General features: G+C 45.6%; 4 protein-coding genes, 4 long non-coding RNA genes and 1 pseudogene across 20 annotated transcripts; 4 read left to right on the top strand and 5 right to left on the bottom strand.

Moving 5' to 3' along the window:
- Positions 1-2,165: 2,165 nt before the first annotated feature.
- LOC126523411 (uncharacterized) lies at positions 2,166-18,069 on the bottom strand. 2 transcript variants are annotated; one of them, XM_055066787.2, is made up of 4 exons: positions 17,277-18,069; positions 13,978-14,098; positions 5,950-6,106; positions 2,166-2,330 (listed from the first exon to the last, which is right to left on the bottom strand). In XM_055066787.2, exons 1-4 carry the CDS (start codon positions 17,391-17,393, stop codon positions 2,267-2,269), a joined length of 459 nt encoding a protein of 152 aa, XP_054922762.1. In that variant the 5' UTR covers positions 17,394-18,069; the 3' UTR covers positions 2,166-2,266. The 2 variants fall into 2 exon arrangements, 1 of the variants encoding a protein (XP_054922762.1); XR_007597649.2 differs by lacking the exons at positions 5,950-6,106; positions 13,978-14,098; positions 17,277-18,069 and adding an exon at positions 5,368-5,934.
- A 738-nt stretch (positions 18,070-18,807) lies between these two features.
- Positions 18,808-24,080, top strand: LOC129382684 (uncharacterized). The gene is made up of 2 exons (XR_008610722.2): positions 18,808-19,512; positions 23,913-24,080. It is a non-coding gene; the product is annotated as an uncharacterized lncRNA (long non-coding RNA).
- Positions 24,081-24,401: 321 nt separating this feature from the next.
- LOC140219029 (uncharacterized) lies at positions 24,402-29,428 on the bottom strand. The gene is made up of 2 exons (XR_011895316.1): positions 28,531-29,428; positions 24,402-27,524 (listed from the first exon to the last, which is right to left on the bottom strand). It is a non-coding gene; the product is annotated as an uncharacterized lncRNA (long non-coding RNA).
- A 43-nt stretch (positions 29,429-29,471) lies between these two features.
- Positions 29,472-35,439, bottom strand: LOC126523408 (uncharacterized). Of its 3 annotated transcripts, none has more exons than XR_011895314.1 (3): positions 35,151-35,436; positions 31,880-33,570; positions 29,472-29,682 (listed from the first exon to the last, which is right to left on the bottom strand). XR_011895314.1 is itself a non-coding variant. In XM_050172031.3 (3 exons), exons 1-3 carry the CDS (start codon positions 35,407-35,409, stop codon positions 29,669-29,671), a joined length of 459 nt encoding a protein of 152 aa, XP_050027988.2. In that variant the 5' UTR covers positions 35,410-35,439; the 3' UTR covers positions 29,472-29,668. The 3 variants fall into 3 exon arrangements, 1 of the variants encoding a protein (XP_050027988.2); XR_011895315.1 differs by lacking the exon at positions 35,151-35,436 and adding an exon at positions 34,791-34,811; XM_050172031.3 differs by having other exon boundaries at positions 33,385-33,570; positions 35,151-35,439.
- Positions 35,440-35,687: 248 nt separating this feature from the next.
- Positions 35,688-139,018, top strand: LOC126523406 (piwi-like protein 1). 4 transcript variants are annotated; one of them, XM_055066779.2, is made up of 5 exons: positions 35,688-35,975; positions 125,938-126,013; positions 126,140-126,236; positions 132,030-132,413; positions 137,622-139,018. In XM_055066779.2, exons 4-5 carry the CDS (start codon positions 132,066-132,068, stop codon positions 138,261-138,263), a joined length of 990 nt encoding a protein of 329 aa, XP_054922754.1. In that variant the 5' UTR covers positions 35,688-35,975; positions 125,938-126,013; positions 126,140-126,236; positions 132,030-132,065; the 3' UTR covers positions 138,264-139,018. The 4 variants fall into 4 exon arrangements, with proteins under 4 accessions (XP_054922754.1, XP_054922755.1, XP_054922756.1 ...); XM_055066780.2 differs by having other exon boundaries at positions 125,938-126,034; XM_055066781.2 differs by lacking the exons at positions 125,938-126,013; positions 126,140-126,236 and adding an exon at positions 76,575-78,101.
- Positions 61,770-102,028, bottom strand: LOC129382682 (uncharacterized). Of its 7 annotated transcripts, XM_055066784.2 has the most exons (5): positions 100,314-102,018; positions 70,587-70,922; positions 70,398-70,526; positions 70,238-70,323; positions 61,770-61,922 (listed from the first exon to the last, which is right to left on the bottom strand). In XM_055066784.2, the coding sequence occupies exons 2-4, from the start codon at positions 70,890-70,892 to the stop codon at positions 70,261-70,263; spliced, it is 498 nt and encodes a 165-aa protein (XP_054922759.1). In that variant the 5' UTR covers positions 70,893-70,922; positions 100,314-102,018; the 3' UTR covers positions 61,770-61,922; positions 70,238-70,260. The 7 variants fall into 7 exon arrangements, 3 of the variants coding, with proteins under 3 accessions (XP_054922759.1, XP_054922757.1, XP_054922758.1); XR_011895313.1 differs by lacking the exons at positions 70,238-70,323; positions 70,398-70,526; positions 70,587-70,922 and adding an exon at positions 63,506-63,536 and having other exon boundaries at positions 100,314-100,585; positions 100,747-102,003; XM_055066782.2 differs by having other exon boundaries at positions 70,398-70,922; positions 100,314-102,015.
- Positions 76,189-76,370, top strand: LOC126523775 (U2 spliceosomal RNA; annotated as a pseudogene).
- LOC129382683 (uncharacterized) lies at positions 116,036-120,486 on the bottom strand. The gene is made up of 2 exons (XR_008610721.2): positions 120,123-120,486; positions 116,036-118,772 (listed from the first exon to the last, which is right to left on the bottom strand). It is a non-coding gene; the product is annotated as an uncharacterized lncRNA (long non-coding RNA).
- A 29,498-nt stretch (positions 139,019-168,516) lies between the features above and the next one.
- On the top strand, positions 168,517-173,082 carry LOC129382581 (uncharacterized). The gene is made up of 3 exons (XR_008610631.1): positions 168,517-168,871; positions 169,712-169,823; positions 170,031-173,082. It is a non-coding gene; the product is annotated as an uncharacterized lncRNA (long non-coding RNA).
- Positions 173,083-210,826: the final 37,744 nt, after the last annotated feature.

The following is a 210,826-nucleotide window of genomic DNA, read 5'->3' as shown; positions in this document are numbered from 1 at the left end:
TTGGTCTTGGCAAACTTGTGAGCTGACAAGTTTGAGCATGCAGTCACTTCCCTCCATATTTGTTTCGATGAAGGCTTGCCCTTTGGTGCTACTCTGGATCCACCCCCGTTTCCTGTGATTACCACTACGGGCTTCAAGGCACACACCCTCAGGAAAACTTTTCATGCACAAACCTGGTTCTTTCACACTTTTACTAAGACAGACATTGAAAGCAAGGATGGCATAGCAGGCATGTTGGTTACAGAAGTACTTTATTAAATAGCTTTGTAAGTATTCATCTAGTGGACATGTCCATATCCTCTTCTGCTGAAGTGCAAATTAGCTGGGGGAGCATGTCTCCTTCTCATGCATACGCCAGCCCAGCCAATCAGAACTTCAGGAGCGGATGAAATGGACATTTCCACTAGGTGGACACAGAATACATCCCCTGTTCTCTGTCCTATCTTTCCACCCTTCTCCATGTATTTTACTCAGTAAACTACTGGTTCAGCATGTTGGTCACCTTAATCAATCTTCCAGTAGCTCAGCACTTAAAAGGTATACAATACAAATAAGGCACTGTAAACCCAAGCAGTTAGGCTGGCGATTGCTGCTGTTATGCACCATACAGGCTGAAGCAATGGCTTCACCGTAGCTTTCTAAGTTAACTTTACTGAACTTTGAATTTAGAGAAAACAGAATATAAAAACAGACTAGCATTTTTTTTTATGTGCTTCACCACGCTGCTTTTTTGTGTTACTAAAATAAGTATATTGAACCTAAATGAAGTAAAAAGACAAGGAAATTGTGTCACTAATTTCATTTCACTGTCTTTTTAAAAGTATAGCAAGATGTTTTAATTGCATTACGAGTTGTTACTTATGTTTTGATCTTAATGCTCATTTCTCATGCTCCAAATAGGGCTACAACTGTTCCCTCATCCACAGCTATCAAGGCCTTATGGCAACCTTGGAAGCTCTCTGAACTGAGTAAATGCTATGCATTGCATAATTTTTTAAAACATTTTCATGGGTGCCTTTAACCTCTATAGTTCCTCATTAAAGCCAGCATCTCTCTTGTGGCCACCTTTAAAGACCTTGTAGTAATGTATACCTAACAAGAAAGATTGGTGCTTTGTAGTGCTAGTATGCTCTAAGTAAATCGTTTTATGCAAAAATTGCTGACATAATTGTCTGACAAATACTGCATCATGTTTGCTATTTTGCCTTCTGTTTCAATTTCACTGCATCTATACATTTTACCAGTGCATGAGTAGGGTTCAAGGCTGTTCTTTAAAATGCTCATGAGCACTTATCATGATCAGTTCCCCATATAAGTGGTTTTGCTGAAGAGAATACAGGAATATGAGCAAAATTGACATGGAACCAACATATAGATAACGTCTGCATGACTGCCTATCAAAAGTTATATTTTCTTCGAAAAAAAAACTGGAACGTGCATCGCGTAATGTAAAACTTATTGCATACACCACCTTCATTAGGATGATACTAGAATATTCAGCGTTGTTTGGAGTCCCCATCAAGTGACGCTTAAGAGGAAGTTGGAAAGAGTCTGGCGGCGCGTTTTATTTGTTCGACATAACGAAGGAAGGAATCGGTCACGCTTATGTTACAGCGTTGCAACTTCGATCTTCTTGAGGTACGTAGGAAAAAATATAGGCTGAAGGTGCTTTATCAAATAATGCAGGATCAACTTAAGATTGATAAAGCTCAAATATCTACATGCTCCAGACAAAAGATACCCGCGAACTAACCACGACTACGTCATAAAGCCGGAGCATACCAACAGTGATACATATCGATACTCATTTTTCCTGGATGCGATAGAAATGTGGAACCAATTGCCAAACGCTACTGTTAGCCTAAAAGATGTCACCGACTTTGAAAATGCTGCTGAGGCATATTTATGGGAGTTTTCGATTTAGTTTTGAAGTGCCAAGTGATATGTGCGACTTGATATTCATTGTACGTATTTTGATAAACGTCAGAAGTGTGTTGAACAGCATTCAAGTGAACATCTTATTAACTGTGAATTGACAAGTGTTAAGCAACTTTACGTACATTGACATTGTCCATATTTGATTTATGTAATTGTATTGTCCTCTCTGTTATGACCCTCTATGAGGGTTGACAGTATTAATAAATAAATAAATAGACAACGAGGAATGTGGGTAAGAACACTTTATTTTCAGCACACGTTTTTTTAATGAACTGCTGTTATACTGCTAAAATCTGCACATTTAATAAAAGTACACTGCTCTGCTTCATCACTCCATGCTAAGTGCAAGTATCCTGTACCAGGAAGTCAAACCAAGATGTGGGATGTTCAGTCTGTAAAAATAAAAACGAGTTTGAAACATTAACGTGCAAAAACTAAAGCACACTCAAGAAAATAAACACAGCACAGGAACATATCCAATGAATCAGAATTACCTTTGAGAGCAAACATATAGTTTCTATGGCACAGTGAAGAAACCTTATTCCTCCGGCTTTTTTTGAGCGCGAGAAAATATGAAAGTGCATGCGTTCTCCCCATATTGTGCATCTGTCACCTTTTCACACGCAACAAAGATGTTGTCTCAGTGTGCCCAACTGTCTTTGCATATCCATTTCTCTGCTCTCATACCATGATACCTACAGTTAAAGGCTGTAGCAATGCTTAGCTTGAATGAACCAACACAAGCTACATGCACTGTGCTGTTGAACATGGCATTGTAAGTTAGATAAATGCACAACACATTCATGTGCTAATCGTGATTGTAGGCGAGATAAATAAAAAGAAGGTATGTAAATAAGAATGTTCCCTAATAAGCTATGCAGAAGTGCTCTCCCGTTTGGACAGAAGCTGAGCACAACTTCAGTGAACAATAAGCCAACTTATACAGCATTTAAAATCTAGGTTCTAAATGTGCTACAGATTTTTCTGAAATCATGGTCGAAAATGTAGGTGTTAAAGGTGACAAACATTTAAACAGGTCTCTGTTCGGACTGGTAATGCTATGTGTCGCCTAGTTTGATAAAATATGCCGTATCACTGGTCTCCCAAGCTAAGGCTGCTGTCCAGTTGCCAGTGCAAATCACTCAATTATGTCTAGGGCACGTTTGAGCAAAAGGCAGCCAAGATTACTGTGCCACTGAGGTCTATTTCCTGACATCTGATTTCTTCTCAGAAAGTGAACTCTCTAAAAAAAACCTTCACAACAAAATAACCCAAACCTTTCTTGAGAAAAGCCACCACACTGGTCCTTGAACACTAATTACACAGTGGCTCTTTGTGATGTAATGTTATGTACGTCAGCACCTAACGAAGTACAGGAAAATTTAATAATGGCAGCGTGACAGGTACACAAAAAAGTAAAGGGATAAAACATCACATAGGCTGCCATCAGTGTTCATATCTCCATTTCAATGTGGATGTTTTTAGCAGTGAATACATGTTCTCATTAAACTGAGTCATATTATTACAAAAGCGAAGGGCAAGGGTCTTTACATTCTAAACTGACAAATGTGCTTTATTACGATTCACCACAATACAGGAGGTGTTTTGCAGTGAACCATCACATAAGGTTTTGGCTAACTACGGCGGGCGTGTCCTGCAGCGGGGCCTCTTGTGTATTGCGGTAAAGCGTATTATTGTGACAAGAGCTAACCTGGCGTGTATGGCTTTAGCCAACAAAAGTTCTCAAGACATCATGCATCCTGCCACGAAAATCTGCTTTGATGAGAGTGGAACATTAGGTTAGTCGCTGACAGAAACCATACATTCCAGATTCACGTAAATCTTTCCCAATAACGGCATGCTTCACCGCAACACACAAATATGTTGCGGTGATAACGGTGGTCGGACAGGCTGGTGCAAATGTTTCGACAGGGGAGCGTGCCTTCATCAGGGCAACTGCTTTCCTTGGCAGTTTTCATATACGTGAGTCCCCCAAACTCCCAACAGGGGAGATTTACCTGGACCTTTGCCAAGAGACGTACTGACAAGCGTTTGGTAGTGGCTGGTAGAGATGCAGGAGTCTAAAAAGCGTTGCGAAATTCGGTTCCGTAAGGTTAGCTTCACCGCAATACAAATATGTTAAGCGGTAAGACATACAAAATATGTTGCGGTGAATCATAGCAAGGGTACCTGGCCTTTGATGCAAAGCAGCTTCCCAAGAGGCACGGTAATCCCGTGGCTAGTTATGCAGTTCCCCGCATGCGAGTGAGTTCCCTGCGTTCGGCGGTTTCCCAGTGACATACAAAATTACATTGATTGACTGTGTTGTAAATGGGCGACGGCACTATATGCTGATGCAAGAGCGTCGTTTCGCTTTCCAAAACTGCGCTCGGCTAAAGAGAACAACCTTGACTCGCATATGACCAAAGCAGTTGAACAGGAAACTACGAAATTACGTAGCTATTATGGAAGAAATCAACAGCTCAGAAAAAAATGGCCGTGTAAACATTAACTGGCTTACGAGGTCGACAAACCAACGGTTCAAAGCATCACAGCCACGTCCGAAATAGCGCTGAAGGCCGGCCAGTACACTTAGGCGCCTCGGCGCGCGTAATGTAACAGGAGACGGCAGGTGCACGCGTACATCATTAAGGAACACATATTATTTATGTCGGTGAAAGCGGTCACTCTTCAGTTCTGACATGCTTCAACGCGTAACACTAGTCTACTGCGGCGAAGCTGACTTCAGGACGCCGATTTCTTCAACTCATCTAGCGAGGCAGGTCCGTTTATCACGCTTGGCAACGTTTGACATTTTCTGCCTTAATTTCGTTTGTTCTTTTTAATTTTCTTATCACAGTGACCCTGTATCACGCAGTAGCAGAGCTAGTGCCGCGTCTTAACTGCGTTAGGAAAGGCAAGCGTGTATGCAGCAGGCACGGCGGCATTGGCTCTTGTTTGGAAACTTCAAGAGACGCTCTTCCGCGCAGCGATGTCATTTGTATTATTAAAAGAATGCAGGTGATGATTAAATGAGCCGCTGCAAAGCTGTAAAAAAGCAGTAGTAATGCTGTTCTAAGATCCTCTCGCTCGAGCGAGATGGTCTTAGAAAAAAAGCGCGATGTAACGCGATCTGACGGAACAGCTCGTCATGCCAGTGTTTTCTTACGTCCTCGTTCTTTCGCGCATCCTCCCCTGAACCAGACTACTGAATGGTTCGGTGCATGCACTGACGATCCTGACGGAGGCAATACCACTCACATGAGCAGCTCCATATAAGATGCCACGGCCCATTCCACATGCCGGCTGCAATTTGACGCGGCCAGGAGGCAAAATATGCGCACAAGGTACCTAATGGTAACGCATCAAACTGCTCACAGCCCCAATCCTTTATTACACGCATATAGCGTGGAAAGATGAATTACTCACGCTCTAAGTGGGCATGGAATACGGACCGTTTCGCAGCGCAGCCGGCTCCGTAAGACGGCCGCCATGGAAATGAGCGGATGTGACATCATGGGTTATAGCGGACGTGACGTCATGGGTGAACGTAGACATTTCGGGCACCTTTCGTCTGCTGTGCCCCGGGCACAGCAGACACGGCCTATTTACTAAGCTACTTCATGCTTTAATATATCGAAAAGCCCACTGTTCGCTGCAATATGCAGTACTAACCTCAGCATAAGCTTTTATAGCGACGCATTAATCGTATGCGACGTTATTTCTCATGCAGTGTTCCTGTTTATGCGCTGCATAGGTCTCAACTGAAATGTCATCCAATGATGGAAACACGAAATCTGGGCCGCTATTTTGTAGCGATGCCTTATGCCTTATTCTATGCTATTCTTATCATCCACCACACACAGCCGCCTGATCCCGTTGATAACGTGGGCAGACCGTCACTCTGACCACTGGCCAAGCGCGTAAAGCCTGAAAAAGCATAGAATCAGAAAAGGCATCGCTACAAAATACCCGCCCAGGTGGAAACTCGGCAAAGTCTATTGTACTTACACAAGGTCGATGACGATAGACGCCAGTTTTCTTGCGTGCTCGTTGCTGACGCCTCTGTACAAGATTCTAAAGTTGGTGCCAAACGGCAAGGCTGCGTCCCCATGGCCCTCATCGTTCCATCTGTGTAGTGCCACATCTACAGTATTTTCTGGAATGTCTGCATATTAGAAGAACATTTCTTAGTACAAGAGCTTCTATTCACAAGTGTTGCCAACATCTTTTCCTAGAAAGAAATCGGGAACGGAGCACGAGTTAGCACATTTTCCTGTCAGTGTAAAAGAGACTCAGTTAATGGGATCCTGAATGACCTTTCGGGCTTGGAAAAAAAAAAAAAAGAAGAGAGAGTACGCGGTAGCACAAACTGCTGTGAACCACTCAGCTAAATTATGCAGGCGTGCGCGCTGCATGGAGCACGCAAGCGGAACGGGAAGTCACCTTTTTTTCAAACTCTCTTTCTATTCAACACAAGCCTGCTGCCGCTACATCCCCTGTACAATATTGCTTATACAAGAGTGAATTAGGAACTGCGCAAGTTTGCCCAATGTCATGGAAGAACTCATTGTGTGACAAAGTTGAAATCTTGAGAGGAGGAGGATCATTTTATGTGAGATGCCTATGCAATGCCTAAAAAATTCCTTATATTTACAGCGGTCGCAAAAAAAAAAAAAAAAAGCTGGTCTTCGAAAGCGCCATATGGTCGTCATCAGCTATGTTACTGATGTCGCCAGTGAGCTGTATGGCAATGGAGATGAGACACATGCTAAGTGCAAGCAGTGGCACGGTTAACATTTATGATGTAATTAGGAGCGTTGCAAATATTTGTTGGACCCTTAGTTGTTTCCCTATTAACAAGTTTTGTACAAGGTTTCTCCTGGATCTTTGGTGGACTAAACATAAAGCCTCGTTTATATTTGTCTCAAATTAGGGGTTACTTATGGGCAACTTGTAGGTGAACTTTCAAGCATGTTGAATAATTAATTACAGCCTCAGCAGTAAACTACTTATGCAAGAGGCCTGGAGCTGTCCTGATTTAGGTTATCACAGCACTATGATGCGTGCAAGACTATAGTAGGCACTCGACTACCTATTTTATGAACCACGCTCGCTTCTACGTAGGCGCAGTTGGTCACGTGTGGCCTTAAAATATCGGACGCATTGTAGGCACATATAAGCACATCGGTGTGTGTATGTAGGTGTGTGTCTCCCACCAACGCGATGTCTAAGAGAATACAGGAAATGAGCAGGCAGGATGGCCTTAATAAGTCGCACTTTCACTCGAAAGGTGAAGCATCGATTAGGACAGCAAATTACGAAGGATGGGAGTTTTACCGGTTGTATAAACTTGGAAACATTCACATGCTCACTTAACAAACATGGCAGCATCGCGCACAGACAAACATAAACACTTCACACTCGATGAGTGCGGACACTGACTGTCAAAATGCTGGTGTGAGCAAGCGCGGCAGTAGCAGGGAGCAAAGTGACCTTCCTGCTATCTATCACCGCAGCGCAACAGCAGCGAGAACACAGCACACACAAAGGTACACAGCAGCCCCGTATCTACAATTACTAGTACGTACAGCGGAGCGTGGCGTTTGTCGCGGCGCTCGACATTTCTGCGCATGCGCGAGTAGAGCGGGTGCAAAAGAGAAAATCTGGGGACCTTGGCTCCATGAATATGTGACTGTGTAGGCACTACGGAAGACGTTTCTTAGCGCGCATTGTATGTGTTTGTCCCCTAGACATACCGGCATTACGGAATGCGGTCGAGTTGACGCTCCGCCGCTGGTTGCCCGCGTGGTGAGGTAGTTAGTGGGCATGGACGCCCCATTTTGTGATTGCTGTGTCTGAAGGAGCAAGGTTCTGACTGGCGTTAAATAAGTCGCGGGTGGCTTTTTTTGTTGCGACGATAGCTGACATTTTTTTACAAGCACTGATCCAAAAGGGCACATGTAACCGGCAAACTGAGGCCTAAGTAAAGCAAGCAGCGCAGGATCTCCAGGGCACCCGCGGGCTAGCTGGCAAGGGGGGGGGGTCAAAGCAGGCAGCAGGGCGTCTCGTGGGTTGGGGCCGCGGAGGCCGAAGCGTGCCAGCGGTGTCTAAGATCGGCTGTCCGCTAGCGCAGAAAGCCGATCTACACCCCTGGCACGCGCATGCCTCACTCAGCCCCAACCCACGGACCAGTCCGGGTTCCAGCTTTGATCTCCCCATTGCCGCTTTGGTGTCCAGGAGGCGCTGCCAATAATGCGAAATAATGACACGTTGTTTCAATTAGTAAAAACATGATTGAATAAATGTAATTATGTCCAGCCGCCAGCTTGCGGCGCTAAGTTCAGCACTACCGCGCCCAGCGACTTCTGCCGGCACGCTTAGGGACAAACGCATATAACACGCGCTAAGAAACACCACTGTAGTGCCTAGGCAGGGTCATATATTCAAGGAGCGAAAGTCCCCACATTTCTTCTCTCGCACCCGTTCTTACTCGCTCATGCGCACAAAAGTCCGCCGTCTCCGCAAGTGCCCCGCCCCGCTGTACGTATTGGCAATTGTAAATACGCGAGCTGGTCGCAGCACGAGACGTTAATTTGAGGAATCGCCAGTCGTTTGTGCGCAGGCGCAAGGGAAAATCTGGGGGCTTTTGCCCCTTGAATAAATTGTTGCGAAGACAGTTCACCGCGGGCCCCTTTTCTTTCTTTCTTTCTTTCCGGGAATGTTGCAGCTCCTCGATGCGGGGGAAGCCGTTTGCAGAAATAAGGGCGACGACGCCTCAGGCATGTGCTCCCGCCTGGCCGACGCTGCCGCACCTGAGACGTCACTACGTGCACGTGTCGCGGCCTCTTCCCACGCTCGGCTGTATCGGGCGTCAACAACTGATTAGTTATGGGCGTAGTGCTTTTGTATGCGGAGTGTTTAGGTGACCATTATTGGCCTCCTGAGCTCTGGCTCTTATTGGATGCTGTCAGCTTGCCTGATTGGTCGAAATAACGAAATAACCCATTGGTGGAGAAGCCTGCGCCTCCCGCCGGCCCCTTGAATGCTGCAGAAAGTCATTTAAGGAAGAGTTTGAGCAGTTTTTAGAGAGAGCAAGGAGACAGCACACGGCACACTTCACCACGGGAGACCAGGCGGACGTCAGGTGGACCCAGGTCGCTCTTAACTCGAATATGCTCCTAACTCGAAGCTTAACTTCCTTTTTTCTTAGCACCCGACTACGCTTCTTTTCGCAGAGCACATTTTCCCACTGATGCCTCGCTCAGGTTCCCCATCCACAATTTATGCGGCGGCTGCCAATTCTCGGGTAAGCCTCTGCAAGGTGCCCCTGGGCATCGACATAGTCTCAACTCCACTCCGATATATCCTTACCCCAGGTCTCTCCCCGCATTGCCAAAGGTACGATCTGTCCATGCACATGCCGAACTGGAGGCTTATCACGGCCAGTTTCTTCGACGCTAGGCGAGCTACGTTCATGTACCGCCATGTGCAAGGGTGCCTGCCGTTGAGTTACAGGCCCTTCACAGCCGTCCCGGCTCGTCGAGTACGCCCCTTTTGTTGCGGTCGTGAGGACTCGGCTCATATCTTACACAGTGTGTGCTCCATGCAGCTCTTCTAGGAAGGATTGCTAGTCTCTTTCATCTCCCAGGCGTTCCTTATCAGACAGTTCGATTTTTGCACCCTTTGCCTAATCAGGCGATCAACAAGTTCGTACCTCTCGCCGAGTGCTCATACCAAGTTTGGCGGGCACTCTGCGATGCAATTTTCGGGGGCGGGCGCCGGGCCTTCACGAAGTGCTTGCGAAAGCACGGAAGGAGGTCTGGTTCCACCTCCCCCGGGAGCGGCACCGCTTGGGGGAGAAGTTTCTCAAAGTGTGGCCTCGTCCTGTCGTGATTTCTGATGAGTTAGGTGGAAAGCTCTCCATTAAGTTATGATGCATGCTCCAAAGCTTGCTCGACTCGGCCGTGTGTGCCAGTCGATCTATGGGGTTTTGTTTGGCTCAGTGGAACCCAGAGCAGGAACCGGTAATAGCGCACCTTCGTGTGGTCGCGCTGCCCCGCGGATGGCTTTTGTACTCTCCATGGTTATATGCCTTGACCTCCTTTGTGTCCTGTGTCCTGTAAGACCGACATGGCTGTTCGTGTGTTGAGTGCAGTTCCTCAGTTATGCTGCACCACAACAGCCCCCTTGTCCGGGAAGGACCGTTGGTCCGAACCAAGTCCCCCCGCCCAGTCAGCCCGGGTTAAAGGGGGCACCGGGGTCAATGTATCGAATTATGTTGGGTTGTTGAGTACACGTAATCTCTGGGACGAGGCGCCTCCGGGTGCCAAGTCCTCTTCCCATCTGACAACGGTGCCGGTCAGGCAGGCCATCGACGACGGGTACGACATCGTTTTGTACATAAATATTTGTACAGTGCAACCTTAAAGTAAATGCCAAGTTAATAAGCCTACTTGTTGGAATGCTACTTCTCGTCGTCGTAGCTACGGATCTACAATTGCCCCTGCCTGAGCTTATCCCCCTTCATCTTCGGCTCCCTGGTAAGCTGATACGTCTGATTTCTAACAGCTGCGTCACTTCGCTACAATATGACTCTGCCTAGGCAGTACCGAGGAAGTTTCCTAGTGCGTGTTGTGTTTGTCCCTAGGCGTGTTGACATTGCGTAGTGGGGTCGAGTTTGTTTACTCTCGGACGCTGGCGGCTGGCGCTGCAATATAGGTGAACCAGCAGGCACTGCCGCCCCATTTGGTGACCGCTGAGTCGGACAGACTGTGTCGCACCTGCGGCGCTTGTGCTAATTCAGTCGTGGCGGATCACAGCTTTCTCGCGCCTTACGGCGATGTACCTTGTAAATTACATCACAGATGGTTCTGTCGGAGCAGTAGCGACCGTAGCAGAGCCCGGGCCGCATATATTGAAAAAAGTCGCGGGGCGCGGTAGTTCTGAACTTAGCGTCACAAGTTGGCGGCTGGACGTAATTATATGTATTCAATCGTGTTTTTTACTAGCTCTAACAACACGTCACTATTTCACATTATTGGCGGCAACTCCAGGACACCAAGGCGGCGACGGGGACACAAACGCTACAACCCGAACTGGTCAGTGGGTTGTAGCTCGCCGAGGCCAGCGTGTGTCAGGGGTTTATAAGATCGGCTGTCCGCTATCGTGGACAGCCAGTTTAAATGCGAACACCTCCTGGCACGCTTTGGCCTCCGCGGCCCCAATCTACGGGCGGCCCTGCTTCCAGCTTTGATCCCCCCGCTACACCTTCGGTGCCCTGGAGATCCTGCGATGCCTGCTTTTTTATAACCTCAGATGCCCTCCTGAGGTCTCCGTTTGCCGGTTACATGTGCCCTCCTGGAGCAGTGCTTGTAAAAAATCCAATCTATCGTGGCGATGAAAAAAAGCAACCCGCGACTTCACAACACCAGTCAGAACACTGTCCCTTCAGACACAGCGATCACCAAGGGGGCGTCCGCGCCCACTGCCTCACAGCGCGGGCACCCAGCGGCTGAGCGTAAACAAACTCGACCGCACACCGCAGTGCCGGCATGTCTCGTGACAAACGAATACAACGCACGTTAAGAAACCTGCTTCGTAGTGCTTAGGCAGAGTCCTGTATTCAAGGAGCAAAAGCCCGCAGATTTTCTCTCTCGCGCTCGCTCTTACTCGCGCCTGTGTACAAACGGCTGGCAATCCCTCAAATGAATGTCTCGTGGCCGCAGCCTTTCAAGATAGGCGTGCGCGGCCGTGCAAAGTACACACTTGTTGCGAAGTGCGAGCCCCCCCCCCCCCTCTCCCTCCCGCCCTGCCCCTCTGCTTTGCTTCCTTTCGCGCATGCTCGCGAGATTGAGCCGCGATTGTCAGTTCCCCTTCCCTTCAGTAGCCAAGTACGCAGTTTTCACGATTAGATAAGGCTGGACATTCCCCTATGGTCTTCTAGCTGCATGGAATTCTTAATCAATTTTAAGCATACGTTTCCCTTATTTAATTGCATTGGGGCCCGTGATGGTCAAATCATAATCGCGCTACTACTAATAAATTCTTGGCTGCTCTAAGTGCGTAGCAGTGCCGTGCATTGCACTCGTCTGAGCGATGTCGTCTACCGTGATCGGCTCATTTCGGTTGTCAGTTCCCGAAACTGAGATAAGGTCGCACAGCGTTAAATTTATTAAACCCCCAAACTTAAACAATAACAGATTCCTCTCAGTGTAACACGGGTCTTTGCAGTAACAGTAACACGGGTCTTTGCATCTTATAGACCGTTTTTTCGTAGGCGCCGCCATATTGTGAACACAGTGGCGCCGCCTATGAGCAGCGCCATACTGGCTTGGGTGAAAGCGGTATTTTGCATGGCAAGTATACGGTAGGCGGCAGGTTCTGGCGTTTGTTTTCGTGGTCGTGCGGTCTGTTGAGTGTGACGTGCGTCTTCTACGTGGTAAACGGTTCTGTGAGACGTGCTGAAGTGGTTTAAGGCTTCATGGCCGGAATTTCTGCTGGCGTTGAGGTGGACGGAACACGCAGCGCGATGTGTGCGCGCATATTCGAGTCTACAATCAGCCTCGGAGATCAATTGTGTATTTCTGAATGTTCCAATCACTAATGTGACCTTATAGCAGTATTATCCTCTACTTCTAAGCTGCGATTTAGGAGCCATGAAACATGCGCGACGATCGTAACAGCATGAGTGTGGGTACCGTTCTGCTACGATAGGAGCTGTGATGTGATACTTTGACAAGCGTTCAAACTGTTCGCTGCCGGTTACATTGCGTGACTATTTGGTTCGATGAATGAGGTTTCCGCCCCTGAGTAATATAGTTTTGGCAAGTGATAGCAGCATACCTTACAGTCTGAATTACGCTTGTCCAGCAAAGGGACTGTTTACGAACTGCGCGAGCGTCCTAAGCAGTGGTAGGTGCTGGATTATATATATCTTTGTTCTATATATATCACATGGTCCAAGCATACCGCATCAGCGGTTATATATTTATAAACGTTGTGCGGCGTGACCATGCGAGGCCCTATTGCGGCGTTAGCCCGTTTTCTCTTGCTTTTTTGAGAAAGAGGTTGATAACCGAACTTCTTTTTCGGTTGTGTTCGTTCCGTTCTCTACGACGCACTCACACGTATTACGGAAATTTTGTCCTCAGAAATAGGCATCGCATTCTTTTTATGCGATCCCTCATATATTATGGCTGTATGCAGGCAAAAAAGGCAATGCCGAAGCGCACAGCTTACATATGTACCGTGCTGGTTCACCAACCGCAGTGATCGCTGTGTTGAGCAGCGCCATCGGCCTCATGCAGGAAGGCTACCGTAGAAATATGGTAATTTGAAGCCTACTAGACTTGAAATGCGCGAGAACGATGCCGGTGCATCACAAATATTTGATTGCGACTGCCGCTTAGATGTTTCGTGGTATCCTTAGGTTGGCCATGCGCGAGCATGCGCTCTTATGCTTTATGTTTTACTCCCTACGCCAAGCGATCAGATATTGAGCAGATTTACCATTTCATGCTGCTAATACAAAGACACTGGTTTTCTTTGTTGAATTAAAACCAATATAAGCAACATAGTTCACAACACATACACACACTGCGACTGATAATGTGCGTACACCGCGGCTGATAAACCGCGTCACATTTTTGCGCCCCCAAAAGATATTTCCGCCTACTGTAGTTACCGATGCACCGAAAGGCTTCCCTGACGACCTTATATGAACGGACATGGCGTAAGCTTCACAAAGTACCATCTAAAACATCTCAAAATCGTTCCGCAGCACGCGACAGCAATACTTTCAAGCAGCGCTGCGCCGGACCGCCCAAGCCAGAGAGGAGGAAAGGCTCTCCGCGCGCCCTATCCTCCTCGCCCGATGAAACGGTCTATATAATATGCAAAGACCAGTGTTGCCACAACCCAGAAAGGTAACAAGTACCAGACCAGTGACTGCATTTCTAATTTTTTGTAGCGCTTATTCTGTTGCACAAGCACATTGTATTACAGCAAAATAATTTTGACATAAGGAAAATCTCTTACTTATGTTTGAAGGATGTGACAGTGCTTGGATGTCTGGCACCTGCTGCAAAAAATTATTTGCGAGGTTGTAGTCTGTAACTGTCAGACGTATCCAGTCGGGCTCTTCATATGTTGTCACTATCTGTAAAAGGAGGATTTGTTCTAGCATTCTGCTGCCGTAACAACAAATTATCACAAGCAAATCCCAATCTTACAGATATCTAACGTACGTGAGCATAGCAGGGAATATAATGAAATAGCAAAAAAAAAGGTCAATTCCATTTCTGAAGTAACATTGGTGTCCGCGGAAGCAGAGGCATCCGAGCATTGCAGTAACAATGAAAATAACCACTAATAAGAGGTGTGCGAGCAGAGCGTAGCACACACTGTTGTGGGACACATGCGCACTTTTTCAACGATAAAATTTACCTTCAGACGCAGCACACAAGCAGCAAAAAAACTTTGAAGAGCAGTGACTGACAAGCAGCACATTTTTTTTTAGGTTAGCAGTGACATTTTCAGTGACATAGCTTCGAGCGCGAAATAAACTGTTAACACAAAAAAGAGAAAGGGTAAGCCAGAGGGTTATGGGCGTCTTGCGCTGGAGTTTGGGGTATAGTAGCGGGGCATGGTGGCAGCGCACGGAACGTTATCTGGGTAGTACGAGCTGGGGTAGTATCGAGCCCTGGCTGTGGCAAAGCACGTTTCTAGCCCGAGTTTTGCGTCGATTCGCACTTTCTTCTGCCCTGTTGCGAGTGCGAAAAGGCTCGTCACTTCTCACAGACCACGCCAACTGCACTGCGAGCTAGCCGCAGCCTATAGTTTAACGAGAACGGACTTTCCACGAGACGTAATGCTGGAAGCAGAAGGAATCGGCGACGCCGATCCGGAGAGACCTAGCTCAGCCTCGGAAAAGCGTCACCGTCGTTACTTCTGCGTCGTGGGCTGCCATTAACAAGAAGGCCTAAATCCCCAACATCAGATTCTACCGTTTTCCTTCAAGGCCTCACGAAGCGGAGCATCGGGCCCGCTGGATAGCTGCAGTTCGTTGCGCTGGGTAAGCGAAACTTCGCGCCATGCTGACTGCTTCGCCTGTCTTGAAGCTTGCTTGATTATCTGTGTTCTAAAATTCTGCATTTTGCACCTACAGTCCCGACGGCAGACCGACATAGCAGCAGGTATGGCTGGTGATTCACGATTCGAGACCTGGCCACAGCGACAATATACAATTCGACTGGTGCGAAGTGGTGAAGTGACCAGGTGTGTGCAAATGAACACAAGTGGTCGGGCTGATTCGGTGACAATTCACTACCCCGCTACGAGCAGCACAGGTTAGAGAGTTAAATGTGCTCATCCTGGACCTCAAGCCAGCACGTTGAGGCAGCGCAGCAACAAAGTATTGATTGCAGCACGTCGATGTCCGAGCACTGTCATTAAAAGCTACATCAAGCGAGCAGCGCACGAGCTCACGTTGCAGCGCGATTCGCACGTACGTTACTGCGAGCTCATATGCACTGCATCAGTTATTTATCAGTTGGTAAAGGGAGAGAGGGCCGCTACTGAGTGCAGGTATAATTACTTGTCTATGCAGCGGCGTGCAGTCAACAACGATTGCAGGAGGCCCGCCTTTTCGCGGCATGTCGAAAGACCGCTGCCGTCGCGGCGCGTACGATCGTGCGCTCGAGCAGTTCGTACTATTGATGTCTGCCTATCACTGCACTGAATCTAGCTGCACGCAAACCTTACCTAAAATTCAACTTTGTATGCGACTCGTGTCACTTGCTATTAACACCGCGCTAAAACTTCGCCACGTACATGTATTCGGTGTTGCATATTTTATTGCCTTTACGTAGCGTGCCACCCCTGAAAGAATCTTTGGCGCCCGATATTCGCTGCAAGCCGCGGTACTACAAAACAGAAAGTGGTGGGTCCATATTGTGGGAGATATGGGGTTCTCCTCCGTACTCTTGGGACAAAGGAACGACAACACATTAGTGCAAACAGTCACAAGGGCATTTATTGCACCTTTCATAGATCAATGCCTGCTAGCCGAGTTGCTATCCCCAAAACATGCCGATGGGCGCGCGACAAATCTAGAAGTCCGACTTACCGCGACCGCATTGCGAGCGAATATGTTCGCCCCATGCTGGATCCCAACGGCTGGTCGTTCGCGTGTACAGTCACGCGAATGGTGGCACATTCGAAGGCGGCCACGCGAGATGGTCTCGCAGAAGCATGGTCGGCGCACGCGCGGGCGGCACGTCCGCTCCCGCTCGCTTCCCGAACCCCAAAGAGCAAGCGCGTTCCTTTCGGCGCCCAAGTAACCTCGCCTGTCGGCGGCGTTAGCAGCGCAACACTAGCGCCATCTCTCGCGCTGCGCTTCAACCACTCCGAGCGCCAGGCCACGCGGCGGGCGAAGCCGCCCTGCAGGAGACGCGCTATGCGGGAAAAACATCAGGGGACGCGCGACAGTCACGCATCCCCACAATATTTAAACGTGCTTTCTGAAGCAGACGACTGAGCTTCGTGCTACCCAGTTCAGGCCAGACGGCGCTTTTTAGCACCATTTTCGCAGCGCCCCCTAGGCAATGCAAGAGCCCCATAGTTTCTTCCTTCACAATATTTTCAGCGACATTGCTGCTGTCAATTTTGTAGGCTGCAGGAGCTCGTCTGAATAAGTTTGCTCGAAGCAAGTATCCCTCTAGTGTTATTTTACCATGATAAATTTCCAGGAATGTCTCAAAGACCTACGAGGGGAACTTTTGCGCAAAAAGATTTTAATGTGAGAGCATTATATGCACCATTAGGCGAATTCTGTACACTCTAAGAACAGTTTACACCCTTTAGAGTGCCCCTTCTGCCACACAACGATAATCGTCATCTGCCTTGATGCGTTTCCTTACTTTAACGCTGTGAGCCCGGTACTTTCCAGTAACGAACGGTACGCGCGTTATCGGCATGATAGCATTGTCAACAGGAAATGCGTGCATGAGTGCGTTCATGTGTTCAATGCGAGCATTCATGACGTTATGAGGTCTACAAGCGGCAAAGGTTTTCGCATTCCTACAAATGAGAAGTCTTAACCGCCGTATTCAGAAATACATCTTAACTTGAAGCTCAAGTTATGTCTCTGCCGAATATTTTCTCCTAATATGTAACGCAACATTTGTAAGAGTGTAGAACGAAGCTGAATTGGTACAGTTTAAGAAAAATTTGGTAGAGTTAGCAGATGTTTTGGTTGAATTTGGTAGGGTTAGCAGAAGCTATAAGTTGACGCTAATAGCTTCTGAAACTAACAACAGTGGAAAGAAATCACTTACGCCTTTGTCAAGGAGGGCAGCTTGTACTTGGCCTGCATTGAGCACATTCAAAAAGTAGTGCCTTCCTTCAATAGTGATGACAATCTCCCGCGAGAACGCGGCCACGGGAGCCGCCATAAAAAGGCCATGACCACACTTTAACGTTCTTTAGTGGCTTTTGTGGTTGGGTGGATGAATGGATTGCGGCTATACCCTTTGTAATGGGTGGCGGCTGGCGCCACCTAGCCTTTTGCTCCCCCTCCTATTTTAATATTATTCTTTTTTTTTTCCTTTCTTTATCCTCTTTTCCTTAACCTAGTTTTCACTCCCCTCCTCCCCCCAAAATAACTATCTAAAACAGTAGAGGAAACATTATCTCCCCGATTTATGGTATTATCCCTTGACTTCCTCCACCAATCCTCTAGCCTCCCCTTCGTCACTGCCACTCTTTTCGGTGACTCTTTTCTCGTCTATTTGCCCTCGTTCCCCGGGAAAACCTAATGCCCCTTCCATATCTGCCACAGTTCCCTCTGCCAGGGTTGGGCGAAGGTCTGTGCATCTCAGCACTATATGCTCAGTGGTCTCCATTTCGGCTCCGCATGCTGTGCACCGAAGGTCCACGTCTTCAAATTTAGCCCTGTATGTTTTCGTTTTCAAAACCCCCGTCCTAGCTTCGAATAATAGTGAGCTGCCCCGCGAGTTATCAAATAAGAGCTCTCTCTTAATCTGCTGTTTTTGTGACCTATGGGGTTCTTGCATTGCCCAGGGGGCGCTGCGAAAAAGGTGCTAAAAAGCGCCCTCTTTCCTAAAATGGGTCGTACCACGCATAGAGTTAGTAATAGCGTCCTCGATCACCTTGCCCCGGGGTTGCCCCGAAACCAGAATGGTGCGCTTTGCCCCGCCGTGGTGCCGCACTGCGGAGGGTCAACATCGAGGACAAAACTGCACCTTGTGCAGGGTGCTTGCATGCAGCGCTACTTTGCCCCTGGCGCGGAAAACGTGCGCAAACACGCGCGCGCGCATATTTTATTGTTTGCAGATGCTGAGCATCTGCGGCAAGCGCTCGAACCTTGTCAAACTGCGTGCTCCGACATACCTGGTTGCAAGCAAACACCAATGGATTTTATAATTAATCCTGACGACCCGTTCAATGAACCTGTCCACTTTCGGCCGCTCTTCACCACACTGTTTTTGGACGAGGTCGAGCAGCATGTCGTCTTCGCTGTCAGACGAACTTGAATAATGCTTATCGATTGCGGCAACTAGCAGCGCTTCCTTTCTCATTGCCGACAAATCCACTGGCTAACTCCGTCAACTCCGTTGCAACCGCAGCTACCGGGCCAGAGCGTCCGCGGTTCTGCAGTCGGCAGTGCGCGCGCGCGTCCCGCATTGCTTGCTGGGATTGCACCCCGGCGCACCGCCGATTTTCTCGGTGCGAGGCGGGGCAGCAGAAAACCGCTCCAACAAGGTGCGCTTCCGGTGATCGAGGATGGTCGGTGCGCACCGGTGCGGTTGATCGAGGATGAAAGTGCGCACCAAGGCGCCCCGGTGAGAAGCGTATCCCCGCAGGCTGGCTGTACCCGGTTTGGAGGCAAACCGGATGTGACGTGTGCCAGTGGCGTACTCCCTGCCCCCAGATAGGTACTTGTACGCCTAGGGAAAGACGCTGCTAGGTGCTGCTGCTAAATCCCTGTGGTTTCTGCCAGCCACATGCGGCCATTGCCGGCTCACGTAGGTTCGTTCGCGTGGTCTTGTTACGCCTCGCTGGATCGTGTTCAGTCATGCCGTCCTTGCGCGGCGTGATTGTCGGTGAGTCAGGTTAAATTCTTAAATAGGTCGCGCCTGCGCCTAATTGAGTCTATAAAAGCCTGCACATTCAGTTTTGCTAGCTACAATGCAGTGCGGCTGGCGTGAGCTGTCTCCACGATGCGCTTCGAGCGTGTCGATTTCGCCGTTCTTTATGTTGGCGTTAACGACCTTGAAAGCAACATGGATCCACAAGAAATGTGCGACATCAAGGTAAGTCTACTGAAATCACAAAATTTGAAACAATAAGCGCTAATAGTTGTGTTTTCTTTTAAATTTTAGGCCTTGATTGTTCAACGAGACGGCCCCCGTCGTGCTGGTTTTCAAGGTGCTCCCTCGCTGCCTAGAAGATGCTGATGCGGAATAGAAAATGCAAAAACGTCGCTTGCTCAACCGCAAATTGACGGCTACGCTGAAGCGCATGCCGTGTCTGCGGAATTTGAACCCCGAGGTATGGACCCCCTTTTTCCAGCGGCATGCCGTTACATACCGTCAGGAACACGCTTGGCTTATTTCTGACTCGGTAAAAAATGTTTCACTTTTTCTCGCTTCTCGCTGCGGAAGAAATGCGGACCGTTTGTCGTAGTTGTGTCTCCATTACAGGGTGGCATTACTGCGGTGAATAAAGCAAGTGTTGCCGTACATACTGTGCGCATTTCACCCTTTGTTGGGCGGTCGGAAAATATTGGTCCCACTTTTCAGGGCTACTTCGCTATTATGTAGCGGTGAAGTGTAATTTCTACCATTGAACATTCCTGTGTAGATGTGTTTCTGAATCACGTTAAGCACGTTTTTTTCGTCCATTTCTTTGTCAAACAACGCGATAGAGCGATTGCGCAGATTGTTTACTTCCCTTTCTACAATGTTTAGTTTATTCTGTCGCCTTCCTTCAAACCACCACAGCGGCAAATGGACTTTTTTTATCGAAATTCCGCGTTTTCATAATAGCTGAATTTTGGTGCGGTTAGGTGTCTAAATTTCTCGTACCCACAGCTACCAAAACAGTTGATCAAATTATTAGCATCGCGAACAAATCGCATTCCTACATATGCGAGCTGCTACATATGAGCCCTCAAGAATTTTCAAGAAGCATCTTTTTTCTAAGAACCCTTGCGATATTGGAAAGCCCTGATCGAGGATTCTCATACAAAGCATGCTCAGTAAGTATAATGAAAACATGCACAAACAATGTATAATGTACTGGGTACTCTGGCTGCTTCTAATCACATTACAGGTGACCACGAGTAGGTAGAAACGGGCCTTGAGTCTGTATAGTGGGACGTAATATTCCCACTTTTCGCTATTACCGAATCGTAGTCAGCTTTGAGATTTTACGTTATGTAAAAAATGCTTCATAAAAAAAAGCACTTGTAATGTCTCGGACACAAAGCGGCCTGTTCTCTGCTTGCGTCTATGAAAGGGTTAAGATGCACACACTATTCAAAGGTCGCATTGAGAACCGAGTTGCAGGCGCTACTATGCTCCGCAAGCAGCAGGATACTAAAAGGAGAAATGAGCAACACCGTACTGCCTTCATTTCTTCAAACCCTTCAACAAAGCTTGAACAAGAAATGCACGCGAGGGTGTCACTACAGACAGCTGCGGCAACACTGACGCATGCGCGAGAATATAAAATGAGGTGCAGCTGTGCGGTGCACGCTGCCATGAAGTTCGAATTAGTTTCCCCCCTTGCGAAACTACCGCAAAGGACATATTGCATCCATCGGTGTTAATATATTTTCTAGCATATTTTCTTGTTTTCAGCCAACATACACATCCCCGTTAAATCAAATAGATCACTGTAGATGGCGGCCACAAGCATATTACAAGGACTGTGAATTGGAAGCTGTTAGCTACCTGTGGCACAAAGTCGTGCAAGGGTACACGTAGTCTTTGTGTGCACATTGACTTCATGTTTTACCAATTTGACTGGCTCCTATTGCACTCCGGCTGAATAGCAATAACACACAGGCCACTTTACGTTCGAGCTACTCGAAAGCTTGCATTAGTGAAAAACATCTAAACTTTTTCTGGTACAGCCGTGCGTTGTTCGAAGTGTCTCAATGCATTGCAGTGATTGAACAGGCACATATTAGCTGTACCACTTGGATTTCAGCATGCATGCGTCGGCTGGACAAAAAATTCTACCATATTTTACCTCCAAACTTTTGCTCACGATTGGAAAGCGCTGTTTCTGTTGTAAATAGATGTGGCTTGCACACAAGGTATGTGCATGCTAAGTGTCTTGGTAAAGAAAAGTAAAGGTATGCTGCATGAACAGAAGGTGCTGCAGCCACATAACCTGACCTTTGATCTTCATTATGCTCACAGATTGAAGGGATGGAACTAAGTGCGTGTCTTTTAGATGCTTGATTTCAGCCAGTTAAATTTGCCAACATGGGGATTCAAACCACTGGTGTCCATCTGCTGTTGGGCTGAACTCTCAATTTAGTGAGACTACTAACTACTGCGTTCATTGGTGCTGACAGATATCAAGTCCGTTGTAGCTCAGCATTACTGTATTCTGTCACCAAAATGCTAGAGAACCACTTGAGATCCTTCGATGTCAGCATCCTCATAATCAGTGGGCACCCCATAAGAAAAATAGGTCAACTTTGGCTGGTATCCTTGCAAGTGTGAGAAGGCTAGGCCACAGAAACTCGTCTTTCTGATTTGTGCACTATTCAGGCACGTTAAAATGTGGGGAGCCTAGACATCTAAAAGACGAGGAGCAAGCAAATTGAATGCAGCTACCAAGCAAAAAATGTGGAAGCGTAAGCTGTTGATTTTTTACTCTAAAGGCACGTTCACACCAAAGACGGAGCGGCTAAACCGGGCAAAGCTCTTGGCCAGGGGATAAAAGTAGGCGTTAAACGTGGCGGCAAGCCCGATTGCTTGCGGACCACTTTTCCCGCCCGCCAGAGCTGTCCGATTTGCCGCGGCCAATCAGAACACCAGACAACGCTGGCGTGTGCTGCGCGATAAGGATGGACGACCGGTGCCACGAGACGGCGACAAGTGCGCCACGAAAACGTTAGATGCTCCGCCTCGGCGGTGCGGGCAGCCAGGCAAGCCGTCCAGTATACAGGGTGTTTCAGCTAACTAGTGCCGAGGCACAAAGAAACAACTAGGCCTGCAGTACTCAAATACAATCAATTCAGTAGACTACCCTGTTGAGCAACTTTAATACTTACGGCTCATTGAGAAACATCTAACTGCTTCATTTTTATGAAGATAGCTGCTGTGGTTATTTTTTCAGGACGAAAGAAAGTGCACAAAATCAAAAAAAGTACCATGCAACTATGCACTTTTTAGCAGTGATGAACAAATGAACAATGCGGCATGCAGACAGGATGTAAAAAATATGCAGATCCGACACACTGTGAAAATTATGTAAGCAGCTTTCTTTGCTGCTTGTGTTCATTGATGGCATTTGGCAGTGATATGTTAAATGTTACCTCGCATGCACCACTTGTGTTCGTAGTACACAGAGCTCATAGGCAGACGTGCGCTCCGATGCTCAAGGTGGTGCTGTGCACCATCCATATCCTGTGAGAGTAGTGGCACTGTCATTCCCTCACACGGCGCATCGCATGGCGGGTGAGGTAGAGAAATCCGTTTATTGAATCCTTAGGAGAAATAGTTGCTGCCACGTCCTGTGCCCGACAGAGCAGCGCCTGCTGGCCACACAGGCTTCTGTCATGCAGCATGGCCTCCCAGTGTTGTAGTGTAGGGACATTGAAGTTTTGATGCTGGACCACCACTTGCATACTGTCCTTTTGACGCCGTGGTGCTGTATTGCAGCCTTGCATCTGCACATCCTGTCTCAATTGTTGGCATGGACACACTTGCCGTGTTTATTTTTTCAGAAATAGCATAAACATGCCATACCACACCTTGAACTATCATTATAATATTTTTAGTTTGCCACCACAACTGTCACCATGTCTAGATGTAGTATTTTTCTTTTAAAGAGACTCTATACAAAGGATGCTTTCTGATGGCATCTTTACCTTCTTGTATGATCATTCAGCGAGCACAAAGTGCTGCAGCTTCTGCAATGCTTTTGTCTATTCCTTCCAGGCACACTACTGTCAATGTATCATTAGCGCTGAAATAGAATACCGCCCGTTGCTCAAAGCAGCTTCAATATAGATTCCAATCGGAAGAATAGGCAGACTTGTGGCAGTATACAACTTTCTATAGCCATAAAAGGCAAGCTAGCATAGTGGGGCATCTCAATGCTTGTAAAAGCATTCAACTGCATTTATCTCCAAATAACTAAGCTCAAGCAGACACTGCCAAAATTCGTTCTTCTCATGGTGAGTCGGTGCGGGAACTTGAACGTGTCGCTTTTCCTTCATTTTTGTGTCTCTTATGGTTTTGCTAAGGCTCTTGCCACAGCAAAATTCCTCTTGTGGTATTTTAGAAGGGTAATTTAATAATCACCTAGGCGATGTCATTTCCTTCATTTGGTTGCACTGTGTGCATCAGTGCAATAAGTGGGTCAAACGGCTTAATACGAAATGTCGCCAGGCCATTTTGGCACGACACTTGTGGATAACATTTTGGTGTGGCTTGGGCGAGACTGAAAGAGAGAAATTGACACATACAAGCACAAAGGCCAGGCACTGTTCCCTTGTGGCCTGCACAACCACTAGAATAGCAGCTAGTCTTATCAATTCATACCGAGTATCACAAAGTGTAACATTGCAAGAACTGTAGCTTGGTTGATGAGACAAGGCACTTATAGCTGTAGCTGAAACATGTGTGATCAACATGTACAAGGTTACAATACTCTACACCCTTTTTGTATTTAAGTTTTTAACTTTGCCCACAATCTGATTACAGCTTTACAGAGTTCCTTGGAAAATCCTCCCATGCACCTGCCATGTACATTGCCCTCCTCCTCGATGTGGCGTGCAAGATGGCAGCAGCAGCTGTGGGAACAGTTGAAGAGGCGAAGAAAGGTCCACTTTATAATAGGTTGTATGTAAATAAAACTGATCGACCTCAACAGATTCGGCTTCCACTTTTGTCAAGACAATTGTCAGCAAAGCAATGGAGCAATTTCAGTAGGGCGATAGTAATTAGTGCATAGAAATTCTTGGAAGCCCCGTCAGCTGTCTTGGTGAGGTGGTTTAGGCAGGGAATGCCAATTCATGAGGGATGGTCATGGCTACCATGTTCAATGTATGTGCAGCATTAATCAGTTCTCTAGACAGAGTGCACTAATGTCACATGATACATTTTCAAACCTCGCATGCTTTCTTTGGGGCTGAGAAAATTATTGAAGCATGAAACTCAGCATGTTGCAGTTTTCAATTAACCATCACTGCATTTGTCCATTCTTGAAACAAATTTTATTGTGCCAAATGCATACAGAATGAATGTGGAATATCCAAAGTACATTTTGCTTGTGTTGGTCAAGCAGCTGGCAGAACAAAACCACAAAGTTCCAAAGCAGAAAGGTAACACTTCTTTTGAAGTACACAACTGGCGAAACAGTGTTGCTAACACACGAGTGCAAAACTTGCCGCCGATTAAAAAAAAGGGAGCTGCTACACACCACTTCGTTCCTTGACCATTTATTTTTTCTTTTGTGGCTGATTGTTAAAAATCCTTGCTATAGCAAATGCAAGGACATCAGAAAATCAACGCACAACAGATATTGGTGCAATGGTGTAAAGTAATGAAGATATAATTTTGCATGCACATTATTTAGTCTGAAATAGAGGGATACAGCACAAACGTTACTCTTCAATCCCAATAAAAAATATGGAACTCGTGGGCTACACGAGGGCTACGGATAAATCTTGAGGGCCTCGGATTCTGTAATGTGCAGCTATACTTAAGTACACAAGCATTTTTGGATTCTGCCTCTACCTGGGTGCAGCTTTATGACCTGGAATGAAAAGCCACAGCCATCGAGCTGCTGCAGTGGCGACATCACAGTAAAAGGTAATAGCGAAAAATTAAAACAATAATATGGCCATGCAACTTGCACATCAGATAGGTCACCTGAAGCTTCTATTTCCAATTTTTCTGGTGTTGCATAGGACAAAAATTTTGAAAAGTGATAGTGTACGATTTTCATACATTAACAATTATGCATATCTAGTTTTTTTTTTAACCATGCAGATATTTAGCAAAAAGTTTTGAGCACAGAGAGCCTGTCGTTCTTGCAAAGGAGTTTCTAGGTGAGGAGGACACACTTTGCTGCTAATGCGAGTTTCAGAAAATTAATTTTGAAAAATTCAGTCACTTTTTTATTAGTAACTTGGCGGCAGCCTTCTAAATGGCATATATGGAGGCAGTCACATGTGAACGCACACCCTTTCTTTTTCGAAATCTCGAAAATTGCACTCATTTTGAAATATTCATTATCGCGCTCAATTGAGTACAATCAAAACTTGGTGCATCCTGCTCCACATCAGGCGGCAGTGCCCTGTCAAGAAGTGTGGGACAAAGCTTAAATGATAGCCTGACACGGCACACTGATGCACATGCTTGCAAGGCAAAGTGTGTCGTATCAGCTGCTACAATGACTGGCCAAGATGTTGTTTCAGACTTTCTCGAGCCTGTTGTCGGGGGTGTTTCCATCTGATGAGGTAGCGGGACCTTCTTTTCTGCGCTCCCAGCACACTCTGTTCCAATATTGCCTCGATTTACCAGTGAAATTCAATGATGAATATCTTGAATTAGGTGCAACTTTCAAGATTTGTAAGAAATGAGAGTGCTATAAAATGTGACTGCCTCCAAATTTGTGGAGTTCCAAAATAGAGGAATTCCTCTGCAAGAATGCCACATTTGCTGCGCTCATAACTTTAAAACAAGAAAATCTGTATGGTAATAAAAGACACCCTGTACATATACAGTGTGCATTGGAGCATTTCATGCAACCAATATTCAAGCACCTTCTGTCTACAAAGAATTCATAAAGCAAATTTATGCTTGGAATCAGTTACGAGCACTGGAAATGCAAACACTGTGACGAACCCTGGTCACATGCCAGGCATTGTGTTGCTGCTCTCTGCGTAGGGCCTATGAATAAAAACCACCTTCAACATTACACAGTAAGCTACCAATTGCTATGTGTAGGAAGACTTAGTTCTTCAAATGCAATTATGACCTAGACATTCTAAAGCTTTTCTGATAATGTACTTTTAGTGAACAAGTACCCCGAACTTGAACAACTCTGAAGCTATAATGCCATTATTATCTGAAAGATGCACTACACATTTTTTTAACGCAGTAAGGAAACATTCATAATCGACAATGCCACCATAAACATGAGAGTCATATAATATTGCACTGCGTGCAGCAAGGATAGCACAATCTCGCACAAAAGATTAGTCTCTCCCGCAGACTTTGAGGGCTTCTTTATTATGTCTCACTTATGATGCCGTGACATGGTACGAAACCATGATGACGTAACTTATGATCATGAGTTACTCTTGAATGAAAGCTTATGCACACATGCATATTCCTGCATTGTAACTCTGGAGTGCACTTACAGTAAGGACACTGTGAAAAGAAGAAAAGGCCAACAGCAAGAACCAGGCAGCGCAGTGCTGTTTGCAGCACCTTCTCGGCTGTTGTCGGTTTAAGTCACCTTCACTGCAGCAGAGTCGTGTTATGCGGCGAAGCATATTTAGCATCATGCAGTGAAGCATATCTGAAGTTAAAGGGGACACTGTTACGGGGCCCCTGCTGGTGCTTATGGTTACCCGACACTATCAGCTTAAGTACTCGTACTGTGACCTCTTCATGCATTTGGACAACACCAATCGCCATGTGAAAACCTCTGTTCACTACTAATCTTGCTAAGAGCCTAAATTGTTTCCAAACTACAAATTTCACCAAGTGGCAAACTTGGCAATGCTTCTGGAACCTCTTTCTAAAGTACTTTAATACTACCAGGATGCTTCAATGTCAAACTGGATTAAAAACCTGGAATGAGATTGCGCAAGCTTCTAGCTTTCTGACTGTTTGCTTCACCTTCTACATCAGTGAGTAGGCAGTGTTCAATAGGCGCTCCCGCTTCACCAAGCAGACGGCCGCTGACGAAAGCACGGTGAAGGCGAATAATGAGAGCGCAAGCAAACATTCAGAATGCAAGATCTCGCCCTTGGATTTAGAGAAAGGAAGGATAATTTCAACACCAAGGAACACCCACACTGGGCAACATTCATGCACCAGCTTGTCAGTTTTTTGATGCTCCCACTACTTGTGCTGAGGTCGCGAGAAAATCCCAGAGAGAGTATACAATTCGAGAATCATGTACCTCTTACATTGTGGATGTCCTTGCACTGTGCTAACGCATGAACACCACCACGTCTCAAAATGATCGAATGAGACATATTAAAGGCACAAACACTGTTACCTTATACGTCCTTGGTATGCAGAACCCCAGCACCTCCACCACTTCTAAGGAACCGCTTTATTCTTGCCGAGCTAGAGCTATGGCGAGGAAGAAGCGACACACACTACGTACGGATGAGGAAGATGAAGGAAAGTCACATTGCGCTCACAATATCGCTAACGTGGTAGTTTCCCAAAGGAAACGGTCACACCACTGCGTATAAAGTGTATGCACAGGGATTCTCATATGTCTTCCCTGTCCAAGGGACTGGTGGCAAGCACCACAAAGCAGCACTGGTCAGGTGCATTCCAATTAAATTCTTAAGAATTGAGAAAAGGCCGATTCAACACAAAGCAACGACCTGACACCCTTGCCAACAAACCTGTTGAACTGGCATTAAGTTTCAGATATTTGCGGCCACACATATGTAAACCAATGGGCAAGGTTCTGACTGGTGTTGTAGAAGTCGCGGGGCGCTTTTTTCGTTGCGACGATAGATCGGATTCATTTACAAGTAGTGCTCCAGGAGGGCACATGTAACCGGCAAACAGAGGCCTCAGGAGAGCATTAGATTATAATCAAGAAGGCGGCAGGGTACCCAAGGGGCAGCGGAGGGATCAAAACTGGAAGCAGGTTATGTTGCCCCAACTCACGGACCACCCTGACTCCAGCCTTGTCCGCGAAAGCGGACAGCTGATCTTAAAATGCGTCAGAAAATTCGGAAAGTACGACTTACACACAGCCTACAGACATCAAGATATACTACTAGCACGCGCAGGCCTCGGCGAGCCCCAACTCATGGACCAGTCCGCGTTCTAGCTCTGGTGTCCCCGTTACCGATTTGGTGTCCTGGAGACGCCGCCAATAATATGAAATAGTGACACGTTGTTACTAGTAAAAAACACGATTTAAGCCGCTAACGCTACGTACAGCACTGCCGCGCCCAACAACTTCTACAACGCCTGTGAGAACTTCACCAAGCAATGGTTGTTCTTGGCAATACTAAGAACTTGTGAATCTTGTGTACCGCTCATGCTTAACTTTGTAGTGCACTGTGGCTTAGTGAAGCACTACGATTGCGTGTAGCATACGTACACATCTTACCTGATAGACGGTGAACGGGGTCTTGTACAAATATCCGCTGAAGAAGAAAAGACTACACCTTCACATGTGTTAAAACACATGCCAAACTTGAAAAAACAGACGTACAATGAACCTCCACACGCTAAAATAGCAAAAGCATCACTTAATAGCCGAAAACTATTGAAAACTTTGCAAGCGCCATGGCAAGCGCAAATCCGCCATTGCTGCTGATATTGATGTTGATCAGGCTGTCCCCTTGCGATCGAGTCGGCAAGCGCGTGGAAGCGCGTTTCTTTATTCTATGGAAGCGCAATTGGCGCAAATAAACAAATAAAACTGTGAATCAACTCCAAATACACACACGCAAAAGAAAAATCGTCGGGATTCTCTATAACGACGTTTCCAACCCCTTGACCGATATTTCGTACAGCTCGTTGCATTAATTAAAATACCTGCAGTGCATTGTTTTCATAACGCGCAAAAAAAATTCTGCACTTAAGCTTACCCGCACAAACACGCGGCGCAAATTCGTAGAACGCCACCAGTGCAGCCCCCACCCGCCAAGAAAATATATGACTAGTCAATAATAATAGCATATAATTATAATGTGAGCCTCGGCGCAATCAATGGAGAATTCAATTTTATTTGTTATAGAAAATCAAATGCAATGCAGTAAACAATGGATAGAATTAGGCATATAGCTTCCTGGAGTCTAAAAAAAATCTGCCTTGAAACTTGACGTGGTGACACCGCAAATTGTTGGTATACGATTGAAAATAATTGCTATAGTGTGTTCGTGTATGAGTAAGCTTCTCAAAAGGAGTTTCAAGTGTTTCCATGGTATGGCAAGCTTATATCTTGATTCATCAAGTTTTTTTTATTCATGTTGTTCAATTATGTTTAAAAAGCGAATTGTAAATCCCAATGGCTTTGTTTTTTACCAGGGGAACACAGAGTTGAGCCACTGTTTTGAAACAAACTTTTATTTAAAGGTAGTTACAAGTAACACCGACACCCTCGCTCATGACAAAACAACTTTCACTCGCTGTGTCCAGACACTTGGTTCAAGGTGCATGTAATGCTTCATCTCCAAGCTTCGCGTGGTTTCTTAAAGGCATTGTGAAATCTACACGGTGTTTTTATTTTACACCTCCTCATCTCATAGCACAAGATCTGAAATGCGTGAACAAGAAGAATCAGGCCAGCACATATTCACAGAAATGAACTCTTCACAGTGCAGTTGACAAGTGCAAAAATTACAGCAGAAACTGCCAGTCACATGATATGAGCACAACATAACTGTTCTTTTTGCGGGAAAGCCTCAATCCCATGCCGACATTAACCTATATGGTGGTCATCACTGGCAATGTTTGAAAGATTTTCATAAAATAGAGACTGAATGTCTGGAGTATTTATCATAAGGGAAGTAGAAACTCGCACATCTTCTAAACAGCCCTTTGCAGTGCTAAATGTATGCTGGCTATTGATAGTAATAAATAGTATGACTGTTACAACTGTTAAACAAGACAAAAGCTCACAGGAATATGAAGGCTTGAAGTGATAAACAGTGTTTGGAGGGGGAATGTAGCTGGAGTGAACCTTTTGACAAAGATTTGTTTTCGTCAGTGCCGCAATTAAGTTCGGCACAGCAATCTTTATGCACGCTTAGCTCACTTTCCCACACCCTCAATGTAGGATGAAGAGGAGAATAAGAAAGTGCGTAGAATGAAGTTGAAGTGTAGAAAAGAAATGGGGAGATTGTCTTAAATTCTTAAACATTTTATTTTTGTTCATTTTCTCCAGTTAGCTTCACCAATTTCAGTCTTTTAATAAAGATAGCCTAATTTCACCCAAATCTTGGCCAATCCCCCACAGTGGGTGTGCGCCATCGCATAAGGAGTACCATACCATACCATACCAAATGGGGAGACAGTGAAAGAGAAGGTAGGAGCACTGTTGTAGATTATTCTTCGAAGGCTACTCTTCCAAAAGAAAAAGAGAAAAATATTAAATGTGTAAGGAAGCATTGCCAATTGTTATTATGCCTACTCAAGTAAGAGATATGCACCATAAGGGATGCAATATAAAACTGATCTGATATGTAGAGTGGCCTAAAGCTTTCTGCATAGTCTTTACAATCATTATGACACTGTCTGCTGCAGCCAAATATGCAGAAGTTTTAATTGAGTGCTCATGACCAGAGCAACTTATCCAGACTGCACACAATACCACTGCATATGCCCTCTATTTTGGTAATCTGAAAAATAAAAGTTTATTCAAATGGGCAATAAGAACATCACATGGAACACAAAATCTAGATCGAATTATGAGGCATGCCACAGTGCGGGACTCAGTAATATTTTTGACCACCTCGGGTTTTGTGATGCGCACTTAAATTCAACTACACACTTTTTTTTTTCATTTCACCACCACTGAAATGCAGCCACCTTTGCTGGGATTGAACCCGCAAGCTCGTGCTCAACAGTGCAACATCATAACTACTGCGCTACTGAGTGTTAACACAAATTTATAAGTAGCAAAACACATTGGAGGCTTTTGCACACTGAAACACTACACACCATCCAATGCACTTCCTTACATCTATGTACAGACATACTTACCAGCGGCTCATATGACAAGCATGGAGGCGTGCTCTAACAAACTACCATCCAACAGCTGCCACATACCAGAGATGACCACTGGGTCTGTACCTATCTTCACAGAACACTTACCAGCAGCTCATACAACAAGCATGGAGGCATCTCTCGTGCTCTAACACACATACCATCCAGCTGTGACATATGGCTGCACACCACAGACAAAAACAGACGGGCTAATCATCAGAGACCACATGTCATGATTTGTTAACATGCGAGCCCTCAACCTGCTTCAATAAGGCATGACAGCACAGCACTACTGCACCACTTCTCTCTTCCTAACTGCACTGGAGGCTTGTTACCAGTAATCGTGCCCTGCTGACATGGTTATCTCTTGTTTCTATGTTGCTGTCCCTAAGCTGTTATTTAAGGACTTCCTTTTGAGCTTCAGTGGGCCTTGAAAGGCTAGATGATGGCTGCGACAATCTAGGGTTTTTTGTAGAGTGAAATCTTAACAGGTGCACAACTTTTTTGTTGGCTGGTTCATTTGAATGGTCTGGCATCTTTCTTTTTGGGTCACTTTCACTTTCAACAAGCATGAAAACTGGCTCAAACAAATTGTTTGCCTTCTCAGCCACACCCTCAGAGACTTCACCATCTGATATTGCCTGTCTGACCGAGTCCATTTTTGCTCTTAAGAGTGCTCAGCTTTACACTGCTTTGGCTGCTTCCAGCTTTGTTATACTCTGTACAATGTGCAATGCCCGACTTGCCTCACATGCTTCTTCGGGTGAGCTCTCATGGGCCTTGTTGCTGCTAGTTGGATTAGCGATGACCACACAGTGAATGTGCTTGCACACTGTAAAGTGTATAAGATGGTCATAGCAAGTGCACATGTAAGTATGCACACACACTGCACATTCCTTACACCTCAAAGGACAGCAAGCACCATCTCCCACTTTTGACACTTTATATGAGAGCCCTTTAATAGACTGAGATGGCACAGTCTATATGCCATCTTCATTTAATTTGGCACAGCCATCTTCATTTAATTTGGCTCAAGCTGCCATTTCACTGCCAGACCTGTGGTTCTTCTGAATTCTGCTCAGCTTCTTACCTGTTGCCCCTTTCATCATCTGGATAGCTCTTTTCATTAAAAATGATTTGTCAAGTCCATGAGGGCAGAAATAAGTTTGTCACCATGCTTATTCTGTTTTCTCTCCAGCATAGTATGCTTTAACGTCCTGCGCTTGCTCTCAAGGTGCATGTTAGTGTTGACAGCTGCTCTAGTCCTAAAGCAATAGGCCCACTCTTGCGGCCTAACTGCATAGTGGTCATTGAAGTACTTCAGGAAGTCCCTCAGTTTTCCTTCCTCACTAGAAAGGAATTGCTTAAAATAATCTTCAAATGCCTTTTCCGCGAGGAACTCTGCCACACACTATGGTAAACATGTGGCCTTAGCTGTTTCTCTACACACTCGAGTATCTTCTTACGCCAATTGTTATCCACATGCCAGGCACTGAGAAGTTTCTGTTTTGCGGCACCCATGACCATGGACCATGCTTTGTAGAATTGCGACGCATCATCAGATATCAATGTCTTAGCAGCCACTTTTTTGGCCATGGCCGACTCCAGATATTTGAAGAATGCTGTCAAAGTTTGCTCGTTCATCCGGTTGCAGATGAAATAAGCTATAGCTACACCTGATCCTATTTTATCTAGCACCAGAAGAGTGGTCAGCTCAAACTGGTACTCTGTAGTTCCATGTGTGGAGTCAAGACATACAGTACCTGCAGGGCCCAATTTTTCTAGTAGCTCCTTCTGAGACTCTGTCATCAGAACAACAGCAAAGTCTGCTGAAGGAAATGTACCACTTGGGTCCACTGCACCTTGTGCCTTGTACAGGCGGACAAGTGTTTCACCTTTTTCTTTCATCACAAGCACCCACATGTCTACACTGATAGCGTCATTAGTGTGACAATGTTCAGGAGCAGCAATGTTAAACTGCTGTTTGATGTTATGCAGGGTTGAGCACTCTGCCAAGTGCACGGGCCTCAGCTTGGATGCCACAGATGTTCTTACTCGCTTTAGAATGGTTTTCATGGGCACACCCCTTTCTAGGTTCTCTGCTACGCTGGCCTTTTCCTTGTCACTCATTCTCAAGTGCTGAATTTCTGGCTTATGACCGTAATGGTTTCTTTGATACCTGACTTTTATGGTGGTGCCTTCAGGTGTCGGACGGTAATTGTGACGGTAATAAATGAAAGACATATCTTACCAGACCTACAGCTCCCCTGACTTTTCTCCCGACGGTCACTATGACCTTCCTTTTTCCTTGCCTCGCCTGATCTATTACAGTAATAGTGGATCCTTGTTTCTCCACTGGCCAGCTTTTTGGGGTCCCTGGGCAAAATGAACCAGCAGTTTTGGCTACCCTCTTCTTCTGCTTTCCATTCATGAAATTCTGTAATAAAAGCACAAAATAGCATTAGATAGTGACAAGTACTATTGGGAGAGAGATGCAAACAAAAATAATCACTCTGAAGGCTTTGGACACGGGCTAATGTAGCATTTATTTTACTCCCTCACCTTCAACTCGACTGTGTCATGAGGTCACCCTTGATATTGCTCAAATTTATGTTAAAATTGAATTTCAAATGCAATGCGCCATAACTTCAAAAAATTTATCATATTAGTTTTGTTTTAATAAGAAACAAATATGAAACTTAAGCATGATCTATGCTCACTCCTTCCTCAATATTGAATCAGACTGTACATTCATAGCAATGCTGTTACGATAAGACAAAGACGAACTGAGAGCACATGGTGCAAGCTACGCCCCAGAACAGTGTGAATCCCTTCTCTCAGTTTCTTCTTGAAAAGCTCCTTCTTTTCAAGAAGAGCTTGATTTTTTACTGTAGATAGGGGCTTGGCGAGGGAGTGTTCCATCGTCATGCGGTTATGATCTGGCTTGGGCATGCGCCTGGTTCGAAGAGGCAGCATTATGTGTGATTTCAATAAACCAGTTGCTAGTCTGCGTTCGTCCTGTCTTCTTCTACGTTGGTGTCTTTTCTCAAGCGCAGTTTAAGTTCACAAAAAGATGCCTTACCAAGTAGCCTCCTAACACACTCTTCTTAAAGAAAAAAGGATTGCGCGTGCGTCAAATTTCGCTCTACTTTATGAAATCTACAACCAGAGTCCTTCTATTGAGGGACTGTGGTACTACTAAAGAATTTTCCCAAAGTACGCCGGGAGACCAAGCCGCTGACAGCCGCAATTGCAAGTGTGGTCGTGGACCTACGTCGGCCTGCATTCGGACCTATTGCGGCCTGCACTGAGGCGAAGACTACACCACGCACGCAAGTAGCGCAGAGCAACGTCAGAACGCAGAGCAAATCCCTCCTCTCGTTTAAGTAAAAAAAAAAAAGGAGGGGGGGGGGTTGCGCGAGCGTCACATTTCGCTCTATTCTATGAAATGTACTGCTAAAGAGTTTGCCCACAATACGCTGTGAAACCATCCCGGCGACATCCGCAAATTCATGTATGGTACCGGTTCTGCGTCTCTGCCGCATTGCAACGTGCACTGAGGCGAAGACTAGGCCACGCACGTATGTAGCACAGAGCAACGTCAGAACGCAGAACAGCTTACTCCTGTCGCTTAAAAAAATAAGAAGATGTACAAACGTCAAATTTCACTCCACTTGCTGTGCAGGAAAGCAGACAATGCCAAACGTACGTCATGTAGCGCATCGCTGGGAGCGCGCACACATGACTATACTATAGATGGATAAACAAACAAATTATATTTAACGAGGATACAAACTTCAAAATACCCCAAGGAAATAAATTAGGCACCTGCGCAAAAGCTGCTCTTCGCGAAACAGATAGAGAAAAAGAAAACAAAGGCCCGCAAAGCATAAACAACTGCCTTTTTGGAGGCACACTGCGCAACAAGAAATTAAAAAAAGTCCAAGATATAATATTGCGTTTAAACGTCATTTGCTCACGATGACAGAGAATAAACTTAATAAAACTGTTCCTCACCCTTATTGTTCCGGAACACCAGCTGCACGTTATCAGCCTCGAAGTTGTGCGCAGCGATCTGGTGCACCGAATACTTCTCCATTGTAGGCAGGGAAGTGCCACATACGTCGCATTTCATCAATTTCTTGACATCCACGGCCATTTTGTGAACGTTCCTGATGTGTTGCAGCATGTTCTTCCTCTGTATGAATAGTTTGCTGCAGAATTCGCAGCGACGATCGTCATCGCCGATGGCAGCTCGATCACAGACGTGCGCCATTCCGACATTGCACGCACTAGGGTGGTTGTATAATCCGGCAGCAATACAGGGAAGAAACCTCCCCAATCACGTGACACACTAGGTATTCAGTGGCTCCCTAGGGACAGTTGGAAACCAACTTAGGGAACTAACATCCGGGAACGCAGGGTCACGTGGATGCTGCCTTCTATTGTTCACCGGCCTCAGCCGGCCTGCGGGGAAACGCATGTCCCCGGTGCGCACCGGTGCGGGTGATCGAGGACGCTATTAAACAACCACGAGACGGTCATTAGAGGCAACGCCTCCTTTACATTGTTAGAGGAAACGCCAGTCCACGGGATTGGCCAGTCGTTTCAGTGGGTGTGAGAGAGAAAATCTGGGGGCGTTCGCGCCTGAAATTTCTCCCTTTGCCTAGGTACTACGGAGGAAAAGCCGATTTGCTTGTTTCGTATGCGTTTGTCCCTAGGCGAGCATTTTGCCGTGTGTCGGCTGGCGATCTTTCAAATCAATGTCTCCTTTCTTGACGAAGCCGTGCGTGCCGTGCGTCGTGCATAAGTTTTCCTCCTGCGTCTCCTTGGATGTTGCCGGTAGGTTTGTTGTGCTTTTTGGTAACATACGGAACGTGCGACGGGATCAGTGAACCTGTGATATCGAGGACCAATCGGATAACTTAATGCCACGGCGTAATGCCACGGCCACGGCGTAATGCCAAAGCATTACGCCGTGTCCATCGTGTGTTGGTTATCGGTGCATACTGCACCCTCCAAGAGATACGCGTGAACATGCATGTCTGTATGTCGAAACACATTTAGCACCCTGTAGCTGGGAAAAGCGAAAGTCGTTATGCAATTTATGGCCGTAGACCACTCTGAAAAGTGATGGCGGCCGCAGTGTTCCGACTGGTGTTATAGAAGTGGCGGGGTGCTTTTTTCGTCCCGAAGATATAATGGATTTTTACCAGTACTGCGACAGGACGGCATACGTCACCGGCAAACGGAGCCCTCACGAGAGCACCTGACCTTATAATAACGCTCTGTCTAAATGTACATCCGATCCCGGCCACGGCGGCCGCATTTCGATGGGGGCGAAATGCGAAAACACCCGTGTGCTTAGGTTTAGGTGCATGTTAAAGAACCCCAGGTGGTCGAAATTTCCGGAGTCCTCCACTACGGCGTGCCTCATAATCAGAAAGTGGTTTTGGCACGTAAAACCCCATGATTTAAATGTACGTCCGACTTGCCTGCTTTGCTTCCGTTTCGCTAGCTCTGCGGCTCCCGCTTACCGATTTATTGCACATGGTTTTGCTGAAGAACCTTTATTTATATCGAAGGGGACCATTCAAATATTCCATTTAAAAGTCAGAGAGCAGCGTACAAAAAGCGTTGCACGAGCGAAGGTACTGCTCCAGGAGAGCATGCCTGGTCTACACTATGGCCCCTACTCCTCGCCCGGGAAGAGACACAAAACATCTTTAATGAGACGAAAGATGGCTCATTAAATCAATAATCCGCCATCACCAACTCGGCACGAGCGCCGCACGGGCGAGAAAGTCTTTCCGACGTACACCCACTTTAGCAGCTAGTACATTTCAACTCGACATAGGTGACAGATTTCCAGAAGCACAGGCTGGTACACTTGGCTCACTGTAGCCCAGTACTGCCCGGTACTGCCATTTTTATGAGACACCTGCTGCTATCCCTTGCCACAACTGCGCCTTCACTTCGTTAACAGCGCCAGGACTGATGCTTGGCATCAGTAGCATTCGTGACAGAAAGTGCTTGCTCTTTGGCAACTGATGACCCAATTAATTTGCTACTTTCTTCTGAAAAAAAAGCTTCGATGAAATACCGCGAAGTGACGGCCCGGGGTGGATTCTTCTTCGAGGAAGGAGACGAAAGAGGAGCGTGGAGATGAGCGAAGAGCTCAAGCTCACGATGACTGAATCTGTTCCAGGCCTAGAGGCCGTGCCTTTGCTCTTAAACAATTTAGCACATTTGGGTAATGCCTAGAGGGTCTCAAAACTAGATTCACAGTTCCACCAAGCGGCCTAAAGTATTAACTTGCTCTGACTACAACTGGTTACCAGACAGGCAACAGCAGCAATTAACGCCTGATGCACCGGTCGAAGGCCTTGTTCGTGGGCTTTCTGGAGCAGCGTTTCTGCGAACTCTTTTCTTACGCTTGTTAGTTCCAGACAAACTGCTTCCCCCTGGCGAAACTTAGGATAATATCTTGCTTTTGCTTATAGGAACAAGAGACCTAGGGGCACGAACTTTCTTGAGCAGCTGACAATTACAAATTTTGCTCATATTGAGTAGACTGCTTTTCTTATTAGATGTACAAAGGAGATATGCGTGCTTAAAGGTGGCGCTGACTACGCCTCTTCGCTGACATAATTATGCGCAAAACGATGAGGTCGCTAGAAGCAAAGATGAACATGGAAGATGTCAGCACCGCTAGGTCATCGTGAGTTCAATTATTTCAATACATTTTCTGACATTTGGAGCGATCTTGCTTAAGCAAGATGTCGAAATGTGGTAGGCTTAGCTTACGGTGAGTTTTTTTGTTCAATGGAGTGTAATGTAGTCTCTTTTTAGCGCAGCACAATTAACTGCAACCAGAGTAGACGCTGTCGAAATCCATGACTTCATTGTGAGCCGGTACCGAAACATCAGGGTGATGTTGACACCCCTATTACATTTGTGCGTTTCTTCAGGTTTATCAAGCGTCCTTTAACGCTATCGGTGGCCGTTTTTCTAAGGCAGAAATTTGCAGAAACAGATTTTATTAATAGAGGTAATCTTAGTATTAATCTTTAGTGTCCATTTGAAGACCAACTGCACCAAAAGTTCACTTTGACTAAATTGGTAAAAAATGAGTAGTACATACCACTAGCAATCATGGCGAAGCTGCAGAGCTGGTAATTGTCCAGATATATTATATTACCGCCCTTCAAAGGCTAACTACAATGAAATTAAACCTCTTAATTGGTTATAAATGAGTATACTATAGAGAGTGAGAGAGATGAATGAGATGCGAAAGGCAGGGAGGTTAGCCAGTAGATATCGAGTTTGCTGCCCTGTACTGGGGAAGGGGTAAGGGGAAACAGAAAGATAAAGACAAATGCACACAGATTGAAAGAAAGGGAGATTAAAGAAAGGCCGGCGCTGGGTGCACGCACGTGGCAGCAGACGACCCCAAGTGGGGTTCGCTGCTGCCACGCATGATGACGTCACAAAAAAAAAAGTTTAATATAAGAGACATGAAACGCTAATATTTTGGTTTTATTGTTAATTATACTGCGTTTAAATAGATAAGTCGTTTTACTTGACGCCGTGTTTTAAAATCGAAAATGACTGTCGGCGTTTACACGCGCGTGCACGCAGTGGGGAATCGCTGTGGTTCCTAGTGGCCGTGTTGTGCGTGCTTAGTACTGTGTAGGATCTGCTAGTACGAATAACGTTGCTGTTACGAAGATAGGCAAGCTTTCAAGGAACTGTACTGTATCCATGAAGTGGCACTACATATCGCCTGCTATCGATTGGGGGTTTCGAAGAGTCGTGGTGGCACTGCGCCGCCGACTGCATGGTGCCGGCACAGATAATTCGTGTATTGCGGCGTGTGTTGCTCGTTTTAGTTGTGAGTGCGTCTTCTGATAAAACTGGATGCCATTTTGCGCTTAAACACTACGTAGAGACATTGCTCACGATCCACTGCTCGAAAATGCATAAGTCGCACACCAGTATGCATTGACGGTCGATATAGCATGCATATATACGTTTCCTCGCTATCTTTCTGTAACCAAGGGACCTTGCAAAATAGGAAAGCATTTTGTCGATGAACAAATTTCAATCATGCATTTCGTGCCTCTTTGGGCACGCAGAATCCTAGTAATTCGGGCAAGCCCACGGTCAGATACCGTGAGAATTGTGCACAAAATACAAGTACCATACGGGTAAGGAGTGGATGACACCACCATCATCCGTCTGTTTTCTGCGCAACTAATATGAATTGTGACCATTTGGCCCATATTTCAGTTCTGGTGTCAGCAAGTGTTCGTGACGAATTTTGAAGTGCGTGACATGTATACATCACAGTTGACTGCAGTGTAGGTTGCTATTAGGTTTTCATGCACTGAGACAGAAAATTACTTGTAGAAGAGATACTGATGCGATGGCTTTTTCTTTTTTTTTTTTTTGGAATAGTGATTGTCATTATATAACATGAATGAGAATGCAACACCACTTCACTCTCTGCGCGTGTAAACGTAGTTTTAATATTTTCCGAGCGTGATATATATATGTCATCGTACCTTCTGTCGTAAATTATTTTCTGTGAATGATACCCATTCATCAGCCATGTCTTCATTAAATTTGCAGTATTTGGGGTTAATAAACATTTAACCCTTGAAAACAAGTCTTATTTGTTGTCCTTTCAACTTTACAACGTCGAATATTAGAACACAAATGCAAGAAAAAAGATATACACTGAGGTAGTGTTTGTCATCTTTCTTGTTTTTTTTATTGTTCTGCACAATGTTTTCTTAATTATCACGCAAGACCAACTAGCCGGTTCTCATAGAGCATGCTTAGCTGCAACGAAATATTTAAAAAAAAGTTATTGAGCCCTTTGATGAACAACTTCTGCTATAAGAAAAAGAAAGGGGAAAGAAAGAAGGAAAATTTCATCTATAAAGTGACCTCTCTCAATGTAATTAGAAAGTAGGATTCAGGTACTGAATTAATTGCATCAAAATCATATTTTTCTGGTACACAAGCAAGTGTTCATTGCCAGACCTGTCTGTAATTCACATATTTCCTGCATGACATATACCACAATGACATGGTCACTCAGACAGTGTATGTGCATTAAATACAATGTTAAGGCTATTACACAGCAGTAAATATTAAGAATGACCTCTGTTATCATTATGTGGCACATTGTACTCATACTTCTAAAATGTGTAATCACTAATAAAGTTAAAAAATGGCCAGGCTTAGCTTGGTTAAGCCAAGAAAGCGTTGCATATTGTGTTGGGGCCCAGCTTTTCCTCCGGCTGTCGTGACGTCACGTCACGTGGTTGCGCTAAAGGTCAATGGTGGCTGCCCGGCCGCGCCCAAGGGCTGAACTGAGTGATTGCAATATGCAATGCATAAAACTCTAGTGTAGGGGTATGAGCCACCATAGTGGCTCATACCCCCAATGGTGGCTGCCCGGCCGCGCCCAAGGGCTCAACTGAGTGATTGCAACATGCAACGCATAAAAGAAAGAAAAGTATAATCCACATCTGGCAGTGCTCCTAGTGATCTTAAAGGGGCCCTCAAACCATTTTCCAACGAATCATAGGATGGCCTCATTATTAAAGGACATATCAGGAATCTCTTGCCACAAAATTTGTTCAAATCCTTCACATATTAGTGGAGTTAACGCATCGATACATGGCTTTCTCTCTCTTTTCATCTCGGCTAGCAAGCTGGAAGCTACACAGAGAAGAAGCCTAGAGGAAAAAGGCGTGCCCTAAAGTTGAGTGTCTCAGTAGTGAAAGGGCTTGCTGTGGTACCCCATAGCGGCTGCCCTAGTCTATGCCATGCAAAATGCCACTATCCTCTTGTACACCACATGTAGACCGGCAGTGCAAAGAATAAATTATTTTCCTCTGTTTTTGAGGTGTCATACATGTATAGGTTTTAACTAAAAATAATCAGTAATGTATTTCTGAGAATGCTCTCGCAATCCCAAAATCAGCCAATATGAAGTGCTGGTGGGATCAGCCGCTTGCACTGACGTTGCTTTATGACAGTGCAAATGCAAGAGCAACCTATTTTTTGCTGTCTTTGACATGAGATTTTAAATTTCCTGCTGTGTGCAATGTTATAATACTTGGCTCACATTTTAACAACAGCCTTTACAACAGATTGGCAATATTTTTTTGCTATTGATACGGAACAGTTGTGTGGTTGCACTGAACAAGATGAAGACGACATCTTCCCGATTGATAAAGGGTCACCATCATAGGCTTATGTGTAAATATATTGTAAATAGCCTAATGCATCAGCTACACATAACACTATGTTTAAAAAGTCTCAAGACCCCATTAAATGATCACTTCATCTGGAAGTTTAAAGTCATCAATTGGAATGCGGCCAGCCCTAACAATTTCAGGAGGATCCGATAAACATGAAAATTGTCTGCAAGATAATTAGATGAATTAATGTTAACAGAAAAAATAAAGAATTCGGGAAAAGCTGCAATGAGCAAGCCTGCTTGTTACTGGAAAGATCGCATATAAAAAAGACTGGGGAGCACTGTGCTAGTGGGCTTTCCATTTCTATGTATGAAAAAGAAATCGGAGTCCTCAAGGCATACATCAAGTAATCAAATCCGTTTTTTTTCTCTTTCTAATAACGTGTCTGCCCATGTGCATATCATATACATATTTCATGACGACATTGTGGAATAAACAGCTTACATTGGTGCTTGTCCCATGTCTACCCTTTTATTTCATGCCATGCCTGCTTTTTGCATTCATAAATCACGTCATATATGCACAGATGTGTGCATACTTGGTCAGCATACAAGGCTTATATCATCTCGTTTTCTGTTTCTTTCATTCGGCACAGAGAGTGTTCGTGTATATATTGGCAAATATACCCGCTGAGATAGCGACTAATTCAACAGTAGCCTGCAATCAGCCACGTGAAACCCAGGAAAGCAAGCAAAGAAAGATTCTTTTTAAAAGTCCAAAAAAAATAAAGTTCTAGCAGCATCAGTGCTTGAACTTAATAAAGCAGTCAAGCACATGCACTGTAGGAAGAGCAGATTATGAGTGAAAACATTTGCTTTATTTGATAAATCGAATGAACTAACATTTTTTTTTTGCATAGTTATTAGGTATACACTTTAATCTGTACAAAGCATCAAGCTTGAGATTGGTGAAAAATAAAAGTATTGTAAATGTAATCACTCTCTATTATGAATAGAACATTTAAACAATAAATTTGTACACCATCACAAGGTATTAAAATAACATAACTAATTCACATACACCAATGCCTGTCCTATAAAATTTTAATTGCTTGATGTTCGTAATTTGATTGTATTTACAACCTTACAGTGGGCTTTTTATGTAGTAACCAGGCTCAACAGATCATTTTCATATTGATCATCAGCCTATTTTTATGTACACTGCACGACGAAGGCCTCTCGCACCAACCTCCAATTACCCCTATCTTGCGTTCGCTGATTCCAATTTGCGCTTGCCAATTTCCTTATTTCATCACCCCGCCTAGTTTTATGCTGTCCTCAACTGTGCTTCACTGCCCTTGGCATCCAATCAGTAACTCTAATGCTCCACTGGTTACCTACTCTATGTATTACATGGCCGGCCCAGCTCCATTGCTTTCTCTGAATGCGAACTAAAATATTGGCTATCCCCCTTTGCTGTCTGATCCCGACCTCTCTCTTCCAATCTCTTAACGTTATGCCTAACATTTTTCATTCCACCTCTCTTTTCATGGTGCGTAAGTTGTTCTAGAGCTTCTCTTTAACCTCAAAGTTTGTCCCATATGTTAGCACCAATACAATGCAATGATTGTACACTTTTCAATGGAAGTAGTAAGCTCCCAGTCAGGGTTTGGTAATGCCTGCTGTATGCACTCCAACCCATTTTTATTCTGTAAATTTCCTTCTCATGATCAGGGTCGCCTGTGAGTAATTGACCTGGATAAACGTACTCCTGTACAAACTCCAGAGGCTTACTGGCGATCATGAATTCTTGTTCCCTTGCCAGGCTGTTGAACCCAACCTGTCTTCTACCGATTAATCTTCAACCCCACTCTTACACTTTCTTGGTTATGTCTTCAATCATTGGTTGTAATTCATCTGCGGTGTTGCTGAACAGGACAATGTCTTCTGCAAGGGAAAGGTTGCCGAGGTATTTGCTGTTGATCCTCACTCCTAAGCCTTCCTAGTCTAATAGCTTGAATACTTCTTCTAACCATGCAGTGAATAGCACTGGAGATATTGCATCTCCTTGCCTGACCCCTTTCTGGATAGGTAACTTTCTACTTTTCTTCTGGAGAACGAAGGTAGCTGTTGAATATTTGTAGATATTTCCCAAGATATTCACATATGCCTCCTGTACTTCTTGATTACATAATGTCTCTATGACTGCTGGTGTCTCTACTGAATCAAATGCCTTTTCATAATCTATGAAAGCCATCTACAGGGGTTGATTATACTCTGCAGATTATACTCTGCAGATGGATGCACCAACTAGGCCTTTCTTTAGATGTCATTGGGACATTAGTCAGATGTTGAATCCTGGCATAGTCTTGATGTTAATAATCACCTGTTTGTTGATGCTACAGTCCCTGTAGCTCTCCAGGCATGCAATGTGTCATAGAGTCACTGTGAAACTTTCAATGCTTTATTGCAACTGCTTATAATACAATGTGTCAATTAGTACCTCCAGCAAAAAATAATGAATCTATCCCTACTTTACAAACCCTAGACAATCTTCCGATAAAGATCTCTATTGGTCTCATATGAAATCCAATAGGAAAACCTACAAGTCCCATATGGCCAAGTGTACAGGTCCTATAAATATTCTTGCCGGTGCTGTGCCAGGGCAGTACAATGTTCTATAACACAAATAAAATGTGTGATAGTGATACAAGCAGTGATATGAACTTGTATTGGACAAATAAACTGCTTTATAGATCCCAATAGATGCAATAGAATTAGTGATCATAACATAAACTTGTATAGGTAGCAGTGCTCGGCAAGAAGCAAACCAAGCGGACGCGCCCAACATAGAGAATGGAGGCACAGAAGGTGTCGCTTTAATAAAGCAATTATATGCATTCCAAGCTGCATATTCGTTGTACTGTAGATGTTGGTACAATTTGTTGTTTCACTGTGTAATTTCCTAGAGATCAGAGCTGGCTGCTAGCACATCTGTAGGAATGTACAGATGGGGCTATATATAGGCCAAGATTCGTTATGTAAGTGTGGTCCTATGTGTCAGCTGTTTGGCTAGGCAGCAGCAGCAACCACGATGAGCAGAGGCCAGGAGGGTTTGCCTAGAAAGCTTCGTAAAACAATTTGGTATACATCATTCCTGTCTACACCAATCTAGAAGTTGAGCTAATACACAAATACAGGCTATTAGTTTTATCAGTGTACTAAGTCTGTTTCATAAACCACTACAGGCTATCATTGTATCAGGTCTAGTTTATACTCCAATAGATCAATACAGGTTATCAGCATCATTAGTGTATCAGACTTATCATTTCATTATCCAGTAATATGAAACCTATAGAAACCAACCAAATATTTCTATTCCAATTTTTCCTAAGGAAATATAACACAACACAAGCAGAATTTAGCATAAACACAGCTGTCCAATGTCTTTTGCGAGTGTTTACAGAAGACATTCGCAGTCCATGTGGTAGACACTGAACACTGTGCATTGCATCTATATCTTTTTATTTATATTGTTTATTTAGACATACATTAACACAGATGAAGGGACTAAAGGCAGATGCAGCTGCCTAAGCAAGGCCCTCCTACCTGTACATTGCACAGAGGTGGAAAGCAACAAGAACACAGCGAAACAATACAGAAACAGAGAAAAACCAAAATCTGTGCAAAAGGCAACTAAAAAAAATTACACAAGAAGCTACAAATTGTTGGAAATCTATACTTGCATCATTCTCAGTAAAGCCTAAACAATTAGGAATAATTCTGACAAACAACAATGCTGAGCAATTGTGCAAGAGTTTAAACAATAAATAAGGAATATAGAAAGGACTGACATGACCACAGCAGCACTACGTATCGCACGACAAGCATTATTCAACAGCTTAACAAAAAATAAACTTTTTTTTTTTTGTTAAGGCTATAAACAAACCTGCATTGGCGAATCATATTAGCACTTTCACGATTTTTGATTGCTAGGTAATCAGGTATTAGGATGAGCAAGTGCCTGTGTCCCATATTTACTTCTGAACATTGGTGTCCTAAGTCAGCTATGCCTAAGATGGTACTGTGTATTATTGTCAGGCAGAGAAGATGAGGAGGGAGTAATATACTGGTCACATAGAATGTTCTTCTGTCTATGCATAGGAAGCATTATTTGGAACAGCTAGTTAACTTTGAGTATGTTAAGCTTAGGAAAGAATAGTGCTGTGTTGGCATTTTGTTCTAGATTTTTTATAATGCAGTGCAAATCTCTTTTTTGTAGAACTGTGCACTGCACAGCTCTACAAACCTGTCTAAATTTGTTTCAGGAGCAATATCCCAGATTAGTAGCCAGTAGTAAACATGAGAATGAACAAGGACATAATATAACTGAAGTTTTAACCATTATGGCACCAAATTTCGAATATTGTTCATTATTGATATTGCCCTACAGATATTTGCATGGAGCTTGTTTATGTGAGGTGTCTAGCTCATGTTCTCTTCGAAAATAACACCTAACAATTTTTAGGTTTGTACTCATTCAATAGCACAGTTAATAAATTTAGTAGAAGCATTGTAATTTGCAAATAATAAAAATAATTTTCCTAATATTCAATTGAAGTAATTTAAATATAACCAGTTTCACAATTCAATCAACAGTCTAGTAGCTACCTTTTCAAGATAGAGTAAGTGCATGTTTATCTGCAAAAAAATGTACTAGTGTCTTTTGCATACAGTAGCATATATATAGCATATAGTAGTGTAGTTTGCATGTAGTAGTTTGCATATATATTGAGGAAGTTGCAGTATATTCACAATATCTTTTGTTTATTTATTTATCAAATACTTCAGGCCCTCACAGCAAGCCCTAGCAGGTGTGGCATAACTATACAACAATGCATAATATGAATTCAGCGTAGTGACAGCACAAAACATAGGAGCTCATTTACAATGGGACAGGTTGTACAGTAACAGGAGAAAATTTATACAGTGTGAAACATGACTATGAATAAAAAGCAATCAATTTGTCAATAGATTCAATGGTCATAATCACATCAGAAGGCAGCTTGCACCATTCCTCAATTGTACGGGGAAAAAAAGAATACTTAAATGTGTTTATTTTGGCATGGTGTGGAGTTAGACACTGATCATGATGATGCCTTATACGACGAGTAGTAATGGGCATAAGATAAGGTTGAGGACTCATAGAAAGTTTATTGTTCTTAAGTAAAAATAGAAATTTTAGTCTTTGAATTTTCATTCGTGCTTGCAGCGATGAGATGGCACGCTCTTTCATTAAATCAGAGGGCGAGTCTGTACTGTGGTATTTTGAAAAAATGAAGTATATGACTTTCCTCTGGGTCAACTCCAGTGCCTCAACATTCTGTTTAGTGTAGGGGTCCCAAACTGTACAAGCATACTCTAGTTTTGGTCTGATGAGACTATATATAGTATACTAAATGCTTTATCCTGGGAGGAACATTCTTTAGTTTGTGGTGAAGAAGACCAAGTTTTCAGTAGGAAGACAAGAAAACATTGGTAACATGATTGTTCCAGCTTAAACGGTTTGTTATGGTAACACCGAGGTATTTATATTCATTAACTCCTATATAGGGGATGCGATGGAAGAGTGTATGGAAAGGAATGCACAAGTTTTTTGTTGGTAATCTTCATAAAAACTGTTTTTTTCAGCATTAAGCTGCATATCCTAAATGCTGCACTGTGTGTGAATTCTCTGGAGTTTAGAGTTAAGCAGAACTTTGTCACTAGGACAGTTAATTTTGTTAAACAGAATGCAGTCATCAGCAAACAGTTTAATTTGAAGCGGTTCAGTTATAACACTAACAATATCATTTATATATATTAGAAATAACAATGGGCCCCAGTACACTTCCTTGTGGAACACCTGAAGTAACTGGTAAAGTATTTGAATGATGACCATCAATGTTAACAAACTATATGACGAAACCCATGCGACCACAAATTTAGGAAGTCCATTTAGTTCAAGTTTGCGTATTAATTTTGCTTGAGATGCAGCATCAACTGCTTTTCGGAAGTCTAAGAAAATGGCATCAACCTGCCCTGAGCGGTTAAGCACTGTTGCAAAGGTGTGTGATTTGGGTCACAGTAGGACAATCCTTTCCTAAATCTGTGTTGAACAGATGAGAGCAAACCATTGTCATTTAGAAATTTAGTTATATAGTTACTTAAAATGTACTCTGCTAACTCACAATAAGTGGTAGTGAGCGAGATGGGATGACAATTAGAAATAAGCGTCCTATCACCCTTTTTAGGCACAGGCACAATGCAAGCTGTCCTCCAATCAGAAGGCAGCTTTCCTGTGGCAAATGAGGTGCGAAAAATTATGTAGAGATTAGGTCCTATAATAGAGCCCTGTGGTACACGCGATATATATATATCATGTGTGTATAGCATATGCAATATGTATGTATATTGCAACCAGCATGTGCCTGCACACCCACATGGAAATGCAGTGGCAAGTTCCCTTATTTAGGACCTTCTGCCTAGCATAGGTGGGATATTCAACCAGCTAAATTTTTCAAAGACAATGCTATCCTAAACTATATGCAAACTAGAGTGTATGCATATGAGCTTGAGATTTCATAGTTTTGGGCTATAATTTGAACATATCAGAAAGCATTTCTTTTCTCGAAAATGGAAAGGTTCAACCTCTAGAATGCCGACCATTAATGTGTGGGCAAAAAAAAGAGGCCCAGATGTGGGACATTCCTGGTAGAATAACCTAAAGTCTTAGGTAAATTTAAAGAGAGCATCTATTTGAGAAGAGGACTTGCAGATATCTGACACGCCATCTCCTGATGCACATTCACCGAAAATATTTTGCATGCTGATTCCTTATCCAAATTATGCCCATGATGCTGCATTTTGAAGACCTCACCGAGTACAATGTCTCTTCAAAGTCCACCAGACGTTTTGATGTGGATGTGGGACGTGTGGATCTTTTTGGGACGTCCATGGGGACTTTTTGTGTCATCTCGCTGGAATCAGTCAACCTTACAAACGAATTAAATGACAAGTCATATTTAGTACATCTTTTTTGTACATGTCTGCACCACACAGAGTGTAATGCCAGTAGTGCAAATATTAATTTTCACTTGGAAAATTATTTCCGCCCAAACACATGGTGCATTTATGCCAGCATTAACTCTCACACTTCTGCACTGAAAAAAAAATCTATACTGTTACTCACAACAAATGTTTACCTAGGTATGAACAACAGAACTTAACAAACAAACCTTTTCAATTTCTGAGCCTAAGCTACACTCACCCAATTTGTCCAAGCCATATATCTCCTTTCAATTTTGTTGCAGAATTAGCAAATGATGTTCATTCAACACTAAATTGTGGAGCTAAATTAAGGTGCTCAAGCAGTTTTGGGGCAGTTAATTGCTATATTCATGCTGAAAACTTGGTGGAGAAGCAATGAGTAAGAGAGAGACAATACAAATACTGACTTTTGATTGAAGGTCTGTTTTTGAAACATTGGTTAACATACCAGAAAAACTTGCACATGTTAAGAAAATCAAGACAAATTTGGGCCTCTGTTAATATAGAGGTCTAAAGCACCTCAATGTCTTCCCACACCAAAATTATTAGAAGGATCGCTTGTCACCATAAAAAACACTAGAGGGCTGGCTGACATACTTTCCGCACATTTTCTTTATGTGGAATTGCTCACCGATTTCCTCATCAACATATGTCTCTATGTTGGAAATGCAACAATGTATGTGCAACATGAAACACTCTGCCTTAAGGGTGTGCACATTTTCTTTATGTGGAATTGCTCACTGATTCCCTCATCGACATATGTCTCTACATTGGAAATGCAACAATGTATGTGCAACATGAAACATTCTGCCGTAAGAGTCTATGAGCCATTGCATCTTTGCTTGCTTACAGCGTATGAGCCATTGCTGATGATAATATTTTTTTGTACCACTCGACTAGACGCCGCATTCTTTAGATGTGAGCCATTGCCCTGAGCCACTTAAGGCTTTGCATCATGGAATGTGCAAGTGTGACTGAACGAGGACATAGAAAGAAACAGATAGACAGAGACAGCACTACTTTCAACTATAGATTTTATTTTCACAAGCATCGATAAATATATACTGAACGAGCAGAAACAAATGAGACAGCAAAAAAGAACATTTAGTCGTGCATGTCGATGAACCATACACATGTCCAAGGTATGGTCAAAACATAAACTGCAATGGTTACTACGATAAACCGAGGAATCATATCTCTTTTTCAGATATCGACACTAATGGCTTGCTCATGCACCTTTCCTCTAATTTTCCGATTTCATAGGCCTCCACAATCTCCCTTGTCATCCTACTATGAGCACTATACAAAATAGAAGTTCTCCCTAGGGAAAATTCTGACAGAAATATTTTATTGGTTTCTATATAGGTTTCATCTTACTGGATTATAAAACGACAGACCTGATACCCTAATAAAGCTGACAGCCTATATTGGTATATTGGACTACAAAATAGTATGCCTGAACACTGGCAAAACTGATAGCCTGTATTGGTATAGATGTAGATATCGTATCAAGGTGGTTTGTTCTACAAAGATTCATTAATTGTTCATTCTAAAGCGAATCTTTCTACGTGAACAACGTGAACCCTCCCAGATTTTGCTGTTCTTGGTTGCTGCTGCTGCCTTGCCAAATAACTCACACACAGGACACAACTTATACAATGAATCGTGGGCTATATATATATGTATACATATGTTGAAACAGGCATGTTCGTCTTGTCAACATGGGCACAGCATCTGGAAAAGGGCCACTAACACAAGGCAGTCACAGCCCAAAAAATCGACAGAGCAAGACACACACGACCGTCAACTTCTTCCTCCATGCTGGCACAGAACTGGTGCCAAAGTGCTCCGGTACAACATATACATGTATATATAGCCGCCGCATCTTTTCTACCCCGACATGTCTGCTCGAGGCCAGCTCTGATCTCTACGAAATTACGCAGTGAAGCAAAAAATAGTACCTAAATATCCTCAGCACAACAAATAAACAGCTTGGAATGCATAAACACTTTATTAAAGCAATGCCTTTCCCACCCTCATTCTCTATGTTTGGCGCATCTGATTAGTTGGCTTCTTGCCAAGCAATACTACCAATACAAGTTTATATCATGATCACCACTTCTATTGCATCTACTGGGACCTATAAAGCATGTTATTTGTCCAATACAAGTTTATATCACTACTTCTATTGCTTCAATTGGGACCCATAAAGCATTTGGTTTGAACTCTCTATTGCCTTGATAGAGGACTGTAAAAAATGTTTATGAAACCTGTATATTTGCTATGGGACCAGTAGATTCTGCTATGGAACCTGTAGGTTTTCCTATTGGCCCTATATATTTCGTATAAGACCAACAGAGGTCTCTGTTGCAATTTTCCCTAGGGCTTTCAAACATGGGTTTGCAGGGACAATCTCGCCAATGAATGCCCAAATGACCCGAGATTACTCTAGTGACCTTATACATTGATGCTCTTTTAGTATCTCATTGATGCATCTGCCAGTTTGACCAACACATGTTCTTGCACACAAAAGTGGAATGGCATAGACAAAGTTATGAGTGCCGGTTACAAATTGCAAAATTAGAGGAAAAGTTCGTAAGCAAGTCATCAGTGTCGCTATCTGAAAAAAAATGATTCCTTGGTTTATCATTGTAAGTATTGCATTGTATGTCTGGACCAAGCCTTGGACATGTGTACAGTTCATCGACATGCACCAGTGAATGGTCTTTTTTGCTCTCTTGTTTGTTTGCGCTTGTTTGGTATATACTTATTGATGCGTGTGAAAATAAAATCTATAGTTGAAAGTAGCACTGGTGCTGTGTATCTGCTTCTTTCTACGTCCTCATTCATTTGCACTTACACATTTCATCATGGAATCAAACCAACTAGCCCGCCAACATGTTTTATGGCTTTCGCCTTAATATATTGTAGAATGCCTCTCTGACCACAGACATAGCACTGAAGCTGTTCACTACCTGGCCCAGGTTTTCATATCTGGAATAAAGTCAGAGAGTGATACGATACACATATATCAGGACAATAGTGTGCATTCGTATGCATGTACAATATTTGTCGGGCATTATACATATGTGCTAATGAACAATGCTGCAAAACAAGGAAAGAGAAGAATGTTTGTGCCCTCATTCTTTTGCATCTTTGCACATTATTTACAATAAACGCATTCCAGCTGGCCCAACTTGCAACTGTTCTACCTTTGAAGCCACCGCATGCACAAATTGTGCTGTCGCCAGTCTATGCATTTTCCTTACTCCAAAGCATCAGAGAGGATCCTCACTTTTGTGGGCATTCAGAGTGCAAAGCATTTCACAAAAGCCCTATATAACGTTGCCTGATCATGGCAATTGCAGCGTGGCTTTGAGACTTTTGACAAAGGTTATACTATGCTTGGATATAACACTTATCTGCTTGCACAACTAGGCCAACTCACATACATTTAAATACTACTGAGTAAGCACATAAAGTTCAGTGGTTTTGCTGCAGCAATGTGGTGTGAAATGTTGGAGCATTCATTTTGTATTGCTACTAAGATAATTCCTGCACTAATGGTAGTTTCATTTCTGTAAACACATAGAACAACAACAAAAAGGTTAATCACTCCCCACCACAATTAAGTCTTGTGTGATTACATGCAAAATATAAGACTATGCTAGCACCTCGCTGTGCAGAAATAAGGCACAGTGCTCAAGTATTTCTATAAAAGCGTCCTTCACAATAATTTTTCAACTGCACGAAAAAAGACAAGAGGGGTGATTTATTTCAACACACATACTTGGATGATCCTACTTTTTGCCTTCCTTAATGTAGCCTAAAGAGATGAACAAATGCCAACCTGCCCAACTATTTATGACAGTTCATGATTATGTGTAGGAAAAACAAGAAGGGAGGGAAAGAAAGAAATAAATAATAGAAAAATAAAGAGATGTATTATAATAATTGCCGTCGATGCCCTGCCTTAATATATGCACCAGTTTATCAATATTTATAATCAGCCTAAGGTAACTAAATGTGCTCTATGTTTAATTATCTTCCTAAGCCACTAAAACCTGAAAAATATTTGCAGACAATTTCGTTGGCTCCCTAGCACATCTTATTTTAATTATGTAATAATTTTCAATCGTCAGGAGTTCTCTTATTCTTGGTAAATTATCCGTTAATACGCTCACAACTTGCGGCTATCGGAGATTATTCGCACACCTACACATCGAGAGCAATAAAAACGCCAAATGAACTCACAACAGCTACATATATCCACTGCAACACATAATTGTCTGCAAAGGGGCTTTACAACAACCTTAGTTAGCATGCAGTGAAGCGCTATCGGTCATCCTTTTAAGCGCAGTGAAAAACTGTGTACCGCCTCATACATTCTTGATGTTTTATGTCTCACAGGTAGCCACTAATAGCTGTTTACCTGCGAAGTAAGTTTTTGCGGCATATTGTGATGAGTTTCAAGGGCTGTGATTGTATCGGCTTCACCGCGACAAACTTGTTGGGCAGCTAGGGATGCCGTTGGTTTGAACTCTATTTCTGATTGCACTGTACGATGACAGATCATTCGCAACTAAATATAGGAACGATTTACGTAAAGCTGCAGTGTTGTAGTGTCTTCATGCCGGCGAGAAATATCAATTTCGCCTTTTTTCTTTCTTTTTGCGCACGTAATATTTGTTACGTGTACTGCAGAGAAGCTGTATGTCAGACATGCACGTTTTTTACTCGTTACACTATTTCTAAGAAATGAATCGTTTTAACAATGAACTGCTGCGCATAGTCACACTAATTTCGCAAGAAATCCTTGCAAATTGGTGTTTGTACTACATGTCTTTTGGTGTGTGCAGCGTTATCGAATCCTTTTGCTGTATCCGTATCGTCCGTCAGCTGCAGTTGCCGTTAAAGCTGCGTAACAATGCACCAGTATTCAGACACTAAAACAATGTGAAATAATTTACGCTAATATTTTATGCAACATTTAGCAATTTATTTCTTAGTTCTTTCCTTTCTGTTTATTGATATATCAAGTGCGCTGCTGGTGCAGTTTACCAGTGCGGGACTCGTGAAAAATGGCGCTTTGTGTGCCGTGTTTTGAACGTATTAAGTCATGTTTGAATGTGGTCAGCAAAAACTGGAAATCTTTTTTGGTAAGGTGTTCTGGCTGTACCAGAGCCTGTATCTGACTTTGTTATAGCTTCGTGATTTCTCTGTACCGCAGTTCTTTAATAATTGTATGGATAGCATCAATACATAAGCAACGTATCCACTGGCATGGTTCCTCGGCAAGGTGCCAGCAATTTTTAATGGAGTGTTTCCACGCCTCAAATTCAGTAACCGTTGTGTTGTGGCTTCCTGCTTTGCGTGTCTGACATTCAGGTCGCATACGCTGGCATAATGGGTAAAGACCGCAACTTTTTCGAGATGGGTTATGGTCTGCGTTTTTAGGTGGTTGGAGTCGTCAGTTTTTTTTTTTTTTTTTTTCCTACTGTTACTGAAACATTCACAATCCAATTCACAGGACGTGAAATTGGCAGTTTATTTGTAGCGTGAATCAAACATTGGCTCAATATAAATCTTAGTTTACCACAAGAAAGAAGTGATTCATGCTTTATAGTATATTGCAGTTCTTCAACCAGCTGACTTACAAAGGCAGACCTGTCAGAATAGCTTTTCAAAAAATGCACCAAACGAATTGGCGGAATTTTGTATTCACATTTCATGCCCATTCGGGCTACTCTGAGAAGCACTTTAATCAATAAAACACGTTGCTTGGTAGTTGGTGCATGATGTTTTACCAGTATTGGGGCGCCGCAAGAGACCAGAGATGACAGAACCAACTGTTAACACCAACCAACTGGTAAGTGAAACTTATATTGTTATCTACTGTAATGAATGCAACTTTATGGGATATCGCTATTGATTATGCCTATGGGCATGATATTATGCCTATACGTATGTGCTGTATGTACGACTGTCTATATAGTCTTGTGTTCTGGAAATAAATTAGTCGGAAATGTGCACCACACAACGTTGGTTCTGTCGTCTCTGGTCAATTGCTGCGCCACAATTCTGGTAAAAAGAACACCTTGGCTTAAATTATGTCACCAGCTCTCAGAAAAAAATTTAGGAATCAAATCTCAGTGTTAAAATTTTTGTTTTGCACAGTTAATTAGGCATTTTAATATGGCTGAGCTATTAAAACAGCAGAGATACATTTTTTTTTAAATAAAAAGGTGCCAAAATATGGGTGTTAGGCCAGCAGTAATAACTACAAACCTAAAGGCATAAAAGATTGATTTGGTAAATATGTATAAATATTGGGCTGTGCAATGAACTACTATGATTGCCATATTGAAGCGTGTTTCATAAAAAAAATTCTAAAATTGCACCTTTATTGCAAGTTTTTAACAAACAATTGCCCATTTTATCAAACTTAAGTGCACTTTTCAAACTATGCTGGTTCATTGCACAGGTTTGTGTACCAAGAAACAGTACACACCATTTATACAGAAATGCATATGAGAAAAAAAATGTCACGAGTGTTCGCATAACAAGATATTATACATAAAAATCAAGTTCTGAAAGAAAAACATTAAATTTTTGAAACAACTGTACACGTACAAATCCACCAGCTTGGGGCCTCCTTGGAAGTGACACGGTCTGATTTTACATGAGCTGCAGTTCTTTTATTTTGTACCGATGTACTGCCTTCTTTTGGTGGTTTTGGTCTGCTAAGAACTTTCACAAAAACAGTCTTTCAGCGTAGAACTTTTCCATGAGTCAAGAAATACTACAACTTCGTCTTGAACATATTGTCACAGGTATAAAACTATTTACACGGTGTATTTACAAGGTGCATATGAACAGCAGCTGAGAATCCCAAGAGGCTGTTGCCACTTCGTCGTCTTCACCATTGACGACCTTTCCTCTTTTACCATTGTAACACAACCCCCGGCAGAAAAAGCACCATCCCAGTGCTTCAGATGGGGCCGTCGGTAAGGGCATAGTAGGGCTTAAGCTGAGAGACATGTACGACGTCAGGTGATGTGGAACGGGTAGCGTGACGGAGGTCTCGGGGATTATCTCATATGTGACATTGGTCACTTGACGTAGATCACGGTAAGGGCCTTTGCAGCATGAACGGAGTTTCTCGGAGAGCCCCACTAGGCGGCAAGGGCACCAAAGTCGCACGAGAGAGTCTGGTGAAAAATATTTGTCACGATGGCGATGATTGCAAGTGTGCCGTTGAGATTCCTGCGATGCCAAAAGAGGAGTACGAGCAAGCGTGGGCGATGGCGTCGCAGGCATACTTGGTCCTCGAATCCTGTATCAAGGGAGTGAAGTGTCCTATGGTAATACAAGGTCACGACCGAAGAGTAAGTTAAAGGGGGAATACCCAGCAGTATTGTGGTGGGCTGAAATATAGGTGAACGTGACATAAGGAAGCGCCACATCCCAGTCCTTGTGGTCGGGTGAAACGTATTTCGATAACACGTCAGTAAAGGTCCAATTAAGTCGCTCAGTAAGGCCGTTGGTCTGGGGATGATAGAAGGTAGCCAGTTTGTGCTTGGTAGAATATGAGCGTAGGATATCGGCGATGACTTAGGAGAGGAAAGTGCGGCCGTGGTCAGTAAGGAGCTGTCGCGGGGCACCATGAACTAAAATGATATCCCAGAGCAGGAAATCTGCGATGTCGGTCACGCAGCTCATGGGAAGTGCCTGAGTGATGGCATAGCGCGTCACGTAATCAGTAGCGACAGCGATCCACCTGTTGCCGGAGCTGGACTCGGGGGGAAAGGGCTAAGGGGCTAAGGAGATCCAAACCCATGCGAAAGAATGGCTCAGGTGGAATGTCGATCGACTGTAAGTACCCAGCAGGAAGCGTCGCTGGCTTTTTGCGATGTTGGCAGGGCTTGCAAGGAGCTACATAGCGCCGTACGGAATGTGCGAGGCCGAGCCAGTAAAAACGGTGGCGCACGCGGTCGTAAGTGCAAGCAAACCCAAGGGGTCTGGCAGTTGGGGCGTCATGAAGCTCCTGAAGCACGGTTGAGCGGAGGTGTTGAGGGACGACAAGGACAAGGGGAGGACCGTCCGGATGAAAACTGCGTCGGTACAATATGCCGTCGCTGAGAACGAGCCACCGTAACGATGGATCAGTAGCAGCAGATTCCATTCGGTCAATGAGGGTCCTCAGAGTAGCGTCATGGCGTTGCTCATTGGCCATTTCCAAAAGCTGGGAAATGGAAAGAACACTTGCGGAAGCGTCCATGTCGGCATTGGCTGGCGTGTGTACAGGGTAACGGGACAAGCAGTCGGCATCCTTGGGTAGGCGACCAGACCTATACATTACCGAATAGGAATACTCTGTAGCCGCAAAGCCCGTCGTCCAAGCCTCCCTGTGGGATCGTTTAAGGACGAAAGCCGTGTTGACGAGAGCATGTTGATCCGTTACAATGGAAAAGGGCCTGCCATGTAAATAGGGGTGGAATTTCGCCACTGCCCAGACAACTGCCAAACATTCGTGCTCAATAATAGAGTAGTTCCGCTCCACAGGTGACAAAAGACGGCTAGCGTATGCGATGACACGTTCATGGCCGTGTTGAACTTGTGCCAAGACGGCACCGATTCCGTGGCCACTGGCATCGGTGCGCACCTCTGTAGGGGCTGAAGTAGCGAAGTGTCCTAGAATCGGTGGGGTCAGGCACGTACCCAAGGGGGGGCCCGGGGGGGCCCAGGCCTCCCCCCCCCTCCCCACCCACGCCAGCACTGCTTACCCATCCCTAAAGCGCCGCCAGATCAATGTTGAGACTTGGCAGCTGTTCATCGGTCAGCATTATGCTACCTTTTTCACTCCTTTTAGATGGCGGTAGTTATCGGCACCTCTTGTAATGTGAAGGACGGTTTTCTCATAGATTCCGCACCCGCGCGATTAACTAAAGATGCGTTCAGTTGTCACCATCTATTCAACCGTCACGCGCATAGCTGTTGCTTTTGTTAGTTCAACCTTCTTTGTTTAGGCTGATCCTGGGACCAGGAGAGGGATGCGGCTGTTACTCAGCTGGTCTGTACTCTCATGGAACGAGTTGCGGCCGGAGAAAACGCCAGTTGCGTTTAACTTATCCCTTTGCTTCATTATTTCCTTGAGTTACGGCTCGCCGCGACGCTGGCAGATCCGCCGGAAGCGCTGCCCGGAGCCATATACAAGTGATATGGGTTAGATAAGGTGGGAAATAAAATAATGTGAAAGAGCGTCCATCATGAAACCCTGCAATAACCCTTAAACCCATAAGCAAGATGACTGTCGCCCGTTACCTCGTCTGTTTTTCCCTAATTGTATAGCACTTTTCGTGTAAAATTGGCAACTGGAAACAAAAATCGCAAGGAGTTGAGAAATTAAGCGATCTACTAAGGAAGAGAGCCAAGGCAACAACCAAACTGCGAGCAAAAGCGAATAATAAAAAAGTTAACCGTTGTTTATGAGAATATTTGTGGATCAACATCTTTTTATTTAAAAAGGAAATAGAGAAAACGCCGCCGGAAGTGGAGAACAATTGCTTGTTTTGAATGACGCTTCTACAGTTATCGGTCGAACCACCTCACGTAGCCGCTTCTCTGCTGTGCTTATGTGGGTGTTTTTCTAACCTTTCGCGGTGAGCGCAGTACGTCTAGAATCGCAGAGTTCTGCGCTCTACGCGGTTGTATGGGACTGGCGGCCGCACAGCGTTACGCAATTCGCGGAACTGTCAAAACTGATCAACAAGGCGAAAATAACTGATGTTCGAAACTATAACATGAGAAAGACTGAAGAAGCCGTAAAAAAGGAACGCAGCCTGAAATCAGTAAAAAAGAAACCTGGCATAGGACAAACCATGATGTATGCACTAAAAGAGAAGAAGGATAATATCATCGGCAATCTCGAAGATATAGTAAACGCAGCGGAAAAATTCTAAGCTGAGCTGTATACTGTACCCAGAGGAGTCACGATACCTCACTTAGACACAGTAATGAACAGGATACAGAAACTCTCCTATAACTAGTGATGAGGTCAGAAGGGCCCTGCAAGACATGAAACGATGAAGAGCGGGAGGAGAAGGTGAAATAACAGTCGATTTAATCAAAGATGGAGGAGACATAATGCTTGGAAAACTGGCGGCTCTTTATACGAAGTGTCTATCGACTGCAAGGGTCCCATAAAACTGGAAGAATGCAGACATTCTATTAATCGACAAAAAAGGAGACGTTAAAGAATTGAAAAATTATGGGACCATTAGCTTGCTCCCAGTGTTATCGGTTGCTCCCAGGTTATCCCAGTGTCATCGGCAAACCATCGGTTTGCCGATGACATTGTTCTATTCAACAACAATGCAGACGAGTTACAACAAATCATTGGCGACCTTAACAAAGAGAGTGTAAGAGTGGGGTTGAATAATAATATGCAGAAGATAATGATAAATAGCCGGGCCAAGGAACAAGAGATCAGGATCGCCAGTCGGCCACTAGAGACTGTGAAGGAGTATGTTTACCTAGGTCAATTAATCACAGGGAACACTGATCATGAGAAGGAAATTCACAGAAGAATAGAAATAGGTTGGATCGCAGACGGCAGACATTGCCAGCTCCTGACTGGAAGCTTACCATTATTATTGAAAAGTAAGGTGTGCAGTCAGTGCATTTTGCCAGTGCTGACATATGGGGCAGAGACTTCAGAGCAAGTTAAGGACCGCGCAAAGAGCGATCGAACGAAGATTGCTGGGCATAACGTTGAGAGAGAAAGAGAGCGGTTTGGATCAGAGAGCAAACGGGCATAGAGGATATTCTAATTGACATCAAGAGGAAGAAATGTAGCTGGGCAGGTCATGTAATGCGCCGGTTAGATGACCGTTGGACCATTAGGGTTACAGAATGGGCACCAAGAGAAGGGAAACGCAATCGAGGACGACAAAACACTAGATGGAGCGATGAAATTAGGAAATTCGTGGGCGCTAGTTGGAATCGGTTGGCGCAGGACAGGGGTAATTGGAGATCGCAGGGAGAGGCCTTCGTCCTGCAGTGGACAAAGAACAGGCTGATGATGATGATGATGGAGGTGGTGGGCCCCCCCCCTCCGAAAAAAAATCCTGGGTACGTGCATGGGTGGGGTGGTGAGCATGGTGGTAAGGAGTGAAAAGGCGGTGAAAAAACAAGCCTGAGAGGATCCCCGTGAAAAACTGCACACTTTCCTTCAGGAGATCTGCAAGAGGGCGTGTGATGGTAGCCAAATTTTTAACAAAGCAGCAGAAGTAAGAGCAAAGGCCCACAAAACTCCGACATCTTTTGCGGACCATCGAACAGGGAACTCTTCCGCGGCGCGAATTTTCTCTGAGTCCGGTCGGATGCCAGTCGCATTGACGACATATCCAAGAACAGTAATCTCAAAATGACCAAAGTTACGTTTCTTGGAGTTGAGCTGTAGACCGGCCTTGCGAAAGACGGCAAGTACAGCTGAAAGACTCTCATTGTGTGTGCTGAATGAGGGCGAGAACACCATAACATCATCTAGGTAGCAGACACAAGTCGACCACTTGAATCCTTGGAGTAATGAGTCCATCATACGCTCAAAGTTAGTCGGAGTGTTGCATAGCCCGAAAGGCATAACATGTTACGGTGGGAAAAGAGGACAAGGTCGTGGATGGTGAAGACAACGAAGTGGCAACAGCCTCTCGGGATTCTCGGCTGCTGTTTATATGCACCTTGTAAATACACCGTGTAAATAGTTTCATACCTGTGACATTTTGGTGGAAATGCGGGGTACGCATCTTTGCCACGGAGCTCTGCAGCGGACGTCTCGCCCAGCCTGCGACCGTGCTTTCAGTGGAAGGCAGCGCATCTGCAGCAGCAGTGCCAACTACACATACCCAGTACGTTGCTCTACCTCAGCCGCAAGACCCCGGCAAGTTCACCGGCCTCGGTGGTGTTGACGTAGAAGAATGGTTGAAGATGCATGGGCGCGTCAGCAAGGTGAACAGGTGGGATCCGACCATAATGCTGGCCAATGTCGTGTTCTACCTTTACGGAACACTGCGAACGTGGTTTTACACACACGAGGAAGAGCTAAGCAGCTGGGACTTGTTCAAAGAAAAGCTGTCCGAAGTTTTTGGTAATCCGACCGGGCGACAGCTAGCTGCCAAGCAACAACTCGCCACGTGTGCCTAAACTGCTGCCGAGTCGTATGTCTCCCACGTTCAGGATGTCCTAGCTCTAGCATAAAATCGACCTTGTCCTCTTTTCCCACTGTAACAATATTACATTGACAAGTCTGAGCTCCAAAAGAAAACAAGCAAACTACTGGCAAAATGAGGTGTGCACGACTAGTTTGGGACCTGCCATGATCACTGTATTATCGAAACAGTCTTAGAGAGCCTAAATTAAATTGAAAGAGACATATTGACCATGAAGCACAAGCTAGCAGGAGTTGGTGCTAGAGTATTCAAGATGTCTGAGTTATTGAAAAGGCTTCACGAGCCAGAGCACTAGCTAGCCTCCATTCTAGTTTTGTGTAAAACCAAGGATCTTGATAAACCTCATTGCAACAACTTAGTCATTCCAGGCATTAGTGAAGTATCGAATGAGACCGGCTGTTCAGATGTTAGTCTTTTTTGCTAAAATGTTTGGGTGTCTGTTCAATTTCTACTTTTGAGCCCATAAAGGGGCAAATATTTTCCAAACAAATGATCTGCTTTGGGGGCATTTCTACCTCTTGTGGAATTCGACTTGCTGGATAATTTAACTAATTCATTGGTCCCTTCAGCGTCGAATCAATGGAAGTCAACTGCATTTTCTTTTTAGTGCATCACAAAAAAATTGCAATGTGGCTTGTCCACAGCCACTGACAGGCTTATTTAATCGCCATTGCTATCCTGGAGCTACACACAACCAAGTCGTGTGACCATATCGTGCTACCATTTTGTTTTGTTCACACAACAGCCATCATGTCACCATTTACGAGCCTTATTCTCTTGAAATACTGGTGGAAAATAACTTTGAGTCATTGTCATTAACTCGAATATGTTGAGCTGAATGTTGACACTGCTGTCATGCCAAACGGCATTTTACATCATTACAATTGGAAACTTTTTTAAAAGTGATCAAAAAGGCTTGAAGCGTGTCGAACTTGGCAGCTGCTTAGCTTCAAGATTTCACTACTTTTCAATGTTTCCCCTCCTTGAATTTTGTGTCAGATGTTCTATATGAATCCTGCCTGCTGTTGGCTTTCTCAATGCTACAATACATACGTGTAAGTGCCAAAGAAAGTAGAAAGAGGAAAGCCCCTGGCACAGTTCTGTTGATAAACCACTTTATTTGAACAATCTGAAAGAGCTAAGTAACATTTTCTCAGTGCAAATGCATAGCTGTATTTGGCAGACCTCTTGAAGATTGAAGCAGCAGCTACTCTTTCATGGCACCTTAAAGTGGTGGGTTTTCATTCCTCACTGGACAAAGAAAGGAAAGAAGAGTGAAATTTTGCAAAAAATAATCACTGTACAACATGAATGCAAGGATATGCTTTAGACTAATGACAGCATATGGTATCAGTCACCAAATAATTTGCATGCCATCATGAAATACCGTATTTATTCAATTACAATATGGTCACGATTACAAGGTAAGGGCACAGTTGGGGGACCCAGGAACAAAACTTAAGTATGCACACTAATATACGGCGATATAGAGTAGCCAACGAATTATTTAGACATGGCGTGTATCGCCTGAAATACTGTTACTAACCCAGCCAAAGTGCAATATAGCAACCACAAAATGGGGGAGAAGGGAGCCTCAGGACTTGGAGTGCGAGATTTTGCCTTTAGGTGTGGCTTCACGGCAGCGCAAATTCTGCCTTAAGGTGTAGCTTCACGGCAGCGCTGTGGCAAAGCTACACTATAAGGCGACATTCGCACTGCCGTGAAGCTACACAAATAATGAAAAGCAAAATTCATATAAGCCGGGCGGAAACTTCAAAGCTAAGGATTCTAGGGGGAAACCTCGCCTTATATTCAAATAAATACGGTATAGAAATGCCTGTTGGTCCGCGGGCATAAATGCCTGCCCCATGAAATGAACTTGTATGGCATTCATAACATGGAACGTTTCTCTATCCGCCACCCGAGAACGCGCTCTGTAGCGGTCAGGCTCCGCCGAGAGATATGCAGTAGTGCAACAGAAATGCAAGTGTTTGCAAGCTATATTACAAAATAAAAATATGATTCTTTTGTTCCTGGTCAAAACAACCTTACTCAGTGCAATATTGGTGCAATTTATCTTATGTTTCTATACAAAATAGATCCCGTTTACACAGTGTGCTTCTACTTACATTCACTATCGCAGTGCTGCATATAAAACAAGTTGTTTTTTCAATGGCCAAACATATATCAGGGTCACTATAGAATTTAAAGAAATAAAAAGGCATATGAATGAACTAGTTGGTAATTCATAATGAGGTGACAGCACAACACGCTGACAAGGGCTGCACACAAGCACAGAGTCTGATACAATGTTTGCATCTATGCCTGTCACTTGTCCCTTGTCAGTTTTGTGCTGTATCGCTTTCTTGGATAACTTTGTCAAGCCGAATGTGCACATGTTCAGCTTGTTCAAGTCACACATTCTTCCAAGTTGTTCCCTAAAAACAAATTTTGTCCGTGGTAAAGAAAGCACAGGAGATATAACTATGCTTTTTATTGTAATGTAAAATAATAATGAAAGGGTATTTACTTCAGGTTGTGAGGCTGAGCTTGCATGGTTATACAATTTTAGAGCTGTTTATAATGCTTTCAGTGTAGGATGGTTAGGCAGTTTTATTGAAACCTTGCATTTTGAAGAAAAGCCTTTTCTCAACAAATTAAGCAGTTTTGCATAAAACAAAAATTAGCAATATCTGTTTCTGAAGCTGAGAAAATACCAATAATAATTCAGCAAGATTAAATATGTGCAGATCTTTCGTTCATTAGGAAGAATATGGCACTTAAAAGGTTATCCCACGGTTTCACAGGCAAATTTAATGGCATCAAGTACTCACATGTTAACTGCAAATGTCATTTGCATGCTACCTGCATATACAAGTAGATTTATTAGTTATTAATGCCATTAACAATAATGATTTTTGATAACTCGACCTTTTAACCCCCTAAATAATTGCAGAAAAAACAAATTTCCTGAAAATTTTTTTAGTTGGAATTCTTTTTCTCTCATTGTGATCCTTAACATACATTTCTCAATTCGTTTTTGGTTAGGAATAACACAAAAATTACAGAAAAGGGCAGCTTTCCCTCATTGCCAACAGTAAGTTGTCTTTGGCAATGGGAGCAGCGCAGAATTGGGCTCAACAAGTGACTCTTCATTGGCAATATTGGTACAACTTCCATGGTGCATAGAGCACCGGATTGAGGGTTAAAGGGCTAAGTGATCAAACGCATGCCTGCATAACTTGCTCCTGATGCTTTACTTTCAGTGGCATGCTTCGATGACAAAAAAAAAGTTACGGTTCAAAGTAGCGCTCTAAAAGTCATTATTTGCACTGTCTCCATTTTGACACCTTCAGAACTACAGGCACCATTCTGCTTCAACTTGGGGCTCTACACATTTTGCAAGCATGCTTCCAGGCACAATAAAGAACATTTTGGAGAAAGGAAACTCTCTTTGAAGTGTACTTACTAATGCCGTTTTGTGACATTGCTTGCAGTTTTAGCCAATCAAAGCAATTTTTTTTTAAATTCCAATTTCAAGCTTGCTACATTGACCTCATGTGTGACACTATTATACCTTCCAGTTTATACAATTTTGTAGTGAAATTCCCGATATTTAGAGCTTCTTTACAGTTTTTGCCACTACAAGTATTCTATATTTGATTTCACAGTTTAAAGCATAATTAATTTAAAATGTATACCATGTGTCCCACACAACTTGTGCCGAAGCTTAAAAGAAGTGCCACATAGCTGGTCAGAACCAAGGTAATGTTTGCTGTTGCTTGGAGCAAGTCAAAAATTTTTTTTTGTATATTGGCTAATTACTTAATTCATTAATTACTCAACTTCATGAAATATTCACAGCAAGAGTGTCAATGAGAAAATTATAGACCATCCTGAAAAATCTACAATCCAGCTTTCTGCTGCAAATATATGCTACATAATATAAGTCTTTTTCCAAGCCTGAAAGAAAGCCTGCAAAACACGAAAGTGCAATGCAACTAGTCATGTGGCACTTTCCACTGGCTTCTTTCGTTGGTCCTGTCAGGGTAGAATTAATAGAAGTCAGCTGCATATGGGGCAGATAATTCTAGCAGTTACTGAAGGGCACACATGCTGGATCACTCTATCTCACAGAATAAAGTCCTAATTTTTTTAAGAGCACTGAATATTTAAGTATTAGAAGTGTTTACTATATTTCCCAAAATTTTAGCATTTGTTAGCTACGACTGAAGTATATTCAAATTCTGAGGTTGGTTGGCTGGTCTGCAATGTTACGTATACACATGTGGTCACGCTCTAAAAGTAATGGCAATAAGAAATGTACCTTAGCCATTTATGCCATTAATTGGAGCTAAGTGCAACACAGGTATTAATGTGACCTGACCTGGCCCACTAGAGCTAAAATACTGTGAATTATGTGCAAGACCAAAATCACCTCATGCAATCAAGCTACACAGGAGCACAACCACAGCTCATACTCTTTTTGACTGTTGGACTAGTGCAAGGCTTCTGTCAAGAGTATGGAAACACTGACAAAACGAAATGCAGGTACGAAGCAAAATGGCACAACTTTTGTGTCTGCATAAGAGGATTAAACACACCATAATGAAAATTAAATGTGCAGCAGATGAAGCAGCACAGGACACGTCAACAAACTAAGACGTGCACTTCCCTACTAAAGATTGCAAAGCCATCATTGATATGCTGTTCTAGATTAACAGCTTTCCTACCTGCTGTGGAAAGACACTCTGGACATATCTTTTTCGTTATGTAAACTAACAAAATGCAGAAAAATGATAAACAATGGAAAAAAGCTGAATTTACACTAGTTGATGTCACCATATGCAAAATATACAGGCAATTCTACCACATAAAGCAATTGTCTTGCAACTAAAGCTTTTGAAGGGACTGACAACCACCTGTTATGATGCCTATTTTCTTGTATGTAACAAAGTTTTGAGTGCCCAATCCTGCTGCAGTAATGCTGAAAACATATTGGAACACTTCTCTTTAATGGTAATTTTTAGGTCCAATCATTATTATGTACCACTGGAAACAGCGGCAAGCACAATAGTAATTGTATGCTGCTGAGGGAGAAGCCAAGTGTAGCCTGCCCATAAGAAACTAATTTTTTGATCAAAGCAATCCATGCGGTTCATGCGTCCCAAGTTGTTTGCTTATTACTGTCAGCATGCTTTTGTATTTTCTGTCGGACTGTTCAGGCTATTTCCAAATCAATGTTTTGAAAATGAAACATCACACGCTATTACTTCTGATGGTAACAAGCGGTAGGAAATGCCAATAGTGCTCTTCTAGCAGTGCTTGGTGCACCTTCACAACAGCCCCATTTTGTATCCCAAAGGGAGACAACAGAACATGGGGAGATTCACTCACTAACATACAAAAGCACCCATGCACACCACCGTGCAAAGAGGAATGCCACAGTGCTGAAGGTCCACTCGTCGCCATGAGAGCAGCACTGATTGCAAATTTGAACAGTGCTTGCATCGCTAAATACATGAAAAGAAAGAAAGTGCAAATGCCTATGACCTATATCGACATTATTAAATATAAGTATGTTACAGTTAATGACAGCTGCCTTATGTGTATCAACACTTTGTTAATTTGGTCACATGCTGGGACTGCAATGCAGGTTCAGAGCTTGACAGTCAAGTGCTGTGGCATGCAGCTTTTGGCAACTCTCAGTGCATATTAAAAAAATTTTTTTGCAACTAGTACTTAAACTGCAAACATCCTGTTGAATTCTCCCCATATAAGAACATTCGTATCTTACACCAAGATCTTATGACACATTTTAGTTGGTTGTCAGTCCCACTAAAATGGTGGAGCGCAAAACACATTAAAAAACGCCTAAACAAAGAAACATGAACTTTATGCACTCTTCTCTCAATGAATGTGTCTCCCTTAATTAAAAAAATGCATACAACAAAAGCTTGGGATATTGAATGGAGAAGTAGTATTGTATTCCTCCAGCATCACCTCAGATTCATTTAGTTATACTGCTTTAGCTCTCATTTTTTCTTTTACAATATCTAGGCATGCCTTGGAACATAGAGCTACTTTCCCATTCAAATTTTCTGCCCATTTTCCAAGACAATGTACATGGTAAATTTTAGAACATGCTCCACAGTTTATAGTTTTGCCTACTGTTGTGTCTGCTGGCTGCCTGCAGAGACAATGCAAATTGTATGTGGTATTTCTTTGTCGCACATGAACAGTTAAGGTATTCGTTACTGGAAAATCATCTATGGTTCCTTTTTGTAGACATTTAAGCAAGTGGCTCCGTAACATGGACTGATTAATATTTAATTGAGATGGGTCTTTTCCTGATGCTATGTAATACATATTAGCTATGGCAAACAAACCGCAGTCAAGTGTGGTGCCCTGATTCTGTGCCGGTTTCGTCAAGAAAGTTATGGTTGGAGATGGCGATTTTAAAATATGACAAACCTGTTTAATGGCATCAGGAGGAGTGTCTTGATCTATGGAATCATAGACAAAGATTTCATCTTGGGAAGCGCCTATGTTGGTAACTGTAAGCCAATGATCTGGATTCCGAACATGCAAAATTTGAACAAACATACCAGTGACCTGAGAGAAACGTAGCCTTTGGCCTAATAGAACATCTTGGAAACCTTGCACATTGGGAAACTTTCTTTTTGTTAGATACTGGGCGATGTTAATTACACTATCCGATAGTGAGCCACCTCGCATCAGAGCATTTAAGTCGTCTTCAGTAAGTGAATAACTTTTTTAAATTTGCAACATGTCAGCTTTGATAGTAGCAAGGGTTATTCTGCTCTGCTGTGGTTGGAACACACGCTTGACAGCTTTTACCTTTTTAGGGCGCCCTCTTCTCGCCTTAACCACAGGAATAATAAGCTTTGTATTCACTATTTTGCCTACTACATTAGCAGGGCTCGCTTGAACGGTAGGCTGTGTTTGGTTAATTTTTGTTTGCAATGTTACAGGAACTTGATTTTGTGTGAATGTGTTCAAATTTCTGAAAAAAGCCTCACATGAAGCTAGCTTTTCCATTAATTCCTGAGTGCTGCAATTTGCCAGGACGTTCGCTACAGCTTTTGACATATTACAAAGTGTCTCGTAGGCATAACAGTACTTTTGCTGAGGAGTGTCAAGTTTAATGGAAGGTAATGGTTGAACGCTGCTTGTTACTTTAGATCCTGTGCTCGAAGTCATGCAGCTATGGTCAAGAAAATGTTCCTTACGCCACCTCTGTGGAATGCATGCTTTATCAAACAATTCCCTTCCCGAAAATGAGCGAGCCGCCATAATATGTGCACATGGCAAGCCATACTGACCATGGAAAGTGCATGTACAGCTGTCGAAGCTTTGTGCTACATTGTACTCCTTGCTTCCTAATGCGACAGAATATGAATTACTGCTTTGGCTAACCTGGTAATTTGCTGTCTTTAGTTTTTCATACTGTTCAAGTATTTTATCTTTGGCCTCGACAGTGCAGCTATGAGACAGTTCCATCTGAAATTCGTCTATGCAAGTTACATTAAGGTTAAGTTTAATTTCTTTTAGTTGGGCAAACTCCAGAGATATGCTGTCATTATTAACATAGTTAACCAGTTCTGCTACAGCTTCAACTAAATGCAACGATGGTTTAAGAAAACTTTTCAGCTTCTGATTATGACTTTCAATGCGGTTATTTGTGTTATTACCTAAAGTTGGAAGTTCTTTCCTGTAAGCATGCACCCACATCTGTCTACACGAATGCCACTGTTGCATGTAGTATGTGAGAAAGTCTTTGGGAGCAATTTGCATTAGGTGTGGCAGCTTATCATAGTACTCCTGTAGAGTTTGAGAATAGACTAGTTCTTTCAAAATTGGAAGAAGTAGTTTGCGTTGAGCCTTTGCCTTCTCATCAACATTTCTATGGAAACAATTCAGCACATGCCATGTGCACAGCAATATTGTACTATTTGGAAGGAGAGAACTTAAAATGCGAAGCTCATTCATGTCTTTGTCTATCATTACTACTTTGCAGGCTGCTATAACAAATGGGTTAAAGTCTACAAATTTCTCAAACATGGGCCGAACAACTGCTGTAGTTTCATTCCGCACAAATGCATAGCAAACACATCTTCCATGACCACGACCATCTTCGACAAGAATTGAGTACAAGACATAATTTTCCCTGTTAACTTTATAAGTGCCGTCAACAAATATTACCTCAGGATACTTTTCAAACATTTCACGCATGTGGCTAGTTTGAATTAAGATAAACTGGAGGTTGTTTTCATTATTCTTTTCATAGTGAATAAGCCAGTCGGGATTCTTCTCAATTAAGCTTTCTATTTGATGAATCAACATTTCACCATGTGCCTCTTGAGTTCGAATAGGAATAGAATATTCCATTTTATAGTTGTAGACATCTTTCGTTGTTAATGTCTTTCCTCTTTTCTGCCTAACCAAGTTCTTAAAATCTTTTGGAGCGACATTGCACTTGACTAGGTCATACAGTTCTGTCTTCTCTGTACTGCTTAGGAGCCTTTTCTGAGGATAGATGTTATACAGATCAAGGCTATGGTTATGTTTGTCTTTTAGCTCGCTTATTCTGTAGTGCAATGCCGGTTCTTTACAAAGGACAAGTGAAAGAGACATTTCGCAGTTAGTGCTATTATAGCTCTGGTTAGGGCGCTTTCCAATTCCCCGCTGCCTAGCAGGACTGCCATGAATACACCGATAAGTGATTCTGAGAAATTCATAATCTTTACTGTCTGCTGCAAAGGGGTTCTTATTTGACCTGCTCACAGAAACTACATGTTTCCCTTCCTTGCACCAGGCATCAAAGCATTCCTTAAAAGAAACAAGATTGTCAAATGTGCCGTTTAAAAAAATTCTTTTTGCTCCTGCTCCAAGTAGTACATCAGAATTACTTGCGCATGTCTTGACAGAAGCTGCGGCATCAGAGCTGGCAACACTGCAGCCTGGCATCAAGGCTGCCGAATGTTTACTTGGACCTGCATTGAGCACAGCCTGAACAGAACTGTCAGTTGTAATGCCACATTTCTGTATGGAAACAGCCTTATCACTGTCGGAACTAGATTTAGAAGACAAAGCTAACTGACGACGTCTGTACCGCTTTCCAGCATTGGACTTGGCCCTTTCTGAAGTGCAAATAGCTCTATCAGGCATACTTTTACGGCTTTTGCAGCCAGCAACCTCGACCACAACACCACACAAGACAGCTGCAAAGTCTACTGTAGTGGCCTGCAAACAGCTTTGCTGCTGCTTGCTGGTCAAACAGCTGTCATGGGCACTGTTGTGTGAGGTTGTGGCTTGCCCTTGCATGTTTGCACCTGAGGCTGCAATAGAAGCGGGTATACTGAATTGCTGCTTTGCCCGCCTTACTACTGCAGGCAAAGATGCAACTCGCTGCAAGGGCTTGGCAGCTGTGTCAGCAAGTACTCTGCGCCGCCTGCCTACTGCTTGGCCGGTGCCTTGTCTTTGCTTGCACAGTGCCGCAGCCTTTCTGCGGTTCCTCCTTGATGTCACCAGAGTCCACTCACCACCATGGGAATTGTGTCCTGCCTCAGCCACGCTCTCTGTGGATAAGTGAGGAGAAGGACTTGCCTGTATGACTCCTCCCATGACCCTGGAACAAGTGGTGCTAGCACCTCGGCTGAGGCTCACTGGCTTAGCAGAAGGAACATGGCCTTGAAGCCTCACCTCAGCCTTTCCCCTTCTCGGTACCCTTGAACCATGGGTCATGGGTGAAGGCAGGCTGTCCCAGGTGCACCAGGTCTTGCTGCCCTTGCGGCGAACGCGAACACCGCCAACGAGAGCAAAGCCAGGACCCTGAAGGGCACAAGGAAGCTGGTCGGTGTTGCACGCCTGCAAGGAAGCACGGCTGGTCACCTGCGCCGGTGTTCTTGGCTTCACCCACGATGGCTTGCTTGCTGCAGGAGAAATAAAGTTAGCTTCAAGGGGAGGAAAGTCGGCACTGCTGAGGGCAGGTGCTGCAGGTGGTTCTGCCCAGCCACTCCAGGAAGATGGCGCCTGCCTGTCCTTGTAGTTGTGCAGGATTCGGCCCCTCTCCACAGTGGCAGCCAGGATGCGGGCCTCCCTGTAGAAGTAGTCTGCCAACAGCCGGTTTCCGTGGCGGCTCGGGTGCACACCATCCCTGGCAAGGCAGCTTGCCCAATCTTCAACCAAGCCACCCATGAAGTGGATGTCCTGCTCCTGACACAGCTCCTGCAGCGCAGCGTTCACCTCTTTGTACCTTTCGTTCATGCGGCGCAACTTAGGCGACTGTGCTTCGCGCATGCGGTACTCATTCTGCCCGCGAGGGAGAATGGCAGAAAACGCAACCTGCGCCATGGGATTGCTTGCAATTATGTCACGAGCTAAGCGACGGTACTTGTCTATGTACACGTCCACAGGTTCAACAGTGTTGTTAGTGCCGACGTGCACAATGACAACGTCAAAGCTTCCTAGCTTGTTGACAATCATTGGAAGCAAGTGCTCAATCTTTGCTCCCCTGTGCGCGCTGACCTCAACAGCCAGGTCACGACGTGACGGGAAATACTGACCGACGTATTTCACCATCGAATCGCCAACCAACAAAGCTCGAGTCATGGTGACCAGGAGAGCACAAGCAAGCTATTCAAGACTTATCAGTCAACACTGAATGCTACTCACTAAGCAAAAATTATCTAAGATCAATAAAAACCTGAAAGAAATGCGGCCAGAAGTGCGTTAAATCTCAAACTAGAACGTTTCGCATCAAAAAACCGCTGCTACACTGAAAATCTGACAACAGAAAAACACAGCAAATATGACTTAAATACTGAAAGGAGGTTGCACAAAACTACACTAAGAATTACAAAAAGAACCGTATAATAGTGGTTCAACAGAAGAAAACGAGATGTTTCACGATTGCGTTGACGTCGTCGAGGAGGACAGGATGACCAACAGCCTAGCTCGCTCAACGATCACTGCACTATACGTGAAAACGCAACTTTAGGGTAACATCATGGCATAGCGAAAGTAGAGCAATGCGCTAGGGTCACGCGACCTTGACGTCAATAATCACTTGCAATATGAACGCGTAAGCTGTCAAAAATATTTTCAACGTCACCGCATGCGACGCAAATACATTTATCTTAATTATGAATTTATGTATGAGAATGCATCACTCTACCGTTCTCGTGCGCAACAGTGTCGCAGCGCAACCCAACAACATTGCGCGCGCGCGTGTCGCGTTAGCGCCGAGCGCGCGCGTCATAAAGCGCGTACCTGTCAGCACTGTTGCAGCTTAGAAAATAAAACTCATGACCACAAATAACTAAATTTGCGAATTCCCCGCCATGCAAAATCGACGGTGTGCGAACGACTAACCAGATTCTATGTACAAGTATACGTTTCGAACTGCGTTTATTGTTTTCACTTTTTCTCTGTTATTAAATGTTTTTCATCATGTTATATGTCTTATGTTACGTGTCCTTTTTTTTCTTTTCGCGCTCCCTTCATGCCTTCGCGTTTTGGCGGTAGTTCGTCTTCACCCTCGCCATGTTGTATCGTGGTGATTCGATGATCAATACCACGAAGAATTACCATGAGCATATGATGGTGCAGGCGGCCAAGCAAATTTCGCGATGACACTGAAGCGCCGAACGTTTAATTGGGCTGCTGGAAAAATATTAAAGAATGAACATCAGGAATTCACGTACAGTGCACACAAAGGAAGGAGTCATGCCGCCGTAGAATTTCCTTTCGCAAACTCTCCGTTTTCCCTTCATTTGGAGCTTCAAACCTCGGGTTCAGCCACATGGATGTTTCCGCCGCCACCGAATACTTCATTATTAATTTAACCAAGCGAATAACTTGTCCTGTCAAGTTTGTTTTATTCTTGGGTTTTCTTCCATGAGTGCATGACCATGTCCTACTTGTATTGCCCCTTTAGATGGAGCTGTTGTGGCTGCAACAGCTGACTCAGACGTTGTTTTTGATGTATTGATTTGTGTTCGTTGAATAAATCATATAATAATAATCTTTATTTGCACTGTACAGTGCGCAGGCGAGTGGCAATGATCAGATTTGCCGCTTCTTTTTCACCGGTTTGTGTTTTTATCCTGCCATATCTGTCCTGCCTCATTGACGACTTGCTGAAAGTAATAAGTTGTCCCATGTCCTGGAATTTTGGACATTCCCCGTGCGACCATCTTTCCAACTTCACCGCTGTGTACCAGTGTAACTAAATGGGCAGCATATGAAAAGAAATTCAGAAGGCGGCCCAAATTCCAACTTTCCATTAGCAACATTGAAAGGGCACGCGCCGTTTTATTAACATGCGCATTTATGGCACTTGGTCCTAACATCTTTGCTGCATTATAGCAGTGTTTTGATTAGGATTAAAGTACTTGTTGAAATTCTGGCGTTCTTTCGAGATACCATTTTTAATATTGCAGCCAACTGAGTTACGCTAGTCCATTGCGGTGGAGTTCAAGAGATGGTCGCAGGGGCGATGTTCAAAATTCTTGGCTATGTTCAGCCCAATTTCTTTCCTGACTTTTCGAACTCTAGCTGTGTCTAGCCCTGCGATCCGTTTTCTGGATTCTGTATCATGTTAGTGAACTGTGCATATGCCCCCTGCCTCGCGTCTCGGCGAGGGTCCTATATGCGTTCCATAATGAGCAAATAGGCTTTAGTAGGCTTTACTGTAAAACAGTCCTGTAATACAGAGAAGCATACAGAGTGCATTGCGGTGAAGGTAGGCGAGAATTTGCGCAAGTACTAAGCGTTAACAGCGTGTATATTTAGTACGTTCGGGCTGCGCCTCCAGGACACCAAAAGGGCAACGGTGACGCCACAGCTGGAACCTGGGTTGGTCTGTGGGTTCAGGGCTCGCCGAAATGCCAACCTACGGTTCCACCTTTGATCTTTCCGCTGGCCCTTCCGTGCTTGGTATAAAGATCCTTCGCCGCCCACTTTATTTTAATAGATGCTCTCCTGAGGTCTCCGTTTGCCGGTATTTATATTTCTCTCCCGCCAACTTCACTGTAATACATTTATGTACTGAGGTGAAACTTACTAAAGCGCATTGGTCATTACGGGACTCATATATAAGGCCCTTGCGGGCTATGTATCACCGCTTCGTTTCCAAGGGGATGCCATTAGAGATCATAATCATGGGTGACAGATCGCTTCCTTGGCTTTGTTGACGGGCACGACAAATCGTTTTTTTTTTTTTTTTTTGCGTCTAGAACGTTATGCGCAGCAAACGCCCACTCCGTTGGGGACGCGGAAGCACTCATGCAAGGAAAACGGTGTAGTAGAGATGTTCCGACATACGCGGAGGGCAACAAATTTTCATGAACCCTAGCTTAGCGTTACATTGCTGCGCTGGCCACTGTCGTTGGTGCAAGTAAGCACCTAGCACACTATGCAAAGCAGCCGGTCACCTTCTGATTGCAAAGTCAGTGAAAGAGGTAAAGAATGTTTGTATTATAAATTTGAGCCACAAATGGGCTCTGCCTATGTCCCACGACTGTTTTTAATGAAAAAATAACTTCCTTCTTGATATGTACACCTGTTCATCCCATTACAACAACAGGTTTTCGACTATAGGCATCTCTATATGCCTCAATCCCTACTGTCATTTTAGTGCTCCCACTAGAAATATAATTTCAACAGAAAATTATCTGACACCTTTTGACTTGGAGTTTAGTACTGTGCCTGGGGTATAGCTTCGACAAAATGCACAAAAAAAAATAATTTTAAAATTTTATCAGCCCTAATGGTGTCCCATACATTTGTGTACTGTGCTCTCAAAAGTTTGTTATTGTTCTTCTCCACTCGAAAGCACTTGTGCTGATAGTACTGTTTGTCAGTTGGAGGATGTCTCATCACCTGCTTTGAAGCCTCTCTTACAATATTCTGATACACTAGTTAAGTTCTACTCTGTTAATGAGATAAAAATGAAAGTGTAGGCTTTGGATGGTAACATTTTCCATTTAGCAATGAAGTATAAATGATGTCCAGAACATGCCTCTTGGGTAATGCATCAGTGAATTATTGAGGCAGCACTTCTTACAATTCACAGATTAAGTCATGGAATGCTTTGCATGCAATGCAAGGTCAAAAATTGTGGCTAGAAATCAGTGCACTTTAGCAGTATGCTGAGCTGGGCTAGTTAGTGCATGCTGAAGGGAATTGAACAGTGCAATAGACGAGACATATTTGCATATGACAGCACTGGGCCTATTGTTTACACTATATGTCCAGTCTTTTGTGCTGTTTCATTTACTTCAATGTGTAGACCTTCACTACAATAATAATGCTATCTCATTAAATTTGGGCCGTTAGTAACATTGTGAACAAATGCACTATGCATTTCTTGTTATTAATGTGTGTGTATGCGTGTACTTGCATGCATGCGTGTGTACTTTGTGGTTGTTACAAGTCTCTTTGATTACTATTAAAATTGGGAGATTACAGACAAACTAATTTTTGCTAACCAACCTTTATAGGAGTGGCAGACATCAGAAGTTGTGCTACCTAACTAAATTAAGTCATTAATAACTAAATTTAAGCAGTTATGTTAGGAGGCATGTTAACATGAAAGTGTAGATTTGAATATGTTCGGTAGTTGAGGAATAACCATTGCTGGAACTTCTGTGCCTTATTAAACACACTACTTTCTTGAAATAAGCTCAAAATTTGAAACAAAATACATTGCTCTTCCAATGAGCAGTTTTCATTACACCATTTTCTGTCAGCACATAAACATATTAACTGGAAGACTTTGCAAAACTTTGATAATTATTTAACCTATTGGCAATTATTCCACAAATTCTGACGTCCACTGCTGCTATGTAGCTTGGCCTGCAAAAATTATAATTTGACTCAAATCTCCTATTTCTCATAACGTGAAACAGACATAGCAGAAGCACACAAGATGAGTGTGTGTGTCAACGTGTGCATATTATAGAAAACTCAACACTACGTATACAGGGTGTTCTTTTTTAGCTGCACCAATTTTTTTTTAAATTTCATGTGGTAGATAGCACAATTCTAACCCTTGATCTAAACTACTTGATAAAGTGGGCATTACTTCTACAAGAAATAAGAATGCCTGACTGAATAATTAACTTTATTCTAATTAACTTCTTGTTTGTTACTTTATGGCACCCATTTCAATTGACAAATTGTAGCTGGTGAGATTGCAATGCGTATCCACTTGGAACACATTATCAGGACTAGCCCAGTTTCGAGATATGAATTTTCAAATGTCCAATGAAATGCATTGATGTTCCAGTTACCTTCGTGCGTCAATGCATAGAACAGTTTTTATAAGTAAGTGGAACAAAAGGAATTTTTACGGCAAGTTTGATGCCACATATCTCGAAACTGGTGCCATCCTCAGAATTTGTTCCCAAGCAGATATGCCTTTCAAACTCACTGGTTACATTTCGTAGATTTGGAATGCCCACAAAGAGAGGGTGGTGCAAACGTAGACATGGCCAGCAAGGGTCAAAGTGCAGTGTCTGTTCTTATCAGCTTAATATCTGATATGGGTTCTATTTGGACCCAAGCTATTAAACTTATTTTTGCAACTTGCCGGAGTGCTTGAAGCCTGCTTCACCAATACTTTTGTGCAATATTTTTGTGTGTACCTTAATGTGGCAAATATGCTGCAGTGAGGGTTGTCAACGCATGTGTGAATGTACCACTGTTTGAGCATAGGAAAAATAGAAGTAAGAATATTGGGCCTCTCAAATTAGCAAATTAGTTAAAAGACCAGGAGAATAATTTAAAGATACATTTAGAGACGTGTATCTGCCTTAAATACTGCATCTTTAAGATCAACATCGTCATCATCAACCTGTTTTATGTCCACTGCAGGACGAAGGCCTCTCCCTGTGATCTCCAATTACCCCTGTCCTGCGCCAACCGATTTCAACTAGCGCCCGCAAATTTCCTAATTTCATCGCTTCACCTAGTCTCTTGTTGTCCTCGATTGCATTTTTCTTCTCTTGGTACCCATTTTGTAACCCTAATGGTCCACCGGTTATCTAACCTATGCATTGCATGGCCTGCCCAGCTCCATTTCTTTCTCTTAATGTCGATTAGAATATCAGCCGTTTGCTCTCTGATCCAAACCGCTCTCTTTCTTTCTCCCCTTTAACGTTACGCCTAACATTCTTCGTTCTATCACTCTTTGCATGGTCCTTAACTTTTTTCCCAATCAAGCTTCTTTGTCAGTGTCCAAGTTTCTGCCCCACATGTCAGCACCGGTAAAATGCGCTGATTGTACACCTTTCTTTTCAATGACAATGGTAAGCTCCCAGTCAGGAGCTCACGATGTCTGCCGTATGTGATCCAACCCATTTTTATTCTTCTGTGAATTTCCTTTTCATGGTCGGGGTTCCCTGTGATTAATTGACCTAGGTAAACGTACTCCTTCACAGACTGTAGAGGACAAATGGCGATTCTGAACTCTTGTTCCTTTGCCCGGCTATTTATCATTATCTTTGTCTTCTGCACATTAATCTTCAACCCCACTCTTACACTCTCTGTTAAGGTCCTCAATCATTTGTTGTAACTCGTCTGCATTGTTGCTGAATAGAGCAATGTCATCGGCAAACCGAAGGTAGCTGAGATATTCGCCATCGTTCTTTACTCCTAAGCCTTCCCAGTTTAATAGCTTGAATACTTCTTCTAAGCATGCAGTGAATAGCATTGGAGAAATTGTGTCTCCCTGTCTGACCCCGTTCTTTATAGGTATCTTCCTACATGTGTAGAATTAAGGTAGCTCTGGAATCTCTGAATTTTCCCAGGTACATAAGCGGTCTGTACTCCTTGATTGCGTAGTGCATCTATGACTGCTGGTATCTCTAGTGAATCAAATGCCTTTTCGTAATCTATGAAAGCCATATAGAGAGGCTTACTGTACTCTGTGGATTTCTCGATTACCTGATTAATGACACGGATGTGATCCATTGTAGAGTATTCCTTCCTGAAGCCAGCCTGTTACCTTAGTTGAATGAAGTCCAGTATTTCCCTTATTCTATTGGAGATAATTTTGGTGAATATTTTATATAATACTGGGAGTAAGCTAATGGGCCTATAATTTTTCAGTTATTTAATGTCTCCCTTTTTGTGGATTAGTATAATGCTTGCATTCTTCCAGTTTTCTGGGACCCTTGCGATCGATAGACACTTCGTATAAAGAGCCGCCAGTTTTTCAAGCATTACGTCTCCTCCATGTTTGATTAAATAGGCTGTTATTCCATCTTCTCCTGCCACTCTTCCTCGTTTCATGTCTTGCAAGGCCCTTCTGACCTCATCGCTAGTTATAGGAGGAGTTCCTGTATCCTGTTCATTACTGTTTCTAATTGAGGTATCCTGACTCCTCTGGGTATTGTACAGGTCAGTATAGAATTCTTCCGCTGCTTTTACTATATCTTCGAGATTTTTGATGATATTTGATGATACCCTGCTTATCCTTTAATAGTTATATAACTAATATTAATATTATACTATATATAATATTAATGGTTATATTTTAAAACAAAATATAGCATAACCTTGGAAATTGCCATGCATAAAACCACACTTAACAGATTATTCAAATGTATGGTGATATTCATTTCTTGCATTCTTTGCCACTTGCTTAGCAACTGCACAATTCCTTTTTTGATAAATCTTGGAGAAGTTTACTGGAAGAAACATATAAATCCACTTAAATGTCCTCAGATGTTGAGAAATTTTTCATGTTGACGAAGTGGTCTAAGGGTACCGTATGTGAGGAGAGAGGGACTGTCAAGCAACACATCCCACTCAAGCACAAGCTATCTTCCCTCAGATATTGTGGGATCTGGCATTGTCATGATGAAAAGCAATGCTTCTTTTAATTTAAGAACTCTGCCCTTCTCTCCTAGATTGTTGTGCATAACTGATTGAATAAGCAACAGTTTTTTGCATAAATTGACTATTACATTGTTTTCAGTAAAGGATTTCTTGGGGAAAGGTTTGTGGTCATTGTTTTTACACAGCTGGCCACTTATGGGAGGCAGTGATAAAGGTTGCAGTCACTGAACTTTTGTAGAACTGAAATGTGTTGTTGGTTAATATATGCAGCTTTTTAGAAATGGTCATGAGTTCAGACATTTATAGATTGAATAGACTATCCACATACTAAGCACTTGGATGGTAGTTCTCATTACTTTTCTTAATTTTGTTAGAACTACCAGAGGTTATCTTGCCACTTCTTTGTTTGTGGTCTTCAAAAGTAAAACGAAATGAGTGAAAAAAATTTAATGTAGCAGGCAAGCAAAACCTTTCAGTTGGAATGTTATTCCAAATGTCAGAAAAATATTTTGAATGAATCTCTGTGAGTGAACATCTGAATTGCTTCATGCTTATGCAATCCGTAAGGAGTCATTTTCTTAGAGTGTAAAAGAATTAAGATGAGTTGGAGCACACTTTTGCAGAAGCAGTGTCCCCTTGTTTTTAGTGGTGTGTGGATGTTTCAGATCACAAATATTGAATTGAATAGTATTTGCTGTTTGATTTGTATTTGATTTATGAATTGATTATTAAAAATTATGGAATAATAATTTATTTTGATTATGTAAAGAATAACATTTATTGTGGCCTCAAAGAAGAGAAGGGGTAGGAACTGAGGACTATTCTGAATAAGTCTGCTGAAGGGAAGCTGTGGTTGCTATACATGAGCGCTAGTTCTTGAGCAAACACAGGGGTCAGAGGTGTTTGATTTTGGCAAAACAATTTATTATTTGGCCACTTGCATGATGTATCAATCATTTTAAAACAATGTGCAGTGCTTTAGTATTACACTTTTCTCCTTGAACAAACTCAACATTTTCCATGGCTCCAGATGTGCTATTCCAAATTTCTTTTTTTCATTACTGTCATTGCCATGGCATACCACGATAACTAAAAGTAGTTGTTTCTCATTTATGCGCTCCTCAGTTGACTGGACATCTATTTTGCAAACAGCATAATATGCATTTATATATGCCTGTAAACAAGCCAAGTAAATAATGCCAACACACTTCATTTTTTACAACTAGCACTCTACACTTACTTTATATTTCAGCAACTTTAGAAATTCTAAATTTGATTCAGTATTTGGAGGTTGCTTTCCTCAAACATATGTAGATGCAGTAAGAAAATTTCATTATTTGAGCACCCCTACTTCTTTTCTAAAATGACACTATTAAATTATTTTAATCTCCATTGAGGGAGGGAGATAAAAAAAAATAGGAGGGGCTGTTACATCACTTTTTGTGAAGTCAGACAATGCCATTTGATCATGCAGCCCAAGCAACTTCTCCATCTTTGTAGGTGCTGTCAGAACACCCATGTATGTTTTCTGTTTCTATGCTACTGTGCACCAGCTTTGCGAGTCTGAGTGCATCACCTCTGTGGCCACAAAGCTCAGTATGAGCAACTGTGATGTATTTTAAGGTTACCTTATGAAGAAATGGAAACTACCCAGTTTTGCTGCACTTTGCATGCATAGTACTACGATACTGTGTAACTTGACAACAGATAGCTTCTTTTGTGTGCACAAAGAACTTGGAAGTGTGATAATTCCCACAATAATTTCATTATTTTTAGTATGCAATATTTTACCCAACTTTGTCATTGGCCATTGGTGTTTGCAGGTGTGCTACACATTTTAAATGTGGTACTATTAAAAAATAGGCTGAAACCTATTTATGGATGGTGCTGCATGTTAATTAAAAATTTTACCTGGTAAGAGGGAGTGCAGAACTTAAATCTGTTTATTGAAAAAATGTTTGAGTTCAACACAAGGTTTAGTAGATTTACATGGTAACAACTTGTGAATGGAGTGGGGACGTGGCCATAGCAATTGTTCTGTCTCTAAAGTGCTACCGAGACAAGAATAGATACATGGTAATTGAACAAGGATTCTCGCTGAAGCCATCGTTTTGACAAAGGGACTTGTCTTCATAAGGCCAGCAACTGCTACAGATGAACAGGTCACTTTTGTGAGTATATATATAATGAAAGTTTACAAGAAGTTCCAGGCATGAAATAAGATGGAAATTATTTGCGTTATGTTGGCTTATTTTGAGGAGATAACCTTATTTGGTATTTACAAAATGTCATTGTTAACACAAACTTAGCATTTGTAGCCATTTTCATGGCTACTATACTGAACTGTACCCCCTTCAGTCACGAATGATGGTATTCTGCCAGGACATTTTTGGAGCTTGCAGGTATGAATGTTTCAGGTGTCCAGAGTTCGAAAAAAAAATTCCCCTCTCTAGGAATATTATTTTGCAAAGTCAATCGCGTCCTCATATGGAGACATCGTGACTCAATACTTTCTATCGCAAGTTCACTATGCCACTTTAAAGGAAGAAGGGGCATTATCTATTCAGGGTTGTGCGAGTGGTGCATCGACTGGTTGACAGGTTGTGATATTTGAAGAAGTGATCCTGAGCTGCGATGCACAGAAAAACATCGCATTTCTGGCAGTGGCCCCGGTTTCTACCACACACTTCTCATACTTGCTTTGCTAAGGAAACGGCAACTGGACTTGCTGGGGCCAGTGGTCCTTTGCATCCTACCTCACACAATCGCATCATGTTTAGAGCAAGGATGGTGACTCAAAATGAGCTATTCAGGTTGGACATTAAAAGAAAATGCTAAATTGCAGCACAGACAAAATTCTCAAATACAAAAACAGAAAACAGTCTGTACTGCTTCTGCAGGTCAACTTCGCCCAAACAAAATTCTGTTGTTCTGGGACCAAACTAGGAATCTCTCGTATCTGGACAACCATTCGAGGAAGCGACATAATTGCCAGACTGACGTTGTTCGTTTCATGGTCCGGAAATGTGAGCATTTACCACCTTCATGACGAAACAGTGCGTACGACGATTTGTGCATTTAAAAAATGCCACCACTTAAAACTAAAAGGAACACTGAAAAACACAGTTTAATTCTTCGACGGTGAACTAGATTGCCCAAGAAGTCCAAAAAGTGTCGGTGGTTTTAAGTTTTCGCACAGTGGCTATGGTTCGCCGGCGTGGTAAAAAAGATTGAGTGAGTCACAGTGTCTCCGAATGGAGACTCGGATGAAAACAGGATCAAAACTATTCAGTAATAGAACTATGAGTATTGTGCAACTGTTTTTCATTAAAAGTAGCTCTTTCTTCACATAAAACAGGGTTTTTAACCGTTCTGAATGTTTGAGGCTGCTGCAAAAGAGAAATTTGAGCAGCGACAAACCAGAGCTTCCGTAAAACATGGAGTCGTCCGTCTTCAAACATCTTTTTCTCTAGTAGTGTTTCGTCGCTTTATCAGATGGCGTTCATTGCATTTATGTATGCTTCCCATATTATCCCCACCAGTGTGCAGTGTCACTCCTTCGCTTTTTGATGAAAAACGCAACATAGAAAGTCGTATCTTCATATGGAGACACCGTGACTGAAAGGGGTACCGTACCCATAACAGCCATGTAACCATGATTGGATGTAGTAGCGAACAGGAAATGGACGTTCAATGTGTAACTATTGATCAGGTTTGAAGGGCTTCGCAAGATAAGTCCAAGGAAAATGTGGCAGGAGAAGATGAAATAACAGTTGATTTGATAAAACATGGAGGAGATATTGCACTGGAATCTTGCAGTCCTTTATTCACAATGCCTAACAACGCTAAGCATACCAGACTTTAAAGAATGCGAGCATAATTACAAGAATGGAGGTGTTTAAGAATTGGAAGAACTACAGACCCATTTCTTTAGTCTCAGTATTGTACAAGATATTCACTATCAAATAGAATAAGGGATACACTTGACCACAATATTCCATGATGGATCTCATCCAATAAGACATTTGAGACCGTAGCCAACCTCTCTGTATGACCTTAGAAAAGTACATATTTGGTTCAAGAGACAATAGTGGTCATGGAGGCATTGCAAAGAAGTAGAAGCATACATGTATGCCTTATTGCAGTAGCGTAAAGTCACACTTTCTCAGTGCATGGTTTTAGGCAAGCACCCTGAACAAAGCTTATGGAAAACTTTTGAAGACATTATTGCCATCCATAAATATTCTGAAAATTGTGTCGGCATGCCTCCACTATCGCTACACAGCTGTAAAATCATGCATCTATTCAGCCTGTGATTTCGTTCTCTTAACAATCATATTGTACGTCATCATCTGTTTTTTTCTGCACCCAATTGTACATCCAGTATATATTGATATCAACATGCAATAAATATTGGTTCTAGTCAGCACAGTGTTGGATCTCCTCTCATTGTCCTGTTTTTAGCACTGTTCCCTTCAAGAGCTTTATTAATATTTTACCTTCAGGTACCACATACAAATAATAGGAAACATGGAACAGCAATGCAAAACTTTTTACATCAGTGATTTCTTTGAGCAGTGTTAAGGTTGACAATTTTGCCTCCTTCAGGAACTCCGTTGAATAAACTTCCTCTAAGCATCTGCCATCCTGGTGTCCTTTCACTACAAGATTTCGAAGGTTATGGTCAGATACAGACAAAGGAAACTCTGTTTGGGTCTTGGGTGCAGTAGTAAATTTCTTAGCATGACTGTGAAAAATTTACGAGGTGCCCAGCATAACCAATATAATCCTGACAAAAGTGTATGGGAGGCTATGCTTGTAGTATATGATATCTAACAATGCTGCAAGGCAGTGCAAATGCCATAGACATGCATGCATCTTTGTGACATGCACTGCTGTGTCTTAACACCTTCAAAACAGTTTCACAAACTTTTTTTTAGCAATACCCGACTCAACGTTGCTAAATTTTCTAAAAGCCATACTTCTACGTACATATACCACTGCTCACAATGCTTTTGTCACCAGTTGCAAAATGATGCATTCAGCTGCAAGTCGTCGTTGCATACCATAACGCCATATGAGACCTTTCATTTGCATTTAAAGCAGATGGTATAGAAATAAAAAACAAGTGCAGAGATCATGTATCTCTTTGCATAGTATGTAAATGTAATGATTCAGGAAAGCTTTGCTTATAGTGTATTGCAACAAAGGCAATGGATTTGCTGCAATTTAGCACCTAATAGACCAATCTCACCATGCCTAGCACGCAGATGCATGCTTTTTTCCTGCCATGTTACTTGTAGTTCTTAGAATTTGGAACACGGTGGGAAGGCACTGCGTAATAGTTATAGAGTTTGCATATTCACCAACATGAGTTTTGTGGAAGCAGTGGTGGTGGTCAGAGTGCATATTCAGCGACTACACTTCTGGCCAAGTTGAGGGGCTGGAGACGTGAAAGTTCATTATCTCAATGTGAATGGCATGTGTTTCAAAGCTTGCATCTGTTAACATGCACCAGCTATGTGAAGCAGATTCTTTTCTGTTTGCGGCAGAAAATACTCAAGGAAGTATATAAAGGAAGAAAAAAAAAGTTGCTCTCCAATGACGTTTTGCATTAATATCCAAGCTTGACAATCCCAAATTACGACACCTTGCATATAAATGGTGGTGGTCATGTGTTTACATTTCAGCAGTGACTCGACCAAGGATATAATCTGCATGCATGTTTAAATATAAGGACATGCATTGAAATTTACTTAATGATGTTTATTTGCTTGAAGAAAATGCTTTTGCAATGGTTAATATCACATACACTATGAGGAACTTGGAAGCAGTAAGCTTTGAATGGAATAAGGAAAGCAGAAACTTCAAACGAGATGGATAGAGAGACAGACACAGGACTCTCTTTCTGTCCCGTTTGAAGTTTGCACTTTCCGCTATTAGACTGATAATGAACCAACTAGCCCAGCAAAGGATTTTCTTAAATGGTAAGCTTTATGGCTTATTTGACTTGCTGTTTTCAAGCACTCTAATAGTTGTACGAAGCAACAAAGTTGGGTTGCACGATTTTTGTTACAAGGTGCTTGTTGGCACGTTTTCTTGATTCATTAAAGGACCTTAAAGATGAGCAATAATGCTTAAAAGTGACCAGTTGAATGCAAGGTTGTGAAGCGTTGGTTATGCTTTCTATTGCATTTTTCTTTTCCTGCAGAAAGTATAGAAATGCTTAGGTGAACTGTTTTTTTTTCTTGAATATATGAGCGTGAGGTTAATTCTTTGTTGAGCCCGAGTGGTTACAATTTGCTTATGTCACAAGACGCATTCACTAATACGCAACTGTAGCCCTGCAGTTAAAGTGCTGTCTATCAACAATGCCAGGAGTTCAAGAAAGCAATGTTATCTAACCATCTAAATGAATGGGTAGATTTTTGATGGTCAGGGATGTGGCTAGGACTATTGTATAGCAGATGAGCGCAGGTATACAGACCGAGCAATGCATGTTTGTTCTTGTTTACAATGGCCAAGCCTGGCCGTGTGAGCAGCACTTCATACTGAATGCTCATTTGTCCGTTATATTTATCTGGTATTGCTGCATGTCTTCAAAGCCTCTCTTACTTCTAAGACTTCACTGCACATGACCGATCCTTTCATTTGTTCACATCTTTGTGCCTTTCACAGCATCGTCGTGTCCATTGTGGTGAAAATGCACGATTGCCACGTTCCATTTGCCTAAGTTTTACAAGCTGCACTAGCAGCCACAGCAGTTTTTCACGAAATCAAACCAACAAAAAAATTTTACTTGCTTTTCTGTCAGGCTAATTTGCTATAGTCCTTAAACATGTGTTCCTGTGGCAAGCTGTTGTCTTTTTGAAAGAAATAAAGACTTAGAGAATTTTGTTCCTTTGCATTTCATTGCAGCATACAGGGACGCAACAGTTTATTCCTTTACTATAATGTCACAATGCTTCAACGAAAAAAACTGTTGCCTATGATCAAAAAGACTCGGTGGATTACACATTTTATATGCTCTCTGTTCGCAACTCAGCTGTAGTGCAATTACCAGCATGCACCACAGCTGTGGTGGTGTAGAAAAAAATGAGACCAGTCTACTTTGCCTTTTATAATTTCAGGAAGGGCATTCCATCTGTCTCACCCCATTTCTTTTTATTAATAAATTATGTTGAGTAGGTTTTGCAAATGAACCATCTTTTTCCAGGGGTACATTATGTGACTGCTTGTATTATAGGATTATTTTTCTTCAAGCTTTAACAGGGACCAAGTTGCAAAGGTAGCATATATTATATATAATATTGCCAGCCCCAGTGATAGCAGTTCAGTAGCATCCGCACTTAGATGAAAGGTAAAACTAGTAAATTAAATAAGTGGTTGGAAAATACAGCACCTGATAAAATATCTGGCTAAATGTGAGGTGTGCACCTGTGCTTTTGTCCACACATCCAAATCACATAAGGTACACTATTGGACATGCTTCACTGTGGAGCTGCTAACCAACAAGACACGAGTGTGATTGACCATGTATGAACAAAGTAGGGTAGTTCTGATCCAATTCTCATATGTAAAAGACAAATCAAGTAACAAGGAAGTTCCTTATATGGTTAAATATCGTGAACATGGTTCAGAACAGTAGATGTGTGGTAGGACTAATGAGGGCTAACCAACAGCAAACCAAACAAAACATAAAGTACAAAACTGGAATGTAGAGTACAAGTTGCACAGACGTACACTATGAACTGCAACAACTGCTGCAAGGTATAGGTTGTGCAAAAGAAAAGGAGATACCTGAGGCTTGTGCTCAAGTTGAAGGGGTCAGGAATGCCGATCCACCAGCTACACGATCATCCAGCTTGGCAACAACCAGCAGAGCCAGCAAGTGAAAGGGCAAAAGTATGCAGAAGCATGCTTTTCTCTAAATCAGATTACTGTTTAATTGATGTCAAAAGCATGACTTTAATTGTGCACAGCAGTAGTGATCAGGCTAGGCTAGCGTGCAGTTGGCACGCATGTTTCAAACATGCCAGAGTGCATCGCAAACCAAATTTCGCCATGCAGTCTGGCATGTTGCCATGCATGAGCAACACACCTGAGAACTTTCTTCGACATTTCACTTGTTTAGCTTCTTCCTCAATTTCTTAAAACATTGATGACTACTGTGGCACATATTTCAACACAGTGGCATAGCCAAAATTTTTTTTATAGGGAGAGCAGGTGGACGGGCTGCACCAACATGACTGCGGACGGAAAGGGGGCTGGGCAGATCCCATATAGATAGAAATTTTGTATGTGTGTGTGTGTGTGCACGGGGGGGGGGGGGGGAGTGAGGGCTTGTGCCCAGTTTGTTACCCACTGGCTTCGCCACTGCTTCCAAATAGTCCATGAAGACTTTGTCCCAAAATGTGGACATATCAGATAAATTGCACAAACCTGGATTCTGTATTTCTTTAGCCGAGGGGAACAAAAGCCTTTTCTTATGGGATTGTACAAAAATACTGAAGCGGCCTGTATGAACTTGAGGCAGCCTTCTTTTTACTATATGAAAAAACAGACTACAAAGCCAGAGAAAGCACAGGGGAAATTGTGTTTCATTGAAATGTAGAAATAAAGGAAATGAAAGTGGATGAAAAGGTGGGAGCTGAACCACATTATACGTACTGTGCTATACCAGTTAAGCTGTCATGAGGGCCCTCCCTTGTTCACTTTCTTAGGTATTTGTGTACACATACAAAAAGAGCACTAGTAGTGCTAGCCAGGACCACTCGTAGCCAACAACAGCACATGTGGAACATCCCTTTTTAAGAACAGGAGTCACATAGTAAATCAGCTTTGCAGCAAGCAACTGGTCAAAGGTATTTTCTTTGGCTGCCTTGATGCCATGAGGGAGCATTTAAGGGCTTGTTGTCCAGTTGCCTAATCCTGAAGTCATACAATTTGACATCATCAGTTAGAGATGTTCCACATCCCCTGACATGGCCGAGAGAAGCAGTGCTGGCCAACCCTCCCAGGACTACCCCTTACACATACACAGATAGCCAAGTAAATGGGAGGACGACCACATCAGTAGCTTAATTGGCAATGCACGACATGCTTAATGCACAGTATGGTGGTTCGGCTCCCACCTTCAGCAAGTTGTCTTTCTATCAACTTTCACTTCCTCTTTACTTATTATTTCTACATTATGATTTCCCCTACATATTGTCCAGCTTCACTGTCTGCTTCCTTCACAACATAGTAAATAACAGAAAATTGGGTGCATCACTTTCCTTTATTCTTTGTGCCTCGTTCTCTACTGCTGCTGATAGTTTACGAAATCTCCTTCACAATCTGTCCTTGTGTGAAGAGAAATTCAATCACCGGACAACACCCTGTTTGAGAAAAGTCCAAAGTGATCGACAACTTCTTCGGTTTGGTGCTGAAAAAGATTCGAGAAAAAATACTCAGAAGTCATCCAAAACATATTTTTACACAATGCCTTAAAAAGTTTTTATTAGACAAGAGGATCATGCTAAGGGATAAAACTTATCAGAATTTTGTTATACAGATCAAGAGATTACTTTAACTGTGAGGTTTTGACATGTAACTTCACTGTGGTTTACATCGTAGGTTCTAGTTTATTTTGACCACCGGAGATTCCTTAAAGTGCGCCCAAGGCTCAAATGCAAGTGTTTTTACGTTTCACCCCCATCAAACTGTGGCTGTTAGAGCCGGGAATCAAACCACTGAGCTTGTGCTCAGCAGGGCACTATAGACACTGAGCTGCTGCAACGGATACCAAGGGATGACTGAAACAAGGCTTGCGAAATTCCACAAGGTGAAGAAAGACTCACGGGATGAAAAATTGGCATTTTCTTGATTGGCATGAGCCTAGAAACTTACACATTTGCGTACACCCACCTACCAGTATAGTGTCTTTACATTTCACATCTACGTAGTGCAGGTTCTACAATGACAAATTCCTGATTCGAGCTCAAGAATAGCGCGAAAATAAAATCCAAGAGAAGGACAGGACACAAAGCTTGATTCCTACAATGAATCTACGTCGTATTTCCATACAAGTTGCGAAGAATGTTCGTGCAAGCATGGTGCCTCAGATAACAGCGTAAGAAACAACAATGCTAGTATACATATCAGTTTAGGAAACAAGCTGCACCGCATTCTGGCTTCAAGACTAACTTAATTTGAGAGCAAGATTGAGCCTGAGTAGAACACTTTCCTATATACTGGTTTTCATAGTTTAGATTAGGGTTTCTCAACATGTGCATTTTGAAGTGTTGCGAGCAGGCGCAGAATGTAGATGCTGTAGCCTTCTTTGGGCTTTCTAGCAGGTTCTCAAGCAAGTCGTGATTCACAATCGAGCCGAGAAATCCGTGATTAGGGAAACCGTACAGTAGACGAAGAGTAGAGGTAAACGCTGCATTGAGTGCCATAAAAATTTGCGACAGCTCACTTACTCGCACATTATGCAAAGCCCCACGAAAGATGGAAAAAAAAAAGGAAAAGTCTTCACGATCAACGTACTCAAGTAAGCGACAGCAACAAACGTTTAGAAATATTTTAAACCTTTCTGTCATAAGAGAAGAAAGTGCCGCCAAGCTGAAGAAACTCACGAGCTCCATTTACAACAAATTCAGCAAACAAGAGCAACAGCACTGAAAAACTGAACAGTAAGCTGCACAAAACCACGTTATGAACCATAACAGGCACTGCAAGGTATAAGGAAATGAGTTGCTTTAGGCGTGGGCCCAAGTGTCGCTCATGATCGCAAGCTCAGGCACATTTCGGTTGTCCCAGCACAACTAACTAGCATATTTTGCTACACAATACAGTAAGGAACCATAAATTTATGTTTTAACTAAGATCAAAAGTGGAAGCAGCGCGCGCAAACTGTAGCAAAATTGTTAACTGGAACACGCCATACTTGTTTAAACGTCACAATCACGTGGTCAAAAATGTGACATCACTTCCGTGCATGGCAGTAGCGTTTTGGTATGGCATTTTGCCTCTACTACGCGTGTCACCAGTCACCGCCTTTTTTTAAAAACCCATATGGGTCTCAAGAATTTTCCTTTTCGTGTACCCTCCTTGATCTTGCGGGTTTCTACAGAACTGATTTGCCAATAATTGGGGTTAGGAGCAGGCAAATGGTCAACGACCCTGACTTTGACCGCCTCGATGCCTTGGGTTAGCAAACAAGAGTTTATTGGCTACTAGCCTGCTTCTAAGGTTACATGCAATTAAAGTAATTTACATTTACTAACACATGCAGGATCGTCCTAACACCGTATGCTTCCATGAACTCATGCACTGCCCAAGATCATAACACACGAAAAGCACAGTTCACGTTAGCAGGCCTTGCAAAGCATGCCAAGATGCACACCTTGAAATTTATTTGAATTGTTTGAGTGCTCCCTAATATGGTCATTTCATGGGACATTAAAGGAAAATACAAAGCAGACTACTAAGTAGTAGTGGACTATAGTACTATTTGCAAGCGTGCTAAATTCTTACGCCTCAAGTTTCTGTTCCACCTCCTTAATGGGGGCTACAAATTACACAGTGGTGCATATGTATCTTTCTCTGAACAGCGAAACACTAGAACTAAACACCTTAAACATTTAATTGAATACAGGTTCCACACAGACACATTCAGGTATTTTTTCTTTCCTCAGACAATCAGTGATTAGAATTCATTGCCTAGTGATATAATTTGTTCACCTGACGATTTCCTTCCTATGCTGGAAAAATAGGTCTGAGTACGCATCTTAACTTATAAGTATCGCCTACAGACACTGCAATATGTTTGTAATTGGTTTGGTGTACTTTTTTTGATGTTTGCCTTATGCTTCTGCATTTTTGTTCATTAACCTTTAAGGGCTGACTCAGGAAGGTCACACCCTCTTATTGTATTGCTCAACTACATCTTCTCGTAAACTACAATATTAACAAGTGTATAAGTTTGCCATTCATATTTTGATGCAATGTATTTTCCCATGTCCTGCAACAGCCTCGAAATGGAGGCTAGCAGTATGTATGAAATAAATAAATAGATGCGGCCTATTAAAGTAGCATTCCATAAACCTCACAGTGCTTGTTTCGTGCCAACAAGACTTAGTTTACGAGGAAATTGCGTCTGAAGGGTCCGCATACCTAGAGAGGAATTCAAATCACCTGCTCCTGAGCAGGGAGTGGCGACGTTGCATACGCCACGACTGCCCTTTGCTTTCATCGGTGAGTAAAACAGCGCCCTACAGATGGTGCTACAGTTTTCTACGAAAAATGCGTACGTGCGGCCATGGAGCAACCGACCCAAGACAGAACATTGGATTCACCACTGCAGCTGCTCTTGGTCAAGTGGCATGGACTGTTCAGACATACCACGACATCACATGAACATAAAATTCTCTGCGACTTGAAGTTTGTGCAAGTTTCGCGAGCCAGAAAAGCCAGCTCAGCACTACATAATAACTACTGAAACACAAAAGCGTGGGCGATGCTTTCAAGGGTAACCTCAATAGGTTCTTTTTTCTAAATATCAAATAGAACTAGACAAGAAGCATTTTCTTTCATGTTATAATGCAATGCAGCGATATTTTTATTACTAGTAGATGAGTTCCAGTGACAGAATTTTAATGAGGAGTGCCTTCATCATCTGGCTAGTACTTGAATGTCTAAGGGAGTGTCTAATTGTGTCCTGCATTTACTTCAGTTTCTCAATTACAAAAGCTCTATTCGCAGTAATATTATTACAATATCATCGAGCAATGCTCAAAAGACGGGCCGCCATGAGAACGAAGATGACGTCGCAGCTCTTAGTGCGAGCGAGGGTCGGCCTGGCTCCAGTGTAAATAACCTGTAAATAGCCCCTTTCGTCTGTCTTTTCACACGTAACATTCTGGTGGAGGTGCGGGGTACTTCAAAAGCCGCCGCCTTCTCTCGTCTCGTCACTCTTCTAACCTCACCACCCATTCTCGCCCACTTCGACCCTGATGCCCCTACAGAATTGCGTACAGATGCCAGCGGTCATGGCGTAGGTACCGTCTTAGCCCAGCGTCAGCGTGGACAGGATCGCGTTATTACTTATGCGAGCCACCTCCTAGCACAATCGGAGCACAACTATTCCATTACGGAATGAGAATGCCTTGCTGTCGTCTGAGCAGTTGCGAATATCTGTCCTTACCTTTACAGTCGCCCTTTTTCCGTAGTCACTGACCATCATGCTCTCTGCTAGCTTTCATCACTAAAAGACCCTACAGGCCAGCTTGGTCGATGGGCTTTGAGGCTACAAGAATTTTCATATTCCATGGTGTACAAGTCTGGCCGCCTGCACCAAGACGCTGACTGCTTGTCGTGTGTGATAGGAGTTTGGACTATTTGAATGTCGCGGCCGAATGCGCGTGACTGCTGTGCGGCGGCGACGGACGAAGAAGAAGAGGAGAGCCGGTGTCTGGGCGGAGACGGCAGCCGTGCGATCTGCCTGAGCTGCCTGGGCTGGCCTTCCGAACGAGCCGAGCAGTCATCTACCCAAGGCCGGTGTTCCTGGGTGTGCTGGCAGAACAGGCCGGGCTGTCCTTGGTCGTCAACCGGCCTGCTCCACTGCTGGGCGAGCATCCGACACCGGCATGTTCCGGTGCAGCTAAGCCTTCCGAACGGTCTACCCTGTGGCGGGCCGACGTCCCGACCCTGCTGTCGCGCGAGTGGCTCGTCGTGTGCCGGGCACCCGCCCCGGCCTCCAGCACCTGCGCCACTCGCCGCTCGAGATTCATCGCTGCGCCTCTTCGTGCCGTGAGTGTGTGATACCGACGCGCTATCGGACGCCTTCCTACATTGACGCTGAGCGTGACGATACTTACGCGACAGACATTTATGAAAGGAACTGTGTGTGTGTTATCGTGTACGTTATCCTAGTCCCGTCCCCGTGTCATTAAAGCCTCTCTGTGTTCATTGTGCCATCCCTGTGTGCTTGAGGCCTGGGCCCACATCCTCCTATCACAAATTTTGGCGAGCCTGCCAGGATTTTCAAACGCACAGGAGGAGCGATGGAGATCGAGAGGTTGTACGCCATAGGGAAAGAGCTAGGAATGACAGGAGCGGAGTTAAAGCGTTGGATTGATACAGAAATCGTGAGGGAACGCGACCAGCGCGCCCAACGTCGGGAAGACGCGAAAGCGCAGGCGCTGGAGGCCGAAGCGCAGGCAGAACAAGAGCGTCTACGACTAGAAGCGGAAGAACGAGTGCTAAAGCTCAAGATCGAGCTCCAGGAAAAGACTGCTGGCGTACAAAGCGCACAGAGTGACAGCACTACGGAACAGTCGGTTACCAGGGCGGCTCCTGAGCTATTCAGTCCTCATAAGTTGATCCCGCCCTTTAACGAAGCCCGGGATGATTTAGACGCTTACTTGCAACGTTTTGAGCGAGTGGCAACAAGTCAAGAATGGCCCCGCGCAAAATGGGCGCTCTCCCTCAGCCTCTGCCTGACAGGAGAAGCGTTGACGGTCATAGGACGGCTTGATTCTAATGCAGCCCTAGACTACGACCAGCTGAAGGCTACTCTCCTTCAGCGCTTTCGGTGCACTGCCGAGGGATACCGAGAAAAGTTTCGAAACGCAAGGCCCGAAGACAATGAGACTGGCCTACAATATGCAGGTACAATACCGGGCTACTTTGACCACTGGCTTGAAATGTCCCATATTGAGAGGACCTTCGACTCCCTCAGGGACACCATGATTGCTGAACAGTTTTTGAGAAGATGTTCTGCGTCGCTGCGAGTGTTCCTGAAAGAAAGGAACTGTAATACCCTCGCTATGTTGTCAAAGAATGCCGATTGTTTTATAGAGGCACAAAACCTGACCAATCTAGGTAGAGAAAAGTTATGCAAGGAGGTCGTGTTAGACTCTGCTCGCAAGACTGAACTTTCAACAGCGATGCCGCGTGCAACTAATCGGTGCTTCCTTTGTGATAAAGCAGGACATCGAGCTTCGGAGTGCTGGTCCCGGACTAAAAAGAACTCTACAGGTCGCGGATGGTCTGGCAGAAAGGGACAAGGAGGTGAAGCCTCAAGAAGGGAAAATCAAGGAGAAGCTTCGTGTATTCTGGCTCCGTCGCAAGCTGAAAAACCGACAGAAGATGGTGGCGGATACGTAGTGCTTCAAGGTGGCGAAACGGTCCCAATAGTCAACATGACGTTAATGCGACAAGGCCCCAGATGTGACAGTGGAAATCTTCCAGTGGGAAGAGGCTTTCTCGAATCACAACCGGTGTCTGTCTTACGAGACACTGGCTGCAATACCGTGGTCGTGCGACTCTCTTTGGTACCTGAGGACAAAATGACAGGAACAAAAAGTCCCGTGTTCTTGCTGGACCGCACAATCCACTACTTACCGGAAGCGATAGTATACTTAGAGAGTCCATTCTTTACTGGCGTTGCAAGAGTTAAATGTATGCGAGATCCCCTGTATGATGTGGTATTGGGAAACATTGAAGGTGCCCGTGCACCTGATGACCCGGCCAATTCATGGTCTCCGCTGAAACATAACAGCGACAAGACGAATTATCCTGCCAACCGGATGTCATCCACCGCTCAAGCAGAGCTACCAGACGTAGAGGGCCAAACGTTGTCCACAGCTAAAAACACAGCCGCCTCCTCGAGACATACAGAAGACTACGAGTCTGATACCGAGCTCGTTGCTGTGACAAAGGAAATGAAGATACGGTCGCTGCCTACACTGCCTGTCTTGCCATCCGCAGTCGCTGGAATAGAGCAAGGCAAATTAAAAGCTTTACAGAGGAACGATGGGTCTCTGAGGAGATGCTTCGAAAAGGTCGGAAAGATTATGGTCGCGGATGGCCGCGCAAGCGAATATTACTTAAAGGATGACATTTTATACAGGAAGCACACAGTGTCAGGTGGGAAAATACTAGATCAGCTGGTCGTGCCAAAAGATCTCAGGGGGATGGTGATGAAATTGGCTCATGAAGGGATCCTCGCCGGTCACCAGGGTGTGACGAAAACGGTGGATCGAATTGTTGCTGAATTTTACTGGCCAGGGGTCCAGTCGGAGACGAAACGGTTTGTTAAATCGTGCGACGTCTGTCAACGAACGGTGCCGCGCCATTTAGTAGGACGCGCTCCGCTGGGTACGATGCCTGTAATTGACACTCCCTTTGCTCGCGTAGGCATCGATATTATTGGTCCTTTATCCCCAACTTCAGATAAAGGCAACCGTTACATCCTCACTATGGTTGACTTCGCCACCAGATACCCTGACGCTGTCGCCCTGCCATCTACCGAGTCGAGAACTGTTGCGGAAGGACTCGTCGAAATGTTTTCCCGAGTGGGCTTGCCGCGGGAGATTGTCAGCGACCGGGGATCCTATTTCATGTCAGCTGTGATGAAGGAGTTCAGTCGTCTCCTGTCAATTAAGCAATTGCCTACCACGCCGTACCACCCCATGGCAAATGGATTAGTGGAACGATTTAACGGCACGCTAAAGCGTGCGCTCGGACGGATGTGCCAAGAGCGACCTAAATGTTGGGACCGCTACCTAGGCCCGCTACTCTTCGCGTACCGAGAAGTGCCACAGAGCAGCATCGGTTACTCGCCATTTGAACTGTTGTATGGGCGCTATGTCCGTGGTCCGATGGCTGTGCTAAAGGAATTGTGGACAAATCCCCGTTTGGATAACGACATGAAATCTTCTTACGAATACATCATGGAACTGCGTCAACGGCTAGAGCGTACGTGCGCCATCGCCATGCAAGAGCTCACGAAAGCGAAACAGCAACAGAAAACGTATTATGACAGGAAAGCCAAGATGCGAGAGCTCAATCCTGGAGACAAAGTACTTGTTCTACTGCCTGGTGAAAGGAATAAGTTGATACTTATGTGGAAGGGACCTTTCAACGTTGTAGAAAGGAAAAGTCCTTTGGACTATGTTGTTGACCTTGGGAGCCGAACAACGGTATTTCATATAAATATGTTGAAAAAATATGAAGAGCGACCCAACAGCGAGTTGCTTCAGGTAACAGCGACAACGGTGGGTACAGATGACGCGACAGGGCTAGAGCTTGCAGAGACAACGCCGCCTTACCCGTCACTTATCCGAACGCAGACATCAAAAGACGTCGTCATTTCGAACCAACTGACTATGGACCAGCGACTCCAAGTTGAAGCTGTCCTTACAACCTACGACGATATATTCTCTGATCTACCTGGAAAGACTGATGTCCTGCAATGTCATTTGGAATTGACTACTACTGCGCCCATACAGGTCCGGCAGTACCCCATGCCATTTGCTGTCAGAAATGCCGTGGAAAAAGAAGTCCAGGACATGCTGAAGTTAGGTATAATAGAAAAATCAAAGTCAGCATATCAGGCACCCATTGTGGTGGTCAAAAAGAAAGACGGCACAGTGCGCCTCTGCATAGACTTTCGAAAACTTAATCAAATTCTAGTTCCCGACTGTGAGCCCATTCCTAGAGCAGAGATGATGTTTGCCAGGCTCACTGGAAGTCATTATTTTTCTAAATTTGACCTCACAAAAGGGTACTGGCAAGTACCCATGGCCCCTGAGTCCAAAGAAGCCACTGCATTTTCATGCGACTCTGGACTATACCAATTTAAGTACATGCCTTTTGGCATTAAGACAGCACCTGCTGTCTTCAACCGATTGATGAGGGAGGTTGTCGGAGACATACCTCACGTCTACTATTACTTCGACGACGTTCTTGTGGCAACAAAAACATGGGAAGAGCATTTAAAGACATTAAATTGCTTGTTTCACAGAGTGCGCACAGCCAAACTAACCATAAAACCCAACAAAAGTGAAATCGGCTCCCCAACAACATGCTTCTTAGGCCATGTGGTAGGGCAAGGCGTTTTACAGCCCTTGAAAGACACCGCCAACAAGATCAACACTGCCAAACGACCTGGAACGAAGAAGGAGCTCAGGGCCTTCTTAGGACTAACGGGATATTACCGGGACTTTGTTCCGAACTACGCTGAGCTTGCCCATCCACTCACCGACCTTACGAAGAAGGGCTCTCCGAACCGGCTGAATTGGCAGACACCACACGAAGAGGCATTTATGCGATTAAAGGAGCTGTTGTCACAGCAGCCTATACTGAAGGCTCCAGACTTGAGCAGACACTTTGTGCTACGCACGGACGCCTCTTCGAGAAGTCTCGGAGCAGTTCTTTTGCAAGAACACGACGGGCGTTTTCATCCCGTGTCCTACGCTAGCCGGAAGCTTTTGCCACGTGAAGCTGCCTACTCCACAATTGAGAGGGAGTGCCTCGCCATAGTGTGGGCTATACAGAAATTTCATGTGTACCTTTATGGTAAACCATTCACCCTGCAGTCCGACCACCAACCGCTGCGATACCTAAATTCGGCGAAGCACGTCAACAGTCGCGTACTACGTTGGAGTTTACTCCTTATGGATTATGACTTTCATGTGGAGTATATTCGTGGATGTGATAACGTTGGTGCAGACTATCAAAGTAGAATAGCTACGGACACGGACTAATGTGTCATGAGAGTAATAATTAGAACTGTGTGACTTGTGATACTCTGTAGTGCTACCCTCCTCGACTTCTTGAACTTGGGGGGAAATGTGATAGGAGATTGGACTATTTGAATGTCGCGGCCGAATGCGCGTGACTGCTGTGCGGCGGCGACGGACGAAGAAGAAGAGAAGAGCCGGTGTCTGGGCGGAGACGGCAGCCGTGCGATCTGCCTGAGCTGCCTGGGCTGGCCTTCCGAACGAGCCGAGCAGTCATCTACCCAAGGCCGGTGTTCCTGGGTGTGCTGGCAGAACAGGCCGGGCTGTCCTTGGTCGTCAACCGGCCTGCTCCACTGCTGGGCGAGCATCCGACACCGGCATGTTCCGGTGCAGCTAAGCCTTCCGAACGGTCTACCCTGTGGCGGGCCGACGTCCCGACCCTGCTGTCGCGCGAGTGGCTCGTCGTGTGCCGGGCACCCGCCCCGGCCTCCAGCACCTGCGCCACTCGCCGCTCGAGATTCATCGCTGCGCCTCTTCGTGCCGTGAGTGTGTGATACCGACGCGCTATCGGACGCCTTCCTACATTGACGCTGAGCGTGACGATACTTACGCGACAGACCTTTATGAAAGGAACTGTGTGTGTGTTATCGTGTACGTTATCCTAGTCCCGTCCCCGTGTCATTAAAGCCTCTCTGTGTTCATTGTGCCATCCCTGTGTGCTTGAGGCCTGGGCCCACATCCTCCTATCACATCGCGTTACCTGTTGACAACTTTGACTCCTCCAATATTGCCAGTGCTTCTTGTGTATTCTCTGTATCACAGCTGCTTCATTTCGCCGACGAGCAACATCATGACGGCTACATCAGAGCACTCATAGACCATTTTGAACATTCTCCAGCCGATGCTGCTCTACGCCTCTTCGTCCTCCGTAACCTTCATCTGGACGGCTCTGAGTTTCTACTTGTAATACCTAAACACCTCAGCTCCACTGTTCTAGAAGAGCTTCACGACGCACCAACGGCAGCACACCTTGCCGTATCTCGAACCTATGACCGTGTACGTCGCCGTATTTTTTGGACGGGCCTTGCCCGTTCCGTACGATGTTGTGTCCCCACTTGTGAACTTTGCCAACGACGTAAGAAGCCTTCCCAGCTCCCCACCGGTTACCTGCAGCCGCTCGACATCCCTACCAAGACCTTCCATCGTGTCGGCTTAGACCTTCTCAGCCCATTTCCGGAATCCGGAATCTACATCAGGCAACAAGTGGGCTGCAGTCGCAGCGTACTGCAAAACAGTGCAGTTTGCGGCTTTGAAGCTGGTCGGGGCACAGCATGGCATTGGCGTGTTCAATAAGAGCATCAACCTTTTAAAAGGCGGGAGCTGACGCATACGCTTTCCATTCCGCGTTGTGGTACTTGTTAAGTCGTCAGTCCTCACATCACTGGCAACTGCGCTTTCCATGCTCATATGTTGACATTTCTCATGGAATTGTCATTCTTCTGCCTGTCCGTGTAGAGGTTAAGATGTCCTCTTTGCCACATTAGGGCGAGAAAATTGTTTAATAAATCAAGATTAACATAAAATACATGTTTTCTTTAGATTGTTGCTCTGGGTGATCTAGTGCCTCACTTGAAACAATTTTTGTGTTTCCATCGCTATGAATGTTCGCACTCATGCAAAAAAAAAAAGACCCATTCTGTCACGCCAAAAATGTGTGCAACAGTGTACAACATTTATCGACGTGAAAGCAAATAATTTTGCTAGTGGCTCTCATACCACGAGACAAGGGTGTATGAAAAATCATGCCAACCATTTTGCATTGTGCTGTGGGTTGGTCTATGAGATACCTCTCGGCTGTGGCAAGTTCTATGTAGACCAAACGGCCCAATGCCTAAATGACTATTTGAGGGAGCATTCAAACAATTTAAATAAACCGGATGGTTCAGCACAATGCGTTGGCGGGCTAGTTGGTGCGAATCCATGAATACTTTGTTTAGCGCAAATCGTTTTGCGCTAAACAAAGTATTCATGAAACCGGATGGTGCAGCGCACATTGCAAGGCCTGCTCATGTGAGCCGTGCTTTCGCACATTGTGATCCTGGGCAGAAGTAGCAACAAAACAGCACATGAACTCGCGAAGGAATATTTTATCAGAGAGATGGTGCACATGCCAGTAGCACTTCAATTGCCTTAATTCCCCAGAAGTGCACTTGTTTAATGCCGATTTGTAGCATTACTAGACAAACTAGCACTGTCACAACATTCGCCTCTTGCATGTGCACAAAATTTGTACCCTATCTTCCATCCTTTGAATCATTAAGTCAGTTGGTAGTTCGCACTTTCATGCGTCCTTCTTCTATAAATATCTTTTTGCGCACAAAAAAAAAAAATGCGTCGCAGATTTCACCAACTTGCCCAAGACGAAGTCCTAGTCAGTTTCAAAAATTTCCTTCAGAGATTTTCTTGTTGTGATGAGAATTTCTGTCAATGCATGGCACTCTGTTCGAACAAAGGGACAGGTGGTTGACAACTTCACTGAAGATGGGAGAAAAGAAAGGTTATAGAGGCAAAGATTGTCACATTATCACCCAGATATGTTCCCTAACGCAATGCCTAAAGAGTTTTTTTTTTTGTTGGACAAAAGGATCAGGGTAAAGCTCAAGACCTATGAGCATTCTATTGCACAGACAAAAGGATTAACCAAACAAGCCCTGTGAAGTGCAGCAAGGTCAAGGAAGATTCATACAATGGAAACGGCATTTGCTTGAGAGCGGCATGCATGGACCTGCAAGCCCACACTGGTCATATTAGCATGCATTTCACATGTATAACAAAATGCAGGTTCCTGCAATGAAGCTACGTCATGTCTACAAACAAGTTGCGAGGAACATTTGCGCAAACCTGGTACCTCGCACAGCGCCATCATAAGAAGCAATACTAAATAGCAGCTTAGCAAACTAGCTGGAAGAAATTTAAGAAAATTTCTCGGTCTTCAAGACAGCCAAACTTTACAACAAAATTGAACCAAAGTAGAGCTATGAGTGGCTGGGCCACCTTTTGCAATATTTGTCTTCATAGTTTACATTCAGGTTGCTCAACATGTGCCTTTTGAACTGTAACGAGCAGGTGCACAAGCAAGTCGCGATTCGCTAGCCACCAAAATCCGAGGTAAACAGGGAAACAGCATGAAGATGCAAGACAAGAAACAGTAGAGGTAAATGCGACATTGCCGTAAAAAAATTGCAACAGCACTTACTCGGGCAATATATGCAACAGCAATCCTACGAAGGATGAAGAAGAAACTTTAATAGAGAATGGTCCGGCAGTTTTTGTCAGGTGGCGGCTCGAAGTCCTTGAACTCGAGCGGCACCTTCGGCTTGCCGGATGGCCCAGAGCTGCGGTCTGCCAACTCTGAACTTTTGAGAGTCGTCTCCCAGCGGCGGCAACGCCGATGGAGAAGGTCCCCGGCGGCCCTCGAAGCCGGGGCGGCGCCGGGAAGAAGCGAGCTCGAGGCTTCCCGCACTCTGGCTGCAGCGACAAGAGTTTAGAACGCGTTTAAACGTTTTTACCATAAGAGAAAAAAGTTCTGCCATACTGAAAGCCAACATGTGCCCCATTCACAACAGCAAATTCAACAAACAAGAGCACTGAAAAACGTAACAGGAGCTACATAAGACCACACTACCAACCATAAACGCTCTGCAAGGCATAAGGAAACGAGCTGCTCCAGCGTTGCGTCCAAGTGTCGCTCGTGATCGCAAGTTCGAACACCATCCGATTCTTCCAGCGCAACTAGAACAACATTCTAGCACACAATACAGTAAGAAACCGTAAAATTGTGTCTTAGCTAAGCTGAAAAGCTGAAGCAGCTCCAGCAGCGCGCGCAAAACTATAAACCGGAACACGTCATACTTGTTTAAACAACGTCATCATAACTCTGACGTCACTTCCGTGCGTGGCAGCAGCGTTTTAGTATGGCATTTCGCTACTACCACGTGCGTGTCAGCAGCTTACGCCAAATTTTAAATCCAGGCCGTGTCCAGGCCAGAGGTCACGTGAAAGATCGATGATGCTGAACGCTATTTGCGTTTATAATGGCGAAGAAACAATAAACTTACTAACAAAGAGCACAATATCTAATTAGCAATGATAATTTTGCCCTGTTTTTATGTAAAAGAAAATGCTTCGGTAATTGTAAGAGAAAGTTTGTAAGATAAAATGGATGGATGGATGTTATGAGCGTCCCCTTTGGAACGGGGCGGTGGCTTGCGCCACCAACCTCTTACTACTATCCTGCCTAATATCCTACCTATTTTCACCAGTGGAAAAAAAAAAAAAAAAACCACTATGAAGTACCACGTCCAAATTTTCTGATACCCTATTGCGAACTGTGCTTTTGTACGTCTCCGTCTTTTGTCGTTTCCCTACTTTTCTTCCACCAATCCTCCAATCGCCTCTTACTGATGTCTATTGCGGACCTGTTTGCTTTACCACTGCTCCCGCTGAACCCAAGGGCTTCAAGGAGGCCAGTGGTGCCTAAATCGACCGCTGGGTAGACGTCCTCACATTCTAATAAAATATGTTCCGTCGTTTCCCTAGCTTTACCGCAGCAAGCACATGTTTCTTCTTCATTCTTATATCTCGCTTTATAGGTGCGTGTTCTAAGGCATCCCGATCTCGCTTCGAAAAGTAATGAGCTTCCCTTTGAGTTATCATAAATGGTTTCTTTCCTAATTTCGTTTTTTCCCCTTAAGTAGTTACTCATGGCAGGTTTCTTTTCCATTGCCGCCACCCATGAGATTAATTCAGCCTCTCTGACTTTCCGCTTGACCTTCTTTGTTGCTGTGTTGCCCACCCCACAGGCCGCATACTTGCTGGTAAGCTTCCTAGTTCTTTTCCTCCACTGTGAATCAATGTTTTGCCTGTACAGATACCTGAACACTCTCCCAGCCCATTTACTTTCCTCCATATTCCTCAGCCGTTCTTCGTACTCAATTTTACTGCGGGCTTCCCTCACTTCAAAACTAGTCCAGCCCATATCCCCTTGCACAGCTTCATTTGTAGTCTTGCGCTTATTGCGCTTATTGCGCTTATTACGACGCCTCTACCGGGAAATGTTGGAACTAACGAACGAATCCCGAAAGTGATGCTACTACGTCGGCTTTGTTAGCAGCGGCGCGCGGTCAATTTTTTCGCCCTCTGTGGCCATTTGTTGAACTTGAGTGTGTGCTACCCCTGGTAGTCATGCTGGCAACACTGGGGAGGCAGGAAGTTTCGAAAAATGAAAATAACGGCCGCTGGAGCACGCAGTGTCTATGGGTGCGGTCGTGGGTTCGGGGAAATACTATTGGTATATAGTTGTGTGCCGTTCTCAGCTGTTCTGTACATTTATTGCGTCATTTAACTGCGCTGATGTTTGCCAAGTGTCTTGCATAAGCGATTTGTGAAATCGGCTGTATTGTGCTTTCGCGGATGGCTCAATACAACAATGGCGAGATCCGCGCTTGCCACCTTCGTTGTGTACTCGGTGCCTCTTTGTACGTCGCGAGTTAGAAAAACACCTTTTCCGCTAGGTGAGCCTGTTTGCACTCACTTTTCGCCAGTAATGTCCGAATTTTTAGAGCGCATCTCTTACCGTTCCTGGGTTTGAGCGTCGGCGCCCCGTCGGCGTAAACGCGCTCGTGACACTGCTCGCGCGTTTGTCGTCGTCTTCACATACAGTTGGCTCCGATGCCACTCATCATGCCCGAGTTCCCATACTGCTCCTCCCTCTGCGAAGGCGCTTGACGGCACTGCCAGTCAGTGCGGTGATTTCGGGCTCTCTTTCTCTGCCTCAGTATGTCGCGAAATGAAAACACGTATACAGGTGCGCTAAAATTTAGCATTAGGGAGTATTGTAATCGTCGGACATGTTTTCTTTTGTTGCATAATTCAAACGCCAATCGTGACAACAACGGCGTTCGGGCATCTTCTGTCTGCAGGTTCTCGTCATCATTATTTTTTGTGCGAGGATTCCGCTTGTTTATATGATTACCGTCGCACGACACAACCGGACGCAGTGCAAATGGAAGTCGGCCTAGTTAGAACAGATTTATTAAAAAAAAAAAAAAAAACTTTTTGTGCGCAAACAAACAGGGACGAAGAAGAGGAGCAACACAAGGACGAGCGCTTTCTAACAACTGGTTTTACTTTCGAAGAATCACGTGCTTAAATGCTCGCAGATCTGCGCGATCCAGTCAACAGAGCACGCCTGTAGCGCATATAACAATTGTGATAAAATGCCGTGGACCAAAGCCGCCCGGTCAACACAAAAACCGCAAGGCGCATGAAACAAGCACTTACGACGAAAATGCGTTAAAGATGTGATGACAGAAGCGAATTTTCTTTATCCAACAATGAAACAGAAGGATGGCTGATGCATTTTTCCTTTTGTTTTTCAATCCACTGCGCTTCCACAATTTCTCTCGTGGTTTGATTCCTATGGCTATACAAAATGTCGGTGCTACTAACACAACGGCAGCAATCATGTTCTTGACAATGCATTGCCAAATGCGTACCAGGGCGACCTTTCAGGCTAGATAAGTGTTCCCTTAGTCGTGTTAATGCATCTCGAAGTCTGCCCTACGTACACATGACCATACTTCACAGGAATCTGATAAACAACGTTCTTCGCGCAATCAAAAAATTACGCGGGTGTGTAATGCTACATTCTTTCTTTGCATCAGCCTTTCTTTCGAACTTATTTTTAACCTTAGAAGACACACTACCTATTTTGTTTTTTGCCGAAAACGCGACTTTTACTTCGTAACTCCCAGCCACCTTTTTAGGTCTGTGAAAGGCCGTGAACATACGGAATCACTGAAACCTTGGAAGCTAAATACTTCTGCATTTGATTGTTTGTGCATTGTTCTTTATCCTGTTTAAGTTTTTTTCATTCGTCTAGCGCATGACGCCAGCATCACAGTGAGCGGGAACCCAGCCTTTCTCAACCGATCAACTTGCTCAAGAAATGCAATGTTTACAGTGTGGTGAAATGACTTCATCAACGAAGACCAAAAACACGAAATGACTATCCCATTCTTCACAAGCCTGGAATGGTTTGAGGCATAGTTCATTAGTTCATGCGCCTTACGGTTTTTATATTGACCGGGTGGCTTTCGTCCATGGCATTTTATCACAGGTGTTATATGCGCTATAAGCGTGCTCTGTAGACTTGATCGCGCAGATATGCGGGTATTTAAGCAGGTGGTTCTTCGAAAATAAAACCAGTTGTTAGAAAGCGCTCGTCCTTCTGTTCTCCTCTTCTTCGTCCCTGTTTGTTTGCGCACAAAAAAGTTTTTTTTTTTTTTTAAACGGACGCAGTGAATTCAAAGAGGACGCGACGCGCTGGCCATAGTCGTCAACCTGGAAATCGCCCTTTCGCCCTCTGTACTGGAATGATTCTTTGTGTGGTGCGACGTCAAATATAATCAGGTGGTGACGTAAAACTTACGCTAGTGCTAAGTCACAAGTAAGCTGGGACACTTCCAGCAGGTGCCTTATCAGTGAATGCAATCGCGAACGAATGACTGTTTTACTTAGTTTGTCATTGCAAATCTGCATTTAAACTGACTCAATGGTATTTCATTTCGTCCTTTTCACTGTATAGAAAAGGACGAAAAGGACTTTCAGCCAGGTGTATTCACCTGGCTGAAAGAAAATCATCCTTATGGTCATCGTTGGCCAATGTATTCTCACAAACCATTCAGCTAGCTAGTAGACGTCTACTTTCCAGCTTGACCTAGCTGATGCCACAGCTAGCAGCCGTCTTTTGTGAGCTGTACTCTAGACCCATACTTACAAAAGTTAGCTGGTAGCTCAGCTAATGCTCCCTCCACTTACGGCTAGTAGCCACCTTGGAAAGCATATTGCGTTAGCTACTGTGTAGACATTCCTGAGTAAACAAGCCTGGACATTCAATGTCCAGGCTTGTTTCAGCTTCGCAACTGTTATAGTTAGCTCTGATTACCATGTTTACGATCCTGGAAGGTTGAATTCTTATTTTACATGACACTGCAAAAGCACAATAAAGGCAACGACTACAGTTAAATTTTCATTTTTGACTTAGGCCAGTGTCCTTGTGCTAAGATTCCCAACAAGATGAGCTACTGTCAAGCCCTTGATTTCATGCTACTGTAATATTGCACAAATACCAAGTTGATAATCATTTAAAGAAGTAATAAATACAGTGCACCAAGATATGTTTTTCAATACCAGTACCGAAATATTTATCCCACCATTCACAAAGAAATGTATTTGAGCTATATGTATTGTTCTCCCACTCCCTGTAAACTGCTCCTTGTAAAGTGCAACACAACAGCTTTTGGCTAAGCTCGTGCAAATGAAGGCCTAGGGGGGGTCCGCGAGCCACGACGAGAACGGCAAAGAACCAGTGGTGCAACGAACAGAAACCACTTTAATTTATGATTTAACGCGGCACTCAAACAATCACCGCAGTCTCGCGGCCGATAGCAGAAAGAACAAAGCGAATAAGCAAGCACCGGAAGGGCGATGCAACCAAGTGTACAGGCAAAGGGGAGCGACAAAAGAACAGCTGTAGCAGACAATCAAACACCACAATCTTGCGGTCGATAACAACACGTAAGGCAGAAATGCAGGCGCCAAACCGGGCAGGCAAATGCAGTCACAAAGGCGAAAAACAAAGACTTTCGTTTACGCTGACGCTATGCAAACGTTCTTTCTCGCTCCGCAGCACGCTCGGAAAGGAAGAAACAGGAAAGGGAAAGGGAGAAAGTGAGAAGGAAGGACGAAGATGGAGAGGAGGACAGGAAAATGCAACCACCGATTTCACCTGGGTGGGTCAGTCCGGGGGTGCCGTCTACGTGAAGCCGAGGCCAAAGAGGTGGGTTGCCACCGCCGAGGGGCCGTAAAGGTCCAAACACCCGGCATTGGCTCAACCCCCAGGATCCCCTTTGCCCCGGACACAGCTAAGCCACGCACGGTTACACGCGGGATGGTCCAATTCATGTGCGCGGGTACGTGGTGTCGCAGCACACCAAAAACCTGCTAACGCAGACGCCCCTGCGGGGAGGCAGAGGGGTGGTGCAGGCTGAAGAGAGCGCTGTGACGTCGGCATACCTTAGTACCTGACGAGTGCAGGGACCGTCGTAGCACGCAAGACGCGAAGCGGACCTGATCTATTGACTAATGATGTCGCGCAAGTCGGTCGGTGAAGAAGGGACGGTATTTTCCGGTGCGCAGGTAGAGCACCGCCCGTGAAACTCTTCACGGACGATGTCGCGGATCAGCGTGCGCAAGTACATGGTCGAAGGGAGACAATTATCCAAGGTATCGGTGCAAAGCCCAAGGGACTGGAGTTCCTCAAGTCGCTGGCAAGTAGTGATCACATCCTGGATGGCAGCATAATTTTGCGTACCAAGGACTTTGAAGGCGAGGTTGTTTCTGCCTTCAGTAATGTGGCGTATCCTGTCGCTCTGGGACATGGTGGCGTTCACACGCTTGCACAATACAAGCTCATTCTCAATGCATGATGTGTACGATTCCCCAGGAAATTGGATGCGCTCACCGAGCTGCTTCTTTACGACCTCAGCGCGAACAGCGGGAGCGCCGTAACACTGCCGAAGCTATTGCGTGAACGTCGCCCAGTCAGGAAGAACTGGCTCATGGTTCCAAAACCAGGTTTTCGCTACAGCGACCAGGAAGAAAGGGACTTTGCGCAGCTTCTGTGGACTGTTGAAGTCGCTTTACGAGGCGGTAGTTTTGGAGCCAGTCCTCATCGCGGTTGTTGATGGTCACGACTGATCGCGAAGGCTGCAGTGGAGCGGAGGCATCGGACATGCATGCCTAAATTCGCTAGAGCGATCATGGCCGGTGGTATTATGCGGCGACCAGCTGCAGTGAGGACGTGCGAAAGCTCTTGGGGAACGAAATTTAAAGCACCTTCCATCACTTATAAGGAAGCGCTTTTTTCCAGCCGAGCTTGTGCTGTCAGACGAAGACGAAGCTTTGCAGCTGATGATGATATATACAAATGAGGAAGATGTACAACGTGCGCTGATATGTAGAGATGATGAAGCTGATAGTCAGGCATATGTAGCACTCACAATATATATGTATATTGTCACGTGGTCGTGACGTCAAAGAACACAGTAGCAAAACTGTGAAAGGCAAAAACTAGCTTTTATTGGGCGAACCTGTGCCCACAAAACAGGCTACACTTAAAGCACAACGAGAGCGGCGAACACAGTCGGCGATCGTCGTAAATCTGATCAGCGGGTCAAGCGCGTCGGCTTTTATAGAGCAGTCGTCGAATGTTCCAGACTAATCGTTTGGACCCGCGTGCCTTCCACAAAGTTCTTTCTACACCATTCGCGTTACGCGATGAAATCAGATAACACAAGGTTCGGCGACAACAGACAGCCGGGTAGAAGCATCGATAACTTTCCAGAAACGTCGGATACATGCAGGCGCGTCCCTCGCTGTGCGATTACAGTTGTTAAGCGGCGAAACGTGGTCGCCCGATAAAGATAAGTACACGTGTCAATACCCCCCTCTTGAAAAGCATCGACCCGATGCTGCAAACCAACGAAGGTAATAAACAAAAGCACTCGTAGCAAAGAAAAGAACAAAAATGACGAAGTTCGTCAGCGTCCGTAAAAGGGTTTAAGGCGCACCACGTGGACCACTTCAGATCGTGCGCGGCGCCGCTGTGAATGCGAAATGCCGTCTGGCACGACCTCATAGTCCAGAGCGCCAATACGTCGGATGACCTTGTAGGGTCCGAAATAGCGTCGGAGTAGTTTCTCACTGAGTCCTCGTCGGCGTATCGGGGTCCAGACCCAAACACGGTCGCCAGGCTGGTACTCGACGAAGCGTCGTCGGAGGTTGTAGTGTCGGCTGTCGGTCCTCTGCTGGCTCTTGATTCGCAGGCGGGCGAGCTGTCGGGCTTCTTCGGCACGCTGGAGATAGCTAGCGACGTCGACATTCTCTTCGTCAGTTACGTGCGGCAGCATGGCGTCAAGCGTCGTCGTCGGGTTCCTGCCGTAAACCAGCTTAAACGGCGTGATCTGTGTTGTTTCTTGCACCGCCGTGTTGTACGCAAAGGTTACGTACGGCAGGACCGCGTCCCACGTCTTGTGTTCGACGTCGACGTACATTGCTAGCATGTCGGCGAGGGTCTTGTTCAGGCGCTCCGTGAGACCATTCGTCTGCGGATGGTAGGCAGTTGTCCTCCTGTGGCTTGTCTGGCTGTACTGCAGAATGGATTGGGTGAGCTCTGCTGTAAAAGCCGTTCCTCTGTCGGTGATGAGGACTTCTGGGGCACCATGTCGCAGCAGGATGTTCTCGACGAAAAATTTCGCCACTTCGGCTGCGCTGCCTTTTGGTAGAGCTTTAGTTTCAGCAAAACGGGTGAGATAGTCCGTCGCCACGACGATCCACTTATTCCCGGATGTTGATATCGGAAACGGCCCCAACAAATCCATCCCAATCTGCTGGAATGGTCGGTGAGGAGGTTCGATCGGCTGTAGTAATCCTGCTGGCCTTGTCGGTGGTGTCTTGCGTCGTTGACAGTCTCGGCATGTCTTGACGTAACGGGCGACGTCGGCGGTCAGACGCGGCCAATAATACCGTTCCTGTATTCTCGACAGCGTCCGGGAGAATCCGAGGTGCCCAGCGGTTGGATCGTCGTATAGGGCGTGCAGTATTTCTGGACGCAGCGCTGACGGTACAACAAGAAGGTAGCTGGCGCGGACTGGTGAGAAGTTCTTTTTCACGAGCAGGTTGTTTTGTAGCGTGAACGAAGACAACCCGCGCTTAAATGCCCTAGGGACAACGTCGGTGTTCCCTTCCAAATACTCGACGAGACTTTTTAGCTCCGGGTCGGCTCGTTGCTGTTTAGTGAAGTCTTCCGCGCTTATTATCCCAAGGAAGGCGTCGTCGTCCTCGTCGTCTTGCGGCGGGGGATCAATGGGGGCGCGCGATAAGCAGTCGGCGTCGGAGTGTTTTCTTCCGGACTTGTATATTACCGTGACGTCATATTCTTGTAGTCTGAGGCTCCACCGCGCCAGCCGTCCTGAAGGGTCCTTTAAGTTAGCTAGCCAACACAATGCGTGATGGTCACTGACGACTTTGAATGGCCTGCCATAGAGGTAAGGACGGAATTTAGCTGTAGCCCAAATGATGGCGAGGCATTCCTTTTCAGTCGTAGAATAGTTGCTTTCCGCTTTTGACAGCGACCGGCTAGCATACGATATCACCCTTTCAAGTCCTTCTTTCCTCTGGACTAGGACGGCACCGAGGCCTAGGCTACTGGCGTCAGTGTGGATTTCGGTATCGGCGTCCTCGTCGAAGTGTGCAAGTACCGGCGGCGACTGCATGCGTCGTTTGAGTTCTCGAAATGCCTTGGCCTGCGGCGTTTCCCACTTGAACGCGACATCACATTTGGTTAGATGTGTTAGCGGCTCCGCGATGCGTGAAAAGTCCTTGACAAAGCGCCTATAGTAGGCACACATGCCAAGGAATCTGCGCACTGCCTTCTTGTCGGTTGGCTGCGGGAACTTTGCGATGGCAGCTGTCTTCTGTGGGTCGGGGCGTACTCCTGATTTGCTGATCACGTGGCCTAGGAACAAAAGCTCATCGTAAGCGAAACGGCACTTTTCGGGCTTCAGAGTGAGCCCTGATGACTTGATGGCTTCTAACACTGTCGCAAGCCGCCTAAGGTGATGGTCGAAATTTCCGGCGAAGACAACGACGTCATCCAGGTAAACAAGGCACGTCTGCCACTTCAGTCCGGCTAACACCGTGTCCATGACGCGCTGAAACGTTGCAGGCGCCGAGCACAGTCCGAATGGCATGACCTTGAACTCGTAGAGGCCGTCTGGCGTGATGAAGGCAGTCTTTTCGCGATCTCTCTCGTCGACTTCTATTTGCCAGTAGCCAGACTTGAGGTCCATCAACGAGAAGTATTTAGCGTTGCAGAGCCGATCCAATGCGTCGTCTATCCGTGGAAGGGGGTGCACATCCTTCTTCGTGATCTTGTTTAGTCGACAATAATCGACGCAGAAGCGTAGGGTTCCGTCCTTTTTCTTTACCAGGACTACAGGAGAGGCCCACGGGCTTTTCGACGGCTGGATGATGTCGTCGCGCAGCATTTCGTCGACTTGTTGCCTAATAGCTTCACGTTCCCGCGTCGAAACTCGGTAAGGGCTCTGGCGGAGTGGTCGAGCGCTCTCTTCGGTTATTATGCGATGCTTTGCAACTGGTGTTTGTCGAATCCTCGATGACGTCGAAAAGCAGTCTTTGTATCGTCGGAGAAGACTTCTGATCTGTTGCTGCTTACTCATAGGAAGACTTGGATTCACGTCGAAGTCTGGTTCAGGGACAATGCTCATCGGGGTAGATGCGGCTGAATCCGAGAGGACAAAGGCATTGCTGGTTTCCACAATTTCCTCGATGTATGCGATTGTCGTGCCCTTGTTGATGTGCTTGAACTCTTGGCTGAAGTTGGTTAGCATAACTTCCACTTGCCCTCCGTGGAGTCGAGCGATCCCTCTTGCGACGCAAATTTCACGGTCGAGCAGTAGATGTTGGTCGCCCTCGATGACGCCTTCTACGTCAGCGGGTGTTCCAGTGCCGACGGAAATAATAATGCTGGAGCGCGGCGGGATGTTCACTTGATCTTCGAGCACACTCAAGGCGTGGTGACTACGACAGCTCTCCGGCGGTATCGCTTGATCTTGTGACAGCGTTATCGATTTCGACTTCAGGTCGATGACTGCGCCATGTTGATTCAGGAAGTCCATGCCGAGAATGACGTCTCGTGAACACTGTTGGAGGACAACGAAGGTGGCAGGGTAAGTCCGGTCATGAACGGTAATTCTTGCCGTGCAGATACCAGTCGGCGTAATCAGGTGTCCTCCAGCGGTCCGAATTTCAGGGCCTTCCCATGCAGTCTTAACTTTCCTCAACTGGGCGGCGATGGGTCCACTCATGACGGAGTAATCGGCTCCTGTGTCTACTAAGGCGGTGACTGCGTGGCCGTCGAGAAGCACGTCGAGGTCGGTGGTTCTTTGTTTTGCGTTACAGTTAGGTCTTGGCGTCGGATCACGGCTGCGTCGTGTTGAACTGAAGTTGGAACGTCGCGTCGTCAAGTCGTCTTTCATCGGTGTAGTCTTGGCTGCCTGATTTCGTCGGGACGGCGGCGTGTCGTTATGTCGTCGAGGTAGTTTCTTCGGTGTCTTCGTCGGCGGCGGAGGATCTTCGTCAGTTCGACGAACAGCAACCGCACCTCCATCGGTTGCTGCTTTTAGTTTTCCGGATATGGGCTCGCTGACCGGCCCCGGGCTGGGCCAGTGTATGGTCGGCGCTGCGGCGACAGGTAGCGGCCTGGTGATGGCGAACGCGACGGTCGTCGAGAGCTCCACTGAGTAGCGGCGAGGTAGTCGGCGATATCGCGAGGTCTTTCGCCAATCTGTGGTCGCGGCGCGTTAACGGCGAACCCTCGGAGTCCCATCTCCCGGTATGGGCATCGGCGGTAGATGTGCCCCGCTTCTCCGCAGTGGTAGCAGAGCGGGCGGTGGTCAGGAGCGCGCCAAATGTCCGTCTTCCTCGCGTAGGTGCGCTGGGCGACGGGTGGTCGTGCTGGCGCTGGCGGCGGCGGACGACGGAACTGCGGCGTGACAGGGCCCTGGCGCGGTCGCGGAGGGGGACCTTGACGGCGTGCGACGGCGGCGTAGGTCATCGTTTGCGGCTCGGGCTGGGGCGATACAGGGGCTACTCCAAGTTGTTGTTGGAGCTCCTCTCGCACGGCGTCGGCAATCGAAGCCACTTGAGGCTGTGATGGTGGGAACAGCTTTTGTAGCTCCTCCCGCACGACCGCTCGGATAGCCTCGCGCAGGTCGTCGGTGGCCAGTGATTGAACTCCAGCGTAGTTCGTCGAGCTTGTGCGGCGGTCGAATTGCCGGTTTCGGATCTCGAGTGTCTTCTCGATGCTGGTGGCCTCGCGAAGAAACTCGTCGACGGTCTTCGGTGGGCTTCGTACCATTCCGGCAAAAAGTTCCTCCTTCACACCACGCATCAGCAGGCGGACTTTCTTCTCCTCGGGCATTTCAGGGTCGGCGTGGCGGAAGAGACGGCTCATTTCTTCCGTGTAGATCGCGGTCGTCTCATTAGGTTGCTGCACCCGGGTTTCTAATAGCGCTTGGGCTCGTTCTCGGCGTACGACGCTTGCGAACGTCTGCAGGAAGCCGCTTTGGAAAAGTTCCCAGGTCGTTAAGGTGGCTTCTCGGTTCTCGAACCACGTCTTGGCCGCGTCTTCCAAAGCGAAGAAGACATATCGCAGTTTGTCGTCGCTGTTCCAGTTGTTAAAGGTAGCGACTCTCTCGTACGTCTCAAGCCAGCTTTCCGGGTCCTCGAAAGTTGAACCGCGGAACGTCGGAGGCTCCCTGGGCTGCTGCAGCACGACGGGTGACGCTGGGGCTGCCATTGGGGTGGACGTGGTGGCCATCTTCCTAGTCGTCTCAGGCAAAAGTCCGTGCTCCGGGGGCAGTCCTTGCAGCCTGCGGCTACCTCGCTGGTTCTTGGCGACGTTGGTGTCTTCCGAGTGAGTGCTTGGGTCACGGCTTTGTGGGGGCGTCCGGTACATGAACGCAAAGCACCTCCACCAGATGTCACGTGGTCGTGACGTCAAAGAACACAGTAGCAAAACTGTGAAAGGCAAAAACTAGCTTTTATTGGGCGAACCTGTGCCCACAAAACAGGCTACACTTAAAGCACAACGAGAGCGGCGAACACAGTCGGCGATCGTCGTAAATCTGATCAGCGGGTCAAGCGCGTCGGCTTTTATAGAGCAGTCGTCGAATGTTCCAGACTAATCGTTTGGACCCGCGTGCCTTCCACAAAGTTCTACACCATTCGCGTTACGCGATGAAATCAGATAACACAAGGTTCGGCGACAACAGACAGCCGGGTAGAAGCATCGATAACTTTCCAGAAACGTCGGATACATGCAGGCGCGTCCCTCGCTATGCGATTACAGTTGTTAAGCGGCGAAACGTGGTCGCCCGATAAAGATAAGTACACGTGTCAATATATATATATATATATATATATATATATATATATATATATATATATATATATATATATATATATATATATATAGAGAGAGAGAGAGAGGGAGAGAGAGAGAGAGGCATCATCAGCCTATTAAGGATGAAATGCCTGTAGCTCCCGTTGTAGGCGACCTTGAGGCAAAAGCCAGAACCGTTATCCGGGCAAGTTGCGAGAACAAAACGAGGACATTCGGGCGATCGGCATAGAGACAGCGATCGGTCCAAATTTAAGAGAACGCGGTCTCTGGCCCCGAACCCTTTGTACAGGACCGTGTTACACACGCTAGTTACTGCACTAACAAGTTGCAAAAAATATTGCTCTCAATTTCTTCCTAATGTTTGCTGACGCTATCAGTCAAGCTGAAACGTCTAGTTCGCTGAATTCTAACAGCGACGTTGAAAAAACAGATACAGGGCACCATACCATACCATACAGGGCACCATTGTCACCTTTTAGCGCTGAGCTCCTGTGCTCTTTGAATGCCAGCAGACCGTGAGTGCCGCAGCGCGGCTTTTGCGTCGCCTCGAGAGATGGCGCCACGCTGCGTGGCGCCTCTTTTAGGCGCTTTTGTTCTACCTGCGCAGTGCGCTCGGCCTTCCTTGCGTCTTTCGCGGCCTGTCGTGCCACCTTCAGCCTGTTTTCATCTAGCTGGGCAGCGTCCATATGGACCAGCGAACAGTTTGGCGTGGTGCAGTGTGTTGCGGCGTGCCGTTGCGAAAATGCACTACACCCATTTTAGGACTGTGGTTAGTATCAATTCCCAACCAATCTGCTTTGCCGGTTGCCCTTTCATGCTTACATCTACTCTCGATTACGAGATTTGGATTGGACAAACTTCAATAAAGTTGCTGCAGGACGCACGTCAGCGCGATTACGGGAGAGCCCGTAGTATTTCCTCTTAATTTCAACTATCACTACTCCCGTTTGCTCTCTGATCCACACCCCTCTCTTCTGGCCTCATAACGTTAGGCCTGACATTTCTCGTTCCAGCACTTGTTTGAGCGGCCATTAACTTGTTCTCAGGCTGCATTGTTAAAGGAGTACCGACACAAAAACATTCGATCTTGTTTTTTCTGATGCAAGAAGTAGCTGGTGACCCAGTGATCATGGCACGAAACATCATTTGCTTCAGAGCGTGACAGGTAATTATTTGGAGTCTTGCTTTGAGCGACCAGTCCAAGTTTCGGTTGCAGATAGCAACGAGATGGGCCAAAGAAGGAATGTAAACCCAGCTGGGCACGTGATCGCACAAAACTGTGACGTGCGCACGCCAGCGCACTCGCCAGCGCGAGAGCTTCGTGTTTCTATAGTTCGTATGTTACGCCTACACGAGCTGTGCGATGTCCTCGACATCATCGTCGTCCTCATTTTCGTCGTCCAGCGGCGACTACTTCCTGCAGGCGGGAGTCGGCGCCGTATTAGACGTGGCCAACCACTTTTGATTGGATCCATTACGAAGCAGCGACAAAGTGCAGCCAGTGACAGCTGTCAATCATCATATCAGTGACAGCTATCAAGCACATTGCGGAGCAGGACACAAGGTGGGGTAAAAGTTGGCACAGCATCAGGCTTGGGGTTACACACGTGGTCCAGGTCGAAGATCATTGGACTGCCCTAAGCTCGGCGGGTTTTGTTTATACCAGACACGCTCGAAATGAAACGAGCAAATGTGGCTGCTCTTCAGCGGAGTCCACTCTAAGCATCCAGCGGCGCGCAGGAACTCGGACCACTTCTGCCGCTTATCGACGCCGACGGTAGCGAGGGAGCAAGCCAGGCGAGCTGGCGATCGCTGGGAAACGGTCCAGGCCTATAGCTCGCTGGCCGTCCGGATCCGAGGCTGACGGCGCTTGCGATCCGTCCGCACTTCGTAATAAAACGCCTATATTCGTCAACACGATCAACGTCTGCACATTTATGTCGCTCCTAAGTGACAATACAATCAGTTTTCCCGACGCCGTTTGTAGCGATGAGAAAACACGTTAGCCAGGCGAGCCGCTTCGCAGAGACGATTGCTGCTGTGGCTGCGCTGACCGCTTGCGAGTCAAATTTACGCCAACGATTTACTATTTCGCGTAATATGGAGACTTTTGAGGTCACTTTACTCTGAGTCATTTCGTGGCAGAAACAAATTTTAGCAGACTTTTGTGCTGCCATCAGCGGTGAAAAAAAAAATAAAGACACCGGTACGCTCGGAGCGGCCACAAACTTGCTCGAGGGGCCCGCACCGACGGCAGCGCAAGCTCGTGACGTAGCGTTTTCTCAGTTTCGTTTACAATCCTTCCTTGATGTCGATGTCGCGTGGTGCTGCGATGTGCGGTTGGCTGCGCACACCCGTACAAGAAAAATTATTGAGAAGGCATTGAATTATCATTGGCCAATGTTGAGTTTTTCATAGAGGAATTGTGGAAATTTTGTTGGAGGGTTGTTTGGCTAACTGTTGAGTGGTCTTGAATATTGGCCACTGAAATTTGATTGAAACACCATTGGGTGTCTCAATGATGAATAATTGTTAAGTTACCATTAAATTCCATTGCGCTTTGACGGCTCGTTGTGTTCATTTTGTTGAATGGTTGTTGGGTTACCATTGATGCTGCATTGAACTGACGTTGTGGTAGTTCCGTTGACCTGTTGTTGAGTTATTGTTGTCACAGCACTGAAAAGTACGTTGTGGCCAGGTTGAAAAGGCATTGAGATTTCAGAAGTGGTGATTGAAATATGATTGACATTTCGTTGGGCTAGTGGATCTTTATTCATATATTCAAATTTCTTTGCTATTCTCACTTGCATGCCCCGGTGCCTGCTCATAACTTTCACAAACACAAACAAAAGCAAAGGAGAGACTGATCAATTTGAAGCACGTTTATTTACAATAAAGATGCGTGCCCATGAAACATTATTACAGTACATAAGGCACCACTACATCGAACCTGGAGGCATAGGCTAGTACCTACAGCACTCTTAACAGTGTAAATACATCTGAAAAAACCTATACATATGAATTAAATCAAAACGACCATTGTGGTCTTTACTTGCGACTTAAGTTTATGACTAGAAGGCAATGCGACTCAAAAGGCAGGGCTTAAGCATACCCTTTTAACCAAGTTTGAACACATGAACACTTGAAGCTGCTGGCATGTGGATACACACAAGACATCTGAATACATTATATTAACATGTTTCGCACACTAATCCATCACAGGAAAAGTTACGGCTAACTGTGAGAAGGCAAAATAACAGACTTGAAACAAATGACTTCACGTAAATATATACAAGCTTTAGCACACGTCTTTCACCGCAATTAAAATTTAATGAAGTACTAAAGTAGACTTGTCTGAGCTTTTTGTCTTCGAGATGTATATATTCCCAGGTTGCCCAATTATTTTATAAAATAACATCACTCAACTTAGCTATTAATTGATGAGACATCATTTAGAAAGTTGTCGGGCATGGTGAACACCTGAATCATGTTTCTGACGAGCCAGGTTTGCAAGAACAGTACATCATTTGTATATGGTAAATTGAGGTACAGAAGAGTTTGTTGGTGGTATTTCCTCAATTTAGTGAGCTCATTTTCAGTTAATTTTTCTGGACTTGCACAAAGCTAATCAGAGCACTTCTTGGGGCCTTTTTCACTATACACAGCAACTAAGTGGTACCTCAGTCAATCAAGAGATAAGGCAAGGCTAAAACCTTGAACGATAAGAGAAAAAATAACTATTTAGCCTAGAAAATTGGTAGTAACACATGGCTAACACAATTCCAAAGAGCCAAATAGATGGTCACCTGCACTTGCAGTATCAAGTACCCCAGAAATAGTCATAAAGGATGGGAAAAGGTTTCAATGACTGGACAGCCAGATTGGTGAGACAGTGAAAAATGCAAATAAATGCGTATACGAAAAACCAATGACCTCAATTGCGCAGGTAAAATATTATTAAAATGCTACCAGAATTTTATTGCATAAAATACAAAAGTTGCATAAAAATTGGGACAAAGCAGTAAGAAAGACGGAGGGAGATACAGGACCGTGTTGAAAAAAAAATTACAAGCGATATACATGCATATTTAAGCTCAAGACAATTGTTTCTCCAATATATACAAAAAGAACCCATGCACTGACGGCATAAAAGAAGGTTCCTGCGCCTGGAGAATGCAGCACAGTACAAAGCAGCGTCATGAGAACCGAAAACTAGAGCTTAGTATGTTTAAAAAGTACGAATACTTGCATACCAACAGGCATGTGACATGTCATGCCTTGAATGGATGAAATTCATAAATCTTACACCAATGAAGTTGCCATCACTCTTATTGGCTTCCTCAGGGGACTCCTTGAAGTTGAACTAGGAAAATGTACATCAGTGTTAAAAACAGAAGATAAGACCCTATAGCGTTCTTCCTGAAATAAACAGCGCAAATATTTCATGTATCAATTCTATGGACACTTCGCTAATTCGGTGTACATTTATATTTGACAACCACACAAACAGAAACGAGAAGGATGAATTAAGGTATGAACACACATGAACGCTGACTCAACTAGAAGTTTATTCGTGAAGACAAAGATTTTAAACACATTGGCCAACTTCACAAAGAAAAAGTCATGGATGTGCAGCAGAAACAGCCCGGCACCACAAAAAAGGACCGAAAGACATGTCCCGTAGAACAAACATATGCGTCAAAAAAAAACACACATGAATACTGAAAGGTTTGTCCTGTAAGTGATATTAACGAGAAATACTGCAGCAACTCTTTCCCACTTAGAGTCACAGAAATATTGCTTATGAATTTTTCTTCGTGATCAATAAATAATTCTTCCATAAGTCCTCTTGTGTTCTGGTCTTTGTGATGAAACAACCGTTCTTTCTGCTCTATACCTCAACACCACAGGAGTTCCAGCAGAAATATTTATTGATCACAAACGAAATAAATACATAAGCAAGTTATCTGTTGCCCCTAGTGGGAAAGACTTGCAGTTCTCAAGAGTATTTCTCGTTGGGTAGTATCACTCATCGGACAAATATTTCGCTTTTTCGAAAGATTTGTCCAATAGTTCTCGTTTTTCACGCACGTTTATCTACACGACATGGTTTCTTCATATTTTTTCTTGTCGCTCGTGGCTGTTTCTGCCACGCATGCACGGCTCTTTACCTTCGTCAAGTTGACCAGCGTCTTTAATACTTCTGTCTTCAAAAATAAACTTGCGCTCGTTTGTGCTCCTACCTATTTCGCCGTCCGTCGTCCGCCTCTCTTCGCGCTGCTGTTTCCAGTACGCACGTATCACTTGGTTAGGCTGGTAAACATTCTCGCAAGCAAAAGGAAATACCTCGCCTTAAAAGGTAGCCCATCCTTCACTACTAAAAGCCAGAGCAAATCGAAAGTAAGCTCTTACAGCGTCCATGGGGCAGCTAGTACACCACACAGCAACATAAGAATAGTTAAATATCCCACTTGATGGAGAGTGGCAACAGAGATGCGAGCTTGCTAGTGAATCAGCCACATATTAACGGGTGTGTCTTGCACGCCACCAAGCTGTTCTTGACGTAGAACACTTTAGCATCTGGGCATTTGCTGCATGCGGAACCTGCGAGAAGGGAATGCGGACAGAAGATGAGATTGCGCGGATTGAGAATCTGCCACACACTGCACATAACTACGCACAAAATAGAAGTAGACACTATACTGGCAAGTAAAAATTTGCGACTCTTTACGAGTGCTGTCTAGAAAAGGAAGAAATAGGTTGCTATGGTAAATGTTAGCTAAGACACGCACAGCGATGTTTCACAGCGGGGAGAAATATTCCCGGCTCTCTCGCAGAACCAAAGACCACGCGACGGCACATAGCCGATACCAAGCAGATATCAAATCTTTGGGTAGACGTCCAGCAGCAGGAATGACCTAAAAATACGCCGAGAGCGATGCGGGCGTGAGCATGCCTGTACGAGTGAGAACATGCACCGTTTCTTTAACGCTAGCCGCTCCGGCGTGTCTCCGATCATCCCACGCGATTTGTGTGTAGAACGTCGCGTACACGCCCTTGCGCGTTTTGCGCGGTAGCGTCTGCGCAGTGAGCTAGCTTCTTGCAAGCGTCAATCTTCACCGCGCAAACGGTGTTCGAGGCGACAACGCGCCGAGTGCCGCTCCTTTCGCTTCTGCAAGCAAAGCAGACTCGGATCTGCCCAGCTCAAAGAGGCAGCAGAGAACGGTGGCATGTTTCGGTTATCGCTAATTAAAATTGTACAGTACGCCTTCAACAGAAACGCGCCGCGATAGATAAAGATGCTTACTGCGGTAGTTTTGGCGGTGATAGGCGATAAGGCGACCCCGTCGGCGGCTGTGTTCTTTGCCGAAGTCGTCACCACGCCTCTGTTCATTTGCGCTGTGTATCCGTGTACAGTCACCGCGCGTAAGCTGCGACTAATCGGTTGGCCGTTCTCCGCAAATCCCAAAGAGGCGAAATAGATATTGCGGTGCGCCGCATCATTAGGCGCAACCTAAATCGAGGCGCGCTTAACCGCTACGGCACAAAAGGTGATCACACTAACCGTATGGTACGCGATGAGCCACTACGGATTAAAAAAAATAATTATGATGTCCTACGTGCGAAGCCAACGATCTGATTATGAGGCAGGCTGTATTTGGGGACTCCGTATTAATTTTGACTTCCCGGAAATTTTTACGCGCATACAATGCACAATGCACGAGCGTTTTTGCATTCCGCTCCTTTGGCATGCGGCCGCCGCAGGGATCGTATCCACGACCTCGAGCCCCAAATTGCCACGGCGGCCGCCATAGTTACGAAATGCGTATCGCGCGCTTTCGCTCCGGGGCATACGGTTTGCTTGAAGAAAGTGTACGGTGTGCTTAACATCTCACGCTTGTCAATGTCAAAATAAAAAAAAGGCTACGTGCCCAAGAAAACGAGATTACTTACCTATCTGAAGAAGTTCGGCTGCGACTGTTTCGGGGTGCCTTCTCTCCAACAGGCATCATGACCTCTGCAGCGCAACTCATCGAAACAGCCAGGCTCGCACATCAGTCGAAGACTAGTAGCTGAGTCAGCCAACGACTTCAACGGATAAACGTCCCACTTATCGTCGTTAAAGCATTTCACCAAAATGTGCGTCATGATGACCGAAAAGAATAAAATACTTTCATCAAAAAGCACGAGGCGCGAACCGCCACGCAACGGCAACCAACTAACTGAGTCCGAAAGCCGTTCACAGCTTCACTATCGTATGGAGTTATAAAAACCTTTCAAACAAAATAACCACACGGGAAAACGACTAATTAATTAGTATTAATTTTTCATCCATTAACCTTCATAAAGGTTTAATAACAACCTAATTTGTAGCGTAAACAATAAATACTACGACCAAAATATGCGACTACGAAACTAGCGGTAACGATGTGTACTGTTGAAAAAGTGTGCTCAAACGAAGCTACAACGGTTGCAACCGCGTGCGCACACACACACACACACACACACACGCCCGAACGCTACCTTGACGTTGGTAGCGCCACCTAGAAGAAAAAATTTATACTAATTTTATTACCTTTACAAAAGTAACACTACTAGAATAGTTTATTGCGCCTTTGCAGATGACGAGGTGACAAGTAAGGTATGATGTATGAGTCCGCTACCTGTATTTCTTTCATTTCCCTTCGGTGTTCCTTTATTTAACTGAACCTACGGGACCTGTCCTGCGGACGACAGTTCGGCGAGGCTCAAATGAATCGCATGCTTCTTGCAAGGCGAGAGTCGGGAGCAGCCACAGATACAGCGATTAGCTGCGATACTGTTGCGGCTGTTTCTGAATCAGAAGCTCTTTGAAGTCAATGGTTATAGCGGCTGCGCGCTGCGATCTCAAAGCGTGTTCGTTGTTTGATCTCTAGTACCACGGCCGTTGGATAAAAAAAGCTATATTTACTTTCCGGACGGAGGGTGCGTCGCAGGAAATTCGAAGATCTCTCACGTGTATGTTTGCAGCATGTGCGCCGCTTGGATCCTACGGTTCCCACAGAGCGTCGGATGCTCGAAGGTAGTAGCGTCGTCGCGTGTCGGCGCCTGTTTTAGCGCCGGCCGCGCTGCCGCCGTGCCTACTTTTGGGGAACTCCACATGCGCGTAGTCGCCGTGCTTGCGAGTGAACTTAGCATTCTTCTGCTCCACGAAACGTGCTCATTTTGGATCGTACCGATAGCTATGTCATCTAGTGTATGTTAAAACGACGATGGCATTTGTACACCGGCGAAGAAATAAATCGTTATGAACTTGAGCGGTCATGAAGCTAGTCTAATGCTGCAGTTTTTACAGAGAGAAAACGGCTACGAAAGTGGGGCAGTCCCAGAGATAGGCGCTTGAAAGCGCCAGCTTTAGCGACAGCACAAGGAAGTGGCACGCTGCGCACGCGCCAAGCCTTTCAGATATTACTGGCTTTAGAACGAGAGGAGCATGCGCGCGTTCGTGGCCTAATGGTTAGAGCACCGGGCTTGACGGCCGACGTTCAATGCCACCCCATCGGTCACACATTATTTTCTTTTTATGAAAACGAGGCGAAAGAAGAACCTACCAGCCGCAAAGTGACAGCAATGAGGTTGGAACGCTTCGCATTTAATTTTTGGTATGTCTTCATATGCGAGTCCTAATTATCGATACTGGACTCAACTGCTGCACAACAAAAAAACAGCTACAAAAATCAACACAAATTACCCAATAAATTGTTTATTGAGAACACTCAACGGTAATATTGTTGTGCAAGTGTTGAGCGAGCTCAATTGCTTTTGAAAATTTGTTGAAGTCCGTTGTTTCAACAATTCCCCAATAATATATCAATGGTTAATCAACAGTCATTTTTGTACGGGCACGTACTTTAAAATTCATTTTAAATATCATTCTAAGGTATATTCGCCGTTGATATTTTGCAGACGATGTGTGTATGTGTCCACATAAATTGATCTCACAACGTTAAGTCGACTTCGAAATTTTGTGTAAGTAATCCTTTAAACTACAAGTTTCTGCCACATGTGATAGCACTTGAGGAATGGAATAATTGTACACTTTTCTTTTCAACAACAGCTGTGAGCTGCCGGTCACGATTTGTTAGTGCCTGCCTTGTGCGCTCCGAGCCATTTTCATTCTTCTGATAATCAGGGTTCCCTGTGAATAATTGTCCTAGATAAACTTATTCTTTGACGCAATCTAAAATTAATTAAATTATGGGGTTTTACGTGCCACAACCACTTTCTGATGATTAGGCACGCCGTAGTGGAGGACTCGGGAAATTTTGACCACCTGGGGTTCTTTAACGTGCACCTAAATCTAAGTACACGGGTGTTTTGGCATTTCGCCCCCATCGAAATGCGGCCGCCGTGGCTGGGATTCGATCCCGCGACCTCGTGCTCAGCAGCCCAACAACATAGCCACTGAGCAACCACGGCGGGTTCACGCAATCTAGAAGCTTGCTGTTGATCATGAATTCTTGTTCGCTTGACAGGTAATTCAGCATTAGCTTCGTCTTGTGCATAATAATTTTCAACCTATTCTTAGACTTTCTCGGTTAAGATCAATGCCATCGGCTCAAGGTTGTTGATAAATTCACTTTTTATCGTCGCTAGCAATGAGTCTAACTACTTAAATATTTCTTCTAAACATGCAGTGAATATCACTGGAGAGATTGTGTCTGCTTGCCTGACCGCTTTCTCGATTAGTATTTTTCCTCTTTTCTTGCGGATAATTAAAACATGTCAAACCGGAACTATCACTGAAGTAGAGGCCAAGCCCGTTGAGTTGCGGAGACGTGCGCTGTGGCGGAACGTAAATATGGAAGGTTTGTATAAATGCAATAATTTTTGAGTGGTCAGCCGAAAGCTGCAAGTGCCATGGCCTTTCATGTGAAGTTCGTTCAGTCCTTCAGTACAATCGATACGATATGCGCTTACTCCGATAATGAGGCACAAATGTGGTACTTTGAACCAAACACACTGAATTAAGTGATCGAACTGCGCGTGCCGGGTGAGGACATAAGAGAGCATAATTCGAGCGCCGGAAACGCTGATCTCGCTGATACGACGCGTTTCAATGACTGCGCTTAGCAGTAGTGCACGCTTGACATTGTTCACTTCACGAAAGCAGTCCACTGTGGCCGAAAGTTCTTGCCGTCACGTTGCCATGACTACTGCGCAGCAGGTGCGGGGCAGCATAAGGCCACGGCCGGCTGGAGGAAAATTCTTGCGCTGAACGCACAAGTGCCTGTGAAGGGTTTCTCAAGCGAGAGTAGGAAGAGGTAGAACATCGCACGAAGCGACTGAAAGACTCAAGTGCCGTCATTTTGCCCTGGATTGATGCTAGTCTGGGGTTTTTAATAAGCATCTCCAGCCAATTATAAGACGACGATTGCTGCCGTCTGCTGTGGCTTTTATTTGTGATATAGGGTCTTCTAATGACCTGGTGCCTGTTACTGGCTTTTCGATGCAAAGCAAGAACGCAGTGTCGTCTTTATGAGAGTTATGCAGCGTGCTCTTTTTACCAAAAATGAAGTGTCTCCAGTGCGCGCATGCGTGTGAGGACCCATGCGGTAATTATACGCAGATTTTATGCGTGTATTTTATTTCACAGCATCACTCTTGTTCCAGAATTCCTCACGGTTTTCGTCGCGATGGTGATACGTGACGTTATTCACCACTTCTTTATGACACCGTCTTGACGTCCCACTTCATCTCATAGATAGGATGGCTGTCTATCCTACGCATACGTTCCCTCACACCGTAGGCCGCCGGATGAGCAAAAGCGTGGGCACAGACACGTCGTTTTGACTTCGTGCTGAATTGAAACTGTGAGCAATATAATAGAAGGCTGAGGATAACAGCACCGAAGACGACGGCGAATTGTACAACAGCAACAAGTTCTCATAATTAGAAACGTGTAGGCGTTTTTACGTTCTTTCTTGTCGTATAGAAATATATAGCTTAAAAAGTGTATGGAAAAATATTCATGAATCATCCGCTGCTTATGAGCGACAGAAAGCTTAAACTACAAAAAAAGAGAGAGAAGTGCTCAATAGACAACAATTACGAATTGGCCAGCTGTCAGGCACGGACATTAAGCTTCTATTTGCTACCACTCCACAGAGTATCATTACGGGTATGAAAAATCAGGCTATAGAGCGCATAAAGAAGCACATCCTATCAAACATCAAGCGCAAGTTTGCAGCATAGCATTAAGGTTACTGCCTTCTACAGCAGGACACCCACAATACAATTATGCGCTAAAACTGCTCAGTGCACTCCGAGATGAGAAATCAGAGCGCCCCGTACAGATATAAGCACGCGCCATTCTCGGCCATCAGTTGTGGCCTCCGGCCAATGGCGTTCCAACGCAACAGCGTTCCGACGCTTACCCGCATCAGTTCGTGCGGCGTAGAAAGACATAATTAGGTTCGTAAGACTGCTGCCCCCCTATCGTAGAAATGTAGTTTTACGTCGGCAGTTGCAACGACTGCTTAAGTTTTGCGAACCTACTTACGCTTGCTATTGACGCAAGTAATGAAGTTGATACCTGTGCTACCGTTTCATACACGCCTTTTTTGATGACAGCGCTCGCCTTTGCAATGGCGGGCATCGCAAGCTTGCTGATCTTAAGAACAGAGTTATCTTTATGAATACTCTATCACGCGGGAGCGTTAAAGGCCCGTGCCGCAGAAAATACGGTGTCGGTGCTGTTGAGTTATCCGTGAGTGGAAATTTACGTATGTATTTACATAGATGTATATGCGACGCCTTGCTATATGACATGCGGTATATGCGGGTTATATTGCCACACCATTCCATCGCTAAAGTTGCTCGTACCTTGCCGCAGGCCTTTTATGTAAAATCTTCTCAGACCTAAATGTTAAAATTGCGGAACAATAACAGAAGCTTGAAAATTACCAAAATTTTTTTGGCGCGATTGTGCACTACTTCGGGGATCGGCCCACGCAAGAGACCGCGTTTATTGCAGAAAGCTCGCCTTCGTGCATAGAGTTCGCCGCCAGCGTTTGGCGGTAAACATTGCGGTTACGTAAGCTGCAGTTGCCGGGAAGCGTTAGAAGCAGGGACATTCCACAGCAAATGAACCAGCGTTTTTTCGACCATCACAGATATAGCAAAAGAAAAAAAATATTCCGCATGTTTTTGGAGGTAAACGGTCGTCCTCCACATTTATTCTTCTTGCCAAAAATGTTGTAGTATTTTGGCGACAATTTGGCTTGCTTGCCCAGCTGAGTTAGAAGGCATCATTCAACATTTTTTTCTCAAAGAGACATTGTGTGATTCAGTCCTTCAAATGGTGTGTATGACAAGATAATGAAATGACGTGATTGCCAAAACTGCCAATATTTTAAAATATTTGAATACTTCGAATGCTTTTGGCACCGGCAAAGCAGGTGAAATTGCAAAGCTCGAATCTTTTTCTTCGAACTTAGAAAAATTTAGGAGACACAAATAAAATATATGTTGGTAGCCCACTCACCAAAATATAGTTGAAAGATATTGAAAGTGTCCAAGATACAGCAGATCGCATGGAAAAAATTCGTAAAATTCTATTTTTGGCAAAAAGCCCCATACCGAAGGTAAAAATAAAGTTGCTTTGGTGGTCGGCCTAAAAATATATGCGTTACATCATTACACAGCCCTACGTGTCTACTATGCATGTGGGAAGTTACAAAAAAAGTATTATTTTCTAAACGCGAAAATCTATTTTCCTAATTTTCAGTGCATGGATCACGCAGACAGCATTACCAGCATTGTGTTGAAGGGTTGCCGTCCTGCAAAGACACATTGGCCACAAAGTGAGCCTGAGGAACTATTCAGTAAAGATTTCCTGGCTTTCTTATTGTATGAAAACCCACAGAAGCGATTTGCAGCGTCACATTGTTGACTGATTTTCTTTTTTTTATTTCCATGGCTACGAAAAGTGGATCTCAACGGCGTTTGAACACATGAGCCTGAACATTGCACGTGTCAAGTGCTGGCTGTCGAACAGCAGTAACACTTGCTGTCCTCGGAGAAGAGGTGAATGCCACCTTTAGTTGAAAATGTGACATCGGCTGAAAATAATGCAAATACCTGGTTCTATTAATGCGCCAGCGTTCACACACTTGATCGACAGTTCTTCCTCCCGCTTCGATATTGCACTCTGCGGCACCCAAATTGGTTTTATATATATTTTTAAAAAATTCATGTGCCGAATTGTAAACCAATTTTTTTCCTGTACATATGCCTGAAAACTCTCTCAGCCTATTTACTTTCTTCCATATTCCTCAGTCGTTCTTCATATTCAATTCCCCTGAGCTTCCCTCACTTCAAAACTTGTCCAGCTCATATCGCCCTGCACAGCTTCATTTGTAGCCTTCCCGTGATTGCCCAATACGAGGCGTCCCACTGACCTTTGGTTGCCATCGAGTCCTGATGGTAACCCTGATTTCAAGCAAACAACCGCAATTCGAAATATAAGTCCTGAAACTATTACAGCTTTCCACATACCCCGGAGCACCTCGTACCTATTGTATTGCCATAGCGCTCTGCATTTAATTATGGGCGCAGTTCTCTTCCCCTTTGCTGTTATTGTTATTTTTCTGTGCTTCCATATACCTATTGCCTTCGTTTATCCATATACCAAGGTATTTATGTTATTTTACCCCAGGTGCTTCCTGGCCCCGTAGTGACACTGTGTGTTCACTGTTATTATTGAATAACATAACACCGGATTTTTTAATGCTAAATTTCAAACCTAAATTCTCGCCCTCCTCTCCACAAATATCAGCCACACGTTGAAAATCGCTTTTCTTGTAAGCTTGCAACGCAATGACGTCCGCATAAAACAAACCCGGAAGTCGCTGCTCTACTATAGTACCCACCTGTCTGTATGAGATATTGCACCCTATAAGCTTCGGTGTAGCGCCCTTTCCATGTTTAGCATGTACATCATTGATAGCAGCGGGGTAAGAGGGCACCCCTGTTTCAGCCCCTTTTTGATATCAACTTTCTCCTCGCTTTTCATTTCTTCCCATTCAAGCCAATAAACTCTTAATGAATCTAGACGATGAGTCGATCACTTTCCTGACGGATCATTTCACCGAGTTGTGGAGAAAGGGAGACTATCCGGAGGAATGGAAGATAGCTAACACCATCCTCATACCAAAACCGGGCAAACCACTCCATCTGGATAACCTACGTGCAATCTCGCTTACGTCGTGCATAGGTAAAGCTATGGAACACGTTATTCTTAACAGACTCACTAGATACGTCGAGCAAAATGACATACTCCCGTATAACGTCATCGGTATCCGCCCCGGACTATCGACTCAGGACGCCATGCTCCTGATCAAACACCAGCTCATACACGTTAGCCCGGTGCACGCGAGAGCGATTGTGGGACTAGACGTCGAAAAAGCTTTTGATCATCAGCACCTCGAACGTGAAGCTCATGAACCTAGGCGTTCACAATACGATAGAAGAGATGGCGGAAGCGCAACAGATGGCGCAGCAGGAAAGACTGACGAAAACGCGAGCGGGCAGGCTTATACTCAAAGCGATAGGGACAGACCCAAATAGATCGATGAACCCGAAGGAATCCGAGGTAGAATTGAGCTCGAAACTTAGAGACGCGATCAGAACCACCCCTCTTCCGAGAAATATGCACCCGGAACACAATGTTAGCAGGAGAAAAGCGAGAGCGAATGCTTTGTTGAAAGAAATTGAACAGCTAGGACAACAGGCGGCCCTTGTAGACGCTGCTTGGGTCAAAGGCAAAGAGGCCTACGCCGCTGTGGTGGTCGACAGCCGGGGCGAGGTACGGGACGCCGTCACCATCTTCACTAAGGATTCCACGGTGGCGGAGCAAGCCGCAATTGCTCTAGCCATCAGGAACCGTAAATGGTCTTTCATCTATAGCGATTCCAAAGCAGCAATTAAGAGCTTTGACAAAAGCTATGTAGCTGGGACTGCGGCTAAAATTATCGACAAGGTCGAAACTATCAAAACTGAAATCCGATGGTTTCCTGCACATATGGGACAAGTGGACGAGACTCGGCCCAACCTCAACGAGGTTACGAACGACCTGGCACGAGGACTTGCTTGCCGTGCCGGTCAGAGCCGAACCGACGCCCACTACCATTCCGGGGAGCATAAAGATTAGTTACTAACTTACAACGACATCACTAAATATTACTACTTGGGCCGTAGGCAATTCCCTCTGCCACACGTAAAATTGAACAGGGCTCAGGCAGTCACGCTACGTTTACTGCAAACCGGGACGTACCCCACTCCGTATTTCATAAATAAAATTCACCCCGAAAGAGAAATTAGGAAAGAATGTAACGTGCGCGATGGCATCATTGACATCAGACACATGCTGGCGGGCTGTCCCGCGACTCTCGCCGACCCCGAAGAAAAATTGCTTTACTGGTACAAGTTGTTAACAAGCTCTTCATATAAAGATCAGCTACAGGCTGTCCAGAGGGTCCACGATGACGCCATAAGGCTCGGCCTGGCGGTGCCGACGTGGACGCGGCCCGCCTCGGTCTGAAAAGACCGGGCTTCAGGACACTAATAAAGTTTTGTGAATGAAAAAAAAAAGGCAAATTTTATTGTCAAGAGGGGGGGGGGGCTGCGATCGCCTGAGTGTGAAGACGCGTCCCAATTTGGCTCTTCGATGTTTTCTTTTAAGCTGGTGTGAAACTATCATTCAACGTGGTAAAACACTGAGCAACGACACTGTGAGTACTTTCTGTGAGTGTGGTGTGCCTTTTCACGGCTCCAGTTTACGTTTTTTTCTGGCTACGAGGACATTTTCGACGGCGACCCGCTGACCTAAGCCGAAGCACGTCTGGGCCTAGCCCGAGTGCGGCCTCGGCGAGGCCGGCCAGGTTAGCACGACATCATGTCGCCACCACAGCAACATTCAGACTCGAGTGGACCCAGCGCGGGAACTCCATGCTCAACTCAGCTTGGAGACGCCGAAACGTTGAAGAATAGCCCCTCCAAAATGCAGACAACGCGACGAGCGAAGCGCGCTGAGAGCGTCGAAACGCCGAGTGAACGCCGAGCTGCAGCCGAAGACGCCGTGGTGAGTCCCTCGATGGAAGAAGCCAGAAGGAGGGAGTCGCAAGTGAACGACCAAATGGATATTCAGGATGCTAGCGAGGATGACAACGACGAAGACAACGACGAAGACAACGAGGAGGACAACGGAAGCATAGAATGGTCCTTTTTCAGCAAGCGGAAACCAAACAGAAAAGTAAAGCCCGAACAGCTTCGCCTCGAGCGGCTAAGTTCAACCGGTGACATTCTCGTTCAACCGGTGACACTCGGTACGGATGTTGGTATACTGGCCTGGTCGCTTCGTCTGTTATTACATGGTGTTCAACAATTGGTGTGTGCCGTACCTTTGATGAGGTGGAGAAACATTCAGCGAAGTCATTTATAAGGTCCTCCATCATTTCTTTCTGGGCTGGTGACAGACTTTGGTCGATCGCAACTGATGTTACAGCGTCAGGCGTAGTTTGGACAGCAGGCGGCCTTGACGCTAAGCTACATACATCTGTGACTGCAGTAGCACCGTGCAGGAAGGCGATGGCTGTGTTCTTTGCGACGTGCTGAAATTCACTTCTGAAGTTCGTCAGCAATACATCAGCACACTCATCACGCAGTCGAACGTAGTTGAGTGCGTCGTCTCCATCGGGCAGCTCGGCAGAACAACAAGCCTTAGAGATCGGCACAACGGCATCCAAGCACCCTGTGCGTTTGTGCGTGAAGCCAAATCAACATCAGTATCATTTTGGCGTTGTGCAAGCGAGAACTTGCGTAATGCTGAAGCTCGGATAAAACAATACTGCGAGTGCTCAGCATAGAATAAAAATTAGGCATCGTTTGTGCTATCGAATGTGACGCGAAAACTCGGTGCTGGCACGCGACATGGGTCTACTGTTGACTACGGTGTGTGGCATTTCGAATGCAAAGTTGCTCGGCAGCGCTGCTGCGACTGCGAATCGACGTAGGCTACGGGGTCCGACTTTTTCACATCGTTGCCTCTGTTGTTGCCGAAGTATTGCCTAGTGACAGTGATCAGGATGACACGGAAAGCGACAGCACGGGCGATTCAGGCCCTATAGTGGCAGAAGCTACGTGTTACATCAGCCTCATGAAAGCAATCGTCCCGACAAAAACAGCACTCTGCAATGAGAAAGTGCCCAGCGGCTTCTGCAATGCTACCGCGCCTCTGCACGAAGAATATGCAATGCCAATGAGGAATCTGCCATGCGAGTGTTTGCAGAGAAGGGGCTGGCTGAAAATCTGGCTCACAGCTTTAGTAAGTTCGAGGCCGCTGTCATCGCTGCTAGGCGACATGTTTGTTGCGCGAAGTAAATAAATACTGCATGTTTTTTCCACTTTCATCGCACTCTCTCCGAGTTCCGTTTTTGAGAGGTAAGTGGGCGATCTCATGCTATTTTGGTTAAGCAGTACTACCGTTTAGTACATACTTTTTCCGAGTTCCGGCCAATTACAGTTTAACGAGGTTTCAATGTACCTTTCTTTTCTTTTTCTTTTTTACTTTTTTTCCTTGCTCCTTTCGCTCTTTGTCGTTCTTACAAACCCTATGTGCCCCACCCCAGTGCAGGGTAGAAAAACGGAAACTCGCCTTGGGTTCACCTCCCTGCCTTTCCTTTCTTCTTTCACTCGTTCTCTTTCTCCACAGCTTCGCTCCGCACTGTTTGCTTTAGCTTTTTCGCATCTTCTTTATTTTTAAAGGGAGCATCCCGTCTCATCAGTAACAACAACCTAATGTTTATTGTATCTTCTGTACTGTAGATGAGGCGACCCGCCGTGGTCGTTTAGTGGCTACGGTGTTGGGCTGCTACGGACGAGGTCGTGGGATCCAATCGCGGCCACGGTGGCCACATTTCGCTGGGGGCAAAATGCGAAAATACCTGTGTACTTAGATTTAGGTCCGCCTTAAACACCCCAGGTGGTCCAAATTTCGGTGTCTCCCACTACGGCGTGCCTCACAATCAGATCGTGGTTTTGGTACGTAAAACCCCATACTCTAATAACCTAATCTGAGTTCAAACGTGGACGCGTTCACTAAAGGCACAACAGCATCAAGCAAAAAATAAAACATAGTAATCACTCTAAAACTGCAGTAAACAAAGCGCGATTGCTTCTCTGTCGAACAGCCACGATTCACCGCCGACGTCACTCTTCCTAGCGAAGCAGCGCTGGCAACTAAGTGGGTGCCTGGCAGTTTTTTGCATGTTTTAAAGCAACGAACTATGCAAAGTTGTTTTCAAGACATCGCTGAAGGCTGACAGAAGCATTAAATCACTGTCAAGAATGCAAACATGACAGCATGCGCATAGGCGTAGACAAAACAGTGCTCGTCCGAGCCCACCTATGCTTCGCAGCCTTGGCGACAGGCGGCGTTGTTGGCATTTTGCGCGGGGTGTATAGTACTCTGAAGTATAAACTATACAATATTAAGAGTGAAGCATGTTCAGGTCATTGTGAAATGTTTCGTGGTTAGATATGGATGCTGTGGAGCCCAGACGACAGTTCCAATGTGCAACAGCTGATGGCAATGCAGACGACTTAAATGCTTGTGTCTGACTGTTCAAACACATGAAACTGAGCTCATTGTGAAGATATCGTGACATACAGTGTGGTGGGTGAAGTGGCAGACTGTGAGACTCATTAATTTAGGTGCACCTATGAAATAGAAATAAAAGAACAGTAGCAATTTTCTTGATGGTGATTTATTGGCACACATGACGGCTGAGGCCAGCAGTGCTAAACTGCATCGTTCTGCAGGTGATCCTGGCACGGACAATCAGCAACCGCCGTAATATGCGCTCGGTGGCCACCAAGGTGGTCATTCAGCTGAACTGCAAGCTCGGTGGCGAAGCGTGGTGCCTGGACATCCCTCTGGTCAACACAATGGTGGTTGGCTACGACACGTACCACGATTCGAGCTCGCGCAGGCTCTCGGCCGGTGCCTTTGTGGCCAGCATGAACCGCTTGCTGACACGCTGGTACTCTCGTGTTGCCTTCCACGCCACGCATCAGGAGCTGGGCAGCTCTCTGGGCCTTCTGGTGCAGGATGCACTGCACAAGTACATGCAGGTCAACTCTGGCTCGGCGCCAGACAGGATCATCTTCTTCAGGGACGGCGTCTCTGACGGCCAGATACCACAGGTGAGCGGCTCTGTGATGCTCGTAACAGACATCTCATCAAGCAGACCAGCACCCATGCAGAAAAGAAATAACAGAAAAAGCAGACACGATGATGCTTCAACCGCAGTTCAAAATTTTTTATTGGACACCATTCACCAACTACGGACTTGCCAACACACGAACATTCACCAACTAGCCAGACTCACCATGTTGTTGCACTAGACTCTCTTGTGGTCATTTCTCTTTCATTTTGAATATATACTTTGACATGCCTGCAGAGATAATAAAGACTAATTATGGCCATCAAACAATGTTGTGAAATCATACATTTTCGAAAGAATAACATATGTCTAGAGGAACTGATAAGAGATTGTGAATCTTAGCAGTGTGAAAAGAAAAGAAAAGAATTCTTGCCAAAAGAATTTTCTGCATTACACTAGCGAATGCTCTTGGCTTGCATTTTTCCAGCTTTTTAATTATTATGTACGCACATATAACAGCTACAGTATATCATACTTTTTGTATACGTGTGTTTATATTATGTGCCTTTGAAAATGGGAAATCTGTTGAAATTATGTGCCCTTGAAATGCGTTGCAAACGCACTGCCTAGTTATATGGGGGATAGGGCCTAGTCAGGTATTGTTGCTTTTTCCCTTTTCCCAAGTGTGTAAACTGCGACACTTGAATAAACTTCCAGTTAATATTCGACCATATGGACCAGGCTAGCATAGGGGAAATTCAGCTTATAAAAATTCACGCAGAAGCTCGTCTGGGAGTTGTCGTAAGCATCATTGTTGAGGAGTTACCACTCCGGAGTTGCAATGATTTTCGTTACCCCAGAATAGAATGGGAATGGAATTCAGCACTTTTAGTCTAGAATGGAATGGGAATTGAGTTGAGTCTTTTTCAGAAAATAGAGCGCTTTTTTCGTTTATGCACTATTTTTTTGTCAAAATATGCTGAAGAACCAGCCAGCCCACGTTCAAATATTTCTAAGTCAAAGCCTCAAATTCAACATTAAAGCAGTATGTTTAAAATGGCCTGGCTGATTACGAGCACGGTACATTTATAAGCAACACGCCCACTACAGTTCGGGTCTTGTAGATCGAGTTGCTCCGAAGTTTATCTCTGCTCTTTGCGTAATCGTGGCTCTATGCCATTGGTATCCGTCATGCGGAACTACGGGGGCGGCACACTCCCCCCCCTTTTACGCCTTGTGATTTTCTTTTACCTTGGTGGTGCCTTTGCCCCGGCTGCCTTCCGTGTCCCCACCTTCACTTTTGTTTTTGCTTCCATCACCACCGTTGGCGACTCGGACGCATATTCGAAAAAGCGCTTCTTTGAAAGTTGTCATGCATATTGACGCAGGCACGAAGCTTGCGTTCACTGCAAGCTTTCACATACCACCTTGCGTGTATACACACGATGCAGGCCTCATTCAATAATCAGATTAAAGGACTTAAAGCAGCACGGTTCCCTGACTCGTTGGTGATCTCAGTCACCGAAAGCCTTTTACGGAACGTTAAAAGTACCAGCACCACAAGGGAGGAAGAAAGAGCCAGAACCATAAGACCTGCAGTGATTCCTTATGTTCATAAGGTCTCCCATAACCTCAAGAAGGTGGCAGGCCAGTATGGTGTACCCATTGCCTTTTCTGCCCCCGTCAAACTGGGTCGACTCTGTTCGAGAACCACTCGTGCGGAGACTGGTTTGCAAGGCTGTGGGCGTGGTTTATGAAAATGCAAAGGCATCGTGTATGAAATTCCCTTTGAGTGTGGCAAGTCCTATATAGGACAGACTGGACGCTGCATAACTGATGAGCCAGGGAACACGAACTAAACCTAATGAAAGATGATGTGGCACATTTGCCTGCGCACTGTAAGGCCTGCACGTGCAAACCACGTTTTTCTGAGATTAGGATTCTTGGCAGAAGTAGATTTCAAACGGCACGTGAGCTGATGGAAGCTTATATAAAAAACAATGGTACAAACTGCATTAGCGATACATGTATCGTGCTCTACAAATTTGAAACTAGGTTGTTTGACCGCTGAGTAACCTAGATTTGTGAGCAGCCAGCGCATGCGTGTATATGTATATATATTCATGGGTCACAGCCCAAATTAAACCAGTTGGCAGTGCCGCCCGTGTTGTCTTTATGTGTCCTCCTTTTGTGTGTGTTAAATTGCGGCAAAAGACATGTCTTTTAGCCAGTACCAACTAGGCCAACAACCAGTTCTGTTGCAACGAAATTCAACTGCCTGGCCATTTCCAGAGCGAGAATGAGCTAAGTTTTTTCGTTCCGAGGAATTGAGTGGAATGGAATTGCGGCAAGTTCTAATTCCACAACACTGGTAAGCATGGTGCCAGCTGCTCGTCTCTATGCAGCCCAGTCTCATTATCAGTGTTGTGAAACTTTATCTGACCAGTATAAATGACAGCGCTGCAATACGAACTGCTGTGAATGGCAGCACAAGGTGAATTGATGACACAACCAAACGACTGCAAGTGAGAGTGCCAGGTGCGGTGATGAAATCCCGGTCATTATAAGCCGTTATCGCTCTTTAGCGACTTGTGCATCCACTAAGAACAATATTCAACCGTGATCAGCTGTACATTGGCACCGACTTCTTTTCACCACCCCCTGCAGTTTTCCAGCGCTGTGACCACGCTAACAAAGTAAAACGCATAATGTGCCACTCATCGCTCTACGCAAAATCATTTATTCCTTGCACAATAATAGAATGGAATAACCTACCACCACGCATAGCTACTGAAGTTAACTTACCATCTTTCCAAACCTTGTCGCAAGAAAACAGGTTAGTGGTAGCAGATTAGTTATTACTTATTGTTATATGCACATATTAACATATTATGTAAAATGTTCTTGTGTTTTCGTCACTAAGTGCATGTACCCCTTGTTCATATCTATTTATTTTATGTTCCTTGTGTGTGGGGGTGTTTATTTCATGTAGTTTTATTTCTTGTGTATAATTCATGTTTGTGCCCCCCCCCCCCCCCCTATGTAATACCTTCGCGTGAGGGCCCTTAGGGGTAATGTAAATAAAAAAAATAAAGTAAAAGATATGGTGTGGCCACACGGCCTCTATATTGAAATTGATCTATGATTGGGACACAGTGCAACGAATGCTGATAGCTTCACGTGCACTGTGTTCTCGCTGCTTAGTTCGCATGGGAGAAATGAAGGTCAATTTGCTTGCTATTGTGGACCCTATCTTGAAAGCGATTGTCATACGTGACAGGTGGACAAACAGGTTTCATCGTTGGGTGTAAAGCTGCCTTTGCAGCTTAAATGTTGCAAAAAGAAGCATATGTAAATACTAAGGGAAATATAAAGAAGTATTTAATAGAAGCTTATTTATGTATGCTTCCTTTTTAATGCTTCATAAGTTTACTGAAAACGTGATCTTTCGGCACCAATTGACGTTCTGTATGTCGCCAAAATGTTATCGTACGATACATTTTCGAACCCCTAGATCCCAAAAAACTGTGCGAGGACCGTGCGATGGAGAAAAGTAGTCGCCCGCCGCACCAACCTCCTTGCAATATGTCAAAAATAACTTCCAAAATGCCCCACTTGAAGAAGCTGCTGACCCAGGTTGAATTTGCGGAATGCGAGCGTTAGCTTGCCGAAGCCATGACAAAGACCGCACGCGTCTCGGGCTGCTTGGGCTCCACCAGCCCAGCATGCGTCTCTGGTTACAACTGTTTACGCAATGCTTTGCCTGATGTAGAGGTCGACTACAGTTAAATTTTTCACATTTTTTTATTGATACAGAAACTGAATAACGTTTGTTATTCTGAAGTTGTAGTACTGAAATATCCTTGCATTGAAATGATAAGCATTCAGCAGGGGATTTCCAAAAAGTTTGTTGATGTGGTGTTTATACTGCATGCTGATAACAAATATTGGATAAAGCAAAAGTACTTTAGTATAAAAAGTGACCTTGTTATAATGGTGCCATGTTTCAGCTTGGTATGGACCATTGCGTTTACCCTCCCTCCTCCTTCATGCAGACTCTATAATGTCTATTTAAGAGTTGAAGCATTTTTTAAAGGATCACCTGTACCAGATAGCACAGTTCTAGTCCTTAATCTGGTCCACTCGAAGAGGCTGGCTGTCATTTCTTGCAGGAGACGTTGCAGATGCATTATTGAACTTATCCCCAAAAAGTCACGAATTCGTTTTTATTGCAATAGCAACAAAAACAGGCGGATTTCAGCCGTCGGCGTTTCCGTCTCCATGAGGTTCTGTACAAGTGAAAGCGTGTGAGGGTGAGCCAGCGAACGCGGTTCAATCCAGTTACCCAGTTACTTTTGTGCTTCAATGCATAAAATGGCATTTTCTCTTAAAAAAAAAACGCAGGTAAGTGGAACAAGAATGCACTTTTACTGCAAGTTTAATGGCAAAGAAATCAAAAATGCTTTCATCCAGAGAATTCTTTTCAAGTGGACTTGCCTTGCAGTCTTGTGGGATACAATTTATGAATGAAATTATGGGGTTTTACGTGCCAAAACCACTTTCTGATTATGAGGCACGCCGTAGTGGAAGACTCCGGAAATTTCGACCACCTGGGGTTCTTTAATTGGCACCTAAATCTAAGCACACGGGTGTTTTTGCATGTCGCCCCCATCGAAATGCGGCTGCCGTGACCAGGATTCGATCCCGCGACCTCGTGCTCAGCAGCCGAACACCATAGCGAGCAACCACGGCGGGTTACAAGTTATGAATTGCAATATGTGCCGTATAGTAATTACTTAAAAAAACTTAGTGATTTTTTTTTAGCGCTCTCGTTTTGCTCATCATCTTGAATTTCCATCTCCCGCATTCCCCATGTTTTAGTGATTTTTTGTTAGTCGAATATGCATTTTGAGTTCTCGTGCAAGTCTGCCTCTTCGAGTGGACCACCTCAAGCACTAGAATTGTGCTTTCTTCCATTGGCAATTTTTAAATATGGCTTTATTCTTTGCAGGAACACCTGATATATAAGACAAGGGGGCAGGTTTCCACGATTATGTTTTCTTTTTGAAATAGTAACCCTATCTATATATATTCCACTATTTACGTACATGCTTCTAACAAATATTTAATGTAAAAGACCTACTTTCGTGTAAGAAGCGACCTTTTTTTTTTGTAATAATGTAATGTTGCAGCATTCCATCCCCTTCTTTTCCTACATCGTGTTGTCCTCTGTCCCCTTTGCACACAGGTGCGAGAGTGGGAAATCGAACAGATTGTCAGCTCACTGGACGCCCTCTTCCCGGGCGTGGACCACAAGCTAGCCTTCGTGGTGGTCACCAAGCGCATCACCACGCGCTTCTTCTCGCACCTGCCGAGCGGGGGTTACGGCAACCCTTCGCCCGGCACCCTAGTCGACACCGAGGTGACGCGCCCCGAGCGCTACGACTACTTCCTGGTGTCGCAGAGCGTCCGCCAGGGCACTGTGGCCCCGACCCACTACAACGTCATCTACGACACGACAGGCCTCAAACCGGACCACATGCAGCGGCTGTCGTACAAGCTGACCCACCTGTACTTCAACTGTCCCGGCACCATCCGAGTGCCGGCACCGTGCCAGTACGCACACAAGCTTGCCTTCCTGGCCGGCCAGTGGTTGCATGCTGAGCACAGCCCTCGCCTGGCATCCACCCTGTTCTACCTGTCACGGGCTCCGACCGCTCCCCGAGATGGGGTCGTGTCGAGATGGATGGACGGACTCGCAGTGTGCAGCTTCAACCTTGTGTCTTGCTATGCATCCGTCTGGATAATCTGCTATTTTAGGATAATCTGTCATTTTACAGAAGCATTCTTTGCGTTTATTCACGTATGTGCAGTACAGACATTTCATTAAATAGCTTACTTATTGTCTGGATCATTTCTTTCTCAAATGAAAGCACTCTCTCTGTCAACATTGTTTCCATACTCATATTAAAAATAATAAAAAATTTAATACTACTATTTAATTTTGCGTGTCTGGTACAAACCCTATATTAAGTCGGCTATGTATCGTTTCGATGATTGGTCCCTCAACTAAAACCACAGGCCTAGTTCGCTTTCTTTTCATCTTCATAAGGGCTCTTCAAATTGCATGACCTTACTTTATTTTTTATTAAAGCAAGCATTCCATTTTGTTATTTTTTCTTGTCGTGCACAGGATTTACTATAATTGAGCTAAGTTATTGTTAGATGCTTTAACGAAACAGGCATTTTGATAGGTGTGTGTTCATGGTTTTTTTTTTACTTTAAACATTCTTTTCATTGCGCTCTGTTCCATATTCAGTACAAGTTTCATTTCACAGCAGCTTAGTTCTTACCGGATTTAATAAATACTATTTTCATCTTGTTCATGTAGTGGGTTCATTCTATTGTTTAAAGCAGTTAAAAACTATTTGTCTTTCCGAATGTACAAAAACATTTTGCATGATTGCATTAAATAGATTGTGTATGCATTGTTCTGCTGTTGTTTCAGGTATTTTTGAGTAAACGCTTTTCTTGAGGTCGAGATCAAATTATTTAAGGGCTAGGGTACTTTCGTTACACGTGTGAATCATGTATGAAAGCTTTGAGTACCATCTATGTAAGAGTAAAGTCATTGTGGAGACCATGCCAACTGTCCATCTATCTTGCGAGGATTTTTGCAATGTTTTGTGCATATTGTCACGTGGTAGTGACGGTGAAGAAAGCAGCAATGCGGTGGAATACAAAACTAGCTTTTATTGGGCGAACCTGTGCCCACAAATACAGGCTACACTTATAGCACAACGATAGCGGCGAACACGGTCGGCGATCGTCGGAAATCTGATCAGCGGGTCAAGCGCGTCGGCTTTTATACAACAGTCGTCGAATGTTCCAGACTAATCGTTGGGACCCGCGTGCCTTCCACAAAGTTCTACACCATTCGCGTCACGCGATGAAATCTGATAGCACAAGGTTCGGCAACAACAGACAGCCGGGTAGAAGCATCGATAACTTTCCAGAAACTTCGGATACATGCAGGCGCGTCCCGCGCTGTGCGATAACATTTGTTAGGCGGTCAAACGTGGTCGCCCGATAACGATAAGTACACGCGTCATTACTCCCCTCTTAAAAAGCATCGTCCCGATGCTACAAATATAAGAGAGCGAAACACATAAGGACACTTATTAAACATAAGTAACAAAACAACGAAAAGAAACAAAGTCCAAAAGTGAGTTACGCGAAGTTCATTAACGCTGGTAGTACGGCTTGAGTCGCACAACGTGGACTATTTCAGGTCGTGAGCGACGCCGCTGTGATAGCGAAATGCCGTCTGGCACGACCTCATAGTCCACTGCCCCAACACGTCGGATGATCTTGTACGGTCCAAAATAGCGACTCAAAAGCTTCTCGCTCAGTCCTCGTCGGCGTATAGGGGTCCAAACCCAAACACGGTCACCGGGCTGGTACTCGACGAAGCGTCGTCGGAGGTTGTAGTGTCGGCTGTCGGTACGCTGCTGGTTCTTGATCCGTAGGCGGGCGAGTTGTCGGGCTTCTTCGGCGCGCTGGAGAAAGGTAGCGACGTCAAGATTCTCTTCGTCGGTGACGTGCGGCAGCATGGCGTCGAGCGTCGTCGTCGGGTTCCTGCCGTAAACCAGCTTAAACGGCGTGATCTGTGTTGTTTCTTGCACCGCCGTGTTGTAAGCGAATGTTACGTACGGCAGGACGGCATCCCAGGTCTTGTGTTCGACGTCGACGTACATTGCTAGCATGTCGGCGAGGGTCTTGTTCAGGCGCTCCGTGAGACCATTAGTCTGCGGGTGGTAGGCAGTTGTCCTCCTGTGGCTTGTCTGGCTGTATTGCAGAATGGCTTGGGTGAGCTCTGCTGTAAAAGCCGTTCCTCTGTCGGTGATGAGGACTTCTGGGGCACCATGTCGCAGCAGGATGTGCTCGACGAAAAATTTCGCCACTTCGGCTGCGCTGCCTTTTGGCAAAGCTTTAGTTTCAGCGAAGCGGGTGAGGTAGTCCGTCGCCACGACGATCCACTTATTCCAGGATGTTGACGTCGGAAACGGCCCCAACAAATCCATCCCAATCTGCTGGAATGGTCGACGGGGAGGTTCGATCGGCTGTAGTAATCCTGCTGGCCTTGTCGGTGGTGTCTTGCGCCGCTGACAGTCTCGGCATGTCTTGACGTAACGGGCGACGTCGGCGGTGAGACGCGGCCAGTAATACCTTTCCTGTATCCTCGACAGCGTCCGGGAGAATCCGAGGTGCCCAGCGGTTGGGTCGTCGTGTAGGGAGTGCAGTACTTCTGGACGCAGCGCTGACGGTACAACAAGAAGGTAGCTGGCGCGGACTGGTGAGAAGTTCTTCTTCACAAGCAGGTTGTTTTGTAGCGTGAACGAAGACAACCCGCGCTTAAATGCCCTAGGGACAACGTCGGTGTTCCCTTCCAAGTACTCGACGAGGGCTTTTAACTCCGGGTCTGCTCGCTGCTGTTTAGTGAAGTCTTCCGCGCTTATTATTCCAAGGAAGGCGTCGTCGTCCTCGTCGTCTTGCGGCGGGGGATCGATGGGGGCGCGTGATAGGCAATCAGCATCTGAGTGTTTTCGTCCAGACTTGTATGTTACAGTGATATCGTATTCTTGTAGTCTGAGGCTCCACCGTGCCAGCCGTCCTGAAGGGTCCTTTAAGTTAGCTAGCCAACACAACGCGTGATGGTCGCTGACGACTTTGAATGGCCTGCCATAGAGGTAAGGGCGGAATTTTGCTGTAGCGCAAATGATGGCGAGGCATTCCTTTTCAGTCGTAGAATAATTGCCTTCCGCTTTTGACCGCGACCGGCTAGCATACGATATCACCCGTTCAAGTCCTTCTTTCCTCTGGACTAGGACGGCACCGAGGCCTAGGCTACTGGCGTCAGTGTGGATTTCAGTATCGGCGTCCTCGTCGAAGTGTGCAAGTACCGGCGGCGACTGCATGCGTCGTTTGAGTTCTTGAAATGCGTCGGCCTGCGGCGTTTCCCAATTGAACTCGACATCAGATTTCGTTAGATGTGTTAGCGGCTCCGCGATGCGCGAAAAGTCCTTGACAAAGCGCCTATAGTAGGCACACATGCCAAGGAATCTGCGCACTGCCTTCTTGTCGATTGGCTGCGGGAACTTTGCGATGGCAGCTGTCTTCTGCGGGTCGGGGCGCACTCCAGATTTGCTGATGACATGGCCTAGGAATAGAAGCTCATCGTAAGCGAAGCGATACTTTTCCGGCTTCAGGGTGAGCCCTGATGACTTGATGGCCTCTAATACTGTCGCAAGCCGCTTAAGGTGATCGTCGAAATTTCCGGCGAAGACGACGACGTCATCCAAGTAAACAAGACAGGTCGGCCACTTCAATCCCGCTAAAACCGTGTCCATCACGCGCTGGAACGTTGCAGGCGCCGAACACAGTCCAAATGGCATAACCTTGAACTCATAGAGGCCGTCTGGCGTGATGAAGGCGGTCTTTTCGCGATCCCTTTCGTCGACTTCTATTTGCCAGTAGCCAGACTTGAGGTCCATCGATGAGAAGTATTTAGCATTGCAGAGCCGATCCAATGCGTCGTCTATCCGTGGGAGGGGGTATACGTCTTTCTCCGTGATTTTGTTCAGTCGACGATAATCGACGCAGAAACGTAGGGTTCCGTCCTTTTTCTTCACTAAAACAACTGGAGACGCCCACGGACTTTTCGACGGCTGGATGATGTCGTCGCGCAGCATTTCGTCGACTTGTTGTCTTATAGCTTCGCGTTCTCGCGTCGAAACTCGGTAAGGGCTCTGGCGGAGTGGTCGAGCGCACTCTTCGGTTATTATGCGATGCTTTGCGACTGGTGTTTGTCGAATCTTCGATGACGTCGAAAAGCAGTCTTTGTATCGTCGAAGCAGACTTCTGAGCTGTTGCTGCTTAATCACGGGGAGACTTGGATTTATGTCGAAGTCTGGCTCGGGAACTACGGTCGTCGGGGTAGATGCGACAGAATCCGAGAGGACAAAGGCATCGCTGGTTTCCTGAATTTCCTCGATGTATGCGATCGTCGTGCCCTTGTTGATGTGCTTGAACTCCTGGCTGAAGTTTGTCAGCAACACTTTCGTGTTTCCTCCGTGCAGTCGAGCGATCCCTCTTGCGACGCAAATTTCGCGGTCGAGCAGTAAACGTTGGTCGCCTTCGATGACGCCTTCTACGTCAGCGGGTGTTTCGGTGCCGACCGAAATAACAATGCTGGAGCGAGGCGGGATGCTCACTTGATCTTCAAGCACACTCAAGGCGTGGTGACTACGAGGGCTCTCCGGCGGTATCGCTTGATCTTCCGACAGCGTTATTGACTTCGACTTCAGGTCGATGATTGCGCCGTGTTGGTTCAGGAAGTCCATGCCGAGAATGACGTCTCGTGAACACTGTTGCAGGATAACGAAGGTGGCAGGGTATGTCCGGTCATGAATGGTAATTCTTGCCGTGCAGATTCCACTCGGCATGATGAGGTGTCCTCCAGCGGTCCGAATTAACGGGCCTTCCCATGCAGTCTTAACTTTCTTCAATTGGGCTGCGATGGGTCCACTCATGACGGAGTAATCGGCTCCTGTGTCTACTAAGGCGGTAACTGCGTGGCCGTCGAGAAGCACGTCGAGGTCGGTGGTTCTTTGTCTTGCGTTACAGTTAGGCCTCGGCGTCGGATCACGGCTGCGTCGAGTTGACCTGTGGTTGGTACGTGGCGTCGTCAGGTGGTCTTTCGTCGGCGTGTTCTTTCCTGCCAGACTTCGTCAGGACGGCGGTGTGACGTCGTTGTTATGTCGTCGAGGTAGTCTTTTCGGCGTCTTCGTCGGCGGCGGAGGATCTTCGTCAGTTCGACGAACAGCAACCGCACCTCCATCGGTTGCTGCTTTTAGTTTTCCGGATATGGGCTGACGGACCGGCCCCGGGCTGGGCCAGTGTATGGTCGGCGCTGTGGCGACAGGTAGCGGCCAGGTGACGGCGAACGGGACGGTCGTCGAGGGCTCCACTGAGTAGCGGCGAGGTAGTCGGCGATGTCACGAGGGCGTTCACCTTCCCTCGGGCGCTGTGCGTTGACGGCGAAGCCTCGCAATCCCAGCTCGCGGTATGGGCATCGGCGGTAAACATGGCCGGCTTCGCCGCAGTGGTAGCAGAGCGGGCGGTGGTCGGGGGCACGCCAAATGTCCGTCTTCCTCGCGTAGGTGCGCTGGGCGACGGGTGGTCGTGCTGGCTGCGGCGGACGACGGAATTGCGGCGTTGCAGGGCCCTGGTGCGGTCGTGGAGGGGGACCTTGACGGCGGGCGACGGCGGCGTGGGTCATCGCTTCTGGCTGGGGCTGCGATGATTGTGATTGTACCTCAGGAACTCCAAGCGATCGATGCACCTCTTCTTTCACGATGTCGGCGATCGAGGCCACTTGAGGCTGTGACGATGGCAAGACCTTGCGCAGTTCTTCGCGCACAATGGCCCTGATGGTCTCGCACAGATCGTTCGTGGCCAGTGATTGAATTCCGGCGTAGCTTGTCGGCTTGGTGCGTCGGTCGAATTGCCGGTTCCGCAATTCCAGTGTCTTCTCGATGCTCGTCGCCTCACGAAGAAACTCGTCGACGGTCTTCGGTGGGCTTCTTACCATTCCGGCGAAAAGTTCCTCCTTTACACCACGCATCAGTAGGCGTACTTTCTTCTCCTCGGACATTTCTGGGTCGGCGTGGCGGAACAGACGGCTCATTTCCTCAGTGAAGATCGCGATCGTCTCATTCGGCAGCTGCGATCTGGTCTCCAGTAGAGCTTGGGCTCGCTCTTTTCGCACGACGCTTGTAAATGTTTGCAGGAAGCCGCTTCGGAAGAGGTCCCACGTCGTCAAGGTGGCTTCTCGATTCTCGAACCACGTCCTAGCGGCGTCCTCCAATGCGAAACAGACATGTCGTAGCTTGTCGTCGCCTGCCCAGTTGTTAAACGTAGCGACCCTCTCATACGTTTCCAGCCAGCTTTCCGGGTCCTCAAATGTGGAACCGCGGAACGTCGGTGGTTCCCTGGGCTGCTGCAGCACGATGGGGGACGCTGGGGCTGCCATTGGGGTTGCCTTGGTCACAATCTTCTTGGTCTTCTCTGGTAGAAGTCCGTGCTCCGGGGGCAGCTGTTGAAGACGGCGGCTTGCTCGATGGTCCGGGACTACGTTGGTGTTCTCTTTGCGGTCCGGGCTGGGGTCACGGCTTTGTGGGGGCGTCCGGTACATGAACGCAAAGCACCTCCACCAGATGTCACGTGGTAGTGACGGTGAAGAAAGCAGCAATGCGGTGGAATACAAAACTAGCTTTTATTGGGCGAACCTGTGCCCACAAATACAGGCTACACTTATAGCACAACGATAGCGGCGAACACGGTCGGCGATCGTCGGAAATCTGATCAGCGGATTAAGCGCGTCGGCTTTTATACAACAGTCGTCGAATGTTCCAGACTAATCGTTGGGACCCGCGTGCCTTCCACAAAGTTCTACACCATTCGCGTCACGCGATGAAATTTGATAGCACAAGGTTCGGCGACAACAGACAGCCGGGTAGAAGCATCGATAACTTTCCAGAAACTTCGGATACATGCAGGCGCGTCCCGCGCTGTGCGATAACATTTGTTAGGCGGTCAAACGTGGTCGCCCGATAACGATAAGTACACGCGTCAATATTCATTCCATTGTTTTTTTGTTTTTTTGGGGGGTGGGGTGTTTATCATGTCTGGTATAAATGTTGCTGTTTTTTAAGAGAAAAAGTGAAGTCTCTTAATGCAGTCATTTTCAGCAGCATCATGTTTTGAGAGAGGCCATTATGTTGCTATATGAAAAATTTTTCATCAGGTTACTGTGTGCTGGTATTTTATTGTGTAGTCCAGTTATTAGGTTATTATTCTAATTATTTCCTTTCATAGTGAAATAGTCTTTATGAATGTCTTGTTTTGGCACATTTTTTCTTTTTCTCACATGTACCTGTCCTAAACAAGCAAAATAAAAAAAGAGAGAAGTGTAACAAATGGACAACACACTAAGACGATGTCAAAAAAAGGGGAAAAGAATGTCCAGGCAGAATGATGTCAATATATATATATATATATAGATATATATATATATATATATATATGTATATCCTATAATCTGGGAATAAACTAAATATAACGAAGGGATATGTCATCATGTTTACCTGTTCAAGTAAATTAAGGAAAAAAAAACAAAGAAAATTTTTTTTTCTGATTCATATGCACATAGAGTAGAAGGGTTCATGAAATGTTTTTTGTAAATGTGATGTTTGTCAGTTATTTTGCTCTGGTTTGCTGTGATATTTAAAAATTACATGAATAAAATAGTTTGTATTTAGTTCTGGCTTCGCGTACTATAAGCCTTTCTCTGTATATCATTGCAAGGGTCTCCCCCACAAATTCTATGATTTTCTCCCATTTGCATTGTTCTGCTTTGTGTAGTCAACGAAGCATGTATTTGAACATTCGACCAGTGGATTTTGTTTTGGCACATGGGCTTTTGTGTGCTGCCCGAGTGGGCAGCAGTACGCCTGAGCAAGTGCTGCTTGATGCCAGCAACATTGAAAAAGAAGTGTTTCGATCATAGTTTCCTACAAAAAAATTTACTAGGATTTCTCATGCTGCTGTACATCGCTGACCTTGGGAATGATGGTTAGTACTATACATGGAATTGTCTCGAACTTCATGCTTGTGGCTTGAGACATCCTTGTGGTTTAATTTAGGAAACTCTATTTTACTTTGTTAGCCCAAATTTTCGAAGCACTCCTATTTTTCTTAATGCAGAAGGCAATAACACTCTGCAAACATGCATCACCAATGTTGCATTTATAATGCAGTATTTTGTTGAGAATTATCACTTAGCAAAGCTTCAAAGTGAGAAGGGCAGGTTTAAGTTTAAGCAAATGTACAAACCACGGCTGAAGCACAATGCTTGCAGCACCTGTAGACACTAGCAGCAAAGTTCCCCGTAGAAGTGAATTTTGTAGGAAACGCTACGATTTCAGTGTCAGCTAGCACACGGCAACTAATGAGGAGTGCTGACATGTTGTCAAAGCCATAGAAACTGAACCACACGTTTCTGGCATGTAAACAGTACTAGCGAATCCCGAGTGAAAGAGGAATGCAAAGGATACTTTGCTAACGAAGTTTTTCTAAATGCCAGCCCACCGCCATCGGCAGTATCGTGGATTGACAAATGGAGAAAGAAAAGAATTGGAAGAAAGCATTGGTGCAACATGATTGAAGCCAAATGTCGTGGACGAATGCGCGGTAGGTTTCAGTGCTCCCACGGCAGCTACGGCAGGACTGCCGAACAAGTGCATGTTGATTATAAAAAAAATATTGGGAACCAAACATTGTTGACCAATATGCTGAGTTTTACGGGTGACGTGTTGGGCTGCTACTGCGAGGGAAAAAGCAAAGGGGATGACTTCTCGGAGAGTTCGTTTGCCAAGGCTGGAAGCGTGATGCGGTGCCCACCACTGGGGATTGGCCAACATTCAGATAGTATTATGAAGGTAGGTTATCGCTGAACTAAGCAGAAATTTGCGGGAAGAAATGAATGCAAAATGATGTACAGATAACTGATCAAGAAAGTTGCTCTGAAGCAACTCCATTTCTCTTCCAGTACTTCAACCACTTTGGGCTAATTATTGTGGCACCCTACATAATTTACATCACAAAAGTTTGTCAGTTTCTGGGACCTTTTCTCCTTTGTCCTACACTTCTGTTGAGTGATTATTGCATGTCGGCCTCAGTCAAGAAATCTACGGTGCAAAAACCAGGTTAGTTTCATTGTTTTCAACTACTACTATCTGACTCTCTATTACGGAAGTGAATGTTGTGTTGTTTAAAGTCAGTCGTAATTATTCCGTACAGACCTGCTGCGTGCTAAGACATGGTTTTAAAATCGGATTTGGCCTGAATTCAAAAATTTCTTTTTTACTGTGCTATGTGTGCTTGTTAAAGTTATGTTTAATTGTGCAAAAGAGAAGGGCTATGCTGAGCCAACCACAAGGTGTTGAAATATCAACAGCAAAAGCAGCAGAATCTGCATTTTCTTAAAAGCTGATTCAGAAAGCCAGTTAAGAAGTTGGGCACGTCAATCAGGGGCACAAGTGGATTTTCCCATCCAATTAAAATTGGGTGCAGTGGCATGCTTAAGTTGTACAATTCACAGAAGTGTTTCTGTCTGCTTATCGATTGTAGGAGGACAAGCCATTGAGGTGCCTATTACTGTTAATGGTTCCTGGTATTGGAAGGAAATGTTACACGGTGAAGCCTTTCCAGTTAGTAGACATCATAGGCCTTCTCACAAAAATGTGCCGTCAGGGCCCACGATGAGCTCTTGGTGGTAGGCCAGCCACAGTTCAGTGATAATTCTAATTGGTAACTTTTGAAAGCACCACAAATCGAGATATTTTTTTGTGTGCGTGGTAAGAACGGTATAGTTTTTACAGCCTTGATTTAATTTAGACAGCAGTTCTTTTTAAAACATTGTTTACGGGAAAGATTTGTTCAAGAGAGCATTGTGAATGCACCTTTACTGCCTTTTAAGCTTACAATGCCATCCAAGTCTCGGCTTGTCCTTTGGGCTGTTTACATTATTTGAAAATTCAAGTGCACTACATTTGGTCAGGCTCTTAAAAAATGCTAATTGGTCCCTGCACCCATTTTATAAGCATTTTAATGACCATTTTAGCTAAGACATTTATTTTTAGGTGCATTGTTAAGGTTTCTATGTTCCCTGTAAAGAAGTTGCATTTACTATTCATGGCCACTATGCTGAATCACTTTTGTAATTATGAAATAAACTGCATTTTTTTACTGCTCCTCTAAGCAGCTATGCGCCATTATAGAAGTTTGTGTCTGTGTAGAGACGGGAAGCAGCCTTTTATTTATTTGCAGTATTTGGTGATGGAAATGGCATATATATGGCTTCTGCATATGAATCCATGCATTTTCATGTCTACTGGCACATAAGATGCATATAGAGTGCAGTCTACTCGTGCTGTGGGACAAGCAAAATGGAATCGTACCCTTGTTTGCAGTATTTCAGACAGACATCCTTATTAGGTTCACTGCTACAGCTGGCATGCATAGTACAGTCATCCAAAACTGTCGCTAAACAATGATCTTTTCCGACTCTGAAAATGTTGAACAATTTACAGGCATGGTCTTGAACGTAAAGAATGGCTGAACAAAATGAGTGGATTGCAATGTACTGTGTACACTGGGTGCCTGCTTGGTCTGAACTGCAACACCTGTTTAAGTTGTGTCTTCTTTAAAATGAAAGGGCATGATGAAAAGTTGCTTTTTCTGCCACATGCATAACAGTAGATGCCAAACTTTGTATGGAAACCTCCAATGATATTTCATTACCAACTTTGGTACCCATAAAAGTTGGTGAGTGTTAGCACCATGTGATCACGAAATGCATATGTTAAGCTTAGGCGAAAACTTGTCTGGCATTTTAAATGGGAGGTACAGGAGAACCATATATAAAGCACAAATGCATTTCTTTGTGAACATTGGTGTAACCCAACTGTTTCACTGTTGGTACTATGTTAATGACAAAAAAATATTTTGCTAATTTATTGAAATGATTACCAATGTGGTGTTTTTGCAATAGTACAGTGGTGTGAAATCAAGTACTTAAAGGGACACTAAAGGTTAATAAGTCAACGTGGACTCTTGAAATATCCCAGAAACCTCGAAACGCGATTTTAAGAGAAAAGGCGTTCTGAAGCGTCTACGTACCCCTAGCGCAGTTCAAATCGCCCGCCATCCGATCGAGGAGAGGTGACGTCATGGTTTCATAGTGACGTTGCGCCGTCGGTGAGCGAAACGGCGCCCGCAGTGGGCGCTACGGCTTTTCTGCACAAAACGCAAACGCAAAAGCCCCTGCAGTTCCATTGCCAAATGCGAAAAGATTCATTTGAGCCCGCCATCTTGTTGCTGTCTACTTTTGTCCCCATATTCTGCGGATGAATTGTCCCCAGTTATAGGGGACCCAATGGTAGTATGTGGTTCGACATTGACGCTAGGACCAGGGATTGGCAACATTACGTTCTCTAGGAACGACTCTATTTTGGACACACGTTTGTTCATACTTTCAGCTTGAAAGGCCATCTCGCTTTGTATCTGGGAGGCCTTCTCCGCCAGTTGCCTTACGCTGTCGCTTAGCGCTGAAAACATTTCGCGAATTTCTGACCTTGCGCGTCCCGGAAGACTATCCTGCTCACAGGCCACTGCTCGTTTTTTAGAGGGTCTCGCCTCATCTTGTTCGCCCTCCGCTGTAGGAACCTACATAGGTTGGGGTGTTTCCAACGGAGCGGACGCAGGCGGAGGACGCGTTCCTCTCGCGTGTTTGATCTCCGCGATTTCGGACGTAAGCTTTTTAATAACCTCCCTCATATTCGCATTCTCGCGTTCAAGTTGTGCTATTTTATGCGCGTTTCCTGTCGCATGCTCTGAGGATGCCCCCGACCTCTCCTCTGCTTGTCCTCCACGGATAATGTCAGCCCAGGTGGTTGGTCTCGACGATCCAGGAACCGGTCCTGTCTGGTGACCTCTCGGTCTGGAACTGGACCTGGTGCGGCTGTCGGGCCTAATGCGGCTTCCGGAATTGATGCGTATTCTCATCCCTCTAGACGCTGTCCGTCCTCTGGATCTGGAGCGCCCCCGAGATATGGAGCACCCCCGGGATCTGGATCGCCCTCTGGATTGGGAACGGCCTCGGTTGCCGGATGGGGCCGACGAGTCCGATTCTTGAGAGCGTGGGTGCCTTTCACCGGAGATAGCTGGAAAGTCTTGCTCATCCTTGAAGGGTGGTGATGGCTTGCTTCTTTCCTCCCGCTCAGCGTTGAGAGCGCGTTCTCCTCTTCTGCGTCGAACTACGTACGGCGTCTGGAAGCGTTTCTTGCATTCCTTAGCCGCGGTGAGGTGGGCCTCGCCGCATAACTTGCATTTTGGATCGCAGCTGTGTTGTTCATCGGGATTGGTTGCTCCACAACCCCTGCATACCACTTCCTCTGGTGACGGGCAGACATCGGAGCGGTGTCCAAGGCGTACGCAGGCATAAAAAACATCCATCTGTTTGTGGTAAAGCGTGCACTTGATCAGAGTGCCCCCATACGCAACGTAATTTGGGACCTTATATCCCTCGAATAACACCACCACAGTTCCAGTATTCTTGATTCTTTTGGCACCGAGCGCGAGTGGATTTCTCCGGTTGACGATCTTCCTGTCAATGACCTCAGGTCCGTCCTCGATTGCGATGCGCCAAATTACCCCCTTGCAAGTGGTGTGCGGCGCAGCAACATACGCGCTCACCTCATGCTGCTTCCCGGCGACTGTAATGTTCTCCACAGCGGCGTAACGAACCGCGTGTTCGTGACTAGACGTGCTGATCACCATCACATTTTGCATCGGATAGGGGCACATAGTGTCCCATTCTCTTTCCGTCGTACTGATACCCGTTGCAGCCCATATGGCTTCTGCGACCACTGTTGGGCCTGCCTTGGTAATACTCAGTCCGCCTCTGGGTCTGACCACAATCTTCATTTCGTCCTTTGGTAGTGGTGGCATCTTGCTGCCCCGGATAATCTTGCTTTTAGCTTCTTTATATCTATTTCGGTCCGGCAGCGTATCCTGGCCGTCAGGGTGGGCCGCGGACGAGTTTGCGCCAAGACGCCCGGAAGCGTTCTTGTAAACGCGCCGTTTGGCGACCGTTATCCAGCCAGAATCTTTCCCAAAACCTTCGGGGGCTAAATCGTCCCCATCGTCTTCACTCTCCATCGCACAAAAAGCGGTGAACTAGCGCCTACAGGCTAATGCAGGCCAGCGGCAGCAGCCCAGCGTCTCGTCGAGATCGGCGCCGTTGCGTTTAGCGTTAGGGTTAGCACTCAGTCCGGCGTGGTCGGCACAAGATCGGCGAAAAATGTTCAGAAACTCCACCCACCTCCAAAAAACTGGTATCCACGTGTTCGGTAGAACTTCACTGAAATAATGCACGCAAAGTTCACGGGCCACCACTTTATAAACCTCCAAGAGATCGAGAAAAAGCAGGAGCCGATCGGAGCGCGTCCGCCTATACTCGGCGTCATCTTCCTCTCCATCTGGATGCAGCGCAGAAATAGAGAATATTTTGGGTATTGAAGGTGCCATAAAGATCCAATGTCCACTTTGCTCATTTCATGGTGCTCACTGCTGGCCATTTCCCAGTTTTTCGTGCGAGTGGGTACACTTGCGATTATTTTTGTCCTTCTTTTATTTCTTGTTCTATATTAAACTTTAAGTAGGCAATCCGAACCTATTGTTGGGTCAACCTGCCCGTCTGTCATCAAGATTTCTCTCAACAGCTGCATGTGCGTTCACTACTGTTTGATACTACGATTCTCGTGTGATACATTCTTCGAATACGCAAACTGTATACACGGCGGGTGAGCTATGCAGTGTGAATGAAGAACAGTGGCAGTGCATGTTTCAGAGACTATTGCCCAAGGCTAGTGGTCTGGAATGACGCAGCCCAGCTTACAAGACCCCACAACATGTTTTTTTTTTTTGTTCACTATACAGTGTACCATGACAAGCCATTGGAATTACCAAGAAATTCATGCTTTCTTTTTTTCCTATCGGTACAATGGTTGTGCGAATTCACGTCCGCGTCTATCCGTCAAAGCTAGGGCATTTATGATTTAGTTATTTTATGTTAAATAAATAGGCAACCTTTCCACACACGGGTAAGTGTAGTAGAAGGCATGGCATAAGCACCCAAAATTGCCTTTGCGTTTGCTAGACGCTTCAATATTGCGAAACATAGTTTGTTCCACCGGCTTTCTCAATAGTAAACAAACTTGAAATAACTTACTCGAGAGTATTCGCCTGTTACTCGTATATGTCACGTGGCCTACTCAACCATTTGTGATGCCCTCTATGCTGTTGCCCGAGCTGTTCTCGAGTCCCGCGAAGTTGAACGAAAACACTGCTGGCATGTTTTTATTTATTTATTTTCAGAATGCACACTTTGGGTCTCAGAAGCCGTGTTGAACTCCATTCCCGCCGGCTGTCTGGAGCAGTACGCCGACGTATGTGGCGAAGGAGCCTCAGTTTACGACATGGATGTATGCAAGGACGCCTACAACTAGGCATAGGTGCCCAGTGGCCGCAGCGACCACGGGCGTGCGCGAAAACGCGGCTCTTCAATGCGCCCATTGCATGAACTCCGCGCACCCGCATCAGCCCTAGTACGATACCCCATGCCTCTAGATACAGAAACGTTTGGCTACGTCAATAAACACAGTATAACGGCGATCGCTTACTTGGCTTACTAATTTCGGTTTACCCAGTGATTGATTTACCCCAATATTACACAATAAAAAAAAAAAACGATCAGGCTGTTCCTGCTCAGGCGTGAATGAGCTTTAAAGAAAGAAATGGTACATTTCCTCTGATAAGGGTGAAATAAAAATGCTTTCGTAGACTTCAACGTGACAGAGAGTCCCAGGCATTTCAGGCGAACGCTGGGAAAACTGCAGTAGCCTCTGAAAAGGCTTTTGAGAACTACTCTACAACGTTCAAAGGCAACTCCGCAATCTGAATAAGCGTTCAGTTTTCCTGTTCTTTGCAGCTTCAGCCATTTGCAAACAAGACATCCGGGACTCCACGCCGTGGCACTTACTGAGTGATATATACTAATGGTATACAAATACTGGCCTAGTCCACTCATTAATTAACCGATTTGCAACAGTCCAATTGAGGTCGCTAAATCGTGGCGAATGATTTTGGATTTCGCCTCAAGAGGAAGCTTTAGCTCGGGCCCAACTCCGACGCGGCCTATTCAAATACATGTGAAGTGAAGTGAAGAGAAGTTTATTCTTCTTTTCAAGGAAAAGAGGGGACCGGGACAAAAGGCGGTAAGGCCTGAGGAGGCCCCGGTACCCATGCAGTTGGCAGTAACAATATCAATACAAAAAAAAAATGTAAATAGAAGGCGCGACAAATATGTCAAAACGTCGCTACAATGCGCACAGTGAAACTTAATTCGGGAAAAATGCAAACATGTGCAAGGTAATATGCAAGCACTGAAAGTTATACACGTACAAATACATTGCGTACATGACTGGTGAATTAAGGCGCGAAAACTTGCAGCTGCAGTACTTGTCCGCAACAAAAATAGAGAGAAACTTATGTATAAACAAACGGTAGATACATTTTCTTACATTTGAATTTCGCCTTCAATCAAACGTCGTTTCATGATTTTCTTGAACACATTTTTAGATAAAAAGAAATCTTTTCTAAAGGGAAAAATTGTTGAGGGCGTTGGGTACTTGAAAATTTAGCTTTTGTTTACCATAATTCGTGCGTGTTCGTGGTACACGTAGTTTTACCTCACGAAGGTTGTAATTTATAGTATTGTCAGCAATAGAGTACAAACTGTTTCTATGAACGTATTGCAACAGCCGTAGATCATGCACTTGTTCAGCTTGTAGTATGCTATGTTCACCAAACAAGGGTTGTGTACGTAATTTATGTGGTGCGCCGCAATAGCTCTCAATAGCACGCAAGGCTCTTTTTTGTAGCAGTAGTAGTTTATGATAACTTGAAGACGTAGTCGTACCCCATACAAGATTACAATATGGCAGCTTTGAGAAAAACAATGCGTTATACATGGACACCTTTAACCAAACAGGCAAGAGTTTAGAAATCCTAAAGAGCAGACCAACAATTCTGCTTAGTTCAGAAGCAAGTTTTGGAGATATGAACAGACCAAGAGAGATTTTCATTAAACCACACACCGAGGAATTTTTGAGAAGAAACCTGACTGATTTCTGTATTATCATAATAAATCTGTATAGAATAACGTTCCACGGTGTTGATTGGCTTGAAAAGAATATATTTTGTTTTAATTATAAATTTTTAACTAAGCTTATTTACGTGTAACCAATCACGAAGCTTCAGTAAATAAGTGTTAACCATAATTTGGAGGGTGGGTAATGAGCGGGAGGAAAAGAAAAGATTTGTGTCGTCAGCGTACATTACCAGATCTGGAGAATTATATATATCGGCTAGATCATTGATATATGTAATGAATAATAAAGGCCCTAGTATTGATCCCTGCGGGACGCCATGCATTATTGTCTGTGTAGCGGAGGAGATGTTATTTGTTCGTACATATTGGGACCTATTACTCGGGTAACTTTTCAACAGGTTCAGCGCAATACCGCGAACCCCGTAGTCACAAAGCTTCTTAAGGAGAGTATCATGATGTACGCAATCACAGGCCTTGCGAAAATCTAAAAATAGACCAAGCGTATATTTTTTACATTCAATGTTATCTTTTATTTTGTCTTTAACAACTAATAGCGCTTGTTCCGTGGACCTATTTTTTTATAAACCCATACTGTGAATCAGCAATGACATTGTATTTATGGAGAAAATTGGCTATCCTTGAATTAATAACGCTTTCAAAAATTTTTCACAGAACAGGTAATACCGAAATAGGTCGGTAATTAGACAGTTTATTTATGTCATCACCTTTATATATTGGAATCACTCGGGCCAATTTTAATTTGTCCGGAAAAACACCTGTTGACAACATAAGGTTTATAATGTGTGACAAGACATCGCTTATAACGGTGCATACATACTTCAGGGGAATTACTTCTATATCGTCATATCCAGCGGATACATCATTTTTTAAAGAAAATATTAATTTAGCTACTTCTTGAGGGGTTGTTGGTGCTAGTGCTATAGAATTCAGTAATGGAGTGGTGAGGCCCATAAAACTATCAACCGGAGTACGCGTAAAGAGATTTGGTGAACCGACATTAATGAAGTAGTCAATCAGGGCGTCTGATAGCTCACGGCCAGTTAATTCACCATTAGCTGTAATTATTTCACTAAGTTGTGTGCATTTTATTTTATTCTTCAAGTTATTAACCTCTTGCCAAACTTTACGACTATCATTTTGGATACGAGAAAAATGGCTTATGTAATAATTAGATGTAGCATTCTTAAGTCTTTCTTAAGTTTATTTCTAAATTGTTTAAATTGAGAAAACAGAGCTAGATCTCTGCTATGAAGAAACTCATGATACATTTTCTTTTTATTTCTTATCCTTGCGTAAAGTGATTTGTTCATCCAAGGCTTCTTAAACTTCTTAACATTAATTTTTCTCTCTATTTGTAGGAAAGCTGCGTTATATTGGGTTAAGAAAATTTCAATAAACTCAGAATATGCTGTATTAACTTCAGATATCTCGTATATAGATCCCCAGTTAGTACCTTCAATTAGTTTACGAAACTCGTTGAGAGCAAAATCATTAATATCTCTGGTCATATGCGTAACAGCATTTGTTACTCGGTGTAAAACACAAAAACGCTTTTCTGAAATAACCCCTGAACCTATTTCAACGAAATTTGTTGTATTTGAGAGAGAAAGTTAAATTCTAGTGAATGTTGGTAGCGGAATTTCGACTTATGGCCAGAATTTTATGAAAAGGATTTTCAAAAATTTGAAAGTTTGAGAAGAATAGGCGCACGAAGTTTATAAATTTATAGTTCTGGATCAAAAACAGATATCGCGGTTCTGTAAACGGCATCCATTAGATGATTCAAAGCGGACAAATTCGATATGTCGCTTTATATCTTACGTGAATTTGTTACGTTGTGTACAAGGGTTCCGCAAAAGCCATATTTCCATATTACTAATTTCTTTGAGATTCAAGTATAACATATCAAGTTTGTCCGCTTTAGATTTACTTTAAATGCAGTTCACAGAATGGGGTTATTATTTTTCGTTGCTGAGTTACAGAGTTGTAAACTTGATAGTTTCGTTCTCGGAAAATTTTCGATTTTTTCCAATTTTTAATAAAGCATTGATAATCTAAACCGAAAATTTAAAACCAACAGTCACTAGATTTTCTGTTTTTCTTTTAAATGCAACAAACCTCGTCAAATTAGGTGCAGCGGTTGCCGAGAAAGATGAATTCTCCTTTTACATGTATTTAGATAGGTACACCCGAGCTAAAGCTTCCTCTTAAGAGGAAGCTTTAGCTCGGGTGCCCCTATCTAAATGCATGTAAAAGCAGAATGTAAAAGGAGAACTTAGAAATAAAGGCGCTAGGACGAAGCTAGTGTGTGGGCCTCCCCTGCGTGAACAGCACAAGCGTCAAACAAAAGCTTTACAGCATATAAAGAGCTGCGATAAGCGGCTCCAGCACGGCGAGCACTTGTAGGGCACTTTTAGCGGCCGGATTCTCGAGACCACCGAGAATCACGCGCATTGACTCTGCCAGGTGCTTCAGCATTTTTTGTACACTCTCCTTCTCATTGCGTTCATCTCCGTGCTTGCCCGTAGTGTCACCGGTTTCATTGGCCCTATAATTATTGGCTTGATGACGCAGAGGACCACTAGGGCCCGCTGGTATGGCCGTGGGCCTAGAGAGCAGCAAAAGCCATTCCGTGTCTGTATCAGCCGGTGGAAGTGAATGTTTGCCGCGTGCTCTCGTCGACCTTGAATTATCAGTAGACGCCGTTGCCGTCCTCGATGCACGCACAGGCAGAGGTGGTCGTGGTACCTGTGCCACGCTAGGTAGTTCTGAAATAGTTTTGTGGTGCTTCTGTCGCGAGCGTTGGTCACTTCGGCGAACAGATTGAGCAGCCTCTTTACGTGAAGATTGTCTCTTGCCATTTTTCGAAGAATACGAACCTCTTGTTTCATCTTCGGACATTCCTTCGAAATCGCTTCGTGAGAGCCAGTACAGTTGGGACATTTAAATGAGGACGCCTCACAGTCGGTGGTACCGTGCTCTCCGCCGCAATGCGAGCAGGTGGCTTTGCTTCTACAAAAGAGCGCTCACGCGTCCTACCTTGAGACATTTCCGGCACTGAACAGGCCTCGGAACGGTCGTACTCGGTGTATCACGTTGCCCACTTTGACAGACGCTGGTAATGTCGAAGAAGCAAATAGTAGCTTGGTACATCGAGAGTTCCCCCAAGCGGTGAATCTGAAGAATGCGCACTGATGACCTCAAAAGACTCTTGAGGTCCGCATGCTTGATTTCAAGCTCCACGTCGGAAATCACTCCGCTTGTTGTCTCCTTCCCGTAAGTAATAAAGGAGCGGACGGGGATTGTGCTTAACTGTGGAATGGTCTTTAACTTCTCAAGTATTGCGGAATTTTTCACATCTATTGTCAGAATGTTCTTGCGAGCGTTGATCCTGATCTCGTTGATTTACCCAGGGGCCACACTTTCAAAATATTCGGTTAAAAACAGCCTGCTGAGGGAATTCATGCTGCGTGACAACGAGAGCTGCACGTAAGAAACCATGAAGGATTCCTGCTCACTCTGATTCGATGAAGTCGCCTCAGTCAACATACGGCGCATCTTCTTCATACGGCGGCCCATGACTACGGTGTACTCGCTGTCAGAGTCCATGGCTTCTGGCGTTGAGCACTCCCAGGAATCGAGCTGGTCTGAGCTTCCAAAGGCACGTTGTCCAAAAATCAGCGATTAAGTAGACGACTGACCTTGTTCAGGAAGTCGCGGGAATGTCTTCTTGCTCATCCTTGATGAAATGACTCTCACGAAAATGGCAAGAACGTAAAAAAATGCATAACAGCGAGAGGCCCCGAGCACCAGTGAGCTCTGGGCACTTCTTTCTTTTCCTCCTTCCCAGAAAATGTAAGCCCGTTGTAACCTATAGCTGTCAGGACACTGAGAAGCATAGCTGATAGCGGCCATATCATGCGCTCTAACACTTGAATAAGAAATTTTTTTCAAAGGCTGCGTCACAAAGTGCGTGTTCTCCTCGGCGTTACCACACCGCCGTAAAGAGATCCCGCCGCGGCGTGCCCGGCGCGGGGAGCGCTGTCCCTAGATCCCGCCGGCATCCAGACCGGTTCCTCACGTGACAGCCGGCGCTCGGCGGGAGAGAGAGGAGAGAGAGCGAGCGTGGGGTGAACCGCGGCAGTTAGCAGATCGCGACTAGGAAGTACCGGGCTCGCAGCGTTAAACAAAGGAAATGCGGGCAAGACAGATTATGATTATTGTTTGGGGACAAAATACAACGCAAAGGATGTAAACATTCTTTAGAGTGTGGTGGTCAGCTAGAAAAAAAGGACGTTTTCTCAATGATGAGACCAATCGGTAAGCCGACCGCTTTCCCCACGCTCAGCTCCTCAGAGTTTCTCTGGCCCGATCTCCTTCGCGTACTGTACCACCCTACGAAATGACGAATCGTGCTTTCACAGCGACACGCTGTGACATGACAGCTCTACAACGCACGGAGCTGGCGAACCAAGACCATGTGATATGCGTGCTCTACTTCAGTAAGTTCGTGGGTGTCTTCCTCGCCATCTTAAAACATCGTATGGCCTCTCCATTTGGGCAGCACAGGGCGGTGGACTTCTTCAAATGAATAGAATTTCAATACACGCCTACATTCTCTTGTGGCTGGACAATTATCCCAACGAGGAGGTCAGTGAGCAGATGCACTTGTCATCTCATCGACTCTCTTGTCAGCTTGGCACACAAAGACATCCTTCCAAGGCCGAGCCATCAATGCCACTCCCATACGTTCACCGGCTTTAAGAAGGGCGCACTTTTGCCGCCTGGTTATACTCAGTATTGAGAAATGACAGCACTGTTGGTCGCGGTGGTGGCGTAGCGCTTTTTATTTCTAAAGATATTAAATATGTCTTCCTACCGGAGCTTCTTGACAGCAAATCGGTTTGGTGCAAGATTGAGTTTGGTGGCTTTACTATTGTGACTAGTGCTGTATACCGACCGCCAAATGATGTCAACTCAATCCACGCTGTTACGGATTATATTGCAGTAAACAGGCTACAAAAAAGCCAATTCATAGTATGCGGTGATTTTGATGCCCCTTACATTGACTGGCGTTCTCTTTTTCCTACTGGATGTGAAGCCATCTGCGACGCTCTAATCAATTTTGCTGCGTCATATGATTTAACACAGGTCATTAGCTCAGGCACCCGAGTATCTGCTATTTTGGATTTGGTCTTCCTGAGTGATGGGCTCCTCTATAGCGAATGTGACGTTGACGAGGACATCTCCGATCACAAGGCGGTAATTGTCCATCTATATGTTGCTCTAGATCCCAATAAACCAACATATAGTACTGTCCATGACTTTTCTCGAGCTGACGACAATTCTATCGTCGCCTCGCTTGCATCTCACTTTGATGACTTTATGTTTTCGAGTGATGCCTCAGGTGTTGACTTGTTAGTTGAAATGTTTCACAACATTGTCAAAAAGTGCATAGCTAATTTTGTACCAAAAAGTGTGTAAAGTGAAACTTGAAGCACCATGGTATACTTGAGAGATTATACAGTTGATTCGGCGGATAAAGCGCTTTCGCCGTGGCTCTCGGAGTCAGAATGTCCGAGAAAACTCAATGCTAACATCACTTAGAAAATTTTTTAAGACTAAAATGCAGCATGCTAGAGACTACTACTATAACAACACTCTGGCGACATTCCTAAAAGATAACCCATCCAAACTGTGGACACCGGTGTTCCTCCAACTCAACTTCTACGGTCATTATTGGACAGTCGTGTTCTAATGCTGTCACGATCTCTGGAGCGTTCAATACCTATTTTAAATCTCTTTTTGTTGAAGATAACGGCGTTATCCCTACTATTAGGTGTGCTAGTGCTTCAGCATGTTTTTCAAAACTTCAGATAACGTTCAATGGAGCTCACAGCCTCTTGTTAAATATTGATACAATGAAAATGCAGGAACGGGTTAACATTCCGAACATGTTTTTAAAGAGATACTCGGAACACTGTGCACAGTATCTGACCATCATCTTTCAAAAATCTGTCGAATCACAAACTGTTCCCAGTTTCTGGAAGGTTGCTCAAGTTGTACCAATACACAAATTTGGCAATAGGCAGATGATTTCGAATTACAGACCCATCTCGTTATTATCTACTTGTTGTAAAGTACTAGAACACATTATTCATTAGCCTAATATAGAGTACCTCGACGATAAGAAGATTATTTCACATCAGCATGGTTTTAGATCGGGTTACTCTACGATTACACAACTAATTGAATTCACTCACGACGTTGCCACTACACTTAATAATCGTGGCCAGATTGACGACAATTTTGTTGACTACTCCAAAGCGTTTGACAAGGTATGTCATGCTAAGTCACTTATGAAACTTGACAGTATTTTAAGAGGTATATGCGGCAATCACTTCCTTGGCTGGATAAGAGACTACTTGCATCTGTGGTCCGAGTTTGTCTCATTTAATCAGAAGCAATCATATTCAGTTGTTATTTCCTCCGGCGTCCCACAGGGCTGCATATTAGGACCACTTTTATTCATTATTTACATTAATGACGTCGAGAGCGTTGTTACTAGCACTGTTGTTAAGCTCCATTTGTATGCAGACGACTGTGTCTTGTACACTAACACCACCAGTGTCAATGCCCAGGAGATGCTGAATAACGCGTTCAGTGCCTTCTGCAAGGGGAGCAAGACCTGGCAAATGAAAATTATCTTCGATAAAACGGCATTTATGACCTTTTCGAACAAAAAGGAACCCCTGAACTTCGCCTACAGTAATAATTTTGACTTATGTCACCGAGTTATATCTTGGTGTAACTTTTTCTTCCAGCTTAATATAGCACAAACACGTCGACTTCATTTGTTCCAGGACAATAAAGCGACTTGGATATTTAAAAAGAACACTAAAAACAGCAACCAAGGGATGCAAACTAGCAACTTACAAATCCTTCGCGAGGCCCACTCTAGAATATGCATCTGTTGTCTGGTCACCTCACTGCGTATCTGATGTATCAAAGCTTGAGGCTGTGCAGAAGAAAGCTATTAGATATATTTATAATCGATACGATCGCAATTTCTAACCTTCTCTGCACGCTGGCCTGCTATCGCTTGAGCCGTTGGTAAACAGGCGCACGTGTGAAAGGATTACAATGTTGCACAAAATTGTACATGCTTCTGTCACTGTCGACGTACCTGCGACATTTGGTAACTCCTCGGCACGTGTAACACGGAGAGCTAGTGCTTTGAATATTGTTCCCTTTCGAGCTCACTTAGATAGCTTCAAATTTTGTCCTTTACCATTGAATTGTCGAATAACCTACATACTCATCTCTGAGAATTGCCACATGAGCGCTTGGTAGACGAAGTTCGTTTACATGTGGCATGCTGATTGTATGTTGTCTTAATGTGCTTACCCACTCCTGCTGTCTCAAATCTGAGACAGCAGTATTTGTAAATAAATAAATGTGTAGGTTCGGCGCCGCTGTCCGGCCAATGACAAAAACGCGTGTGTTGCTCCCCATGACCACTGAAGATGCGCGCTGCAAGCTGCACGAGGAAATCTTTAATGACATGCAGGGCCTCCCGAAACACGCACTTACGATAGCCTCAAAGCATTCTTAGCCGCACACAGCCTGAATGGGGCTCCATAGTTGGATATTATCCGGGCTGGCATCAAGCGACCTATCGTCTTTTCGAAAAGACTCAGCGATCAGATTTGTGTTCCCGGCCACTGTGGCCGCATTTCGATGGGGACGAAATGCGAGAACACCTGTATGCTCAGATTTAGGTGCACGTTAAAGAATCCCAGGTGATGCAAATTATGCCGGAGTCCTCCACTACGGCGTGCCTCGTTATTAGGTGGTGGTCTGGCACGTAAAACCCCATATTCTAATAATAATAATAATAATAATAATAATAATATTAATATTAATATTAATAATAATAATAATAACCCGATTTGGGTGAGCGCTTTTCACCCCTACATTGGTCCCAAGCTGCGCTCCAACATGGATCTGCAATACATCCTAGAGTAGTGTGCCACGTACGTACTTGATTACATCAACAAGACTAACCGTGGCGTAAGCGACCTTCCCCGCACACTCATTCAGCTGCATGAACAGTTTCCTGACGGTGACTTCACCGACGCTTTGATGGACGTTCTCAACAGTTGTGGGAATGAACAGCCAAGAAGCGGCTTCGTACCTGCTTAGGCTTACCATGTCTAAGTCGAGTCGCAATATCGTCTTCATTCCTACATGCTGGTACGATGAGCGAAAGCGTGTCGAGAAAACGCGCCTGCAGCTGCACGCCGTCGATGATGAAGACACCAACGTTTGGAAGGAGGCTTGCATCGAAAAGTATCAACGCAGGCTGCCTCAGGTGTGACATGAGCACACTTCTCCGCCCAGTACTACCAGACGGACGGCAGCTATGCTAGGAGAACTGTACCTCGCATCATACGATACATTGGTTACGGCCCTGCTAAACAGCAAGGCTATTACAGAGAGATATGGTGCTGCTGAGCTACCCATTCCGAAACGAGGTAGCCGATGTCCTTGATTGTGACGAGTTTGTCACCATCTACCACTACAACAAACTGCTCCTCCGTGAACGAATGCAGGAATTTAGCTCCAAACAAGACACTTAAAAGACCATTCAGATCTGCGAGGCGTTGCACGTCACAGAGGCTCACGAGGCAGGCTGACCGTCTGCACTGCGCGCGGTCCCTATGCATGCGAAACGGAACACTGCTGAGGCTGAGTTATCTCAACATGACCTTCGCGCGAAAGTGATTCGGCCTAATAACGATGGCATTTGTGTGGCCGCGAAGACAAAACTCTGAAGTCGTAAAGAAGCGCAACAACATAATGTCAGTTGCCGATTTCCGGTGTCAATTTCGGATGGTTAATGGTGGCCAATATAAGCTACTTCTCCCTTACATGCACTGCCTCATTCCCTACGGCGAGCGTCATTCGCGACCCCCTCTACAAGTCTTCCCCACCGGACCGGCAGGCAATGGCGACCTTTGTCATTCGCCTCATGATGGGCTTTGTCAACAGACTCCGTACTAGCTATGACAACACCGGCAAGGCAAGGCCGCAACAGCCATCAGTGACAGCATCATACGCTCTGCATTCAAGGTTGCTCAAGCCAGGTATCGGGAACCTGGAATGAACGTCGAACGATCAGCTTGTACAGGAGCGGAATGCGGGATGCGGTTACTTTGTTTGTGGATAAGGTTAGCATGATACTCCGTAGTGACCTGCGCCAACTACCACCAGTCCGTAGCAGGTGTATCTACAATAAGGACACGACAAGCTTTGCTGGCGCCGAGACGATATGGCGAATTCTCCATTTCTACCCTTTGACATAAGTCATACATCAGAGCGGTGTCGCCTTCACAACAGTATTGACCAAAATTGGTGGCGGTGACCGCCTCACGCAAGACATAACGGACCTCATGGAAAGCCGCTTCATCGCCAAGTCGCAGGCACGACAAACCTGTCCATATGCCCTTCGCCTCTTCCTAAACATTGTCCTCAGCAGACACCCCGACGTGTTCAACAGTGTAGCCACTGATGTTATGATTGGCTACAACGCTGCAGATTTGGAAGCATTCATGCTATCCAAAATACACAAAATGACTGTTGCAGGAACGGCTGGCCTGCACTACAAAATGTCCCTTGTGTCCGACAAGATGTACACGGTAAGTTCCAACATTGACGTTTTCGACGTTCTCACAAATGGCTCCATGTGCACTCTGAAACACATTGGGTTTCAAGACGACGGCCTTCTCCACAGGGTTCAGGTTCGAGGAGATTCCAGTAAGGTGGACATCGCTGCACGAGCTAAGGCTTTAGTTTGTGCCACCTTAGTTGGCCTTAACACCAAATGGATTCCCATTCACTTCCGAACGGCACCCATCCAGCTTAAACCCATTTTGACAAGCCCATTTTGAAATGTCGATGGACCCCGCTTCCACTGGTTGAAGCAGCGGTTGTCACGATACACAAGTCGCGAAGCGGTACATACGCTAACGCTGTATATTTATGCTAGGTCACATGACCAACAGTTGCTGTACGTCGCTTTGGCTAGTGCTTCCACTGTACAGGGACTATTTATCACCAACGACACCGATGATTTCAAGTTTCATCATGCCGGAGGTCCATTCAATCCAGATCTCAAAAACGAGTTCCGGCATCTCGAAAACCACACACTCCAGACAGACTCGGATGACATGGTGGCATTCCTCCATGACCACTCAAGCAGCACAGCATTTTCACTCCTCAGCCTCTATGTGGGCAATTTCAAAGCACACTTGGAAGACGTTATCATCCATTCTGTCGCTATATACCTTAGCAAACTTTCTCCTTCTCAGCGAAACTTGGACAGACGCTGCAGACATTCCATTTTCGGCTATTTCCATTGTGTGTCAACAGACAAACGATCCAGCCGTCAAGCACCAGGTGTGGCACTGTTCAAGCGAAATGGGGGTCACATTCATTGCTGCACGCACAGCATCCATGAGCACAGCAGTGCAACGGCCGTCGAATCTGTCGCACACATGTGCGCATGTGAGACTAACGTGAACGACACGCATGTTCTCTTCGCTGTTTTGATATCCCCTAGCATGATACAAAATAACATCGAGACCTACTTGGACGCCAAGCTTCTGCGTTACGTTCCGCCACTACCTCAAGTGTCGCCCATGGAGCCTACAAGATCGCTACCGCCTTGCCCCAGTGAGACTCGCAGGTGAATTTAATTTCGACATATAAAAGCCCAGTTACCGTTGGCTCACCGAATACATGGCCAACGTGCTCAACCCGCAGCTCCTGACCGAACCCGCGGCCTGCACGACACGTTCAAGGACATGCATTGATGCAATCTTTGCGCGGCATTTGCCATCCACTCTGTCCAGGTCTTACGCTAATTACTTCAGCTGCCACAAGGGTTTGCTCATGGTCGTCGACGTCGATCGTCAAGATGGATGAGACGTGCCACTTGACGTCAGCGTGGGTGCATCCACATCGAACGGTGCCGTGCTGGCCCAATACCAGTAGACATTATACGCATTTGTGCTCTTACAATTCTGCATTCTTCACGTGCAATAAACATGCAGAAGCTTCAGCGACAACGCGTTTCTCTTTCGCGTTCTACATATTCCTTACGAGAGGGATCAACCCCAATTAGTTTTGTAACGCGTGTACAAGTCTGGTCGCTGGGCATCTGCCACTGTATACGTGCCTGTACTGATTACTTCGGCAATGTCAATGTGACATTGGTATGTGCCCATTCTTCACCATTCCCCCAAAGCGAACGCGCCAAGGCGATGCAAAAATATATTACAGCAAAGCACCCTATGCGCAACAGGCAACTCAGCGTCGAGCGCAGCTGCTTCATGGATAACCATAGCAACGAAGTTGCAGCCCGGGGCGCTATAACGTGAAGGTATTCCAAACTTTTCTATTCCAATTCTGCAATCAGCCCTCCACGATCGGTCGAAAAATTTTCGAACCATCTCCCCTGCGTCTGTCTTCTGTCACGCGTCGTTACGAAAAGCACGTAAACGCCCGGCTTATATGATATGTGAACACTGATTATGCGTGATTGGTCGGAACAAAAAAAAAGTAATAGTCCCTGATTCGACGCCTTTTTCGCCATTAGCGACAAACGCGTCATTTGACCTACTGCTATTGGTAAAACCTTTTCGGGCTGCGCCCCCTTCGCCTTTCTGTCACGCGACGTCACAAAACCGCGAAAACTCATTGTGTCAAAGTGACGTGTAAGCGTTAAAGGCGCATTAATATGCTGAACAAAACTGAAATATTTTCTGAGTAGCCGGATCGAGTCTGCCTCATTGTGAAAGGAATAGAAGGTCGCTGTTCGCCGATCCCTGTGGCACTAACTACTCGGACCTTCCGGGGAGCATCGATATTTTTGGCGTGTAATAAAAAAATCTGCGTGGCAGTATAACGTTATCTAGACCTTCAGGCACGTATACTACTTCACTCTGCCTATATTTCTTTGCTGAGGATCCGTTTTGGCGGCATTTTGAAACTTCCGTTGCCTCCGCCGCGATTTTCGACCAGTCAGCCCAAGCTAAGTAAACGAAAGCGGACCAATCGCAGACGCCGGCACCACCCTCATCATCCAGTTGTCTCTTTTCGCTGTGCTGGCTCGGCCCCGTCGAAACTCTCTCCACTTAAGCGTGCTCGTCTCTTCGCAGCCAGTTAGGTAAGAAAAACTGCTCAATGTAGGCAATGCTATTCGCTTTGGGAGCAAAAGAAAGTGACATTCTACAAACAAGAAGCGCGTTTGATTAGGCTTTTCAAACAACGCTGCAGGTTTCCGCCCGATGCTTGCGTTGGTGGTTACGTAAATTTGACGTCAACAAATTGGAATAAAAACAGATTGTCATAGTTTTACGTTATAAGACCCCTGAATACATAAGGTCGGCTTCGCTATAGAGTTTAAACTTGGCCGTAACGATTATAACAAGATATACTGTGTCGTGGTATCACTGCGTATTATGACTGGCAGTGAGACTGACACTTCGTGTGTCTGCCAGTCAGTCATGGGAGGCCCGGCGCCCCCTCCTTTCGTAAGGGAGGGGCTCGGACCCCCCTCAGCAAGTAAACTGTACCACTACAGCACCCATTAGGCAGGCGCAGGTGGTGATTTCATTACCAGTAGTGTCTTTTGAGGGGCAAGTCTAACTCTCCAAATCCTGCTATTCTAAGGCGAAAGCTTTACCGCCCGCGAACTTGCGATTTCGCCGTGGCCGTGCTCCGAGGAGGCACATGACGTCACACCGCGTTCCTCGTCGTTGCGTTCGCCTCCGCTCGCTTCGCCAGCTGCGTCGCATGCCTGATAACATGTCGGAGGATTGAAAAGGAGAGCTCGCGTGCGCCACAACCACAGTTGAGGCGGAAGTATGGACGGCGACAATTCTGATAAGCAGGATGAGGCCTGGAATCGACATCGGAACGAGATAAAGAGGAAACGAATTGCCCATGAAACAGACGTACAGCGCGCCGAACGACTGGCTAAACGCCGCTACATGGCTAGGCGACCAGACTAACCTTGACTTGCAATCAAGATTAACCAAGGCTAACCAATGCTATGCCTTAGCTTTCGCTACGTATAACCTGGCATAGCCGAGCTAAGCCACTGCCAATTTTTCCTACGTGCTTTTATTCTTCGCCCTGATTCATTAAAGGGTACATACTAACGAACGTGGTGTCATTGTATAGTAACACCAAGTTCGTATTAAAAAAAAACACTGGAGGAACAGCTATATACAGGGCGTCTCGACTATCATGCCCCAAGATTTAAAAATATGCAAATGCCACGCAATATTGCCGCACGACTGGCCGTTCGAGGCACTCTGTGTGTACTCGCGGGCTTCTTTCACGCTCGCAAAAAAAGTCGCTGTTTCACCCGCAAGGCGAAGCATCGATTGCAACAGACAATTAGTGCACAACTATACGAAGTAAGGATAGTTGTTTTATCGTCCGTTTAAACTTAGAAGATTTCGCTTACTAACTGAAATAACAAGCATATGGTGCCAGTGCGCGAGTAAACATGAACACATCGCACTCGATGAGCGCGGACACTCCCTGTAAAAACGCTGCTGTGACCAACGCGGCAGCAGCAGCGACTGAAGTGACCTTCGTACGGTCTACCCTTCTACGTAAGAGCGGCGGGCACGCAGCGCGCGCAAAAGGCATGAGCCGTCTGCAGATCATTTGCTGGCGAAGTCGATTAGCGTCCCCCCCCCCCACTTCCCACGTCTCTTTCGGGCTGCCTCCCCGCTTGCCTCCGTATATGGCGCGCGAGACTGAGCCGCGATCATCGGTTCCCGTGCGCCAGGTCGCAAAATGCGCAGTTTCTGCCGGTGCGCAACGCCGCCTCCCCGTCCCTCCCTCCCATCCCCCATAGGCTTTTCGCGCAACGGAAAGGGGCGCGTTTGCTCTCCGCTTTCCTCCACGCGCGCCAGATTGAGCCGCGATCGTCGGCTTGCGTGCTTTCACCAGGCCCCGCACACTCTCAAGTTCAACAAATGGCCACAGAGGGCGAAAAAATCGACCGCGCGCTGCTGCTAACAAAACCAGCATAGTAATATCACTTCGGGATGCTTACGTTAGTTTGAACATCTTTCGCTAGAGGCGCCGTAATAAGCGCAATATTTTTTTGCAAGCTTTCTCCTACAATTACCGAAGCACGTTTATTACATGAAAAAGAGGGCGAAATTATCATTACTAATTTGATATTGTATTCTTTGTAAGTAAGTTTATTGTTTCTTTGTCATTATAAACGCAAATAGCGTTCAGCATCATCGATCTTTCACGTGACCTCTGGCCTGGATTTAAAATTTTTACCGGTATTTTCGAGTGCATGGCGGCACGGATTCATTCGTTCGTGCGCTCAGGCTGGTTGCTTCTTTTTCGCTAAAACTAGTTTATTGCGCTTCGATGTCACGCGTTATTTAACCTGGGGTGAAGTGACGTGTTTGCAAGCGGACATGTAAGCCCGAAAGTTGGGTATCGGTCGTGAGCCATTCGGAACACGTCTGCATCGAAACGGGAGCTGGATTCTGGTGCGGCTGACAACGGCAATAACGGTGAGTCGTTTAACACCGCTGCTTGAATCGTTATATAATATTCGTCTCATTAACTTACAGGCGGAGACAAGTTAACGAACTAGATCCTGCACAGCATATGGCAGTCGGGATCCTCCGTTGCTGTTTCCTAAATAAACCGTTACTTGCGAGGCTGTCGTTATACACACACAATCGGGACAGAAAGAGAGATATCGGAACGCGCGCCTCATTTTTCATCTTATTGTAGCCGTGGCCATAGGTGACTGGGTAGCCTTAACAATATACATATAAAACTTATTTTCGAGTCCGCCGGCAACTTTTTGCGTCCACAAAATCGAATAATCCTTTGGTAAAATGATGTGAAAGTACAGAATTTAATGTATTAAACAGTTGCAAGCGTGATAATTCACTCATATTTCGTACTTGTTGGTTCCAAATGTTCTTGCTGTTCAGTTTGGTTTACCGTAGGGCATTTATTTTTGCAGTAGTGCAGCAGTGCATCACGTTCGTGCAGAAAAAGAATGCATCAGTTCTAATAGCTTCATGACTTTCATGTATTTGCTTGTGGAACCAGCAGTGTGATCTCTTCCAGTGTATAAATGAACGCACAAATGTTCTCATTTGTGATCTTAATAATACCTAAACTGTTTACATGCATTGTATAGTTAGGCAGGCATAAATTTATGGACAATAGCAATATTTATTTAACGTGCTGCTTAAGCGCCCTAGAACAGACATGGTATATTTGCATGTGTTCTGTAGTCGCAAACCATCACAATATATATGTCACACCTTTTTGCATTTCATATTGCAAAATTGTGCTTTTTTCAATTTCTGATTCAGTCAAAATTTCTGTTCCAGACATGCAGTAATGAGGATGGCACCAGTATAAAGCAACACACTCCACACACTAAACAGAAGCTGCTGCCTGCTACAACAAGGCCATTGTGTGGACATTGGCTGCTACTACAAGGTAAACAACATGTGGTTCAGAAATAAGTATGCCTGATATATGCTGTATTGTCTTGCTAGTTTTGAGATACATGTCATTTGTTTGCAGCAGAAATGAATGTTTGCTCATGTTTATGGTTCAGTATAATTGGTTCGAACATAAAAGAAAACACACATGAGTTTGGCTAATCTGTGCTGTATCTCATGTGTCACCGTTCTGCCCCAACAGAGTCCATGCCAAGCATACCTTGGTCATCACAGGAGCTCCTATCCACACCAACAGAAAGGGGCTGGAGCTGAATTTGCAAGGCTTTTACACCACGAACAAAGAAGCGCATGCAGAAGAACTTACATGAGATATCAAGTCTGCAGAGCACTGTGTCAAGACTGAAAAGAGCTTCAGCCACCATTCCACCAGCGCAGACAAATTGGCTGAGTCATCCAGGTAACTCAAAAAGGACTTTATGGAAATTCTTCGTCTTCAGATGCGCCTGCAACTTCTGATCAAGCACGGACGACGTTGGCCAAAAGAGTTCCATCAGTTTGCCCTTAATCAGCTTCCTGGCCATGTCAATTCCATTTGTGCCAAGTATAATTTTTCTTCTATAAATGCAAGCTTTTTCATTGCCCATTCTCGTTAGAGATCATTCATCCTCATCCAAACATAAAGGTCAACCGATTCTTCGCTGATACTTAATACCAGTCACTGTCTAGTAGCATAACATATCTGTAGCAGTACCTTTTAGTGCATGTTGTCATGCACAATTCCTCTCCTGAAATAGATGAAACATCGACATGTTTCTTGCATTAACCTACGCACTGTTTGCTATGCACCATTTTACTTTTCTTGATGTTTTTGGCCTTCAATGCTTGCAGAGCAGGGTGGCTTCTCTCTTGAATGCAAGCTTTCTCATTTTCCATATTCCTAGCCTCGTTGATGGTTGCTCTTCTTCCTCGATAGCCTGGGTCTTTGCGCAAGCTACACTGAATGATAGATTGCAGAATCTGGTTTTGCTGCCCCACTTGGTTGTGGTCGCCGTGTTACATTTCTCGGATGTGGGGGCCTGCTCAGTTACATTGGTAAGCAGTCTCTCGAGGTAAGCATTTGTTCCTGCAGTCCGCACAGCGACATAGACTCCCAGTGTACACACACCATAACTGGTGCTCCCCGTTCATTTTTTCCTGCTGCAGCCATGGGCAAATTGTGCTTGTGGCCTACCTCGGCCATGATTTGCTCAAAACTGAGACCAGCATATGTGCTTACATGGTTCGAAGTGTATGAAGTTGATAGCTGTACGGGGGGAAATGCCTGCAAAAATGGCTGCCAAAGGTGATGCCCACGAAAGCGACTTGTCCATATTGAGACAAAGTGGGACACCAAATGTGAGCCACACATTAGTGGCCCTCGACAGAAAAGAAACATGCAGGTTGGAAAGGAGTTAATGCTAAAATGTCGGATAGTCCATTTCGCTGTGTTGGTTGCGGCAGCAGATGCCTGCGTCACCTGATTGCTTCGCAATGGAAGTTGCTCATCTTCAACGGCTACTGTCGTTTCAAACAGGTGCGATGCTCTGTCCAATCTGTTTGTACTGCTGTTTGTCGCTCGTTACCAGACCACCACATGTGACGAAGGCAAGCATTATGCCTGTAAGTAGGCGGCTGAATGTATCCTAAGAGACCCGTGTATGTGAATGCTCACTGTTGCCATATGGTTTGTAGCCAATGTATAATGTATTCTCTGAACACTATGTTGTGAATGATTGCCGTTTATTTTTGCTGTTATCTCACTTGGTTGTGGTCGCCGTATTATGCTTATCGGATTTGGGGGCCTGGTCAGTTGCATTGGAAAACAGTCTCTCGAGGTAAGCATTTGCTCCTGCTGTCCGCACAGCGACATAGACTCCCAATTTACACACAATGATTCGTGCTCCCCGTTCAGCCTTTCCTGCTGCAGCCATGTGCAAATTGTGCCTGCGGCCTTTCTCAGTCGCAATTAAGCACGAACGGAGACAAGCATACGTGCTTACATGGTCCAACGTGTTTGAAGTTCATAGCCACATGGGTGGAAAGGCCCGCATAAATGGCTGCCGAAGGTGATGCCCACGAAACCGACTTGTCCATATTGAGACAAAGTGGGGCGCCAAATGTGAGCCACACATTAGTGGCCCTCGACAGAAAAGAAACATGCAGGTTGGAAAGGAGTTAGCGCTAAAATGCCGGATAGTCCATTTCGCTGTGTTGGTTGTGGCAGCAGATGCCTGCATCACCTGATTTCTTCGCAATGGAAGTTGCTCATCTTCAACGGCAACTGTCGGTTCAAACAGGTGCGACGCTCTGTCCAATCTGTTTGTACTGCTGTTTGTCGCTCGTTACCAGACCACCACATGCGACGAAGGCAAGCATTATGCCTGTAAGTAGGCGGCTGAATGTATCCAAAGAGACCCGTGTATGTGAATGCTCACTGTTGCCATATGGTTTGTAGCCAATGTATAACGTATTCTCTGAACACTATGTGGTGAATGATTGCCGTTTATTTTTGCTGTTATCTCACTTGGTTACGGTCGCCGTGTTATGCTTATCGGATGTGACGGCCTGGTCAGTTGCACTGGAAAGCAGTTTCTCGAAGTAAGCATTTGCTCTTGCAATCTGCACAGCGACATAGACTCCCAATTTACACACCGTGATTCGTGCTCCCCATTCACGTCCAGCCTTTCCTGCTGCAGCCATGTGCAAATTGTGCCTGCGGCCTTTCTCGGCCGCGATTAAGCACGAACGGAGACCGGCATACGTGCTTACATGGTCCGACGTGCGTGAAGTTGGGTGCAAAGGCCCGCAAAAGTGGCTGATGAAGGTGATGCCCACGAAAGCGACTTGTCCATATTGAGACAATGTGGGACACCAAGTGCGAGCCACACATTAGCGGCCTCCGAAAGAAAAGTAACGTGCAGGTTGGAAAGGAGTTAAGGCTAAAATGCCGGGTAGTCCATGTCGCTGTGTTGGCTGCGGCAGCAGATGCCTGGTTCACCCGATTGTTTCGCAGTGCAAGTTGCTCATCTTTAACGGCGACTGCCGCTGCAAACAGGCGGGACACTGACCAATCTGCATGAGCCGCTGGTTGTCGCTCGTTACTAGACCGCCATGTGCGACGACGACGGTGAGCCGTTTACGAGCTCGCGTCAAAGATTCCAGTGTATCTCGACATACAAATTTTATTTCTGCTATTGCACGAGAATGTACATACACTGCTTGTCTTCTGCCAATAAAGTCGCACGTTCTGTTCACTCACTTGTGGCTTGTTTGTATGGGCGTCAGTAGAGGCTCTTTGGTCTCCTGGCAATTAGAACGCACCGGCTACGCGGCAGCCGAGGCGAGTACGGCGCGTACGAGCGGATACAAGCGTGCACGACCTGCAAAAAGCGGCCATATTGAATAATGCTCTAAAAAAAAAAAAATGTGTATTTCCGCTTCCTGTTTTAGCAGCGTCATCTGGCGTCCACCTAGGTAAGTTCCATGCGCTGCCGCTGCTTATTTTCGAACCACTGCGGAAGGTACAGTTTCCCTTCTCTAAAGTTGTTCTTTATTCTATGCTTTCACTCGCACATACACTCGCACGTACGCGTGGCGACGGCCTTATCGCCCTTGGATTTTATACGAAGCATCAGGGCGACGGCCTAAATGCGCTTCCAATGCCCATGTAATTGCCATCGCAATAAAACACTCTTATGTTGCACTATTGAGCGACAGAAAGTGGTATTGCGAGCTTTTCTAGTTGGTCTGCAATTTTCTCATTCCACTTTTCGTCTAAGTGTAATACTTGAGAAGTTGAAATAGTTAACAATAATTACGTAATTAATTGGGATGCAGAATATAATCTCAGTACCTCCAAGCGACAGCAAACATTAGTTTGGTTCTGTCCAGCCTCGTGTTATTTGCATATTTTTAAGTCTTGGCGCGTGAGTCGGGACACCCTGTGCGTGCGTATATATATATATATATATATATATATATATATATATATATATATATATATATATATATATATATATATATATATATATATATATACGGTCTGGACGCGCGCGTCCACACCGGCAGTGCCTCAATACGAACTTGGTGTCACAATACAGTCCTTTTAGGACCTTTGAAAGCATAGCGAAATAACGGCTGCATAACGATGAAGGAATTTTCTCAAAGCTCATGCATCCCAAATTAAGGCACACGCACTTCTCATGTGCATTGAATGTAATTGCCCCCCTATATTCAGCTAATTTGGCCTCGTTGGCTATTGTGGTTCTGCCAGGACGGCGAGCTTTCCCCATTCATAAAGCACGCTTATTGTGCTTGGGAGAACTAGCATACGTAATTTAATGGAATGGAAACAGGTAGCCCACACATTCTGAAGTTTGCATACACACTACCCATATCATGTCCCTCATTTTCAACTAGTACAAGCCAAGAATTAGAGCGCAGCTCTTAGGTGCCCGTTCCTGCGACGAGCGTCGGCGTAACCGGGCGAATGAGCACAGCAGATTAAAGACGCGAGGAGAAAAGCGAAGGAGGAGGATGCAGCGGAATCATGAGGCGAGAAGCTGAGGCGGAGGGTATGCCAAAAGCGTGAGAAGGAAAGTGCAGCGCGGCGACGATGGCTACGAGATGGCGCCAGAGTGGCGCGCGTCGTCTGTGTGAGGTCTGTCTTCGGCGGCTGCTGTGAATCGCGCCCACGCGTCACCGACGCGCTGCCTCTCGCGATCTCCAGATTAGCGAGGCTGTCGCGCCACACATCGCTCCATTTGCAACGCGTAGCACGAGACATTGTCCGCGCCAGCCAATATTTCGCGGAATGAAAGCTGCGCCCAAATTTCGCATTATGGATTATCGTAATCGTCGGTGAATCTTGTTTTCTTTAATTCACAGTGGACACTGTGGGAACCTAGTACTTCGTTGAAAGCATGAAAATAGCTAGAAACTGAGCATGGAGTAATTATTTAAAACATTTATAATCAAGCAAGAAATAATAATGTTTCACCTTACGCTTAAAGGCAACTCAATACTCGTTCTTTCCTTCGTGTAATAATATATGGAATGGCCTTCCGTACTGCGCTGTAACAGCACAAAATGTTAACGAATTTTATACTCACCTAGAATTGTATTACAGGCAAGATAATTAAGAATTGATCATGCTTTCTGTTATTCTGTGCATACTGTGCATACTTGTTCATCCTCCCTGTAATTTGTGTTTGACAATGCTGTATAATGTTGTATTGTCGGTGCTGAAATTTACCTTTTTGTTTTGACAATTCCTCTCCTGTAATGGCCCTCAAGTGAGGGCTACAGTATTCCTAAATAAAAACTCCGGCGATTTTTTGATGTCCCCTGATCTTCATAAAATTTTGAATATACGTTCTCGTTTGCACTCTGATTATCTGTGCCAAACAATGTGGCTGCAAGTCATTTGGCTCTCCTGAAAATGGATTTTAAAGATTGGTTTCGTTCCCGACTCATGACTTTTTACTGGCCACCCTGTGTTTGTGACGTCACAGACTACACCGCCACTGTCGCTGAAATCGCCGCTATCTCGTTCGGAAAACCTGTAAAAACTGCCCAGTGCAGTCAGAAGACGTCATCAGTTTCGCTTTTTTGACCTCAGCGCCACGTGTACTGCGCGTTTAGCCCGCCTTCTGCGTGTTTACATTATGGTAGTATAGGATCTGACGTCATCTACTCATCGTGACCTCAGGTCACGTTAAAGTCATTGATGAATTTCTAAGCAAATTGAACTACCTTACCGCTGACCGGACTGTCAACGCCACTCGAAATTGGTATACCCTAATATGTTCAAAAAAACGCCGGGGTTGCCCTTTAACATGCGCCCCATTTCCCCCAAATAAAAACCGGGGGCGGCTGGCACGAACATTTAATACCTAAAATAATAAGAATTTTAATAGCATGCTCTTAAACGTTCCCTACGATGCTCCAACTTGGTATTTATGGTAAAGGGACCTGGAGCATCCGACTGCAAGCAGCTGCCCCTAGCTCGGCGGCAACTACATAACCAATGGCGCGACATCTCCATTAAAATATAGGCGGCACGTGTGAGGTTTGCGGGCCTCTTCTGGTTAAACAGGTTGCTCGTTCGCAGTCATATTTCGCAGGGGACACGTTCTAATACAGCAGCCGAGTGTGTTACATGTCTGTAGGCGACCGCTTATCGCAGCGACTAGCACAAAGTGTAGAATTTGCTGTAACATAACGGTGGCACCTTCTGGCACTGTGAAGGGGAAACCATAGGCTGTGGGTGAAACAAGTTGTGTGCCGCGTTTCGTGGCTATAATGACAGACGGCAATGTGGCTGCGTCCCCGCACTTTCTGCGCTTTCTACTCGGCAAAGTAAACGACGTGCATTCCGATTTAAACTGAACAAGACAAAGAACAGTGCATCCACAAATGTGGCATTAAAAGCATACACAATGAAATGCTTTCTGTCTGAAATTTGACCGCGAACGAACAGTGCAGCAGAACGCGTGATGCATACCAGCTGCAGGCACACATTTAAACAACATAGTGCGTGATCTCCGCTGTGCCACCTTCATTTCGCAGCAAAAGACACAGGCAGGAATCCGGGGAATAAACGTTTCTATTTAGAGCAGTATACGCGCGGTATAAGTACGCCTAGACAATTTTCTTACACCAACAATGCACACGTAAACCTAAAGTGTACTGGTCGCAAGAATATATTATACGTTTCCGACATCCAACACCAGTGCAATACACAACGCGAGTATACTTACGTGCACCGTATTTACGCGAAAAGTGATAGCTTCGGCAAGAAGAGTTTCCGGGACTGAGAGACAGCGCATCATCGCTCAGCACATCACAATTTTCGGTGGTCAACAATTAGCGCATTGCTGTTGCCTGTGCAGGCAGAGTGCGTGCACGCACTTTACAGGGTAAACATGAATGCTACCTTAACGTACGACGAGTTCAAACCCATTGAACCCCGTCGCACGCAACCTGTATACGTAGCCGACGCAGTCGCTTTGAAGAAATCGGATACTTTGGGCACAAGTAGGCCTATCGCTCCCATTGAGACGCTGGGCTGCCTCATCAGTGCTTTTCAACTCGAACACTCCACGTCGCGGTCAGAGCAGTGCGACAAACATATGAACACGCCACTGCAAGTCTCGTACTCGCAGGTTACAACACAACGCCACAATTGCCACGCCGACTCATCTAGCTCACGTCGACTCTACATTTGGCGACTCGACGACTGTGCTGCACGGAAAAGCTCATTCGCTCCTAAAGATGTATTGTGCGGGAGCAGATATGGGGGCGTACGACATCATCTCGACGTCCTTGGTAATCGAAAAAAAAAAAAACCTTCCAGTCGGCGTTAATTTGGCGAACGGAAACTGAGGCACAGAAACGTCATGCTAATAGGGCCAGCTGTTTCCGACCGTCCATGGAGGAAGGAAAAGTTAGGAGAAGTCATTGCGCCACGCAGCCAGCCTTGGCAAGCGAACGCTTCGTGAAGCGTTCGCTTCGTGACCTCTTGCGTCGAGACCTTGACCTCTTGACCTCTTGAACACGTGAACTCTTGCGTCGAGATCACGGAGCAAGAATCGATATTTGCTGAAACGTTTCGTTCCCAGTAGCTATGCTTGTAGTTTATTCGGAGCGCGCTTGTTCGGCTGCCCTGCCGTGGCTTTGTCCGCAGAGCGGGAACACTAAAACCAACCGCGCATTTCGACGTGCGATAACGGTTTGGGCCGACAGGTTTCACTTCAATCGCGTTGTGCATGCAATGCTCCCTCCTAACTTTTTCCTTATTCATGGCATCGTCTCTCCTAGCCTCGGTACAGTCTATTCTAGAACAACGTAGCCTCAGTAAGGACCCTACTGCTAGATTAGTCGAAAAATGTTGCACAGACAGTGTAAAAAAACATCGTTACAATTGTCAACAATTAAAACGCACCATATGTGTCCCGACACTTCTTGCTAGAAAATGCAACTAAAATTTAGTCAAAATATATTTTTTTTACCGGTAACGTACTTTGTTTGACAATTCCCACACGACAATATCACCGGCTTGCTCCAAGAAGTTTGTTGCCGAGTTACGCAACATTTTGCACTAAGAGGCCACCCTCTCACGAAATTTCTAGACTAGTATTTTTAATAGACTGCTGGTTGGGTGCCAAGCGGTGGTGATCTTGGGAGCATTTAATAACGCATTATTAAAATCGTTGTTATTTTCGTTGTTGTAAATGTTCGTGCAAGCTGTACTCGGGGTGAGACGTGGCGTTTCCTCGAGACACAGCGTGGGAAACTCGGCCCATGACGCTAGTATAACGCTTATCTACGCTTGCCTTAGAGTTCTTGTGCAAATGCTGGTATTAACTAGGGTCCTTGAAACTTCGGTCATGAAACACGCACAAGTTTTCCCTCTTTCCTCAATATTTCAACTTTCTGGAACGTTCAATTGCTTCAGGACAGTTGACGAAATTTCTGTGCGGGTCGTAAATTGCGCTTGCAAAGCCCTGGAACGCTTGAATAAGTTATTTTCTACAAAGGCTGTAATTAACCTACATACTTCAAATCTTATTTGCACGTCACCAGTGACGTGGTCCCCGTTTTCTGCAAATATAGAATTACTACCGCATTTGGTTCTCTCGGGGAAGCGGGAAACACTGTAAACGTCTCATATAACACTTAAGAAAAACAAAACCAAAACAAGGTTTATAAGTTTTAATTTAGCCGCTGATTATATCCCGACCCTTCCCACTTTTCCTGCACATTACACCGAGCATGTCCCATATTCCCGCTAAATTTAAATTCTTTCGATTACCTGGTTCTGCCACGACTCTGAAAACACGGACATAACTTTTTCGCGGGCTTCCAGTCACGCACAACAAGCTACGCTGTGAAGTAAAATTCAAAGCGCAGAAGAAAGCTCGCACGATCAGTCGTTTGAACAGTAACAGCGCATATCGGCACAAAAGAGAACGCGCCGTAGACGCGTTGGGCCCAGGGACTTCGACGCCAGCTTCAGTAGAGTTACGGAAACCCTGGCCAAACATCAGCGATAGGGCATGATTCTCAACTCATGCATATATAGATACCCCAGCGCCCTTGAGCAACAACACGCGAAATGCAGGCAATCGCAATAATTAACACATGCACTCCAACGACCCGAACCAGATTCATATACTTTCCGATAACCAAGCCGACGCACGGAAATTCGCAAACGCACCGCCTGCTCATAACGAAACCGCCCTCAAAGACCACGCGAAATTAAAGACCAAGGGCGCTATAACGTAAAAATATTCCAAACTTTTCTATTCTAGTTCTGTAATCAGCCCTCCGCGAGTGATCAAAAACTTTTTTGCACCACTCCCACTTCACCTGATGAGTGGTTTTAAAAGAGAAAATAGAAGAGATAAGTACAGCGCCGTTACTGCCTCTCGTGCGAGGGCACCTATCTGTATAGCTCCCCATCTGATATGAAGCGTACACACTGATTATGCATGATTTGACCGAAAAAAGAAAAATAATTATTTCTGATTCGACGCCTTTTCGTCATTAGCCCCCGGCTATTGGTCAAAGGTTTTCGGGCTGCACCCACGTCGCCTGCCTGTCAAGCGATGTCACAAAACCGCAAAAACTCACCGCGTCAAAGTGAAGTGTACGCATTAAAGATGCATTATTATGCCGAACAAGACCTAATTTTCTTCTGAATAGCCACAGGCTGCCCCGTTCCGAAATGAATAAAAGATGGCTCCGGCCGATCGCTCAGGCGCTAGGTACTCGCACCTGCCGGAGAGCATGGGTTCATTTGCGTATAATAAAACATCTTGCGTGGCCATGTAACTTTTTTGAGCACTTTCGGCACCTTTACGACCTCGTTCTGCCAACTCTTCTTTGCTGAGGATCCGTTTTAGCGTCATCCTTAAGCTTCCCTTGCATACCGCCGCGATTTTCGACCAGCCACCGCAAGCTAAGTAAAGCGGACCAATCGCAGACGCCAGCATGGCCTTTTTCATCCGGTTATCGATTTTTAGTGCAGTGGCTCGGCCCCATCGAATCCCTCTCCACTTGAGTGTGCTCATCACCTCTTGTGAGCCAATTAGATAAGACAAGCCGCTCAGTGTGGCAATGTTATTCGTTTTTCAAGCAAACAAAAGTGACCTCCTATTAACGAGGAGAGCGTTCGATTGGTCTGTTCAGACAACCCTGCGGGTGACCGTCCGGTGCTTGCGTCGGCGGTTACGCAAAGTTGACTTCAGGAGATTGGAATAAAAACATATTGGAAAAGGGCCCTATAACGTAAAACTATTCCAAAATGTTTATTCCAATCTCCTGACGTCAAATTTGCGTAACCGCCGACGCAATCATCGGGCGGTCACCCGCAGGGTTGTCTGAACAGACCAATCAAACGGTCTCCTTGTTCATAGGAGGTTGTTAGAACACTTGCTGTGTGAGTGCCCGGCTTTCTCGAACACGCGCGCGGCCCTCGCCAAAGTTTACCGTACACACAACCTTCCCTGTGCAACTGTGGACAACCTACTGTACCCCTCGGGCTGCATCTCGAGCCAGAAGCGCCTCTTCCGAGCGATTCTGGTGTTCGCCGAGGACATCGCCCTAGCTGATCGCCTCTGAGCCCCCTCCCCACGCCTACGGCGGTTCGACCACTGTTGCTCCTTCCCTCTTTCCTCCACTACTCTTTTCTATCCCTTCCCCCCTGTGCAGCGCGGTTGAGGTGTCCTCATCTGAGAGACAGTTACTGCGCTGCACTTTACCCCAATTTTTCCTTCCACAAAACAAGAATCTCTATCTCTCATAGGGGGTCACTTTTGTTTGCTTCAAAAACGAATAACATTACCTACGCTGAGCGGCTTATCTTATCTAATTGGCTGACAAGAGGCGAGGAGCACGCTCAAGTGGAGAGGGATTTGATGAGGCCGAGCCACTGCACTGAAAATCGATAACCGGACGAAGAGGGTGGTGCCGGCGTCTGCGATTGGTGCGCTTTCCCTTATTTAATTCGTGGTGGCTGGTCGCTATCCGCGGCGGCATGAAACGGAAGCTTAAAAGATAGAGAGAGACAGAGGAAAGGGGAAAGGCAGGGAGGTTAACCAGAGGGGAAGATCCGGTTTGCTACCCCACGCTGGGGAAAGAGGGGAGGGGCCGGTAAAGTGATAACATAGTAGAAATAAAGAAAGAAAGGAGCACAGATACACAATCACAATCGGTCACTGTCACCGCACAGCACAGTAACACTTGCAGCACTATCAACATTTGTTCAGGCTACAGCCGCTTGTCCAGTTCTGTTGCCCTTTACAAAAGCTTAAGAATAACGCTAAAATGGATCCTCAGCAAAGAAGAGTTGGCAGAACGAGGTCGTAAACGTGCCGAAAGTGCTCGAAAACGTTACGCGGACACGCGAAAGGTTTATTATACGCTAATAAACCCATGCTTTCCGGTAGGTGCGAGTAGCCAGTGCCTCGGCGATCGGCGGCAGCCATCTTTTATATTCCTTTCAGAACGGGGCAGCCGGCGGCTATTCAGAAGAAAACTCAGTTTTGTTCGGCATATTAATGCATCTTTAACGCGTACACGTCACTTTGACGCGGTGAGTTTCTGTAGTTTTGTGACGTCGCGTGACAGGCAGGAGAAGTGGGTGCAGCCCGAAAGCCTTTGACCAAGCCGAGGGCTACTGGCGAAAAGGCGTCGAATCAGAAATAACTATTTTGCTTTTGTTCGGTAAAATAATGCATAATCAGTGTGCACACGTCATAGCAGATGGGGAGCTATCGCGGTTTTCGTGACGTCCCGTGACAGCCACGCGAAATGGGGGTGGTCCAAAAAAAATTTTAACCAATCGCGTAGGGCCGATTGCAGAATTGGAATAGAAAAGTTTGAAATAGTTTTGCGTTATAGGGCCCCAAGCCCAACGGTTTCTTCCAAACTGAGTGCCTGACCATCAGAGAATCGAGGGAAACGTCAAAGTGCGCTAGCCTCGCAACTAGCAGCGTCACTCGGCCGACCGCCTAATACCATACTTACACAAGAAGGGTTACACCTAGATGGAAAGGCGGTTCTCCAAAAAGTACGAGAGAACACCACCAACCTCCCAAGTTCATCCACTACACTAAGAGATGCCAAACAGTAATAATGGAATGCGCAAATCGGCACATTCCGCCCAAAAATCTACAAGCTCTATTTGTTACTCGCATGCACTTGCATGCTTCTTTATAAAGAATGCGAAGCACGCACAAATAACGTGCACACATTCTGGGAATTCCCAGCCGCGCAACGCATAAGAGACCCATGACCGAGATACTTCCACCCCTCTAACAAAACTTTCGCGAAAAGGTGGGTCGCTCCCTGACAAGGTGCCGAGCCACAGTTCTAGAAATCATTGTGTGTGTGTAGTGATTATTAGGTGAAGGGAAGAGAGAAGTGCAGTGCCGTAACTGTCTCTCAACAGCACTGCACAGGGTAGGGGAAGTGGGGAGAAAAAGATTAGAGAGAGAATGAAAGAGAGCGGAAAAAAAAAAGACAAGAGGGTTGAAAAGGAAGAAGCAATGCGGGGCTTATAGCCGCGCTCTCAGTTGTGTTTCGACAAAAAGGTCGAGAAGGGCAGCAAACGCTCTCTTGACGATGGAGGCGTGGGCTGCGGGAAATAGGAGTTCTGTCTCCGTGGTGCAGGGTAGACCCACACGACGATAGGATGTACAGAGCGCGGTGCGCTCAGCGTCGAACGATGGGCATCGCAGCAGGAGATGTGCGAGAGTCTCATCCTCGCCGCATTCCGCACATGCGGGGCTGCCAGTTCCGCGCAGTCTGTACGATCGGGCGGCCGTGCTGTAGCAGCCGACGCGGAGACGGAGAAGAAAGGAGCGGTCCCAGCGGGAGAGGCCGGCGCGGGGGAGGAGGCGAGGGGGTGTCCCCGCCGCAACACGTGAGTCAGGGTGATGCGCGCGGAGGGTGCGCGTGATAGTCGTCCTGGCCACGTCGAAGCGGGAGACAGAGGTGGCGAGGGGGAAGCGAGCCGCGAGAGTTTGCTTCGCGAGGGCGTCAGCTGCTTCATTTCCGGGCAGGCCAATGTGCGCGGGGACCCACTGCAAAACCAAGTCGCAGCCCTGATTAACGACATGGCGCAGTTTCGATCCCACGCGCTGCACAAGTGGGAGGCCGGCATAGTCTTTCCGCAGCATGTACAGAGCCGCGCGCGAGTCCGTGAGGATCGCAGCAGACGAAGCACCGCACTCGTAAAGAAGGTCAGCCGCGAGTTCGGCGACTGTTGATGAGGCAGGGAAACGGAGGCGGCACTGACGCGACGCAGGGATGTCCGGTGCCGTGCACGCGGCAGCAGCGGAACCATCACTGGAGACAGAGCCGTCAGTGAAGACCAGGAGGCGATCACGTAGGTGTTCGTGAAGCAATGCAGCCGTCTCCTGTTGCATGGCACACAGTGCTGTTCGGCGCTTGCTCTTGACGCCCGGGACGCTGGTGTTAACGTCAAGGAGCGGGGAGGCGTGCGGCGATGGCGGCAAGGGGAGCAGTTGCGGCAGAGACGCGATGCGGGCGCTGAAGTCGGTGGCATGCTGACCCATGCCCGAGCCCTCGAGGGTGTGGAGGCGGCACACGAGAGACTGGCCCTGTGGCGACCGTTGCAGGCGCTCGATGTGGTGAAGTGCCTGTTTCCTCGCACGAAGTGAGGGCGGCCAGTTTCCCGCTTCGGCGAGAGTTGCCCCCACTTGCGAGAAGCGGGGAAGCGCGTACATCTGGCGAACTGCAGTGCGGTGTTCGACGTCAACGGCCCTCCAGTTGGCTGCAGTGGCGTTGGTGAGCGGGAGTGCGTAGAGCGCTCGCGAAGTAGCGATCGAGTTATAAACTCGGAGCGCAAGATGCGGTGTGCAGCCGCGGCCACGGGCGAGCAGGGAGCGTGCGGCGCCTGCAACTTTCCTGGCGTCCCTGCAGAGCTGTGTGGTTGCCGCATTAAAGTTCAGGCGGCAGTCGATGTGAAGGCCCAGGTAGCGAACTTTTCTCTGCCACGGGAGGGGGCTTCCGCGCAGCGAGAGTGTCGGCACTTCGGAGCGAGCACGGCTAGCACGGGGGTGGATCATTAGCGCCTCGGTTTTAGACGCCGAGAGCTGAAGCCCCACGCTGGTGAGGTATTCGTCCACGGCGTTGATAGCAGACTGCAGTGATTGCCGCACTTGGTAGCCATAGTCCGTGGGCCCGGAAGCGAAAAGAGCGATGTCGTCGGCGTAAATCGCCACGCGGACTTCGAAGGCTGTCAGCTTCGGGATGAAATCGGGGAGCTTTGCAAGCGCCAAGTTGAATAGAAAGGGGCTAAGAACACTGCCCTGAGGAACACCAGCGGTCACGCTGCGGGGGGTGCTGAGCGCGTTGCCAACACGCACTCTGAGTGTTCGGTCGCTAAGAAAGGCCGACACATAGTCCAGTAGGCGGCCGGTGATGCGCAGCTCGCGAAGCGCTTGGATGATGGTGCCGTGCGGGAGGCCGTCAAACGCGCGTTCGACATCGAGCAGTACCAGGTATGCGGCTTCGTGGCGGCTTGCAGCGTGCTCGAGAGTGGCGACAACGTCCGCGATGGAATCAGCTGTCGAGCGGAGTCGGCGGAAGCCACTCTGTTCGGGGCAAGAGCGTCGAGGGCGGAGGCGATCCATTCGAGTCGGTTCAAAGCCATCGACTCCATCGTTTTGCCGGGTACCGAGGTCAGCGATACTGGGCGATAGGAGCTGATGTTCGAGGCTGGTTTGCCGCGCTTCAGAATGGGAACGACGATCGCCTCTTTCCAGTTGGCGGGGATTATGCCGCTGCGCCAGACGGAGTTGAAAACCTCGAGAAGTGAGGGAAGTTGAGCTGCGTCGATGTTCCTGAGCACTTGATGAGTAACGCCGTCGGAACCGGGAGCGGAGCGGCGTTTGTGCTTGTTCAAGACGATGCGCAACTCGCTGATCGTGAACTCAGCAGAACACAACACTTCTACATGCTCCATAATTGCGCTCGTTGGGAAGTAGCGCATAGGAGCGAGGCGTTCAACCATGTTGTGCGGCGGAAGTTCGACGGCGGCTGTGACAGGGCACACAGACGGCGGGGCGAAGGTATCCGCGAACAGTTCGGCCAACTGCTCGGCACTCAAGCCCTGAGCCACTGCGATGGAGAGTGCAGGGCGGCGGGGGATCTTGGGACTGAGCAGGGCGGCGAGGATGCGCCAGGGGCGGGCTTTATCGCGAGTGTCCTCCAAGGAGAGGCAGAGACTTTGCCAGCTCTGATTGCGGCGCTGCCTGGCATGACGACGGCACGCGGCGTCAAGGCGGTTGTAAAGAGTCCAGTGCTCCACCTTGTCGCTTTTGATGGCGCGGCGTTCGGCGCGTCGACGTACCGCGCGTAAGTTCAAAAGTTTCATGTCGGGCGCCGGCGTTCCAGCGGGCACCGTACATGACTTGGTCGTGGCGGCAACGCAGCTTGAGATGTGCGAAAGGAAGTCAGTGTTGACAGGAGGAGGCGTGGCACACAGCGTCCTGAAGAGAGACCAGTCCGTGATGCGGTAGGTGCGGGTCCGGTCGCGGCAGGGGCCGAGAGGGTCAAGCGAGATCGGATAATGATCCGATCCTTGCGTGTCAGGGCTGCGTACCCACTCGTAATGGCACCGTTCGCTCACCAGCGATAAGTCTATCACACTCCCGCGCACATTCCGACGCACGAAAGTGGGACAGCCGGAGTTGATGATCAGCAGACCAGAGGAGTTGATAGAGTTCAGCAGGTTCCTGCCGTTAGGGTCACAGCGGCTGCTGCCCCATGCCGTGTGGTGAGAGTTAAAGTCGCCGCACACAACACAGTCACCGTCGATGCGCGCGGTGAGGCTCTCCACGAAAGAGGTATCCCATCGCTGCACGGGCTGGACGTACACGCTGGCGACACAAGTGTCGACCCCCCCAACGCGCACAGTCACAGCCACGCACTCCACGGAGGTGGGAACGATGTCGGACACAGAGACGGCGGCTTGACCAAGGCGCGCACGCACATAAACAGACGCTCGAGAGCGGCCGGGTGGGTGGAGTGGATCGCGGCACGGAACGTCGGCACAAGACTGAAGTTCGCACGTGACGGCACTGTGGTAGGCGACGAAGCCCGGAAGGTTGCACTCCCCGTCGCGTACGTGTGTCTCCTGGAACGCGAGCACATCGTACTCGTGCAGGAGAAGAAGCTGGCAAAGCTCCGGGTGCCGGCGGCGCATCGAACGGACATTCCACTGCAGTATGCGCGGCCGACGTTTCGCTCCTCGGCTAGCCATGACGAGGCAGGGACTGCTGTGCGGCCAGGGCCGCGGTGCACATCTGTCGCACCGTGTCGTCCATGTGCGGGGTGGTCTCCAGGAGCGCCCGCAGAGCTGCGGCGAGCGCCGCGATCAGGGCGTCCCTCGGGTCGCCAACAGGGGCAACTGCGGGAGGCGGCGTGGTTTCCGGCGCGGCGGGATTGACGCTGCGGCCACGTAAAGCATCGCTGAACGACACGCCAGCTTGTACCGTCGCTGAAGGGCGGGGCACGTTCTGCTGATGCTGACGATGCTCAGGTTGCGCGACGCGAGCTTTGGCCAGCTCGAACGCCTTCTTCCGAGTCATGGGCTGCTCGGAGGAGGCTAGCAGGATGGCTGCTTTCCTTTCGAGCTGCCAGTGTGGGCAGCGCGGCTCGGTTGCTGCATGGCGGCCTTTGCAGTTTACGCACGCGGGGTGCTGCGCGGCGCAGTCGCTTGTCGCGTGACCACCTCCGCAGCGGAGGCAACGGGCGTCGTAGGAGCAAGTGGCGCCGGCATGGCCGTACACACCGCAGCGGTCGCACTGGAGTGGGCGTGGCAGACGAGGTCGAACGAGCCGTCGTTGCTTGAAGAGAAGTACGTCCGTGGGGACGACGTTGCCGGCAAAGGTGACGCTCACGTTTGCGCCGTTGCGGGAACAGGAGAGAACGGGAACGGGAGCCTCTATGTTGTCCCTCAGTGTGTCGTTGTCAAAGGAGCTGTCAACGCCGAAAAGGACGCCGACGCAAGAGTGCTTGCCAAGAGCTTTCGCCTTCACTGGTATGTCCGCGATGGCCCGTACATCCAGCAAGCGGGACAGGTCCGCACCGGGCACAGAGTCTGCCGCAACCACGTTACGGCGAAAGTTGACTCGCACGCGTTTGACGCCATCAATGCGGCAAAGTTGGGCGGCGATAAGGTCACTAGACAGCTTCAAAAAGTTGTTTTTGCTGCCGATGGGACGGAAGAGCACAGTGTCGGCGGCATTGTCAGGGTGGCATGTGCGTTTTGCGACGCATCCGTGATGAGCTCGGCAAACTGGCGGAAGCGTCGCTTCCTTTTTCGGCCGGGCTTAGTAGGGGCTGAACGCTCAGAGAGCACTGCGGCGGCGTTTTCGTCTGCGGCAGCTGGCGTCTGTGACAGTTGGGGTGCAACGACGGGGAGTGGTGCATTAGAGACGACGGCTGTTACACGGGTGGCAGGGTCGGATGGAAGTTGGAGCTCGGAGACGGTGCAGGGGGGAACGCTCGGCGGCTGCTTGCGTGGCCCGGCAGGTTCGTCATCCTCGCTCTCGCGGGCGCGTTTCCGTGAACTGGTCAAGTCCATTTCTTCGTCTTCCGAGAGGGGAAGCGGCACCTCAGCGTGGGTTTTCTGCACGCAAGGGTCGTTCTCGGATGGCGCCGAAGTTGCCGCTGGGGCTGCCGGTGCGGTCGTAGGCACGGGGGGAACTGCAGGGATCTTCAACGAGGGGGCCCGTACACGTAGCCACTCGCCCAGCATGCGAGTGGCGGGAAGCTCGAGGTCCTCCCTTGCCCGGAGCTCATCGAGGGTCGCGGGGCCGAGTGTCAACCTGCTCAAGCTGGCATGGCGTCGATGGCGGACGCGTGGCGGCGGCTCGCCGGGTGGCCGAAACTCCATATTGTGCTGCCGAGGCCTCTTCTCGCGTGCGGGAAGAAAGCCGAAAGCAGCGAAAAGCGCGGCAACGTGCTCCTAAGCGGGCGCAAACATGTGCGACGCCGAAACACGTGGTGGCAATCGAGGCGAAGTCGTCAGAGCGAGGAGCAACGTGACCTTCTCCGATCGCAGCTCAGACGCGACTGTGCCTAGGCAGAGTCATTTATTCAAGGAGCAAAAGCCCACACATTTTCTCTCTCGCGCCCGCTCTTACTCCCGCTTGCGCACACACGGCTGGCGACTCCTCAAATGAACGTCTCGTTCCCGCAACGCGACCCTTCCGCAAAAGGCGTCTACTACGGCGTCCGCGATTGGTGTGGCCAGTGCCGTAGCAGACACTGCGCTGTCGGCACTCTGTACGGAGCGGCGGGCGAGGAGGACATTGAGGCACCCTAGTGGACGCTGGAGAAAAAGGCCCCACCTCCCTCGCCTGACCCCGCTGCCTCGCGCACGACAGGAGGCATCCAGGCCGCGTTCCTCGTTCGCGCAAGCGAGATTGAAGCGCGTTCGCCGGCTCACCCTCACACGCTTTCACTCGTGCGGAACCTCACGGCGACGGCAGAAATGCGCCTGGAGTGTCCATGTATTTGCTGTTGCAATAAAATAACCCTATTAAGTTCAAGAGGCACCAAATTTAAACCGCAAGGCTATTTATTATAGCTGGCGTTGGAACGGCAATTGCAGAACAAGTGTCATTCAGTTTGTTTGCACGCCCAGGGATTTGAGAGGCAGCATGGAGGAAGAGGGAATGCATATGCGTGTGCACGTCATGCGCGTGCGTGCGTGTAGGCTCGCGTTTGTGCGTGAGCGCGTGCTTGTCTCCATATTTGAATATGCCTGCGCACGAGTGAGTTTACGCGTCTATGAGCATACGCGCGTTTGTACATGTGTGCATTTTTGTGTGCGGTGTGCGTACGTTATTGTGCGTGTAGACGTGCATGGGCGTACGTAAATGTGTATGGGGGTGAACGTGTGCCATATGTTAATCTGTGTGTGTGAGTGAGAGAGAGAGAGAGAGAGGTGTATGTGTGTTTGTTTGTGTGTGTGTGTGTATGAGCAAGCGAGCATTTCCTTGCTTGCACCTACTCTCAGGGACAAATGGGATATATAGTTTCAAATTATGAGGTTTTTACGTGCAAAAAGCACGATCTGATTATGAGGCAAGCCGTAGTGGGGGACTGCGAAATAATTTCGACCATCTGGAGTTCTTTAACGTGCACCTAAACCTAATTACACGAATGTTTTCGCATTCTGCCGCCATCAAAATGCGGCCGTCGTGACCGGGATTTTGATCAACCTGCTTCGTGTTTAGCAGCCCAACACAATAGCCACTAAATCACCACGGCGCCAACATAGAATTCATATGAACCCAGATTTATATCCACAGAGACGAGAACGAATGACACTGCCTTTGCAGCATTATCTCGGTTCGCAAGCGAAACCGGAGCAAAAAATTGGAGCCATTTCCCTCTGTGAAGGTGGATGACCAGCTAAGCTGTAGCACGTCACACAGGGCTAGACAAATCATAAGAAGCCAACAAAAACTGACACCAAGAACAACATAAAGAAAAAAACTTGTGCTTAATAAATGAAATAAAGAAACGATAAATTATTGGAAATGAAAGTGGATGGAAAAAACAACTTGCCTCAGGTAGGGAACGATCCCACAACCTGCATGAAAAAACAACTTGCCACAGGTTTTTTTTCCATCCACTTTCATTTCCAACAGTTTATCGTTTCTTTATTTCATTTATTAAGTTCAAGTAATTTCCCGTATATTGTCCTTGGTGTCAGTGTTTGTTGACTTCTTCTATTATGACTAATAAAAATCGGACCCCTCGGTTAACCCCCTTTCTTCAGGGTTAGACAAGGGGCATATATACATTTTTTTTCATTTTCATCGTTTGGTAATTGTAGTGACGACAGTTTCGCGATTACTGTGATATACGCGGATTGGTTCGGTAACAACCTTACACAGAATCTTGGCCAAATTTAAATCTACACATGACCGTTGTTGCTTCCATAAGTGACTTGGATTGGTGTGGCACTTCAAACCTAACGCTTCTTGCACAAACTCAGTGAACCACATCTTCTACGGTTTTGAAATGCCTACATTGAAGTTTCCAATGGTGATCACAGGGGTAGTGTCATGACGGTAGCGTCATGCGTGGTCATGAACTTCTCGATATTACACTTTTGCGTGCTTGGAGATATTACACAGTGGATATCCAAATTTCGTCTTACGTTGGTACGGCACAGACAAACCCACATTCGGTGACATTATCCTCTTGCGAGCCTAGGGTATATAGTCGTATATACATTTTCTCATCTGCATATATGGCAGTGCCTCCTGCTCGTGAGTCCATGTGCTGTTCACAAACAGCTGTAGCATATACCCACGGACTTGAAACAATGCATCTTGATTTATTTGTTTCATTTATTATTATTATTATTATTATTATTATTTGGGGCGGAGTGCTTCAAGCCTCCTTCACCCCCGCCGCGGGACGGCGCCGTACAGCACTGCATCAGGCATCTGCATACATTTTTCCCACGGACACCACAAACGCATTGCGGGGCAACGGTATGCATATTCGCTGTAAAAGCGTCTGTGACGTCAATATTGCCACCCTGTATTTAGTCTCGATGCCACCATCACCATCGCCACGGCTCCGTGAGCAGCTACTAAGCGGTTCACTTTCGTTATCTCCCTTCCCTGTGCGGCAGCACATTGTCTTGGCGCCAGCGACGCGCTAAATCTGCACCATCATAGTGTCATGCATCGCTTCTATGACCAAGCAAGCTTTCGGCTGCACAGGTTCACTACTATATTGACATTAGAACTTGTAAGAGCTTGCCATCGAAAAAAGAACGTAAATATATATACAAAGCGAACTAGCCGCAAGGAACATGCTCACGGAGCGATACCATTAATGTCAATATCACAAAAGGCTTGACACGGTCAGGTCGCCCTTACAGACGTTCTTTTTCTGCGTCGGTTATGCTTTCAAAGAGTTCATTTACATAAAATTTGTTCGTGTGGCTCTTATACAAGCATGTTCTATAAAAGTTTCTTCGCTCAGCTAGACAATCTCGGGGGCTGGCTCCAAACTACTCATTTGTATTAGCCGCCTAAGACCAATTATTGATGCCTAAGACCAATTATTGATACGTTAATTACTATAGCTTCCTTTATTACGCAAACAACTGCTCAATTAACTTACTCCGTATCTAGAGTCCAGGTCACTTCTGGCGTGCCACAAGGCTTGGTGCTGGGGCCGCTGCGGTTTTTAATTTATATCAATGACATCGCTTCAAATATTTCCTTACAAATTAGACTTTTCGCAGATGACTGCGTTGTTTACAGATCCATTCGCAATCAACATGGTATAGACGTACTCCAGCAGGAACTCAACAGCATAGCCTCCTGGTGTCAAAACTGGGAACTTAGCCTGAATACTGATGAATGTTACCAGGTAACAGTCACTAAATCTAAAATCACTAATAGACCTACTTAAAAACTGGGAGATTCCATACTGAGGAAGGCTAACGAAATTAAATACTTAGATGTTGATCTAACTGCTGATCTGTCCTTTTCTAGCCATATTGATATGACCGTCAGGAAAGCCTGGAAAATGCTTAGCCTACTTATACGAACCCTTAGAACTGCCCCTCAGATTCTTAAAACCATAGCATATAAGTCGCTGGTAAGGCCGCAATTAGAATATGCCACCGCCTTGTGGGATCCCCACCAGCGGTACCTGATTGATAAGTAAGAAGGCATACAAAACCGCGCTGCCAGGTGTATATCAAGGCAGTACTGAAGACACGCAAGCATAACAGCAATAAAGAAACACATCGGACTAGAGCCGCTACAGATAAGACGCCAGAAGCACCGACTGAAACTTCTGCACGCAATATACACTGACGCGACAGGCATTGACAAGCTAAAATACCTTAAAGCACCCCACTATATCTCAAATAGAAGAGACCACAGTTTCAAAATACGTGAAATTTCCTGCAAAATGAACTATATGAAGTTTTCTTTTTTTCCCCGCTTATTTCTGAATGGAATAAGTTGCCAGTTGAAGTTGTGAGTGCTCCTCGGGATGCATTTTCAAGACTAATCAATGATTTGTAATTGCAATCTTCTTCCAAACCAATGACTGCTGGCTGAATGTACTTTTTTCATGTACTTATTTCATGTACTTTTTTCACGTACTTTTTTTGTCTTGATGCATTGCTACTTTGTCATCCCTCTCTTTTGTGTGATTATGTTCTCGTGCTAGTCACTTCATGTTGTACCCACTCCCCTGCTATAATGCTTCCGCGCTGCAGGGTGTACTGTAAATAAATAACATGCTCACGGAGCGATGCCATTGATGTCAATATCACAAAAGGCTTGACACTGTCAGGTCGCCCTTACAGACGTTCTTTTTCTGCGTCAGTTAGGCTTTCAAAGAGTTCATTTGCATAAAATTTGTTCGTGTGGCTCTTATACAAGCATGTTCGATAAAAGTTTCATTGCTCAGCTAGACAATCTCGGGGACTGGCTCCAAACTACTCATTTGTATTAGCCGTCTAAGACCAATTATTGATACGTTAATTACCATAGCTTACTTTATTACGCAAACAACTGCTCAATTAACTTACTCCGTATCTAGAGGTTACCAATTTGAACACTTGAATTATAACAATTTCAGCGGGACTTACATTGACCTATTTCTTAAAATTTGGTACCATTAAAAATACTGCCGGGATGTTCATGTTGCAGTAGGCTTCTAATAAATCAGGTAAGAACGCTTGCACAGGTTTTCTTGATGCAATTCATGTTAATGAACTTAAGTGCTTGTGCCCAACCATCTGCTTCTGCCTTTACAGTGGACTCTCCTACATTATACAAGAAACACCTCAGCGCTATGATGCATGAAACAAGGTGTGCCAGAACGTCACGCGCGCTCCCGATTAGATATCTCAGCCTTGGCGGCATTATCTTCGGTTCCATGCCGTTATCAGAAATTATTACAGCTGCCTGGGGAAAAAATATCGGATAATATTTTCGGTACTCTGTAGCAGATGGTGCAGCGCAGACATGTGCGTTAGAACGAAAAGTGTTGAAGTATAGGGATGAATGCATTGCGGCATACAGTTTGGTTGCCTATTGTTAACACATAAAGAAGAAAATATGGCGTTTTTGTCACAAATAATGCTGACATACGTACACAGTCAAGTGAAATATGAGCTCCGATATAATGCCCGTGGTGGAAGCAGCCCGAAACCGCACGCCTACATTAGAACACGAAATATTGGTTTAGGAAGGCGAAAGCCTGAAGTGGCTCGTCCCAAGGGCTAGTACCCGAAAAAAGCGGCGTCTAGTCCAGTGATAAAGGAAAGAAGAGTGATACAAAAACTAGACGAGTGGTACAAGAAATATCAGCCGCAATGGCTCAAACCACGGTCTTCGTCGACGCTGTCAACCAGGGACACAGCACATACACCCTGAGTACCGTGGACGGAGAATTTAGATTCGTATATGCGGCCTCACCTCGAGCCGCATCAATCAACGTGGCAGAATAAGTGGCCATAGCGCTGGCCGTCATGTACCCAACTACACACACTATGCTCAGTGACTCTAAGAGCGCTATTCTCAGCTTTATTAAGGGCAATCTGGGACTCAATACAGTCAATATCCTGAGAAACTTCACTCAGGAAGGCAGAACCAAAATAAATCCTCCCTTGGTCCCGTTGGAACCGAACTCCACGTATGAGAGGTAGTGACTTCCTACAACGAACTTACTAGCCTACATAAAGACGACAGGAGAATATAATAATAATAATAATAATAATAATAATAATAATAATAATAATGATAATAATAATAATAATAATAATAATAATAATAATAATAATAATAATAATAATATCCTTTATTTAATGAAAATATCACACATTCAAAAAACCGCTCAGCCCAAGCCACGAAGGCTTGTCAGGCTGCACCCGGCAGTCAGCGACAAGTACTGAAAAAAAATAAAGCAAGGTTAGCAAGCTATAAACAGAAGCAATTTACAAAAACAAAAACGAAATACAACACAAAAGCAAAGTACCACAAACAAAACGTGAGCTACGAGCAACCGCAAGCTACAAAAGATATAAAGTGAAACAAACAAGGATACACACCAATCTAGACCAAACGAAACTAATCGAAACTATAGCACGGGCTGTAATGACAACTAAACAGAAGAATAATTGGTTTTTAGGTACAGTTTGAGTGTCCGTTTTGATGAGATAGAGCACAGTTCAGTGGGTAAAGAATTAAAAATGTTGGGAACATATCTTCTGGTATAACGACCAAAACGGGTATACCACCGCGGGGTAGTGAAGGTATTATGGTGTCTCAGTGGTCTGACAGGAATCAACGGAAAAAGAATTACTGTTCCAAAAATCTTTTATTACTACAGTTTGAAAAAATAATGCCTCAAATGGAGGGTAACTGCAAAAAGGCAAATAGATTATTATTAGGGGAAATGATCTCATTGTATGCAACATTTCGAAGAACAGATTTCAGAATAGAATTCAATTTCGCGCGCCATGTAAATGAACAGTGATAAAATATGGTAATTCCGTATCTAAGATAACTGTACACAAGTGCGTGAACAATGACTTTCCGGCCAGAAAACGGGAGCAGGTATCTAGAGTTATACAGAAGACAGGATACTGTACGTAGCTTTTTGCTAATACCTGTAAAATTAGTGTTCCATGTCATATCAGAATCAAACATGATGCCTAAATATTTTGCATTAGTTGCGAACTCTAATGCAGTTTATACAATTAGAGTCGTGAACAAGAAAATGGCACAGGACGATCAATTTTTTTATGGCGATTATGAAAGCGAACTAGTTTAGTCCTTTGTCTATTAATTCCAATTCCGTTACTTGTACACAAATCCATTACAGACTTGGCATCTGCTTGAAGGTTATAAACGCATGGTGCATGAGTTGACGGAAGGACAGTCTCGTCGGCGGACTGGAATATGCGGCATTTTGATACAAATTGAAGCAAATCATTCACGTACAGGTTAATAAAAGTGGAGATAAAACAGACCCCTGGGGAACAGCCGATTTTAACATTATTTTTGTACTGGAATAGTCACCTATTCGAACCAGCTGAGAGCGATTACTAAAATAACTAGGCAACTTTATAAATGGGCCCTTGAAGCCAATTCTTTCTAGCTTATCAAGAAGTAATGTGTGAATAACGGTATCGAAAGCCTCACTTGCATCTAAAGAAAGAGCACATACGAATTCGTTATTACCAAAAGCTGAATAGATAGTGTCCGTAAATTTTTCTAGTAGGGAAATAGTGCTTTTTCCCTGGATGAAACCAAACTGTGCTTGTGACAGAACATTATTTTTATTCAGCAAATTGGTCATGGTTACGAGCAGGTGTGTTTCAATTAGTTGATTCAGTGCAGGCAGAATGTAAATCGGTCTGTAGTTCTCTACTTTGCTATGAGAACCATTCCTATAGAGCGGCTTTATCACAGCCACTTTTAAATTGTTGGGAATAACGCAATGATCCATATACCCATGAATAATGGAGAGAAGGACGGATTCAAGCACAGAAAACTTACGTTGAATATCATGTATGGAGATACTGTCTATACCAGGTGGTTTCTTAGGTCTAAAGCTAAATAAGATGCTGTGCAAGTCTCCTGCAGTAACCGGTGGCAAGAATGCCGGTCGTGCAGTATTAGGAACAGCGCTAGACGCATCTGGAGCAAAAGACTGAAAATGTGAAGACACTGTAGAAAAAGAGTAATTAAATTCTTGAACGGCTGACGTGAAGTTGCTGAAATGTTTTGCGAATACATCTTCTGAAGGTTGATTGGTGTTTCGTCCGAATACTTCTTTAATAGCTGACCATGTCTTTTTGGGGGAATGCTTGCTTTCATAAAAGGTCTTAGTAAAATACTGAACTGAAGCCTTGCCGACCGAATCATGGCGTTTACCCTGTCCCGGAGCGATCTGTACAGATCTCTAAGGCGTGTATTGTTTGGGGAACGCTTACAACGGGCCCAAAGGCCATCTTCTTCTTTGATAGCCGTCATTATATCGCACGTTAGTCATGGAAGTTTCCGGTTGCGTTTTTCCACGGCGATTGTTTTCTGGGCGGTAATTTTTAAAGAACGGATTGCATCAACAAAACGCGTATAAGCGGTGGACGTCGTGACATTACGTAAAAATTTGCTCCAATCGTAATTGGCCAGAAGATGGTCAAATTTAGCGATATTAAGGATGTTTAGGCGATGAAGGTTAGGGCGGGATCTAAAGGGAACTTGAAACGCAAGATGACAGCCTTCAATATAATGATCGGCCAGTTTACACTTGACTACCGCTGAAACGGTGCTAGCCAATGGGGCTCTTACATTCACATGGTCAAGGCAAGATGACACTATTTTGCTTCCATTGTATTCCTCTCGCGTGCAGGCATTAATGCTTGGACTGACTCCCCATTTTGATAGAGTGTGAAGGTACTTGCAAACCACTGGCCTTGATGGCGATAGAGTGCCAATATTAATGTCCCCAATCAGACAAAATAGCTATGTTGTGATAAGGTGTGAAGAAGATCGTTTAATTCTGTTAAAAATAAATTTGCATTTTCTGAGGGATGTCTGTAAATAAAAACTATAGGCTGATATCGGCATCAGGCGCTGAAATATTTAGATGAATTTTGTGGCGAAAGATAAAACTTTTAACCTTTCATGCACAAACACCATCACGCCACCTCCTCTCTCTATCTGCCATGTGAAAGAATAGCTGGAATATTGCTTAAGCGAGAATAGGGGAACTAAATCGACATGGATGTTGATTTCCGTTAGGACGATCACATCTAATATGTGGTCAGTGTTATGGAAAAGGACAAGAAACTCGTTCCAGTGACGACGAATGCTACGAATGTTCATGTGCACAGCCGAAAACGCTCTGCCCCCTTGAAGCGATAAGCTGCAGACGGCAGCTAAATCGTTGCATTCGTGAAAGACAGCGTTCATTGCCGAACAGGCCTATCAAGGTCGGCAAAACCATTGAGGCGTATTAGAGGTGTGCCTTCTGATCTCCTGACAAAAATGATTGCATTTCTTGACCACACGAATTTGTACTCCATTTCTTTTCCCTTTTGGTGCGCAGCCGAAAACAATTGTTTGGTAAAGCCCGTTAGATTCTCGCAGATAAACATGGGAGGGATATCTTTGCTTTGAACTAGGGACCATAATTTCCCACGTGAAGTCATCCATCTCTCTTTCAAAATTATGCTCACAAACCTAACCAGCATGACAGGTGCCCCTTCACGCTTCGCTGGCATGCGATGGATGGCTTCCACATCAGAATCATCAAAAGACACTTTCAGCTTTTGTGCCAAGTAACCGATTAGCGAAAAAAGTACCTCCGTAGGTTTCTTCGGTAAACCGTGAATTTCCTAATTGGGAAACCTGCTGTACTGCTCTGTCTCATTCGCCTCCTTTCGCAGATGTACAATTTCCTCTGAGTGTTTAGAGGCAGCAGAGCGCAGTGTTGCTACTTCTGTCTCCACTTTTTCAATGGTGACCTGGCGCTTTGCGTCCGAAGCGCGCACCTCTTCATACTTTTCCGACAGGAAAGCAAGGGAAGATCCGACGTTCTGCGCCGATTTGTGAAGCGCATCCACCGTAGTTCTCAGAGCGAGAAGCTCATCTACTTTTAGGGCAAGGGAGTTGATGACGTCTTTCAGCGGAAGTAAGGCTTTGCTGCTAATTCAGATACCGATGCCGAAACAGGCACTAATTCATCTTCCGTCGCTGCCTGGTTGTCCGCTAGACAAGCACGGTATCCCCAACTGTCTCGCTTATCAGCTCCTTTGCCCGACATGGTACTCTCAGCGAAGCCAGCCCATTTTTTTTCCAAAGTGAATACCCTGTCGGCTTTCAACGCAGGTTAGAAATTTGCGCTCAGCCGGCAGCACTTTCCTACGTCAACCACAGTTCGGTTCCATTGTGATCACACAAACCCGAAAGGCAGCAGTCGGCGGCAAGCATGAAGTATTGTGAAAAACGAAAACAGTGAATACTACGCCTCACCTGCACCAAATACAAGAGTAAGCGTGTTCCGAGCGCTTGCCGCCCACTCTGAAGAAGCTGCTGCGCGAACGAGACTTTATCCTCGTGGACGTTGCAGATGCACAGGCGTCCTGACTAGTGCGCCATCTTGCAGCCAGTGATTAGCTCCCGACGACAGAAGCTAGGCGAGGGCCTCCAGGATGGTTGAAGCACGTTCCGCGCCGCCAACAAATCGGACAGATGCTCCCAGCAAGTGCTGTTGCACCCAGCGAAATCTGCACCAAAGACAAGCGTAAGCGTGTGCCGAGCGCATGCCACCGACTGACAAAAATTACCATGCAGCAACCTCACGACAGCGCAGGCCACTGTCCTCCGCCGACTTCAAACACTCTTACCACTCCTTTAGGTAATGCGTGTCCTTGAACAGGTCGACCTACAGCGCTATACGTTTACTGCGGCTCGTTGTGTCTTGCGAAAAGTCTGACTACTCCGATCGACTAACCTAATGCGTTACTACTTGTGCAGCAGGCGTTCACCTTCACCTGTTACAGGAGTGTAACATTCTGCCGATATTTTTCATTTATCAGTAATTGGAACAGCATTAAGCTCTGCAATTTTTGGTATGTCGGTGCCCCAATGCAGTCTTGGGGCCCTTTCGACCATGCTAGAGGTAATATTTAGGGCGATTGTACAACATTTCTTTTAACCTTTTCCAGTGACCTTTATTCAGCGTCTAACCACTATCGCAATGGCATCGTTTGGCGCAAGATGTGCCTACATGTATAGAAAATTTCCAGAATGTTGTCGCATATTTTATAGCGACAGAGTGTTCTCTACTCGGAGTGCGCGCGTGAAGCGAATACTTTCGTAAATTTCCGATGAAACGCGAGCGCCAGCGAATGCGCTGAAATTTATGATGATTTATCTCTAATTAAAATTAACCAACGCGCCGACCTGCAAATCATATTTCTACAACGAGTGACAGTGCACGTCGCTATCGTTGTGCTTTGAGCATTACTTCTTTTTCAGGGCACAAGTGCATGAAATCTGGAGTTACATTCGCGACTCACAATGATAGAATCAGCTCTGTTCTTCAGCATGAGTTCTGCGTGACAGTAAGGACTTGCTACATTTACATTGAGGGAATACGGGTAAATGGATCATAGATTTTTGTTGTGCTTGCTTTGCTCTTCTAACGCAACATTTTATAAATCACAACTGAATTTCTCCTGTAATAGATCGTAAAATAAACGAACTTAGGTGTCATCAAAATGTCTGAAGAGAAAAGACAAAAATTTATTGCTTATTATTCTGGTTTGACCGAACGGCAGAAAAGGGAAATTCAACAAAAATATCCTTAGCATAGAGTTGAAACTCCGTTTAACGAAGTGATGACCACACTCGAATTATTTCGTTAGATTGAGAAGTTCGTAAAATCGAGCAAGGAATCTTGCGGCCCTTCGAAATTTAAAATTGTAACTATCGACTCGCAAAGGCAACCGCAGCATTGTATTTGCCGCTAATCCGCCCACCTGTCGCATAAACTATGAAATAGCGAAAGCAACCACCACCACCCCTAGCAAGGCGGTGTTGAGTCGGCTGTCCCGTGCACGGGCGCGGCGTGCAGCCTCGTGAGAATAAAGCTACGGATGTGACCATGGCGCCTAGATGCTTTAACGCGATAGCTTTAGAGCGTGCGCTCGAAGAACCAGTCTGTGTCAAAATAAGAAAGAAATCAGCGCTTTTTTACTCATTTATTTCAGGAAGAACTTCGTTAAATCGAGTTCGGCCAACTCTCTTTTGTTAATTGTGGTTGACGATAACATCGTACCCTATGGGTACATGCAGGGGAATGTAAATTTCATTGTTAGATCGGGAATTTTGTAAAATCGGGTTTCGTTAGATCGAGTTCAGCTGTGTTTAAAAGTCTGTCACCTTAAAACGATTCATTTGAGTTCCTCCTTTGCACACTGATACGGACTGAAGGAAAAAAGAGGCAAAGATAAGTGAAAAAAAGGGTAACAAGAATGGTGAATGCATAGCCAGAGTACACATATTCGTGACCACTAACATTCGGAAGCGTTCGTATACAGTGAACAGTCGTTTTCGAGAAGCGCACTCGGTCTTTGTGGGCTTGAGCATCTATTAGTCCTTAGGGGTTCCCAGGACCTTTTCCTCCGAGCGCAGTCTGCCATTCAAGCGGCTAATACTCTATAAGCTCCTGGAGCAGACCGTGGAGTGTCCGCCATTGGGATTCCGGCGTCCACAGGTCTAACGAGACACGTCGGCCTAGAGACGACAGGATATTTTTTAATACGTTGTGTTGGCTTGGATATGTTTGTCATGAGAAACAAGACAGCACCTTGTCTCCTAACGTCTTATTATGTTGGTGTTCCCGTACAATAAACAGCGTCCTTAAGGGTTGCGTACCGTAACATGCGGTAGAGTTGCTTGCGTTTAACTTGTGTGAGGCGAGCAATGCTATTCCAAACGGTCTGTCTTGAATAGCGTTTCAATGAACTCATATTTCTAGTTTTCCCACAATCGCAAGAGTCAAAAGTACGTCTTGTTCTCTAAGTTGTAACTTTCCATGACAGCGGAGTAATTCACAGCGACTGCCACTAACACTTGTTCTTCAAATTGTAAGTTGCCACGAGAGCGGAGTTATGATTCACAGCGCCTGCCGATAAGAAATACACAACCAGGTATGGCCGATGGCGAAGTAGATGCCAGGAATGATATTTAAGAAGCGTTTATCACCATGAACTGCGGGCGCCTATATGACTGCAAAGGATGGATGCCGGGTGGTGACTCCAATCGTTTGCTCGCCATATCACACTTCTACACTCGAGTTCAACTGGTCTGTTTGTATTATCTCGATCCTTAATTGTGACTTCGCCTGCCCCCTGAACTTTTCTAATTTTTTCTCTTTATGTCCGCCGCCCCTTTCCCGATGTTCTGAGACGTGTAATGAAGAAGAGGAGAACAGCCGAAGCTTAAGCTGGATTGCCAACGCAGTACGCGATACAGTGCTCTTCCTACCACTGTGCTCTTAATTGCGGACCTTTCTTGATTCACGGCCCACGTCTGATAAACCTGTTTTCAAGTGGCGGAGGTGCAAGGATCTCCACAACGCCTGTGCCCTGAAACTGCGATCCCGCATGCTACAGTCGACCATGCCAGCCGGTGCGGCCCAGCAGACCTCACCACCACCAGCCGTCCTTTGCTCCGGCGCGCTTCGCCAAAGAGACCCCGCTATGTCCAGACGACCACAACCATCGCGTCGGGCTCGCATGGTAGGAGAGAGTGAGCACGCGCAATCGATAGGATAACACCACGAAGTTGAGCAACATCTTTTACCTCTCGGAGGGTACCTCTCGGCAAACATGTTGTATAAGAACCACGAAACGCACTTTCAGACTTGGCCCGCTTTCAATATTTCTTCAATTCAATTCAATTTATTTCCCAGAAGCATCTGGACGGCTTCCTGGCTAAAAGCTGCTAGAGCAGCTTGACAAAAGGCGCAGGAAACCGTTACAAGGCATAGCGGACAAGACACATAAAAAAACAGGTATAATCGCAAGCAATGGAATCAAACACGATTTCAGTTTAAGAAATCAGTTTTACAAGATACGCCAAAGAACTGCAAATTAAGCATTGAAAGAAAGAAACAAAGTTCAGAACAGGTAAGGAAAAGACACAGAGTTGAAGTTCATTCTCAAATAACAATTTCAAATGCACTGTACGCAATCAGTAGGTATGAAAACACAAAATAAAAAAACAATATGACTTGTAATACGATACATAAGCAATCGCAAACACTCTGTACATAACAATACACAATAGGCCAGAAACACGATATCAAACCGAAAGGTCACTCACAATACGCTAGATCTTTTATTCAGTTACAATTGCACAACATATGTTCGAAGCTGCCTTTTACTGTATCCAGCAGTATTTCGGTGCTTATTAAGTGTTAGGGGAACATAGTGAGCAAGTGACTGAAGTTTGTAACTCGTACGAAAAAGTGGTATTGCCCACAAATCAGTGCAGCGCGTTTTAACAGTCGACGAGTAACGTTGTAACGATGCCAGAGAAGAGAGTAATTAACGATTTTAGTTGATGAAAAATTAAACTGCAATAACCGAAATTCATACATTTTATCCGCGCGAAGTAAATTATGCTCTAGAAATGCTTCTTTCGTGGTTTCTGTGCGTTCAAGATTTGAAATTTGTCGTATAATTCTTTTTTCTATGGTAACAATCTATTTATATTAGTTTTAGTTGTGGTAGCCCAAACCAGGTTGCAGTAGTTTATGTGTGAATAAAACAGAGCGTAGTAAATTTGAAGCTTTGTTTGTAGTGAAAGAATACTACGACAGCGCGATAGTACCCCTGTAACTGCAGATAACTTTCGACAAAGCAATTAGATGTGAGTATCCCATTTCAAATTTGAAGAAAAATATATTCCTAGAGTTTTGTGGTCACTGACAATGGCAACAGGCTGGTGTTCATAGCTAAGCTGATGGGACGAGGAAACCTTTTTGTAGTTTGCACAGAATATGATGGCCTTCGTTTTAGTTGCATTAATCCTAAGTATATTTTTTTTGGAACATAAAGACACCTTATTGAGAACTTCATTGCATTTCATAATTGTTTGATCTAAATTAGAACCGCAGACAGTAAAAGTGGTATCATCAGCGTATATCATAAATTTAATTTCGGTCTCTATCAGGACAATGTCATTAATATAAGTATTGAATAAAAGTGGACCCAATACGCTGCCCTGAGGCACTCCGTGCGTGACGGGTAAAAAATATTATTTGTTCTTGTTAATAAAAACACATTGATGTCGGTCACGCAGGTATGACTCAAGCAAGGCCAAAGGTTTCCCGCGAATCCCGTATTGTGTAAGCTTTGTCGTAAGAACGTCGTGGTCAATGGAATCAAAAGCCTTACTAAAATCCAAGAAAAGACCTACTGTTTACAATTGTTGTTCAATGTTTCCTAGGATGGTTTCCTTTAAGGACCATAACGCTAATTCTGTAGATCTTCCCGCTCGGAAGCGAAATTGAGAATCTGTTATCACATTTTTCATGTCGAAAAATTTCGTTAATCGTGAAAATATTATTTTTTCCCACCCCTTAGAAAAAACAGGTAGAACATTCGATGCATTGTTTTTGTCTCCCCCCTTGTATATTACTGGTACTCTAGCCTATTTCATGGCATCGGGAAAAATTCCAGTCTCCATCGCTAAGTTAAAGATGTAAGCAAGTGGGGAAGTGATGAACGGCAAAATATGCTTAACGGGTTCAACTTGGATGTTGTCGATGTCTAGAGCCTTACTATTTCGCAATAGCATAAACTTGCTGTGGATTTCATATTCATTGGATGGTTGGAGAAATATACTGTCAAGAAAATGGCTATATTGTGTGCTTATGTCTGGTGGGCTATTATCGGCTACATTTACATTAACAAAGTGAGTATTAAAATAGTCTGCAAGCTCTTTGCCTTTAAGTTCACGGTGGCCTACAGTTAACGTTTTGATAGAAGGCATACTGGTATTACGACCGAGAACATCATTTATTGTCTTTCAAGCAACATCAGGGCGTTGCCGAGTAATATGTCCAAAAATGTGTTGATAAAAGTTTATCTTGGATCGCCGCAACTCTGTGTTCAGCTGATTTCTAAATCTCTTAAATTGTTTGAGCGTTTTTTCTGAATGCGTCCGCAAAAAATAATGATAGAAGCGATTTTTACTTTTTATCATGTTTATATGTTCTTGAGTCACCCAAGGCTTCCGTATCTTTTTAGATACCTTCATCGCTATGGCGGGACATATCGTGCGTAAATGCGCACAAAAGCCTGCAGGAATTCTGTGTACGCATCATTTACATTGGTTTTATGAAATGCAGATGACCAATCATGGTTCATGGCGTCTTGTTTAAATGATACGGGCCTGGCCTGGGTAACTCGCTGAACAATCAAAGGCTCAGATCTGGCATCCCTTTCCGCGGAACCAGAGGAGTAAATAAGAAAGACTGGGCAATGATCGCTTAAATCTGATGCTACTGTGCCAGCACTACCGACGGTAGTGTCAATATCGGTAATAAGAAGGTCAAGCGCAGTAGAGCCACATTGTTGTGACTCTGGTTGCAGTGGTAATTAAGTTGACAAAACCGTATGAAGAGAGCGTGGTGTTCAACTCACGAACAGACCACTCTTGGTCCTGGATATTTAAATTAAGGTCCCCACCACAAACTAGGTAATAGTTGTTCTTACTTATGTAATCTAGCGACTGTTCGAATAAATCTAAAAAACGCAGCACATCCCCTGCCGGAGGGTGATAGATAACGGATATCGTCGTTCTTGAACGTTTTCGGTAGCCCTGTCATCCGGAAGCTGCGTGCCCAACAGTGTTTGCGCGCTCGGGTGCAGCATCCTGGTGAGAGATCTAAAGTTATATACAGGACGTCGTCCACCTGTGCAAGCGTGTCGACCCTTCCATGACATGGTCTCATATTATGAAGGGTGTCGACGACGACGCCTTTCAGGTGCTTGTCGCGAAGTCCCTTTTCACTGTGGTCGCTGTATCAGAGCTACGATGAATTGTGGAAGCAACTAGCTTTGACCTGGCATGTTTACCAACGCGACGAGCCACTCGCGGGGTTGACAGTTGTCCCTCACCACTCATCCCTCTTTGGACAAATCAAAACGTTCGTGTGTGAACAGGTCGCTCGTCAGCTGTCTCTAGTGTCCACCATTATTCACTCTCCGGACCCGCCACAACAGCAGCAGCAGCAGCAGCAGCAGCAGCCGCAGCTCACTTCTTTGGCTCCTATATTCCGCCACGCGATACAGGAGCATATGACGGAGGACCTACCTATACCCTTCCACCAGCAGCCTATCGCCACGTCCCTGAATTACGCTGATGTAGCTAAATGCCACCGGCCACAAACTTACTTGCCATTTCATCCAGCATCGCCTACAACAGTCCTTCCTACGACTGTTGCTTGACATCGCCCCGTTACCTCAACAGCCCCTTCTCCACATATTACTTGGCATCGTCCCGTCGTCGCCCCAAGTCCTTGGCGTACGCCCGATAACTGGCCGATATGTTTTGCATGTGGCGGCCCCGGCCATACCGCCAGACACTGTGGTTGTCGTGCGCAAACGCTCTAGGGCGCTCGCCATGCAACCTACTACGTTGACTGGCCCCGTCCTCGCTACGACTCTTTGGATCCACAATCCAGTATGTCCCTGAATAGCCATCCACCTTCTCAGTCCCGTCGTTCACCTTTGCCGCGCTGCCACCCTTCGTCTCCAATGCGTCGTCGGTCTGTCCCTTGAGAAGAGAGAAACTAAGTGCCTTAGTTCAGGAGGCAAGAACTGTGCTGCTGTCTAAACGCCGAAATCTCACCCTTTTCTATCGAACACCGTCGAAGTTTTTGTGGACCACACCAGTGCATATACTCCTGTAGACACTGGTACTGCCGTTTCCGCTATTGACGCAACTCTCGTCTCCAGATTCTCTGGACACGAGTGTAGAGTTCGCATGAGTGCCCCTACTTGGCATACTGAACTTAAACTTTTAAAACTTCCAGCGGTCACGCGGTGATGACGCCAACAAAACAAAAATAAAATAATTAAAAGCTATCCCTGCGCACTGAACTTCATCGCAATGCTTGTCCCGCCGGCGTTATCAGTGCTCTTAGTAAAGCGTAGCTACTCGTTGGCTGGAAACGACTTATCATCCTAGGAGCGTTTAGTCGGGACGAGCGTTGATTGATTCAGGGCTTTTGATGCGGTTCTCTTTTTTCTTTTTGATGTTACGGAGTAAACAAGCTAGGGTAATTGTCGGAAGCACCCCGTGGCAGCCTTTCTGCAGTCGGTACACATTCTTAACGGCCGAACATCGCACAGCGTCTACGAGACACGCCTTCGTGGACTGCTTTTGATTTTGATCTATCAATTTTGGTAAGATGCCCGCAATTATTTCCCTATCGATCTTCCTGTCCGCACTCATGGGCTACCGCAGCAGCTGCAAATCGAGATGTGCTTAAATGTTAAGACATATGCATGGATATGTTGGTTTTGTAGCATGAGGTAAAAGGCACGAAATAAGAATTGTGCAAACTGTCTCTGTGTCGTCGTCCGTTACCATGCTGGACGAAGCTGCTCCCAATATTACGTCACATTTACTGGGCATCGGGCCAGGTATATCTTTGGGTATGACATACATAGTACTTGCAGTTAGTTGCCAAAGTAGTTTCCTGTCGCGGTTATCCACGTGCGTGAAGAGAGACCGCTATTTAAATTTATTGTGCTAGTCTGTTCCCCATATTGTCTGCCATGTTGCCGTTCCGCCTTTATAATCTAGCCGCAATGTAGACTAGCAGATATCGGACGCCATAAAGGCTACCCAGATACTCAAAGACCTCGCGCACAACCCTTGACGCCTACTTGTGTTCAAGAGTCGTGAGACTGCTAAGGAAAAAAAAAATTTAATTATGGGGTTTTACGTGCCAAAACCACTCTCTGATTATGAGGCATGCCGTAGTGGGGGACTACGGAAATTTGGACCACCTGGGGATCTTTCACGTGCAACTAAATCTAAGTACACGGGTGTTTTCGCATTTCGCCCCCATCGAAATGCGGCCGCCGTGGCGGGTATTCGATCCCGCGACCTCGTGCTCAGCAGCCCAACACCATAGCCACTGAGCAACCACAGCGGGTCTGCTAAGGAAATCCTTCAGGAATGTTAAATTATGGGCTTTCACGTACCAAAGCCGCGATCTATTATGAGGCACGCAATAGTAGGGGATTCTGGAATAATATGGACCGCCTGGGTTTCTTTAACGTGCGCCTAAACCTAAGTACACGGGTGTCTTCGCATTTAACACCCATCTAAATACGGCTGCCGTGGCTGGGATTCGATCCCACGACTTCGTTTTTTGCAGCCGAGCACCATAGCCACTCAGCAAATGCGGCGGGTAAGAAATGTTGGCAGTCCTAGGCAGTTGACAGTCAGCATCTGAGAATTTTTCCCATCCTCATTGTGCGAGAATCGGTACGAGCCGTCGAATAATGGCACCGTAGAGTGCATTGCATTTAATGTGATGGAGTCTGCGTCCGAAATTTCAGACACGAATTACCTTTTAACGAGCAACAACCAGGCATCTCGCTTATACGTGCAGTCTCCTGACAGCTGCCGGGCGCTGCCTTCGGTGGCAGGACCTACTTGACCACTCTTCAACACTTACCGACATTCTCGCCTTAACTCGCACCATCGGGTTTCAGCTGACGTGCTTCAACGGCCAATTTATTTTTGCAGAAATTTGATTACCCTCTCAACGTTATGTGTTTTGGTTATCTTTAGGTCACCTTTTATATTTAAGCTAGTGTTGTCCTCAGATTTCCAGCAGTTTTACCTTTCCCAAAGTGCCCGCATTTCTGTCGCTGTCCGTTCATATTTTGGGGTATTTTTAATAGACGTTGAAACCATAGCACGGCCCCCTGACCATGCTGCTCAAAAAGACATTTTATTGTCCTGAGGTCTTGTGCAAGCTTCTACCTTCTTGCCGTTTATCAGCCTCCTGATTTCCCTGCAACTTGTATCCGATTTCGACGAATACTATCCCACGGAATTTGGCAATGATGTTATGGCCATGGGATGGAAGCCGTATGAGTCAATTCTATCGTGGACACGATAGCCGCTTTTGCTCACTTCCACGATAGCCGCTTTTGCTCACTGCGAATGAAATATTGCATTATTGAGTGCCATTCTTGAGCACATAAATTCAGTCTAAAAAGTTATGCCCATGCCACGCACTCTGCGAATCGATGTAAGCGAAGCTTTGTGTTGTTCGTTTTGATTGACGGTAATTAGCGGTAATGCTGACTACGAATGTATTCCTTCAGCGTATGGTGCAATAAGAGAGCAGTGAGTTGATGGCAAATGTTACATCGCCTGCACTACTGCTCTTTGTGTGCATAGTAAATAACATACAGCGAGCCGCGTTTGCTTGAGGCGTTGTTGTGCGCCACTGTTTGTAACCTATGAGAGGGTTGAGCATTGTCATTGCTTCACATGGCACATCGCATCCAGGCAGATGTGTTTGGAGAATGATGATGCGCCACGTGCGAAAACACTATCGGATTATCAGGTACGCAGTAGTGGCGTACTCCGGTTAACTTTGATAACCTGGCGTTATTTAACGTGCTCCTAAATCAAGGTGCACGCTGTTTTTGCATTTCGCTCCCATCAAAATCCGGCTCGCGCGGCAGGGATCGAACCCGCGACCTCAAGCAACGCATTAACCGTCAAGCTACCGCGGCTAGAAGTGTTGATTTGGCGTGCGACCGCTTCAGTAGTGTCGCCTATACCCTACTACTAATAATTGCGGCTTCGCGTCTGCACGCCATGCGTCACTTCTCCACTTGACAAATTTGCATGGTGTTTATTTTTTTTAAAATAGCAGAAATGTAAAGTACCGTGCCTTCAGTTCGCCCGCAACCGCTCTCGTGTCTGTAGCAGTAGCGCTTCGTTATGTTGTCACGTTGCCTTTTCCCTCTCGCGTCCTTCGCGCCTGAATGCGAACTGCGAGCGAAGAATGGCAAGGCCCTTATTCACTCGTTTAGCGAATACCCCTGTTCTTCCCATTCTCCGCCTCTTCTCCCTGCCCCCTCTGTACCATTCTATCTACCTCTCTTCAGGACTTGCAAGTTAGGATAAGGGTAAGCGCCGCAGTTTCTGCACTGTGGTGCAGAAACTGCGGCGCAGTTTCTGATTGCACTGATTGGGGCGTCATGTGCACTGATTGTAGCGTCATCGCGTCCATTGGCGGGATTCCTAAGCTGCGAGAGCCAACTGGCCGACTTGCCCACTAGACTTTCTGCCTTCACGAGGGACCTTATTCTGTATCCAAGACGCGAATGGTCTATCCAGTTTACTATAGACCTAGAAGACTGGTTTTTCAGCCTTTTCATTATTTGCGTGCTCTACAGCTTTACTGTGGAGGTACTTCCTTTTTACTGCACTGTATTATTGAGTGAATTTTTTTCTAATTATATTCCCCAATAAAGCATCCTTGCTATCATTGTGGTGCGTAATCTACGCAGAGTACTCAGGCACCCTCTAATGAAATGCTTTCAATTTTTGCCTGATTACGCCCACCATTGTGATGAAGATAAACGTAAGTTGAACTCATTTTCTCAGAAATAAACGCTGACTGAAACGCTGATTTCATCCTGCACAAGATCAACAAGCGCCGTCGTACTCGATCTTCTGATGCCCCTATTCGCAAGCTTTATTCTTTGTCGGATGTGATCTTGTACCGTAGAAACGTCACTTGGATGTCTCTGATGAGCTCGTTTTTATTCTCAAGCACCGAATGTAAGCTGTCATCGCCACAACTCCATGATGTCCTGGTGGCAGACCACCATGGCCTTAAGCGGCACAGTCTAAACATTGTAACACCCTTAAGGGTGTAAATTACTTGTCCCACGGGTTACACCCTTTTGGAGGTATTGCTACACCCCAAACAAATAGGTTTGAAGTGACACCCCTCAAAGGAAAGGGTGCTAACATGACGACACCTTGCCTATGGGTGTTAAATAAAAAGCACCCTTCAAGACATGGATGTAAAACAAACACCCTTCCTATATGGGTGTAACACAGAGACCACCCTTTGAAGATGCATGTAGCATGGAAAACACCACTCCGAAGGGTGTTATCCCTGCAAGTATTTTAGCATTCACTACAGTCATGTAGTTAATGGACATACTAGCTGTTGTGAATGCTGCCTAGCCTCAGCTATGGTGTAGGCCAGAAGCTGTGAGGCATCGCCAAATTGCACTTCTGGTCTATCATGTGGTAGTACATATAATGTGCGACTCTCTCAGGCAAAAAATTTAACTTTCACAATCGCAGCAATGCACACACCCCATGCTTTTCGTCATCTTCCTCTGCAGTGAAAGTACACTGCCGGTAGGACGCAGAGTGCAATAACAAAGCGTACTGCACTAAGGACAGGATGTGCCGCTCCTTGGCGCACCAGTACTTATCACTCCATGGAAAAAGCACACAACCAAAAACAAGATGTTACATGCATTTCTAAAATAATTAAATACCTCCACTTTTCTCGGTAAAAACTTTTCGCAGGAACACCAGCTCGACCAGGAGGGAAAGCCACCACAGCTCGTTGTTGTAGCTCATATTGAATGCACTAGAGCGCAAGCAATGCATGGATTGGCGACGGTAACCAGTGCAGCACTACAGAAGCATACGTTCACCTGTCAAGCAGACAGTTTGATGCCCTGTTTTAAGCCCAACTCCTATACCGCTATTCATCAAAGTTGCCATTTATCTCCACGGAATGCTTCTACTAGTACATAATGACTTAAAGGTAGCACTGAAAGCCAAACAACAAAGTGCAACAAAGCGCTTCTACTTAGAATAATGTTTCAGCATGTACAAACAAAACTGCATGTGTAGCTGTGCATGCTATTTAATATATAAGCATGCACTATTTCCTCAAATTTCTGTATGCTCCATTTACTGCCAGTGACCTGCTTATACACAATAATTTAGTTTATTTTTCACCCTGTGCTTGCACTGAATATCCCGCAGGCACTGTAAGTTAAACTATCAGAATAACAATCAGCCAGTCTAAGGTTACCTAACTGAGCAGAATCATCGTAAAATTTGCGACGAAATGCCAGAAGAAAAGTGTATATTATTTCATTAAAAAGAGAAATGGTTACATAATAAACTTCGCACATATTAAAAGTAGAATATAAGGAGTAAAATCATACCAATACAAAGACATAAGCGCCGAATAATGGCACAGGCTTCTTCAATTAAATTTTAATCAGAAAAGTTTTCTTAAATAACCTCACTACAAACTATAGCATTTTTTCATTCGAAAAGCACTGCA

This window comes from Dermacentor andersoni, chromosome 6 (genome assembly GCF_023375885.2).
Source record: "Dermacentor andersoni chromosome 6, qqDerAnde1_hic_scaffold, whole genome shotgun sequence".
Taxonomy (NCBI): Eukaryota; Metazoa; Arthropoda; class Arachnida; order Ixodida; family Ixodidae; genus Dermacentor; species Dermacentor andersoni.
This window is presented reverse-complemented; position numbering and strand designations above follow the sequence as displayed.

Excerpts from the sequence above, each read along its gene's own strand:
- LOC126523411 (XM_055066787.2), bottom strand. The coding sequence starts at position 17,393 with ATGGCGGCTCCCGTGGCCGCGTTCTCGCGGGAGATTGTCATCACTATT. Across the intron at positions 14,099-17,276 it reads CTGCCCTCCTTGACAAAGGC|ATAGTGACAACATATGAAGA; the intron begins GTAAGTGATTTC and ends CTCCTTTTACAG. Across the intron at positions 2,331-5,949 it reads TCTATCGTCATCGACCTTGT|ACTGAACATCCCACATCTTG; the intron begins GTAAGTACAATA and ends TTATTTTTACAG.
- LOC126523406 (XM_050172028.3), top strand. Across the intron at positions 132,414-137,621 it reads CTGACGGCCAGATACCACAG|GTGCGAGAGTGGGAAATCGA; the intron begins GTGAGCGGCTCT and ends CTTTGCACACAG.
- LOC129382682 (XM_055066782.2), bottom strand. The coding sequence starts at position 70,892 with ATGGGTGGCTTGGTTGAAGATTGGGCAAGCTGCCTTGCCAGGGATGGT. Across the intron at positions 70,324-70,397 it reads CGAGAAGGGGAAAGGCTGAG|GGTCATGGGAGGAGTCATAC; the intron begins GTGAGGCTTCAA and ends CACTTGTTCCAG.
- LOC126523408 (XM_050172031.3), bottom strand. The coding sequence starts at position 35,409 with ATGGCGCACGTCTGTGATCGAGCTGCCATCGGCGATGACGATCGTCGC. Across the intron at positions 33,571-35,150 it reads GGTGTTCCGGAACAATAAGG|AATTTCATGAATGGAAAGCA; the intron begins GTGAGGAACAGT and ends CTTTTATTACAG.